This window comes from Armigeres subalbatus, unplaced genomic scaffold, assembly GCF_024139115.2.
Source record: "Armigeres subalbatus isolate Guangzhou_Male unplaced genomic scaffold, GZ_Asu_2 Contig636, whole genome shotgun sequence".
NCBI classification, from domain to species: domain Eukaryota; kingdom Metazoa; phylum Arthropoda; class Insecta; order Diptera; family Culicidae; genus Armigeres; species Armigeres subalbatus.
In genome coordinates, this window is record NW_026943409.1 from 1 (window position 1) to 247,297 (window position 247,297).

The window sequence follows — 247,297 nt, forward strand, 5'->3', positions numbered from 1 at the left end:
TGTTGAATAGCAAACACGAAAGACCATCACCTTGCCGTAACCCTCTGCGGGTTTCGAAGGGACTCGAGAATGCCCCTGAAACTCGAACTACGCACATCACCCGATCCATCGTCGCCTTGATCAACCGTATCAGTTTATCCGGAAATCCGTTTTCGTGCATTAGCTGCCATAGCTGGTCCCGATCGATTGTATCATATGCGGCTTAGAAGTCGATAAATAGATGATGTGTGGGCACGTTGTATTCGCGGCATTTCTGCAATACCTGACGTATGGCGAACACCTGGTCTGTGGTAGAGCGTTCACCCATAAATCCCGCCTGGTACTGCCCCACGAACTCTCTTGCAATTGGTGTTAGTCGGCGGCATAAAATTTGGGTAATGACCCAGTGCAGCGCTCTAGCCAGTGCTTCACCACCGTGTTTAAACAGCTCTCCTGGTAGTTGGTCAACTCCAGGGGCTTTGTTGTTTTTCAGCCGGCCGATCTCCTCCTGGATTTTTGGAGATTCGGAGCCGGAAGTCGCATTCATTACCATACCGCCACCGTTGTCTGTCATATCGCCATTCAGGTGCTCTTCGTAGTGCTGCCGCCACCTTTGGATCACCTCACGCTCGTTTGAAAGAAGGTTCCCGTTTATGTCCTTGCACATATCGGGCTGTGGCACGTGGCCCTTACGTGAACGGTTCAACTTCTCATAGAACTTTCGTGCGTTATTAGCGCGGTACAGTTCCTCCGTCTCTTCACGGTCTCGATCTTCCTGCTGACGCTTTTTCCTCCGGAAAATCGAGTTTTGTCTGTTCCGCGCCCGTTTGTATCGTGCCTCGTTCGCCCTCGTGCGGTGTTGCAGCAATCTCGCCCATGCTGCATTCTTCTCCTCAACCAACTGCTCACATTCGCCGTCAAACCAGTCGTTTCTCTGATCCGGAGCCACCGTGCCTAGTGCAGCGGTTGCGGTGCTACCAATGGCGGATCGAATATCTCTCCAGCCATCTTCAAGAGATGTTGCGCCTAGCTGCTCTTCCGTTGGGAGTGCCACTTCCAGCTGCTACGCGTAGTCTTGGGCTAGTCTATCGTCTTGCAGCCGCCCAATGTTTAGCCGCGGCGGACGACTCCGACGCGTGTTGATCACCGTCGAGAGTTTTGAACGCAGACATACTGCAACGAGGTAGTGGTCGGATTCAATATTCGCACTGCGGTAAGTGCGTACGTTCGTGATGTCGGAGAAGAATTTACCGTCGATTAGAACGTGGTCGATTTGGTTTTCCGTTACTTGATTAGGTGATTTCCATGTGGCCTTGTGGATATTCTTGCGGGGGAAGAAAGTGCTTCGGACTACCATTCCGCGGGAGGCTGCAAAGTTTATGCATCGTTGGCCGTTGTCGTTCGATACGGTATGCAGACTATCCGGTCCGATGACCGGTTTATACATTTCCTCCCTTCCTACCTGTGCGTTCATGTCACCGATGACGATTTTGACGTCCCGCAGTGGGCATCCATCGAAGTTGCGGGAATGTAATTCATCGTAGATCATCCTGTCGCAACCTGCGAAGCCTAGCGACTTGCAGTTCCATGCAGTGTTGGTCATTTTTCACTCTTTGCCTTGAAATGTGTGGAGCTCTTACCTATAAAGAGAAGTGTATCGATTCACACTTGCGAGCGCTTACACTTGCGTGTATATCAAGCCGGGAGAAACATGATCGATAAAGAGTGAGAACTTTTTCAGTCGCGTGTGTTTTGCTGTTGTATATAAAAAAGGTCTATGTTCAGGCGCTTTAAACGTTAATTTCCATTGAAGATTTCGGACTCAGCCTAAATGTATGCCTTATTGACTGTTTAAAATTGACATTTTTCTGTATTCTTTACACTTGTGCGTTTGTGTGATGTAGAGTGGATATGACACACGCTCTTCCATATAAAGAGAAAGTGTATTCCTGCACAATTCGCTTGGAAAACGAATTGAGAAAGAGAAGTTTTTACACGTACACTTTGATTTCTCCTCAGAGCGAACCAACCCTGGTTCCATGTTCCAAGCTTCTAATCGTGATCCTTTATTCGTCGCCTAGGTCGTTGCCGATTGTATCGAGTCGTATTATCTTCTATGTCGTTCGTAATGGTTGTTTTTATAGGCGGCTTATTGGGCCTGCGCAAACCTCCTGTCTCGTCGGAGGGCCGTCGTGTCAGGTCTGTTTAGCGTCCCACCTAACACCAGGACTTGGGCTTGTGCGCTTTGAGCGGCACACGGTCGCTTTGGCGGAGCCTACTTGCGGATACATGCAGCTTTTTATAGAAGTTTAACAGAGCCCACTGTCAAACCCCACCACATCCTAGGCAGGCGCCACAACTCGCAGATGGCCTGGGGAGGGATCGTCAAGCCCTTGGACATAGTCCCTGCTGCCCCCATATACGCATCATGCAAAGCCTATTTTCTTGAATACGAGATGTTCAAGGTACTCCAAAAGGTTCTGGAGTTCAGCCTACGGTATCTATCAGATCAATCAAGGCTTTTGCAATGTGTTCATCGTCAGTATACACCCAATCGGGTTTAATAATCATAAAAGCATCATGCAAAGCCTATTTTCTAGAATACGAGATGCTCATGGTACTCCTAAACGTTCTGGAGTTCAGCTAACGGTATCTACCGGATTAATCAAGGCTTTTGCAATGTCCTCATCGTCGGTATACCCCCAATCCTGTTCAATAGGTATAAACGCACAATGCAATGCAATTCATAAGTTGGTTAATTGGATAGATCACATGATCCGAGCTACGAAAAAGGTCTATGTCCCTATGAATCGCTAATTAAAGGATCATTGACTCAAGCATACATCGTGATGTGGAATAGTTGTAGCTTGTGAAAATAATGAATGAAATCGTATCGACTCAATGAACCTGCTGTGATGTTTAGCCCTAAACGGATACATCGTTCAGGACTTGGTTGATCAGGTAGATCGCACGTTCTGAACCCCATGTCAATTTGAAGGGCCATAAAGGGCTGTAGTAGATTGTAAAAATGTGGAGAGAAATCCTATCGGCTCAATAGACCTGCCGGAATGTTAAGCGATACATGACTTGGTTGATCGAGTAGATTGCATGTTTTGAACTCCATGACGTTTTGGAGAACCGAAGAATTCTGTAGTAGTTTGTCAAAGTAATGAGTGAAATCTTAACGGCTCAATGGATCTGCTGGGATGTTTAGCGCTGCACGAATACATCGTTCAGTGCTTGGTTGGTCGGGTAGATCGTATGTTCTGAACTCCAGGCCATTTTGGAGACCCTAAAAATGGTTTCGTTAATTCAATATTCGATAATTTCATGTCTTAATATCACATAGAAATTTTTAGACATATTCTCAGCTTTGGACATTTTGTTTCTAGAGATATTTTCTGATGCATTCGAGGATATGTACTCTAGAACAGTTTGAACGGCCTAGGACATCTGAAAAAAATATTTCAACACCTTTTATTTCTTTTTTCTTTTCTTTTTTTATTTCTTTCTATACTTCTTTTGGCAGGATCGAGCGGAAAACCCAAAATCTGTACGTTCAATCAATGTAACAAAAGTCGTCCTAAAAGGGTTAATCTGGTTTTTTTTATGGAAGTTTAACAAAATTCACTCTACCCTACCACATCCCTGACAGGCCCCACAGGTCATAAAGCGTTGGAATATGCGGACATTTCAGCATTTACTCTCTCACTAATAAATGTTGTCAAGTCAATTTTAATCTCGATAATGTGAGCGATTTTCGCACGATTTAAGTCACGAATCCAATGACAAATGCAGAATAGGTAATCAAATTTGCGTCTCCATGGTACATAACTGCGATTCATGCGTGAAATAGTTGTTCTTGGGTGAGCCGCTAGCAGTAGTTCGAGCCATGATTATAGCAGATCAAACCATAGTTCGATTCATTCGTTCGTTGCTGGCCAGTTTTACAATTATTGAGTTTTGCAATAAAATAAAGTGTGAACATAAAAATTGGACGTGAGGGAATCTTGGTGTGTGAGAAAGGATAAAAATACTTCACTGCACATGTGGTGCCTCAACATTTATTAGACTGTAATACGTTTAACTTTTGATGAAAATTTGAATGTTTGAAGGCTAAATATCGCCGTGTTTTAAAAGTTATCTGGATTCTGGGTGCTGAATTTGGCAGATTGATAGGTAAAATTTGGCAGGTGAGGAAATATCTTTGCAATGATCGACCATGGAAGAGTGACGTACCGCCATCGGGTGTGACAATGGGTCTGGGGATGAGAATGGGTCATCGCTCTCACCGGCGGAGGTCGGATAACAAAATCGTTCAAAAAGTCTCTTATATTTTAGTCTTCTTGACCTCGGATACATTCAATCTATTCTACAAGCATTCTAAGTACTTGAAACAATGACCCATTCTCACCCCCATTTGACCCATTGTCACCCTCGAAGACGGTGCGTAGAAAAGGCCAGCTCACCAGTTTGCATTTTTCCTTGAAAAAATAATAATAAAATAGATGAATTCTACTCGATCAATCTAATATCAGAAAAATAAAAAGTCTCTTTGCCAATATTTTTTTTTGTGAATGGCTACAAGAGCATCAGCGGTAAAAACTTTCGAGGAGTTAAGCTACAATGCAATGTTTTGCAAAACTGCGCAAGATAGATTTTTTCCTTCCTCAATTTATCACAATCAAATATGCATCGTCTATGTCGATCAGAATTGTGTAAATCTGGATGATCAAAACTTATATGCTATGTATGCAATTACTAGTTACTTATTATTATTGATCAATAACGTGTTCTAAGACGTTGTCGATTAGGTGCTTAGTATTCACTGAATTTCGCTATTAACTGCATGCCTTCCAATTTCTGTTTCTTATATGGTTCAACGATGAACATAGCGACGATGAACAAGCTGAAGAATTCTGGGTTCAAATTTCGATCTGGTTTATAGAATATTAGTGTGGATTTTTTATACTTCAATGTCTTGTCCTGTCAATGTTCATTGAACATGCTGGCAAAATCATAGATGGCCTCAAAACATTGGCTTAGAATACTCGCTCTTTCATTAACTGGAAAGGAGCTCAATTATTACTAAGCTACGAGCTAGTAACATACTGTTGAGGGGTGTAATGCCAATACGAGGAATAATAAGTACCATCCAGACGTAGATTGATCGCCAGAACCTGGCGTGTTGTGTACTTCCCAAGGTGACCAATCTGCATACTGATTAATTGGCTCGCAAATTGTCGACCACCTTGCATACTAACAACCTCATTCTGATCGCACTTTCTTCAGGTGCAAACGGTGCGCACTTCAGTCATGTCGGAGAAGCTGAACGCTACGCCTGCGCTCATCACTTCGATCACCAGCAAGTACCCTACTTTCCGGGATGCGCCTCTAAAAACGGTTAATCGTTGGCTGGAGGGAAAACGGCAAGACGATGGAGCCGAAGGACTGTGGCGGATTCACGACACGCTGTACGATTTAACAGATTTCATCGATCGGCATCCGGGTGGCGTCGATTGGATTCGACAGACAAAAGTGAGTAACTCTATCACACCGTCCTCAATCGTATTAATGTACTTGCTATGGATTAAACGTGCTTTCTTTAGGGAACTGACATCACCGAAGCGTTTGAGACGCATCATATTACTACGAAGGCGGAAAACCTTCTTCCGAAGTACAAAGTACGGGAAGCTAAGCTTCCGCGAAATGTGAGGCTCACGTTTAGAGAAGACGGGTTCTACCGCACCTTGAAGCGACGGGTTCGCGACAAACTGCAGGGGATCGACAAAACGCCGATCCAGACATCAAGACTGATTATCGATTCGTTGCTGGGAAGTGCGTTTGTGTTTGCCTTTTTGGCTATCAGATTCAACAGCTATTTGCTAGCGGTGCTCAGTGGGATGTGCGTCAACTGGACCATGATTTGTGCGCACAATTTCTTTCACCAGAAAGATAATTGGCGTATGAAGTTGTTTAATTTGGCGTTCTTCAGTTACAGGTGAGTTAAATCAGTAGATGCATAAGTGCTTCTTTGTTAAATCTTTGAAGTTGGATAAACTTGGCTTTGTAAGCGTATTACGTTAGAGATTTAGAAATTATTTTGAATTTCTACCTTTCTCGTAAGATAACAGGTCGCATCAGCTCGATAAGTTGTGTTCAGTTTCATTGTTTTCTATATATGAAAATAGTTTCAGGAGCTACGGCAGCAACAACAAAATTTGTTTTCCTATTTCAGAGAATGGCGTATATCGCATGCAATTTCACACCACCACTACCCCAACTCGATCCTCGATTTGGAAATTTCCTATTTCGAACCGATGTTATGCTGGTTACCTAACCCGAAGCTCAAAGGAACCTTCCAAAGGTACGGCTCCTGGATCTACGGGCCCATTGTTTATTCGGGCATGTTTATCGGAGATTTCGTGAAAAGGTAAGCCTCACATCTGTGCCACTTGTCCTAAACAACTCGTTAAGTATACGTTACTCTCGTTCTCAGAATTATCGAAACTTTAAACACTGGTAAATCCAGTTTCTTCGCGGACGATCTAATAACGTTTATTCTACCGACCTTTATGTACCTGAGCGATTCAACTAGTTTGGGTGGGGTTCTTAAGATGTGGGGCTTCATCGTGATGGTAGCAAGTTTTGGATTCGGTTTGATCGGATTGAATGCCGCCCATCATCATCCGGAAATATTCCATTCAGGAGACAAGATACCGTAAGTTTTTTTTTCAATAATTTAATAATTAGTTTAGGGTAAATCTATCCATAATTCTATTAGGTTTTAAAAATATTATGTAAAGGATTCTGAAGCGTGATTATTGGGATTTTGTTAAATGTATCTACTTGTTCAACAGGGACGAAATCGACTTCGGAGTGTACCAGATTGCGGCCGTCATCGATAGATCTGACGTCAAAGGGTCGCAGTTTGCCGTGTTGACTAGCTTCGGCGATCACTGTTTACATCACATGTTTCCAACGTTGGATCACGGAATACTGCCCCAGTTCTACCCGGTGTTCCATCAAACTTGCGAAGAGTTTGAAACGGTATACCGGGAGTGCTCCTGGCTGCATCACATCGTTGGTCAGCACAAGCAGTTGGCCAGAATTGAAACACAAGTTTACAGTCCTTCCAAGAAGTTTCACTAGATTATGTTTTACAAAAACGTAATGCCAAAGAGAATGAAGTCATAGATATTGTAGGTATTATACAATGATTTTATTAAAATTTTCCAAATGTTGTAAATCATTTGATACAGGGATTACTCTAGGGTATAGAAAGTAGTACTAAAGTGATATTTTTATATTACCAGTAAAACTGTTGTTAATTGTAATAAAAAATAATTGGTATGTTTTCTAGCCATGGATGCCTTATTAAATGTAGTTGATATCATAGCATTTCTAAAATAATGCAACGCTCTTTGTTTATAGAATCATGTGCCAAAGTGACTTAGCTCAACTAGAACTGATAGGGCTTAGCTCAACTAGAATTATTGCGCACTCGTAAATCTTCAAATTATTCTAGCAACTGTCGTAATCTCACAAGAATTTTTACAATTTTCACAAACCTTTATAGTTTGGCTGTCATCTTTATTTGTACACACTAATGGCGGTAAGCACCAACGAGGATAATACTAGATTTAATCTGGATTTAAAAAAATCCTGGTTTAAATTTAGTACCTCGTTCGGTAAGCTCCAAATCTGTATTAAGCACGCAGCCAATTTTCACGTTGCAGTGTAGTAAGGGAGTGTGCGTGCGAGAATGGTGAAAACATAAATAACTAACGATGACGTTTCTTGTTTGTTTTGTTTCATATTTCGTGGCAAAATCGTATAGAAAAAAATATGTTGGAAGTCACCGAAATCAGACCAGATCAGGAATCAAGTTTCTCAGGATCAGAAGTTACTTTCACATTTCACCTCAGTATTCCTCAAAACTAAAAGCTAGCAGGAATTCACCTGGAACACCAACATAAATTTCTTCTGCAAAACAAGGAATAGCCTGGGGAATAGCAACAACAATTCCTCTAGGGTTTTTTCACCGGTTTGTTCCGGGTTTCAACCAGCAACTCTTCCTGCAATTCCGACTGAAATGCCTACAGGGATTTTCCAGGTATCCTTCCATGGAACTCCTACAGATGTTATTCCAATAATTTCTTCAAGAATTTCACCAGCTTCAGGAACCCAACCAGAAATTCCTTCAGGATTTTTATTAGGAAGGGCAGTTGCCCAAGAATTCTACAAGTTATGCCCCAGAGAGTTCGACAAGTGTTCCACAACACCCAAGAAATATCGTGCAAAAATGTTCCTCTGAATATACTACTGTGGCTCTTAGCAGGAGTTCTTGAAAGTTCCTGGAGGTAATAAGGCAGAGGAAGTAGAAATAGAAGTAGCGGTATTCCTCGACGGTTTACGCCACAAATTCCAACAGATCTTCCAGGGGTATATCCACCAGCAAGTTAAAGTCTTGGATGAAATTATATGAAAATTATTTGGATAAATTTTATGAATTCTTTTCAGGAATTTCAAGATTTTTTTGGGGAAATTCTTGAAATTATTTTGAGGAATTCTGCAAACTTCTGGGAACTTCTTGGAGGCATTCTTGAAGTTCCTTGAAGGAATTCTGGAAGATACTTGGAGAATCCAGGAAGTGACTCAGAGGAGTTCTGAAAATTTGTTGAAGGAACTCTGGAAAATTCTTGGAGTAATTCCGGGAATACATTGAATGAATTCTGGTTTTTTTATTTGGTGGAATTCTGCAAAATAATTTTAAGGAGTTCTGGGAATTCCTTGGAAAAATCCTGGTAAACAATTCTTTTGATTATTTATGGGAATTCATATGAGAAGGAATTCTGGAAATTTATTGGAGGAATTCTCGAAATTTCTTGGAAGAACTCTGGAAGTTCGTTGGAGTAATTCTGCAAGTGCCTTAGAGAAATTCTGGAAATACAATCGAGGAGCTGGAAGTTAATAATAGGATTTTTGGAAGTTTCCCGGAGGAATTATTGAACCTTCTTGGAAAAATTCTAATAGTTTCTTGAAGGAATTCTAAGAACTCCATAGAGGAATTCTAGGAGTTCCTTGAAAGATTTCTAGCAATTCATTGGAGAAATTCAGAGAATTTATGTTTAGGAGTTTTCGGTATTCTGAGATTTCCTTGGAGTGTATCTGAGAATTCTTTATAGGAATTCCGGAAACACCTTGAAGATTTCTGAGAATTCCTATAAGAAAGGAGGAGGAATTCTGAAAGTTACTCAGAGGCATTCTTAAAATTCGTTGAAAGAATTCTGGCCTTTCTATTGAGGAGCTTTGAGAATTATTTGAAGAAATTCTGGGAATTCCATGGAGGAATTCTGGGAATTAATCGGAGTAATTATGGAAATTCTTTGGAGCACTTCTGTGAATTCCTTGGAGAAGCTCCGGGAATTCCTTGGAAGAATTGTGTGAATAACTCGGATAAGTTCTAGGAATTCTGGAAATTCCTTGGAGGAGTTCCGGAAATTCATTGGATGAATTCTGAGAATTCTTTGGAGGAATTCTGGGAACTCCTTTGAGGATTTCTGAAAATTCCTAATAAAGAATTCCGAGAATTCTTTGGACGAATTTTTGAAAATTCTTGGGGAATTCTTGAAGTACTGAGAGGAATTCTGAAATATCGTTGAAGGAATTCTGGTCGTTCTATGGAGGAGTTTGGGAACTCTTTGGAGAAATTCTGGGATTTCCTTAGAGGATTTCTGGGAATTCCTTGGAGGAATTCTGGAAATTCCTTGGAGGAATTCTGGAAATTCCTTGGAGGAATTCTGGAAATTCCTTGGAGGAATTCTGGAAATTCCTTGGGGGAATTCTGAGAATTCTTTGAAAGAAATGTGGGAAATACTTGGAGGAATTCTGGGAGGAGTTCTGGAGTTCTGGGAATTTCTTGAAGGAATTCTGGAAACTCCTTCAGGGAATTCTCTGGAGACAATCTAGGGATTCTTTGGAGGAATTCTGGAAACTACTTCGTGGATTCCTGAGAATTCCTATAAGGAATAGCGAGAATCCCATGGATGAATTTGAATTCTGGAAGTTATTCGTAGTAGACCTGTGCGACGATTGAAAATTTATCGGCGGCGGCGTGATAGATCATTTTCAGCCAGTGGTGGCGGTGTCACGCCGTTGGTAATCGGTGGCGGCGGCGGCTTGGGTCGGCGTAAGCTTACTTCAAGCAATAGATTTTTTCCAAAATTCTTCCACAAATTCCTCCGTTAATTCCACCAGAAAGTGCTCTGATACCTGCTCCTAGAATTCTATCGAAGTTCCTGCAGGAGTTCTTTCGAAGTTCCTCCAGTAATTCCTCCGGAAGTTCGTCCGGGAATTCCTCCGAAAGTTCCTCCGGGAATTCCTTCGTAAGTCGACTCGAAGTCGAGTCAAGTACGAGACACTGAAGACGGCCTTACTGTTGAGGTCGAAATACGTATCTGTCAAGATACAATTAAGTGGTGGAATTCAATGGGATTGTACAAACTCGTCTTATGACAAGTGAAGACATTCCACTAAAAAAGCTCAAAATAATTTTCTTAACATCATGGAGCAGTTCTTGATATAATTGTTGGCAGAATAGCTTGAGAATTCCAAAAAGTTTGGTAGTTGAGGTAGCCTTTTCCGCATTTATTGCTTGACACACTCTATTAACTATATGTTTTGGTACTGTTAATTCAATTAATATTTTCCTAACAGATTTAATGTCCACACAAAAAAAGTTAAAAGCTTTTTTTAATGTCCAATCAGTGTCTTGCCTGTGTTCCAATATGCTTCCATGTATCGCCTTGCACAAAACATATGATCATCTGTAGATCTATTTTCCGTGAAAGCCGCCTGATGCAAACTGGGCTCTCCTGCATACTCTTTTAGTCTACCTAAAAGCCATTTCGTATAAACTCTGTATCCCATATTTGTTAACGAAATTCTCCTGTAATCATTTGTGACTGACGCCTTACTTTTTTTGGGATCGGAATCTGTAGCGAATCTCTCCATTGCTGTGGAATTTTATTGGTAATCCATGCTTCCTTGATTATCCTATGCAGTTCGTTGATCGTGTCTTCATCTGCGTATTTGATGAACTCATTTCTCACTTTATCTTCTCCTGCAGCTTTCCCGTTAGCCAAGCAATTAATTATTCTATTTCTTCTTTTGTGGGAGCAGGGGTGAGTTCGTCATCATCCTCTTCAATGGTCATCGGTTCTCTGTCTGATGTTCTCAACTCCTGTATCCAGTTTTTCATAGGTATAATTGACCTAGTTGCTTTTTTCCTTCTCACATATTTTCTAAGAAATCGGTTCGATCGATTTATTCGCTCCCCTACTTCGTAGTCCTTAAGATTGTTATAGAAATCAAATATCTCCTTCTCGTTGTGTTCCTTTACTTTGCTTTGGTATTCTTGCCTTTTAATGTTTACGTTTCCTCTACACTGGTGGAAATAAGTATAAAGACAAGCTCGGTTTCCATACAAAATGGTCATATTGGGAAGTCGATATCTCGATTCTTAGCGATTCGATTGGGCTGATTTTTTGCCAACAAGCCTAAAATGACTTGAATTTTTATTCAATGATAGTTACATTTATGCATATATTCTGGTTATACGCGTTTCTGTTGGAAATAATTATAAAGACAGTTCCGTTGTATGGAGCTCCATATAAAAAAGTGGTGTCTTTATAATTATTTCCAGATTTTGAGGTCAAAATCAACAGAGATGTATAAAATTTACTCAAAGATCGAAAGCTCACGTTAAAAACAGGTGCCTAGTAAAATTTCAGCCAAATCGAATCGCTACGAATCGAGATATCGATCCTCAATCATGATGAAAATGTATGAAAATCATGCTTGTCTTTATACTTATTTCCGGCGGTATATACCATTCTACATCTATTCCTCTCTCCTTCGCTAATCTTAATTTTTTCCTAGCTGCTGACAATGCACAATGGTCCCAGAGTCGAATCTAGCAAGACAAATATGTTTGCGCCAAAACTATTAGTTTTAGATATATAGTGTCTTTGGGAAAAAATTTCATATTTTTTGACGATTTTTTTCCATGTAGTGAAATAAGGGTGGTACCTATATATCAGAAGTTCATAATATCAATTTTTAATTTTTCGGTAAAGACTTGTGCAATGTTTCACAAAATTGTAGAGCAATTAATTTTGAGCAACTTTGCCGAAGAAACCATTTTTCTATCACTTATGGTTCACAAGTTATGAGCTTTTTCAACAAATACGTTAGGGCGGTCCCTAAAAATCGGTATTCTGCACATAACTTTCTATACATTCATTTCTCGCATAAACTTTGTTCCGAGCACTTCTAGGACATTTGAAGACGCACATTTTTGTTAAAAACCCATGGATGGATCTCTTATAACAAAAAAGTTATTCGAGTTTTTGTATGAAAAACATGTTTTTTTCATATGCGTATATTTCAGAATGGAGCAAATCGATTTTCAATCTATTGCTTCTATTCGAAAGCTCGTACTTTTCTGCGTTAATGGTGGGAAAACTGAGAGAGCGTTTTTTGTTTAAAGCGTTTTATTTCATTTTGAAAAAAATATGTTTTCAATCGAAAAACGGCTTGATAAATAAACGAGATAGGTCCATGGGTCTTCAACAAAAAGATGTGTCTTTAGAAGTTCTAAATGTGGTCCATACGAAGTATCCCTCAAAAATCAATACATAAAAATATATTTAAAAAAAACGGTTTTCGTAAGGAAATAAACGTTAGATCGATCAAAGTAGGCTGGTCGACAGAGCGTATGATTTTTTTTGACGTTATTGTGCCTTGCAACAAAATTACAACTTTCGTGATAATTTTCCAAAGCTCTCATAGATGTGAAAAATTTCTCCGCAGTACAAATAGCACGTGCTATCCAAGCATTCACCGCTAGGATGCACCACGTGGCGGCCAAATTTTAAAAATATCGAAGTAGCTTTTTTATCTGGAGGTATGTTTTTCTTAGGCGACTATCTGGCGCGTATTTTCCGTTGCGACCAAAAATGAGCGGAAGAGTTGGTTTTTTTTTGTGAGCGGTACAGTACATGGTTCATTTACAAATTACATAATGCCGAAAAAGACAATTTTCAACCCCTACCCACCCCTTTTTACAACTTTGATCTCGTGCTTGATGAAGATTTGCGCCGTTTCAAGGTTTTCCGTTCCGGAATTTCTCCTGGTGTACCTACTTAGTCAAGTTTGTTGCGTTCAAGAAATGCTCTTTTTTTCTATTACTTGCCTTCCATAACATTTCGAACTTTAATGCAAACCACTGAGATTTTCCTACCTGATGAAGATTTGCTTTTAACGTAATAGTAATAAAAATATGTCAGTAGTTAACCATTGGTCATCTTCGCTTTCTCCCACTGGCGATACCGGAAAAAAACTAATCAAAACAAGGTAGGCTTGTAACAAAGGCTATACTTCAAAAGTGACGTACTTTTAACGCTACATATCCAACAGAAAACCAAGCTACTACCATTAATATGCATAGTAGCCTGATTTTCTGTTTGATGTTTAGCATGGCACATAAAAAACATGGCAGTCTCAACGCGTATGTAAACATTCAGTATGAATGAACCGGTGAACCGAGAAAATGCGCTCTCTAGTTCAGCCTACTTTGATCGATCTAACGTTTATTTCCTTACGAAAACCGTTTTTTTAAAATATATTTTTATGTATTGATTTTTGAGGGATACTTTGTATGGACCACATTTAGAACTTCTAAAGACACATCTTTTTGTTGAAGACCCATGGACCTATATCGTTTATTTATCAAGTTATAGCCGTTTTTCGTTTGAAAACATATTTTTTTCAAAATGAAATAAAACATTTTAAACAAAAAACGCTCTCTCAGTTTTCCCACCATAAACGCAGAAAAGTGCGAGCTTTCGAATAGAAGAAAAAATCGATTTGCTCCATTCTGAAATATACGCATATGAAAAAAAACATGTTTTTCATACAAAAACTCGAATAACTTTTTTGTTATAAGAGATAGATCCATGGTTTTTCAACAAAAATGTGCATCTTCAAAAGTCCTAAAAGTGCTCGGAACAAAGTTTATGCGAGAAATGAATGTATAAAAAGTTATGTGCAGAATACCGATTTTTAGGCCCTAACGTATTTATTGAAAAAGCTCATAACTTGTGAATCATAAGTGATAGAAAAATGGTTTCTTCGGCAAAGTTGCTCAAAATTAATTGCTCTACAACTTTGTGGAACATTGCACAAGTCTTTACCGAAAAATTAAAAAGTTGATATTATGAACTTCTGAAATATAAATAGGGTAAAGTGCCCAATAGTGGACCCCTAACCAATAGTGGACCCTCCAGCCATTTTTGCATTATTACAGCACAATGTCAACATTTTCCTATGAAATTCCATCGAGAGAACCTACCTTACAGTCCTATGATTTGATTACATGCATTGGAAATGCTATGGAAAGTAAAATTAGATGATTTTTTACAATTCTATAAAAAATAAACACGAGAGTGTCCATTATAGGAATATTTTGGGGTGTCCATAATAGGGAAGAAGAACGTCCCGAAACAGGACATGAAAATCAAATGAAGTGTCGACTACAGGAAGCAATTTCCTATTATGGACCCCCAAGGGTCTACTATAGGGCGAATTCAGTTAGACTTTAAAATGTTAATTTTGACGAATAACGTCGTGTATCTGGGTGTTTTATGTATGTATCGAGAAGAGGAGAAGCAGAGCTTGTTGTTCGATATCAAGCAGAATTTATATGTTGAAAATGTCTACTCCTTATGACAGGAAGAGCAAAATTCCGCTACTAGGGGTCCACTATTGGGCATTTTACCCTACCACCCTAATTTCACTACGTGGAAAAAAATCGTCAAAAATTATGAATTTTTTTCCCAAAGACACTATATATCTTAAACTAATAGTTTTGGCACAAACATTTTTGTCTTGCTAGATTTGACTCTGGGACCAGCTGTGCCGTTCTCAAGAAACACGCAAGTTCTATCAGAAGCTCAACGCATCCCGCAAAAGCTTCGTGCCGCGAGCCGAAATGTGCAGGGATAAGGATGGGAGCATCTTGACGGACGAACGTGTGGTGATCGAAAGGTGGAAGCAGCATTACGAGGAACATCTGAATGGCGCTGAGAGTACAGGCAGTGAAAGTCAAGGCAGCGGAGGAGATGACTACGACAGTTCAGCGGACGATGGAAGCCAACCAGCCCCACCTTGAGGGAAGTTAAGGATGCCATTCAACAGCTAAAGACCAATAAAGCAGCTGGTAAGGATGGTATCGGAGCTGAGCTCATCAAGATGGGCCCGGAAAAGCTGGCCACTTGCCTGCACAAACTGATAGTCAGAATCTGGGAAACCGAACAGCTACCGGAGGAGTGGAAGGAAGGGGTTATATGCCCCATCTACAAGAAAGGCGACAAACTGGAGTGTGAGAACTTTCGAGCGATCACCATCCTTAATGCCGCCTACAAAGTGATATCCCAGATCATCTTCCGTCGTCTGTCACCATTAGTGAACGAGTTCGTGGGAAGTTATCAAGCCGGCTTCGTTGACGGCCGCTCGACAACGGACCAGATCTTTACTGTATGGCAAATCCTTCAAAAATGCCAAAAATGCCAAAAAAAAAAGTTGGACTGGTGGTGAATGCGTCAAAGACAAAGTACATGCTTGTGGGCGGAACCGAGCGCGACAGGGCCCGCCTGGGAAGCAGTGTTACGATAGACGGGGATACCTTCGAGGTGGTCGAGGAATTCGTCTACCTCGGATCCTTGCTAACGGCTGACAACAACGTTAGTCGTGAAATACGAAGGCGCATCATCTGTGGAAGTCGGGCCTACTACGGGCTCCAGAAGAAACTGCGGTCGAAAAAGATTCGCCACCGCAACAAATGTGTCATATACAAGACGCTAATAAGACCGGTTGTCCTCTACGGACATGAAACATGGACAATGCTCGAGGAGGACTTGCAAGCACTCGGAGTATTCGAGAGACGGGTGCTTAGGACCATCTTTGGCGGTGTGCAAGAAGACGGTGTGTGGCGGCGAAGAATGAACCATGAGCTCGCCCAGCTCTACGGCGAACCCAGTATCCAGAAGGTAGCTAAAGCCGGAAGGGTACGATGGGCAGGGCATGTTGCAAGAATGCCGGACAGCAACCCTGCAAAGATGGTGTTCGCTTCCGATCCGGCAGGTACGAGACGACGTGGAGCGCAGCGAGCGAGATGGGCAGACCAGGTGCAAAACGACTTGGCGAGCGTGGGGCGTATCCGAGGATGGAGAGATGCGGCCTCGAACCGTGTATTGTGGCGTCAAATTGTTGATTCAGTGTTATCTGTTTAGATGTTAACTAAATAAATGAAATGAATGAAACATTGTGCAATGCTATCAACGCCGTAACTAATTTTATGAACCAAAAAAATATGCCATATTTCCTTTTTCCAAATGACCGTTATGTCAAGTGGTTTTTATGCCAAATGACTTTATGGCAAATGATCCAGATTCTGTGTTGGGTATCGTTTAGAAAATGCGCAATTCAATATAACTTCTGAAATCCTTGAACGATTTTCACCAAAATTGGGATATGTGTCTCTATCTGAGCTTGTTATTTTGAAAAGGTGAAATCTCGCCTAACTTTTCAAAAGGACCTAAGTCTTTTTCCAGGACCACTTTTTCAAAATAACAAGCTTTTCATGACTGGGGCAAAACGCCCGAATGGTGGTGTAAAATGAGTTGATTGCATATAAACTAATGGTGAACGCATGGTTGTTTGTTTTCTCTTAATGGATTTAACGACAATCTTACGGATGAGAGAAAAGATTCGCAAATCGTTAAATTTAAGTGATTATAAAAGGATTTTGCTTTTTTATTGAAGCTCAAAAATGAAAAACTAATTTTGAATTGTAATGGTAATATTCGTTCATAAATGTCCTACAAAAGATTACATGAGTGATTTTATTGGTGAGACCATTTTGCCCCTTGGGTGCGTTATCCACTGTTCTGCCCTTCGTGGTGGGTGGCCAACGTTGTTCTCTCTTGATTCTCTTCGTAGCATGCACTTCGTCTCCAAAGTGCTGATGACTAGTCCGATCCAGTTACCTTCCCTTTTCAGTCTGATGTAGGTTTCCTTCATGTTGGGTGTGTCTTTTCCCAGCCAACCACAGATCATTATTGCATTTTCTAAATAATTTCTTTGTTTATCTTTTCAAAAATGCAATGCATCGGCAAGCTAAAGATTATACACTCGGTGAAGTAAAACTTACTTATAAAGCTTTGGAAAATCTTAAAAATATTGAAGTATTGTCCATCTCCTTCGAAAATCAGGGTTTGTTGGAAATTCTTTGGTAACCTAATCAATCATCATGTGTTCCTTTGAAATGAAAAAAGGTTGTCCAAAATTTCATGTTGTCGCAATATTAAGACGTTACAGGTGTTTAGTATTTTACAGTATTTTACAATTTTCTTCATTCCGCTAAGATCTCAAAAATGATCTTTTAGTTTGTTATTTCTATTATTCATCCAATCAGCATTGAATCAACACGAAGTCAGCTTTCCTACTACAACCTTCCTAAGCAATGATAATTGGCGCTGGGAATCAAGGAAGCGTAATATGCTTAGCATTCCTATCGTAAGATATAACAATTGTTCAAAGTTCAAAAACTTAATAAAGTAAATTCAAACTGCTGTAGTGTTTCGAAGAGAGAGATGACAAAGAGCCGCCTTACTAGCGCTGCGATACGTAGCCACGTGATTGGGGCTGCAGTCTTAGGAATAGCTGACGTGACATCGCATTTCTTGTTCAGCCACCCGGTACCGGACAGACGCTGTTTTAGGCCGCCCCTCACATGGGTAACAAACGGTCATGCAGGTTTGATTAAAGTCCCTCCACCCCAATCCGGAACTCATAAAAGGTAGCGCATACCCTTATTATCAATACTGCGGGATTTTTTTGCGGCCGCGTGCCTCGACCGATAAATTCATCATCAGATTTAAACCAGCATGAATTCTGTTTTGCCGGTTGGTGTGGTAGACTGGTGAAAAATGCACTGCTGAAGCTTTCTTTAGATATTTTAACTCAACTATCCTGCCTACGATCGTATATTAGTCCCATATGGGTTTTCGTCGTTTTCGAATTAGAATCTGTAACGGTCATTATTTATCATAATATTATTGAAAGCAACTGTTAAATAGGAATGCTTGTTCAGGAAAAATCTAAAGTAATATCAAGCCAGTTTGTCCCAAGCGGTCGCATATGATGAGACTCATATGCGATCATTTTCAAGATGGGACAAGTAGGCTTGATGTTTGCCTCTCATGTTCTCCATTTGTACTAATATGCGATCGTAGATTGGCTGCTGTTACTGAACAAACCGTAAATCCATTCAGGCTCACATGGTCAGACTCTCACCACAATTCATCTTACGAACCATACTTGTAGGACTACTATTACGTGTGCTTTTTTAGGTTGTTCTCCCCCATCGATGCTTATAACGGACTGTCGTGATTTGATTTGCTTTTGCAGACCCAAGTGCTTGTTTAAGGAGTGAAGCTTTTTTTTCATAGATGTTCAGCAGTGTTTATGGCTAGCCCTCATCAAGTTCTAGGCAAGCTTTTTTTAACGCTTTGAGCGTAATAATTTAACAATCGTGTGAGTAAAATTTTATATGACATTTTTGTTTTTAATTCTACAAGACTTTGACTTCGATGTGAGAGAAAAGAAAATTTTAAAATTTTATGTTTTTAAAATAAATAATCTCAGTGAACTAAACATGAGAAATATTCCGAAACATGTAAAACACCATTTGAGAGACCCGAAGTGTTTATATCAACAGAAGGAAGAATCTTGAAATAAATACCTAATATGAATATTTTCAAACCAGTCATCATACTTTTCGTTGGAAACTCTTGAATATTTTGTATTTGTTGTCGTGTTCGTTAAAAATCAAACTGAACTTGTCCAGAATCTAAACGATTTAAAATCACAATGGACCTCGCATTTCCAAAGGTATCAGTCACAAGAAGTAACGGACAGCTTTTAGCTTTCTTATATTAATGCATGACGTGATTTGATTCACTTGTGCGCAATCATGTTCAATAAATAACACCCATATAATTAAATAATCCTGACATCAAAATGTATTTGATGGAAATCTGTTTGAAAAGTACAATGATTTACATAACTTGGTGAACTGTCACTTTTGAGTTTTACTTGACTCACACTCAACTAATTATTGCATTATGACGAAGCCTAAATCGTTTATTGGGTGAATCATCCAAAAGGTTTAACATCGAATGGTTTCAAGACCTAAAAGGTAACAATGAAGGTTCAGGTTTAATGGAGAAAGTGCTGGCACACACACGACTAACTCCGAAATAATTACAAACTCATACGGCTCAATATTTTATTTACGAGATAATCGACAGAGCTGAAGCAATAATGGACCCACTTCCCGCCAAAAAAAAGGTGTTACGAAACATAATTCGCGAACTCTTGGTACCTTTCACTGCTCGCGAATTTGCGTCGAGAGACATTCATTACATCAGTACGCCGCGAGTGCATCTCATTCATTGAAGACCCAAACAATGTACCTACCTCGTATATTAGACTGGCCCATCGGAAGATTCACAAACATATTAGCATATTAAAAAGTTTGACGTCAGAGTAGGCTTATTAACGGTAGAAAAATTCTGCTTTGTGACATCACTTCATTGGATTCAAATGTCAAGGTTTGCGAAATTAGCATAGAAAACACATATAAACAATAATTCATTGATAATCTCCAAAATTCGCACATAAATGGCCTGAAATATAGTGCTAATATACTTTTTCCCATTCGGCTTTGCTATAAAATCTATTTATATGCATGACGTAGGAGGGAAGTCACTGGACAATGTGCCGCTAAGAGTTAAGACCATTCGTGCCAGTCTGATGGATTCACAATTGTGAGTGTCATTAGGGAGATGGGGGCAATATGCTTCGCCTGAGTACATAATGGCATCCAATTTGAAACTTTTAGCGCGTAAAACCTTTAAAGCGTGAAACCTTTGAAACAATTTGCAAAATGTGTTCCTACTGCGTATTTACTTTTGTTCTTTTCTTTCAGCACTTAATTCTATCATTTTATTTTCAAATTTTCAAATGATGTCTATTTTATTTATTGTAATTAAAACGTATTTATCGTAGTGAAATTTATGAGCCTTCGCATAGTTGGTGTATTACAAGATATGTTTGGGCTATTTGTTCACAAAAATCTAATTTTCAAATTATTATCTTTGCTTTTTAAAGTTGTTTATTCTTGCTGATCCACTCGGTATGACTCGTATAACAGATCTGCAGATATATTAATTTGAACAGATCTTAATTTCTAACGATTTTCAGATATGTTTATTTTATATATTTCGAAAACGCTCAGTTTCTGAGAAGCTTTTTGGGGCCGTTTTCCCCCTACTATGGTAACCGGATACCTCGAATGTATGATACCTCTCTTCGGCGCTTTGGGTTTACCCCGTTTACTCACCCATGTATATTAATCATCGCCAGAGACCGGTAGCACCACGCTGAGCTTACGCGGAGATCATGTGGAACTGTTAGAGCTGTTGGGAGGCGAAAACTAGTCAATCTGCAGTTCAATGCCATGGGCGGATTGCTTCTCCTCTGCCTAGGCCCTATGAATGATATGTCGATTGCAAATAAATGTCAATAAATTATTTCAACCTTCGGGCGTGAACACTCCGCATTGTTTTGTCACCCACGAATGTTCGAAAATGGGCAAAGATTGTGAATTGCTTGTCTTCTTCTTCAATGGCTCTACATGCCGACTGGAACTTGGCCTGCTATTCAACATAGCATTTCCTCAGTTATTAGTTGAAAGCTTTTCTATGCCCGCCATTGCATGAGTGTGTATCTTGTGTGGCAAGTACAATGGATACACTATGCCCAGGGAGTCGAGAATGTTTCCAACCCGAAAACATTCTAGACCGGACCGAGAATCGAACTCGCCATCTCCGGATTGGCAATCCTACGCCTTTGCTCGCAAGGTTACTGGAGACCCCAGTGCTTGCACTGCCCATAAAAGCTTAACTGTCTCATATTGTTGAGAAATCTACATCAATATGGGATGGTTATGCGGCAGGATAGTTGGGGAAATAACCACATGGACAGTGAGCTTTTTGTCGCCGATGATGTTATGAATGTAACTTTACCATCGTGTAAGAAAGAGTTCACTGTACCGGTGACACGGTGTGGTACCGGCGGTGACGACTTGTGTGGAGTAAAAAATCAAGTTGATTGTGCTGCGTGAAATGTCTCTTCTGGTTCATGGCTTTGTTTTGTTTTGAATCTGCACGATTCGTAGGCATCTGATGCGTGTCTGAGCGGCTTAAGCCATTGCATCGCGCGAATTGATCGTTGCGTTTCGCCAGTAGAGGATCAGAGCGAGTACGTTACGGATCACGGCAATATAGTTTAAATGTGACTTAGTGTGTTAACACGTGTAGTGCAGTGGAATCCGGAAGACGCTGAAATCGAAGTATGTTATTTTTATGCTGTTTATAAAAATACATATTGTTGTTTGCTACTGATCTATGATGAGAAACCGGTTTAGGTTGGAGGGCTTAAAACCAGTTTAAAATGTTATTGAATAGAAGACATAAAACGAACCGATATTGTTACTAATATGCCCTTCAAATTTATTGCCCTAGTCATATAGGATTTTTTTTCGAAACGAGTTTGTAGTAACTGTTTTCAACACGGTAACAGTCCAACAGTTATTCATGCAACGAGATGCAATATTTTTTTCAGGAGGAGTTGTAACTTGGAAAATGATGAAACTTGTTTACCTTATGTTTTACAGAGAACAAAAGCAGTTTTGTTCTAGCATATTTTTAGATAGGTCCTTTGGACAAATGATAGTTATTCAGATTGACATTATTTTGATGAGAAGTTACTCAAAAATAAAAAATGTTTTCCCAATTATCTAAATTTTCAAGATATGACAAATTTGATGAGAAGTTACCCAAAAGTAAGAAGGGTTATGTACAAGACACAACCGCAAGGTAGACGTTGGACAACGTAAGGTCATTTGTCATAAGACGAGTTTGTGCAATCCCATTGAATTCCACCACTTAATTGTATCTTGACAGATACGACCAAGTCGAGTCAAGTACGAGATACTGAAGACGGCCTTACTGTTGAGGTCGAAATACGTATCTGTCAATATACAATTAAGTGGTGGAATTCAATGGGATTGTACAAACTCGTCTTATGACAAGTGAAGAAATTCCACTAAAAAGCTCAAAATAATTTTCTTAAGTAAGGTCATTGTTTAAACGTTTGGACCCCAGGATTTCTCGCTGTCCCGGAAAAGGACTAGCCTAGACCCCAAGCTGCTGGACTGACCAATGGAAGCTTCCGGGGTGGGCGCGAAAGGCCTCTTTTATCCCGGGTCCCAGGGTGTGTGAGCGTGGGGAACTTTCGAAGAGTGGAAGTCCTCTAAAAATAAAATTTAATTGAACTTTACCTTTCTGGTTTATTGACTGATCGGGGCGGGCGATACAGGGGGCGGTCGATTCCAGCCGTAGCCTCTGGCTGAAGCACGTAGTGGGCGCGGTGTTGCAGCTGATGCGGAGGGTGGGCACGATGACTAGTCTTGGCGAAGGTTGGGACTAGCGTCGGAGCTCTCAGCCGGTAGCAGGGCGACAATTATCCGATGTTGGTGGGTTGTTACTGATGGTTGATACGAAAGCACGACGATTTTGGTGTCGGAGATCACCGCCGGTAATTCGGGCACCGGTAATCGAGCGCCGGATCCCACGAGGTGGTCGATGGGCGGGAATGGCCAGCACATACAATGATGACGGATGGCAGGAGGACGGTTACGAGGTGGAGTTAGCTTTGCCGAGTATAATAATCCACGGAGGCCAGTGATTGGATTCAGGTGGCTCACACGGCGAGCAGCGTTGCGTATTCGCTGGGCAGCGTCACTAAACACCAAGGACAATATGGCATTCGAACGCCTTGGTGGATGATTATTAGAGTTTTTTTTTCAAATCAATGGTTTTTCGAAGCCATTCTGGGTCCTGAACAACTTTGCAGAATTTGGGCCCGATTGGTTGCTTCCTCGCTTTCCGCATCGCGTTTGAAGTTTGTATGGAAATTAGTATGGGAGAACGTATATTTTTACATTTTTACTTCTAGAGGCTCCAGTTCATCGTCAATCAAGTGGCACATTAAGTTAAAGTATGACTCAAAGGATGCCGAAAAACTTTGTCGAAAACGGTACGTTGCTGGTATGTCCACGAAAAAAGTTATAACGCTTCGAAGATTGAGTGTTCAAACCATATGCAAAAAATCGTTTATTCTACCAGCACTGCCGAACTACTTAGAATAATAATTTAACTGAGCTTTATTTCAAAATAATTGATTTGGAGGGACTAGCCTAATGGGAGTTATCCGGAATCATTTCACAAAGAAAAAAATCCAACCAGAAAGATGATGGGTGTTGCGCTTCTATAATCATACGTTGTCCGGTAGTGCTGGTAGAAATATTGATTTCTTGCATATGGTTTGAACAATCAATTTTACAAACGTTATAACTTCTTCGGCAAAGTCTTTCGGCATCTTTCAGACTATATGCTAACTTATTGAGTCATTTTATTGATGATAAATTGAAGCCGCTGTGAGCAAAAATGTGAAAAAGTACGTTTTTCCATACTAATCTCCATATAAATTTAAATCGGCATGCGAGGTCGCAACCAATCGAGCCCATGTTTTGCACAGTTGATTGGGGTCCCAAAACGATTCAGAAAAACCTTGATCTCAGATGAAGTTTGCGTTTTTCCATACAACTGCGCCCCACTCTAATGATTATTTGCCGAAAGAACAATAATCGCTGGCTTTTCACCTTTTGAAAATCTCCTCTCCCGGTCCGAGACGGGATTTCATACGAGGACTCGTGAATTGTTGGGAAAAACGGTCGGAGCACTTCTACTTCGAATCACGAACGTCTCTAGAATGGGCTCCTCTTTTTCTTCTCCTTCTACCCCACCGGCTTTCCAGTCGAAGCTAACGGCCCATATTTCCGCCTCTATAGCTGCATATTGTTGTTGGACAAAAGGTTGAAAGACAAAAGGTCGAATGGACAAAACATTGAAAGGACAAAACGTAGGAGGGAAAATAAGTCGAGATTACAAAATTTGTTAAATTAAAATAAAAGCTATAGTGTTCAGAACAATGATTTAAGTACAATCATCGGGGGTAACAATTGGCCAAATAGGGGAAAGGAGGGAACGCCGCCTACAAGGTACTCTCCTAAATTTTATGCCGCCGACTAACACCAACGTGCCCACACATCATGTATTTATCGACTGCCGCATATGATACAATCGATCGGGACCAGCTATGGATGCTAAGGCACGAAAACAGATTTCCGGATAAGCTGATACTGTTGATCAAGGCGACGATGGATCGGGTCCCTTCGGAACGCGCAGATGGTTACGGCAAGGTGATGGTCTTTCGTGTCTGCTATTCAACATCGCTTTTGAGGGAGTAATACGAAGGGCAGGGATTAACACGAGTGGTACGATTTTCACGAAGTTTGTCCTGTTATTTGGTTTCGCCGACGACATTGATATCATGGCACGTAACTTTGAGAGGATGGAGGAAGCCTACATCAGACTGAAAAGCGAAGATAAACGGATTGGACTAGTCATCAACACGTCGAAGACGAAGTACATGATAGGAAAAGGCCAATGTGATCCACCCACCACGAGTTTCTATCGGTGGTGACGAAATCGAGGTGGTTGACGAATTCGTGTACTTGGGCTCACTGGTGACCGCCGATAACGATACCAGTAGAGAAATTCGGAGACGCATCATGGCAGGAAATCGTACGTACCTTGGACTCCGCAAAATGCTCCGATCGAATAGAGTTCGCCGACGTACCAAACTGACAATCTACAAAACGCTTATTAGACCGATCGTTCTCTATGGACGATGCTCGTGGAGGACCAACGCGCACTGGGAGCTTTCGAAAGAAAAGTGCTGCGTACCATCTGTGGGGGTGAGGTGCAGATAGCGGACGGTACGTGGAGAACCATACGTTAAGAGAACCATCCATCGTTCACACCGCGAAAATTTCACACTGAAAAGACTGCGGTGGGCTGGACACGTAGCCAGAATGTCTGACAGTAGTCCGGTGAAAATGGTTCTCGACAACGATCCGACGGGAACAAGATGGCGAGGTGCACAGCAGGCAAGGTGGATCGTTCAGTTGGAGGACGATTTGCGGACCCTCCACAGACTGCGTGGTTGGCGAAGTGCAGCCATGGACCGAGCTGAATGGAGAAGACTTTTATGTATTGCACAGGCCACTCCGGCCTTAGTCTGGTAATAAATAAAAACAAGCCTGGATTATTGTATGAGAGTAGCATCAGTTTCATCTGTTACCGCTGATATTGATTTGGGACTATTAACTATCGCTTAGGTGGAAGCAATGCATTCTCCAATAGTCTTGGCCACGTCCTAGCGAATGCCGTGGAAGGGGAAGTATGGTTAGTTGGACACTTACTTACTACTTTACGATCTCTCATAGGTATGCAGCAGAATCCTGTCTCATTGTTTCCAATTGAAAATCGACTCGGACTATGGGCTAGGAAGTTATGGCCAAAATACCATTTTATAATAAAACAAACAAGTAAAAACTTGTCACTCGTTTTTTAGGTACCCATCTTCAACCGATTTGCTTGCAACAAATTGCATTCGACGCAGAATCCTGTCCCATTGTTTCCTATTGAAAATAAGTCAGACTATGGGCAGTTTTGGCCAAAACACTATTTTTATTTGCACCGAGAAAGGCACCGTCACCGCTAGGTGGATTAATCAGGGTTTCCTTTAAATTCTTTGGTATTATCCATTTCCAGGTTGCCGTCTTGCTTTATGTGGGCGGTACACTTGCCTAAAATATTGGATTCAAAACTAACTTTCATCGATCATTATAACTTAATTGTAAGCAAATCCAACAACATGTTAGGTTTTATAAAACGATTCTGTTACAATTTCCAGGACCCATACACAATAAAAACACTATATACAGCTTATGTAAGGCCAATCTTAGAATATTGCAGCACAGTTTGGTCCCCATTTTCAGCTATTCATGCCAACAGAATAGAGTCAGTTCAAAAACAATTTTTATTATATGCACTACGAAAGTTAGGGTGGACCGAATTTCCATTGCCACCATATGTAGCTCGTTGTAAGCTCATCAGTATTCATTCACTGAAAGTGCGTCGAGATTTAGCAATGGTAACTTTTATAAACAATATTGTTTCAAACAGAATTGACTCAACGGAGCTATTATCAAAACTTAATTTTTATGTTCCATTACGATCTTTACGACATCGTCAAATATTCTCCGTAAATTATCATCGAACAAACTATGCAAAAAATGGCCCAATGAATCAAATGATGATCACTTATAATAAACATTGTGACACTATTGACTTATCGATGTCCAAAACACAGCTGAAACAGATCTTCTCTCGTATTATAAGCTAATGACACTTTACAATAAGTTTAAACAGTATCAACATCATTTAATGTTATTTAGAATAGTTAAGAATACAAATGTAAATAGGTCTACAATTATGATTGACGACAATAAATAAATAAACAAATAAATATTTCGTTAGCTATTAGCTAAACTCGTTATTTGAACTAATTTCAAACCTCTTCAGTAATAGTTTTTTTTGCAATTATTTAATGTAGTACCCAATCATTAGCGAAAGCTTAAATGTAAATTGGTGTTGAAGCATATCAAAATTTTAACAAGGAGTTTTTCAAAAGATACAGAACAAATCGCTCAATGCACCCTTAACCCAAACTCCGCTACGCCTATTTACTAAAAGTTGTTTGAAATTGTTTAGATGGTGTTCTTACCCCGACTACCCCTGCGTCTACACTATTCGCGGATAAACCAACCTGCCAAATCAACTAAGCTTCAAAACCTTCTTCACTTTTCTGTCAGCTTCGATTATATCAGTTCTTTGTACAAGAAACCAGTTTTCAGATAGATCAGAGACTAACGATGTTAAATTCATCTTGGATGCAGCTTCTGCCGAAATATGTTTGAAATGTGGTTTGACATTTCGAATATTGAAAATGACCCTAACAAGTTTCGGACCATCAGATCAGTGTTTTTTTTACCAACTACCACAATAGCGATAGAATTGAGAAACAAATCGAAAGAAGTCAACGTACTTTGCATTTTCTTCTTTTCTTTCGTAGGAGATACAGAAAAATCTGGTTTCACGTATAGTCACGTTACCATAGTCTGGCGAATACAAATAGATCAATCTAGCAATCTAGCAAAGGTGTAAGATTGCCAATCCGGAGATGGAGAGTTCGATTCTCGGTCTGGTCTTGGATGTTTTCGGATGGGAAACATTTTCGACTCTCTGGGCATAGTGTATCCATTGTACTTGCCAAACAAGATACATATTCATAAAACGGTGGGCATAGAAAAGCTTTAAATTAGTAACTGAGGAAATGGCAATAGAATACTAAGAAAAAAAGCAGGCCAAGTTCCAGTTGGAATGTAGAGCCACTGAAGAAGAAGAAGTTGACAGTTCAATATTGTATCCCATCATTCTATTCGCCAAACTATAGTAAAATGACTATAGTTTCATGGTGTCACGTGATTCTTCCGGGGGTTGCCGAATTCGGTATGATAGAAATCGAAGAACGATGAAAGGGAGGGCTAATCCGCTGACATTATCCATAAATCAGGACAATGTGCAAACGTGATAAAAGGGGGCACGTTTTCGATTGTTTACCGTTTGCACAATGGTCGGGGCCCTTCAAAAGTGCGGACAAAACGTCCAAAACGTGATTTTTACAACCACAGACCCCATTCGATTTTGAAAACACGTTACCAAAATCGAATGGTTTTTGTTTTCCCATGATGCTTTTGGGATTTAATTATGTATATTTGTTCGCGCGGATTATGAGATTTACGCAGTTAATGAGCAATTTGAACAAAAATGTGTCGAATAATGTATCGTAATAATTGCATCGAATAGTGCCAAAACGGAATGTAGCCAAAATCGAATGGGTTTTGTATACCATTCATTTATTATAATATTATAGTATATAATAATATATATTTATTATATTATTATATATTATATTATTATAAGACGCTCAATGTGTTCACATGCTTTTAATGTTCACAATTTCGACATGAACTTATTGTGTGCGTTCTGAGATTTTCAGTGATGTATGTGTAGGGGAAGAGGCCCCAAAACGCCCCCCCGATGCAAAACGCCTTTTGTGGTTTCCCTCATATTTACCGTCATTAAGATGCCCGTAATAAAACTAGATCTAAAATTATGTAGGATAGGCGAAGAAAGTTTCAAAAAAGTGCATGGGAAGGTCGGAAAAACCGGAAATTTCCACATTTTGAAGAAACATCTAACATTTTGGCGAGGCAAAACGCCCTAGTGGCAATAACCTACAAAGTACTTGCGTCTCCACGGGCTATCCATACATTCTGTTTCGCCGACGCGTGGTACTTTGTTCCCTAGGAGCTGCCAGCTAAAAGGCGTTTTGCCTCATGAGTTTTCCGGCAACAGAATATCACCACTTTTTTGAAATGTGAATATTATCAATATGATTGAGATTTTTGACAATTTTTGAATGGCATCAACTAGCTATCTTGTTTATCTGTTGCATAATGTAAAAATACCCATGAATAGCGTTACAAATAAGACAATAGAGCAGTGTTTGCTTAGCTAGGGCATATTGCCTCCCCTTCCCCTAGTGGTCAGGATCAGAGACGTTGTTTAAAGAAAGAGACCCGCGAAGAGTGATGCCGAAAGTACCAAACGAGCAAAGTAAATAAACATTACCAATCGGTAGAAAATGTGAGATAAGTATAGGAATGGGCGATACCGATACGATATATAGGGAATCGTTATTTTCGCTCCGATTATTCGATATTTTGTATCATTTTTTTAATGTTCGATATTTGACCGTATCGATTTTTTGTAGCTGATATCCACTCCTCCAGTAGCTGTTCAGTTTCCCAGACACTGACTATCAATTTGTGCAGGCAAGTGGGTAGCTTTTCCGAGCCCATCTTGTTGAGCTCAGCTCTGATACCATCCTTACCAGCTGATTCCCAAGCAGCACAAATTGTTTCACTACTGAACATTTCACTGTGTTGCAACTATTCTGAAAGAAACAATCTTTCCATATAGAGTAGAGTGGGGCAAGAGTACGCACTTAGTTTTCAATCGATCATGTGGCGCTTATGAAGCAAGCTTCTGCCTATCAAATCAGTGTCGATGATTCATATACTCTTCCTTTATGTTACCCAGTGGAAAAAATATTGAAATTATTGAGATTCGTTTTAGTAGAACCCTTATTGCAAGACAAGTGAAAAACGCACTCTTACCCCAACGGTGGGGTAAAAGTGCGCATCGGGTGGGGTAAGAGTACGCATGTATCCAATAATGTGTGCTTTAAGTATATATTAACACAAATAAGAGTTAATAACATTTAATTGATGTTTAAAGAGCATATATTAGGAATGTTTAAAAATTACGTAACTCTTAAAGGGGAGGGGTCCTAAAATGTGCACTTTCATACGAAAAACCATTGTTTTTATATATATACAAAAACTACAGAGGTAAAAATATATATCACGTTTAGCGTGGCGTATACAAAGGCATTTTCCTTAAAGAAAGTCCATCAATCACGTAACGTAAAATTTGGCTATTTCATCCTATCTTACCTATCTTTGGCATTTTCTCCTATCTTACACTATTTGTATGAATCCTCTAAAAATTATATGGATCGTCACACATCTCACAACCCCTCCCAGCTAAACGTTGCGTAATTTATGAATGTTTCTTTTGATTAAATGAAATTATCATTTAGATGAAATTGTGTTTTCGTACTATGTTCAGAATTACTTCTTATCCTAGAAACTTGTGATAATTTCAAATTCTGTCCCTTTTTTCTTAGTTGTGGATCTTTACGCTTTGGAAGAAGTCTTATTTCGCCCGGAGATACGGGTTTGACACCATAACTTGAAGATTCATATACGTACTCTTGCCCCACCGGTTCCTGCGTACTTTTACCCCACAGTCCCAAAAATGATTCAAGCAATGGTTTTGACTGCTTGGAAAACCAACCGGATTGGTGTTCTGTACCATAAAGTACTCTATACAATAGGTTATCGAAATGGTATAATGTTCACCTGATTGAACGTATATATGGTAATGAAATACTAGTTGCGGAAATGCAATTATTTTTAGCAAAATGACTAAAAAGTTATCTAACTCCATATCTCCCTTGTTGTTTATTCAAATCGTTTACAATTACACATGATAATAGTTGGCCAGAATACCTGTCAAACTGATGCAGTGCTGCTAGTTTATCTTTTTTTATTACTTCAAAAAATCGAAAACGTACTCTTACCCCACGCGCACTCTTGCCCCACTCTACTCTACAGGGGATGGACAAAATAATTAGGATAGGCAAATTTTGGGTAAAATTAGATGTGTTGTAAATATCTTAGTTATCATCCGATTTTGACAATTCAGGCATGCCCGAACTAGAAAATTAATACAGTTTGACGGTATGTCCATGGAACCGACTATGGCCACCGGATTCCGGAGATATTCCGGGTTTTTCGGAGGTAGGTTCAAAACCGTAAATTTGAGGTGGTTGTTAGGAGAAGTTGTAGTTAAAAATTGAATAATATTAGTAACCACAAATGAAGTAGGGCTCTTGCTGATTGGAACCATATATTGAGGTTTGGAATCGGACCAGAATCAAGTGAGATATGGCCATTTCTTTAAAATCGGTTCCGATCGATACTTATCAAAGGGGTCAGGCCACAACTTCATTTGAATCTCGCTTTTTGATAGATCGGCCACTATGATTTTATTCAAGAAGGGCTCTAATGTGTCCAGAATGAAAAACCAATTGAATAAACGGATCCTGGAGTCGCTGGGATGTCCCCGGGGAACCTGTGAATGGGGACATTTAAGTTTTAGCACCAAAATCAGTCATTCGACGGCTCTTTTTTATGGTTTTCGATCAGGAAGCGAAGTATGAATATAAAATGGTCCATTGACGGCTCTGACCGCTTCCAGGATCTACGGATTGGCCCCGGGGAACCTGTTGAAGGGGACATTTTAGTTTTACCACCAAAACCAGTCGCTCGACGGCTCTTACCTCATGGTTTTCGATCAGGAAGCGAAGTATGAATATAAAATGGTCCATTGTCGGCTCTGACCGCTTTCAGGATCTACGGATTGGCCCCGGGGAACCTGTGGAAAGGGACATTTTAGTTTTACCACCAAAACCAGTCGTTCGTCGGCTCTTTTTTCATGGTTTTCGATCAGGAAGCGAAGTATGAATATAAAATGGTCCATTGTCGGCTCTGACCGCTTCCAGGATCTACGGATTGGCCCCGGGGAACCTGTGGAAGGGGACATTTTAGTTTTACCACCAAAACCGGTTGTTCGACGGTTCTTTTTTTCATGGTTTTCGATCAGGAAGCGAAGTATGAATATAAAATGGTCCATTGACGGCTCTGACCGATCCCTGGATCTACGGATTGGCCCCGAGAACCTGTGGAAGGGGACATTTTAGTTTTTGCACCAAAACCAGCCATTCGACAGCTCTTCATTCATGGTTTTCGATCAGGAAGCGAAGTACGAAAATAAAATGGATCATTGACGGCTCTGACCGCTTCCAGGACCCAAGGATTGCCCCCTGGGAACCTGTGAAAGGGAACATATAAGTTTTAGCTCTAAAATCAGTTATTCGACGGCTCTTTTTATAGGTTTTCGATCAGGAAGCAAAGTATAAATATAAAAGGACCATTGACAGCTTTGACCGCTTCCAGGACTTACTGGTTGCCCCCGAGGAACCTGTATAAGGGGACATTTTAGTTTTTACACCAAAATCAATCGTTCGACAGCTCTTCTTTAATATAAGCAAAGTATGAATATAAAATTGACCATTGATGACTCTGACCGCTCTCAGGACCTACAGATTCCGCTCGGAAGACCAGTGGAAAGGAACATTTAAGTTGCAGCAACAAAATCAATAACTCAACGACTTTTTTTTCGTGATTTTTTATCAGAAAGCGAAGTATGAGTATAAATTGGACCATTAATGGATCTGACCGCTTCCAGGACTTACGGATTGACCCTGGGAACTGTGAAAGGGACATTTTAGTTTTAGCACAAAAACCAATCATTGGGCTGCTCTTTTTTCATGGATTTCAATCAGAATGTGAAGTATGAACAAGAAATGGACCATTGACGGCTCTGACCGTTTTCTGCACCTACGAATAGCTCACGGGGAACCTGCCTACTTCATACTTCGCTTCCTGATCCAAAGCCATGAAAACAGAGCCGTTGTATGACTAGTGTTGGTGCTAAAACTAAAATGTCCCCTTCCACAGGTTTCCTGGACCAATCTGTAGGTCCAAAAAGCAGTCAGAGCCCTCAATGGTCCCTTTTATATTCATTTCTCGATTCCTAATCGAAACCACTAGAAAAGAGACGTCGAATGACTGGTTATGATGCTTAAAATAAAATGTCCCCTTACACAGATTCTCCAGGAGCAATCCGTGGGTCTTGGAAGCGGTCAGAGCCGTCAATGGACCATTTTATATCCCAAGTAGCATTTTAAGTTTTATAACGCTCTTGAAGACCATAATTTACTCTACAAGAGTGTTAAAAAACTAGCATAAAACCAAAATGTTACTAGGGATTCATACTTCGCTTCCTGATCAAAAATCGAATGACTGGTTTTAGTGCTAAAACTAAAATGTCCTCATTCACAGAATCCTCGAAGGCAATCAGTAGGTCCTGGAAGCGGTCAAAGCCGTCAATGGTCATTTTTAATTCATATTTCGCTTCCTGGTCGAAATCCATGAAAAAAGAGCCTTCTGAGAGAATGACTGGGTTTGATGCTAAAACTAAAATGTCCCCTTCAACAGGTTCCCCGGGGTCCAATCCGTAGGTCCTGTAAGAGGTCAGAGCCGACAATGGACCATTTTATATTCATACTTTGCTTTCTGATCGAAAACCATGAAAAAAGAGCCGTCGAATGACTGGTTTTAGTGCTAAAAATAAAATGTCCTCTTCCACAGGTTCCTCGGAGGCAACCAGTAGGTTCTGGAAGCAATTAGAGCCGTCAATGGACCACTTTATATTCATATTTCGCTTCCTGATCGAAAACCATGAAAAAAGAGCCGTCCAATGACTGGTTTTGGCGGTAAAACTAAAATGTCTCCTTCCACAGGTTCCCCGGGGCCAATCCGTAGATCCTGGAAGCGGTCAGAGCCATCAATAAACCATTTTATATTCATACTTCGCTTCCTGATCGAAAACCATGAAAAGAGAGCCGTCGAATGACTGGTTTTGGTGGTAAAACTAAAATGTCCCCTTCCACAGGTTCCCCGGGGACAATCCGTAGGTCCTGGAAGCGGTCAGAACCGTAAATTGACCATTTTATATTCATACTTCGCTTCCTGATCGAAAACCATGAAAGAAGAGCTGTCGAACGACTGTTTTTTTTTGGTAAAACTAAAATGTCTCCTTCCACAGGTTCCCCGGGGCCAATCCGTAGATCCTGGAAGCGGTCAGAACCGTCAATGGACCATTTTCTATTCATACTTCGCTTCTCGATCAAAAACCATGAAAAAAGAGCCGTCGAATGACTGATTTTGGTGCTAAAACTTAAATGTCCCCATTCATAGGTTCCCCGGGGACATCCCAGCGACTCCAGGATTCGTTTATTCAATTGGTTTTTCATTCTGGACACATTAGAGGCCTTCTAGAATAAAATCATAGTGGACGATCTATCAAAAAGCGAGATTCAAATGAAGTTGTGGCCTGACCCCTTTGATAAGTATCGATCGAAACCGATTTTAAAGAAATGGCCATATCTCACTTGATCCTGGTCCGATTCCAAACCTCAATATATGGTTCCAATCAGCAATAGCCCTACTTTATTTGTGGTTACTAATATTATTCAATTTTTAACTACAACTTCTCCTAACATCCACCTCAAATTTACGGTTTTGAACCTACCTCCGGAAAACCCGGAATATCTCCGGAATCCGGAGGCCATAGTCGGTTCCATGGACATACCGTCAAACTGCATTAATTTTCTAGTTCAGGCATGCCTGAATTGTCAAAATCGGATGATAACTAAGGTAGTTACAACACATCTAGTTTTACCTAAAATTTGCCTATCCTAATTATTTTGTCCATCCCCTGTATGCCATCAAATATAACTCTCTTGCAATCTAAAAAGCGCAAGAGGTGGAGCCTACTGAAACATCTTTCGATTGCAGTGAAATTGCAATAATGTAGCAAAATACAACAGCGGAAAAAAATAAAATAAAAATATAAAACTGGATTCGATTTTAGGATCTTGTGATTTATAGTCCTTCACTCTACCACAGCACCATTCAACACTTCGAAGGGACTGCATGTTGACTCACCATAAAAACCATACGATTATGAAGTTTTGTTATCGGGTTTCCTGTTACTTGATTGCACCATCACAGGAAAAATGTGAGTTGTCAAAACGTTGAACGATGCTTTATTAAACATGAAGACACATTCAACTTATCTGCAACCTAATTTAAACAAACAATTAATTTTTGAAAGACGCATTGAAGTAACATGGTAAACAATATGCAACTTAATGATTTTGTTTCGTGTTTGCAACATTAAGTGCAGTATTCTTTGTTTGTTTGTTTCCAAATGTCAAACATGTACTGCATTGCAATTTTAATGAAACATTGATCACAATTCGAACGTTTTTGACATCTTGATGCAACTTTTTCGTGCTTTGATGTTTTTCCAATGCCTTTAGTGAAACTGAATAGAAACAAGGTGCTTTTAGGAAGATGTTGCGTGTGCTACTTGGGTTTATTGGTCTCTAGCTGTTGGATGGCATCCTTAACTTCCCTCAAGGTGGGGACTAGTTGACTTCCATTGTCCGCTGAACTGACATAGACATAGACATAAGCTTCTGATAGAATTTGCGTGTTTCTTGAGAACGGCACAGCTGTTCGATCTCCTCGCACTTCGCTTCTTCCAGGCGGCGTTTCTTCTTAGCTTAGCTTAACTTAGCTTAGCTTTGATTGACTACACATATCTATGGTTGCTACTCCGTGATTGACCAGAATCAGTGAAATTGCACAAAGAAACAACTGAATGTTTGACTGGGATTGTTCAAGCATTCTCAGTGTGCAAGTTTCAGTGATTCTAATATTCAAATGATCGATAACGGCGTCGGCCACGTCCTTGTAGTCAGTTAGGAAGAGGGAAGGAATATTAGTAGGTGGTTTTTGCTATTTGAAGACCGTGTTTACCTCTGCGTCTCCACAAAAACCACAGGAAGGATTATCAGTTAGTTGGTTGGCATCGTTGGATCTGGATTCACTCTGATAAGCGATACGACCGTGTCATTCTTTATACACAGTGATTTTACCTAACCATGATTCGGCCGCACAAAGCAGAACAAACTAACTACCTGCACACCGAGCAGGAACACGACCAAACGTATATCTATTGATTTACTTCCCGACCGCACAAACTACAACGATACCAGATCGTTCGACGTGTATATGAACCGAGCATGGACAATAGTCACCACGATGGCATATGCAAACTGTAAAGGATCGTGTTTTTGACGACCGAATCGACGTGCGAAATCAAAAAGATTTTTTTTCTCCGGCTCGCGACGAATAATACACGCACTGTACTTACTTTCCCGATGGCTACTGCAAGCTATAGAAGATGGCACTTGTCTCGAACGGATCAAAGCGCAATACCTGAAACACGAGAAATCACGCACTGAACTGACTAACTTTATTACCGGCCGCGTAATGCAGAACATAATATTTCGGCCGATCGCGCGATCGTTCTGCTGTCCGAAACAAGAGAAATCACGCACTGAACTCACTTCCAGGCGGCGTTTCTTCTGCTGAAAAAGGCGGGTCTGCTGTCTCCGCTTCCGTCTATAACGTTACACGTTCTGCCGGGTACCTTGCTGCAGCGCAAGCGCCCGCGCTGCGTCCTTCTCCTCCAGAATCTGTCTGCACTCTTCGTCGAACCAATCGTTCCGTCGACTTCGTCCCATGTACCCGACGTTGTTCTCCGCTGCGTCGTTAATGGCTGCTTTGACTGTATTCCAGCAGTTCTCAAGAGGGCCCCATCGAGCTCACCCTCTTCCGGCAACGCTGCCTCGAGATGCTGTGCGTATGCAGTGGCGACATCAGGTTGCTTCAGTCGCTCTAGTTCGTACCGCGGCGGTCATCGATACCGAACATTGTTGATGACGGATAGTTTTGGGCGCAGTTTAACCATCACCAGATAGTGGTCAGAGTCGATGTTAGCGCCACGTTATGTCCTGACGTCGATAATGTCGGAGAAGTGCCGTCCATCAATCAGAATGTGGTCGATTTGTGATTCTGTCTGCAGTGGTGATCTCCAGGTGTACCGATACGGGAGGCTGTGTTGGAAGTAGCTGCTGCGAATGGCCATATTTTTGGAGGCGGCGAAATCAATTAGTCGTAGGCCGTTTTCGTTCGTCAGCCGGTGAGTGCTGAACTTCCCAATAGTCGTTCTAAACTCCTCCTCTTGGCCAACCTGAGCGTTCAAATCTCCTATGATGATTTTGGTGTCGTGGCTTGGGCAGCTGTCGTACTCACGTTCCAGCTGCGCGTATAATGCGTACTTATCATCACCAGTGCTTCCGGAGTGTGGGTTATGGACGTTGATTATCCTGAAGTTGAAGAACCGGCCTTTGATCCTTAACCTGCACATTAGGGTGGTTCAAAAAATCGATTTTTCTCCAAAGCGCTCATCTGATTCTGTATCATGTTTCGAGTGTCCTCTGAAAATTTGAGCAAATTTGGACGAAAACTGATTGAGCACAAGCCGTTTCAAATTTGCATGCAAATTAGTATGGGGAAGTTTATTTTTTTCATTATAATGTTAATGACGCCGTCCCATTGAGCGCAGGTTAAAAGAAAACCTACATAGCTAGAAGGAATACTCAACAGCTTTCACCCAACGGAAACCGCATGTTGATTAATCGCCCCAATAATTAGTAATCGATTTTAAGACAGGTTGCGAATCTTTAGTCATGATCGTTAAGCTTCTTTGAGGGCATCACTGAAATGTGCAGTGCAACATAGTAGCCTGAATTTGTTTGTGCTATCTTTCGCGCCACGAGCAGCAATGTTGCCTGTTGATGAGTTATGCAATTAGCTCCAGAAAACCACGGTATAGATTAAATTCGATTACTAATTATTGAAACGATTATTTAAGATGCGGTTTTCACTGAGTGAAAGATCTTAAGTATTCCTTTTAGCTATGTAGGTTTTCTTTTAACCTGCGCTTAATGACAAAGCGCCATTATCGGTATAATCTTCTTCTTCTATATACATAAAAATGAATTTCTGTCTGTCTGAACCTTATAGACTCCGAAACTACTGAACCGATCGGCGTGAAAATTTGTATGCAGAGGTTTTTGGGGCCGGGGAAGGTTCTTAAGATGGTTCGAGACCCCTCCCTCCTTTGGAAAGAGGGGCCCCCATACAAATGAAATAGAAATTTCTGCATATCTTGAGAACTTATCAGAGAATAAATCGATTTTAGGCAAAACGAGGTTTGTCGGGTCTGCTAGTGAAAAAATAAATTTCTCCATACTAATTTGCATGCAAACTTGGAACGGCTTGTGCTAAATCAGTTTTCGTCCAAATGAGCTCAAATTTTCAGAGGACACCCAGAACATGATACAGAATCAGATGAGCGCTGTGGAGCAAAATTGATTTTTTGAACCATCCTACTGCACATGCTTTCATTGATCGGCCATCAACCGATCACGCGTCTTTGCATATCGCCCATCACTATGAAAGCTGATCCCAGCTCGTGTGTGTTGCCGCAGCTCTGGTAGATGGTATGATTAAATCTAAACGTTCGCACCATTGATCCCTTCCAACAAACCTCCTGCAGCGATTGTTGTTGTTGTTGGTGTCGGGATTTGAATCCTTTGGATCATTCATCCCCGTGTGTGCTCCCGATGAACCAAACCCCTCTAAATTTTCGGAGGATCATTCCTCCTTATTCCCGGTGGACCATGGTGCACAGTTTCACTTAGAGTCCCTCGCTGGCACTCGGACGATGATCAGCCGCCCATAACATGGAGAACAGACGCTGTTGTGAGCCGATCCTGACATGGAGAACAGACGCTCAGTAAGATTTGCTCCTCCGGAGAGGAGCAAACCCCCCTTCCTAGTCAGCATACGACCATAATTCCCACTGGGGTTGGTTACCCGATCTTCCCTAAGGTTGCTCGTATCCCGGCCAGCACCACGGGGAGGTAGGGACAGGAGTTACTGGGTAAGAGGCTAAGGACCGCGAGATGGGGTCTATTTTATTCCTTCAGGTACGCGAAGTACCAATAATGGTATGCTTTAGCCAGCATTTGCCGTGACTACTTAATGGCGTAGGATTGCTAATCCGGTAATGGCGAGTTCAATTCTCTGTCCGGTCTAGAATGTTTTTGGGTGGAAAACATTCGCGACTCCCAGGGGATAGTACATCCATTGTACTTGCCACACAAGATATAATATTCATGCAATGCCGGGAATAGTAAAACTTTCAATTAATAACTAAGGCAATGCTAATAGAATACTAAGTTGAAAAGGTTTAGTTCCAGTTGGAATGTACAGCCTTAGAAGAAGCAGAAGAAGAAGAAGAAAAGAGAAGTAAGAAGAAGAAAATATGTTAAAGCGTAACGCATTGTAACACTCGCCTTCTTAAACGGACTTAATTTCAACCTAATTTCATTAAAAAATCATCTAAATATCATTATTCTCGCACGAGAAATAAGTTAAACATATTCAGAACAGTGCTATTTTCTTGAAGTCAGTTGGGAAATTTGTAGTGGCATCGATTTTAGTTCAGAAAACAAGAAAATGTCATCAGGAGGGTGCAAAATGTGTAGGGGTCCAAATCAAGTTGGTTTACCCTATAAGGGTCTAAAAGAGGGTTCGATGGTTTGTCACTTCTTTATGTTAAGGTGATTATAGAATAAAGCCCGTGGTGAATTTCAAATTCACCACACGTTTATCTACATACATTTCCAAAAGCCCAAATCTGGCGTAATAGTTTTCGTACAGTGCTGAAACTCAAATTATGATTGTTCAGCATAACTAAGCAAACGATCTACCATTATTTCAGCCCCATACGCGTTATGGATCTTTCATCTCGTGCTCTTGAAAAAAATATTGGAAAAGCACGTGGTTTACAAAATGGCCGATTTCTGGCTTCATTCTATAATCACCTTAATGTGTTTCTGTTAATTCTACGCAAAATTGCGCATATGTAAGCAATATTGCTTATGAAATTATGGCGTTACATTTGTGTGCATGATTTCTAGAGTAATTATGAATGTTTTTATGCTTTATTGCTTTATACGACCGTTTATATGGTTAGCACGTGCCGAATTAGGAGGCGCGATGCCTCCTTGGTTCAGTTTCGACTAGTTCATCAATTCTTCATGCTCACCGTAACCGGATTGAATTGATCGTGGTGTGGTGTGCAGTAAGTTAATCACTTCTGGGCCTCGTCGAATTTGAGTTTGGTATAAGGGTGATTAATCAATTTATGACAACAGCAATTATGAGAAAATTCCGGCATCATATAAACAAACCACGCCCATTTTCCATTAGTATATAGAACCTTCTCTCAATGTATGCACTCCGCCCTGGCCCCAACCAGCCTAGCAGCATCCTATCGATTTGTATCAAAATTCTTTGTTGGTTGGTGGTGACCTTGAGTTGTTGTTGTTGAGCGGATCCAGTTTCAAGTGCCAACAGTAATGCAATTTACGCAAGTCATGATGACTTGCTAAGATTTTTACCTTTCTCTTACATAAAGTGTATCGAAAAATTGAGGATTTTTTTTATCTCCTTAGACGAATAAAATAGCTTATTAAGATGATGCCTACATGCGTGTGTAATTACAGCATATTCCGTATTCTAATCATATCTCTAGGCGGACTAGGTGGATTAATCTGGTATGTTAACATATAAGACTACGACAGGTATCTCCGGAAGAGGACCCATTCCCTCCACACACTCGAAAACCGAAGGATAGGAATATTATTTACGATGGGTTTACGAGGCAAGTAGAGAAAAATGTATAATGATGGTTTGAGAGGGGTGTGGCGAAGCGCAATTCAGTTTGAGGTGGAAACCTGTCGGTTCTCCAGGACATGTAAACATATCACATGTATAAGATTAATGGAAAATTCCTTTGTGGTAGGGTTTTAACAATAAAAATGTTTTTTTTTATTGTTGCTTTATTACCGTGATTTTTATAAGGGTTTACAAGGGTTTGAATTGTATATGCAAAAAAAAATATTTTCTGTGAGGTACTCACGGAACTGTATTAAAAACTGCCATTCGCCGTTTGAGTGTAGTGGCTTTTGTAAGTAGCCACTGTAATGTAGTGTCTGTAGGTAGGTAGAACTTTTGCTGATTGTTCTCAGGAAGCAGATGAGCGTTCATCGGGAATTCAATGTTGTGCACAACACGCTCATATTATCAGCAATGAAAGCAGTTCCATTGTGTTGTATCCAGGGTCTCAAGAAGCATCCACAACGTAACATAATTCCTCAACTATATTTAGTTTTGGTGCTTTGCACCGCTATTTCCTCTACAGTGTTTGCCAGAGCGAGTCAATTGAAATCCAATGTGTTGAGCCATGAGTCTCCGAGCCTTCCATGTAAAGTTCGTTTTACATACTTTAAATGTTGAACAGGGTTTTGAAAATATGATTTGCCATAGAATGCTGACTTTTGATAGATCACTGAACTGGAATCTTTTCGCTGTTTTCAGCGAAACATGTGGTAGTATGAAAGTTTGTAAGAGCTGGGGTGCAGAAGACTTTAATTCAAAGGTTTTCCATAAGTATACTTTTCCATGCTAATTTCCAATGAACGATTGTGGATAAAAATTTAATCGACATTCAGGTTCTTTTGGAATTGATTAAGATGGTTAGACAACAAAGCCACAAATCGGCCATCTTGGAAACCACCTGCTTTTTCTAGTGATTTTTCAAGAGCTTGAATTGAGAGAACCACAACGCCAATGGAGATAAAACATCCGAAGATCGTTTGCTTACTTATGCTAAACAATCTACTTTAATTTGGAGTAGAAAACCATGTGGTGAATTTAAAATTTACCACATGACTTAGCGCACAATCCCAAGTCCTGGTGTTAGGTGGGACGCCCTGACACGACGGCCCTCCGACGAGACAGTAGGTTTGCGCAGGCCCAATAAGCCGCCTTTAAAAACAACTATTACGATCGACATAGAAGATAATACGACTCGATACAATCGGCAACGACCTAGGCGACGAATAAAGGATCACGATTGGAAGCTTGGAACATGGAACTGCAAGTCGCTAGGCTTCGCAGGTTGCGACAGGATAATCTACGATGAATTACATCCCCGCAACTTCGATGTCGTAGCGTTGCAGGAAATCTGCTGGACAGGACAGAAAGTGTGGAAAAGCGGGCATCGAGCGGCTACCTTCTACCAAAGCTGTGGCACCACCAACGAGCTGGGAACCGGCTTCATAGTGCTGGGAAAGATGCGCCAACGCGTGATTGGGTGACAGCCAATCAACGCAAGGATGTGCAAGCTGAGGATAAAAGGCCGTTTCTTCAACTATAGCATCATCAACGTGCACTGCCCACACGAAGGGAGACCCGATAACGAGAAAGAAGCGTTCTATGTGCAGCTGGAGCAGACATACGATGGATGCCCACTGCGGGACGTCAAAATCGTCATCGGTGACATGAACGCTCAGGTAGGAAGGATGGAAATGCATAGACCGGTCATCGGACCGAATAGTCTGCATACCGTATCGAACGACAACGGCCAACGATGCATAAACTTTGCAGCCTCCCGCGGAATGGTAGTCCGAAGCACTTTCTTCCCCCGCAAGAATATCCACAAGGCCACATGGAAATCACCTAATCAAGTAACGGAAAACCAAATCGACCACGTTCTAATCGACGGTAAATTCTTCTCCGACATCACGAACGTACGCACTTACCGCAGTGCGAATATTGAATCCGACCACTACCTCGTTGCAGTATGTCTGCGCTCAAATCTCTCGACGGTGATCAACACGCGTCGGAGTCGTCCGCCGCGGCTAAACATTGGGCGGCCACAAGACGGTAGACTAGCCCAAGACTACGCGCTGCAGCTGGAAGTGGCACTCCCAACGGAAGAGCAGCTAGGCGCAGCATCTCTTGAAGATGGCTGGAGAGATATTCGATACTCCGAAACGGGCGCGGAACAGACAAAACTCGATTTTCCGGAGGAAAAAGCGCCAGCAGGAAGATCGAGACCGTGAAGAGACGGAGGAACTGTACCGCGCTAATAACACACGAAAGTTCTATGAGAAGTTGAACTGTTCACGTAAGGGCCACGTGTCACAGCCCGATATGTGTAAGGACATAAACGGGAGCCGTCTTACAAACGAGCGTGAGGTGATCCAAAGGTGGCGGCAGCACTACGAAAAGCACCTGAATGGCGATATGGCAGACAACGGTGGCGGTATGGTAATGAACCTAGGAGCACACGCGCAGGACATGCGACTTTTAGCTCCGAATCTCCAGAAAATCCAGGAGGAGATTGGCCGGCTGAAAACCAACAAAGGCCCTGGAGTTGGCCAACTTCCAGGAGAGCTATTAAAACACGGTGGGTAGGCACTGGCTAGAGCGCTGCACTGGGTGATAAACAAGATTTGGGAGAATGAGGTTCTGCCGCAGGAGTGGAAGGAAGGTGTCGTGTGTCCCATCTACAGAAAGGGCAATAAGCTGGATTGTAGCAACTACCGCGCAATCACATTGCTGAACTACAAGGTGGCTACAAGGCTACAAGGTGCTCTCACAAATTTCATGCCGCCGACTAACACCAATTGCACAGACCAGGTGTTCGCCCTACGTCAAGTATTGCAGAAATGACGCGAAAACAACGTGCCCACACATCATCTATTTATCGACTTCAAAGCCGCATATGATACAATCGATCGGGACCAGCTATGGCAGCTTATGCACGAAAACGGATTTCCGGATAAACTGATACGGTTGATCAAGGCGACGATGGATCGGGTGATGTGCGTAGTTCGAGTTTCAGGGGCATTCTCGAGTCCCTTTGAACGCGTAGAGGGTTACGGCAAGGTGATGGTCTCTCGTGTCTGCTATTCAACATCGCTTTGGAGGGAGTAATACGAAAGGTAGGGATTGACACGAGTGGTACGATTTTCACGAAGTCCGTCCAGTTATTTGGTTTCGCCGACGACATTGATATCATGGCACGTAACTTTGAGAGGATGGAGGAAGCCTACATCAGACTGAAAAGCGAAGCTAAACGGATTGGATCAACACGTCGAAGACGAAGTACATGATAGGAAGAAGCTCAAGGGAGGGCAAAGTAAGCCACCCACCACGAGTTTCTATCGGTGATGACGAAATCGAGGGTGTTGAAGAATTCGTGTACTTGGGCTCACTGGTGACCGCCGATAACGATACCAGCAGAGAAATTCGGAGGCGCAAAGTGACTGGAAATCGTACATACTTTGGACTCCGTAAGACGCTTCGGTCGAATAGAGTTCACCGCCATACCTAACTGGCTATGTACAAAACGCTTATCAGATCGGCAGGTCTCATCGGACACGAGAACTGGACGATGCTCGTGAAGGACCAACGCGCACTGGGAGTTTTGGAAAAGAAAGTACTGCATACCATCTATATTGGGGTGCAGATGGCGGACGGTACGTGGAGGAGGCGAATGAACCACGAGTTGCATTAGTTGGTGGTAGAACCATCCATTGTTCACACCGTGAAAATCGGACGGTTGCGGTGGATCGGACACTTAGCCAGAAATCCGGTGAGAATGGTTCTCGACAACGATCCGACGGGAAAAAGAAGCTAGGTGCGCAGCGAACAAGGTGGAACGATCAGGTAGAGGACGATTTGCGAACCCTCCGCAGACTGCGTGGTTGGCGACGTGCAGACATGGATCGAGCTGAATGGAAAAGACTTTTATGTGAAGCACAGGCCACTCCGGCCTTAGTCTGATAATAAATTAAATAAATGTAGCAACAACAAGTATGTTTTGCGTTTCTCCTAATCAATTCAGTTATGTTAGATGCATGACGTATTTTACACGTTTCCATTAGGTTATGGGTTGGTGCACTTATCTTTTTCGCTTGCTACATTTGTAGTACACAGATTTTGAAAATGAAAATTGTTGAAAGTAGCCCCATTTGACGGTATGGTTGTAGTGTAGTCCTACGACTGCGCCATTGTTGGGTTTTCTATTCCAAGCACAGGAACTAAAACACAAATTATGATTTATGTAAGGTGTATATTTTTTTTAAATTATGTTTCTTTTCCTTTTTCTTACAAGGGTACTTTTTACTACCGATGACTACAATTTTCCGTTACAAAACGGGGCCCCTTTTTTCTTCTTTGCCAGTATCGGCTCTTCTTCCCGAAATCTTTTTTCTTCACATGATGTCTTTTTGAGTTCACGCTAATGAAAAGTTTTTTATATTATTATACGGGTAGGTTTCAACTTTATTGGTTTATTAGTTTTACTCTCTATGACTGAATGCCCGCACTTTGCACTTGATACCTCTCACATGGTTTTGTGTAAAGGTGGGGCCGACTTCTTTCAATATTTTGCCCATTTTTTCTTCAAATCCAACGTTCCGGCGAGTTTGGATGGACGGCGAGAAAAGGATGCGAAATTCAACCAAACTAGCGTCTCGCTCCGTGAGATCGCAGGAAGAGTAGCAAGTGCTTCTGGAAGCTCTCATTTCGGTAGATTTGCTCAATCATGGTACCCGTCGTGATGTACGGCTGGTTTATCTTACCACACTCGCATATTGCCTGTCCATGGAACATTGTAACCAAGCACTTTTTGGCGACTTTCTCCCCCTTTTTGTTCTTTACCCCGTAACGCTGGGTAGACACCTTTGCGTGGTGTGTTACGGTGTAAGATCTACCACGGGCACATAGTCAGCTACAGGCAAATCCTGACCCAACGAATACCTTCCCCAATATCTAACTCCATGATACTTATGAGGGTGTCGCTGAGTCGGAGGCCTCTCGTTAAGTAAGTACCACACCAACACTTCCTTCCCCTCCCAAGTTACGGTGAAGATGGGCGTGGTCAGGAGTAGTAATCCTCTTGCTTTTGTGATCTTTATCCTAGATTGAAATCAAGGACTACACCCACCTTGATTTCTGATAGCAATCTGAATTAGGACTTGTCATAAGACGAGTTTGTACGATCCCATTGAATTCCACCACTTAATTGTATCTTAACAGATACGTATTTCGACCTCAACAGTAAGGCCGTCTTCAGTGTCTCGTACTTGACTCGACTTTTTAAAGTCGAGTTAAAGTCGAGTCAAGTACGAGACACTGAAGACGGCCTTACTGTTGAGGTCGAAATACGTATCTGTCAAGATACAATGAGGTGGTGAAATTCAATGGGATTGTACAAACTCGTCTTATGACAAGTGAAGACATTCCACTAAAAAGCTCAAAATAATTTTCTTAACTGAATAAGGATTTCAAAAGAAAAACATGAGTATCACTAGTGTCCAATCTACGAAGTACACCGTAACTATGCTATGCTAATTTGTCCACCTTCTTGATCTTTATGTCCTCTTGCCCTGGCAATTGTTTTATGTCCGCATTGATGTTAGCCTCGTCGTCCATCACGGTGCACCTCGGTTTCGTCAGCCACTCTTGGTACAGCTTCCGGTTCGGGTTTTGGCTTCCATATATTGGTTGTCGTTTTTGTTTGGCGCCTTTCTGAATTTGTAGACGTTGAGACTGGCATCTTTTTTTAGACAAAACAGTTGGAAACCTCCGCTTGCCTTCTCTGGTTGCCTTCCTTGCCTTCTCTGGTTGTCTACTGTTTTACCGCTCGGTCGTTTGGGTCTCCTTGAATACTTTCACCACACGCGACATCATCGATAATGCATTCACATGTGTTTCCCTATCCATCTGTGGGACGCAGTTTTCCAGGACGCGTACGATTTTTTGGGCGAATCTGCTCTTGTTTTGATGTTATCGCAATAACCACTTGACAAATTGTAATTAACTTGCCAACCAACATGGTAAAAAGTTACACGCTACTCAATGTGTCTCACTTTCATCGAATGAAGTCTTTATTACATTCCATTGCCACTGGAATTCTTTGAATATTGTGATGAACTGTAGGGGAAGGTGGGTAGACTTGATCCCCGGGGAGACTTGATCACCCCCGTTTTATCGAGAACTAAAGTAGTTTTGTTCTAGCGTATTTTTTAGTATAGATCCTCTAGACAAATGACCTTTATGTGGTGAGTTATTTTTTGAATTGACAAACTTATTTATTCTGCAGGGCGGTTTGTATGTTTTGACCTTCCTAAAGATTTTTTTATTGGCCACGCAAAATTTGAATAACTTTTCATAACAATGACCAAATGCTTTCGTTTTTTCACAGCACAAAGCCATAAATGTGCTTAATGATTTGTACTGATGAAAATGTCAACACTCCATCAAAGTTTTAGGATATTTGGATTTGAAGTTATTGCCTCAATATGGGGACATTTGATCCCCCATTAGTCACCCATACAAAAATTTGGCGAAAAAATAAAAAAAATATAAATCTGTTCTCAGGCTTCTAATTTTTTGTAGATTTGACAGATTTGATGAAGGGTTGACAGGAAAAATTATTTATTGCGTAGATATCATATAAAGGGGATCAAGTCTCCCCAAATTTTAAAATTGCATGTGCTGCCGAATTCAATAACAAAAATCGTTCATGTATACGCATAGCAATTCGAAAATTGCGCGTATTTTGAAGGGAAAATATTTAAAAAATCTAAGGGCACTTTTCTAATTTTATCAGAGCAAGTTCTTGGAGAGGGAATTTCTCCCGAATATTTTAAAAGTAGATTTTTGACAGCACTCTAAAAAATCGATTGTGTATCAATATCAACAATAATTTAAGGACTGTCATACATCAGTGTCGGGTTTTCTTTCCTTTTTTTGTCACAATACACAACACAAAACACAATTGTTTCAATTGTCTTATTTTTTAATGTTTTTTTTTATTTTTTTCAAATTTTGCTTTCAAATTTATTTCCACGTCCATGTTCCACTTCAATCATCCCAAAACTAAACCTAAACTCTCGCGTGATTTTTGAAAACGTCGTAAGTCCAAAAGAGAGGCTCTCTTTGTTTACTTTCTCTTTCGATTATTACAAAGCCATACTAACATTTACATTGGATTTTTCAGCACCGATCTGAAGAAAATAGCTTTGTCTAGTGTGCTGAGGTGAAAATATTGCAACAAATTTTAAACTAGCCTAGATATTAGCAAAAGAGAGCGTAATGAAAGAGAGTCTCTCATTTGGACTTACGACCTTTTCAAAAATCACGCGAGAACTGTCCTGTTGTGTTGATGCCTTTCGCGTGCTGACTGCTGCTCTCTTCGCTCTCCGCTCAATGATGCTCTATACAATTTAGAGCATAGGGGATCAGTACGCTCTTGGTTCACTAAAGCGATTAGGAATCCAACACATATTTCGTCCTCACAAACTATTATTTGCACTCTAGTAAATTATCAAATGAAATAAACCTATATCTTCAAGCTGATATATTCAATACTTTCCAATTATATACTGCTTTGTTGTTCTAATCCTTTCATTCCCTACAATCAGTAAAGTTAAATACTATATTTCTTAGAGAGTCTGTGTGGAAATCGCGTATGTTTATTTATTTTTGGCTGTGATACATCGGAAATCAGAAAAGGGGATCAAGTCTACCCAGTCTCCCCTAATGTATTTGTGGGTCCAATTTTGGATTTGTTGAAACTATTGTTGTTCTATTCCTAGGCAATTCCTAGGTTTTATTGTATTGATTCGTGTAGCGATGTGGACGGTTTTATTTTTTGCCTAAATTAACGTATATGTTAAAGGGTTGTAAGAGGCGACTAGCTCAGGGTTTCAATACAGGGTCGACATTCTCGGGAGGACACAATATCTATACCTTAACTTTGTTACAACAGTGGATCAATACAAAACAATTAAGACCCTTTTTCTAATTAAGACAAAAGTTACAAATACATACAGAATAAGATTAAACATATATTTATTTTAAGGAGATCGATATAAAGGGGGGGGGGGGGTCTTTTAACGTTGAGGCCGTTCAGGATACATCGAAGTCTCAGGGTGGTGCATGCATGATAGGCGAGAGAGGCATTATTGGCGGGTTACCTTGATGATGACTTGATGTGGTATTGTAGCCGAACTGGTGGCCCTTGTTTCGTCCGAAGCTTCACTATACTGTACTGAACGATTGTGCACCTTCCATACGGGGGCTTAATAAAATCACTGAACACGATTACTCCTACGATTTATACGGCCAACTCCAATCGAACTCTCTATTCTCGGCAGGAATTCTTCCGAAGAATTCTTATTTTTTTTTTTGCACCACGAAATCTTGCGTGCTTCCGTCCTTTCCTTTTTTTCCAAATCCTCTTCCTCTCCTGGCCTTCACATTTGCTCTCCTCTTCCCTTTTGCTCTCCTGCCTACCTCTTTTTCCAGGAATCGATGCTGCCAACCTTTACGACATCCAATTGTCAATTAGGAGATTAAGGGGATTATTCTTCTTCTTCTTATTGGCATTACATCCCCACACTGGGACAGAGCCGCCTCGCAGCTTAGTGTTCATTAAGCACTTCCACAGTTATTAACTGCGAGGTTTCTAAGCCAGGTTACCATTTTTGCATTCGTATATCATTAGGCTAGCACGATGATACGTTTATGCCCAGGGAAGTCGAGACAATTTCCAATCCGAAAATTGCCTGGACCGGCACCGGGAATCGAACCCAGCCACCCTCAGCATGGTCTTGCTTTGTAGCCGCGCGTCTTACCGTACGGCTAAGGAGGGCCCCGATCATCATTATCAATACACGCTAAAAAATACTTTGCACGAGAAAGGCACCGACACCGCTAGGTGGATTAATCGGGATTTTGGATTTTTCAAGGAATCGCAAGTATGGGAAAACTTTTCATTATGATGAGAAAATATCCATTTTTGTGAGCGATTCCATTTTACACAATTTCGAGAAAACAACAAAAAAACGTTCTTGAACAAATTGGCACCGAACCTTTCGATTTCTTCGACAGATCAATGGATTTTGGCAAAACTCAGCATCCTGGGGTATTTCCAGTGCAAAAACTGTAAGCAGTACTCTATAATTGCTCTTCAAAGTGCGTGGACATATGTAGTTTCTCAAACAAACGAAAAAAATTTCATACATTCCTGAACAAAAAAATTTTTTTTTTTTCGTGTTTTATGCCAGAATACGTATTATTGGAGGATATAAAAATCTCCTTTGGTCAAAAATGTTACATGAGCAGTTTCACAAACAAACGGTTCATTTAGTAAATTAATGATTTCGTGTGTGTTACTTCTACGTGAAGTTAAACGATTTACAATGATATGGAAATGCTAATATCATCTTCCAAACTTGGACGTACATGTTCATGATAGAATTCTGATATTCTTCCCTCCCCCTTCATACGGGAGCTTGGCAGAAGGAAGATCGTGTGATATGTGCCACCACAAATATTGCCCTCCGCTCGCTTTCAAATCGACTTCTATAAAAAAAACATTCTTCATGCCTGCCGTATCCTAACGAAACTATCAATACTATACTTTCGCCTCTAATTCTATCATGAACATGTACGTCCAAGTTTGGAAGATGATATTAGCATTTCCATATCATGGTTCATTTAGGTTCGGTGGTTGATTTTTTATATGTTTTATTTACTTGGAATTTTGCATATGCGACCTTCATTATCAATAAAAGACAATTTGCGTGTGCCATTTTGAATCTAGCCTTATTTCAGAGAAGGGCGTAAGCAAAAATGCTTTAAAAAATCTCAAGCAACTATTTTAAAAACAGGCTCAGTACTACCAAATATGAATAAATTCTACATTGAATCATTTGAGTGCATACTACGTGATTTTCACTTTCTCTCAATTTGTCTGCATAAATTTGGACATATATCTTAACTTTGAGAAAAACTGGACCAGATACCAGTTAATCTGTATCTCTTAATCATGCATAAAAACTGGACGAAACCAGATAAAACTGGGAGGTTGGCATCTTCAACTTCATTGGTGATGGCACATAAAGGCCGAAAGAGTAGAGAAAAGGAGCCAAACAAGTTTTCGTAACAGTGCAAGTGAGGGAAATATGTTTATTGCACAGACCGTTTTCACGTTTGCAAAACGTGACGGGACAAACAATATTGGTTCTCGTCGCATAAAAAAAGCGAAAAAATACAGTCCTTGTAATAACATTGAACTACGTAACACCTATTTCTTTATGTTGCGTTCCTGCCGCGATGATAGACATGCAGCCCAAGTTATGGCGATTTCCATAGTCACTCAACGGTGCAAAATTTAAACGATTTTCTTATAGCAAGCTAGATAGGTTGAAAGAGTTTAATCAGCATCCGGACATGACATGTCTAATCGTTCCCTCTATTTAATTCTATCTGGATCACCGAGAACACAGTTTTTCTGCGGAAATGCAGGTTTGATACAATTTTGATGAGTTGCATGTGAAAATGTTGTTTTTCGAGTGAACAGCGCTTTATCATTCTATTATGTACACGAAAGGCAAAAATTAAAATGCAATAAATAATAGATCAATAGTGTCGCTGTCACCTCCATCATCGTGGATGTATTCTATGTAGAACCCACTCCTAATGTGTGTATTCCGTGTTGGTTCCAATCATCCCACCATCATCACCCCACCGGTTAATGTGTCGAAAAATATGGTCCGTGGCTGACCTTGTGTTTCAGATTTCGAAGATCGTTCTTGGAGCCAACATCAATGCAGCTTACACGACACGAGTCATGATGATTCGTTGTGTTTTACGTCACACCATAAGATAATCGATTGTTGTAAATGACCAATATGTAAATGACCAATTTAAAATATTTATCTGAACATGCTTTGTGGCACCATGGCGACGCTAGAATTTACATATTTAATCAGCATCAGTATCTTTACTAGCATAATCTGTATTGATTAATCTGTTGTGAACATTACCTTCAAATCGGATTAGTAAAAATCCAGAATGGTCCACCTAGCGGTGCCTTTCTCGTGTATTACAAAATGTAACGATAAAAGCACACAAGAGTGGGCAAAATTGCACTTTACGGAGATAGATTCAGTTATTTCTATCAATTCACATTTACTTGCGTTCATTTGAATGCATTGCAGAAGTTAGAAAGAATTTTTTTCGATTTGGCGATTTTTTCGTTGTACCGTTACTGTTAAATAAAAAATAGTACTTAACAAAGAATATTCTTTTGGAAGTTTGTATACGAAAACGCGAACGCATGTGTGTGTGTGTTTGTGTGTTGAGGGGCGATATGTTATAGGGGAACTGCTCCTTGAATTCATACCATGTACCCAAATCAATACCATTCGAAAACAAAGAATTAGTGCGCTAATTGTTTTGTTTCTCATTTTTGTGATTTTTTTCAGCAGTGAGCACGTCGGAAAACAACAAAACACGACACAAATTGAGCCTAAATTGCCTGTTTTGCGAATGTTATTGATATAGGAGCATGTTATTAGGAATGGAACAGATACCCTATGTTCGTGCGTGAGCACGGCTGACAAAAAAGACAAAAAAGATTTGAACTCGGGATCACTCACCTTACACGTGTCAGCAATAAAAACGGAATCTGATCACATTAATTCATCCCGATTTTGTACTTACGTCATTCAGCGATGTATTGGACTTTATCTAACCAAGATTCTAGGAAATGAAGTACATAAGTAGAACGATGCCTTGTTTCTATGTGCTTAAATGTGTGTTTGAATAAAACCACTAGGGCTATTCCCGGCCCCAACGTTCATTATTCGGCTGCATGCCGATCCGATGCATTACTTTTTTTTATTACATTACTATCTAGGGTAAAATTCCCAATAGTGGACCCCCTAGTAGCGAAATTTTGCGCTTCCGGGCATAATGGGTGGAAATTTTCAAAATATTAATTTTGCGTGATGTCTAATATCAAGCTCTGCATCTCCTCTTCACGATACATACATAAAACACTCAAATACTCGACGTTATTCTTCGAAATTAACATTTTAAAGTCTGATTGAATTCACCCTACAATAGACCCCTTGAGGGTCCATTATAGGATTTTGCTTCCCAATAGTCGACACTTCATATGATTTTCATGTTCCGTTTCGGAATGTTCTTTTTCCCTATTATGGACCCCTTGAAATATTCCTCTAATGGACACTCTCGTGTTTATTTTTTATAGAATTGTGAAAAATCATCTAATTTTACTTTCCATAGCATTTTCAATGCATGTAATCAAATCATAGGACTGTAAGGTAGGTTCCCCCGATGGAATTTCATAGCAAAATATTTCCATTGTGCTGTAATAATGAAAAAATGGCTGGAGGGTCCACTATTGGTTGGGGGTCCACGATTGGACACTTTACCCTATTAATGAACAGATGAAATGAACAAAAATTAAATATGATTTAGATGGGACTGAGTAAGAAGATCGGGACAGGGATAGGGGATGCTGCCCAATCGGAGTTTCTCTTTAAAGGTGTGCCGGTTCGAAATTCACATGTGGCGGCATTTCCAGAGTCACGTCAAACGTAATATTCATCTTTAGCCAGTGGCGAGAGTGGAATTTTCCTTTGCGTTTGTTTCACAAATTCTTTCGAATTTCCACATTTTTTTTTTCGAATTTCCACAAATTCTTTTCAATTTGAGTAATTCTTTTAAATTTTCATGAGAAAATAAGTTGAATTTCTGCATTATATTATTGAGAGTTTCAACAGGAAATTTCTCTACATTTCCATAGAAACTTTTCACGGAAAATTCGACTATTTTTTGCAGGAAATTGTCTAGAGTTTTCTCAGGAATTTTCACACATATATGGTTACGGATGGTATTCCCGGCAGGATCCTACTCCCGGCACAGGTTCAAAAACCAAAGGTGCAATAATTATTTTATCAAAACTCCTTCGTAATAGTGCTCACTCGAGAATTTAAGTTGTAGCTGGTTGAAATTTAACTTAAAGATGCAATTGCAGCTTTCGAGGGTTGTGCCGTAGCGGAATAGCCTGTCAAAAATACCTCCCGATACCCTACGTTAGCGTCTTACTTTTCAAAAATTTACTTCACATCTCTATAGACATTATTGACGAACGGCTGAAAGACTGAAGTCAGTGTCTGGGTTTTCACTCATCACTACTATTAGCAGCATGGCGCTGACGTTTACACATGAAAAGTTAACTAACAGAAACTTGTAAAGCAATTTTCCCCAAAAGTATGCCAGCCTATCTCTGAAGACAATTAGTGATGGATCTTTTCTATCAATCTGTTGGCGGTGTATGTGAAGAACCAGCCTCCCACTAAACGTCACATAAATGAAGGATACAAAAAAGGGGAACCTGTTCTTTAAAATTTGATTCTTTCAAATAACCTGGCGCTTTATCATATATGTATACAAAAGTTGCTGAGTCACATCACGAACTAAAGGCTAGGACAAAAAGAAGGTGGATACAGTTATGGGGTGGATCCCCGCTTGTTCGGGAATCCAATGATTTGAATAAGGGAAATCGGTGTGAAATGCGCCACCACATTTTCTTAGTTAGTAACCAAAAATTCGTCGTAAAATCGAAAGCAACTCAAGCCAATTATTTATTGAATATTTGTAATCAACTAAACGAAAAACCTTGGTCAACATATCTCGCTTAACTTTTCAAAAGGACCGAAGTAAACATTTTTTCATGAATTAATTTGAACACTGCAATCAAAAGGTTTCATATTGGTCTGTTGATTGCAACATTCAAATTAATTCATGGAAAAAATGTTACTTTTGAAAAGTTAAGCGAGATATCTTTAATAAACATTCAAAAGATAAAATGCGTTTTGGCTTTTTTGTGAAATTCAATGCTTTTTCATTACATTAAAAACGGCTAGCGTGAAGAATAGAACTTACATGAATTTTGTGTAGCATTTGTTTCACAATTTCAATTAAATATATTGGCATTTCGTTTTCATCGTTTATTTCAGAGAAAATACGCTAATTTTAAATTAAAGCGTTTTAGCGGGCTTGGTAGTCATATGGCTACTGCTTCTGCCTCATACGCAGGAGGTCGTGGGTTCAATCCCAGGTCCGTTCCATTCTCCTACTTTGTATCTTTCTCTTTATTTCTCATGTTCTAGCAATCGCTTGAACTGGAAATGGACTTCCATACCGTTTCCATTACTATTCCTATACCTTCAACTTGAGTATTCTAACAGTAATCTGCTAGAATTGGAAATGAACTATAGAGCTCGTTTCCTACATCCAATTAGAAATTCCATCAGTTGCCTTCTCCTATCTATCACATTGGCAGCTCGTTAACCAAGACGGACCTCTGCCTCTCGAACCTAGCCCAAAAATTCCAACAAATTCCGCATGAACTCGTGGCAAGTGCAGAGGTATATTCGGCTTGCAGTGGGCGAGTGATTGTATCACCATTTCCTCCCCCTTCCCTACATTGACTTGCATTCTGACGTGGCAGGCGCCAGTATGACCTAACAAATGAGATCACCAGTACTTGTACATTGATGATGTGTGCTAGTCCCAAGCAAACATCTGTTGGTTCCCTGTGCAAGAACAGCTGATCTGGTCATAATGGAGTAGCAACTACGAGCAGTCAATCAAGCTCAAGCTCAAGCTAATTTTAAATTAAAGCGTTTTTTTTATTCTTGGGTTTATTTAAAAGTCTAATTTGCATTTTGGCGTTACGGAGCCGAATATATGATTTTTTGTACAATTAATTTTTCAATTTTTGTGATTCGTTAAAGCGTTTTTTTTTGCAATATTTATTGTAAGGTCTGTATAAAAAAAATTGGACCAGATAATGTTAGCTGATTTGTTACAAAATTGATAAACATTGCGGAAATGCAATTCATTGAATGAAATTAAATTTTCCTAAGGATGCGCATATTGGCCATATTTCCTCTAAAGGTATTTTCCACGTTACTGGAGGAGATCATCAGATAGACAAAATGAAATGAAGATTTCATGTTTTCCAATTAATCTTCATACGATCGGTTCTGATTAAATTTGAATTTGGTTTCATCATCCATGACACAAACTGTTTTACTATTATTTCGAGAAATTTCATAATATAGATATTTTTTGCCGTACTAACTTGAATCAGCTAACTCAGCATGCCTGAAGCTCAGACTTTTTTTTACAATTTTGCCAATAATTGATTAGTTCAAGGATGCCGCACGCCTTGTTAATGCTTGTCAGATATCTCGAGAATAGTTCCGGCTATGGAGGAGTGGAATCATTTGTCATGTTACGGTGCTCAACAAGCGAACAAAAGCCATCTCATATGCAGTCGTGACTCTTATTGATCCACAACGGACAACGAAGTCAACAGAATCTTACCATAGTGGTTGGTACTTGGCAGATTAGTGCAGGCGAATTGACATGCCGCTTGAAATCATCCTCTGCTTGGTTTAAAAAAAATAGGGCTCCGCTCGGGGTCCAATTTCTGTCATAGTTCGTGAGCCACTTAAAGTCTACTGTAGCTGTACCGTACCATCGTACCATCACTAAGATGACGTTCCTACTGTTATAACAAAATAGTGTTGCTTCAATTGGGGTTTTCAAGGAAAATCAGAGCTCAGATGGAAGAATCTTCCGTAACCCTAATTTTATATGGAAAGTCCCATTTGCGCATTACGTTTATCCACTCGATCACGCCACTCAATACATTTTTCCTGTTTGGTTCATTGTTTTCATTCTGTTTCGTGCCACGTGATGGCAATTCCGCGCCGGATGGCCAATGTCGTCTGAAGAAGTTTGAGAAATAAATTCAAGAGTAATCCACCGATTGGTTGAGTTGTATTTTTCGCGTGTTTATGAAATAGTTGAAAAGGAACATTAGAAGGATGGAAAATAGCAATTTAGACGGACAGGTCTTCTAGCTTTCCCAAAAAAAAAACACAAAAAAATAACTGGCAAGGGTGGATCGTTTATTAAGATCTTGTTCACCGATGAATGCAAAATTTGAATGTCTAGTAGTTATAAAAAACTTTGGATGAATGCCCTTTGGTTGAGAAGCTGAATTTATTTTTCAGACAACGAATAGTGAAAAGTGAGAAATGAGAAGTGAGTAGAGAGAAATGCGGAGTTTGAAGTATGATGTGTGGAATGAGACGTTTACTTCACATAAGTTCATTCATTTAATTTATTTAGTTTACATCTAAACAGATAACACTGAATCAACAATTTGACGCCACAATACACGGTTCGAGGCCGCATCTCTCCATCCTCGGATACGCCCCACGCTCGCCAAGTCGTTTTGCACCTGGTCTGCCCATCTCGCTCGCTGCGCTCCACGTCGTCTTGTACCTGCCGGATCGGAAGCGAACACCATCTTTACAGGGTTGCTGTCCGGCATTCTTGCAACATGTCCTGCCCATCGTACCCTTCCGGCTTTAGCTACCTTCTGGATACTGGGTTCGCCGTAGAGCTGGGCGAGCTCATGGTTCATTCTTCGCCGCCACACACCGTCTTCTTGCACACCGCCAAAGATGGTCCTAAGCACCCGTCTCTCGAATACTCCGAGTGCTTGCAGGTCCTCCTCGAGCATTGTCCATGTTTCATGTCCGTAGAGGACAACCGGTCTTATAAGCGTCTTGTACATGACACATTTGGTGCGGTGGCGAATCCTTTTTGACCGCAGTTTCTTCTGGAGCCCGTAGTAGGTCCGACTTCCACAGATGATGCGCCTTCGTATTTCACGACTAACGTTGTTGTCAGCCGTTAGCAAGGATCCGAGGTAGACGAATTCCTCGACCACCTCGAAGGTATCCCCGTCTATCGTAACACTGCTTCCCAGGCGGGCCCTGTCGCGCTCGGTTCCGCCCACAAGCATGTACTTTGTCTTTTGACGCATTCACCACCAGTCCAACTTTTGTTGCTTCACGTTTCAGGCGGGTGTACAGTTCTGCCACCTTTGCAAATGTTCGGCCGACAATGTCCATGTCATCCGCGAAGCAAATAAATTGACTGGATCTGTTGAAAATCGTACCCCGTCTGTTACACCCGGCTCTCCGCCTGAAACCTTCTAGCGGAATGTTGAACAACAGGCACGAAAGTCCATCACCTTGTCTTATTCCCCGGCGCGATTCGAACGAACTGGAGTGTTCGCCCGAAATCTTCACAGAGTTTTGCACACCATCCACCGTTGCTTTGATCAGTCTGGTAAGCTTCCCAGGGAAGCTGTTTTCGTCCATAATTTTCCATTGCTCTACGCGGTATATACTGTCGTATGCCGCCTTGAAATCAATGAACAGATGGTGCGTTGTGACCTGGTATTCACGACATTTTTGAATGATTTGTCCTTCAGTAAATATCTGGTCCGTTGTCGAGCGGCCGTCAACGAAGCCGGCTTGATAACTTCCCACGAACTCATTCACTAATGGTGACAGACGACGGAAGCTGATCTGGGATATCACTTTGTGAGCGAAAGTTCTCACACTCCAGCTTGTCGCCTTTCTTGTAGATGGGGCATATAAACCCTTCCTTCCACTCCTCCGGTAGCTGTTCAGTTTCCCAGATTCTGACTATCAGTTTGTGCAGGCAAGTGGCCAGCTTTTCCGCGGCCATCTTGATGAGCTCAGGTCCGATACCATCCTTACCAGCTGCTTTATTGGTGCTCAGAGGTGAGCCAGCCTAGGGCTGCAAGCCTCTTTAATAAAGAAATAAATAAATAAATAAATAAATAAAAATGCTTTATTGGTCTTTAGCTGTTAAATGGCATCCTTAACTTCCCTCAAGGTGGGGGCTGGTTGGCTTCCATCGTCCGCTGAACTGACGTAGTCATCTCCTCCGCTGCCTTAACTTTCATTGCCTGTACTCTCAGCGCCATTCAAATGTTCCTCGTAGTGCTGCTTCCACCTTTCGATCACCACACGTTCGTCCGTCAAGATGCTCCCATCCTTGTCCCGGCACATTTCGGCTCGTGGCACGAAGCCTTTGCGGAATGCGTTGAGCTTCTGATATAAATTACGTGTTCTTGATAACGGCACTGCTGTTCCATCTCCTCGTACTCCGCTTATTCTAGGCGGCGTTTCTTCTCCTGAAAAAGGCGGGTCTGCTGTCTCCGCTGCCGTCTATAACGTTCCACGTTCAGCCGGGTACCTTGCTGCAGTGCGACTGCCCGCGCTGCGTCCTTCTCCTCCAGAATCTGTCTGCACTCTTCGTCGAACCAATCGTTCCGTCGACTTCGTCCCACATACCCGACGTTGTTCTCCACTGCGACGTTAATGGCTGCTTTAACTGTATTCCAGCAGTCCTCAAGAGGGACCCATCGAGCTCACCCTCTTCCGGCAACGCTGCCTCGAGATGCTGCGCGTATGCAGTGGCGTCGTTAGGTTGCTTCAGTCGCTCTAGATCGTACCGCGGCGGTCGTCGGTACCGAACATTGTTGATATCGGATAGTTTTGGGCGCAGTTTAACCATCACCAGACAGTGGTAAGAGTCGATGTTAGCGCCAGGATATGTCCTGACGTCGATAATGTCGGAGAAGTGCCGTCCATCAATCAGAACGTGGTCGATTTGTGATTCTGTCTGCAGTGGTGATCTCCAGGTGTACCGATACGGGAGACTGTATTGGAAGTAAGTGCTGCAAATGGCCATATTCTTGGAGGCGGCGAAATCAATTAGTCGTAGGCCGTTTTCGTTCGTCAGCCGGTGAGCGCTGAACTTTCCAAAAGTCGGTCTAAACTCCTCCTCTTGGCCAACCTGAGCGTTCAAATCTCCTATGATGATTTTGACGTCGTGGCTTGGGCAGCTGTCGTACTCACGTTCCAGCTGCGCGTAAAATGCGTTTTTATCATCATCAGTGCTTCCGAAGTGTGGGCTATGGACGGTGATTATGCTGAAGTTGAAGAACCGGCCTTGATCCTCAACCTGCACATTCTTTCATTGATCAGCCACCACCCGATCACGCGCTTTTGCATGTCGCCCATCACTATGAAAGTTGTTCCCAGCTCGTGTGTGTTGCCGCAGCTCTGGTAGATGGTATGATTACCTCTAAACGTTCGCTCCATTGATCCCTTCCAACAAACCTCCTGCAGCGCTACGATGCCGAATCCACGGTCCTTGAGCACATCGGCGAGTATGCGTGTGCTCCCGATGAAGTTGAGAGATTTGCAGTTCCACGAACCGAGTTTCCAATCGCTAGTCCCTTTTCGTCGCAGTGGTCTTCGCCGATGGTTCCGGTCCGTGCTCTCTTGTTGATTGTTCGTTGCGTGAGTTTTTTTTTGGCTGGCTTGCAGGGCCTGACACCAAACCCCCTAAATTTCCGGAGGACCATTCCTCCTTATTTCCGGTGGACCACAGTTTCACTTGAGTCCCTCGCTGACACTCGGACGATGATCAGCCGCCCCTAACATGGAGAACAGACGCTGTTGTGAGCCGATCCTGACATGGAGAACAGACGCTCAATAAGATTTGCACCTCCAGAGAGGAGCAAACCCCCCCCTTCCCTGTCAGCATACGACCATAGTTCCCACCGGGGTTGGTTACCCGATCTTCCCTAAGGTTGCTCGTATCCCGGCCAGCACCGCGGGGAGGTAGGGATAGGAGTTGCTGGGTAGGAGGCTAAGGACCGCGAGATGGGGTCTATTTTATTCCTTCAGGTACGCGAAGTACCAATCGTACGCTTTACCCAGCATTTGCCGTGCCTTATCACATAAGTAATACGGAGTGAGAATTCGGAATTGACAATTGAAGAGTGAAAAGGAAAAGTGTGATTTGAGAAATAAGAAGTGAGAACTTCGAAGTGAGGATAGAGGCCAATCGAAACGTTGCGGCCCTTGCCAATTTACAGTTTTACAAGGGGCGGCAGAGTGTCGAAAATGATAGTTTTTTTTTTGTAGCAAATGAGCCCTTCAATTCAGACTACGAGTTTTAATGCTTGATATAGTCAAACAGTTATGCGAAATTTCACATCAAGATATTCTTTATGAAGTGATGCAGCTCGTAGTATGAATAGGGAATCAGGGTGCGAGTTATGAACGATTTAATAGTAATGTGACCAGATATATTTTGTGCGGGACATTTTTTTTTAAATCCTTGGTTTTATTCAAAAATGTGCTCAAGTCAAAACTTTAAAATTTGATCCCTATGGGACTCGCTTGGCCCTGGATCAATCACACAATCCCACTTCTGTTGTGAATGAATCTGTTCAACTTTTTACAACGGTGCGAGTTCCTGATGGTTAAACTTATTTGTATTGTTTGCATGATTCATTTAGCTAAGTCAAAGTGATCGTATTATTCGTTTTATGCAATTAGGCAGAGCGCTCAAATTTGCTTTGAATGCCTACATCTTATTCAGGTTTTTTATTATTCCCCGCAAACTGACAGATGTTTTATCATAAATTTTTCCATAAGCTTGAAAGATCCAAGCTACTTAAAATCCGTCGAACTTGCTCAGATTTCAAGTGAAGTTTTTACGTTACGATGTGAGTTGAAATTGTTGAACTAGGGATCCTTCATTCAGAGATCTTGAGCCAATCGAGCATTGAGTACTGTCAGAATCTGTGCCAAAGGAGCATTGTTATTTTTCTTATTATTTCTAGTTGTTGACTTTAACTGTGTAGTGTTGATTTTCAAGATTTGTCGGCTATGCAGTCTGACTTATTAGAACAGGAGAAAAAAATTAATCGCTTTTTGTTAAGCATGGTAGGCGTTCCGTTACAAAGAGCAAACATTTTTTTTCCCCGAAGAAGACATCGAACCCGATGCCGAAACGTTGGACAAAATTTAAAAATTTGTTCTTATAAATCAGACTGTATAGCCGAAAAATCTCAAAAATTTATTATTTCTGTGAATTTTGAAATGATTTCAGTTCTTCACTTAAAAAGCATTGTTATTGTTGCAGATTGAGTAAAATATTCCTCAATAGCACGTTCAAATCTTCCATTTCACTTATTATAGTTCTTTTAGTGGGTATCCAATTAAATATCTATCCTCGTTCTCGTGTCCATGAGGATTTGACTAGGATCACTAGAATACACCAAAGCAGGCTTGTCAAAATTCCTCAAACTCGCTAGAGTTTAGGACGAAATAAAATTGGAAACCAACAAACACGTGTTTTAAGTGAGTGCTTGTGCTGCCACTCAGCGTTGCACTACCACAGTTATAATTTTGTGGGAGACGGAAAGATACAAATGACGTTGATGACAACATGAGAAACCTTTGGAGAAACCTCTTTTTTGTGTCCAAATTATATTTCTTACATCTTAAATAAAATTATCATTAGTAACAAACAGAGTAAGGAAGAGCTAAACAAACTCTGTTTGTTACTGATGATAATTTTATTTAAGATGTAAGAAATATGATTTGGACGCAGAAAAAAGGTTTAAACAACATGCGAGTGTGGCCGTGGCGTCGGGTGAAAGACCACTTATCAAGCCTCCGGAGCGATGCTTTGTATGTGACTAAAATCGAAAATCATTAATCAATATAATAAATTTTCAAATTCTTATAAGCTCTTAAAGAACGTTTACTAAATTACTGCTATTTATTAAATATTTCCTTATTTCGCGGTACATTATCTTGAAATAAGTGAAACGCGGGACATTTCGCGGGACTCTTTTCAGCGCGGGACAAATGGCGAAAATGCGGGACTGTCCCGCGAAACGCGGGACGTCTGGTCACCTTATTTAATAGGCATCTGCACCCAACCAGCGACTGTTAAATTTTCTTACAATTCTGTATAAGAACCTACCAAAACCTATATATGAACTGGGCATGTGCGAAATTGTTAGCTTCTGATACAAAAAATGTAAGCTCACAAATAAATACTGTGCAAAAAGTTTTCAAATTTGTAAGGTCTCATACATTATTTGTATAAGAATCTAACTCGCTTATGCCCAGTTATTATAGAGGCTTTAGTAGGTTCCTACACGCTATTCTTGAGCTACCCATTTTTGGGTGAAAAATCACTCAGTCTTGTAAAAAGGGCAGCTACCCAAAAATGGGTAAATTCCTCCTTACCCATTTTTGGGTAAGCAACATTCTCTCCCAAACTGAGTCAAATCTACCCAAATTTTTGGCGTTTGACATATGGGTTGTTTTTACCCATTTTAACCGATTTTGGGAAACCACTAATAAATAACTCGACACTGTTGTTTCATAAGGGCCAATGTCGCAAACGTAAACAATGCCTTTTCCTGCAAATTCCTCAACAACTACGACCGCTCCCAGCTTACAAACACTTGGAACTGGTGGCGCTCTGCTCCTTCTATCAAACGTAAGTGGAAAATACCACCAGAAGTCTCTTATCTTCCTGAAATCAGCAGAAAAAGTCATTGTTTACGTTTGTGACTTTCGCCCTTTTGAAACAACAATGTCGAACTTACAGTAAATGAAGGCGAATGATTGGGGCAATTTGGATCACCGGTAGTAAAATATATTGTTACATTTGTTTATTTGATTTATATATATTTTTATTTATTCGTATTTTACTAACAGCTTAGTATCCTAAATGACGCAGATCCAGTTCGATTAAATGACTTACGTTTAGATGCTACTTTTTCTATATCACGTTCAAAATAATATTTAATCAAATCGAATTAGCGCATTCATTAGTGATACATATCGTTTCACAAAAACTTGGTAGCTATTCAAAAGGTTCGTAGTTGCAGTCATCATATCCTTCAGTTTACTTTCCGGTAAGCTAACGTCGCAGCGCAATTTGATGGCAAACTCAACTGCTTCATTTCTCAACGTTGTTAGATCTACTGCATCGCAGTAATACATGGGGTTGGTAATATCTTCGACCACGTTCTCTGAACCATCTGAATCCGGAGCGAAGTCCAACTGGACTGGACTGGACTAGATTGACGGTGGGATTGATCCGTTACAGAGAGTCCTTCTGACATAACCTCATTCATCAATCTTGGCTCTTGGTGAACATCAAATATATGTTTTCGAAAATGCTTATAAAATCGAAATACGACCTGGCAATCCGCACAAGCAAGGGGTATGTTGTTCCGTTTGCTGCAGAGAACATCGTGATCCGCTTTCAAATGTTTTTTATAAAGTTGTTCGTCACCAACGACAAACATTTGGCAGCCAGGAAGGCGGCACTTAATGCCTGAATAATGGAAATTCGATACGATTTCTTCAAAACTGGTATGAAAAATATACTTACCAACGAGTCGCTGATAACTTTCGCTATCCAAACAATTTCGTAGCTGCTCCATTTCCGCTGTATGTACTTTTAAGCTTATACGCACAAAAACCTTCACGTGCAAAATCAGAACATACGCGCCATTTTGAACTTGCGAAAATTTTCAAATTACCGTTTACTCAAATCTGGGTAGATTTTACTCGTCGAAGAAAAATTGATTTACCCAGATTTTGACAACTCCTCAGAGGTCGCAAAAATGAGAGAATTCTACCCAGTCACTGGGTAATCTCAGAATAGCGTGTATACAGAATAGTTAGCAAATCTAACAATCACCGGTTGGGTGTGTAAATTACTTTACGCTCATTTTTTTTGCACTGTCATCAACCCCAAATATTAGCGACAATGTTCCTTACTGTTGTAATGCTTATAATTAAAAAGGATTTTCATCAATATTCCATTTTTTTTTTTGCAAATATCAGGATTTATTTATAGATATTAGAAACCTTTTCGATGTTCCAAGAACATACTTATTAATCTCTGAATACTCAATTAAATCGTAATAACTTTTTTTTGCTTTGTTGAAATGTGTGACATACAAGATCAGTGCTCCAACAGACCCCCGTTACCTTTATATCAGCGGTAATTAATGCAACAAAATTTACTTATTCATGTTTAACAAGCTTTAACATTTCCAGCTGCGATGAAACTTCACGCCTGAAAGCTCGTTTGGAAGCAAATTTTGTTGAGCTCGCAGTGAATAATGAAGCCAATGTTTATATATGCCGGAAAAGCGTGATAAACCTGTAGATAATATGAATGAGAAAAAAAAATCCCAAGCGGTGAACGAGTTCGGAGTCAAGTTTCATCACTATTATAATACATACGATGGATGAGTTATCATATATCACTTAAAAATGCTGTTCAACGAGTCACCGTAATTCTTCCGGATGGAATTTTTGTTTCAATAGAATTAAGGTTCAAATTGTTTGGAATAGAATTAAATTTTGTAAAAAATTGTAACAAAATGTATACCTATTTTTTATTACTCACAGTCATGATTTTTACCGTTCTCGTACAACAAAGTTGTACCGAAAGGCTATATGATTGCTCCAAAAATAGCTTTTTATAGAAGACCAGGAGATTCATAGTGTTATATACCGATCTACTCAGCTCGATGTCTGTATAGGGGATGTCTGCATGTGTGTATATGTGTGTGTGTACAAATTTTGTAGACACACTTAGCATTATCCGATTTGCTCGCAACAAGTTGCATTCAACGGGGAATGCGGTCCCATTGTTTGCTATTGAAAATTGGCTCGATTGGACATTCCATTTCGAAATTTTTAAAAAATCATTGGCATATTTCAGAAAAAAAATCAAACCCGAAAAAAAAAATCGAAAAATGGTGGCAATGTGATCTGTGATCAAAAATGTGATCTATTCCCCTAGAGAGCTTTTTTGACCTTTCTAATGTGATTTTTTCAATATATTTTATAATGCACGAAAAAGGCATCATCACTGCTAGGTGGATTAATCTGGGTTTTTTCATACATTTTTATAATTTTGGGTACCTCATACAGGGGACAAAAAAGACAAAAAACAAAAGACAAAATAGACAAAAAAGTTAAGATAGGCAAAATTTTGTCGAAGTTCAAATCAGCAAAACTTTGCGTAGAATAATCCGATTTTGATAAAATTGAGACCATCGGATGCGGAAACTCTTCTAGTCTCCATGTCAAACCTAAGATTGGTTCTTGGTCACCGGAGATGTTCCGGGTTTTTCGAGGCTATGTTAAAAATGCATTTTTTTCTTCTGCTTGTTATTTTATGTGACATTTACTTTCATCATGTTTTATGCTTTCTCCAGAAACCTTGAACTAATATGCTGACCAATGCTGGCTGCAGATCGAAAATCCGTCAGGTATACACAGAGATATGTCCATTTCCGTGAAAACGGTACGGCATACACCCTGAACAATGTCACTTTCGCAGAACACGCGGAACCTGTTACAAATTGGCCAGTGAGTTTGACGGTCCTCAATATGTATCTTTAATATAAGTTTTATATTTATCGTCTTGGGAAAAGATGAATTTTGACACCCATATATGCTATGCATGGTTCCAGATGGTTTAAAAACCGGCCCTTGGAACCTGCTATAAGGGTGGTAGTGGATACTATCACCCTGGGAATGTTTCTGTAATCATCGTCTTGCAAAGCAATGCAGATAGATACCCGTATTTGCATCAGTGGCGTAGCCAGAAAATTGGTCTGGGGGGGGTTTTCCGAACATTTTTTTTCGAGGAAAAAATTTTCTTCTAAAAATTTTGTCTCTGGGGGGGGGGTTTTATGCCCAAAACCACCCCCGTGGCTACGCCACTGATTTGCATTATTCCGATCTGCTATCATTTTAGCATATTCCCGGAATCGTTTTCAAGGAAATGGCCATATCTCTGCGTAGTTTTTATGGATTCTCGATCTACAGCCAGAATTGGTCGGAATATTAGTTCTAGTTCATGGAGAAAACATAAAATATGATGAAAGTAAACACCACATGCAATGGGCTGCAAAATGGTGGGTTGACATCAAGAAAGGAGTGCCCAGCAGAGCTCTGGTCCCCACACGTCCCTATCTCACGCTTGCACGGGTCGTCTGATGACAAAAGACCGCCAGCTAAGGGTTTTGTACTTAGCTGGTAGTGCAGCCTGAGCACTAGACTGGCCCAGATTACTATGGGGAGAAAAAAATGTTGTCGAATTCCACGGAGCACCCCCCAGAATTGTGTCTTTGGGTGAGAAAATCAATCTCTGAAAATTTCAGCTCAATCGCTTGTTGCATAAGCTGGCGCATTTGATTTGAAGTTTGTATGGGGATTTCAGCCAAAATGTATAGGAAAATACACCTCCGTCACTCATTCGATCTGGAAATTGGTTCTGATTGCTCGGTTTCGGCTGATGCGATTCGATCAAAAAACCTAAAAATACACAAATCAGCTCCTAATAAATCAGACGAAAATTATATAAAAGTTAATTTAATCATCATGCAATGTTCTGTGAAATTGTTCTGTAGCATACCAACTGCCGTTTTTGCAATTCTGAGGTCAATCGAGCAATCAGAACCAATTTCCAGATCGAATGAGTGACGGAGGTATATTTTCCTATACATTTTGGCTGAAATCCCCATACAAACTTCAAATCAAATGCGCCAGCTTATGCAACAAGCGATTGAGCTGAAATTTTCAGAGATTGATTTTCTCACCCAAAGACACAATCCTGGGTGCCCCGTGGAATTAGACAACTTTTTGTTTCCTGGGCCAGTCTACTGAGCACTGTTGTACTTCTGACATCAGCTAGAGTGAGAAGGTACGCCTCGAGCGTCTGTTCACCAGGAGGTGCGGCTCAAACAACGTCTGTCTGGTACCCAGCGGCTGATTAACGAAATGCTGTATCGCGTCAGCTTTACCTAATGTGGCAGCCCCATCATCGCGATGTAGGTAAAGCGATCCCGGTAAGGTAGCTTACTGAAGCCTCTCAAATACCACGAAAAATGGAGATAGAAGAAAAAAAAGTTATTTTTGGCAACCGACCCGGCAACGAAATAAGGACTATGATTGGAAACTCGATACCTGGAATGTCAGAACCCTAAATGAACCTGGACGAGTGAGCCTTCTAGCTCGCGAAACGCAGAAGGTTGGAGTGAACGTGGCCGCTATTCAAGAAGTCCGATGGCCCAGATCCGGAGAACGTGAATTCCGAGCCGTGGACCCCACGACTAACACTGCATTCAAGTATAACATCTATCACAGCGGCGGTGAAAAAGCAGAGCATGGAGTTGGTTTCGTAGTGATGGGCAAGCAGATGAAGCGAGTGATGCTGTGGAAACCCATTAGCGAACGAATCTGTGTGTGGAGGATACGGATCAAATTCTTCAATTACAGCCTAATCATCGTTTACGCACCGACAAACGATAAATCCGACGACGTGAAGGACACGTTTTATGAATGTCTTGCATGACCTGAAAATTGTTATCGAAGACGCTAACGCCCAGGTCGGTAGAGAGGACTTTTTCCGTCCCATAATCGGTAGGGAGAGCCTTCCCTCCGCTACCAATCACAACGGCCTACGGCTAGTAAATTTTGCTGCTGCCAGAGGGATAGCCATCAGTAGCACCTACTTTGCACGAAAGAACACCCGAAAGCACACCTGGAGACACCCAAATTGTGAAACTTGCAACCAGATAGACCATGTTCTGATAGATGGGCGCCATTTCTCGGATGTTATCGATGTCCGGACATTCAGAGATCAGAACATTGACTCTGATCACTACCTCGTTGTCAGTAAAATTTGATCACGGTTGTCAACTGTATCGAACGTTTTGCAGTTGAAGAGAACCTGAGGGCGCTCAATGTTCAGGGCGACTGGAAGCGATTGGACCAGGATCGAGTCCAGTGGAGAAGGATACTCCATTCGGCGTAGGTTCATCGAAGAGCTATAGCCCATCTTGTATCAAGTAAGTGACTTAACACAAAATACTTTATTTCGAGTGGTCTTTTAAATTTTCCCTTTAATTCCAATGAATTTATAATGGAAATTCTCTTGAAAAAATCTTTGGGAAATTTACGCTGTATTTAAAATAAGATTCATAAGACCCTTTTTAATTCAGAAGATTTTTCATGGAAATTAGTTTACGGAAAATCCGAACAATTTTTACGAAGAAAAAAGTAAAACTACTCGGAAAAATGGTTATACATACACTAATTTTATTTATGCCGCAGAGGCCGTAAAATTTTCAACGCTATTTTTGAATATGTTTGTTTTGATTAAATGAAATTTTAATTTAAACTGCCATTGTGTTTTCAGTGGACATTAGTCCTTCTAAGAAAACACAGTTAGTCATAAGTTAAATCCTCGAATGTTTCCCGTTTTAAAAACTCTGGTTGGCATTTAAATGTTTCAATGGTTTTTCATTAGTTTTTATATTGTACACGAGAAAGGCACCATTATCGCTAGGTGGATTAATTTTTGGACTATGTCAACAATGTGCAAATTAACGCTGAAGCTGCCAATAAGTCATAAAAATTGCGGAAGTTGCTTGTAAAGCTACTATCAGATCTTTTCCAGAGTAAAGTTTCCATTCGTTTTCGGGGATTTACATCACCAGAATACGAAGCTATTACAATTTGTTAGTTCCTCATTAGCTATTCAAAAAAAGATAATAAATATTCTATGAAAAAATCACCTGATCCTAAATGATGTCAGCAAGGCGCATGCCTTTTAATTCAGTAGTGGGTAGCGGGCAAGGCGTCAAACTATAAATCCAGAGATAGAACCGCACGAGTTTCCAACCGCATCGATATTATCGAGTCCACGATATGATGCCCCTCGGAGCATAGTCCAACCGCCATCTCACTCAAGCAATGTTCGTCATAAAACTAAAGCCTAACACGTGAGAAGGGGCGCATACTTATTTTATTGGATTTAAAAACATAACATATTGCAATAAATTGTGAACCTTAATCAGGATTGATTGTATTGTCTTAAAAACTGGTTTTAAAAAAGGTGTTTTTAATACATATGTGAAGATGATTAATATAAGCGACAATACTAACAAAATTGAAATACATCCTGGAGTAAAAGCAACAACTACAGTCATTTCTTCTACTACAAGAATTTTTAAAATACGGATTCCTTCAACTCGAAGATCCGCAAAATATATGTTTGTTTTAGAATAATTGGGGAGCCTATTTTTATCGGCTACTTAATGATTCAAGCCAAAATTCTATATCGTATTTTTATAAGACATAATTAAAATGTTCGAAGAGAAAAAAACAAGCTCTACTCAAATGAATTTAAATTAGTATTGAGATTGTTAGTACATAGGGTATCTGTTCTATTGTTAATAACATGTTTCTATATAAATAACATTCGCAAAATAGGCTCAATTTGTGTCGTGTTTTGTTGTTATTCGGCGTGCTCACTGTTGAAAAAATCACAAAAATGAGTAATAAAACAATTTTTGCCCCAATTCTTTATTTTCGACTGGTATTAATTTGAGTACATGGTATGAATTCAAGGAGCAGTAGATTTGGTTTTAAAATGTTATTATTTAATGCAATGTTACATTGCTTAAGTTTAGCTTATTTTATTTTCTTTATAAACGTTTATTTTAGTCCTTAAAACCGTACAAAACATTTTCTACTTTTTCACATAGGCACCATTATTCCTTTTCAAGTGTAACGCTCACCTTAATATCATCTTATATTCGTTCTTTATGTGATACGTAGCTGGATGGAAAATTACTGACGGAATACAAATCCGGATTGATTCGTTGCAGTCGAACGAGTTTGGTTAATTTAATACATAGTCGGTTATTTTCCACTGGAATAGTAGGGAAGATCGGTGTAAAACGGACAGGACCAACATTTGATCTAATTCGTTACCATTTTGATACTCATCCAACTTGGTCCAAATGTTTGTTTCAAATTATTTGTACTATATGTGTTACCACATTTAAGTAAAACTACTTTGTTTATCAATGATTTTCGATGAAAAGTATTTAAACAAGAAAATAATTTAGAGCTTTTCAGTAGAATGTCTTTACTTATCATAAAATGTAAATTGTACATTATTGAACCCTTGTTTTTTAATTTTGATAATCTATTGGATTCAATGTTTCGAGGTTAGTTTCTTGCCATGCTAGTTTGACCCACACGCCATGTCTATTTTATACTTTTAAACGGGAGCTTGACTTTTATCATCCGAAAAGCATAAAAAATGCATATTTTTAACTATAAGTTATACCGACTTCAGTTTAGTGCTTTGGTAAGTATTTAAGGTCCCCAATGTTACTACGTTTTCCATGTGTAAATTAACTACGTTCTTAGCATGTCTGTATTACCCCCAGTTCCTTTAATCCCTTCACGATCGTAAATAATGTGTATAGGAAGTCGATGGCTTTGGCGTACACGCAAAACGAACTGCCGTAGACTTAAAGGGCACCATATCAATTAGTAGAAAAGAACGTTGTCAAGTAAAATTTTTTAACCATATGTCGCTCAGATTCCACTTTCGATTTCGCTGCAGGCTACCGTACGTTTGTTTTTGCAGATTGTGGTAGTTGTCGCCAGTCTCTCTAACGTTCATTTTTTTTTATTATTCACAGCATCCATGCTGATCATGTTCGCGCCAAAAAAACAACTGGCGCTTCGATATTTACATTCATTTCCATTTCCCAAATAAAAAAAAATACAATGAAATTGCATTTGAAAATATTGTAACAGTAGGTACGATAAAATTAAGAGTACGTAAGGCAAACAAGGATGTTATCGATCATTTAGTATTCTGCCTTCGATCATTTAGTAGTTTGTCAATAACTCATTCCAGAGGCTATATTTCAAAATGTGTTGTATGGTGGACATCTAGTGCAAAGGTTCATCTACAACTCTGCCTAACAGTTCGTTGTTTGAATTTCACTAATAACGGAGCTATAGCGCTAGTAGCAGTAACTTAGACTAAATGATTGCATATTTTGTTATCACTTAGTATAAGTATAGAAACTAGCGCCGTAACTCCTTTAATAGTGGAATTCGAACATCGATCTGTTAAAGAGAGTTGTAGAAAAACCTTCGCACTAAAAGTCCACCATACAACACATTTTGAAATTAGGCCTGTGGAATGAGTTATTGACAAACTACTAAATGATCGAACGCAGATTACTAAATGATCGATAACATCCTTGAAGGCAAACTCTATTGTATAACGGTGGTTATTATGCATCTTTACAATAAAAAAGTTTTCAAGTTTTTTCTAAAACAAGATTGTACATTCATTGAAACAACAATATGCCAACTTAATTGGTAATACTGTCCCATTGTTTCCTATTGAAAATTGGCCATATCGGGCTATGGGCTCAAAAGTTATGGCCAAAATACTATTTTTATAACACACGAGAAAGGCTCCATCACCGTTTGGTTTTTTATGAATAATCTTAACAATGAAAACCTCTTTATCAACGTCAGCATTTGTCAATAAATATCAATGACTCTGTAAAATTTGATTCTAGGTATAGGAATAGCATAAAAAAAAAATCGAAAATGACTGAAAATTTAAAAAATCGGTGTATTTTTTAATCTTATAATTGCTGTATCTCAGAAAAACTCAGAAGCACTGAAAAAATACTGTATACCTTTTCCATTGGAAATTTAACGCACTTTCATAAAATCGGGTCGATAAAAACGTAAAAAAAAGTATTTCGACCATTTTTGAAAAACCAACTAAGGTACACCGGGGCAAGTTGAAACGGTTTTTTCAAAGTTGAAATTCGAAGTGCTGTAAAAAATCACCCTTTGGTATATTTTGATTCCGTTTGCGGTGTTTGCTAGTTCGGGCCAAATATAATACATAAAAAAATAAGCAACCTTAACAAACTTGTTTATAAATATTTTTTATATTTAAATTATTTTTTATATGCATCGTGAATCGGGGCAAGTTGAAACACCGTGTTATATTCAGACGTAAGCTAATTTTGCCGTATTAACAACAAAATGTATGTATTCAGTGGCACTCAAGAAGCACGAGGTTGTAAAAGTGACTATAAAACTGCCAGGTTTCGCATAAGAGTCCCATGTAAGTTTTTGACGATTTTAATTTTCTTTCGCTGAAAATTGTCTCCTGTTTAAGAAAAACTGATGAAATAGTAGGCTTTGTTCTCGAAATTTGAAAACAAATCCCACTTTTGTTGTCTCATCTTGATATTTACTCGCATAAAAATCAGATTCCAGATTTTGATAGGTACTCTTTTACATAAAAAATAAACTTATGGTCCATTTAATTGTCCTAGAGCAATAAATACGGACTAAAGAATTTTTTGTCAATAATTTGGAAAGATACCAATTTGTTTTCAATTTATTTTTTTTTTTTTGTATTTCTCCATGTAAAACAAGTTTGATAAATTCAACTGCAAATTACTCAAGTCAGCGAAAATGACATGGGAGTCTTATGCGAATAAGGGCAGTGTACAACAAAGTCACAAGCGTATTTTCAGAGACCAAATTCTGGAGAACGCACTACACTGAAAATTTATCAAATTGATTTCCTCCTACTGGTGACCACTCGGATTACTATTCAGGATGCTTCATTATTTGGTTCACTTGTATATTGCGCAGTTGATTAATTCGATTGTGGCTTCTTCACAAATGCACATTAACTAACCAGCCATCATATCTCTCATAAACTCTTCGATTGGAGAAATAGGCAGCTGGGGAAGTGAAAGGTGGAGTTAACGAAATGTTTACATACTCTATGTTTTATTTTTCTGAGAGTCAGTGCTCGTAGATTAAGAATCTCAAAACTGCAGTTTAAGCATGACCCCTTTTCATTCTAGTGGAGATTGTAGGAGGGTTGCATTCATGACGGAATGGGCGGAAATTTATTAAATTTATGTTCAGAAGTTTGCATATGGGTCATTCCATATGAAGTGACCGAGAAAAAATGCAAACGTGCAATCGACTTGCTTAGATTTGAATGAAATTTTGACCAATTGTTTATGTATGGGTTATACCCCAAAATGCCAAATTTCGTAGTGATTGAACCTCCCCACGATTAATACGACCATCCCCCTTTTCGGACAAATGTATGAAACCCATCATTTTGATTTGTTAATATCTCTGGAACTGTGAGGTCTATAATCAATCTAAGGTAACCATTCGAAAGAAGATTTTTCAAAGAATTTATAAAAAAATATTTTTTTGATGTGCAGTGTTGCCAAATGAACAATTTTTAAGTTTTTGTTCGGAAAATGCATTTTTTACCCAATGAGTATATTTTGATTTAAAAAATGACCTCACCAACGTGTTCTTTGGCCATTTTTACATTGGAAACGCTTGAATCCTCGAGGTATTATGTTCCGATTTTGAGATACAGGATTTTAAAAATGAAAAGTCCTTTTTTCACTGTGAACATTGAATATTTTTGCTAATTTCCTAACATATACACAGCTCGATTGGTTGCTCCTCCACTTTCCGAATCGCGATTGGAATTTATATTTTATTTTTCATTTTTGCTCCTAGAGGCTTTATTTTATCGTTAATTCAATCATCTCACTTAAAACATTACCATATAGTCTGAAAGATGCCGAAAGAGTTTGCTGAAGAATAAGCATTGCTGGAAATATTACAACGCTTCGAAGATTGATTATTGAAATCATATGCAAAAAATCAATGTTTCTGCCAGCACTATCTGGCGAACTGTGGTTGTTAGACGGCAAAATCATTTCTCTTTCCGGAATTTTCCTTTTAAAATTAATCCGAATAACTACAATTTGTTCCTCAGCCCTAAAAGATTATTTTTTTTTAAATAACGCTCAGTTGAATGATTGGTACACGCAGTTTGGCAGTGCTGGCAGAATAAACAATTTTGGTCGTTAATGTTAACGTTAACGCAATATGTCACATGGTTTAAGAAAATCTGAATCCTCTAGGAGTTAAAAATGCAATAAATACAAAAAAAAATGAATAGCAAATATTATCCATTTAATTTCAAAATACAGAAAATAAAATCATGATCTCAAAGAAGACCATTTTTATGATGTTTGTTTTTGGTCTACTATTTTCATATTTTGATAATATACATACACAGTTGGCAATTTTCGATTCCTTGGTGAGTGACTGAGAGCTCCTGGCTGTCGTCAAATCTCATTTGCGTGCTGTGGAGTGTGGGTTTAATTGCCGTGGTAGTAAGATAAAAACTTTTCGTGGATAATTCTCCTCTGGTCGACTACCCAAGTAGCACATGTTGTACACCAGTTACTGTTACTCATATGCGACTGAAATAGGTTGCATATGAGTTGCTGCAACTATATAAGTCTGAATTGTGCTGCTAGGGTAGTATTGACATTAAGCTTTTCTTCTGCCTTGTGTATAATTACAAAATTTGTTTGAAAATAGCATCCAACGTTCTTTGCCATTTTCAACCCTCTTACCACCCACTTGTCACAAATAGTCACAAATCACTTACCCTCTCCTTCTGTACGTAATCTTATCTGTAATCATTATGTAATCTTCTTTACATAATGATTTGCCTTTTTCATACACTATTTTTCCACAATAACATAGTGAAAGTCTTCTTCCTTATGAGCTGCTTGGGGACCCATAGTGTTGTATACCAATCGACTCAGCTCGACAAATTAAGGTGATGTCTGTGTGTGTGCGCAGAAAAACTTCACCCACTTTTTAGGCACTTGCCCTTAACCGATTTGCTCACAACATGTTGCATTTTACGGGAAATCCTGTCCCATTGTTTCCTATTTGAATTTGATTGGTTCGGACTATGGGCTTGAAACATATGGTCAAAATACTATTTTCAAAATGCACGAGAAATGCACCATTCCCGCAAGGTAAATTAATCAGGGTTTTAGATAATCATATGGTTTTTCTGTGGTAATTGCCTCTCGTATGTCTTTCTTTTGCTGTTTTTAAGAAAATGTTTGTTTCTATGATTAAAACACGAGTCTTTCACACGAGTCACTTAATCTAACGTTATTTTGTAAGAATAAAATAGTATAAAAAAGATTTCGGCTCCGTAACGTTTAACAGCATATGAGCCGAAAGCTTTTGAAATTAATTAACGATTTATAAAATTGGAAAAAAAATCTTCCATAGCAGGTGAAATACTATAGTACCTATGTGAGTAATAGTTTAATAGTACGCTTTACAACAATACAGAAAAGCTATTTCTTTCATAGTGAATACATTGCCAAGTACATTATTTTCTATTCAAAGTTACATGTTTTACAATTTCTTTTAAGTAAACAATATCTTTGAATTCTTGGCAATTCCATAAAAACACTCTAGCAAAAAGGGTAAAGGTTAGGTATGCATAACAAAATCTTATGTGATAAGTTCCATATGAATCATATATCATTCAAAACCCTATAACTCGAGAACGGCTCATAATACCTTGGGGTTTCGAGTGTTTCTTATGCAAAATTCTCTGGAGAACACGATGCTGGTGTTATTTTTCAAATAAAAATATACTCATTGGCAGAAAAATACAATTTTATACTTAAAACGCAAAAACAATACAGATGGCAACACTTCTACTTAAAATCAATATATTTCTCAACAAGTTTGAAGAATTCTCTTCAAAATACATAAAAAGAAGTTATTTGTAGCTTTAAAACTGTCCGAGATATGAGTCGTTCAAAAATATGGTTTTTACAAATCGTCAAAAACAGGGGGTGCTCGCATTTGCCGAGGGGTTGTCCAATCATCAAATAAATTTGGGTTTTTACATATAATCGGTAGATAAACAAATCCACAAAATTTGGTAAAAATCGGTGTAAGTCGATTGCAAGTGGTTCGGTCACTTGGTATGGAATGACCCATATATTTATAAATTTGTGTTTTTTCGAATGTATGTTTTTTGAAACCATGCTGAATTCTGGAAAAAAAAATACTTTTAATTGCAAGGGTGACGTTTTGAATTGTTGTTTCAACTTGCCCCGCACCACGCATTTCTATTTGCCCCGATGAGTTGAACATGCAGAGCAATATCAAACATCCAAAATACAAAAATTAAAACGGGTCATTCATCGATTTTTCATAATCATTATGCTTATTCATCATTGAATGATTACCTACCGTGAAAATTTGATGAAAAAACTTTTCCAAACATTGTTTTGAGACCTGTTTCATTGGCACGTCAAATAGTTGTTTTGGATTTTGCAAAGGGCGAAAAATAAACAATGGCAAGAATTGCCTTTGAAAGCTGCAATCTTTTGGGAATGGCAGTCAGAAGGTGCATTTAGACGAGTAGTTTGTTGAAAAAAAAATCAGAGCATTCGGTCTTTTCCTATCTCAATAACAGCTTCCGTTTCAACTTACCCCGCATTTCAACTTGCCCCGGTGTACCTTAATTAAAAAAAATATAAATTTTTGGTCATCGTTTCTCCATTATGACTTATAGTGCAAAAAAGTACATATCTAGGAACTTTTTTCAAATAGGCGTAACTGTATTTGACCTTGAAATTTGAAACGGCTCCTACTCTCTCTATTCAGCATATTTCGTGCAACTGGCGTTACTACCTGATAGATCGCAATCTATTCTTTCTGTTGAGTACGTTAGTTGACTAAAATAGTTCGAGTTAACAGCACAATCATCATTCCAAAAATCAAGGTCAGAATCAATTACGCCCATTTGAAAAAAGTTCCTAGATATATTATCTGCTACAAAATATCAAAAGATAAAAAATATTGGAAAATTCGTTTATGAGAAAATCGACTTTTAAGTTTGATTTTCAATATTTGAACGAGTTTTTTCATTTTTTCGAGTATTTTTTCACATAGCCCCATTGATTTCTTAAATCTTTGCCCAAGACATCAAAACGATCGGACAAGCCGTTTTCAAGTTATTTTTTTTAAAGTGTTCAAGGTGGTTCTGCTTAGGCCCTTGTCAAAAGTTAGGCTAGAGTCAAAATGGCAAACCAATGATGCAAATCATGTTTTTTGATCACAAATTGAAAAATACAAAAATAAATCGACCTTCGATTTCACAGAGAATTGCTGGGCGTTCCTTAGCCGTGCAGTAAGATGCACGGCTACAAAGCAAGACCATGCTGAGGGGGGCTGGGTTCAATTCCCGGTGCCGGTCTTGACAATTTTGCTCCACCGCTAGTTTAGTCAAGCATCGTCCATGGCTTACAAACCGCAACACCAATTTTTTAGGTCTTCTGAATCGTAGTTTTATAAATCCACATGAATGTTAGTGCTTGGCACTTTGAAACCAAGCGCTAACCATAGCGCGTTGTGCTGGGCGTTGAAGTCAGCGTTTTGTACTAAAACGGAACGCCAATGAACGTGACGCATTTTCGGAGGAATTCCTGGACTAATTCCCAAAGAAATCCTAATATAATTCCGGTGGAAACTTCAAGATCAAGATCCTCCAGGAGTTTCTCCGAAAATTCCTCCGGGAATTTTTCCAGGAGTTCCACCGGCAGTTCCTTCAAGAATTACTCCAGGGTTTTCTCCGAGAATTATTCCGGTAGTTCTATCGCAGCTCCTACGGAAGTTCCTCTGGAAATTCTTCGGGGAAATTCTCCAGAAGTTCCTCCGAGAATTTATCTGGGAGCTCCTCAGGGAATTCTACGAAAGACTTCTGATGATGATGATGATGATGATAGTCCAGCTACATACCCCTACAAAGGTTTCAGCTAGACGAAATTTATCTATAAGATGAATTCTCCAAGATTTTTCCCGTGAATTCTTCTGGTAGTTTCATTGGCAGTTCCTCCGGAGGTTCCTCTGAAAATTCTCCCGGGAGTTGTAACCGTTCGTCAAAAGCTCTAAATGAATTGCCGCAAACTCAGTGACTTATGCGCCACTCTCAACATTGAGAGACCACTGGTCGTGTTATAATAAGTTGCCCGACTTAGCTTTAGGAAGCATGAGCGCAATTTACTAGGGGTTTTAGAACGGTTCCAAAGCTAGACAACGAAAATTCAGAGGCAAAGTTTTCCTGAGGTGAACACACCGAAGCATTAAAGTGAACGTAGGCAAAAACCTACTCTACTTGTAGCGCATGAAACGTAAACTCAACACATTCCCGGGCAGACTAACAAACCACAGGGCTTAAGATATAAGAATGAACGCAAATGAATGAATTAGTTTTCAAAATTTCAATTGCCCCTTATACCGGGCAGATACATCCATTTAAAGAAGACGTTGCCCCTCCTTTCGCCTTAAGCGGGGCAGACGCGTTCATCTAAAGAAGGCATTATCAACTCCTTTCGCCTTATACCAAGCAGATGCATTCATTTAAAGAAGGCGTTACATCTCCCTTCGCCTTATACCGGACAGACGCGTTCCTTTGAAAAAGGCATTACCAACTCCTGTCGCCTTATACCGGGCAGATGCATTCTTTAAAAAAGCATTATCAACTCCTTTCGCCTTATACCGGGCAGACGCCTTCATTTGAAGAAGGCATTATCAACTCCTTTCGCTTTATACCGGGCAGACGCATTCTTTTAAAGAAGGCATTACCAACTCCTTTCGCAGATGCATCTATTTAAAGAATGCGTTACCCCTCCCTTCGCCTTATACATATATACTCCTTTTAAAGAAGGCATTATCAACTCCTTTCGTCTTATATGGGGCAGATGCATCCATTCAAAGAAGGCGTTACCCTTCCCTTGCCATATACCGGGAAGACGTGTTCTTTGACAGAAAACATTACCAACTCCTTTCGCCTTATAACGGGCGGTAGATACGGTCGAGTCGAACCCGTACCCGATGGGTTCGGGTTTGAAAAATTCAAAAAGCTCTAAATGAATTGCCGCAAACTCAGTGACTTATGCGCCACTCTCAACATTGAGAGACCACTGGTCGTGTTATAATAAGTTTCCCGACTTAGCTTTAGGAAGCATGAGCGCAATCTACTAGGGGTTTTAGAACGGTTCCAAAGCTAGTCAACGAAAATTCAGAGGCGAAGTTTTCCTGAGGTGAACACACCGAAGCAGTAAAGTGAACGTAGGCAAAAACGTACTCTATCTGTAGCGCATGAAACGTAAACTCAACACATTCCCGGGCAGACTAACAAACCACAGGGCTTAGCGAGATAAATGAATGAACGCAAGAGAAATTTATATTGAATTCATTTATGTAGGGGAACTGTACCGGTTTTGGCCATGTTCCTAATTTGGCCAATTTTGCGAATAACTCCAAAAATAAAGCAATTCGCAAGGGTTTTGTTAGTTCCAACAAGAGATATATCCCTTACGCTTCAACGCTGCTTTCAACTGGCTCGACCTCTTCGGCAGATGCATCGCCGAAGTGCGTTGTTGGCCGATCTATAGTTACGAGTCTCCTCTCCTCAAGAAGCGTCACGGGTCTCCAACTGGCCTTCGTCTGTGGGACTACACAATCACCACGACTGGGGGAAACTTTCCTTTGGAGAATCTCGGTAGGTCGGAATGTCTCAATCCTCGTTTGGCTACCGTAATGGCGGGCACGCACGGCCGGTGTGAACCACCGCGTGGACGAGAAGTGTCCAGCGGGAACGGGAAAAAGAAAAACCCGTACAAAAAGCGTCGTTCGGACGCTGCTGTCCGACATGAATCTTGGTTAGGTGCGTAATAATAAATGAATTCAATGGATACCTTTAAGTACTAAAATAAATTGCTCGAGAGTAGAGCGTTCGCCTCGTGCGAAATTAAACGTACTCGAACTGTTCAAATAATTTTAAGAAAATAGAAATAAGAATATATATTAATGTGATTATAGAATGAAGCCAGAAATCGGCCATTTTGTAAACCACGTGCTTTTCCAATATTTTTTTTTTCAAGAGCACGAGATGAAAGAACCATAACGCGTATGGGGCTGAAATAATGGAAGATCGTTTGCTTAGTTATGCTTAACAATCATAATTTGAGTTTCGGCACTGTACGGAAACTATTACGCCAGATCTGGGCTTTTGGAAATGTATATAGATAAACCTGTGGTGAATTTGAAATTCACCACGGGCTTCATTCTATAATCACCTTAAGGTTTCATCACTGCACTACAAGTTGAACTATATGTAACACTTTTCGATACACACCTTAGAGAAACTTAAAAAAATAGCTACCGCACTAAAACTGGCTTCTACTCTTCAGCCAAGTTGAAATAGAAATAGCAGAGCAGTTTCAGAAGCACATTTTAGTTCCTCAAATTTGCATAGGAACTCCCAGAGTAACACCTGAAGGAACTCCCGGAGGAGTTTCTGGAGGAGTTCCCGGAGAAATTATCAGAGGAATTCTCGGAGGAACTGCCGGTGGAACTTCTGGAGAAATTTCTTGAAGAACTACAAGAAGAATTTCACTACAAGGTAGAATACCCGGAGTTGAATTTCTAGAGGAACTTCCGAAATCCCATTTCCCATGAAATTCCTGCCAAATACCCTCCAGGAATTTTCTGTGAAGTTACTGGATGGATTCCCGGAGGATCTCTTGGTAAAACTTCTGGAGGAGTTTTCGGAGGAACTCTCACAAGCACTTCCGGATGAATTCCCACAAGGAAGTCCTAAAACAATTCTTGGAGAAATTCCTGAAGGAATTTCCGGAAAAATATATGGACGAATTCCCGGAATAATACCAGGAGGAATTGATGCGGAAATTCCCAGATGAAATCCTGAAAGTATTCCCAGATGAATTGCTGAAAAAATTACCGGCTGAATTCCCGGGGGTTTGTTCTGAAGAAATTCCTGGAAGAAGTCTTGGAAGATATCCTGGAGTAACTATTAAATTAATTTCCCAATGAAATTCCGCAGCAAATTCCGAGTGAAGTCGTGAAAGAATTCTAGGACAATTCCGCGGAAAAATTACCGCAGAAATTCCTGGAAAAATACCTGGAAGAATTTCCAGGAAAATATTCTTATACAGAAGATGGTCAAAATTTGAATAATCCATGTAAATGTAAAAGAAAAACCATTTTCTCGAAAAGATTAAGTTTTTATTTTCAAACTATTCCAAATCCTCGTAAATAGAAGAAGAAAACGAATATAAATTTACATAAATTGGGTTGTTCATTCTTAAGTGATGCGCACAAATGCCAACTTTGTTTTATATAATAAAGATACCCCCGCTGATCCGACAAATGTATGGCCGGACTATCGGGGTTTCTCTCGTTAATCCGACTATCAAATCCATACAAATGAACCAAAACATTAAAACAAAATCACAGCACGAATCTGAAATCTGACAGCATATTGTGTTTAAATGGGTGTTGATACTTTTTAATCCGGAAAATTCCAAATTAGCGAGATCCGGACTAACGAGTCGTCGGACTAGCGAGCTTCGGATAGACGAGGGGATACTGTAAAACGAAGTTAGCATTTGTACGACCGCGCATCACTCAAAATAATCAACCCAATATTTGGAAGTTTTTATTTATTTTCTTCTTTTATTTACAATGAAATTGAAAACAATTGAAATCAAAATTAAATCTCTTCGGTGCAATGGTTTTTCGTGCATTTGTATGAGAATTTCAAATCTTGATCATCTGTATAATTAAACACGAAGTTGGCTTTGGATAATGGAAAGATTGATTTGTACATATGTTTGTATATTTACTTAATTAATAGGAAATATGTTATGGTAAATCTTAAAAAAAAATGAAATCATTCCGGAGAACCGATTTGTTTTCTAAATAAATTGTGAACGCAAAAAATGTATCAGAAAATTGATCATTTTTCGGCGAGATAGCGTTCGCTGGGTCAGCTAGTAATAATATAATAAAATCGCTTTTAATCAAATACGCGTACAGTATTGTCTGTGGCTCTATGCGTACATTTTTCCCATCCATTTCTTTTATCAGTCGTTTGCGTCTCTCAACAGAGCCCCAATTCAGTAGTCCAATATTCTAAAATCAAAATCATTTTATTGATATCAAAATGGTACATAGCCAACACACTCGTGGCGACTCAAGTTTAGAATTTACATAATTTAGGGACGGGCGGGGTACCCGAGCAAAAATGAATAACTAATTGATAACAAATTCTATTATCCGGTTATCGAACATATTGATAACTGAACTTGTTATCACTTTGGCTGAATTAACAGCCAACATAACAAAAATGATACCAGAATTTTGTTCCTGAAATAACTGCCTGAAAACAAATTAGGTTATAACTGATACCAAATTGGTAACACATTCTGTTATACATGTTATTCACTCAAATAACTAATTTAGTTATTATTTAGTTATCAGCCATCACTGTTTTATCAACCAAAATAGTTAAATCTTCTTTGCCGACTTCGTTACGCATTGAAAAAAATGTTGGCATTCACTGGGATTCGAACTCGAATCGAATGATTGTACGGCGTCGTCTCTAGGCACTCACCCAATTACGCTTCCTTGAGGAGCAGGAGAGAAGAGCACTACGCTTTCTACGATCTTACATTTACTGAAGACTATTTATAATCAAATCGTGATACCACAACCACCTATAACAGTCGGCTGGACAGAATGCAAAGCAGAATAACTTATTAATAACAAACTTAATTATCCAGTTATTGATTTTATAGTTATCAATAAGGTACACTGGGGGAAGTGGAAAAGGAAAAATCGATAGTGCATGTTTGAATTAGTGTAAAACCAGTTTAAATGATCTAAATGCATTCCATCAAAATGGGCTATCAAAAACAGTCAATTTTGCACCAACTGTGCGGTAATTCACACCATTTTGGTCGCTTGAAATTTATGGAAATAGATTTTAAAATTAGGAGTTATTTTTCCACTTACCCTAGTGGGATGGGGTAAGTGGAAAACCCATGTTACCTTGACCTTCCATAGTGATGAGTAGTTACATATAACTAAAATCAATACGATAATTGCTCTGAGTATCTATTGTGGAATAATTTCATCATCTTAACGGAATAGATCCTCAAGGAATTCTCGTAATAGCTAGGGGAGGGCTGGTTTTACCTTCTCGAACACTAAGTGTAGGTAAAATCTATATGTTCGCCCCAAAGATGAACTTTTTAAAGGGAAAATGGGACTTACAGGGTTATAAACTAATCAACTCATTTCAACGAATTGAGATGATGTCTGTATGTGTGTATTTGTATGTATGTGTGTGCGCAAAGCACGTACAACATTATCAGCTATTCTTAAGCTCTTGTCCTTAACCAATTTGTTCGCAAAAAAAAATGCATTCAACGGCAAAACTTGTTATGAATAAAAATTAATGTGAATTATTCAATATATTTACCTATCAGTGCTATTTTTAACTTTCTTATAATTTTTTTTCATATGTAAAACATGTGAAAGGCATCAATACCGATAGGTGGATTAATCAGGCATTTTCTCATTTATATTAGTCCAATCACCACTGGAGTCACAATGATAACAAAGAAGGAACATATTAAGATTCACAGCTATCGAAATAAACCCTAGAGGGAAGAAAAAAATTGCGTGAGAAGAACATTATCCACTTTCCCCACAGTGTTTGATACCTGGGGTAAGTGTAAAATCTTTGAATTATTTGCTTTCTTGGTACAAACCACTACCAATTGAATGGGATTAGTTTAAGTGTGTTGTAACGGTCACCTGTGATATAAATTCACTTAAAAAAGGACAATTGGTTCAAATAAGAATTGATTTTATGAATGCAAAAATCAACTTTCCGCGAAACCTAAAATTACAGTTCAAGCGTTAACCGTGTTAGTGTATGTATTATACAAATTTCAACATAGTGTTAGTGTGAGCATCAAAGAATACTCTTGCATAATGTTATGATGTGGTAAAAACAGTAAAGTATGTACAATTCCAATTTTTCGAGTCGCTTTTTACACTTACCCCCTTTTCCACTTCCCCCAGTGTACCTAGAATACTGTGTGTGTGAATAAGTGTACTAGAATTGTTATCATTCTGGTTGAATTACAAGTCAACATAGCAAAAATGATAACCGAAATGAATTTAATTCAAAATAGCGAATCGGCAATCAATTAGGATAAATACGGTTAATCGTCCTTCTATTGAATACATTTTGTTTTCAGTTGCGACCAATTAAATAATAAGCTTAGGTTAGTTTTTCTCTCTTATATTATCAATCATTAGGTTGCTAGCAGCACAATGCTGTAAATCGATTTCGGTTATAGGTTTTATTCAAACTAAACCACAGCCTCGCATTTCACAGTGAAATGTTTCATGTTTTCATATGCATATATAAACTAAAACACTTCTGGTCCCAGGAAGAATTATTCCGTGAAAAAATGTTGCTATTCGGTGATCCAGGACCGGACAGTTTTCGGGGGGCCCGAAATGTACGAGAAAGGTTGATTTTGGTACATAAGGTTATGTGGGAACCCGGGGCCATGGCCATTTCGTATGGCTACCTAGTCCACAACGCGCATTTTCGCTTACAATAATGTCTGCCGGGTCGACTAATTAAACATATTTTTTGGGCTACTGTGATGGTCCATTCAAACACCTTCCAAAGGATTTTCTATTTCACATCTCGATATTCCCATGAGTCGACCGTCCTTTCAACATCGACTATTGGAGGTTTGACTGCAGATGATCTTGCACGTTAGGTTTAAACTGTCAGTAGTTGAGCAATTACTCTTTGGTTGAGCACATTAATAAATCGACTAAAGTGCGAGCATAATTGTTTTCTCCATAACACACCAGAACGTTGAAATTTCTTGATTATCCGACACTTCCAGTTAAATTTTCCGCTTCCCCATATACATAAACACTGTGGATCCCAAGACGAATTATATTGCGGTTAGTCAATACTATTCACCGTTCCTGAATGAGCACATGCCCTTGGATCATAAGTTCCGGGAGCCGCAAGGCCATTTTAAGTACTTATCAAACTACAACGCTTGGTTCTCAGATACATATTTCATTATTAAACAACACCTGAAATGAAAGTAAAGTTAATAAGCATAGTATAAAACAGATAGGAAAATTTCAACTTTTGTGGAAATTCCTATGTTGACAGAGAAATAAACCAATCAGTAGATATCGTTAGTAACGAGGAAAATCACAGTCTGCTTAGACGAAAATTTCAGTTCAGTGTTTGGAAACAGCTCTTGTCACAAAATTCATAGCATTGGCCGGGTACATTTAGCAGAAGTATTGTGACATCTTTCATGATCATTTTTTCAAGGCTTCTACAGATCTGGCATTCATCGCTACAAACCACCGCGTGGCGGTCAAATTTTCAAAATTATCAAAGTAGCTTTTTTGCTACAGGTATGTTTTTCTTAGGCGCCTATCTGGCGCTTATTTTTGGTTGCGTCGAAAAATAAGCGGATGAGTAGATTTTTTATGCGCTGTACAATATGTTTGAAAGAATAGAATGCTTAGCCCGATATCTGAACGACGCAAAATTTAGAAGAAAATACCAAATTTGTATTGATAATACATTTTGTTATTATTCAGTTATCAGTTAATCACATGATTGATAATCAAGATGATAATAAGGATAACTAATCCTGTTATCAGTTTGATATCATTTCAGTTATCTGCCTTTGCTCGGGTAACGATTCAAGTTCTGCCGAGTTCAGCCTCTGATCCTGCCGTTTGACGTCACGGAAGGCGTGGCGTATTGGCGTGCTGGAAGTAATATAAGGCGGGAGCATTTTCCGGATGGGCTGCTCTCCGTTGCGCATGGAACAGAAAGACGAAAAAAGGCTTCCAAAATTCAGAGACAAAAAAAAAAGTTAGACTTCGATGCCGATCGCGAGAAGAAAGATATTATGCGAAGAGCCATAGTTTACTGTCCTTAATAATGAAGAAAATTGATGTTTTAAATAAATAACAACACCCTATTAGACGAGTTGATAGTTTGCCATCTAATTTCAATTCTTGATTGATAGTTTACAGATATGTATTTCGATTTCAACAGTCTTACTTAATTGACTTAAACTGATAAATCGATGCAAGTACGAGACACTGAGTATGGCCTTCCTGCTGATGTTGAAATATATGTATGGATTTTTTTTTCATTATCTTGCAAGTTGAGCTGAAAGATCTCAAATTATCGCGCTTAAATTTAGTGTTTTCTTTTTTTTGAAATATTGGCCCTGAAATTTTCGTTAGGTACTAAGTTATAGCGGATCTAAACATTTTCCATTTCTCATAAAATTTTCCCCTATTTTTTTTTATTTCAGAAGTTCTAGCAATGATGTAGAAAGTGTCTACTTTTCATAAGACGAGTTTACACAATTCCATTAAAAAAAAGTAGTTAAATTAAATGGAATTGTACAAAATCGTCTAATAACAAGTTCGAGCAATGTTTTTCCGGTTTTTCTTTGTAAAATTTCCCCGCGGTTGTAAATTTTGTAGAAAGCTTTTTACAGTTCATATTGTTTTAGATTGCTAAGAGAATTTACTCGAGTTTTCACTACATTTAAGGTGAAGGTGGGTTGAGTACCAAAACAAAGCTTTGAAAGTATTGGTACAATAAAAACTGTCATATACTGTAATAGTATTGGTGTCGTATTTATAAAAAAACAAAGAATATTAGTAGGGTGTTCCAAAAAACGACCCAGTTCCACCACGCTCCACCAGTTTCCCACGATTCCGTCTCATACTCCGAGTGTCCTCCAAACGCCGATTTGAACAAAAACTGGTTGAGCATAAGCCGGTTCAAGTTTGATTGAAAACTAGTATGGGAAATAAACCTTTCATTACACTGGCTACAGCGCCTCCCCTCAAAACGCTAGCGAAAAGAGAACCCACATAGCTGAAAGCAACATTCCAGAGACTTCACTGAAGGAAAACCGCACCGCAGGAAAGATCCATTGATTACGTAACGCAAAAAATAGAATTTATACCCTGCCCACCCCTGCTCCTGGTGCGATAGATATCACAGACAAATTCTGGCTATTTTGTTGAATTACACGTTTCACTGATGCCATCTAAGAAGCCTAATTATCATGCTAAAGATTCGCAACCTCGATTAAAATCGACTCCCAACTATTGGAACGACCATTCAATATGCATTGTCTATGGAGTTAAAGCTCTTGAATATTTCATCCAGTCATATGGTCTCCCCCCTCGCCAGCGCCCAATGACGGAGTGCCACAATCAGAATAATGTAAAATTTAACCTCGCCATATCAACTGTCATACAAACCTGAAACGACCTGTGCACGGTAAGCCCCTATTCAAACCAGCCCAAACCATCGAACGACACCCAAAATATGAAAAGGATGTTAACGATCATTCAGTAATTTGCGTTCGATCATTTAGTAGTTTGTCAATAACACATTCCAGAGACTGAAATTCAAAATATGTTGTATGGTGGACTTCTAGTGCGAAGGCTTTTCTACAACTTTGCCTAATGGTTCGTTATTAGAATTCAACTAATAACGGAGTTAGAGCGCTAGTTGCAGTAACTCAAACTAAATGATTGGAATTTTTTTATCATTTAGTCTAAGTTACTGAAACTATAGCTATAACTCCGTTACTAGTGGAATTCAATCAACGAACCATTAGGCAGAGTTGTAGAAAACCTTCGCACTAGAGGTCCACCATACAACATATTTTGAAATTCAGCTTATGAAATGTGTTATTGACAAACTACTAAATGATCGAACGCAAATTACTGAATAATCGTTAACATCCTTGTAACGAAACATAAAAGACTGAGCCTGGCGGAGCAAAATCAATTCTGAACCACCCTGTTTATTTGTTTGCTGCTATCGGTGCCGGTGTTTAAATTCGCTCCGCGATCAGTTTTTAGTCGTTTTTCGAACACAAATAGCAGTTTATATTAAGTTTTCGCGTCAAATAAGTGACTGATGTCATGAAGTGATGTTTCATTTGCATTCTATCAACATTTCGGGCTACTCATGTGTGGCGAAGTGAGTAAAAATGATTTTTTCAATGCCCTTTGAGAAGAAGTGAAGTGCAGTGATAAACCCACCAAAACGCGAACGGCTATTAAATTGGCACGAAACTGCCGATTTATGATATAATTCGAGCCGAAATACACAGGACTCTGTGAAGAAACATGTTCATTATCAAGGGAATAAAGAAAATATGCTGTGAACAGGTTAGTAATTTGAATATTAAACTTTTGTTCGATGCATTCGAATGTTGGTGGGAGAGGAGTGCGGGAGGTGTGGGGTTGACCCATGGAAGGTCCGGTGTCATATTGACTGCCATCGTGGTACTCTTCCAACTATGTCCTTAAAACTCTACGATGCTTCGATCTTCAGCTTATATTTTTCGAAGTTGATGATGCCGGGAAAAAAAACAAAAATTTCCTTCGGAGTTTTACAAAAAAAAAATAGTAGCCGACGACATTGATTTTCATATTTTTTCATATATCTCTTAACCCTTTTAATGGAAAAAGTTTCATGATAATCTGAAATTCTTAGTCCCAAACTTCATGTCACTAAATGCATAATTGGGTAATAAAAAAATGCTATTCCCTTTTTGTAAATGGAATGTTTGAAATGTTTCAGGATGTTTTAAATAACAGAGTTTGACTGAAAATGTCATTTTTGCAAAGGAGGTTATTATGTATTTTAATGCCATTACCTCCATCACTCAACATTTCCTACTTTATTTGTACAATTCAAGAAAGAACATTGTTCACATAATACCATTCGATTTTTTCAATTCTTAACAAGGTTCACCATGAGATCATTTTATATTCGTTCTTTGTTTGATACGTAGATGGATGGAAAATTACCCACGAAATCCAAATCCGGATTGATTCGTTGTAGTGTAATGGGTTTGATAGGCATATTTTATAGTCAATAGCATCTAATTAATAATACAGTGGAAACCTTTGCGGAAACACAAGCTTAGAATGTTACATAATTTAAGGACTGGTTCAGGTTCTGCGGGTTTCAGCTGCCCTGGTGTTTGACGTCATGAAAGGCACGGCGTATCATTGAGCGCAAGATAAGGTTCCGTGGTACACCTACAAAAGTTATATAAAATAGAAAGATTAAAAAATGAAAATATGTATTAGACTTTGATGTCACACGAGTTATGAATAACAAAAGCAGCGGTGCTCAGCACTTTGGGCGTTTTTTTTCCTCAATTTGCTTCTCACACAATAAAAATGAGCTTTGACCATACAAATTAGCACTTGATCGAAAGCTTCCAAATAAATCTATCTGCTGAGGGTAATAAAACGGATATTGGTGTTAAATTCACTCCGTACGAAGCGATAGTAAAGTAAAACAAAGGTGCGGCCCGTACGTCGTACGGAGTGATTTCAACACCAATATTCGTTTTAATACTCTAAGCTGACAGATATATTTGAAAGCTTTCGTCCAAGTACTAGCTTGATGGAAGAAAGCTCTTTTTCATTGAGTGACAAGCAAATTAAGGGGAAAAAAGGCCCAAAATGCTGAGCACCACTGAACTAAAGGTTCTAAAGGTTCAGCTAACACTGATTCTTGACGATGTTCTGCTTATGTTATTATTTTGACAGCTTTAGATTTTGATTAATCCCTCAAATAAAAATATAAAAAATAAATAAAAATTAGTTAGCAGTTCGGACCGATATGCACGGTTCGATTCATTCTAGAATGGGCTGTAATTTTATTTTTCTTTGTTTAAATTAATGTGATCAGATGAATTTTGTGTGAGCGCGGGACAAAAAAAATCATAGTTTAATATGTTTTAGAAATACGCTTAAATCTTCAACGCTTCAATTTTTTTATCTGTTACCAAGGCTTAGTTTGCTAACTGTTCGATAAACGGCAACTTATTTAGAAGTCAAAGCTTTCTTCAAACATTGAATGTAGCTGTTATCCCTGTCCGATAACTGCAAAACTGTTGCAACTTTCGAATTGCAGTTAAAAAGCATTGCAGTTAAATGACTTTCAGCTGTTTTTTTTTTGTAGCGATAGAAGCAATGATATCGAATCTCGAAAATTATTTTACGAATAACCTGCATTACTTTTTCTAAAATATCTAACAAAGATGGATACTGTGATTATTAATTAATTAGATCATATTTTTCTAATAGTCTATTCTGGATGAAGCTTCCGCCTTCAGGCATATGGTAATACTGAATAGATATCTATTAAGAAAATCAAAAATTCCGTTCCATTTCAGATCGCTTGCGATTCTACAGGGAGAACATCGTGCTTGAGTTTTGCATGCAGAATCGCATCGTTCCGCTTATTCGTCGAAATAGATTTCGCTTCAAAAAGCACCAAAAGTATTTTATGTTACCTATGGATTTATTTTCCTTTGTTTTAAGCAAAGAAAGTAAATTCGATTAATTCAACGGAGAATAACACGAAGAAATCAAGCAATGAGTCATAATCATGTCGAATCAAGTGACCGGGTGGTATTTGACTCGCGCTTGATTTGAATTTTGGATGAGATTTAAGAATTAGAGCTTAGAGCAACACTGCTATCGATATCCAATATCAACACAGTAAAGGTCGTCTTCTAACTGGGGTAAATTTTCCGCAAGATTTTGGTCCACATGACATTTTAATGGAGTGGAATTTTTTACGTTCCGTGTCGAAATCCAAGCAATTACGCAGCAGGTAATACATGGAAGCATATTCTGCTTACAAGATTCCCAGTGTATAAGACTTGGGTAAAACAAACTATAGTCTGAGTCACAGGAGAACATTTTATTCTTGATTTCTATGATCCATATGATTGCTTTACAAAACGTTAGTCTCAGTCAAGATTATAAATTTTAAAAATGTAACTATTTCTTTTAAAATTCTGAGTAATAGCTAATAGTGTATTCTATTTCTCTGTATTTCGCGGGACATTATCTAGAAATAAGTTGAATGCGGGAGTTTCACGGGACGCTTTTTAGCGCGGGACAAATAGTGAAAATGCGGGACTGTCCCGCGAAACGCGGGACGTATGGTCACTTTAGTTTAAATCCATCCGATGTTGAACGAGGTAGGAAATTAAACACAAATGAATAAATTGCGAATCGATACTCAACAGTTTTCTTTAGCAATGAAAATTAGAATGCAGGGGTTTTAGGTTCTTCAAGATGGTTTAAGACGCCTCCCCGCTATAGGAAGGGAGCTCTGATACAAATGTAACACACATTGTTGCATAACTCGGAAGCTAATCATGCAAATCGAGCCCAATTCGGCATGTGAAAAAAGAAATTTTGACGTAGAGATAAGCCAGCCGCCAAGAAAAAAAACGACGTTTGCTGAAATGGAAATTGAATCGCAAAGCAAACGTTAAAACATAAATTATGGAAACAAAATAAATATTTGTGCTAACTAATTATTTTTTACTGAGACATAATTCGACGGAATGACTTGTTGACTGTGGCTTTTTTCCTTACAGAAAATTTGGAAGTACAGCAATATCCCGATTTAATCATTCCCTGGTTAATTTTGGGGTGATAAAATAATAAATGTGTCAAAATAAAAAAAATGTTTGCGGTATTATTAACAAAAACGAAAAGAACGACTAGAGTTTCAAAAAAAAAAATTGTGATGCCAAAATCGGGTTGAAAACGTGATAAAATCGGGGGTAGACAAAATCGGGTCGATACTTTATAACATACATCGCCAGATAGTTCAGATGTTCTGGGTACGCCAAACTTTCCTTCAGGTACCTCATGGCGGTAGATCGCAAGTTCTGAACTCAAGGATATCCCAAAAACCATCGTACCATGTCTTTTGATTTTCTAGAATATGTTATGCATAGGGTTGAGTACATACCCAAGCTTTTAATGACTTGGCTGTAGAATTCAAGTTCTAAACTCAAGGACGGTTTGGATAGACCAATATATCCCAAAACCATCTCACCATGTCGCTTGATATTCAGGAATATATATGTTATGGATATGATTGAATACATACTCAAGCTTGGAGCGGAAAAAAAGCAAGTGTCGTGGCTGTAGATTGCAAGGATGTCCCAAAACCCTCTGACAATGTCTCTTAATGTTAAGGAATATGTTATGGATATGTTTGAATGAATATCCAAGCTTGGACCGACGAAAAAAGCAAGTTCTTCTTCTTCAATGGAACTTGGCCTGCTATTCAACTTAGTATTCCATTAGAATTTCCTCAGTTATTAATTGAAAGCTTTTCTATGCCCTCCACTGCATGACTATGGGGTATACCCCGTTAGGCATAAGTACGATAGGCATAAAGACGTTAGGCATAATGGACGTCAGAGATGCATCCTGAACAGAACATGAGCCAAGAGCGTGCCTTGGTGTTCTAAGTTTTGAACTCTGAACACAGTTCAGTGTGCACTGGGTTGGTACGCAAGCAAAACGATCATGGTTCCTAAGATTCCTTAGATTTGGAACTATGCAAAAATATACGAGCATGCTTGATTTCTACCCGTTAGATGCCTACGTGTTCCATTGCTAGCCGAAAAGTAGCATGCCGTCGCTTGAGCTTGTTTTCCTAGGATACAAGTTGCAAAGTCAGTGCTCTTGAACAGTGTGCTGTGTTCAGAACTTTTTGAACACGAACACGCGTTCTCGTGTTCAGATGCATCTCTGATGGACGTTAGGCATAACAGACGATAGGCATAATGGACGATAGGCATACAATGACCCAAAGAACAGCCTATGACATAAAGAAGGCAGAATTATACCAAACGTCCATTATGCCTAACGTACATTATGCCTATCGTCAGTTATGCCTAACGTCCCTTATGCCTATCGTACTTATGCCTAACGTCCTTACGCCTAACGTACTGTAACCGTTCGCAAAATCGTATGAGGTAATTAATAAACCTTGGTGGCTTGTAGCGCCACTCTCACGTGTGAGAGACCACCAGTCTGTTGTTTTGCCCGACTTTCTTGAGACAATACCTCAGGGGAAATCCTCGAACGGTTGCTGGCTGAATCTTCCAAACCACTTGCCAAACCAACGGAAACCCAAACTCGCTTCGCTTATCCCTTATTGCCCCTCGTACTCACTTAAGCTCGCTCAACCCAATACTCACTGACCGAAGAGGAATAGAAGTCTAAAATAACCAATCTACCAACGGAGTAACTGAAACGTACGAGAACAGTGTGTAGAAGACGGAGGGCTTTCCGGCGGGGTGCCGAAGACGGATGGCTTTCCGGCGGGGTGCCGAAGATGCTGACTTTTCCGGCGACGTGCTGAAGATGGGGAACTTTCCGGCGGGGTGCCGAAAACGCAGAACTGTCCGACGAGGACGATGACGACTCGTTCGATCGTGCTGGTGACGTCGGTGTCTCCGAAGCGTCGAGTTACCAGCGGCTTGCCAGTGAGCGATCGCTGCTCCACAAGATGGCAGTGTGAGCTCGTGCGCAAATGGCCGAATTAAAGGTGCGGAGGGAGTGGCGGCTGGACGGAAGACTTCCGATTTACGATCCTCGAGAGCGTTCGGAATACTGTTCCCTCGAGCTAGTAGCCTACATTCCCTTACGACCCGGCTTCACGTACCTTTCCGATTCACCGGGCGAGGACTAAAAGGAAGCCACTAACTCTTGGTTCAGGTTCGGTCCAGCGTACGATAATTAGCGACGTACAGGGACCGTGCTCTCGGAACCTGACCACCGGAGTTCCGACTAGCTAGCAAACTTCACTTCCTCTCCGTTTAGCTACCTCGAAAGGCGGGCCTTAGCGGACACACGAGCTCGAATGGTCGCTCTGCGACCCACAACGAAATTCGGACGGGAACCCCAAAATGACTCCGCTGGTCACTTTCAAATTTCCAGCCCGTACAAAAAGCGCCTATGCGCTTTTTTTTCCAAATAATTCCTCCGGCAAATGGAGTAAAATCGCGTAATCGTCAGGCGCACTGACGGAAAATCAGCTGTATCTTCGACAGACTTGCTTTGAAAGTATTATTCACAAACTCGGAACTGAAAAACCGCGATACTTCTACTCCTCTAGTGCGAGCGAAGGGTTCTATCCTTCAGAAAACCTTAAAGGACAATTGCTTATTCTTTAACGATTTTCGAATGGCGATAGAAGTTTGGCGCCTTCCTAGATTTAAGTAAATGGTTGAAAAAGAGCTCTATACTTTCAGGAGCCATTGCTGCACTCACTGAAGCAGTATACCACTTTGCTCAGCCAAGACACAAACCGCACGAAACGTTTCAGACAGTCAAGTAGTCAGACAAAGACTGGTTGTATTTTGGTCTCACTTTGGACTTTGAATCGTCAAGCCGACTTAACGAATTCTAGCATTATTTTGCTAAAAAAGATAAAAACGTCCAAAGCTAAATTAATTCAAATGAAATAAAATATATACAGAAAAGAACAAAAATAATTAATTTACAATAATTAAGCTTTAATTCAATTTAAATATTATTCTCTTTAATTCAATTACAATAATAAAAACTAATTTCAAAATTTATTTACAATTGATTTTGCTTAAAAAGATAAAAACGTCTAAAGCTTTTGTGTTTCTTTCAAATTTAATTCAAAATATCGTTCGAACGTTACAGTACTTATGCCTAACGTTGACGACCCATGACTATGTACCTTGTGTGGCAAGTACAATAGATATGCCCAGAGTGTCGAGAAAGTTTCCAACCCGACAACATCGTTGACCGGACCGAGAATCGAACTCGCCATCTCCGGATTGACAATCCTACGCCTTTGTTCGCTTAAAATATTTTTTCTGAATGTGAAATTGTTGAAATCTCGAATTAAAAATTTGCCCGAATCGTGTTAAGATCGATTTTAGAAAGCAAAATAGTAGGAGAAAACAAAAAAAATGGTTTGTAAAGGGTTAATACAAAAATGTAAGCTTTTCATACAGATATGGTGTTTAAATAATACAAATTTGTTAGATTTTAGAACAACGTTTATATTAAATTTCTTTTGCCAAAATTTTATACAGATTTTTTTAAATTTTCGAAACAGAACTGTATTAAAATCTGCCATCCGCTGATTAAATATAGAATTATCGAGAAATCCACTTTGTGTTTTCATTCATTTCTGAAAATATTAAAAATTCCATACATTCTAAAGCGAACCATAACGTTACGAGAATAAATTTTGAGGATATACCTAAATCTGAAATCTCAAAGCATTTTTTTTGTACTTCTTCCGATCTTTGATTTTATATAGAATATGGCTTTTCAATCTCGACAAGCCTCGTTTGATAAAATTAATTTACAACATGCAGAGCACGGCGTGTATATGGGGGACCTTTATGAGAGCATCGCTAAAACTTTCACTGCATCAAAATATAGCTCTTTAGCTTTCATTTCGTGACTTTTTGAAAAAAAAATCTATCGAGGGGTCCCGAACAACTTTTTTGTTCTCCCTGAAACGAACTCGATAAATTTATGTTATCCTCCAAAAACAGCTAAGAAAGGCATTGATGGAGATTATGCACTGCATCGTAATCTTATGCACATATACACCCAATTCTTTCCCAACACATGCCAAAATTGAAACTTGTTATGTGAATGAATAAGTTCAACCGGTGTAACAAAATTATTCAAAACGATGGATCATGTTAAACAATAATAAGGGCCCTCCTTAGCCATACGTTAATATATGCGTTTAAATGGAAAATTCATGCTGAAGGTGGCTGGGAATGGAAGTAAATAACAGGCGATGCCCACCGTGTTGTAGTGGTCATCGAATATTGTATATAGAGAAACGAAGGAGATGTAAATATAGAGTAAGTTCATCAGTTAGAAATTTCGGTCGATTGTGCGGTGAATAAAATAACATATCCAGGTAAAGTACGAATTTTGAAGGCGTTTATCCGAAGGTGAAACACAGGATCATAAGGATCACAATTGTGTGCGAAGAGTGAGTGCATCTGGTGTGCTTAAAGTGACTAAGTAACCGAGCATAGTAGAAGACAAACTCCATGTGGGCATATGTGCTTAAGAATAGTTTGAATAGCGCAAACATCCAAGCAGTGAACCATCCAACATAATCATTCTAAAGGATAGTGTGTGCATCAATTCGACGAACATCTTCTGGGCCGTCTATTGCTAGACGGTGGAAAATCCTTCGAGAAAGGAACGGGTAAGCTCCATCAATTGGATTATAGTAAAGTTTTGGACCCGTGTTCTAAATCTGGCAACGATTATCCTTTCACTTATAGGTTCCCACTTCATAAGCGCAGAGTGTGCCTGAGCGCTTAGTAGGAAGCCAACTCCGCGATGCCGGGGAGCGTGTTCACCTCGTAAACCAGAGTATAGCAGAACTTGTCCCGACGGCGTTCTGTGTTCTCCAAAGTTTGGCCAACGGACTTCACTCAGTCCCATGAGCTCAAGCTTCATGCGGCGTGCCTCATTGGCAAGTTGTGCCAATTTACCCTGCTGGGCTAGGGTTAAAACGTTCCATGTTCCTATTCGTGTCCGTTGTTTCGCGCTAAGAGTCGTCGCCGTAAAATCAGTCCGTTTCTTTCATTATCGGATTCTCGAACAAATTGATGTTTCGGGAACAGTAGGTTGTTGGCCCATAGTTCCCTATCCACCGGGATGGAGGATGCCATCTTAGGTATAGCTTAACAGGTCGCAGTGGCACAGCCGAACAGGAAAAAAAAGGTATAGCTTCCGGGGACTAGCATTTCATACTCAGCCGCTGGATGCCAGAACAGACGCTGTTGGAGCCGCACCTCCTTGGTGAACAGACGCTCGATCAGTCGGGTCAAATTTGTTTAAAGTCCCACCCAACACCAGGACTAGGCTAGTGCGCTTTGAGCGACACAACTTATTGCAACTCTATTGTATTTTTATCCGGGCCAATTATGTCCATGATGGTAGAGTCCTATAAGAAGAGCACCGCCATGAGCCACTCTTGACAGGTCTCCTGTTCGTTTGGAGCACGCATTTGTATGTAACTGACAGATGATTCTGTTTCAATTCTGACACTTGACGACACTGTTATTATAGTCACTGTACATAATGGCTGTTTATTGCGCTCAATTGAATGAATTGACGTACTTTAATGTACATCATGGAGGAGGGAGAAAATCGTAACAAATTATTTAAAAATCCTGATGGTTGTGACAATGAACTCCAATTGCAACGTGGAAATGCTGCTGAGTTAAATGCGGCTGAGTGAAATGATCATTTTTCGGACTACCTAACGCACACAAAAAAAGCGTTCGAGAATCCGTGAACTTACAAGATTACGGTGTATTTTGAGTCACGGTTTCTGGAACCACAGACTTACTTACTTACTTATGGATCCTGTACACCTCCGGTGGTGCAAAGGGCCGACTTGAAAGATCTCCATCCTGAGCGATGCCCGGCTATCGCTTTAACCTGTTGCCAGGTTAGATTTCGGTCGACTTCTTTTATTTCTTTATTGAGGCTTCGCCGCCATGAGCCTCTGGGTCTGCCTCTGCTGCGATGTCCCGCTGGGTTCCAGTCTAATGCTTGCTTACAGATTTCGTTTCCGCCCTACGTAGAGTGTGGCCGACCCAGCCCCACTTCCGATCCCGAATTTCTGTTGTTATCGGCCTCTGGTGACAACGACGATGGAGCTCGTTGTTTGAGATCCAGTTGTGAGGCCACCAGGCCCGAATTATATACCGCAGGCATCTGTTAATGAACACCTGCAGCCGTTGAGTGTTCTCCACTGATACACACCATGTTTCGCTAGCGTATAACAGCACAGATTTCACGTTAGAGTTGAAAATTCGTATTTTGGTGCGTTCACTTATCTGCCTGTTTTTCCAGATATTTCTTAAACTCGCAAAGGCAGCCCTTGCTTTCTTGATCCGTGCGCCTATGTCGATCTTGGTACCGCCGTCTGACGCCATTTGGCTACCAAGATATTGGAAGCTTTCAACATTCTCCACTGGTTGCCCGGCTACTGTGAAACTGGAAGGAGTCACCGTGTTTACATCCAACGATTTGGTTTTGTTGACGTTGATGACTAAACCTGCCGAGGAGGAGCGATCGGCAAGGTCGTTGAGCTTACTCTGCATATCAGAGCGCCGTTGCGCGAGGAGTGCAACGTCATCCGCCAATTCGAAGTCGTTTAGGTGCTCCATGGTTATAGGCTGCCATAACAGCCCGCGGTTTGGTTCACGGTCAATCGCATCTACCAGAATCTCATCGATTACGATGAGGAACAGTAACAGTGATAGAATACATCCTTGCCTCACACCAGCTACGACCCGGATAGGGTCGGACAGGACCCCATTGTGCAGCACTCTACACGAAAAGGCCTCGTACTGTGCTTCGATGAGGCCGATGATTTTCTCAGGTACCCCTTGCGTCTCAGGGCGCCCCATATTCTCGTGATTGAGACGATCGAAAGCTTTTTTCGTAGTCAATGAATACCAAGTAAAGGGACTCTTGGAATTCGTTAACCTGCTCCAAAATGATGCGGAGCGTGACAATATGGTCCACACAGGATCTTCCGGCACGGAATCCGGCTTGCTGCCGCCGGAGAGTCGCATCGATCTTCTCCTGAATCCGGGCTAGGATAATTTTGCACAGAACTTTGAGAACGGTACACAGCAACATAATGCCTCGCCAGTTATCGCATACAGTCAGGTCACCCTTTTGGGCACCTTCACTAAGATACCTTGCATCCAGTCGACCGGGAAAGTTGCGGTGTCCCAGATATTACGAAATAAACGATGCAGTAGTTGAGCGGATGTCATGGGGTCAGCTTTGAGCATCTCGGCTGATATGCGGTCGACCCCTGGGGCTTTATTCGATTTCATGCTTTGGATGGCTGTTTGAATCTCTAGCAGTGATGGAGCTTCGGTATTGACACGTGTTATACGTCGGATCCTAGGCAGATCATGCCGAGGTGGTGATGGCCTGGTTGGCACTTGAAAAAGTTGTTCGAAGTGCTCGAACCAGCGTTTCAGCTGGTCAGTTGGGTCGGTCAATAACTGATCATTCGCGTCTTTCACAGGCATCGTTGCATTCATCTTCGCCCCGCTTAAGCGTCGTGAGATATCGTAGAGGAGGCGAATGTCCCCGGTTGCGGCGGCTCTCTCTCCTTCGTCGGCCAGAGAGTCTGCCCACGCTCGCTTGTCCCGTCGACATGAGCGTTTTACTTCCTTCTCAAGAGCCGTGTATCGTTGACGGGCTAAGACTTTGGCTCCTCTGGTTTTCGATCGCTCTATCGCGGCTTTGGCTTCTCTTCGCTCCTCTATCTTCCTCCAGGTCTCATCGGTGATCCATTGTTTTCTCTGGGTGCGTAGTTCGCCCAGATTGTTCTCGCTGGTGGCGATGAAGGCATTCTTGATGGCGGTCCATTGGTCTTCCACGCTGCCACCTTCCGGAATATCTGCAGCACGCGTCTCCAGTTCTTCAACGAAGGACCGTTTCACCGTGGCATCTTCCAGTCGGCGTGTGTTGAATCGTCGTCCAACTCTTTCCTCCTGCCGACGAATCCGCGCAATGCGCAGGCGTATTTCGCCGATGAGGAGGTGATGATCAGACGCGATATCGGCACTACGTTTATTCCGTCCATCAAGAAGGCTCCGTTTCCATTTTCGGCTGATGCAGATGTGGTCGATTTGATTTTCTGTAAAGCCGTCACGGGAGACCCACGTGACCTTGTGAACCGGTCGATTAGGGAAAAGCGATCCCCGATCACCATGTCGTTATTACCACAAAATTCTGCGAAGAGCTCTCCGTTTTCGCTCATTTCTCCGAGACCATGGCGTCCCATAATGCGCTCATGGTTCGAGTTGTCGGATCCGATCTTCGCATTGAAGTCGCCCAAACAGATCTTGATATCACCCTTCGGAATTCTATCTACGACGGCATTGAGTTGACTGTAGAAGTTCTCTTTGTCTTGCAGATCAGCAGCATCGGTTGGCGCATAACATTGGATTATAGTAAGGTTTCGGACCCGTGTTCTAAATCTGGCAACGATTATCCTTTCACTTATAGGTTCCCACTTCATAAGCGCAGAGTGTGCCTGAGCGCTTAGTAGGAAGCCAACTCCGCGATGCCGGGGAGCGTGTTCACCTCGTAAACCAGAGTATAGCAGAACTTGTCCCGACGGCGTTCTGTGTTCTCCAAAGTTTGGCCAACGGACTTCACTCAGTCCCAGGATCTCAAGCTTCATGCGGCGTGCCTCATTGGCAAGTTGTGCCAATTTACCCTGCTGGGCTAGGGTTAAAACGTTCCATGTTCCTATTCGTGTCCGTTGTTTCGCGCTAAGAGTCGTCGCCGTAAAATCAGTCCGTATTCTTTCATTATCGGATTCTCGAACAAATTGATGTTTCGGGAACAGTAGGTTGTTGGCCCAAGGTTCCCTATCCACCGGGATGGGGCTGCCATCTTAGGTATAGCTTCCGGGGAATAGCATTTCATACTCAGCCGCTGGATGCCAGAACAGACGCTGTTGGAGCCGCACCTCCTTGGTGAACAGACGCTCGATCAGTTGGATCAAATTTGTTTCCACCCAACTCCAGGACTAGGCTAGTGCACTTTGAGCGGCACACGGTCGCTTTGATAGGGCCTGCTTGGGGACACATGCAGCTTTTTATAGAAGTTCAACAGAGCCCACTGTCGAACCCCACCACATCCTAGGCAGACCCCACAGTACGCACCCTCTCACTCTAGCTGATGTCAGAAGGACAACAGTGCCCAGGCTGCACTACCAGCTAAGTACGCAACCCTTAGCTGGCGGTCAATTGTCATCGGAAGACCCGTGGAAGCGTGAGTATTGGAACTTGTGAGGACCAGAGCTATGTTAGGCGCCCCTTCCCGGATGTCAACTCACCATTTCGCAGCCCAAGGAACCACAGACTGGTGTTCGAGAATACATGACGGTTTTTTTTTTGCTTGTTCACGAATTCGGGATTGAGCGTTTTCGGGGTGAAACGAGCAAATTATCTTAAATTTTCATCATCCTACCCTTATCCCCACCCTGTATAAGTTATTATAGTAAAAGGGTCCTACAGAATTTGGTCACTTGAACTTGGACAGTAACAGTCCAAAAATGGAAATAATCCGATCTACAATTTCCATTTTTTTTTAATTTGGGCATTTTAGACTTATTACAAGGAGTAACTAGTTCCGGAGGTCTCGGAGAAACCAACTACGGCGCTTACAATATGTTTACACGTTTGAATTTTCAAACGAAGAGTGTTCCTGCAATCACATAGTCGAGGTGATATGAACACCATTGCAAAAGGCAGTCGATATAACCTTCAAAAAACCTTCTGGCAAAAGTATTTCTAAAACACGACCTGAAACAGCCACAGGAAGTCAGGCCTTTAACCATGGCAGATCGTCTACGTGCATTCGAAACTATTTTTTATCGAGCTGTGCTATGGTTTTAATTAGCACCCTATGAAACAGAAATGGAATGAATTATAGATGTGCCGTAAGCAGAAGTTATGAATTTTAATTCTTCATGTCCGCTTGTGTGGTCGTTCCATTTCAATTAAACCTAATTAACAAAAATTAAGTTTAATGCGCATCTTAAAGAAATAATGCAATTCTTTGTTTCAATTCACTGTAATAAAATAGTTATAAAATTGATTAAAAAAGTTTTCAAGTTTATTGAAATTGGTTTGCAGATAATAATAATTAGTGGAACTAATTGGGGTAATAGACATAATCGAAATTTTGCGGTCATTCGACTGAACACTTAACACATAGATTTTATCTCCTAGACACATTGTCACCCCGATGACGATTATAGTTTTTGACGCCTATATCTGTTTTTAAAAAGAAAACAAAAAAATAATAAAAAAGTGCTTCAATACGAATCGGACTGAAGTAGGTATTAGCCCGAAATTAGTCCAAAACCGGCCATAATTTTTTTCCAATGGTCGCAGCAGTTGTCGTTGTTGAAACTGCACATGACACGTGCCTATTCGTTTTCACTGCACAACGAGATTGTGGTTTAATTTGATTTTTTTCGCGATTCAAAAGACTATAGAAAGTTTGACGAATACAGTCGTCACAGTTAAACGTCCTGAGCGATGCGCTTAGTGTTGCTAACTGAAGATGATAGTCGATGCTGCCATTCCAGTAGCTAGCCATTAAATGCGTTTGCACCCGTCTGCGTTGAACGAATCGTAAGAAACCTGCTCAAGAAAATGCAAAACCATATGCAAGGCAGTCAACCTTAAACTTGAACCGTGACATACAAAACCGCAACTCAATTTCATTCAAGATATTTCTGAGGAAAAGGAAAGTACTTTCATGATTATTCAATATATTTTTTTTTGCTCTTAACTGGGCCAAAGCTATCAAACAAATAGCGGTTAATACCTGTTTTCAAATATGTATATTCGTGTTTCATATTTGAATTTTGATGTCCTTTCGCGTTTGTTAGCTCATTACAGTATCTTGTTTCAGATACATAATTATGAATTCCATCTTTATTTTATACTCGTTCTGTAAATTTAGTCAAGGTTCAAAACCAAATCCATAAATCAGATGACGAATTCATTCATGTTTTATTTATACTTCGGTGGGCTCGACCGTTTACGATAGTAAATAGGTTTTGCCGAACTGAAACATAAGCAAATTCGACTTCGAGATGTGTCCCACTAATTGATTTCATCTTCCGGATTATAAAATTGTGGGAGAAAAAAAACAAGTTTTTCAAAAGTAGGAAACAGAACGTTTCGTCACGAGCATTCTCTCTAGAATCTGGATGGTGCGCACCCGTTGAGGTTTGTTTTGGAGTCTCACTTTGCTGCTGTTGGTCTGTTTTCGATTGGCCGTCGTCGCGATCAGTTGATACCTTCGTTGCTGCGAAGGTCGCCTAGCGGTTCGCCAGTTCAGCTTCGAGCGTGATTTTTTTTTCCGTTTATCAATAATTAATGTGATCAGTTACTTTGGGCAGTGTTGTTCAAAAAATCGACTGACCGCCAAATTTTGGGAAACTTTGAAGAGCATGTACGTATAGCATAGGCATGAAAAAAGTTTTCCATTGATTAACCTCGAATTGTCGCTTCGCATCTACCCACATCGCATCTGATAGATAAAATGGGCTTGAAGAGCTAAATGAACACAAGCGGAACATCATACATTAGATGAGTAGCCACGCTTGAAATATGTGCAAACAAATTCAAAGGCTGCAAGCATTTGGAGCATTTTGTGTGTTCGTATTTCTGTCAATCTGAGTCAGAACTGATAATTGGTTGCACACGGGAGATAGAGAGGGTGCTAGGACTAATGTTTTGGACATTTTTTCATGTCATGCAGCAATCTTCCGTGCAAAAGTATTATTGATAAAATCGCCACAGGTGCCGGCGGCGTTAGTTTCTATAGCGTGAGTGTTATGATTTCGGTTATGTATTATAAGTGAAATAGTTGCAGAAGACTGTACACCAGCTTTTAATACTCAAACATTGCATATTACTATAATCGAACGATAGGAAATCATAAAATTAAAATTAAGAACAAATTGAACGCGAGTTCTACAAAATAGTGCCGTCATAATCAAATTCGTTGTGAAATACCTAATTGGTCGTTGGTGTTTGTTTAGTGAAAAAGATATCTGCCTAATATCTTCAGCTCTGTGTATATCAAACTGTTGAATGCTGCGTTAAGAATGTGCACAGGTGTTAATTTCAACGGTTATGAGAAATATATATACCGTATTTACATAGCTTTTTAGCAATCAAAAATCACAATGACGGTTTATAGTTCGTGTTTGAGTGACAAAATGGACTGTGTTTCTTAATCTGAGTGAAGTAAAGATCTTAAATGGGATGTATTATAATCTTTATATTACTAATTTAAATGTTGTAGAACATAGCCCATAGCGAGGTACAGTTCAAAAGACTACCTTTAGCCTTCTCGGCGTAATTACATGCACTTTTAAGGCCCATGAGTCTGCACTTCTCAGAAAGTTCGTCCTGTTATCGTTTCTTAGCTAATTGAACAATGCAAAACATTTCTTCCTCAAGAGTTCATTCGCGAGAATCGTGAAGTGCGGAAGAGTTGTTTCTGCTTCGTGTGGCAGAAATTGTGATTAGGTAGGGTATCTGTTCCTATATCAATAACAATAAGGCAATGCGCATATAAAATGCATTGATTTCTTACCCAATAATCAAGAAACATGAGAATAATTATGCTCGGCTCACGTCATTTTTAATTGAAAACAATTTGGTAACTTCAAAAATGAAATTATTATCACATTTTAGAAGAATTTAGCTGAAAAGCATCATCACCAGCATGCACCTATTTCAATAACATTCAAAAACAGTTAATCCTATGCCTGTACCTATATCAATAATACTGTTTCCAACATAAAATACGCACACTATTACTTGTGTGTATACGTAACGATATGATTGCAGTGATGCCGAATTCTACAATGTTTTGTATTTGAGTTGAAATATAATTATGAAATTGCAGTCTTTGTTGTAGTTTTTCAACTTATCAGCTAAATTTTATGTTTGTCGTAGATTATCTTTTCGATATACCTTATTTTACAAACATAAGAGTTGAATTTCACAGTAAAAGTTGATTCAACCATTTTAAAATAAAAATCTAGGTCGGCAACTCTTAAGAGTACTGCAAGGCATGTTAACAGTTTGGAATACGGGCAAAGATAATTTAGACGTTGTTCGAAATAAACCTATATCAAACTATAGAAAATCGCGTTGGTTTTTCAAATATACTTATATGTACAGTTAAAATGTGATGTGCTTTATGTGTTGTGAAGTGAATTTTGAAAGGATACACTTGTGTGAGCTTAAAATTGAGTGGAAAACAACGGCGTAAAAACGGACGAATCTGCTAGTAGCAATCGAGCAGTGCATCAAACCAACAGTTCAGAGGTAGGAAAATGAAAATAAAAGTGCATAATAATTTTATCTTTTAATAAATTGATTCTTGTGCATTAAAACATTGCTTTAAGAAAATCTTGAATAATATTTGAAACATTCAAAAATGTGTTCCATCGATTATTGTGTACATACGATGTGAGAAATTGTAATTAAATTGATTTTTTATTTGGTTTTATCGATGGTTGGGATTAATATACGGGCTGTTATTAATATGGGAACAGATACCCTAATTAGTGTGTGGTGGAACGTATAGCAGCAATTAATTGACTAATTAGTGCTGGTTGGAAATAAGCATATGCGGTATTTCGAAAATATTCATTTCAGGTGGCTCGAAACGAAATTCCGCGGAATTTGAGCATGGCGAAATCTGATTTCTTGATTTCGTTTAGTTTCGTAAAATTACAAAAAAAAAACTCGCTAGAAAAACTAGCTTTTAACGAAATTTAACGGAATTCCGCGGAATTTCGAAACAAATTTAAACTTAAAACATACTGCGGTCGTGTATTATTAAAAATCTTGGCTGCGCCGCTGAACAAAACCATAAAGTTTTTTTTTAAATCTTAATGTTACACAATTTTTTCTATTGACGTTTTTTAACATATACATAATCCCATTCTGAATCGACAAACACGTATTTAGTTTTCTTCTGTAAAACGTTGTCAGTGTTTTGTTAGAAATGTCTAGCAGAAAACGAAAAATGTCTTTAACTATTCTTTTCTATTTTTGCCTTTCTCGTACATCAAGATGTAACGAAAAGGATATATTCACTTCCAAGACAATTTTGTGATAGAACGTCCGGAGATCCTTAGTGTTATATACCAATCGAATCAGCTCGACGAATTAAGATGATGTCTGTATGTGTGTGTGTGCGTTTTCCTAGTAGCACAATGCCGATCGATTTTGTTGCTGCAACTCCAATGTGACTGGATCTGGTTGCATATAAGTCACAGTGACTGGTATATGACAAGTGTGCTACTTGGGACGTATGTAGAGGAGGATGTTCCCAAACCGACCGTCGGTCTCAAACCGACCCGAAAATTATTTCTTCATACCTGGCAAATTTCCGCCGAAAAAACTTTGCGATTACATCTCTGAAATAAAAATGCAAATACATTCGTGCATTTTAGAAAGGTGCAGAGTATTCTTCTAGTGAGCAAGTGTATGCTACTAGCAACTCTGTATCTGCGTATACGCCTGTTACTATAACTCTATTGGTCGCAAAGCAGTTATTTGACTTCGAAAAAATAAAATCAGAATTGCGTTCATAATTTAAAACCAATTCAATCAAATTTCCGCGGAAAAAAAATCGTTTCGTTTCGTGAAATTTCGAATTAAATGGACCTTGATTTCGTATCGTTTCGAAGTCTCGAAAGTAAATTTATATTTCGTTTCGAATCGACATAGACGTTTTGAATTTCGTTTCGTTTCGTTAGGAAAAAGTGTGTTATCGCATACCCTTAGTTGCAAAATGTCATCCCACGACCGCGTATGCTCAATGTAAACCATTGGTTTAAATAAGGGGAGGTCAGACCCACTTGTGGCACCCCCTAGAAAATTTGAAAATCGATTTCCAAAATAGTTTATTCTCAAATACATCGTAGCATCGTATGTCTTCTGTTTTCAGCCTTTTAATGCCAAACACTTTCATTGCCATTAATTAATTAGTTCTTTGCGAAGCGTGATAACATTCTGGTTCATTAATTATACAAAGTTAAAAACAATATTCTTTGATAAAATATACATTCGTTTTCTGACATCCAACTACGGTTAGTTTTAAAGGAAGCTGGAACATTTTTGGACCAGAATTTAATAAATAATAGTCGTGACTGTTTACACATATTATTGGTCTCCATAATTGTATGCTCCTTTATCCAGCCAATAAGAGTTCAAGCGATAATTCTTTTGTAAACCTTTCCGAAATAGATATTAGAGATTAGAATCAATTGCATATTATTCAAGTATGCTGCAAAACGGATGATCAAATTCTTTTTTAGTTTTTTTAGTTTAACGTCTTTACAAGTCCAGATGATTTAATGTTCAACAAAACGTGGCCTCTCGTAACTTAATAGATATGCTTTTTCCAGCCTTACTTTCGAGATCGGATAACGTAGATCTGAACAGCTATAAAGTGACGTAGGACTACGTAGCTATTCGAAATTGATGGTATATACCATAATAATTTGTGTCTCTTTATTAACATTGAGCAAACTAGACGAGCTCGGTGGTCTAGTGGCTATCGCTTCTGCCTTACAAGCAGGAGGTCGTGGGTTCAATTCCAGGCACGTCCCTTTCCTAATTTGTATTTCTATCTTAGTTCTTTCTGTGTTTCACGTTATACTAAAACGATTCCTACTGTTATAACCTTCCACACAATCCCAAAACATCCCGTGGTACCTATGAAAGGTAAAGCCTGTCCACGTTAAATTTCGGACACCCATCATCCCACGTGATTTTTTAAAATTTTCACAAACCACTGAGGAGATCAATTTACACGACAGTTGAATCTCTCCGCTTTATGCTTTTCTTTCAGCGGGTTTTCCTTCTTGTCCAAAGAGATAAAATGGCCACAAATCAGTTGGACATTGTCTCAGTGTCCGAAATTTAACGTGGACAGGCTTTAGTAGAGTTCTCTGCATCTTTCTTAAGTGGGTGTCCAACAAACCATCTTTCCCCTTCCTCAGCATTCGCAAGGACGTGGCCAGGACAGATATCGAATATTGGAGAGTGCATTGCTTCCATCTAAGAGTTAGTGATTAGTCCCAACTCAATATCTGTGCTAACGGATGAAAATGATACTACTTTCATACAATAGTCTTGGCTTGTACCACTTACGAATTTGTGCGAACTGCTAAATGCTAATGCTCATACTTTATTAACATTGAGCAAACTGCCCGGAATACTACTGAATCAAGAAGTCGAATAGTTGCTTTCAGTTGGACGGACATTGAGTCTCCAACCGTGGAATTAACATGACTTATCGGCCGCATCGCCGCTGAAGCCACTCGACTGGCTTTCAGTGGAGGACATCAGGTATCAGAACGTCGGCTCCAGGGGCACGTTCACCTCAATTTGGGAGATTTGTGCCATCGCCTTCACAGCCTTTTTCATCACACACCTGACGGAAAAGGAAGTGAACAAAAAGGAAAGGAATGTGGATGGGAGAACAAAGGGAAAGTTTTGAAAAGGGCCCTTGAAGAGGGCATACAACGCATAAGCGTACAAGAGCTTATAGCTCCTTACCACAACGGGTTATGAACAACAAAATACTCTGATGGTTCAGGTTTCTGAAGTCAATTTCACTAAGTGTTTACCAAATATTTTGAAGCGCAATTGTGCATAGACTGGGCAGTTACATATTAGATGGTAAGAAGTTCCATAATCAGATTCACAATTATCACAAACAGATGATTCAACGCGTTGAATATTTGCATGTGATAGTTCAGTCGGCAGTGACCTATCAAGGCCTTGTCTAAGACACTGCAATTCTGTTTAGACAGCTTAGCTAAATAGCTTGCTACTACCGGAGATGGCTCCCGGATGTACAATTTTGTTTGATGGCATGAATCCAGACTACTCCAATGCCATTTGTGCTGAGTGACAGCCCAAGAGTTGATCAAAAGCTTCACTCAACACTTGGATATTGGAATATATAATAAACCAATAAAGACCAATAAAGTCATGCTATGTTCCATTACGAGCTAACTCATCAGCCAATTCGTTTCCAGCTATGGAAGAATGGCCAGGTACCCATATAAGATGTAAAGTATTAACTGAATTCAATTCCTCAATTTGAGTTCGACATGCGATTACTAACTTCGACCTTGAGTTGGCCGAGGCGAGAGCTTTAATAGCTGCTTGGCTATCTGAACAGAAGTATATTACTTTGCCCATAATGCGTTGCTGCAGTACAGATTGCACTCCACACATGATGCAAATATTTCCGCTTGAAAGACAGTGCAGTGTGTACCCAGTGAGTGTGACTGTTCCAATCTCAGCTAACGCGAATAGACGCCTGCACCTGCTCTACTTTCGAGGAGGGAGCCGTCAGTGTAACAAACAATGCTGTCCGACATACTTCTCTCCAAATAGCCAGATGTCCACTCATCCCGCGAGGGGAATTGTGTTGAAAATGTCCTATAAGGAAAACTACTAACGTGTGTGAGATCACTTGTAGCAAGGAAAATTTTGTCCCAATTAACCATAAGCGGTAACAACGTAGTGTGAGTAGAACTGCGGTTTACAGGATTCTCTTCCATAAAACCGAGTACCCATAGTCGGTAAGTACAAGAAAATGCTTCTTGTTTGAGATGAATGTGTAGTGGGGCCACGTCGAAGAGAACTTCGAGAGCAGCCTTGGGAGTTGAAGAAAACGCACCAGTCATTGCCATTAGGCATATCCTTTGAAGATGGCCTAATTTAGACTGAATTGTCCTCACTTCCCCCTTTTGCCACCACACTAGACATCCATAAGCCAAAATTGGTCGTACAACTGTTATGTAAATCCATTTGGTGTATTTGGGTTTAAGACCCCAAGTTTTACCAAAGGTTCGTCGGCATTGGCCAAAAGCCATACAAGCCTTTTTGATTCGGAACTCAATGTTAGGTTTCCAGGAGATCTTTGAATCAAGAATTAGTCCCACATACTTTACTTGATCAGTTACATTGATTTCAGAACCAGATGTTATGGACGAATACCATTACGATTACGTTTTTCCGTGAAAAAAACAATAGATTACTATGTCTGAAACTTGATTATGCATACGTACAACATGTGATAGATTTAGTTCGGAAAAGGTATTGGAGGGTAACCGCCCCTTCGGTGGGGTTTGATCCCACGACCCCAGTTGTTGTTTTATTTGGATTGACAATAGATGTTTTATTCGGATTGACCGAAAGGCCATATTGGCGACACCAACTTTCAACTACCTGAAGAGCATTTTGCATCATGTCGAATAAAGTAGTAATACACAAACCGACTATAACGTTCATACGTTAAACAGTTATAAATCAGTATTTCCATGTAAATACAAAGAAGGCGACTCATTCTTGATCGAATGGTAAAAAAAATGGAAATTCATCAAGAAACTGCTGAGATATTAAAGTTTAAAGTATATCAAATTTTCGTGACGGTCTCCGATTTTCGCAATCGTAAAGTGTACCCCAATATAGAAAAGACAGACGTAGTCCTACCTGTAAATAGTTGAATGATTCCAAGATTTGTTCATTTTAGGGTCCTTCCATGTTCCCACTAACTATGCGTTATTACAGAAATTTAAAACTCTGACGAAAACTTACAATAATTCCTCAGTAAATATATTGTAGTTCCTGTTGAAAACCGAAGTGAGCTCTTGCGACAGTCGTATTTTCTCCCCTTTCCGGATGTTTTAACTACTTCGCGAGTAATGTGCATGATGGAGCATAGATGCACATTACTTGCGATGCAGTTGCGACATCCGAAATGGGAGAAAATTCGATTGTCGCCGTTTATTATTTACGAAATCTCATCAAAATCCGGTTTTAAGGTGTCCTTAATTCAATACTTCAAAAACACCTTCCGGATCTCAATATTTTTTTCAAAAATTCTTAAATTATTTCCGAATTTATAAAACAAAGATTTTTTTTACAAAAATCTCACAGAACCTCAACAATATGGGAAGAATGTTAAGATTTGTTTGCCTAGATTTTTTTTTATTTGGTGAGCTCAATCGTGTATCACGCTTTGAGGAGCCTCAATTGACCTTTCCAGTCAAACAAATTTATTAAATCGATTCTTTGGCTTATTTAAGGCCAACTTTCCCAAAGAACCCATGTTTTTCGACGCCTCTAACTATTTTTAACCGTCTAAGACGAATTAAGTACTCTCCATTTAATTCCACCAATTAATTTTCGATATCTTTGCAGATACGTATTTCGACCACAACTGTGTGGTTGTCTTCAGTGTCTCGTACTTGACTCGACTTTGTCAGTACGAAACGAGTCAAGTACGTGACACTGCAGACGACCACACAGTTGTGGTCGAAATACGTATCTGCAAAGATATCGAAAATTAATTGGTGGAATTAAATGGAGAGTACTTAATTCGTCTTAGACGGTTGAATACATTCCACTAAAAGAGCTAAATATATTTTTCTATTTTTAAAATCAAAAACAAAAACCGAAAAAGTGCTGCACGTGTGAAACGGCCTGAAAAATTCACCCGATGTTCGTTCAAAATCTGGCCAATCATAAAAAAAACAGCACTTTTTTGATTTATGTTTAGAATTTTAAAAATAGGGTAAATCACTACTTGGGCCTATGGACCCGGTTCCCGCTCACTACACAGAAAACTAAAGATTTATACTGTTTCGAAGCCGTAGGTTTATGATTGATAATTTTTAAAAACTCTCCCATTTATTTTTCACAATATTCAATATCTTTCAATCACTTGTTTTACTCCTAATTGATCCAATTGTAGAAAATAAAAATGTAGATTTCAAAATCTCACTCTCCGATGCCACACCACTGAGCCGGAGTGATTCTTAACACTTTTACAAAACGGTATCATCAAATAAACACCTACCTGAAAATCGTCACAGTGCTCGTTACAATCATTGCTTCAAGCTTTTAATCACCACACAATACTGCTCCACACACGAACTTCAATCTAATCACTAGAACGTATCACTAGAACTTATATAAACATAATTAGAATACATTTAATCAGACCGCATCGTGCTTTCGTGCTGTGCGGTTCTTTCTCTTTGCGGAAGGAAGTTTTTAATACTACCCGAAGCTATTTTAATTTCAACGGTGCTTCTTAGCGCTATTTCTACCCACTGATCCCGTTACGATCTTTGCAAGGACCCGTGCCTTCGTTTTACGTTGGACCCGTTTGCGGAAGTAAAATTCCGACAAGCGGTGGTAATCCTGCAGGGACACCGTTCTGGGAAAACCCTCTCAGAAGGTCACGTTTCCACGCTCAGCAATGAGTATTAATAAAAACAAGAGGAAGGGAGTCTCTGAATTCTCCACTTCATTAAAAGAAACAAGGTTTCAAGACCGTCCTGCCCAAGCGCGGAAAAAATAGAAGGAAGCTGGAGACTTCAGATATTCCTTCTAAATCTAACGTTGACATTATTTCTTCTCCCATCGAACTGAGCAATCAGTTCGATTTGATTAATAACGAATTTGAGGAAATCGAATCTACCTCTAGCCCAGGTGATTCGATTCATGCGAAAAACAACGGATTCCGCCAATTGTGGTATCTGTTGCCGAGTTTTCTGGCTTTCGGAATGAAATCTTGAAGTAACCTTCGGGGATCAAGGTTTCATTTCAGATAACTAGGAAGGGTGACTGCCGCGTTTTGCCGGGATCGCTTTGACGATCGCAAACGTCTTCTCCAGTATTTAACTGAGAAGCGCCATAAATTCTTCACATACGACGACAAAACTGAGCGATTGTTCAAAGTCGTCTTGAAAGGTCTGCCCAGTGATGACAAATCACTGGATGAGATTAAAATTGAAATTTCTGAATTACTTGGATTTTCACCAGTCCAAGTAATTAAGATGAAAAAGAAATCACTCTGGTACTTCCCAAAGGGCATTTTCTCAAGAATTTTATTTAGTTCATTTTAACAAAAGTGAACTAAATAATATGAAAAGTTTGGAAAAGGCCTGTATTATGTCCCATGTCCGTGTTACATGGGAACATTTCCGCAGGCCTGGGGGAAATTTCCAAAATCCCACTCAGTGCCGTAAGTGCCAAAAGTGGGGTCATGGAACCAAACATTGTCACATGGATGCTAAATGCATGATTTGTGGTGGAACCTCTCACGCCAAGGACGCATGTCCTGTGAGAGAAGATTCCAATAAATTTAAATGTGCAAATTGTGGGGGCAATCATAAATCCAATTTCTGGGAATGCCCTTCACGCAAAAAAGTTTTGAATTCCCGTGCAAAATTGATGACGGGAAATTCCAATCGGATCCCAGATTCGACGGGTAGAAATTTTTCAAACGCTCAAATTTCGATACCGGTTACCGGTCGAGCAATTCATACCCACCACAATTCACAAACAAATTTTGCCGCTCGTCAACGGGTAGCAAGCACTTCAGTAAATTCCAATTTTCAGATGTACCTACGTATGCAAACATCGCTGCTGGTAGACAAAATTTCTCTTCTCAAAATGAGGTTTATACCCATGTCCCAACGGGAAATAACGGTCATGTTGCCGATTCAGGTAGCATGACTGCTTCCGATTTGATTTTAACTGAACAATTGCATCACATGATTGATGCAATGTTCAAAACAAATACCATTCCAGAAGCTGTTCAGGTTGGTATAAAAGTACACACAAAAAATGTTATCGGACTCCGTTTCAATGGATCCAAATAATTGTGTGAAAGTTCTAAATTGGAATGCCCGCTCTCTAAAGGGTAAGGAAGATGAATTATTCAACTTCCTAACAGTTCATAATGTGCATATTGCCATTATAACAGAAACCTATTTAAAACCAGGACTCTCCATTAAAAGAGATCCAAATTATTTTATCTACAGAAATGATCGTCTTGACAGCGCCTGTGGTGGGGTCGCCATTGTCATCAATAGACGTATCAAACATAAATTATTTTCTTCATTCAAAACCAAAGTTTTTGAAACCTTGGGAGTTTCTGTTGAAACAAATTTTGGAAAATTTTCCTTCATTGCAGCTTACTTGCCTTTTCAATGCAATGGGCAGCAAAAGAATTTGTTGAAAGCTGATCTTCAAATTCTGACTCGCAACAAATCTAAATTCTTCGTAATTGGTGACTTCAATGCCAAACACCGTTCATGGAATAATGCTCAAAGCAATTCCAATGGTAAAATTTTATTTGAAGATTGTTCTGCGGGATATTATACTATTCAATATCCCAATGGACCAACTTGTTTTTCTTCCAGTCGAAATCCTTCTACAATTGATTTAGTTTTAACGGATTCAAGTCAGCTGTGTGGCCAATTGGTAACTCATGCTGACTTTTGACTCTGATCACCTTCCTGTGACATTTGAAATCTCACAAGAAGCCATTTATAATCCAATCAGCTCTACTTTTAATTATCATAGAGCTGATTGGGATTCTCTCAAAGCAATATATCGATAGGAATTTTGATGTTGATATTCCTCTCGATACCAAAAGTGATATTGATAATGCTCTCGTATCTTTGACAAATTTAATTGTCGAAGCCAGAGGCATTGCAATTCCTAAATGTGAAATTAAATTCAACTCCATTATTATTGACGACGATCTTCAGCTACTGATCCGTCTTAAAAATGTGAGGCGAAGGCAATACCAAAGAACTCGCGATCCTACTTTAAAAGTTATTTGGCGAGATTTGCAAATGAAATTAAAAACGTTTCGCTATTCTGAGAAATACCAACTTTGAGAATAATGTCTCGAAGTTGGATCCCAGTTCGAAACCCTTTTGAAATTAACGAAAATTCTTAAAAAACCTCAAAAGCCAATTCCAGCGCTTAAAGAGGGAAATAAAATTTTATTAACAAATGGCGAAAAGGCTCAAAAACTTGCTCAGCAGTTCGAGAGTGCCCATAATTTTAGTCTAGGTCTCACTAGTCCAATTGAGGATCAGGTTACACGAAGCTTCGAAGACATTCTCGATCAAGATAATGTTTTGACCCTTCGTTGGGAACTAATTTGGATGAAGTGAGATCTATTACTAGAAAATTTAAAAATATGAAAGCCCCGGGTGATGATGGTATTTTCTACATACTTATCAAAAACTTCCTGAGAGCTCTTTATCCTTTTTGGGTAATTTAATTAACACATGTTTTCAATTTGCATACTTCCCAGATAAATGTAAAAACGCTAAAGTTTTTCCAATTTTGAAGCCGTACAAAAATCCTGGTGAGGCTATTAGATATCGCCCAATTAGTTTGTTTTCTTTAATAAGCAAACTGTTTGAAAAGATTATTTTAAATAGAATAATTGTTCATATTAATGACAATTCTATCTTTGCTGATGAGTACTTTGGTTCTCGCCATGGGCATTCAACCACCCATTAGTTATTGAGAGTTACGAATTTAATTCGGCTCAACAAATTTGAAGGATATTCGACTAGAGTTGCTCTTCTTGATAAAGAGAAAGCATTTGACAGTGTTTGGCGTGAAGGTTTGATTGTAAAATTGATAAATTTTTAATTTTCCTCTGTACGTTATTAAACTGATCCAAAATTATTTATCAGATCGCTCACTGCAGGTAAACTATCACAATTCTAAATCTGATAGATTACCTGTTAGAGCTGGTGTTCCCCAAGGCAGCATACTGGGGCCCATATTGTATAACATTTTTACTTCTGACTTACCTGATTTACCACCAGGGTGTCAAAAATCTTTGCTTGCAGATGACACGGGTCTCTCAGCCAAAGGGCGTAGCCTTCGTGTCATTTGTAGTAGATTGCAAAAAAGTTTGGATATTTTCTCCACTTACTTGCAAAAATGGAAAATTTCCCCGAATGCTTCCAAAACTCAGCTTATAATTTTCCCACATAAGCCGAGAGCTTCTTATTTGAAACCTTCTAGCAGACATATTGTCACTATGAATGGGGTTCCAATTAATTGGTCTAGCGAAGCTAAATATTTAGGACTTCTGCTAGATCAAAAATTAACTTTAAAAATCACATTGAAGGCCTTCAAGCCAAATGTAACAAATATATTAAGTGTCTATATCCACTTATAAACAGAAAATCAAAACTTTGTCTTAAGAACAAACTTTTGATTTACAAACAAATTTTTAGACCAGCCATGTTGTATGCTGTGCCAATATGGACTAGTTGCTGCAATACCAGAAAGAAGGCACTTCAGAGGATTCAAAATAAAATTTTGAAAATGATTCTGAAGTTACCTCCGTGGTATAGTACCAATGAACTTCATAGAATTTCTAATATTGAGACATTGCAACAAATGTCCAACAAAATAATTTCAATTTTAGACAAAAATCGTTGCAATCTTCTATTGCAACGATTAGCTCCTTGTACCCTTAGTATAAATTAGGTTAAGTTTAGTTTAAGTAGAAAACATTGTAATTCCTACATGGTTTAATTCAACCAGAGGAAATATCGTAACTGCCAGAGGCAATTGAAATGTATTAATAATATCTAAAAGCGTAACATAGCAAATAAGGATGATAGTGTTAAGAAAACACGGAACACCTAGTCTAAGAGATAAATGCATGTATTAGATAATTAGCAAATAAAATTAGTTAAAAAAAAAAAAAAGAATACATTTAAAAATGTATTCTCAAACCGAACAAAAAATCACCTCGGCCCAAAAACTTCTAGCCGCACCGTGCTGCCAAAAGGCCAGGAGAATGAAAATGGTCCTTCATTGATGATAGGAAAACTGTTTAATATGTTGACGCTATCATGTTATTTATAATTTTCTCGATTTCAAAAGGTGAAAAAAATATTGTTTTTAAGTATTTGGAAAAAAAATTGGATGAGTAAATATATCTTCTCAACCAAATAAAAATGATTATGAATGATACCATCTGGCATCTTGTTGTCGTGGAACGTGCATATTTTTGTTTACGTCGCATTTTCTACCGTCCCGAGAGAGAATGAGAGAGAAATGTTGAGAGATTGAGTGAAATTTTGCTTAGGCCGGGAACTGGTTTTTGTGATATGCCGAATGGAAATCGCTATGACTGAAATGAGTGCTGCACCTCGTTAATTTAAATCAAATAAAAGCTTTCTTGAACGATATTTAGCACGAATAGCTATTTTTTAAGCAGAAGTGAACCCCAATGCAGTATTATACAGCCCACAAAATTCAGGAAAAGATGCTTCCTGTCATAAATATCAATTGAATAATGCAGTCGTACGCATGTTAGGCCGGGAATGGGGTAAGAAACCCTACTTAGGCGTCAGAAAATATGGGTTCTTTGGGAAAGTTGACCTTAAATAAGCCAAAGAATCGACTGAGATAATAAAACGAAACGAGATACAATTTTTGGCGGAAAAGCTCAATCAAAATCAAACACTTAATCATGCAGCAAAATAACGATGTGGTTTGCTTGAGGTACCTGCTTGATTATAGGAACTCGAAAAACATTTTATTTGCAGTAACTAACCGAATATAAATGTTCATATTATCGATTGCGCCCTAATACCGGTTCTAAGCTTCGATATTATTTTTATAATTATCATATATAAAAATATTATTTTTCAAAAATCAGTACCTCTGAAATACTCGCCATGCGAATGATTATGATCTCCTCTTTCATATCGTGGGTAAACTAAAATGTGCTATCGGGGGATCTAGAACAATTTAAATTTTTTCCACAATTTTTGGTGCATTTCCATAGAATGATAGCCGATTTAACCTACCCCCCCCTCCCAAATGCATGGAAAAATGACCCCCCAAAGAACATTTGAAAAATGCTCCTACGTGAAGGAGAAAAATTTATACTTTCGTGTAGTCCGTGTTTTAGAGACACTGATTTAAAAAAAAAATTAACATTATTGAAGAAGAAACAGCTTGTTTACAATAGTTTGATGCGCTTTCATGAAATAAAAATCCGTGAAAATTTGGCAGAATTCCTTTCATTGCTTATATTTTTAATGAAAGCAGGAGAGAATAAAATGTAAATATCACGTGATCTCTCTCAATGAAAATGAAAATCTCAGTACTGCTTCGGACAAAGACACCGCACCGTGCACCGTGAGCAGAAGGGGTAGTCATTTGACCACCAAGATCCTTCCTAAGCGGTTTCTCTTAGAAATTTACAGGAATTTTTCGTAAATAAGTAATTATTTTGGAAATTCGAGGATCTTTGCGTTAGTATTTGAAGCAATATCCTAATCAAAAATTTAAGGTTGTAGGAACTGTTCCGTTTTCCATCTCACTGTACATATATTCATCTCATCGCAAAACAAAGAAATACAGCACCAATCTCGTCGCTTCTTTTTGCTAACACGCGTGCTCACTGCTGAAAAAAATCACAAAAATAAGAAACAAACCAAATTCCTTTTCATTGCTCTGTTTTTGATGGGATGGAAATAGGAGCTATGGGATGAAGTGCCGAACCGTTCCCCTATTTTGTGGAAATTCAGAGTAATTCAATGTAATGTCTCGTGGAAAGCTCTAACGAAATTACTGAAAAAAAAAAATGAGGAATTTTACGGTAAATTTGTATTAAACTGCATATGTAAATTCAAAGAAATTTTCCTCTGAAAACCTAATGGAGTTTTTGGTGGAAGTAAAATAAAAGCTCCGTCAATATATGATGCAATTTACCCCTGAAAATTTGCGGGGGAAGTCAAATGAATTTAAAGCAATTTCTCGTGTAAATTTAAAGAATTGCTATAAAAACAGAATTTCAGAAGAGGAACAGGACGAATCTCAAAAGCATCTCCTGAAGAAAGCGTAGTGAAAAACTACTCGAAGTTTTCTTGAAGGAAAAGCTTAATTATTCTTAGTAGGGTGTTCTAACTGAAATCCTGTATAGACCTTTGCGCCAAACTACTTTAAGCCGGCGGCGGCGGCTGTGGCGACTCGAATTGGCGCGGTTCAAAATTTTCTTTCAAACATTTCGTCGGTGGGTAACGAAAAATACCTTTTTTGAATATTTGCATTTCTCGTGCCCTAATGGCAATAAACATAATTTATATTTCAGGGGAACAGGTGGTAAAATGAACACGTTAAGCACTTGCGTTGAATTCGATCATAAAACAAGATTAATTTGATAGTTTTACCACTTAGTCCAACAATTTAACTCATATTCTTATTGCACTGAACAGTTTTTTCGCTTTTAAACATTGTTTTATATAGTATTTCTTCGATATAAAAAACATCAAAATTTCGTATTTACAAAAATAGTACAGGTAAAATGAACAATGCTTGGTGGTAAAATGAACATCGCTTTTAAAACCCTTTTGAAATATTTAACTTTTATTTTTTTTATCTTCAGCCCCGTAAATATAACCAATTGAGATTACGAGAGCCTTTTGAAAAATCTGGTTTATCTTTTAAAAAACTCTCAATTATCAAAATAACAATAATAAAAAAAAAATGAAATGTCAGTTTATTTTGAAATTAAATTTAGATATTTAAAGTTTTATCTTGGTTATTTATATGGGTTGTTTCTCGAACTTCCGCTTCACAATTGCACAACTTTAATCATTGTGTAAGTTTGATACAAGTGTTCATTTTACCTGCATACTTGACATGTGATAAATAACTCTTCCTATAACGATGCATACCAAAAATTTAAATATTTACCCCTGCAACAGCCTTGTGATGGTTGTTCCATTTGCCGCTGTAGTTTGAAGAAGTGTTCTGATGAATTTGATAAGAAATAAAGCTTACGAAAACTTGGTTGAAAATTACACCAAAACCTATTTTTACGGTCTCGTTTGATATTTTGGATAGTAATAGCTATTCGTTTGGTCTGAAAACCAAAATATTAGCCCAGGTACCTTGTTTTATTTCAAGAAAAACTTGTACATGGTTAACATACGCCTAAATTGTGTTTTGTGATGGGCACGATGGGCACGTGACCCATATTTCACTGAAATTTAATTAGGTATGTGCGACAAAATTGTCTTGAGAAAAAACTGATTTTCCGCCAATTTTTATAAAGTGTTAAGTAATTCCTTCAGGAATACCATGAAAAGATTCACTTAAGGATTCTCCAAAAAAATCTTCATGAATTTCTTTACGATCTCCTCTAGTGATTTTTCTTCATGAATTCCTTTGAAAGTTCTTCCAGGAGGGTGTGTAATTCCTAGTGAGAATACTAGCAAAAATCCTGAATTATGCCTTCCTTAGCCTGGCGGCTATAATGCAAGGCCATGCAGAAGGTGACTAGATTGAATTCACTGTACGGTGTATTTTTTTTGTTTCATCCCTATGCCTATGAGCACAATGAATAATGAGCAAAAATGGTGAATCTACTTAGAGATCTGGCAGTTAAGACCTGTGGAAGTGCTTAATGACCATAAAGGACATTATCTAGGAATTTCTCATCCAGACATTTTAATACACGTATTATTCATTCCTCAGAAGTTCTGGATAAGGGAATCCCTAAAACCTCTATATGAGGAATTCTTGGAATGAATTAAAAAACTGGGAGAACAAACTCCACCACCCCTACAATTTTTGGATAAGAATTTCACAGGAATTCTTGTAGAAGCAACTTTTTAGAAGCCTTGCAGAAGGAATTCCATAGGAGAAAATTCGTGAGCAGGGAATCATTTTTTCTTGGATGTCAGTAACAAACTCTGTTGATGAGAAAGGGTATATTGTTAGGCGTTGCTCGAATATTGATTCCCTGTTCGTGAGGAAGAAATTTGCCAGAGTTATAAGAGGCAAGCATTATCTAGAATATCTAAGTAATTCGCCACGATCATCGTAGAAGCAATTTCTCCAAATTTCTGAAGGAGGCATTTCTCTTAATCCTTAATTCCTAAAGGAGAAAATCTCCAAAAATCCTATAGCAAGAATTTTTCACAATACTGTATAATGAGTTCCCATAACTCCTGAAAAATTCATCCAAAATTACTTTGGGGAAAATTTCCTGAAAATTAATAAAATGGGAATTTAGAGGTTGGAGAGTAGGCTGCAGTTCTTTTTTTGTGGAACAAATCTTCCTGTTCAGGTGTGCCACTGCGACTAGTTATTAGATCTATGGGATACGTCCTTAAGACTCCTGCTGAAGGAATTCCCCGGAATTTCTGGAGATGGAAGAACCCAGAATTATTGGAAGTTTCCCAGAATTCATGGAGAAAGAATTTTCTAGAATTCCAGAGGAAGAAAATGTTCAGAATTCAAGAAAAATTACATGGAGGAAGGATTCTCAATAATATCTGATAAAATAAATCCTCAGAGCTTCTGGGAAGGAATTCCTCAGAAATCCCAGGGAAGGAATAAACCTGTATTCTTGTTATATGAGCTTCCCTGAATTCTTGGAGAAGGAATTTTGTAGAATTCCTGGGGGAGGATTTTATCAAAATCAAAGAAAAAGGAAGTCTCCAGAATTCTCTAAAACTCTTGGAAGAGTAATTCCCCACAACGGAACAGTTCTTCAAAATTCTTCAAGTTGGAATTCTCCAAAATTCTTGGAAAAGTTATCTCCTCCCTTATCTTCCTAGAATCCAAGAAATAAATTTTCCAGATTTTCGGGAGAAGAATTTCGTTCGGAAGGGTTTCCTAAAAATAGTACCAGGAGGATATTAGTTTGATACCAGTTGTGTAAACAGGAGTTCGCTATTATTTCTAGCTCTTTCGTGTGAAACGGTTCAATGGTGGTTTTGTCATTGCCAAACATGCTATGTTGATCACCTTATCGCATCAGTAATAAAATCAGTCACATTACATCAAAATATATCAGTAATAAAATAAGATTTCTTTTAAAAAAGGTATCATATCCGGGGCTGTCCACAAACCACGTAGACCAAATTTCCATATTTTCAATCCCTTTTCCCTCTAGTAGACTTTTGTAGGCTTTTCCGAAATCCCTCCCCTTGATGCTACGTAGACTTTTCCAAATTTTATAAAATGTCATATTTGCTGTGTATTTTGAAATAATATGGGGATCAATCACGTGTTACGTTATTCAGTTATTCAAATCCATTTTAGTAAAAAAAAACAGTTACAGTCAAACCTCCATGAGTCGATGTTCTATGACTCGACTATGACTATGGACTCATGGAAGCAAATTATGCCATATTAAAAAATATTTTCTGGGTTACGGTGATGGTCCCTTCAAACAGCTTCACAAGGATTTTCTATATCACATCTCGATATTGCCATGAGTCGACGGTCCCTTCAATATCGACTCATGGAGGTTTGATTGTACTCTATTATGGGCGGTACAGTAGCCGTTTGATAACTGCAACGCATTCTAGACGTCAAACGGTTGTCAAACGACGTCAGATGCAATAAAAGTGCAGCGCAATGCAGCTGTCATTGAGTTTGATATAAGTTTGAAGTTTTGCGGTCCGATAACTGCAAAACTGTTGCAACTATCGAATTGCAGTTAACAAGCATTGCAGTTAAATGACTTGCAATTATCGAACGTCTGCTGTATATAGATCTCCAGTGTAGGTAAAATCTCAAATTCTCAAATCTCATCGGCGATTCAAATCATGCGTGAGTCAAGTCCCATCAGAATCATGGCCCAGAGAATCGCTCATGATTTGAAGCGCGATTTACATCATTGCATGATTTTTACGTGTTCTTCATTGTTAAATGCATTGAATTACCTTTTTTGCCTAAAACAATGACTAATATATCCATATGTAAACAAAATATACGCCTCGATTGCGTTTTGACGCTTTTTGGAGCGACATCATTTTTCAGCGAGTCAGCGATGCGATGCGATTTTGTCCGAGAAACTTCTAGCGCGATATGCTCTCCTTACAGAATCGCAAGCGAGTTAGCTCGTGTATGAAGCCTCGATGGTTGAGATTTGAGTATGATTCTAGCAACACTGCACGCCGGTTGAAATAATAGAAGACCGAACGATTTTCAGGGCAATATGAAAATTCCAAAGAATTTTCTGTGGAAATTCAGCAATTGTAGAAATTGTGGAGAGTTGGCCATTGGAATCCAAAGAATTTCCTTCTAAATTTCAAAAGTTTTCCGGTCAAATTTCGAGTAAATTTTCGTGAAAATTTAGAATAATTTCCTCGAGGTTATTTTAGAATTTAAGAGAATTTTCAAAAATATTTCCAATTGAGCTTTAGAATAATTTCCCATGGAAATTAAAAAAAAATCCCCTGCAAATTTTATGCAATTTCCTGAGAACATCCTAAAGAATTTGCGAATAATTTTCAGTGTAAAATCTGGTGAGTTTTCAGTGGAGATTTTGGTAAATTTCTCGTAAAAATTCCGGATAATTTTATATAAAAACTTCAAAAGCTTCTTGAAAAATTACAATGTTTTGTCAAGTTCTTGGAATATACGGTCAAAATACTGACTCTGAAACCGGAAAGAGCTTCTCTCCGGAATATTAACCACAATTTGAGAAACTGAGCAAGATCAAGAACATCTCAATTCATATCCCGTTCATTCAAATATGTTGTCCACCGAACTAATCGAGCAGCCCCGGTGGGATGTCGGATTTGAGTTGTAAACTTTAAAAGTAACCAATTGCGAAGGACTCGTTCGGTAAGTTCTTTTATTATTCCTCACATGAAGACCTTATATTGGTGAAGAATTGTGGCGATTCCTGATTGTGTGGGAAGGATTTAGAATCTACGAGGACTTTTATACAATTGACGGATCGTGTTGAGTTCGGTTGTGCCAGCAGTCCTAGCTACCGATTTTTGGTGTCTGTATGAGCGGAGCTAGCGGATGATTTATTATTTTAGAGTTGATTAAACGATATAATTGGCACTGTGTATATAAGATAAAAAGATAAATTGGTGCAATTAACGTCATCTGATTTGATATCAAAAACAACTTGGGATTTATTGGCTATCCGCTGGATTCAGGTTGAGATTGTTGGTGAGGGTTGGTATTGTACATTAGAATTCATCATGAATTGACAGTTTGGGGTGGGGACGGGAGTTTTGGGTTTTCCCACGTAGATTATATAAACATAGATTGCCTTTGCGTCACTCTTAGATCGGCACCAGAATTATCAAGGGGATGCTAATAGAAATGTTTTTAAATAATTAAAAATGAAACTGCCTGATTGAGCATATGTGTTATATGTGGTTAGAATAAACACTTTGAAGACGTTGCAGCAGACTATATACTAACGTATTGATGCACGTGATTGGCATCAAACTGACCGGAGCAAAAATGCAAAAATGTACGTTTTTCCATACTAACTAATCTCCATATAAATTACAAGCGCGGAAAGCGGGAACGCAGCCAATCGAGCGCATCTTCTGCACAGAGGATTGCGGTCCTAAAGCGATTCAACAAAAAAAAAAACTTGATCTTACTTGATTGGATTTGTGTTCCATATACAACTGCATCCCAGTTTACTATACATATTTCTCAAAAAATAAAGAATAAATATCACTGACGGCGCTAGAGTTTACTTTCGATACTTCGAAACGATACGAAATCAAAGTCCATTTAATTCGAAATTTTACGAAACGAAACGAAATTTTATTTTTTTCCCGCGGAATTTACATAAAGTACGCAACTCTGATATCATTTTTCAAAGTCAAATAACTGTTTTGCGACCAATAGAGTCATAGTAAAAGAAAAGTAGGGTGCAGGCAATCAATTTTTCTTGGATGCGCAAACGAAGCAAGCGACAAAAGAGAACCAACGACAAAGCTTTGTTTTTGTCGGAGATAATAATGACAAAGATCCAAACAATTTTGTCAGCAACAAAAAAGAAGACGATTTTGTTGCTAACTTTTAATCTCGTTATTTTGCAATATTTCTACAGTAAATTTCTGTTTTATGCCATCGTAGTTTCTGCTGTTGTGGACATATTCGAGAGTCTAACTCTGATTATTTTTGTAATCGTAATCGTATTTATGCATCGTATTCTTGGAAATTGGGGCCCTCCTTAGCCGTGCGGTAAGACGCGCGGCTACAAAGCAAGACCATGCTGAGGGTGGCTGGGTTCGATTCTCGGTGCCGGTCTAGGCATTTTTCGGATTGGAAATTGTCTCGACTTCCCTGGGCATAAAAGTATCATCGTGTTAGCCTCATGATATACGAATGCAAAAATGGTAACCTGGCTTAGAAACCTCGCAGTTAATAACTGTGGAAGTGCTTAATGAACACTAAGCTGCGAGGCGGCTCTGTCCCAGTGTGGGGATGTAATGCCAATAAGAAGAAGAAGATTCTTGGAAATATCAGAGCATGCAAGGCAAATGATTCTTGCCTTATTATGGTCGGGTTCTGATAAAGGTTTGTTGCGTGGTGCGTTTGTCAGTAGCAAACTCTGTTGACGACAAAGGGTAGGGTAAATCACTACTTGGGCCTATGGACCCGGTTCCCGGCTCACTACACAGAAAACTAATGATTTATACTGTTTGGAAGCCGTAAATTAATGATTGATAATTTTAAAAGTCTCCCATTTATTTTTCACAATATTCAATATCTTTCAATCACTTGTTTTACTCCTAATTGATCCAATTGTAGAAAATAAAAATGTAGATTTCAAAATCTCACTCTCCGATGCCACACCACTGAGCCGGAGTGATTCTTTCCACTTTTACAAAACGGTATCATCAAATAAACACCTACCTGAAAATCGTCCTAGTGCTCGTTACAATCATTGCTTTCAGCCTTTTAATCACCACACCATAATGCTCCACACACGCACTTCAATCTAATCACTAGAACGTATCACTAGAACTTATATAAACATAATTAGAATACATTTAAAAATGTATTCTCAAACCGAACAAAAAATCACCTCGGCCCAAAAACTTCTAGCCGCACCGTGCTGCCAAAAGGCCAGGAGAATGAAAATGATCCTTCATCGTTGATAGGAAAACTGTTCAATATGTTGACGCTATCATGTTATTTATAATTTTCTCCATTTCAAAAGGTGAAAAAAATATTGTTTTAAAGTATTTGGAAAAAAATTGGATGAGTAAATATATCTTCTCAACCAAATAAAAATGATTATGAATGATACCATCTGGCATCTTGTTGTCGTGGAACGTGCATATTTTTGTTTACGTCGCATTTTCTACCGTCCCGAGAGAGAATGAGAGAGAAATGTTGAGAGATTGAGTGAAATTTTGCTTAGGCCGGGAACTGGTTTTTGTGATATGCCGAATGGAAATCGCTATGACTGAAATGAGTGCTGCACCTCGTTAATTTAAATCAAATAAAAGCTTTCTTGAACGATATTTAGCACGAATAGCTATTTTTTAAGCAGAAGTGAACCTCAATGCAGTATTATACAGCCCACAAAATTCAGGAAAAGTTGCTTCCTGTCATAAATATCAATTAAATAATGCAGTCGTACGCATGTTAGGCCGGGAATGGGGTAAGAAACCCTATATTGTTAGGCATTTCTCAAATATTGATTCCCTGGTAGGGTTTAATAAATCGCCGCGTATCCATTTATATGCTATTGGAGATAAGGCAATACACCAGCATTTGTAGTGCTTTCAAAGGAGTTCATCGTGTAGCGAGGCCCGACTTCTTAAATATTGAGTCGAAACACTTTTGTTAAAAAAAGGATATCCCAAAAAATTAGTTTAAGATACTTTTCGTTTTCTGTTAAAGATTTCTAACAAAACGTAAATGAATACGTTATAGTTTTCTTCTATAAAACGTCTTGAGTCTTTTTATAGAAAAAACTTAATATGTAATTGTCGACTCAGCAGAATGAGGTTTTGTAGTAGGCGTTATAGACAAAATTGTATAATATGAAATTTTAAAAATAGCTTCATGATTTTGTTCAGCGGCGCAGCCGAAATTTTTGATAATATAAAGCAAGGTAGAAGTTTATATTTGCTTCGTAATTCCGCGGAATTCCGTTAGATTTCGTTGAAGGCTATTTTTTTCTAGCCATTTTTTTTGTAATTTAACGAAACGAAACGAAAACAAGAAATAAGATTTCGCCAAGCTTAAATTTCCCGGAATTTCGTTTCGAACCACCTGAAACGATTTTTTTTCGAAATACCGCATATGCTCAGTATGGGGGCATCCATCAGCACCTCTGGCGTAATCGATTCACTGATAATATTTGGCGTTTGCAGTCAAAATTGTAATTGTGCTGGGAATCGATTAATCAGTTTATTTCCACTTCAGATCACTATCACAATGATGCTATAAATAATGAATAAGGTACACTGGTGGTAGCGGAAAAGGAAATTCAATAGTTTATTAGTTAATTAGTTAACAAGTATTTTTGTATTTTTTGATTTCTTTGAAATGTTGCACATCTAATCTTTGTGAAGAAAAAACATAATTTGCATCATTGGTTTGCCATTTTGACTCTAGCCTAACTTTTGACAAGGGCCTAAGCAAAACCCCCTTGCACCCTTTCAAAAAAAATACTTTAAAACGGCTTGTCCGATCGTTTTGATGTCTTCGGCAAAGTTTTAGATAATCATTGGGGGTATGTAAAAAAAATATACACTGTGAAAAAAAATTGTTTAAATATTGAAAATAAAACTTAAAAATTATTTGTTTCAAAAACGAATTTTTCAATATTTTTAATTTTTTGATATGTTGTAGCAGATAACATATGTATTTTTTTGCACTATGAGTCATAATGGAGAAATGATGGACAAAAAAGTTATATTTTTTTAAAAATTAGTTGGTTTTTCAAAAATGGTCGAAATATTTTTTTACGTTTTTATCGACTCGATTTTAGAAAGTGAGTATTTTTTTTCTAAGTGCTACCGTTTCTGAGATACGGCAGTTATAAGATAAAATAAACCGTTTTTTTTATTTTCAGCCGTTTTCGAATTTCTTTTCGATTCTATTCAACCTAGAATCAAATTCTACTGAACCGTGGATATTTATAAAAAAAAATACTAGTAATGGAGTAGTGGTTGACCATTTTCATGGTATGAGATGGTTGAGAAAAAATTCTTTACTTAGAAAAAATCAAATCCGAATCTTACCAATGTTTGGTATATCATTTAGCCAAAGGCTTCTATTCAATATTGAATAATTATGAACAAGTGATAGACAAATATAAGAAATAAATTTGAAAATTACAAAATTACGATGAAAAGGCAGCCTAGACTATCCTTGGTTAATGGTAGAGGAAAGGCTGTGTGCATGTTTTAACCCTCTGGCATTCGTTGCAGTATATTAATTAGTATTCAAATTGTTTTGGCCTTGCTCGAATTAAGAAATATAGCCAAAAGTTGAAATTGTAGAGCCCTAACAGTGAATTTTCTTGAAAACTGTATTGAACTAAGATCAATAATTCGAATATTTTCCTCTCCATTACACAATAAATCATTACCACTAGCTTGGGTAGTTTGTCTGGCCAATTCCAAATCTACAGCAACTAATTTGACAATCAGAAAGAATTCCAAAACGTTTTTTAAGCACGTTTAGTAATCCAGTAAACAGGTGTCCATCTTGAAATGCATTATTACCTTCTGAACTATCTTAAGCTTGTTATCTGCTTGTCGTTGTCACAATGAATAAAATGCCACTTCTGTTGTACTTGCGGACTATAACAGGAGAGCGTTTGATTGAAATGTCATAAATCATTATATGATATATAAACGATTCGGGAATAACCCGTCTTTTTGTATATATTTTTAGTTTCAATGTTTGTCCACCTTGACCTACTGTGCAACAGTTTTTTGCTATAACATATATCAAACATTAGTAAAGTTGAAAGATTCTTTCCCAAGGTGGTTCACTGAAAGGTTGAATTACGAAAAACAAATTATTTGTTTTTTTTTTCTACGTGAGGGGTCGTACACTTATTACGTAAGCATTTTTTCTGGGTTTTTCGACACCCCTCCCTCCATGTAAGATTTTTTTCATACAAATGATTTTTTATTTATATTTAAAAAATCGGTATATTTTATCTTATAATTGCTGTATCTCAGAAACGGTAGCACTCAGAAAAAAAAAATTGTGTACCGTTTTCATTGGAAATATGACGTTATATCGGGTCGATAGAAACGTAAAAAAATATTTCCACCATTTTTGAAAAACCAACAAATTAAAAAAAAATACTTTTTTGTCCATCATTTTTCCATTATGACTCATAGTGCAAAAAATACATATATTATCTGTTACAACATATCAAAAAATTAAAAATATTGAAAAATTCGTTTTTGAGAAAATAGATTTTTAAGTTTTATTTTCAATATTTGAACAATTTTTTTTTCGCAGTGTATATTTTTTTCATTACCTAAAACTTTGTGGAAGACATCAAAACGATCGGACAAGCCGTTTTAAAGTGTTTTTTTAAGTGTTCAAGGTGGTTTTGCTTAGACCTTGAGCTTGAGCTTGAGCTTGATTGACTGCTCGTAGTTGCTACTCCATTATGACCAGATCAGCTGTTCTTGCACAGGGAACCAACAGATGTTTGCTTGGGACTAGCACACATCTTCAATGTACAAGCACTGGTGATCTCATTTGTTAGGTCATACTGGCGCCTGCCACGTCAGAATGCAAGTCAATGTAGGGAATGGGGAGGAAATGATGATGCAATCACTCGCCCACTGCAAGCCGAATATACCTCTGCACTTGCCACGAGTTCATGCGGAATTTGTTGGATTTTCTGGGTAAGGAGAGGCAGAGGTCCGTCTTGGTTAACGAGCTGCCAATTTGATAGATAGGAGAAGGTAACTGATGGAATTTCTAATTGGATGTAGGAAACGAGCTCTATAGTTCATTTCCAATTCTAGCAGATTACTGTTAGAATACTCAAGTTGAAGGTATAGGAATAGTAATGGAAACGGTATGGAAGTCCATTTCCAGTTCTAGCGATTGCTAGAACATGAGAAATAAAGAGAAAGATATAAAGTAGCAGAATGGAACGGACCTGGGAATGAACCCACGACCTCCTGCGTATGAGGCAGAAGCAGTAGCCATATGACTACCAAGCCCGCTTCTCAAGGTGGTTTTGCTTAGACCTTTGTCAAAAGTTAGGGTAGAGTCAAAATGGCAAACCACCTAGTAACATTTTGGTTTTATGTTGGTCTTATAAAAATCTTGAAGAGTAAATTATGGTCTACAAGAGCGTTTTAGAACTTAAAATGTTACTTGGGCAATGATGCAAATTATGTTTTTTGATCACAAATAATGTAAAGGCAAAATTTCAGAGAAATAAAAAATACAAAATTGAAATCTCGAAAAAAAAACATGATTTCACAGAGAATTGCTCTTATTGTAAAACCAGTTCAAATGATTTAAATGCAATCAATCATTATGGGGTATCAAAAACAGTCAATTATGCACCAACTGTGTGGTAATTCACGAAATTTATGGAAATAGATTTGAAAATTTGGAGTTGTTTTTCTACTTACCCCAGTGGAATGTACACTGGTTCAAAAGCCCCCAAACTTTCTTTTTTTAGTTTTAGACCTGAAAACTACATTTTAGAGTCATGGTGTCTTCAGAAGAGTTGAACGGTATTTCTTAGGCTTCCCTTCGATAAGAGAATATCTATATGATACATCCACCTTGAAAGGCGCTTTGGAATAAAAACAAATATTGTCCTCCGCTCGCTTTCAAATCGACTTCTATAAAAACATTCTTCATGCCTGCCGTATCCTAACGGAGCTATCAATTCTATACTTTCGCCTCCAATTCTATCATTAACATATACGTCTAAGTTTGGAAGATGATATTAGCATTTCCATATCATTGTAAATCGTTTAACTTCACGTAGAAGTAACACACACAAAATCATTAATTTGTGGACAAAAAAACATGTTTGTCTAGAAGACTAATTTGATCTATCTTGAAACCTGTAAAAGTTATTGAGAAATCTTTAGAAAAAATAGTCAATTTTCACATCAACACAACATGAAAAGCGGCAAGCCAAATAGCCACCATCTGAAAGATTCGGTTTTAAGGTGATTATAGAATGAAGCCCGTGGTGAATTTCAAATTCACCACACGTTTATCTACATACATTTCTAAAACCCCATATCTGGCGTAATAGTTTTCGTACAGTGCCGAAACTCAAATTATGATTGTTCAGCATAACTAAGCAAACGATCTACCATTATTTCAGCCCCATACGCGTTATGTTTTTTCGTCTCGTGCTCTTGAAAAAAATATTGGAAAAGCACGTGGTTTACAAAATGGCCGATTTCTGGCTTCATTCTATAATCACCTTAAGCACCGAATGCACAATGTTTTGTTTTGTTCCGCCGTGTTCCGTGTTATTTTGAATCAACCTAAAATAGTCCTTAATGTACGTTTTTCAGTACAAGCGTTAACCGTGTTAGTGCATGTCTTATACAAATTTTAACATAGTATTAGTGTGAGCATCAAGGTATATTATTACACAATGTTATGGTGTGGTAAAAACTGTAAAGTATGAACAATTTATATTTTTCGAGTTGATTTTTACACTTACCCCCTTTTTATACTTCCCCAGTGTATCTTATACTACAATAAGCTATGAAGATGCGATATAGTTTTTCATATTACGAAGATTCAATTGTATTTTACCGCCTTGAAATTGTTTTGTAATTAATTGGGAGAGTCTCTAAGAAATCTTTAAAATTATTCTCCAGAATCTTGTTCGGATATTGTATGGAATTGGCACGGCAAATACTGGGTAAGCGTACCATTGGTACTTTGCGTACCTGAAGGAATAAAGTAGACCCATCTCGCGGTCCTTAGCCTCTTACCCAGCAACTCCTATCCCCACCTCCTCGTGGCGCTGGTCGGGATACGAGCAAATCTCTCAACTTCAGCGGGAACACACGCAAACTCGCCGATGAGCTCAAGGACCGTGGATTCGGAATTGTAGCGCTGCTCGAGGTTTGTTGGAAGGGATCAATAGTGTGAACTTTTAGAAGTAATCATACCATCCACCACTGGGCGGGTCCCGTACTGCCCATGATTTCATAGTTGACGTAACAACCATCGCACTTTCCGATATATTTGGGATGATTCACGGGCAAACATCACAAATTTAAAACATTTCAACCCGTAGATACTTAAATGAGATTTGAATCATGTATCGTATCGATGTTATAGCGGTTGAATTACGTTTGTAAACGCGTAGTATGTTATATTCGCTGAAACTGTGAATGATTGATACGTCAACTATGATATCATGGGCAGCGTAGCGTAGTTGGCTACACGTTCGACTTAAAAGCGAATGGTCATGGGTTCGAATCCCAGCCCCTCCACCAAACCCTCGTCACTCACCGGATGTGCAGCCCATGCGGCAGCGTATTGGGGAACGCGTCTTATCGTCACGGCTGCTGCGTGATGACGACTGACAACTTGACCTTCTCGGAGGCATTCCTCCAACGGACCCGGCTTAATGGCAGCTGAACAATGCAACGAACATTGGATGCACGACATGGACAAACGGACACAATGGATACACGATGAGATGAACTGGCAACGACAATAGGGAGTGTGTGCTAGTAATGGACCCCGTACGTATAATGGACCCCCTGAACAAAAACCGAGAGTTTTCGCTTGAATCTACAATTTCCTGCAAACTTCCAAAGGATAAAGTTGCTTCACTTATCAGGGTAGTAGTTCCATACAATTGTTTTGCACTGGGAGACTGAAATTTAGTTATATTAACTAATTTATGAATGTAAACGCGCTAGAGGGTCCATTACTAGCGCAGAAGGGGTGGGTCCATAATAGGCATCAGGAACATGTGGAAATGGAACATGTAAATCAAATGGGGGGGGACCCTAATACGTATGTAAACAAACTCGATGTTGCGTATTATGGACCCGGGGGTGGCCATAATAGGCAACCTGGCTACATAATTTTAAAATACATATTTTAGTAGTAAAAATGAATATTTTACCATATGTTATGTACGAAACACGATGCTGATACCTGTTGTTTGTCATATAGGGCTGCAGAATGGCAATTTGTCATGAGTCTTACTCAAGCAAAGCGATTGAAGTAAGTTTCCGTCGTTAAGGGGTCCATTACTAGCACTCACTCCTAATAATGGTAATGGAAAAATCTAAAAATAGATTCTATGTGGATTCTGTTCAGCAGATTAACACAGTAGATCTCGGCACAGTAGCGGTTAAGTAACACAGAGTGCCTAACAAATAAAGAAAGGAAAAAAAATACCATCCACCAGATCTGCGGCAACACACACGAGCTGAGAACAGCTTTCATAGTGATGGGCGATATGTAATAGCGTGTGATTGGGTGGTGGCCGATCAATGAGAGAATATGCAGATTGAGGATCAAATGCCGGTTTTTCAAGTTCAGAATAATCAACGTCCATAGCCCACACTCCGGAAGCACTGATGATAATAAGGACGCATTCTACGCGCAGCTGGAACGTGAGTACGATAGCTGTCCAAACCACGACGTCAAAATTATCATAGGAGATTTGAACGCTCAGGTTGGAGTCTAAACCGACTATTGGTTAAGCGCTCACCGGCTGACGAACGAAAACGGCCTACGATCAATTGAGTTCGAGGAGATGGAACAGCCGCTCTATCAAAAGCTCAACGCATCCCGCAAAGGCTTCGTGCCGCGAGCAGAAATGTGCAGAGATAAGGATGAGAGTATCTTGACGGACGAACGTATGGTGATCGAAAGGTGGAAGCAGCACTACGAGGAACATTTGAATGGCGCTGAGAGTACAGGCAGTGGAGGAGATGACTACGTCAGTTTAGCGGACGATGGAAGCCAACCAGCCCCCACCTTGAGGGAAGTTAAGGATGCCATCCAACAGCTAAAGACCAATAAAGCAGCTGGTAAGGATGGTATCGGAGCTGAGCTCATCAAGATGGTCCCGGAAAAGCTGGCCACTTGCCTGCACACACTGATAGTCAGTATCTTTGAAACTGAACAGCTACCGAAGGAGTGGAAGGAAGGGGTTATATGCCCCATCTACAAGAAAGGCGACAAGCTGGAGTGTGAGAACTTTCGAGCGATCACCATCCGTTATTGCCGCCTACAAAGTGATATTCAAGATCATCTTCCGACCTCTGTCACCATTAGTGAATGAGTTCGTGGGAAGTTATCAAGCCGGTTTCGTTGACGGCCGCTCGACAACGGACCAGATCTTTACTGTACGGCAGATCCTTCAAAAATGCCGTGAATACCAGGTCCCAATGCACAATCTGTTCATTGATTTCAAGGCGACTGTGTGAAGATTTCGGGCGAACATGTTGCAAGAACGCCGGACAGCAACCCTGCAAAGATGGTGTTCGCTTCCGATCCGGCAGGTACGAAACGGCGTGGAGCACAGCGAGCGAGGTGGGTAGACCAGGTGCAAAACGTCTAGGCGAGCGTGGGGCGCATTCGAGGATGGAGAGATACGGCATCGAACCGTGTATTATGGCGTCAAATTGTTGATTCAGTGTTATCTGTTCAGATGTAAACTGAATAAATGAAAATAAAAATAAAATGAACATCTTAATTGATGGTAGAAACAGTCACATTACTTCCGAGGAAGGGTTCACATCCATCATTGACTGACTTATTGCATAAGCAACCTGAAGTTGGGAAGTGTAGATTATTCGATTACTGAGATTCGAACTGTAAAATAGTAGTTTGTGCAACTAGTTGCAAAAGATGATTTTTCAGCACGAGTTGTACGTTTATCCAACGAGGCTTGCCGAGTTGGATAAATACTACGAGTGCTGAAAAAATCGAGTTTTGCAACGAGTTGCACACGCTATTTTTTGCAATGACGAAAAATGGGCTTTAATATGATAAATCTATACCAAAATTGTGCAATCGAATTTACTCCACATGATCATTCATGCCAATAAATTATGTTGCGGCAGAGAACAATAAGATTCCATCTTATCGTGCCAAATTGAATAGCTTGAAAAGCTATGAAGCGATGAATGCAATTGCCTTTGGAAAATTGTGATGTTATGTCCTACAAAACCATTTCATTTATTACGAGACGCTTAGAGTACACTATTTAAACACTCACCCAAACTAATTCAGCTAAATGTAGTCAAGTAACTACTGTCCCGATGTAGGTTTTCATTATAGCACCCAAATGAGTGCTATAATGAATATTATGCAACCCATTTGAGTTGCATAATGGTCATTAAAGCACCCATTCTGTTGGTATGGAAAAGTAGGCCGTTTTATCACTCAAATGACAACTGTAAACCAGGTATTATGATCAGGAATTGCAAAAAGATATTCTGATCCTCAAGTAGCAGTAAAAGATTTCAGTTTAATAGCAAAGCTGCACTGAATTCAAGACAAAGTATAGTTGTCTTCTGTTTCACGCTAGTAAATCCTTGGAAAGCGTTGTCATCTTGCTATAATTAACAAAAACGAAAGCACGCAAAGGCAATTATCTCATGTTTATTTTTTCAGACCTACTGAAATTTTAAGCGAGAACAGTGTATAGATATTAACACAACCATCCATCGGGCAAAACGCACCGCGGCACAGCCGACTCAAACACTCTGTCGATGTTGAACTATAATAGGAGACTAATATTTTATCTTTTGCTAGATCAAAAATAAGGAAACGCCACGGCATTTAAATTGGTTATTTTGATCTGGTATCTAATTTACGGTTTTCCTTTTTAGATGTACAAGGAAGTCGCCAGAATTAGCTTTTTGTATGATACACGTTGAACCGCAGTCCCGCCTGTGATGTGTATAACAAGCGTGCTGCTAGCGATGATGCTGTACTTTTCGCGAGTTCCCGACGGTTAGTTTCTGAACAAGAGTGCGCTACAACAATGGCGGCATCTAATCGGCGTGTGTCGAATTGGGACCGCGCAAGCGACTGCTGGCAGGTTGTGCTACATTTCGTGTTTGCGGCTGATATAGAGATGCCATGTGCAACTGCTAGTGTAGTCGCTGTGCTTCGGATGCTTCGGATAGTCTCGTTGAAAAAAAAAGGGTGTATGCGACTCACCCAACCAGCGGATAGCAGATTTTAATACAGTTCTGCATAAGAACCTTACAGAAATTGTATAATAATTTGGCATATACAATTTCGGAAGATTTTAATACAATTGTTGTATTTAAAAAATACAAATTTGTATTATTTTAATACAATATCTGTAAAAAAGATTTCAGAATTGTATATGCCATGATTTTATACAATAACTGTCAGATTTGTTTTTTGGGTGTAGGCTCCTCATAATCTCCAGAATAGTTCTATTGTAGAATAATGATTGTTGTTTATAGATTGCATAACTAGCGTATGAAAAATCCATGCCATTGTTCGATTTTTCTGTAACGCCACTATCCGTTTGACTTCGAAGTCGTGTGTAATTGTATGACACAGACATGGAATTATTTTAAATAATTTCCTTGTTCGTTCGTAGCACTATTCTGAGACGAAAGAAAGTGTAGCCATACGAACTGTCGGTTAATGTAGCAAACTAGCATGTGACGTCAAATTCGCGTGGTAGGGTAACGGTACCAATAGTGGAGGTGTTAGTAGATGTAGGAAGGAACATATTGCTTTCCCATAGTGGTGCAATCCATTGATTTATTATGAGACTCGCCACTGTTGGTACAGTTGCTTCACTATAAGAACAAGCGAATCAATTTTATTATTAAAAATCTTTTTTTTTTAAGAGCAAAATCTTAGGATAAGTTAGCTTCAATAGCGTTAACAGCCCGATGCATCAACTGAATCCATCGTAAATCGTATAATTACGAAACATTTCATTAAAACTCCACTACCTCCACTATTGGTGCTATCCGAGCAGGAGAGATTGGCTTAATACCTTATTGATACCATACTATGTTATGAACGAAAATCGCGAAACAAAGAAATACAGCACCAAGTACGTTTACGTTTGTTCGGGAAACTAGTATAAAAAATATTATTTTCTCATATTAGTCATAGTATTGCAGTAGCAATATTAGCAGAATCAAATATACAAAGAACTCACCCTACCGTAATTTAATATGCAATGGTCTCGAATGGAGAAAAACAGCTGGCTCTAAGAATTTGATTTGTACTCGTCACTTAACGGGTGATTCATGATAGCCAACTGCGCCTGAACCAATGCACCACTTATTGGAGATTTGCGTTAGTCATCCTGAATAACGCACGCGCGCAAGGCCTATGACGACAAACGTACTTTTGCACATCATTGGCGATCATTTGGATGGAGTCGTGCTTTGGCACCCTTTCTACTTCTAAAGCAATACACCGAGTAGAGGACAATGGCCCAACATGCACCCGTTGATCTTTTTAGATGTTTTGCTCGATAACAACTGGAGTATCGAATCATTTCAACGTGTTGACACAAAACATACAAGATTAGCAACAACTCACTCAGATTTCCTGCTCAAAACATCTTAAGATTTTCTAACCAATTCCAAACAAGTTAAAAAATGTGTTCGAAACGGCACACGTGGCTTGGAGAAAGAACAAACTTACATGGCGAATGAACGGTTGTTGTGTTGGTTGTTTACCATAGTGATTTGAACGTAAATCTGACAAGTAACCTAAAAGAACCACAAACCGTTGATTTGCAGTGAAAATCATGTGATTCCCCTAATATTTTTGTTACATGTCAATATTGAACGGCTAATGCTGAATTGTGATTGAAATATTCGGTCTTGATTATTTTTCCCATGGATGCATTTCATACCATTCTCCCACACAAACCTTTCAATAGTAGACGAATTCAAGCACATTTCCCGAGCAGTGGTGAATAACTTAACAATAACATATTTTGCTGTGATATATGTGTTTGCTATTTTTAGTCATTCAATTCAAACATAACAGAAAATAAAATCTGAACCTCATATTTCTAGCTTAATTTTTCAAAAGGACCTGACTTGAGTAACATTTTTTCGTTAATTAATTTGAATATTGCAATCAACACACCAATACAAAAACTTTTGATTAAAGTATTCCATTTAATACATGGAAAAAATGTTTCTTAAGTCCTTTTGAAGAGTTAAGCGAGTTTTCTTCATAATATCTAATCTAATAATTACTATTACTATAAAGTAGTGAAAATCAGTACAACTGAAGTAATATTTTCTTTTTCGAATTTTTCTCGAATTTCCCCGAAAAGGCAATTTTATGGAATATGTTTGTTATTTTAGCAACTGTGCCATACAAACCAATATATAATTTTGTCATTCGGATATTCATATATTACCGTAAAAACTTTTTTTGCTATTAATTTCTACGCGGGTTCATATCGTTCACAGCTTTTGTTGTAATGCTCTGGCCTCTTCAGGAAGTTGCTACTATTGATGGGCAAAATCATTTGTGTTTCAAGATGCTTTTCGGAGGCGTTGGATAAGGTAACAAATTGCTTAATGGCCGCAGAATATTGATGCTGCTCGAACGAGCCTGACGCATGCTTCCAGCAGCTTGAGATAGTAGACGTTATAAACAACGTTATGCAAAATAGGAACGGTGTGTTTAGTTTTCACCGAAAAATATCAACAGATTAAGGATATAAAAGTTTACGGTGACCCAAACCCTACCCACGGTGTGTTTGTCCGAAAAGGCTTATTTTCAAAAAATCAGTATTTCTATAACACTCACTACACGAAAGTATAGGTTTTCCTCTTTCACGTAGGTGCATTTTTAAAATGTTCTATCGGGGGTCATTTTTCCATACATTTTTGGGGGGTGAAATCGGCTTTCATTTGAGGTTTCTATGGAGTTTGCTCCAAAAATAGTGAAAAAAATAAAAATTGTTCTAGATCCCCCGATAGAACATTTTAGTTTACCCACTATATGGAGGAGGGGATATAGAGGAGAGCATATAATGTTTCCCCATAGACACACCGTGTACCATGTTATGTTTTTCGGAATATAGCTTTGTAGAAGTTGTGTAGAGTGCAGTCATACTGATAACAGTCCTCCCGCCTCATCTATCTCCACTTCGAATGATTTATATTTAGATAGAATTAAGGTTGCATTGAATTTAGATGAAATTTGAAGAAAGTCAGATTAGGTTAGACATTTATTCGGTTTGGCATGAATTTGGAGAGGTGTTTGATTTGGACTAGAAATGGAAAGTTTTCAATGGAACTTAAAAGTGAATTTTGGTTTTTTGGCTTTGGATTGGATTTGGATTAGGTTGAATTCGGATTAGATTGGATTGGAATTGGATTAGATTGCATAAGATTGGATTTGGATTGGATTTTGATTGGATTTGGATTGACTTTGAATTGCATTTGGACCTTGATTGGATTTTAATTGGATTTTATTCGGATTAGGATTGGATTTGAAATGAATTTGGATTGGCATTGGATTAAATTGGATTTGAATTTTATTTGAGGGTTGTACATTTATTACGTAAGCATTTACGGGGCAATATTTATATGGAAAAATCTTACATGGGGAGAGGGGGGGTTGAAAATCCCAGAAAAATTGCTTACGTAAGTAGTGTACGCCCCTTGGCTTTGATTTGGGTTTAGATTTGGATTTGGAAATGAATTGGATATGGTAAGAATTTGGATTGGATTGGATTTGAAATGCAAATGGAATGGATTTGAATTGGATTTTGATCGGATTTGCATTGGATTTGGATTAAATTTAAATTGGATTTTGATTTGATCTGAATTGAGTTTGATTTGGATTTTTATTAGATTTAAATTGGATTTAGATTGGAATTAGTTTTGTATTGAAGTTGGGTTAAACTTCGATTGAACTTGAATTGGAATTGAACTGCATATGGATTTTGATTGAATTTTAATTCAATTTGGATTGAATGAATTTCGATAGAAATTGGATTAAATTTGAATTTAATTTGGATTCGATTTGGATAAGACTTGAATTGTATTTATATTGAATATGGATGGGATTGGATATAAATTTGATTTGAATTGGATCTAGATTCAATTTGGATTGGATTTGGATTGGATTTGGATTGGATTTAGATTGGATTTGGATTGGATTTGGGTTGGATTTGGATTTGATTTGGATAGGATTTCGATTGAATTAAGGATGGATTTGGAATGAATTTGGATTGATTGATTTGGATTGGATTTGGATTTCGATTGAATTGGATTGGATTTGGATTTGAATTGGATTTGGATTGCAAAGGGAATGGATTGGGATTTGGATTGGATTTGGTTTAAATTTAAATTGGATTTCATTTGATTTGAATTGGATTTGGATTGGATTTAGATTGGAATTGGATTGGATTCAGATTTAAATTTGGATTGGAGTTAGATTGGATTTGGATTGGATTTGGATTGAATTTGGATTGGATTTGGATTTGATTTGGATTGGATTTGGATTGGATTTTGATTGGATTTGGATTGAATTTGGATTGGATTTGGATTGGATTTTGATTGGATTTAGATTGGATTTGGTTTGGATTTGGGTTGGATTTGGATTTGGATTGGATTTGGATTTGATTTGGATAGGATTTTGATTTGATTGCGGATGGATTTGAAATGAATTTGGAGAGGTGTTTGGTTTGGACTGGAAATGGAAAGTTTTAAATGAAACTTAAAAGTGAATTTGGATTTTTTGGCTTTGGATTGAATTTTGATTAGACTTGGATTGGATTTGGATTAGATTGAATTCGGATTAGATTGGATTGGAATTGGATAAGATTGGATAAGATTGGATTTGGATTAGATTTGGATTGAAATTGGATTTGGATCGGAATTGGATTTGGATTTGTATTGGATTTTGATTGGAATTGGACTTTGAATTGCATTTGGACCTTGATTGAATTTTAATTTTTTATTCGGATTAGGATTGGATTTGAAATGAATTTTTATTGGAATTGGATTAAATTGGATTTAAATTTGATTTGAGGGTCGTACACTAATTACGTAAGCATTTACGGGGGAATATTTATATGGAAAAATCTTACATGGGGAGAGAGGGGTTAAAAATCTCAGAAAAATTGCTTACGTAAGTAGTGTAGGGCCCCTTGGCTTTGATTTGCAGGGACGGATTAAGCCGGAAGGGGGCCCCGGGGCCGACAGTTTGTGGGGGCCCCAAAATGTACAAAAAATGTTGGTTTTAGTACATAAAATTTGTGGGGGCCTGGGGCCACGCCCCCCCGGACCCCCCTACATCCGGCCCTGTTGATTTGGGTTTAGATTTGGATTTGGAAATGAATTGGATATGGTTAGAATTTGGATTGGATTAAGGATGAATTTGGAATAAATTTGAATTGATTTTGGAATTGATTTGGATTGGATTTTAATTGGATTTGGATTTGAATTGGATTTGAAATGCAAATGGAATGGATTTGAATTGGATTTTGATTAAATTTACATTGGATTTTTATTTGATCTGAATTGAGTTTGATTTGGATTTTTATTAGAATTGAATTGGATTTAGATTGGATTGGAATTAGATTGGATTTGGAATGAAATGGGATCAACATTTTGGTTTTGTATTGAATTTGGGTTAGATTTCTATTGAACTTGAATTGGAATTGAACTGCTTATGGATTTTGATTGGATTTTAATTGAATTCAGATTGAATTTTAAATGGATTTCGATTGTAATTGGATAAAATTTGAATTTAATTTGGATTGGATTTGAATTGTATTTAGATTGAATATGGATGGGATTGGATATAAATTTGGTTTGAATTGGATCTAGATTCGATTTGGATTGGATTTGGACTTGTATTTGGATTGGAATTGGATTGGATTTGGATTGGATTTGGATTTGATTTGGATTGGATTTACATTGGGTTTGGATCGGATTGGATTTGGATTGGATTTGGATTGGATTTGGATTGGATTTGGATTGGATTTGGATTGGATTTGGATTGGATTTGGATTGGATTTGGATTGGATTGGATTTGGATTGGATTTGGATTGGTTTGGATTGGTTTGGATTGGTTTGGTTGGTTTGGATTGGTTTGGTTGGTTTGGTTGGTTTGGATTGGTTTGGATTGGTTTGGATTGCGTTTGGATTGCGTTTGGTTGGTTTGGATTGGTTTGGATTGGTTTGGTTGGTTTGGATTGGTTTGGTTGGTTTGGATTGGTTTGGATTGGTTTGGATTGGTTTGGTTGGTTTGGATTGGTTTGGATTGGTTTGGATTGGTTTGGATTGGTTTGGATTGGTTTGGATTGGTTTGGATTGGTTTGGATTGGTTTGGATTGGTTTGGATTGGTTTGGATTGGTTTGGATTGGTTTGGATTGGTTTGGATTGGTTTGGATTGGTTTGGATTGGTTTGGATTGGTTTGGATTGGTTTGGATTGGTTTGGATTGGTTTGGATTGGTTTGGATTGGTTTGGTTGGTTTGGATTGGTTTGGATTGGTTTGGATTGGTTTGGATTGGTTTGGATTGGATTCGGATTGGATTCGGATTGGTTTGGATTGGATTTGGATTGGTTTGGATTGGTTTGGATTGGTTTGGATTGGTTTGGATTGGTTTGGATTGGTTTGGATTGGTTTGGATTGGTTTGGATTGGTTTGGATTGGTTTGGATTGGTTTGGTTGGTTTGGATTGGTTTGGATTGGTTTGGATTGGTTTGGATTGGTTTGGATTGGTTTGGATTGGTTTGGATTGATTTGGATTGGTTTGGATTGGATTTGGATTGGATTTGGATTGGATTTGGATTGGATTTGGATTGGATTTGGATTGGATTTGGATTGGATTTGGATTGGATTTGGATTGGATTTGGATTGGATTTGGATTTGGTTTGGATTGGGATTGGATTTGGATTGGATTTGGATTGGATTTGGATTGGATTTGGATTGGATTTGGATTGGACTTGAATTGGATTTGTATTGGATTGGTGTTAGATTTGGGCTGGATATGGATTGCATTCGCATCAGATGCGAGTAGGGGTGTAATTGAATTTGGAATTGATTTGAGTTAGATTTTGTTTGAATATACGTTTGATCTTGCATTGACCTTGAGTTGAAACGGATATCTATTAAATTTTGTGTTCAATCTATTGGAATGGAATTTGAATTGCGATTGACTTGAATAGGATTTTTCTTTTCAATTCAGTTTGAGATTTGAAATGCTTTGGTTTTATTTGGTATGGAATTTGTTGATCAAGTTGCCACAACTTGAATTGGCGCGAATCCACTGGGAAGAACTTTTAAGACCACCTGGAAAATTTGTTCTGTTGTGCTATTGTGCGCAAAAACATTTGAAGATTTGCCCGATTTTCGAAGATTTCCGACGATCACCTTTCCTGGCGCTCTGACTGAAACCTTGAATCCCAAAACTGCCCTACTCTTGAAAACAGGGCGTATGTGCCAAACTACATCATATCAGTTTTCCGTTTTCCTTTAAATTGCTTGATTAAAACTACTCACTTTGTCAGATTACGACAGCATTTCTGTATCCTGAAAAGTGAAGAACCGAAAGTCATCGGAATTCACATTAATAAAAAAAGATTCCTCAATCCTGGAGAATAGATATCACGATTGGCGGAATCATTTTTATTGATTGATTCTTCTGGGCCATTCGATTTATTACTCACTTTCGTCATTATTTATTTCGATTTGATTGTAAATGCGATGGATTCATTTTGACATTATAGTTTGGGAGAAAAAGAGGTTTGAAGACTCCTCCTATTGTTGTTTCTGCGCTGAGCTGTCTTGAAACTTTGTTTCTTTGGCGTAATAATAAAAAAACGAGAAAGCGATGTGGATTGACAATTCAATGGATTAACAACTAATACTGCAACTTCTATGGTCCTTCAGCACTTTTCATGTGTTTAGTATCTGTATTACATTACCCGAACTATTTCGATACATTTTTGCTTACTTTTGTTTTTTTTCGATCTACGACCCCTACAGCCGGTAAAGTGGACCTCGTTCGAATCATCATCAGCCACAATGACATCCCCAGAAAGCAATGGCGCTTTGAACAATAATACAGCCACTCAATCTATTACGGCTAAATGGCCTTCCTACTATCGGCATCCATTCCGAACGGTGAATCAGTGGCTGCTGGGAAAACGCCGGGATGACGATACTGGGGGCCTCTGGCGTATACACGATTCGCTCTATGACCTCACGGAGTTCATCAACCTTCACCCCGGGGGAGCAGACTGGATAACCTGCACTAAGGTACGGTGTGAATATTTAAAACGATTTTTTTTTGTATCTAGGCCATAGGCTGGCTCGTCTCCGATTATAATGATTTTATTTTTCACCATAATGTTATCGCTTTCTCTAGGGAACTGATATCACGGAGGCCTTCGAGGTTCATCACATCGGAGGCCGAGCGGAACAACTGCTGCCAAAATATCGAGTCCGAGCGGCTGAAGCCCCTCGCTTTGTGCGATTCACTTTCGACGATAGTGGATTCTATAGAACGCTCAAACGTCGAGTTCAGGCCAAGCTAGCGACGATCGACAAACGTGCCGCTCGAACTTCGGAGGTGATTTTGGATTCACTTTTGTGTGCCTCGTTCATTCTGGCCTGCGTGGCCATCAATCGCCATAGTTATCTGTTGGGGGCATTGTGTGGGTTATTTGTGGCCTGGACGATGATCGGCGCGCACAACTTCTTCCACCGGAAGGACAACTGGCGGATGCTGGCCTTCAATTTGGCTTTCTTCAGCTACAGGTTTTTTTTTATTGAGGGTCAGGTGTAGGAATCATTTGATTATCTTGGTTTTGTTTCAGGGAGTGGCGAGTCGCGCATGCCATTTCACACCATTTGTTCCCCAACTCGTTGCTTGACCTGGAGATATCGTTGTTCGAGCCATGGCTGTGTTGGCTGCCGAGTTCAGCCAGAAAGAATCTCCTACAAAGGTTCGGATCGTGGGTGTATGGCCCGATAGTATACGCTGCGATGTTTATTTTTGAATTTGGGAAAAGGTAATTTCGACATCCATCTGCTGAATTGTAGGTTACATATTTGTTTTCGTCCCAGTCAACACAAGATCGTACATGATGTCACATAAGATGCTAAATTGGAACTTCCGCATACAATATGTACACAGAAAAAAAATTCCGTGGTAAAAACTACAAGTTTGTAGACTACGCTCTGTTTTTAAAACAACCATGAAATTTCAGTAAATTTTACCATGGTTTCAGAGAAATTCACCACTGTTTCAGTTCATGTGACAACATTTCGTATGGGCCACAGTTGATTTTTACTGCGTGCATGGTAAAATCAAACGGATTTGTTATCTGCTGAAAATCGTCGGTGCATATTCTTAAAATAACCCTCGGAATGGTAGTTTCGACTGCAATATTTTTTTTGCGTGTACGTATAGCGTCTCCAATTTAGCATCTTATATTGCATCATATACGATTTTGTGTTCACTGGAGTGATGTTTGCACTATTTAAAAATAAGTATGTATCAACAGAATAACGAAGTGTTAGACTAAGGACACACCTGTGGTACTTGTACCATGGTACAAGAGGACAAGAAAATTATTCCAAGACTATCTTATTGATAGAGACAATAATCGGTACGGACTCATTTCAAGATTCTTGTACTATGGTACTTATACCACCAGTATGCCATTAGTATTAGCGTCAGCTCCTTTGAATTAAAGAAGAGAAAATAAACAAGGAAGAAAATGGAAATTAAGAAAGGAATATTTGGCATTTGTAAACGTCAAGTTTTTTGAGCATGTGCTTTCACGACTATACAGCAGTATTAACCGATTCTAGTTGCAATCTGTATAACAACTTAATGTTAAAGATAGATGAAATAAAAATTTTGGGAAAAATGTGATCTATTCTAATGGCAATGCTATTTCGTATAGCGAGAAAGGCACTGTTAGAAGGAAAATAACAAAATTAGTTTTGAATTTGCTCTTATTGACGTCCAGTTAGACTTTTCTGGTGTAGATTTTGATTTGATAAAAATTATCCTGGGTAATAAATTTAATAGTTTTTCCAAAGCCAAATTAAGTAAACAATTTATAGCTCTGGCTATGAAGATCGTGATACTGAAAATGTCTTAAGTAGAAAATGAAATGCTTATCTGTTGATACATTACTATCTTTTACAATCGAGAAGGATTCGTAAGGATTGTTTTTCTCCACGAAGTGAATTATAAAAGATTATTTATTGTTCTCGTGTCTTGTAGATGGCTAGAAATGATGTGGACGAGAAAAAGCTCATTCCATGCCGATGATGCAATCTTTATACTCTTGCCGCTCACCATGTGGATGACCAGCAATACTTGTTTTTTGATTGTGCTAAAAATGTGGTTCCTCATAGTGCTGGTTGCGAGTTTCGTTTTCGGAGCTATCGGAGTAAATGCGGCTCATCATCACCCGGAAATAGTGCACTCTGGAGATTTGATACCGTAAGTCGATGGACAGTGTCGAGATCATATACTTGATGACTAAATTACTTTCAGAGCGGATATCGACTTTGGCGTGTACCAACTGGCGTCGATCATTGATCGTGCCGATGTGAGGGGATCGCACTTCAGAGTGCTGGTTAGCTTCGGCGATCATAGCTTGCATCATCTCTTCCCGACGCTGGATCACGGAATATTGTCGCAGCTGTATCCGGTATTCTACGAAACTTGTGCTGAGTTTCAGTTAGAGCACCGTGAGCAGTTCATGCTGCAGGCGGTCATTGGGCAACATCAACAGCTAGCTCGAATCGAGCCAAATAATTTCATGCCTTCGAAACAGAATTATAAGTGACGGGATCATGATATTTCAAGTATGTACATATTTTTGGCTGTGGAATAGGATAAGCAAAGGAAAACTCACATGTCTAAAATGAAATTAAGCTAAGCAGCTTTATCTTATTTATTCTTAAACAAATATACATATACATGTTGTTTTGGAACATTATCATGAAACAAGTAAATAGAGAACAGAGTAAGGTGGAGCAAGAGTATTCGATAATTTGACAGCTTTTCTTTCGTTAGTGCAAATATATTTGTCTGATTTCAAAATAGGCCGAGAAAATCTAAGCAGCATTTTCTTTCTCGATTCGTTCACGTCCGATCAATCATCAACATCTCGGCATTAGCTGCCAAGATGCGACGCATTACTTGCGTCAACTCTGAAGCTTCATCTATTGGGATTGATATTGTGCTACAGTTGTTCTTGAGTGAAAAAATGAAAACCGTTCTACTCTATCCAAATGACCGACTGGTCGGTTTTATCTGAAAAAGGTTTTTTTTTCATTACTAGACGGTAATAATTCGTCAAGCTTTCGATATATAGACTGCTCACTTTCAGACTGAGAAATATTATTGATAAGTTATGGTAGTTCGGAAGTGGTCGATTCAGAGTGTAACAGCATTCAGTTTGTATTGCGTCTGTTAATTCTACCTAATTATGGGCAAAAAAATCAATTTTTTACACGTAAAGCCTTTAGTAAGTATTTAGAAGATATTCAGATGATATTAACAACACAACCCGAGCAGGAGAAATCGGCTCAATAATGCTTGATTCTGTTTTTGATACCATAGTATGTTATGAACTAGCCCTGCATAAGAGGTAAAATACCAAAGGAATAAAACCAAAAACTAATATGCACAATACTTAAGCCAAAAAAAACTCAGTTATTAAATTGAATATCAATACCAAATGCATAACCAATTATTATTCGTTTGGTATTGAAATACCTAAGCATGGTATGCCTCAAGTATTCTGCATATAAATTTTTGGTATTATTTTTTGGTATTTTACCTCTTATGCAAGGCTAAATCATACCAATTTCTGTTATCGAGGTCGTCGCTCCTGCTCGGGAATGAAACACCTTTGATACACCATTCTCTGGAATCGACTACTACTTAGACTTCATGAAAGTGGCTCTTAGTAATTGTCGAATGTAAAATTGAAAATGTACTAGTACTAATCAATCGATACTCTTGCCTCATCGAAAGAAAGGTAAATGTTCCGCTTATTATTTTATATGGACTCATAAATATAGGGTTACTTGGGTTTAAGATCATGTACGAAGCTATGCTATAACAAAACAAAGAATTGATGCGCTTGTTTCTCATATTTTTGTAATTTTTTCAGCAAAGAGCACGTAAGGTAACAGAAACGGAACGTACATATTTTCCGACTTTTGTGGACTTTTTGTAGGATTCGACCGTTCCCGGGATAGGTAGGATTGAAATTGAACTGTTCAATCTGATTAGGACAGATCATCCTCGAAGTAGCGTAGGAATCCAAACAAAAATGAATCGAAAATTGATTCAGATTATTCAATCAAACTGTGAATGAGTATTCGTATATGATATATTGTTCAAAATATTCCATAGAATACATAGATGCTATATATACTATTTAAACTGAATAAACATGCTATTGAATTTAAATACTGGTCGTGTAAATTAGTGGAAATAGATAGAAACAAATGAATAATTGACTTGAGAAACTGCATACATCCATTTTACACAATTGGGTCCTGTGTGGTATGAATCAGTCTATAACATGCATCAGTCAGTTGGCAGTTGTAAGGAGGATTCTACAGTGCAAGGACATCGAGCTGTGTTGAGTGATTCTCTGTTGAAGTCAGAGCTACATATTTGACGATCCTGCCAGGAGATTGATTCTATTAACTGTAGCAAAAATGGAGAATCACCCAGCACAAGCTCGCGGTGATGGTGTAAAAGGGATTGCCCTACAACTCATCCGAGCGCGTAAATGAGTTGTTGTGTTTTTGTTTTCATAAGAAGAGAAAAAGAAGTCGGCAACTGTGCACACGCAATACAAAAGTGTGATTATCGAAGCGCATCGATAATCCATGTTTCAAGGCAAACTGCAATATTGCATGCAACTTTGTGACTAGTAAAGAATCGATGTGGAGGCTTAATGGATTTGTTGGAAGCGGATCAGGATGACCGCGCAATGAAATCTAGGAAGCGAATCGGGATGACCGCGCAATGGAATGTAGGAAGCGGATCGGGATGACCGCGCAGTGAAATTTAGGAAGCGGATCGGGATGACCGCGCAATGGAATGTAGGAAGCGGATCGGGATGACCGCGCAATAAAAAGTTGGAAACGGATCGGGGTGACCGTGCTATGAAATCCGCGGTGAGATATTAGAGGGAGATCTGGAGGACCGCGATGTCAATGTGTAAGGCGTAACTTGCGATGGCCACGCAATGAAGTGTTGAGAACAAATAAAAATGATTGTGAATGTGGTCGTGGTTGGAGTGGCTGGTCGCTCTCAATGTAGGCTAACTAGAGCTGGAGCAATGCAATGCAGAGTGTGTGGAGAGACGAGGTCTCGAATAGTAATTTCTGCGGTGTGCTGCTGTGAGAACTAAGCCGTGATCTGATTTCATTTTTTGGAATTCGGTCAGATAATTCAAATTACTTTTAACTTACTAAGTGATTTGTGGGTCATGTGCACACCAATTGATGCAAAGCACCGACTTGGAAGATCTGCATCCTGGACGATGCGCAGCTATCGTCTTAATATGTGCCAGGTTAAATTTCGTTCGACTTCTTTTATTTATTTATGGAGGCTGTCGTAATCTTCCGGACTAGGATCAGACTCAGTGTCCTCGCAACGGGGGTAGAGCTGACCTTTGCTCTCCATTGCAAATTGTTTTTCGACTCCTTGTCGCAGCTATAGAGAAATGAATTCAATATTTATTATAAAAAGCCGTTTTGTACCAATCCTCCAATCCTCTTTTAAAATGCCGAACCTCAACATATCAACCAACCATAGGTTGGTGTCGTGTTATGGAAGGCGTATTGCCATGCGTACCGCTAGCGTCTCAGCTGAATGCTGTTAGACGCGCAGTAGGCCGGTTATTATAATTTTTTTTGATGCCACGAGGTTGCTGCACAAGCGTGCGGATTGCCGTGGTAGACGCCGTTCCCGTCGTTGTTATGGCGACCGCTGAATGCACGCCGTCTTGCGCGCGCCGCGAAATCGGGTTTGTCCGCGAGGTAGTTCGTTGCTTGGTAGTGGGCAGGCAATCTGCCTCTTCGCTGGATTGTGCCTCTCCGCAATGCTGTCCGTCGCCTGTACGTCCACTGCTGGTGGGTGATGGTTGCCAATGGCAACTGATGTGTCCGCGTTGGTTTCCTGGCCTGCTGGGATCGGTTGGCTGTTCGAAGCGTACGATATGACGTTCGAGAGTAGAATGACTCTGGTCTTTTTCAATTAAATTCAATTTATTTTCATTTTCTTTTTGTTCATACAATAGTGTATCAGTTTAAGTGTTTGGCTACCTGGTCCTTCATCTTCATTTCTCGCGTGATTTTTGAAATCGTCGTAAGTCCAAATGAGAGACTCTCTTTCATTACGCTCTCTTTTGCTAATATATAAGCTAGTTTAAAATTTGTTGCAATATTTTCACCTCAGCATACTAGACAAAGCTATTTTCGTCAGATCAGTGCTGGAAAATCCAATGTAAATGTTAGCATGGCTTTATAATAATCGAAAGAGAAAGTAAACAAAGAGAGCCTCTCTTTTGGACTCACGAAAAATCACGCGAGATTTGTTGTTTTTTCTTTTTTTATTTTGTTAGGGTAATTGTTTTGTGTTCAATTTTTTCATGTTAACCTTGAGGAGGCATTAGTTAATTTTAAAATTTGAAAACCTATCTACCTATTTACACTAATATTTACAATAAAAATTGGATAACCTAGATTGGAACTAGCGCCCTAATTGGAGCCTGATCCGAATGCAAGCAACGGACCCTAAACTTTTCTTTACACTCACCAAAGCGTTCATGTAAGGTTTTTATTCCGGCCAGACGGTGGACCTCGGATGTTCTTGTCCTGGGAGGGGTGTTAAGGATCATCCTCAGGAATTTGTTTTGGACCCATTGAAGTTTGAGATGGTGGGTTTTAGCGCAGCTCTCCCAGAGCGGCATGCCATATTCGATCACAGGGAGGATGATTTGCTTGTAGACAGCAAGCTTATTTATCAGGGACAATGACGACCGGCGGTTGATCAAAGGGTACAGTAGTTTCAACAAGACGTTACACTTTGTCACCGTTTTGTCAACCTGTTGCCTGAAAATAAGCTTGCTGTCGAGGGTCAAGCCAAGGTATTCGGCCTCATTGGCCCATTCCACAGTCGTGCCATTGAGGATGATTTTACAGTCCCCAGGCGGAACAAGTTTAGGGGATTTAGAGTGGGGGAAAATGATGACCTGGGTCTTTGCCGCGTTGATACAGATCTTCCAGCTGGTGAGGTACTCTGTCAGAGCATCCAGGCCTCGTTGGAGTTTTGCCACTAGCGCTCTGATCACTCTACCGTTGTAGACGATGGATGTGTCATCTGCGAACAGAGACAGAATGCCGCCTTCTGGAGGTTCTGGCATGTCGGAGGTGAACAGATTGAAAAGCAGGGGCCCGAGGATACTGCCCTGGGGACGCCTGCGACTATGTTGTGCGCATTTGAACTCGCTCCGCTGATTGAGACCCGGAATGTCCTTGCCGACAGGTAATTGTTGATGATTTTCACCAGGTAGCTGGGAAGATTGTAGCGTTGTAGTTTGTACACCAGGCCATCGTGCCATACATTGTCAAATGCCTTCTCGACATCGAGTAAGGCCATGGCGGATGTTTTCGAGACAAACTTGTTCCGTCTGAGGACGTTGGTAACTCGGGTCAGTTGGTGTACAGTTGACCTACCGCGTCGGAAACCAAACTGTTCCTCAAGCAAGATGTTGAGATTTTCGGCAGACTCAAGTGATGAATAGCTTTGACCGGTGATGAATAGTTTTTTTTCGAATTGCTTGGATAATCCTGAGAGAAGGCTGATGGGTCGATAACTTTTGGGGGAGGAAGGATCCTTCCCAGGCTTCCGGATGGGGATGACTTTCGCTGACTTTCGCTGACTTCCAGGACGATGGGAAGTAGCTGAGCCGGAGACACTGATTAAAGATCAGCGAAAGGTGCTCAAAGAACGGAGCACTCATGTGTTTGAGCTCGAGATTCAGGATGCTGTCGAAGCCTGGGGCCTTCATGTTCTTCGACGATTTGATATAGGCCGTCAATTCGCCAGCTGAGATCTCCAACTCCTCCGAGAAGTCGTTGGGAATCAAATGGATGTTGTTAACATGCTCGTTGACGGCTGCTTCGTGTGGACTGACGATGTTCTGCCCAAGATTGTGTGAGCTGACGAAGTGACGACCTATTTCAGCGACCTTCTCTGCAGGAGTTATCAAGCGATCCTTAGAGCCATTATTGCCTAGTGGGATCAAAGGTGGAATGGGCCGAGGCTTGGATTTTAGAATTTTGGTCATTTTCCAGAACGGCTTAGCATAATCTGGGAGAGTGCGGATTTTATTCGAGAAGTCGTTATTTTTGAGGTCCACCATTCTGGCCTTGATAATTTTTGTGATTCGATTGCAGCGTGCCTTAAGCTCAGGCAGTCCAGTACGCTGAAACTGCCTGCGAGTGACATTCCGCAATCGAATCAATTCTTGGTGAGTGTATCGATGTTTAAGGAATTGCTTACCTGCCGAGCCGTCGGTACGTGTTGCTCTCGGGCCGTCGTGATCGCCTCCTCGATAGCGCACAGCTGGCGGTCGATACTTTCCGGCGTCTCCGGACGCACCTCGTAGTCGACGGTGTTATCGACGCACTGCTGGAACCGCTGCCAGTTCACTCGGTGGTAGTTCCGCCGTAACTGCTGGTGCCGATTGACCGAGGAGCCCAGTTCCGCCACCACCGGATAGTGATCCGAACTGAGCTCCTGGTATACAACCGGCTGCGAGACGTGGTCACTCAGGTTTGTTATGTAGAGGTCGAGCGTTGCGTGGGCACCGGACCGACTCAGCCGAGTGAGGGAATCCGGGCTCAGGATCGTGTAGTGGCCTTCCTCCATGTCGTTGCTCCAGATGGTGCCGTTTCGATTGCCGCGACTGTTGCCCCAGGCTTGATGTTTGGCATTCAAGTCGCCGGCAATGATATACTGGCCTTGCCTCCGCGTCAGCTTGACGATGTCCCTCCGAAGGGCAGCCGATGATTCATCGCCGGCTTTGGCCTGCGTTGGACAGTACGCCGCGATGAGCGCGATTGTGCCGACCGAAGTGGTGATTTCGACACCGATGGCCTCGATGACACTGAGCTGGAAGCTTGGAAGCAGACGACAGTTGATGTTGTAGCGAAGAGCGATGGCCACCCCACCTCCCCTGGTCGGCCGGTCGAGTCGCACGATGCGGAAGTCCGGGATGTTGATGTTCACCTCCGGTTTTAGGTGCGTTTCAGTGATGAACGCCACGTCTATTTCCTTCTCCTCAAGGAAATCCTTCAGCTCAATTATTTTGCTCTTGAGCGAGCAAGCGTTCCAGTTGACCAGGCCCACCCTAGCAGCCATTTTCGATGATGAACATGCCAAGAGTGAAGACCTGGTCAAAGCGGGTTTTGCAGCCGCGCAGTCGAGTGGCGAGCTGCGCGAAGATCGGCATCAGTTGTTCCGGAGTGTACAGAGGAGCAGATTCTTCCGATGGGACGGCTTCGTTCTCCGACTGCCGACGGAACCCAGGAGGAGGGAGCGGGGGCCATTCGCTGGTGGATGGTGCCGACGATGTTGGAGCTTGGACCGATGCCGCTGCCGCTGCCAGTCGCTTGTGCGGCTGTAGCGGTGGAAGTAACGGAATCACACGACGGGGAGCCGGGATGGCTGGAAAGTTCACCTCGTTGATTACGGGAACACGGTTCTTCTTCGGAATAGTCCTGGTGGAAGCCTTCTTCCGGATTTCCAGGAACTCGGCTCGCTTTGGGCAGCCCTGTTTGCGCGATGTTTGTCGCCACAGTTGGCGCACTTGGGATCGGCCACCTCCATTTTGTCGCACTCGTCCGTCGGATGGGGTTCGCCACACTTGTTGCAGCGCGGCTTCATGCGGCAGTTCCTGGTACCGTGCCCGAAATTGAAGCAGTTGGTGCATTGCGTGACATCGCGGTGCACTGGCCGATATCGCTCCCAGTCAACGACGGTGTAATTTATAACGCCAACCAGCTTCAGGTCCTTCCAGGTAGTGGAGCCGTGCTCCAGATGGATCAGGTAAAGCTGGTCGCGATATCTCCTCGCCTTGTCGTGACGAGCGATCCTGTGGACGGCTACTGGCTTCAGTCCGCAACTTTCAAGCTCTGATTGGAGCTCTTCCTCCTTCATGTCGTGAAGTCCTCGCAGCAAAGCCTTGAGCGGCTTCGTGCCGGGGTGGTCATGAGTGTAGTACTCATACTTGTGGACCTCGAGGAACTCCACGACGGATTGATGATGGTCCCTGTTGGCCGGCATCACTTTCACACCCTCGCTGCAGAGCCGAAAAGTACATTTCAGCCCCTTAGCGATCAGCTGGCGAATTTTTGGGCGTAAATCCGGCGGATCGCCCTTCACAAACACGGGCGGGCACTTCTCCTTCCGCTCCGGTTGCACCTGCGGCAGCTGCGATTGCTGCTTCTTACTCTTTTTCGGCGGATTGCCGGCGTCATCAAGCGGCAACGGCGAGAACACGTTGCTCTGCAAAAGCTGCTTGGAGGGGTTACCCGCGCCTCCAAGAGCAGTGCGCTTAGGCACTTTTCCAGCGACCGAATCGGCCACCGAGTCTCCCATGACGGGTCCGGGAGAAAATAACGCCAACGCGACAAGCGAAAACGTAAACAGCGAACGAACGAGAAAAAACACTTCGAAAAAATGCGCGAGCAAAAAAACACGTCCGTACGTGTTGCTGTCTCGAACTGGAATGTTAGCGATGAGATGATGACTCTGGTCTCCGATGACCGTCCGTTTTATAGACGAGGACTTGCCACCTGGAGACTCTGTTCCCCTTGTTACTATAGCAACCGCTTTTTTTTTTGTTTCCCCTCTTCTGCAACGATTTGATTTTTATTTTGGGTGTAGATGGTCTTGTGACATGAAGTTCGTGACATGGGATTTGTAACGAGAAACATCTTAGTTTGTATTTTAGTATATATTTATTATAATAATGATATTGCATCAAACAAGTTCATTTTATTTTATTTTTTGGGGGCAGCAGGGACTATGTCCAAGGGCTTGACGATCCCTCCCCAGGCCATCTGCGAGTTGTGGCGCCTGCCTAGGATGTGGTGGGGTTTGACAGTGGGCCCTGTTAAACCTTTATAAAAAGCTGCATGTATCCGCAAGTAGGCTCCGCCAAAGCGACCGTGTGCCGCTCAAAGCGCACAAGCCCAAGTCCTGGTGTTAGGTGGGACGCTAAACAGCCCTGACACGACGGCCCTCCGACGAGACAGGAGGTTTGCGCAGGCCCAATAAGCCGCCTTTAAAAACAACTATTACGAACGACATAGAAGATAATACGACTCGATACATTCGGCAACGACCTAGGCGACGAATAAAGGATCACGATTGGAAGCTTGGAACATGGAACTGCAAGTCGCTAGGCTTCGCAGGTTGCGATAGGATAATCTACGATGAATTACATCCCCGCAACTTCGATGTCGTAGCGCTGCAGGAAATCTGCTGGACAGGACAGAAAGTGTAGAAAAGCGAGCATCGAGCGGCTACCTTCTACCAAAGCTGTGGCACCACCAACGAGCTGGGAACCGGCTTCATAGTGCTGGGAAAGATGCGCCAACGCGTGATTGGGTGGCAGCCAATCAACGCAAGGATGTGCAAGCTGAGGATAAAAGGCCGTTTCTTCAACTATAGCATCATCAACGTGCACTGCCCACACGAAGGGAGATCCGACGACGAGAAAGAAGCGTTCTATGCGCAGCTGGAGCAGACATACGATGGATGGCCACTGCGGGACGTCAAAATCGCCATCGGCGACATGAACGCTCAGGTAGGAAAGCAGGTCATCGGACCGGACAGTCTGCATATCGTATCGAACGACAACGGCCAACGATGCATAAACCTTGCAGCCTCCCGCGGAATGGTAGTCCGAAGCACTTTCTTCCCCCGTAAGAATATCCACAAGGCCACATGGAAATCACCTAATCAAGTAACGGAAAACCAAATCGACCACGTCCTAATCGACGGTAAATTCTTCTCCGACATCACGAACGTACGCACTTACCGCAGTGCGAATATTGAATCCGACCACTACCTCGTCGCAGTATGTCTGCGCTCAAAACTCTCGACGGTGATCAACACGCGTCGGAGTCGTCCGCGCGCCGCTTAACATTGGGCGGCTACAAGACGGTAGACTAGCCCAAGACTACGCGCAGCAGCTGGAAGTGGCACTCCCAACGGAAGAGCAGCTAGGCGCAGCATCTCTTGAAGATGGCTGGAGAGATATTCGATCCGCCATTGGAAGCACCGCAACCGCTGCACTAGGCACGGTGGCTCCGGATCAGAGAAACGACTGGTATGACGGCGAATGTGAGCAGTTAGTGGAGGAGAAGAATGCAGCATGGGCGAGATTGCTGCAACACCGCACGAGGGCGAACGAGGCACGATACAAACGGGCGCGGAACAGACAAAACTCGATTCTCCGGAGGAAAAAGCGCCAGCAGGAAGATCGAGACCGTGCAGAGACGGAGGAACTGTACCGCGCTAATAACGCACGAAAGTTCTATGAGAAGTTGAACCGTTCACGTAAGGGCCACGTGCCACAGCCCGATATGTGTAAGGACATAAACGGGAACCTTCTTACGAACGAGCGTGAGGTGATCCAAAGGTGGCGGCAGCACTACGAAGAGCACCTGAATGGCGATATGGCAGACAACGGTGGCGGTATGGTAATGAACCTAGGAGCACGCGCGCAGGACATGCGACTTCCGGCTCCAAATCTCCAAGAAATCCAGGAGGAGATCGGCCGGCTGAAAAACAACAAAGCCCCTGGAGTTGACCGACTACCAGGAGAGCTGTTTAAACACGGTGGTGAAGCACTGGCTAGAGCGCTGCACTGGGTGATTACCAAGGTTTGGGAGGATGAGGTTCTGCCGCAGGAGTGGATGGAAGGTGTCGTGTGTCCCATCTACAAAAAGGGCGATAAGCTGGATTGTAGCAACTACCGCGCAATCACATTGCTGAACGCCGCCTACAAGTTACTCTCCCAAATTTTATGCCGTCGACTAACACCAATTGCAAGAGAGTTTGTGGGGCAGTACCAGGCGGGATTTATGGGTGAACGCTCTACCACAGACCAGGTGTTCGCCATACGTCAGGTATTGCAGAAATGCCGCGAATACAACGTGCCCACACATCATCAATTTATCGACTTCAAAGCCGCATATGATACAATCGATCGGGACCAGCTATGGCAGCTAATGCACGAAAACGGATTTCCGGATAAACTGATACGGTTGATCAAGGCGACGATGGATCGGGTGATGTGCGTAGTTCGAGTTTCAGGGGCATTCTCGAGTCCCTTCGAAACACGTAGAGGGTTACGACAAGGTGATGGTCTTTCGTGTCTGCTATTCAACATCGCTTTAGAGGGAGTAATACGAAGGGCAGGGATTGACACGAGTGGTACGATGTTCACGAAGTCCGTCCATTTATTTGGTTTCGCTGACGACATTGATATCATGGCACGTAACTTTGAGAAGATGGAGGAAGCCTACATCAAACTGAAAAGCGAAGCTAAACGGATTGGACTAGTCATCAACACGTCGAAGACGAAGTACATGATAGGAAGAGGTTCAAGAGAGGTCAATGTGAGCCACCCACCACGAGTTTGTATCGGTGGTGACGAAATCGAGGTGGTTGAAGAATTCGTGTACTTGGGCTCACTGGTGACCGCCGATAACGATACCAGCAGAGAAATTCGGAGACGCATAGTGGCTGGAAATCGTACGTACTTTGGACTCCGCAAGACGCTCCGATCGAATAGAGTTCGCCGCCGTACCAAACTGACTATCTACAAAACGCTTATAAGACCGGTAGTTCTCTACGGACACGAGACCTGGACGATGCTCGTGGAGGACCAACGCGCACTGGGAGTTTTCGAAAGGAAAGTGTTGCGTACCATCTATGGTGGGTTGCAGATGGCGGACGGTACGTGGAGGAGGCGAATGAACCACGAGTTGCATCAGCTGTTGGGAGAACCATCCATCGTTCACACCGCGAAAATCGGAAGACTGCGGTGGGCCGGGCACGTAGCCAGAATGTCGGACAGTAATCCGGTGAAAATGGTTCTCGACAACGATCCGACGGGAACAAGAAGGCGAGGTGCACAGCGGGCAAGGTGGATCGATCAGGTGGAGGACGACTTGCGGACCCTCCGCAGACTGCGTGGTTGGCGAAGTGCAGCCATGAACCGAGCTGAATGGAGAAGTCTTTTATGTGCAGCACAGGCCACTCCGGCCTTAGTCTGATGATAAATAAATAAATAGGTTCATTTTATTTGTTTTGTTATTCCTAACTACTCTACAATGCCCCTTTCTCCTACTCTTTAATCAAAAATAGAATAGTAATTTGAATTAATATATATGTATTAATATATATTTTTTATTTTCACATTGCACATTTATATTTTAATATTTCACAAATTCCTTATTACTCTATAATGCCCATATTGGCAATTTCACTAAAAATTGAAAAAAGTATCATGTCTTTAAATCTATTTGGCTTCTTCAACGTTCTTTGGGGGCGTATGATCACTGATGTTTGTTTGTTGTCTTCATTGGTCGTATCTTGTGCTTGCGACAGCACATGGTCTGCGTCTTTATCGGCATGTTTGTTTGCTTGCTCTGATTCTGCTTCCAGACACATGGGGATTTTTTTTACATCTTGGGCATTTCGGGAATATTGAACTCCACGATCGCTTTGTACCACCACTTTAGCGCCATCTCTAGCTATCACTGTGAACCTGTAGAATGAAATAGAACTTTTTTTTTATGTTTAATAAATAAGCATTACTTTCATCATTACCTGTCTGCAGAAAAGTTCGGATCTGATTTATGTCTTTTTGGTTGGGTTTATTGAGGACGACAATCCCGTTGTCCACATTTGTTTCGACCAAATCGCTGAACCCCTCGGTGAAATATACGTCAGAGCTGTCAGCAGCAACATCATTACTATGTAACAAAAACAAAAGCTATAAACACGCGGTAATAAATGTTTCTTTCCTTTTTCATTATAAATCCTCGTTTTACATTTTTATTTCGGCGGATTCGAACCATTTCACTCATAAGGTTATGTGCCCAGTGCGGGAGTGCCGAAAGTAAAAATTTTTCGCGGTTCGGAAGCAGTGAATAAGATGGATAAAGAAGGCGATCTTGCCCGTGTGCCTCTATTTGATGGCTCGAACTATCCGGCATGGAAGTTTCGGATGTTGGCGTTGCTCGACGAGCATGAGCTGATGGAAACGATTGAGAAGGAGGCGGATGAGGTGGAGGAGCTCGAAATCAAGCAGGAGGACACGGCTGAGGTACGCAGAGAGAAGACGAAGGCGATGGAAAAGAGGGTGAAAAAGGATAAACGATGCCGATCGTTGCTGATTTCCCGTATGCACGACAGTCAGTTGGAGTACATCCACGACAAACCGACGCCTAAAGGGATTGCAGCGGATACCTGAAGAAGCAGCTAATCACTCTTTGGCAAAATGGTGTTAGTTTGCAGGAGCACTGCCTCAAGTTCGACCGGATCGTTCAGGAATATAAAGCAACCGGAGCTGGCATTGACGAGCTGGACGTCGTATGCCACCTGCTGTTGACGCTGGGGCCAGCGTATGCGACGGTCGTGACAGCCATCGAAACGATGCCGGAGGAGGCATTGACACTGGAGTTCGTCAAGTGTCGCTTACTAGACGAAGAGACAAAGAAGAAGAGTGTTGATGCTGATTATGTTACGACGAAGATGGAGGCGGCAGCTTTTTCTGGTTCACGTACTCAAAGGCCACTGAAACAACAACAAAAGAAGAGAGTGTGGAAGTGTTTTGGCTGTGGACAAGAGGGGCACAGAGTTGCCGAATGCCCGGACAAGAAAAAGAAGAGTGATTGGAAGAAGACGAGTGCGTACTACGGGGGAGACGGAAAAGGTGTGTGTTTTATCAGTGCGGCAAAGATCCCGAAGTATGAAGTGAGCTGGATCATCGATTCAGGATCGTCGGAACACATTGCGAACGACCGCGGACTGTTCGAAGAGCTGGTTCCTATACAGAAACCGATGGAAATCGCTGTTGCTAAGCAGGGACAGTCGATTACTGCAAAGTACCGTGGTGTAATCCGTCTGTTTTCCGTAGTGAATGGTGAATCGATTCCGATAACATTAAAGGACGTTTTGTACATTCCGGAGGCCAGTGTTAATTTGTTATCGGTGAGAAAAATCGAGATGAACGGAATGCAAATAGTGTTCGCTAATGGTACGGTGAGCATCGCCGGGGAATCGGGTATAGTCGCCATCGGCGAACGACGCGGAAAGTTGTACGAGCTCAACCTTCGCCGAGAAGGAAAGTGTATAGACAAATCGTCGTTCTATTCATGCGGTCGTGTGTCGAAAGAGCTCGAACTGTGGCATCGCCGGTATGGCCATCTCAGTGCAAAGAACTTGGATATTTTAGTGCGAAACAAGATGGTAGTTGGACTCGATACGAAAGTTGGAATGAAAACTGGTGACGATATCGTTTGTGAACCGTGTATAGCTGCGAAGCAGACGCGAATGTCCTTCTCCGCGCGCGAGGGTCGACGGTCGACGAGAGTGTTGGAACTGATCCACTCAGACGTGTGCGGTCCGGTAACGCCTGTGGGCATCGACGGTGAAGCCTACTTTGTTACGTTCATTGACGATTGGAGTCGGTTCACGGTAGTATATCTGATAAGTTCCAAGGATCAGGTCACTAGTAAATTCATGGAATACGAAGCGTATGTATCGGCGAAGTTCGGGAGCAAGATTTCACGGTTCCGCTGTGACAACGGCGGCGAATACAGAGCAGGTGCGTTCCGGAAGTTTTGTAAGCACAAAGGAATACAGATTGAGTGGACTGTCCCCTATACGCCGGAACAAAACGGCGTGAGCGAGCGCATGAATAGGACGCTCGTCGAAAAAGCGCGTTCAATGTTGGAAGATTCTGGAATAAGTAAGAGTTTCTGGGGTCCGGCGATTCAGACTGCGGCATACCTGTCGAACCGAAGTCCAGCGAGTGCTCTCGAAAGCAAGAAGACCCCGTTCGAGGTATGGGAGGGACGCAAGCCGGATGTGCGCAAGCTGCGAGCTTTCGGTGTTGATGTATTCGTTCATATTCCAAAGGAACACCGGAAAAAGTTGGACTCCAAATCGTGGCGAGGATTGTTCATCGGATACTCCCATAATGGCTACCGAGTGTGGGACCCACAGCGAAAGTGTATTGCAGTCGTACGTGATGTGATTTTCGTCGAAAGCGGAGGACGCAGTCCTCATGTTCCGAAGAATATCAAGAGTCAAGATTTTCTACATGTTCGAGAGGAAGAAGAAGAATCCGAAGCAGGAAGCGAGATCGGTAGCGGAACTGGAAACGCGGATGAAGATAATTTCGACAGTTGTGTCGATGAAACCATTCGTGAAGAAGAAGCAGATGAAGAACCAGATGGTGAGTGGAGGCTGCAGTGTCGCCAAGAAAAGCGGTGCTCATCGGGTGGTGAGAATACTCCACGAAGCACACCACGTCCACAACGGGAACGTCAAACACCGGCGTGGCAGCGAGATTATGAAATGGACTACATCGGTTTTGCCCTCAGTGCAACCAGTTTCGTAGAGAATCTGCCGAGTTCGCTGTCGGAAATGAAAAAGCGACCCGACTGGCCGAAATGGGAAGAGGCCGTGAATGAAGAGATGCGAGCTTTGGAGAAGAACAGAACGTGGTCGTTGATGAAGCTTCCGGCAGGACGTGTCCCAATCACCAGTAAGTGGGTGTTCCGGCTGAAGCGAAGTGAGGACGGCGGAGAGGACCGCTACAAGGCCAGGCTCGTGGCACGCGGGTTTACGCAGCGGTATGGTTTTGATTATTTCGAAACCTACTCCCCAGTTGTGAAACTGGACACCCTACGTGCAGTGCTGGCTGTGGCAAACCATGAGAGGATGGCAGTCCATCAGATGGACGTGAAGTCTGCCTTCCTCAATGGGACGATTTCGGAGGAGATTTTCATGGTTCAACCAGAGGGTTTCGAGCAGGAAAGCGGCCTAGTCTGTCGCTTGAATCGTTCGCTATACGGCCTGAAACAGGCATCCAGGGCCTGGAATGAACGGTTCCATTTATTTGTTGAAAGACTTGGATTCAAACGAGCAGCGAGTGACCAGTGCTTATATGTCAAGCGAACCGGAAGCGCATTGATGTTCCTGGTGCTATACGTGGATGATATTTTGATTATCGGTCCACATCTCAAGGAGATTGAAGCGGTGAAGAAAGCTCTGGCCGACGAATTTGAGATGACAGACATTGGGGCAGTGAAAAGTTTCCTTGGTATGCAAATTGAGCGAGACGTCGAGAACAGATACCTGCGGATTAGCCAGCGTGTTTTCCTGGAAGGTTTGTTGCGGCGGTTCAACATGCAGGAATGCAAACCGATCTCAACTCCAATCGAGTGTCGGCTGCGTTTGCTGAAGGGTGAGGAGTTCCATCGGACGGAGAAGCCGTATCGTGAGTTGGTAGGATGCCTTATGTACGTGACATTGACGTCGCGCCCCGATCTGTGCTCGGCTGTCAACTACTTCAGCCAGTTTCAGAACTGTCCTACGGAGGAGCACTGGGTGCACCTGAAGCGAGTGTTGCGTTACATACGCGGTACCTTGAATCTTGGGCTGAATTTTTGCGGCGACGACGAGGCGCCGACGATGGAAGCATTCTGCGACGCCGACTGGGCGAATGATCCCGTAGACAGGCGATCTATCACTGGATATGTGTTCCGGGTGCATGGCTGTACGGTTGGTTGGCTGACCAGGAAGCAACCGACTGTGAGCTTGTCATCGACAGAGGCAGAGCTAGTCGCGCTTAGTGTGACCGTTTGCCACGGCATCTGGTTGCGGCGACTGTTGCAGGATTTGGGCAGCAAGCTCGAAGGACCTGTGACTTACTACGAAGACAATCAGTCAACGATCAGAGTAGTAGAAGACGATAGAGATACCGGTCGCATGAAGCACGTAGATGTGAAGTACCGCTTCGTGCGAGAATTGATTCAGCGAGGATTGGTTGCTGTTCGCTACAAACCAACGAACGAGCAACTCGCAGATATCCTAACGAAGGGATTGCCAGCAGGAGTGTTCCAGCGACATCCGACAATCCCGTTGTCCACATTTGTTTCGACCAAATCGCTGAACCCCTCGGTGAAATATACGTCAGAGCTGTCAGCAGCAACATCATTACTATGTAACAAAAACAAAAGCTATAAACACGCGGTAATAAATGTTTCTTTCCTTTTTCATTATAAATCCTCGTTTTACATTTTTATTTCGGCGGATTCGAACCATTGCACTCATAAGGGTTATCAGCACTCTATCGCCAACTATCACATCGGAAGTTCTGGCTCCATGGCGGTTATCTGCATATTGTTTGCTTTCAAGTTTGGAAGCAGCATCTTTCTCTCTTATGTCTTCGCGATCCACCATTTCTGATGACTCCCTATCCCAATTTGGGATTCCCAAAGACAGGGAAATGTTCCTCTCCATTTCTACCCCACTAGCAATTCAAAGGGTGTAACCCCTAGTCGCGATAAGGGTCTTACTTTATTGTGCATGTGTACGTATTTTTCGAGTGCCGTTCTCCAGTTGTTCTTATCCAGTCTTGCAGCTGCCAAAGCATCTTTAATTCCTTTATTTTGTCTTTCTACAGCACCATTGGATTGCGCGCTTAAGGGTATAGATTTTCGGATATTTACCCCTCTTTCTTCTCATGTTCGAACAAATTTGTCGCTTTGAAAGGGTGGGCCATTTTCGCTTTGTAGAGCCAATGGGTAACCCCAAACTTCGAAAACTCTCAAGAGTGTCTCGCTGGTAGCTTTAGCGTCCATACGGATCATTTCCAAAACATGTAGATAACGAGAATAAGTATCTACAATGATCAGGAATTCTCCTTTACCGAAATCTTGGTCAGTAAAAAAATCTGTCTGTAGTATTTCCCACGGACCTTGCGGGAGTTCCCTGCATGTCAAAGGTAGCGGCGCATTTTTTCGAGACAATCCTAAACACGTTTCACAGCTTTTTACGTGATTTTCTGCATCCTTACTAAGTTTTGGCCACCAGAAGTAATTCCGCAGTATCCTTTTCATAGATGCTGCTCCCATATGGCCTTGATGAGCCATATCTAGAGCCTTTTTTCGAAGTTGATATGGCAGTACCACGCGATCTTCCTTAAAAATCAGGGATCCGAGCGTTCTAAGGTACTTGGCCTGTGATTCATAGCATTGGAGATGTTGGTCCCATTCTCCAGTGCTGAGTGCTTCTCGTACTTTCGACTGCTCATCATCCAGCTCAGCTTGCGTTTCTATCTCATTCCATGATAAATCCATTATTCCCGCGTCGAGCAAATACAGGAGATGTCGATCGGTGGCCTCATCGAAAGGTTCTGTGGATTGTTGACTTTTAATCAATCTCGAAAGCGCATCAGCCAGATTATCTTGTCCAGGTACCCGTTTTACTTGGAAATTATATGGTTGAAGCCGTAGTGCCCAGGCCTCGGCTCGTGAAATTGCCCTTTTTCCAATTCGATGCAGTCCGCCAAAGATGTATTCATTTGATTCTGCATCAGATCTTATAGTGAACTGGATACTTATAAGGTACGTGGAGAATTTTTCCACTCCCCATACCATTGCCAACGCTTCCTTCTGGGTCTGGGGATATTTCATCTCAGTGGCCGAAAGTGCTTTAGAGGCACACGCGATTACCCTTGGCTTATTATCAATCCCAAAAAACTTTTCACTTCTGCTTGGCTCTCTGGTCTTCGAAAATTCTGTATAGCTTCTATTTTATTGCCATCTATACTCCAACCATCTCCTGATAACTTGAAACCCAAGAATATCACGTTTTGCTGCCCCAACACGCATTTCTCCACGTTAATATTGACATTGTGGTCCTGCAGTCGTGTCGTTACTTTTTTTAGATTCTTGCCGTGCTCTTCTTTCGTATCTCCAAATGTAAGAGCGTCATCCAAATAATTAACCACCCCATCACAGTCCGAGAGAATCGTGGATTGCATGATTTCCTGGAAAATGTCAGGAGCATTACAAAGTCCGAACGGAAGACGACAGCACTTGTACATGGCCTCGTCGGAAAAGAAGTTAGTTAGGTGGCGGCAGCTTTGATCAAGAACAACGTGGAAAAAGGCGTTCTTCAAATCGATGGTTGAAAACTATTGTGCTCCATGAAGTTTCATCAGTATGTCTTCGAATGTTGGCATTCTAAACGGTGTTCTGTGAATACATTTATTGAGTCCTCTAAGATCCACGACAAGCCGTATATCATTTATTCCTTTTGGGACTACCAGAAGGGATGAACAAAATGATCGATCCATGTCTTCAGTAACAACCTCGATGATGCCCGATTGAAGCATTTCTTCCAATTTGCGTTTTGCTAGCTCTTTGTAAGCAACAGGTATGTGAGTATATACGTTCCTGGCAGGGGGCATCTGCTTGTCATAATACAGTACGACTGGTGGTACATTAAACTTGGGGTACTCCTTTACATTGGCTACTGAATTAACTAAGGCGAATTCACATGGCCAAGAACTGTCGTGGACTGGTATTGTCAAACCTACAATTAGGAGGCTATACCTTGTTGCAGTATTGAAACCCAAACAACCCAAGCAGCACAAGTCAGACGAAAATGGTTACAATAACTTGATTGTGACTGAATTTGGTCACATATCAGTTGCAGAAACCAATGAGGAACATGCGTGCTGCTAGGGAAGTCTCATGCTTCGTCCACCACATAAAATTTCTCAATGTAGGCGGGTTTATTTTCGATACATGTAGCTCCCCTGAAAATGTTGCTAATACTTTGATGTTAGTAGAAGCGGCATAAGCTCTAAGTTTGATATCCGTTGTGTAACTCAAATCCACCAACTTATTGCGCGATGATTCTTTTTCCAGCATCTTTTTGAACTGAGTCTTTGTCACAGTATTGACTTGTGCACCAGAATCAACGAAAAATACTATGCGAGTTCCTGCCACTCGTCCTACTACGAAAGCATCGTCTTCAGTTTGAAATTGCATTGGCGAGGAAATAACTTTGTCGATGACTACTAGATTGTTGCGTATAGTACAGCTCCATAATCGTTGGACTTGGGCGATGTTCCTCCAGTTTCCCCGAACGTTTAGGGTCCCCAGGTCCGAATCCACCGCGTGCAGCCAGCGTGTTCGTGGCCTTCCACGGAGTCGCCTGCGCCCATCTAATTCTCTGTTGAATATTGTTTTCGCTATTCTTTCTTCCAACATTCGCACCAAGTGACCAGCCAACTGTCTGCCGTATTTTATACGATACACAATATTTTCTTTTTTGTATACTTGTTACAGCTCATTATTCATGCGTCTGCGCCCCACACCGTATTCTAGTTTCCCTCCGAGTATTGTACGCAGCACTTTTCGCTCGTAAGCCCCGAAAGCTCTCCGGTCCGCCTCTTTTAAGGTCCATGCTTCAGTCCATAAAGGGCCACTGGTAGAATCAGTGTTTTAACACCAGTAACATTTTGGTTTTATAATGGTTTTAAGGCACTCTTGTAGAATAAATAATGGTCTTCAAGAATGTTATAGAACTAAACATGTTATTTGGGTGGTTACGTAATCCGTAAAAGGCCCTATTCGCAGCAGCCATACGTCTTTTCAATTCACGAGAAACGTCATTGTCACATGTCACAAGCATTCCAAGGTAAATAAATTCTTGAACAACTTCAAGCACATCCCCATCAAGCACTACCTCAGCATCAACACCACTAGATCTTCCTCTATCTCTACCTGTCACTATGTACTTTGTCTTGGTAGAGTTAATGGTTAAGCCTATCTTCGCCGTCGTCTTTCTCTTTAGTGGGGCAAAAGCCTGCACTACTGCTCTACGATTGATTCCAATGAGGTCGATGTCGTCCGCAAAGTTTAGGAGCATATGCGACCGTTTGATGATAGTGCCGTTCCTCTGCACGTCAGATCTAATAATAGCGCCCTTGAGTGCAATGTTGAACAATAAATTCGAAAGTGCATCGCCCTGCTTCAATCCGTCTAAGGTCACAAACGAGGTTGACACTTCGTTCCACTATATTTATCAGCACTATCTCAATACTCTCCATTGGTTCAAGCCCATTTGAAGCGTCATGTTCGATTGGATCCCGCAAATGACAGTTCGATTGGTGACCTGTCAGTGTCTTCGCTAGACTTTATATCTAGTGACTTTAGCATTTTCCATCTATTTTTTTATTTCAAATTAAACAACGTTCCTTTTGGATGAAAAACTTATGCGTTCAGGATGATTAACTTCATCGTTTCCTAAAAGGAAATCGAATATCGATTCTACATTTTTGGAACCAATCCCGGGAAAACAACAAAAACTGTTTTTTAGCGAAATGGCACCGAATCTTTCGATTTCTTCGATACAGGTCAATAGTTTGGGCACAGAGAAACAGACATCTCCGTTAAAACATGTTTCATCGTTTACCTTTTGAAGGTAGATTCATTGTTTTGTACGTGATCAATCGGCCACCGATGGCGCTTCCATCGGATTTGCTTGTGGTTGACGTTTGCACACATGGCACGGCAAATGCTGGGTAAAGCGTACCATTGGTACTTCGCGTACCTGAAGGAATAAAAAGACCCCATCTTGCGGTCCTTAGCCTCTTACCCAGCAACTCCTATCCCTACCTCCCCGTGGTGCTGGCCGGGATACGAGCAACCTTAGGGAAGATCGGGTAACCAACCCCAGTGGGAACTATGGTCGTATGCTGACAGGGAAGGGTGGTTTTGCTCCTCTCCGGAGGTGCAAATCTTACTGAGCGTCTGTTCTCCATGTCAGGATCGGCTCACAACAGCGTCTGTTCTCCATGTTAGGGGCGGCTGATCATCGTCCGAGTGCCAGCGAGGGACTCTAAGTGAAACTGTGCACCATGGTCCACCGGAAATAAGGAGGAATGGTCCTCCGGAAATTTAGGGGGTTTGGTGTCAGACCCTGCAAGCCAGACTTTAAAAAATCATAAGCAACGAACAATCAACAACACTACTGCGACGAAAAGGGACTAGCGATTGGAAACTCGGTTCGTGGAACTGCAAATCTCTCAACTTCATCGGGAGCACACGCATACTCGCCGATGTGCTCAAGGACCGTGGATTCGGCATCGTAGCGCTGCAGGAGGTTTGTTGGAAGGGATCAATGGTGCGAACGTTTAGAGGTAATCATACCATCTACCAGAGCTGCGGCAACACACACGAGCTGGGAACAGCTTTCATAGTGATGGGCGATATGCAAAGGCGCGTGATCGGGTGGTGGCCGATCAATGAAATAATGTGCAGGTTGAGGATCAAAGGCCGGTTCTTCAACTTCAGCATAATCAACGTCCATAGCCCACACTCCGGAAGCACTGATGATGATAAGGACGCATTCTACGCGCAGCTGGAACGTGAGTACGACAGCTGCCCAAGCCACGACGTCAAAATCATCATAGGAGATTTGAACGCTCAGGTTGGCCAAGAGGAGGAGTTTAGACCGACTATTGGAAAGTTCAGCGCTCACCGGACGAACGAAAACGGCTTACGACTAATTGATTTCGCCGCCTCCAAGAATATGGCCATTCGTAGCACCTACTTCCAACACAGCCTCCCGTATCGGTACACCTGGAGATCACCACTGCAGACAGAATCACAAATCGACCACGTTCTGATTGATGGACGGCACTTCTCCGACATTATCGACGTCAGGACATATCGTGGCGCTAACATCGACTCTGACCACTATCTGGTGATGGTTAAACTGCGCCCAAAACTATCCGTCATCAACAATGTTCGGTACAGACGACCGCCGCGGTACGACCTAGAGCGACTGAAGCAACCTGATGTCGCCACTGCATACGCGCAGCATCTCGAGGCAGCGTTGCCGGAAGAGGGTGAGCTCGATGGGCCCCTCTTGAGGACTGCTGGAATACAGTCAAAGCAGCCACTAACGACGCAGCGGAGAACAACGTCGGGTATATGGGACGAAGTCGACGGAACGATTGGTTCGACGAAGAGTGCCCAGTCAACACAAGATCGTATATGATGTCGAATAAGATGCTAAAGTGGAGGCCATATAGGTACTTCACCATATAATATGTACGTATATCGCCTCCACTTTGGCATCTTATGTTGCATCATATATGATTTTGTGTTGACTGGGTGCAGACAGATTCTGGAGGAGAAGGACGCAGCGCGGGCGGTCGCGCTGCAGCAAGGTACCCGGCAGAACGTGGAACGTTATAGACGGAAGCGGAGACAGCAGACCCGCCTTTTTCAGGAGAAGAAACGCCGCCTGGAAGAAGCGGAGTGCGAGGAGATGGAACAGCTGTACCGTTCTCAAGATACACCCAAGTTCTATCAGAAGCTCAACGCATCCCGCAAAGGCTTCGTGCCGCGAGCCGAAATGTGCCGGGATAAGGATGGGAGCATCTTGACGGACGAACGTGTGGTGATCGAAAGGTGGAAGCAGCACTAAGAGGAACATCTGAATGGCGCTGAGAGTACAGGCAGTAAAAGTCAAGGCAGCGGAAGAGATGACTACGTCAGTTCAGTGGACGATGGAAACCAACCAGCTCCCACCTTGTGGGAAGTTAAGGATTCCATTCATCAGCTAAAGACCAATAAAGCAGCTAGTAAAGATGGTATCGAAGTTGAGCTCATCAAGATGGGCCCGGAAAAGCTGGCCACTTGCCTGCACAAACTGATAGTCAGAATCTGGGAAACCGAACAGCTACCGGAGGAGTGGAAGGAAGGGGTTATATGCCCCATCTACAAGAAAGGCGACAAACTGGAGTGTGAGAACTTTCGAGCGATCACCATCCTTAATGCCGCCTACAAAGTGATATCCCAGATCATCTTCCGTCGTCTGTCACCATTAGTGAACGAGTTCGTGGGAAGTTATCAAGCCGGCTTCGTTGACGGCCGCTCGACAACGGACCAGATCTTTACTGTACGGCAAATCCTTCAAAAATGCCGTGAATACCAGGTCCCAACGCACCATCTTTTCGTTGATTTCAAGGCGGCATACGACAGTATAGACCACATAGAGCTATGGAAAATTATGGACGAGAACAGCTTCCCTGAGAAGCTTACCAGACTGATCAAAGCAACGGTGGATGGTGTGCAAAACTGTGTAAAGATTTCGGGCGAACACTCCAGTTCGTTCGAATCGCGCCGGGGACTAAGACAAGGTGATGGACTTTCGTGCCTGTTGTTCAACATTGCGCTAGAAGGTGTCATGCGGAGAGCCGGGTGTAACAGCCGGGGTACGATTTTCAACAGATCCAATCAATTTATTTGCTTCGCGGATGACATGGACATTGTCGGCCGAACATTTGCAAAGGTGGCAGAACTGTACACCCGCCTGAAACGTGAAGCAACAAAAGTTGGACTGGTGGTGAATGCGTCAAAGACAAAGTACATGCTTGTGGGCGGAACTGAGCGCGACAGGGCCCGCCTGGGAAGCAGTGTTACGATAGACGGGGATACCTTCGAGGTGGTCGAGGAATTCGTCTACCTCGGATCCTTGCTAACGGCTGACAACAACGTTAGTCGTGAAATACGAAGGCGCATCATCTGTGGAAGTCGGGCCTACTACGGGCTCCAGAAGAAACTGCGGTCGAAAAGATTCGCTACCGCACCAAATGTGTCATGTACAAGACGCTAATAAGACCGGTTGTCCTCTACGGACATGAAACATGGACAATGCTCGAGGAGGACTTGCAAGCACTCGGAGTATTCGAGAGACGGGTGCTTAGGACCATCTTTGGCGGTGTGCAAGAAGACGGTGTGTGGCGGCGAAGAATGAACCATGAGCTCGCCCAACTCTACGGCGAACCCAGTATCCAGAAGGTAGCTAAAGCCGGAAGGGTACGATGGGCAGGACATGTTGCAAGAATGCCGGACAGCAACCCTGCAAAGATGGTGTTCGCTTCCGATCCGGCAGGTACGAGACGGCGTGGAGTGCAGCGAGCGAGATGGGCAGACCAGGTGCAGAACGACTTGGCGAGAGTGGGGCGTATCCGAGGATGGAGAGATGCGGCCTCGAATCGTGCATTGTGGCGTCAAATTGTTGATTCAGTGTTATCTGTTTAGATGTTAACTAAATAAATGAAATGAAATGAAAATGAAATGACGTTTGCACACAACCGCCATCTTTTTTTACAACAGAATGCATTTACGCTCGAACTAGCACACGTGCTTAGTATAGTTGCCAAGCTACCACACGGGGGTGTACTGGAGTTGTGGACTCGATCAGTGACAGGTAATACCTACTAAACCGGGGGTCTATGAAGCGGCCATGTTTCTGGTGCCAGCATCAAAATCATCGATTAATTTAATACGAAGGCGTAATCCTAGTGGTCAAAAATCTGTCATTGAAAATATGTTTTAAATATTAACGCATTTGCCCAAAAGTACACGTGGCGCTCCCCAGAGGAAACGACGCACCGCACTTTTTGCTGCCGGTATACTCGATTCTTATGGGGAGATAACATTGCGGCATTTCCTAGGGTGCGGTTGTTCCTTTCGAATGAGAAACGCCGCGTGGAATCTTGTGCAAATGCGCTTTTGGAAATATTACAAAAGCCGCGCGGTGTATCGTATTGACAGCACCCTACAATATCATGATATTTTGGCGAATTAGGGCGCTTGGTGCTAATCAAAATATGAAAATTTGTTAAAGGCATCAATATTCTTGTTGAGATACACCTCGCATTCTTACTTTCGCACAAGTTCTCGAAAAATGATGACAAATAAATACGGTTATTTGGAAAAGAAAAATCAATTCGGAATAGTGGTTTGTATACAAAATAGAATTGTCAGTGGGAAACCCAATTTCAACCGAACAATGGGAAACTTAAAGATAATGGCTCAAACGTAGTGGGTAGGATTGGGGGTGCCAGATCTGGACTAAACTTACTTTGGGCTCCACCATAATTTCACATTACCGCCATCACACCCCTATATCCAAGATGTCAGGCAACACGTGGGGGATGAATGGCCTGGGGGGTGAAACAATTAGTTAGGCAGTTAACGGAGCATGTGGAGGAGCTTTATTTTTTTTTCAGCCGGCTGGAGATCTTTGATTTCCTGAAGATTCGGAACCGGAAGTCGTGTGTCGTGCGCACGTGCTGCTAGGCTCATTACTATACCACCACTGCACGGTTTTATCTGTCACAAAATCGAGCTTGTTTTGTCGCTGGCACCAAATTGAAGTGCGGAAGTCGATTTTCACATTTCCGAACGCTCTTCCGACAATGTGTTGGACCAACACTGTTGGTGCAAACTCAAATTTCTTTATGACTTTCATGACTTCGGAAGTAAGTTCGGAAGTAAAACGTCGGAAGTCGGAAATCAATTTAGTGCTGGCGACCAGGGATTGAATCCTAAAGAAAATGAACAAGTCTCTCACTTATCATCTCTGTATACTTATACGATATATGGTATGCTACCCACGAGAGACTTTTTCGGAAGCTGTCATGATAGAGAAATAATTCGGGAGGCTATACCTCATGATAAATTTCTTTTAGAAAGCTCCAAATGCGGGGAGCACTGGCTCTGATGATGCATTTCAACTTGTTCTACACAGCTGTGCAGTAACCAACACGAAATGAGTGAAAACAAAGCGAGTGTTGGGGACAGGATTGCCCCAAGCGGGTTTTTGCCAACTGCGGTTTGGTTTTCCAAGACCCTTAGAAGAATACAGGTTTTTGTTTTGCAGAGCTTTAGCCAGCTCAAGTTTATTCACTTAATCTTCACAGTTCGCCGGTTCGAAAAATACTGAATAAGAATGGAATTCCCTAGCGCTATTTATACTTAATAAATTAATTCTAGAATGTTCTATAAAATCGTAGTTGGCAATTATTAGGTGTCGCTGTTTGTGGTCGGTTACGTTATTTATCTTCGGTATCCATGGCAATTTGTGTTGCTAGTGTCGTAACTATGGTTGCTGCAGGTTTGTTATGTTTATTCCGGAGCAGTCGATTCGACGCGAACATAGTCCCCCGGGCTGGGAAGTATATAAGAGTCTTAGATATCAACATTGTTATCTTCAATTGGCAGGATGGACAATTTTGATATAGCTCGTCTGTAGATAGAGTTTCCAATGCTTACATCTGCTACTCGTACCAACTTGTCGTGACCTGGATAGACCTGGACGATTTTACCTATCTTCCAACACTGCGGTGGAATGTCTTTTTGTTCGATCAACACAATCATACCAGGACGTATGTTTTGCTGTGCTTGACAATTTTTACCTCTCGGTTGCAGATTCTGCAAGTAATCCCGGCTCCACTTTTTCCAGAATTGATCGCGGATTTGCTGAAGATATTGCCACCTTGACAAGCGATTCATTGGTAGTTCGTTGTAGCATGGTTCGGGAGTAGTGGTCAATGGACGACCAATCAAAAAATGGGCAGGCGTTAGAATTGCCGCTTCCGGATCCGATGTTAAGCCTAAAGGTCGAGAGTTCATTACTGCTTCCACTTGGCTGAGCACGGTAGCGTATTCCTCAAAAGAAAGATGAGCGGTCTTCAATGTCCTCTTCAGGTGATACTTAGCTGATTTCACGGCGCTTTCCCACAGGCCCCCGAAATTTGGAGCTTCGGGCGGGATGAAATTCCAGGAGATCTCTTTTGGTTGGCAGAAAGCTACTATTTCATCAATTGCCTTGCGGTTTTGAAATAGAAGATAAAGCTCGTGTAGTTCTGATTTTGCCCCCTCAAAGTTGGAACCGTTGTCAGTGTATATCTGCTGACAAAGGCCCCTTCTACTCACGAAGCGCTGTAGAGCGGCTAGGAAAGCAGCGGTCGAAATATCCGAAACTAATTCCAAATGGACTGCTTTGGTTGACATGCAGACAAATACTGCAATATACGCTTTGACTAGCTTCGGTTTGTGCCGTCCTACTTGTACAATCACTGGTCCAGCATAATCAATGCCAGTCCTCAAAAATGGTTCAGCAGGTGTCACTCGGCAAGATGGAAGAACTCCTATCATCTGGCTGGATCCTTTAGGTTTCGTTCGAAAGCAAGTAATGCAGCTTCTGGTAACTTTTCTTATTGACGACCTCCCGTCCAGCAACCAGTAACGAGAACGAAGTAGTGCCAACAGAGCTGTCGGACCGACGTGCAGATTTTCTTCGTGGTATGTCCGAATGATTTGGATAGCCATGAGTTTTGAAGTCTTCCTCCTACGCGCAGTACTCCATCTTCGTAGATTGGGCTTAAAGCGGCGATCTTCTTACACGGTTCATTTGATATTACACGATGTATTTCATCACCCAAAACTTCATGCTGAATTACCTTGATAATAACATGGAGAGCTAATCGGAGTTCTTGAATTGTAGAATGTTGTTCCAGAATTCGATTGTTGCTAGATTTTTGTCGACAGTTACTGATGAATCGCATGACTAATGCAATCACTCGCTGAAGCTTTCTAAAAGAGCTGAACTTGGAAAACACAGTTAACGTTTCTGCTTTGATGGCTGGGATGACGATCATATCAGCTTTTCTCATTTCCGGAAGTTCCTCATCAGGAATGTCATCCGGAAGTTCTGGCTGGTACTTTGCTTTACTTAGAAATGATGGACCCTTCCACCAGAGCTCATTGCTGCTCAAGATGAGTGGGGTTTGGCCTCTGGATATTAGATCGGCTGGATTTTCCTTCGACTTGACGTAGTTCCATGTGCACATCCCGGTTTTCTTCAAAACTTCTGTCACTCGGTTGCGCACAAATACTTCTAGAGATGATAACGGCTTTTTCAACCAAGCAAGCACTACCTGACTATCACACCATAAATTAACGTTGGATATTTGCAGTTGGAGACAGTTCAGTACTTTAACCAGCAGATGAGATAATAACCGGGCACCAAGCAACTCCTTACGCGGAATACTCATTTCTGCAATCGGGGATACTTTGGATTTGCTGCAGAGCATGTTGACTGTGATCGTATCATTCGGCAAAATACAGCGAAGATAGATGACTGCTCCATATGCAACTAGGGATGCATCGGAGAAACCATGGATTTCTATGGCGGTGACACCATATGGTATTGTGCATCGAGGAATCTTGACTTTGTTTATCTGGATCAAAGCTTCGCGAAACTGTTGCCAGGATTGGTACAGTTCTCCTTCCAGCAGATCATCCCACGATAATCCGGCCTTCCGGCCTTGGCTATGACAGTAACCGGAGTTACGAGACCTAATGGATCGAATAGCTTACCGATTTCAGAGAGTACTAATCGTTTTGTGAGTTGGTTTGCTTCTTGATTGGGATGGTTGACTTTAAATAGGAATTGGTCTTGTTGCGGGCACCAGATCAGACCGAGTGTCTTCATTACATTCGTGGTGGTGTTGTCTAGATGCACTAACCTTTCACGTTCGGCTTCCGGAATCGAATTCAAAACTTCCGAGGTGTTGGAGCTCCATTTGTGGACGGGGAATCCACCTCTTGCAAACAACTGTTGTATTTGTCTCTGACTTTCTACGGTTTCTTCCACGGTATCTGCACCAGAAATTACGTCGTCGATGTAACAGTCCACTCGAATTATACGAGCTGCAAGCGGGAACGAACTGCCTTCATCATCACAGAGTTGGAATAGACATCTAGTCGCCAAATATGGGGCGGCAGCTGTCCCATAGGTTACTGTTGTGAGTTCCAGGACACGAGAGACTCTTCCGGATTTGTTCTCCAGAAAATTCGTTGGAAGCGTGCGTGCTCCGGTTCAATCCGTATCTCCCAAGTAGCACACGCAACATCTTCCTAAAAGCAATTTGTTTCTATTCAGTTTCATTAAAGGCATTGGAAAAACATCAAAGCACGAAAAAGTTGCATCAAGATGTCAAAAACGTTCGAATTGTGATCAATGTTTCATTAAAATTGCAATGCAGCACATGTTTGACATTTGGAAACAAACAACCAAAGAATACTGCACTTCATGTTGAAAACACGAAAGAAAATCATTAAGTTGCATATGTTTCACCATGTAACTTCAATGCGTCTTTCAAAATTTAATTGTTTGTTTAAATTAAGTTGCAGATAAGTTGAATTTGTCTTCCTGTTTAATTTGCCATCGTTCAACGTTTTGACAACTCACATTTTTTTCCTGTGATGGTGCAACCAAGTCACACGAAATCTGAGTACAAAACTTCATAATCGTATAGTTTTTATTGCGAGTCAACGTCCCTTCGAAGTGTTGAATGGTGCTGTGGTAGAGTAAAGGACTATCAATCACACGATCCATAAATCTAATCCAGTTTTATATTTTTATTTTATTTTTTCCGCTGTAGTATTTTGCAACATTATTGCAATTTTACTGCAATCGAAGGATGTTTCCGTAGGCTCCACCTCTTGCGCTTTTTAGCTTGTAAGATAGTTATATTTGATGGCACATACCGAAAGATTGCTTCTTTCCGAATAGTTGCAACACAGTAAAATTTTTAGAAGTGAAACAATTTGTGCTGCTTGGGCTGCCGATACATTTTCGAGATGTCAGCAGTGAATACGACCTGATGTTTGCGGAACCGTAATAAGATGCTGAATATATCACTTTGTAGTGTTGCTCCGACTCGTAGAACGTCATTCAACGGCTTTTCAGCGGGAGCTGCCTTTGCTGACGCATCAAAAACTACTCGGATTTTGGTTGTAGAACTTGATGGACGGAGAACGGCTTGATGGGGCAAGTAGTAAACGCCTTGGTTGGTAGTATCGGATACGTTTACATCGTGGCAGTGCCTCATTTCTTTATACTCATCGATGAATTGACAATATTGCTTCTTTAGTTCCGGATTTTTCTTGAATCTTCTCTCCAACGAAAGAAATCTACGCATCGCCAAATTTCGGTTGTTCCCAAGTTGATTCACCGACTTATTAAATGGAAGACTTACTATATATCTGCCTGATTCATCTCGACGATGAGTCAACTGGAACATTTTCTCACATTCATCTTGATCGGACACTGGTTTTATTGACTCTGATATTTCCTCTATTTCCCAGAATTGACGAAGAATGTCGGAAACAGGATCCACTGTTCTAGGCATTGCTGGTTTCTCAGCTTCTCAACTTCGTCGATGTCTCCGGCAATCACCCATCCAAAATGGGTTTCTTGAAGTTCGGGTAACGTATAATTCAATTGAAGACGTCCAGATTTCAGCAACCGCAAGAAATGGGAAACTCCAATCAACATATCAATTTGAGAAGGAATATTGAATTTAGGGTCTGCCAAAGGTAGATCGATATTAATTGGCCATGCAGAAATGTCGATTTTCGCTGCAGGAATAGTTCCCGTTATTTTAGGAACTACGAGGCATTCGATGTTGGTAGAGAAATCGGAATACCGAGACTCAACTTCCACTATTAGCTTTTCCTTGGCGTAGGTTTTGACTCCACCAATTCCAGCGATGGGTATGTGTGCCTGTAGTCTTTTATTTGCCAAACGATCGGCCATTGCCTTACAAAGGAAGTTTACTTGGGACCCGCTGTCCAACAGCACACGACAGGGAACTGTCCATCCTCGAGGGTCCTTGATGTGCACCACGGCAGTCATAAGCATCACGGTTTTGGCAGCCTGGGATTGACTGCACGACACAACAGCATCGGAAACTTGTTGCGGGATTTAGGCTTGGATGGCTTCTTCTTCAAAAGCGGCTCGCTCCTTCGATGTCGATGAAGTTCGTTCTTCATGCAATAGTGTATGATGCCTCCTTTGGCAGCGGGAGCACGTCTTTTTTGATGAGCAGTTAGGGGATCGATGATCTGGGCGATGACAGTTAAAGCAGATTTTCAACTTGGTGTCTTCCTCCCTCCGTTCAGCTGGTGTCAATTTGTTGAATTCCGGGCATTCGAAGTGGCGATGGATTTCACTACAGAATTGACAGGAACTGGTGATGGTCACAGTGGTTGCAGCGTGTGGTTTGTGTCGTTGTGTCGTTCCTTCAAGGGTATATGGTGCCTATTTTGAAATCGTTCCAAAACCTGGCATTCGCTTCGTAGAAACTGCATCTTCTTCTTCTTCTTCTTATTGGCATTACTTCCCCACACTGGGACAGAGCCGCCTCGCAGCTTAGTGTTCATTAAGCACTTCCACAGTTATTAACTGCGAGGTTTCTAAGCCAGGTTACCATTTTTGCATTCGTATATCATGAGGCTAACACGATGATACTTTTATGCCCAGGGAAGTCGAGACAATTTCCAATCCGAAAATTGCCTAGACCGGCACCGGGAATCGAACCCAGCCACCCTCAGCATGGTCTTGTAGCCGCGCGTCTTACCGCACGGCTAAGGAGGGCCCGTAGAAACTGCATCGTATCTTCAAATTTGGGTAGCTTGGCGTGCTGCTGGGTCCTTTCTCACAGTTGGAGTGTTTGGTCATCCAATCGCAAAGTAAGGATCTTCGTAAGTATGAGACCAGCAAGTTCATCAACTACTAGTCCCTGGTACTCGAGATCGCCAACATGACGGTTGAATGTCTTCACAAGTTCGAGTAAGTCCTTATGGCTGCGTTTGGTCATCGATTTCATCTCAAGCAGCCCTTCGAGATGAGTATCGACGAATACTCTGGGATTCTCGTATTGGTCGCTCAGCTGTTTCCATGTTTGCTGGTAGTTATTTTCAACAATCATCTTTGCCGTGATCCACCCGGCGGCGTCACCGATTAATGCTTTGTCCAGATGATGAAGCTTGACTGCATCAGAATAACGGCTACGGCCAACAATATCCTCAAACATTGTCCGAAATTTCGGCCAATTTTCCGCTTTTCCGTCAAATGAAGGAACTGGAGCTCTTAATGGTTGTTGCTGAACGATAACAGACGGATTCGCTCCTCCGGAACCAGATGGAGATAGCTTCTCGGTGAGATCCTCAAGTACAGCGAGAGTGTCGGTGTGAAGAGCGTCGAAAATATCCAAAACTTCATCTTCTTCCTCAATTTGTGCTGCAGGGGTAACGGCAACGATTGCTTGATGAGCTGCGAGAAATTCATTATAGTGCATTTCAAGCTTCTTTGCATACACCTTCAACAAGGATGCACTGATTCTTCTTGGGTCGTCGACGGCTTCCTCCAGTGATCGGCTTATCAAATTTACTCTGGTCTGGATTTTGTCGCGCTGGTGAACCAGATATGTTTTGAAATCTTCCTCGTTCTTCATCGGACTGGTTTTCTTCGGTGTGCGTTGCATTTTTGGAGGCATTTCTTACTCACGTTGTCGGAGCCACGTGAGACGCTCTGATTCCACTTGATTTTACTTTTACACGTTGTTTGAGCCACGTGAGACGCTCTAAACTTCACTTTTGGAAATTTCCGCCATGGCGTATTCGGTTGCGCTGGTGGAATCGGGTTCGAAGGACCATTTGTTGGGGACAGGATTGCCCCAAGCGGGTTTTTGTCAACTGCGGTTTGGTTTTCCAAGACCCTTAGAAGAATACAGGTTTTTGTTTTGCGGAGCTTTAGCCAGCTCAAGTTTATTCACTTAATCTTCACAGTTCGCCGGTTCGAAAAATACTGAATAAGAATGGAATTACCTAGCGCTATTTATACTTTAATTTATAAATTTTTAAATTTATAAATTAATTCTAGAATGTTCTATAAAATCGTAGTTGGCAATTATTAGGTGTCGCTGTTTGTGGTCGGTTACGTTATTTATCTTCGGTATCCATGGCAATTTGTGTTGCTAGTGTCGTAACTATGGTTGCTGCAGGTTTGTTATGTTTATTCCGGAGCAGTCGATTCGGCGCGAACAGCGAGGATCACCATTTTTTCTGTGGGGGCTGCCTATCCGATTCCGTTTTTTCGCACTTGTATACAAGTTTGATAAATTTGTTATCATGGCTTGTTATGATTCGGAACAGTTTTTGCTTCTCTTTTATCGTTGTTCGTTATCTATTGAGAGCGGTTTCTGCAAACCCTGCTAGCGACACAATAGGTATCTACGAGCTAACACAGGAGATATTTTGGCAAACCCACAAGCTGAATCCCCTTCCCTGTCAGCATACGACCAAAGTTTCCACCGGGGTCCCATCTTCCCTAAGGTTGTTCTTTGTTGAACAGCGAAACTATCCTATGATGCTGATGTCTGCACAGTAGTGGGAGCTGGTTGGGTCAATTTTTCATTACAAAGTAAACATGCATGTTTTTTAAATTAAATTTGGTTTATTTTGAATTTTTTCTTTCTTTTTCACACATATACATTTACAATAGCTTTCTTCTCTCCAAGAAAATTCCTTTCCTTTGGCTTTACAGATCGTAGTTTCAAGTCAAGTTCGAATTAGTATGTTTTTGTGACGTTTTTCTCAGTTTTATTTTTTCTAGTGTTCTCTCTCAGTGTATAAGGTCGTGAAAATAGATTCGTTTTCAGGATGCTGCGGTTCGCGTCTGGCTTTTCTGGGTCAGCTTGAGAAACCTGTTAACCGGCGCCCGGTGGGCCCCACGGCAACAAACCCTTTCGGGAACTGGAATGCACGCCGGATGACAAGGTGGATGGCGTTTGGCGGAGGAACGGTCGAACGTTTAGACAATTGCGAAGTTTTCTTAAATTGCAATCGATGGGCTGATGTTTGTTGGTAATTTGAACGTGTCTCTATATTTATCTCTCGTTTTGCCTAGTTGAAGATGGTAATTTCGGGCTGTACTAAACGTACTACGCGTCGCAATCAATTCTTTCGGAGACGTTGCGTGGGGACCGGGACTAGTCAACAACTTCCAAAGCGTAATTCGGATTGTTCGGCTGCGAAGCGCAACTCCACAGTAAAAACTAAATCATTTTCCATTTGTTTCAGTTTCGAATAGTATCTTATTTCGTTATTTTAATTAATAAAAATAAATACATTTTTTATTAATAAAATTATAAAAGATTCAGAGCGAAAGTACAAAATTATAACAAATACAAAAATAAAGAAAATAAAGAATGATAACGTTTAAAAAAAGTATCATTATCATTATGTTTTGATGGACATAGCTATCCTCTCTCGATATAACAGGCGATTCATTTTCTTTTGTTCTCGCATGACGCTCGCAAGATCTTCCAATACCTAATATACAAGTTCCGCTCTCGGAGAATTATTTGCGACCGGCACGTTCGCTCACTTCCACATACAGATAACACGTGTACGTTAAACAATACTAATTCTTTCGGGCTGAAAATGTGTATGTGTGAGCGTTGATCATCGTTGTTGGTTGTGTCTCTCTCTCAATTGTTGTTGGCAAGATGTTGGTTGCTGTTGTTTCTCGGAGACGCTTCTCTGTATGTGTTTGTGAGGGGGAAACGTGCCACGCGCACTGGCTTTGCTCTGAAATCTTTTGTGGTTGTATTTGTGATGACGGCCTACGTCAGCGAGTAGCGTGAGGATCTTTTTTTACGTGTAAATAAATTAATTAAATAAATAAAAAGGTGTATTTTATCTATAAATTAATTGGGTTGTTTCAGAATTTAGAAGCCGTGGTCATCGAATGTAGGGAAGTTCAGACCTGCAAGTGATGGCAGAACAGATGGTTGTCTCTGGGGCTGTGGAAGAGAGAAGATAAAGAGGACGTTTTGGATGAGCATGAGTGTATCAATATTTTGCATGTGTTTCATTTATTAATATCAAATAATGCTGAATGACAGCGTTAAGTTTAGAAGTTTGATATGATACTTTCAATGGTGGTCAATGAAACGATGATCCTTGGGTGTGATTGTTGATTCCGTGAAGTGCACGTCAATGTAGTTTGAAGAGAATTATCACTTTCTGTAGTGATTCAAATGAAGATCAATGAAGGCATTTCATTTAAATTATTGAGCTTGTGATTGTGAAACTCGTTTGGTGCATTGTGTGTGATTCCGGTGAATGATACTCAGATAACACAATAAAACAGGAAGGTTTTTTATGCTTGGGAGCTTGACTTGTCAAACGATGAATGGTAGGAGGTTACAGTAAATAACAGAAGAACTCGTCGTTATCAACTGGTGACGATTGAGCAGGGTACATGAGACACACTGAAGGTGGGATTAATCAGGTACTCGAAAAAACATTAATATTGCTACCATTCGGTACACTTACAAATGTGAACGGTTCATATGGTTCAATTTATTCGTTTGGATTGGGCGTACAATAGTCTATCATTTGTTTATTTGCAGCGATTTTACGCTCTGATGACCGATGGCTAAATCGATACAAGAAAAAAGAATTAATGAGGCCCAATTTTGCATGTGACATATTTTTGCGAAAATGAAATGGAAGAACATGAAAACTAATGGCTTCTCTTCAATCTGTTCCTAGCGTACTGATTTATTCAGAAAACCACGAGATCATATGAAGATTCATGAAATTGAATAATCGATTCTAAGCGGAATAGTACGCAGGGAGTATACTTACTGCTGGGCTGGCACCGCGCTGCACTGAACCGGCACGTCCTCCCTTGGTGCGGAATTTGGTGGCAGCTTGTTCGGCAATGTCGGCGCGCTCTTCGGCTTCTTCCAGTTCCTGCTGAGCCTTGCGGAACTTGGCAAGATTCAGAGCGGCGATTTCCTCGGCTTCCTCAATCTGCCTCTTGTAAGTCTTGATCTTCTGCTGCAGCTTGTCGACGAGATCCTGCATGCGTTCGTGGTTCTTGCGGTCTTCCTCAGACTGGAAGGTCAGTTCCTTGATGCGGCGCTCAGACTTGCGCAGGTTCTTCTGGGCATCGGCGTGTCTTCTCTGTTCGCTGTCCAGTTCGGATTCCAGCTCGCGGACGCGCTGTTCCAGTTTCTGGATGGCCTTCTTGCCTCCCTTCAGGGCGTTGGTTTCAGCATCGTCCAGGCGGACCTGCAGTTCCTTGATTTGTTGTTCAAGACCCTTGCGCAATTTCTCCTGGGTCTGGGCATGATCCTGTTCGGCACGGAGTTCATCAGCCAGGCAGGCGGCATCAACCATAGCCTTCTTGGCCTTCTCTTCGGAGTTCTTGGCTTCGTTCAGCAGCTCATCAAGGTCGGAGTGCAGGGTCTGCAGTTCAGACTCCAGCTTCCTCTTGGCGGCGGCAATGGAGGCGTTCTGGGCGGAAACTTCGTTCAGCTGTTCGTGAGCGTCGCTCAGTTCCTGTTCGGCCTGGCGGCGGCCACGGTCGGCCTGTTCCAGCAGGGTACGCGATTCTTCCAGTTCGTTCTGCAGGGCGTTGGCACGGCGTTCCGAGATTCCAAGCTGTTCACGGGCATCGTCGCGGGCACGCTGTTCTTCCTCCAGGGCGCTCTGGACATCCTTCAGTTGTTGCTGGTAGCGCTTAATGTTCTTCTGGGCCTCAGCGTTAGCCTATGTGGAAAAGGAAAGCAAATAAAGAAATTAGAATTGTGCTCCAATTTTATCGTAGAAGATGTATCACGTTACCTTGTTGGCATGATCCAGAGCAATCTCAAGCTCATTGATGTCAGCTTCCAACTTCTTCTTCATGCGCAGGGCCTCAGCCTTACCCTTGGCTTCGGCTTCAAGAGAGGCCTGCATGGAGTCCAGGGCGCGCTGGTGGTTCTTGCGGGTGTTTTCGAATTCCTCTTCCTTCTCCTGGATGCGGCGATCGATTTCCTGGCGCACCTGAGACAGTTCCAGCTGAGCGCGCAGAACCTTGTTCTCTTCCTGTTCCAGAGCAGCCTCGGCTTCCTCGAGAGCGGCCTGCAGTTCGTCCTTTTCGGCTTCCAGGCGCTTGCGAGACTTCTCAATCTCGTGGATGTTGCGGCCACCTTCGCCAATCTGGTCCAGCAGATCCTTGACTTCATCAGCCAGGTTCTTGTTTTCACGGCGGACAGCCTCAAGCTGCTCCTGGCCTTCTTCGTAGGCACCCTTGAGACGGAACAGTTCGGTGGAGTAGTTGCGGCATTCCTTCTGGGAAGCATCCAGCTCGGCAGCCAGATCGTCGACCTTGAGTTTCCATTCTCCAATGATCTTGTCGAAGGCCTTCTGCTTCTTCTCGGCAGCATTGGCAATCGAGGTGGCACGGTCGACCTCGAGCTGCAGATCCTCGACTTCGGTGGACAGGCGCTGCTTGGTCTTCTCCAGAGCGACGCACTTCTGGTTGAGCGACTCGATGGTTTCCTCGGCTTCGGCAAGGCGGGCCTGGAGCTTCCTCTTGGCTTCCTCGAGTTCCTCGGCGCGGGCAACACCCTCGGACTCGTACTTGCTGCGCCACAGCTGGGCTTCAGCGTTGGCCTTGCTGAGCTGGCGCTGGATGTCAGCCTTGCCTTCAGCTTCCTCCTCAACCTGTTCACGCAGGCTGTCGAGGTCGTGCTCCAAGTTGCGGAACTTGCCGAGCAGGGTAGCGCGTTCACGGGATTCCTCGTCGGCGAGACGCTTGGTATCCTCAAGCTGCTGGGTGAGCGAGATCTTGATCTTGCTCAGCTGCGACACCTGGGATTCAGCATCCTCCAGCTGGCGGAGCAGGTCGGAGTTCTCGATCGACAGCTTCTTCTTGGAGGAGTCCAGGTCGTTCAGAGTGCGGTTGGTTTCATCCAGCTTGCCCTGGACTTCGTTCAGAGTGTGCTGCAATTGCTTGGCAACCTTCTCCTGGGCAGCCTGTTTTATTTGTAGATTAAATTTCCGCGGACAGGATGATGTATCGTTCGATTTAGATGGGAATGGGAAAAAAGTCAGATGGTTAGTATCAATAATCCGAAACCGGATACGAGGCCACTCATTTACAGAAGCTGAGGCTGTGCATGTTGATTTTCTTTGATCCTATATTTACAGTAGGATTGCTATTGCTGGAGTGCATAGTGAATTGATATTTTTAAAACGATGAGTTTGGTGTGGGTGTAAGTAGGTGTTATTGGGTGCTCGTGATGTGTTGCAGATGCGTTTGATAATTCTTCCATTATGTGAGTAGTAGTGCGAGTTTTAGGAGCAGATATTGCGCAAAAATTCAGCTGTTTTAGGGAGTCAGTTTTATACCGGAAGTAAAATTTAACGATTGTATTCTTAGAAAGCAGCGTTAGAGCTGTTGGTATTGCTTGAAACAAGGCTATACAAAATTTTAGTTGTAGCTTGATTGAAGATAATGACAGCTGCAAATCTTTTAATACCTTCTCATTGGCCAAATGATCTAAGCTGAGACGGGAGTCGTTCAATTCAGCATAGTATTGACTGCGCTCCTTTTCGGCTCTAGGGAGATAATTGGATGACAAACATACAAACGGGTAACGGTTAGATTCGGTGACGTTGTGGTTGGGGATGGAAAATTCGTTTTTATCGATTATTAGAGAAAATAATTATCCAATTCAGTCGCTGCATCTACTCGTGGTTTTGGTGGTGGTGATGGTGGTGGTTGGGCTCGCTGGTATTGGTTGGATGCATATTGTGTTGTATAGTTTGAGGGTGTGGTGATAGACCATGCTCAGTCATCAACTTGCTGCTCAGGCGGATTCGAAGGGAGTGATAAGAAAGGAAGATAGGAAATACATTACCTTTTCGCGGGCAAGAGTATCGCAAGCGGAGCGAGTGTTGTTCAATTCATTGTACATATTTCCGCGATCATGTTCAGCCCTGGATGAAGGATCATTTTATTAAGGAATGGAGGATGGGATTGTAGGATGCAGGTAAGTGCAAGACAGAATATAGAAAGAAAAATATTGCATTTAGAGAAGAACGGCTGTGGTCAGCGATGCATTCCAACCAATCCGATTGGTTAACCTGTGAATGAGAAGATCGGAAACATATTTGATGCAGTACGATTATACTTACTTAGTCTTCAGCTTGTTGAGCTGGTCAACCTGTTCGGCCATCTCGGCGACGGCATCGTTGTGCTTCTTGCGCAGGTTGGCCAAAGGTACCTTCGTGCTGGATGTTGGATTCCTCCAAGTCGCGGCGCAGTTTGGCGAGTTCGGCTTCACGCTTCTTGTTCAGTTCGATCTGGGCAGAGGTGGCACCACCGGCTTCCTCCAGGCGCTCACCCAATTCCTCGAGTTCACGAGCCAGATCGGCACGCTGCTTCTCAGCCTTGGCGCGGGCTTGACGCTCGGCTTCGACTTCCTCCTCCAGTTCCTCAATGCGGCCCTGCAGTTCCTTGATCTGCTTCTGCAGTTTGCCAACCAGGGACTGTTCATCTTCCAGCTTGGCGGACAGGGCAGAGATTTCCTTGTCCTTGCGCAAGATGGTCTGTTCCAGTTCCTTCTTGTTGCGCTCCAGATCGGCAACGGCTTCCTGGGTGAGCTTCAAGTCACCCTCGACCTTGCGCTTAGCCTTCTCAACATCTCCGCGCAGCTTCTTCTCGCGTTCCAGAGAATCCTCCAGTTCGTCGAGGGTCTGCTCCAGCTTGGCCTTAACCTTATTCAGGTGGTTGACCTTGTCTTCAGCGGCCTGCAGCTCTTCGGCGGTCTTCTGGTTGACCTCACCCTGAACCTTCTTTTCCTTGTTCAACTTGTTGATCAGTTCGTCCTGGTGGGCGATCTCATCGTTCAAGTTGCGGATCTGGTGATCCTTGGAAGCCTTGTCCTGTTCGATCTTCTGGATCTGCAGTTCCAGATCCTCGGCATCCTTCTTCTGTCCTCCGATTTCCTGTTCCAACTTCTTCTTGGTCTGCAGCAGTTGGTTGCGGGCATCTTCCTCCTGAGACAGGCGCTCCTGGGTGTCACGCAGCTGGTTCTCGAGGTCGTTCTTCTGGGCGTTCAACTTGGCAGCCTTCTCCTGGAAGTCCTGGAGGGCACCCTTTTCGCCGGACAGGGAATCCAGCAGAGCGGTCTTTTCAGCCAACAGCTTGCTGTTGAGGGCTTCCAGTTCCTTGCGGGCCTTCTCTTCCTTCTCGAAGGCTTCCTGGGCCTTCTGAGCCTTCTCTTCCAGTTTCTGTAATTTAGATTTAGAGGCGGGCGCACCTTTAGCACTACCATTCACACTATTTTCTTCGTCAACTAGACTGGTTGTCGGAACGGTTGCTTTCACGGGTTTAGTATCGGCGTTGGGTGGTAAATTGTTTTCCGCATTGGCAAAGTTGAAGTTAAATGTAACTTCCACATCGGGTTCGATTTGATTTTCCATGTTGCTTCGAGCGTTCGATTAAGTAAGGTAAGTATTGTATGAATTAAAGAAATGCTGCTACTGGTCAAATGCTATCGAATCACTGGATTTAGCTGGAGACTATTTAACACTATTTAATTGCACCACAATTGGCTATGAATACTGGTTGATATTTCTCTAAGTCGTTGGACCACGTAAAGCTCAGGTAGAGGTCCGTCCGCTGTACTGCGAATCACTGGAGTGTATGAAATGATTGGCCATCCAGCAAGAGGTTGCGTTCGCTATGTCACCCACTTCGGCTCCAGCCGAGCGCACAGCTTCGCTTAATCTTCGGCACCAATTAAGTGGACCTACGCAGTGGAAATATTTGTGCATATCTATTCCCATCCCGAGGACGAGAGTCATTAAGAAAACGACACTCTTCTAGTTCCGACAGGTTGAAACAATTTCCAACCGCTATGGCACGGGGAATGTGTAAAATTATCACGAAGAGAAATTTTGATCAAAAATTGTTCAAAAATAACCTGGAATATTTTCCGCCCACGCCGAAAGCGGGGCCGATCCAATCGCGAGGTAATAATTTATTTTCCACCCAGCCCCACTACTGGAGGCGAATCGTCAGAGTGCTAATGAAATTTTATGTTCACTAATTTCCTTCCTCTTCGGAGTGTGCTACTAAGTGTTTTCGCCACAAGTGGCAAAGGTGATGCGGATCTATTTTTGGCGCTTGAATCAGCGCCGTTAATTATGGGTCCGGCACAGGTGAAAACCGAGAAAAATTGTTGGCCCGAGTTCCATGGAAAATCAAATCGTGATGATCGCGAATGCAACCGCTGCGGCAGTCGTCATCGTTGCCGTCATTTTTAGAAAAAGGAAACTTACAGCAATCTGGTCCTCAACGCGGGAAACGTTCAGCAGAGGCTTGACCTTCTGCCACAGTTTCCACCAGGCCCAGGTACGGAGCTTCAGGTACTTGCGCAGATTGCGCTGGACGATCTCCAGGGAGACGCGCTGTTCCTGCATCTTCTTGAAGTTCTTACGGGCGATGTAGCCACGGCACCAGGACTGCATCCAGGACATGATCTTGGACAGACGCTCGTCACGGAATTCCTCCATCTGACCCAGGACACCGGCACGGAAGAAGACCTGTTTGTGTGGAAGTAAATGGAGGGGGAGGGGCGGACATCGCGAAACACGATGTGCAGAGAAAACTGTCGGTTAGATCTTGTTCGGCTTCAGGTTTCTCCGTTCCACGACGACGGTGCGATAGCACACGGTCGGGCTCGGAGTTGTGACGAGTGAGTTACAGACATTCACGACAACACATATAATGGCTTTTTGTACAGAGGATAGAATGAGAGCGGTAGGAAGCGATAAACACAGATATTTTTCACGAAAATGATGATGAAAAAAAGGATGGCGGTCGATGGGAGGTTGACAGACATAAAGGGGAATTTATGACTATGGAATGTGTGAATCGAAGGTGAGTGCAGAAATCTAACGGTGTTTAGATTCAAATGGTTTCTACTATTTATTTTTGTTTCGCATGGGTGAGTGCAGAAAAGAAAATGTTTCCGCCAACGGCGGACATATTAGTACACGCGCTGAATCACGTCATTCGGATTTATTGATATTTTTATAGTGTGTGAGTTAGAAAGGCCAAATAACACAACATAGAAGCGAAAGATATCTGGAAGATTTCAATCAAATTTCTGTGATTAGAATCACCATAAGTTTCCCACTTTCCAGATACCTTTGCTGACACTCAACACCAGTTTTCAGAGACCGTCCAGTTATACCTTGGTCTTGCCCAATCGGAACTGTTCGTCCGGTAGTTGAATATGGGCCACAATAATCTGACATGCCTTTTCTGGTGAACAGGGTTCTTTAATCAGTTGAGGGCACAGAATTTTGTATCTGTGTTGGGAGAGTAAAAGTACAAAAGGGATATATGATTGTGGGTGTGTGTGTGCATTATGGTACAATGTGGATCGAGGGGTTAGTTCGGTATCCCTGTCGAATATCCTGGCACTCTTCAATCTGCTTTTTCTGAGGGGTTATGTACATATGTATGAGCTATAGACAGTCTGTTCATTGGGAGGCTGGTCTCAAGTAACCTCTTATGGACAAATGCTGGTTTGAGGGTGATTTTGCTATCGGAGCGAATGAGTTCCCTAAGGTAAGTAACGAAGTGATCCCATTGGTGGAGTTGACGGTCTCAATCGTATAACTCCGAGGATCCGATGGGGGCCAAATGAGAATATGTATAAATCCGCTTGCACGGCGCTCCAGGTGTTGTGATGTTGCTGCTGCTGCTTTGTACAGTTCGCGAAAGAAAACCCTATTTCTGATTATGCTTCTACTCAATCGAACTATGGCTACTACTAGAGGATAATTTGGATCATGCCTTGGTGAGACCCAATCGGAATTGATCTTCGGTCAGCTGGACGGTGTCGATGATGATACTGCCGCACTTCTTGCCGTCCTCGACGTCCTCAACAAGCTTCGGGCAGAGGATTTTGTAACTATTCGTGGGGTGCGATGTTGAAGCGAGACATGTTAGGATTATCGTAAATGGAAGGTGTAGAATACAGTTTCCGGGAGGGAAGAGATAATCATTTGGTAAAACATTAGTGTTCAGTGGGTTGAAATGAAGATAGGTGAGGGTCGCGGCAGAATTCTATGTTTCAAGAGGAATCCGCCCGCTAGAGGAATGTGATTTGAGTGTGGTGGTGTGTTGGAAGAATCAAAATGTGGTTGGTGTTTCGGAAGAACGAAGCGTGTCCAGATCATTGACGTTCGGCTTCAGTTCTTCTTAACTTAAAGCACAGACTAAACAACTGTCACGGGGGGTTCATAGTTGGTTGTAACAGGACAGGCATAACATAACGCATACAAAAGAGTTGCTATTTGGGAGTAAACGCATAACAAACGGTACTGAGTTGGGGATTCATGCCTTGGTGTGTCCGAGGCGGTACGATTCGGTGTCGAGACCGATGGAATTCAAGATAACTTCGGCGACGTTCTTAGGCTCTTTCTGTTCTTCGGCGGCCTTGGGGTTTAGGATTTTGTAGCTGGATAATGGCACAATCACGTTGTGTGGTTTAACATGTGTGCGTGTGGTTCGGGTAGAACGTGACGGGACATTCACAGTGACAAGGTTTACACGAAATATCGAAGAGAATAAAAAACATAAAAAAATCAAATGAATTGTTGTGCATTGGGAGCTTTGGTTCAACTTTCGAGTTGACGTAATCCCTGAAAGGAAATGGTTTCTGGTTTAAACTGTCATCGTAGACGTATCATTTCTACAAGTCCATTCGGTTGAGTTTATTTCTGGGGCTGTGGTGAAACACATAAAGGTGTAGACAATCACAATTTGGTGAACTGAACGAGGAGGAACGGGGCTAGACAAGACAGAATTGAACAGGTGGTCAACGGTTTCCATCTTCAGATGTGATTCTTCACATTGACCATCCAAGGATGTGGTTCGTTGGGGTTCGGTGCGGGTGGCATATGATTGGACAAAGACGACTGGGTAACAGATATAAAGTAGAAAAAGGTAAGTTCTCGCCTTGGTGTGACCAATACGGTAGGACTCGGGATCCAAACCGATGGCATCGAAACATTTCTGGGCAGCATTCTTCGGTTCGCTTTCAGCCTGCATGGCAGCGGGGGCCAAAATCAGGTAACTACAAGTCAAGAAAGAGTCAGCTATTAGTCAACCGCTAAGCTAGAATTCGTCCAAAGTCCGAACTGTTCGTCAAGGCTGTGTGGGTTCCTGGCACTAAGTGTAGCTATGTATTCTATTGTATGGCTGAAAAGTAGAAAAGTATGCTCATTTGTTGGCTCAAATTGACACTTACCGCAGCTTGAAGTCGGGGTACATCATTCGGTTGGGGAAACCTTTACGGCAAATACGGATACCTTCAAGTACACCGTTACAGGTCAGCTGGTGCATAACCAAGTGGGCATCGATGAGACCGGTCTGCTTCAATTCGTTGGGAATGATACAACGGACGAAGTGAGGCTGAGTCGACTTCAGGGTGGTCATCAGGTTGTTCAGCTGTTCCTTGTACGAGGAGGAGACAGTGGCGAAACCAGCGCCCTTCTTACCACGTCCACCCTTGCCGCCACCGGCATCAGCACCGCCAGACTGTCCTGGGTGATCGGCGAAGATTTCTACCAGCAGCTTGTTCTGACCCTTCTTGAACTGATCGACGACGGTATCGTTCAGAGGATCCTTGTTCTTCTCAAGCCATCCGGTGATGTTGTACGAGACAACACCGGCGTAGTGACCAATGGCGAAGTGACCGGCCTGGCAACCTGGCTTTGGTGGCTTGGGCTTCTGGAACGGAGCGGACTTGCCGAGATGGTTGTTCATCAGCTTCTCAGCAAAGGTCTGATCAGTGGCTTTCGGGAACATAGACTCTTCCTCAAGAATGGACAGGATACCCATGGGCTACGGAGTAAACAAGTTCGGATAAAACCAGAAAAGAAAACATCGGTTAACACGGCGCTCAACGCATCACGGTTAGACGTCCTCGAAACGGGCCGTCCGGGATGCATCATAAAGCATGCTAAGCTAAAAAACCGCGTGCAAATATTTAGTTAGTGCCATCAAAGTTACGCTCTCCTACACGGTTAGTCTCATTTATCTACACAATACAGTTTCCTGCAACCCATTTCAGGCGCTTACCTTACCCATTTAGCTTTAGTACAAAGCGCGTTTTTTCAGCGAAAAAATGAAACTCAGCGAGAAAAAAATGAGCGGGAAACACTTCAAAAACCAAAGGAAAAATCTGTTTCCCACTGTGGTACAGCAAAAATGGTCTCGGCGTGGGGAACACGCACGGAAGTGCTAACTTCCGCCGGGGCTAATCTACGGGACAAAAATTGAAATAACGTAGCGTTCGTAGGCAGTGGGTGGCTCGCAGTGACTGTTACTACCTTCTCGATCAGGTCGATCGTCGGCTGGAGATCCAGACCGAAGTCAATGAACGTCCACTGTATGCCTTCGCGTTCGTACTCCTCTTGCTCGAGGATGAACATGAAGTGATTGAAAAATTGCTGTAGCCGCTCGTTGGTGTAATTAATACAGAGCTGATTGAAACCATTGTACTGTACCATGGCCGGGGTTGAACAGGAGGTGAGGTTGTGTGTGGGTTGAAAGGAGAAATAGATACACAATGAGCTATGAGAGTGATGATGGAGATAAGAGAATGATTAGTCGTTTAGAGAAAACCATGAATATCTGAAATGAGAACCGTTGTGGAATGTTGGAATATAACGTCTCGTGGTTATATTTCGGTTGTCGGGCAATTAGGGATGAACGTAGATAAAAAAAACTCTGGAGGGTTATAGAAAAGTTGTTGTGTATGGAGGAATCACGACATTCAACACGTGTGGGGTAATCAATCTGTTACGAGAGATTCTAGAAGAAAATACACAAAACGCATCGAGCAGTGGTTGGCCGGCAGAGATCACTCCCGAACAAATGGGCGCTCTACCTTCTCGATCAATTCAATACACTGCTGCAAATCCATGCCGAAATCAATGAAGGTCCACTCGATACCCTCGCGTTGGTATTCCTCCTGCTCGAGGACGAACATGTGGTGATTGAAGAACTGCTGTAGCTTCTCGTTGGTGAAGTTTATACAGAGCTGTTCGAAGCCGTTGTACTGTATGATTCGTGTGGGAAGGAATATGCGAGGTTAGTGTTATGTAAAGAATGACCCGGCAGGGGTTGAGTTGTCCCAAAACAACAATTTTTGTATTGTTCTTTCTAGGCCCCTGCCGGAAGATGATGGAGAACCCAAAGAGAATGACTCGGTATTGTCGCGTATTGTGCTCTTCTATCAGAGACACTCCGACGTAACCAATGATCAACGCAACTGTCTTAGTAATGGTAATGACGAATAACGGTAGTATTGTCTTTGGTACGGCGTTAGAAGTTCGGGTTTGCACGAGTCTATCTCGTTGAAACCCGCGTTATGTAACTGTGGTAAGCGTTTCGCATAGAAGCGGTCGTTGTAAGGGTCGTTGAGTTGTACCTTTTCGATCAGATCGATACAGGCCAGCAAGTCCATGCCAAAATCGATGAAGGCCCAGTTAATACCTTCCTTCTTATATTCTTCCTGTTCCAGGACGAACATGTGATGGTTGAAGAACTGCTGCAGCTTCTCGTTTGTGAAGTTAATACACAGCTGCTCGAAGCCGTTGAACTACAGTAATGGAAACGGTGGTTGAGTACAGTTAGTCGAGTCTGGTGCAGGTCATACACAAAATTGAGGTCCCCTTTAGGTGAGTATTCTCCGTTTGTCCGGTGTCCATTTTTTTATGAAAAAGTGATGAGTGATGATGTAATATCGGTACATGAACATGAGCTTTTGCCACATAAAGAAACACGAGTATACCTGTTTAATTCCTTCGTGACCCCAACTGAAAAAGCTTGAAAGACCAACTTCGTGGTGCATGCTGGAATTGTGATTTATGATTTATACATGCTACAGGAGATACTCGTTCGCCAATCAAAGTCAAGTCTAAAAAGCAGCTATCCTTGACTTAGATGCGGAAACATTCAATCACAAAAAAACAAATCGTATAACGACGGGCAATAGGGATGAAATTTGGTATGAACCTTCTCAATCAGTTCAATACAGGCCAGCAGATCCATGCCGAAATCGATAAAGGCCCAGTTAATACCCTCCTTCTTGTATTCCTCCTGTTCCAGGACGAACATGTGATGGTTGAAGAACTGCTGCAGCTTCTCGTTTGTGAAGTTAATACACAGCTGCTCGAAGCCGTTGAACTACAGTAATGGAAACGGTGATTGAGTACAATTAGTCGAGTCTGGATCAGGTCATACACAAAATTGAGGTCCCCTTCGTTTGTCCGGTGTCCATTTTTTTATGAAAAAATGATGAGTGATGATGTAATATCGGTACATGAACATGAGATTTTGCCACATAAGGTTACACAAGTATACCTGTTTAATTCCTTCGTGACCCTAACTGAAAAAGCTTGAAAGACCAACTCCATGGTGCATGCTGGAATTGTGATTCGCGATTTATACATGCTACAGAAGATACTCGTTCACCAATCAAAGTCAAGTCCAAAGAGCAGCTACCCTTGGCTTGGTTGTGGAAACATTCAATCACAGAAAGCAAATCCTTAAACGACGGGCAATAGGGAAGAAATTTGGTATGAACCTTCTCAATCAGTTCAATACAGGCCAGCAGATCCATACCGAAATCGATGAAGGCCCAGTTAATACCCTCCTTCTTGTACTCCTCCTGTTCCAGGACGAACATGTGGTGGTTGAAGAACTGCTGCAGCTTCTCGTTGGTGAAGTTAATACAGAGCTGCTCGAAACCGTTGTACTAAATGGTATACGGGTGGCGAAAATCATTAAGTGTGTGGTTCCAATGTGTTCCCGAATGTACGTTTGGTCGTGTTGGTTGATCATTTGTGAAACCCTCCCTTTTCCCCTTTGCCCGTGTTGAGCCCCTTCCTGTTCCGACAAGAAGCAAGTCGATTTGGAACCAAGCTTCGTTGGCGATCACCTACTCAAAAAGACCATTTGAAGCAGATCACCCCCCATCGCTAGGATCCCCATGCGACCGGTTCGTCGGCAGTGTTGTCCCCAGTGTGTCGCATACTTACGTCGAAAATTTCGAAACCAGCAATATCCAGCACACCGATGAACTGGACGCGCTTCATCTTAGTGTCCAGAGTCTCGTTACACTTCTTGACCAGCCACTTGAAGAGACGATCGAAGATACCCTTGCAGAGGGCACCGACGGCGTTGGTGACCTGGTCCTTGTTCTGACCCTTGGTGACGAATTCGGCACCGACCTTGATACGTGGCTTCAGCAAGTTCTTGTACAGATCCTCAGTGACGCAACCCAGCAGCTTGGCGACGCGATCACCTTCCTCGGTACCGTCGGCTTCAGCCTGCTCTTCGCGACCCTTTTGCTTGAACTTCATGCCACCCATGTGCATGACAGCGGCGGTGATTCTGTAGATGTTGTCCTTCTCCTCCTGGGTGAAACCCAAGACGTTGAAGGCTTCCTATTTTAGGTGTATGGGAAGAAAACGTGCATTAGAAAGTGTTCGTCCGACGTACGGACGTTCGGGTAAAATGCGACACATGAAGTAAAGCGCGCTTCCCCTGTTTGATTGATGTTCGCGATTCACGCAAGGTTGCGGAAAACCGGAAAATCAACCAAGTGGGGCTAGCGCGGTGGTTAGTAATGCTCAAAATGGCGTCTAAGCGTTATTCGAATAGCGTTTTCTACAGAGAAGTTTTGTTCGTTTCGATTCCTGAGTGTTTCGATCTCATCGTAGGTGCTTGGATTCGACATGTTTGACGCTCTACTGTTCCAGACAGCTTCGTTGCGCAGACAGGCGGATTCTAATAAGTGCTCGTTTTGATGGTGGAGGTTCAGGATTTGGGAGAATTATCCAGTGGGTACAACAACTTACATCGGTCAGCAGACATTCCTCACCATCATCGACATTGGGAATGGTAATTTTACCCTGGGCGACGTTGTAGTAATCGTAGATGTCGTTGGACAACAAGCACATATCTGTAGATTTTCATCGGACGGTTGAAAGAACGGATCTCAATTATTTGGTTCTGGCTGTACGGTTGATGGCGGTCCGGTCGGTACTTAGTTTTTTTTTGGGATTCATTATATAGTGACATGATTCTATGTTTTCTTCAGTTCTTGGTGAGTTGTGCTGCTGGTGCGCTTCGGCTCTTTGGTAAGTTTGATTACAGCGCTTTGGAACAAAACACACACACACACACGCAAACGTGTACGAAATAAAACACTCACACAAAGTGCGGAGAACATTACGTACACAAAAGGGTAAGGACGAGTAACGGGGAGCGTTAGTTGGTGAGAAAGTTCAGGAATTCATACATTTTGACAGCTCAATCCAGGACACGCGGCAGCGGACGCTTCGTATTTTTGTACAGCGGAACGCGATTTAATACAACAGTGGGGACTGGTTGGTGTGACGCTTGCAGTTTGCATTGGTCTGTACAAGGAAATTAGGTCGATCGGTGTGCGAGTGCACCAAAAGGTAATTCACCAAAGGGAAGACCCGGTACGACAGACTTACGTCCAATGATTCTAGCTCTTCTGCGTCGTTCACACCCGGGATGCGTGTCTTTCCTTGAGTAATCGTTGGATAATCACTAATGCGCGTACTGAGCATCGTTAGTTCTGTCCAATCGGATCGGTTCAAAATGTATGGATTTCAAAGATAAATACGAGTAATGAACACTTGATAACTGAGTGTGTATTCAGGTGAGATTAGTAGAGGATCTGGGTTTCGTGTAATGTTGGCAAAAGGACAACAACAGAAGCAACATTCAGCGATCAGAGTCCAGTTTCTGCCGATTCTTACTTCGGTGCCCAGCATTTCTTCGCCATCATCGACGCTTGGGATAGTAGTTTTCCCCTGCGATACGATATGGTAGTCATGAATGTTGTTGGAGAGCATACACAGCTCTGCAGGCCGATGGTGAGAAAGTGCGGTTGCATGAAATAGGTGATTCAAATTGTGTAGGGTACGGTTAGTGTAATGTGTGAAATCAACGGAGGCGTAAAACTGTAGTCCTGTGGTTTTCGCGTTGATGTCCTCACGAAGATACGAATGATGTAAACCGTCCGATGTGATCCGTTTCGAGGGATCCATCGGACGGCTGCTATTCTACGCTATAAATCAACGATGGTTCATAGTATCTACCAATGGAAATGAAGTACTCGACCATCAGTAGGGTCGTTCCATCAAGAACTACGCGATCTACATTCCAATCAACTGAAGCGATCCACCCTGTCAAAATCTATAACTACTGAGAGAACTGTTCATGGTTCCTCGAAATCTTACATCGGTCAGACTCATTTCTTCGCCGTCGTCTACGTTGGGAATGGTAGTTTTACCCTGGGCAACAACCATGTAATCGTAAATGTTGTCACTGAGCAAACATTTTTCTATTTGAAGTCCATTGAACAAAAGAAAAATCAACGGTTAATGTGCGTTCTCTGACGATTACTGCTGCTCGGAGCAGATTTGATGGTGACGCGGTCTCCTGAAAAAAATAACTTTTCCTTTCGTGTTTCAGTATGAAAGGAAAAGTCGTGCTACGGGTGCACTTTTGTGCTATCAAAAACGCTACAATGTGAAGGAGGGGATATGTCTAACAGTACAATTCCTAAATTGCTGTTTTCGGGGTAGGGGGTTCACAACATACAAGTCCGGGTTTTCTTTGGATCGTCATTTGTCCGCGAAGTGGTACGTGGTCAAAATAGTTCGTAAAAGTCCCTTGTATTGTCATTTGCATCAGTCCGAATATATTACCTTTCAGTCCCTTGACGGAACCGGACATCATCTGGTAGAAGATATGGTAAGAACGCTCCAGCGTCTGTTGGGAGATGACACGGGCCTTCTCCAGCAGGTAGGTCTCAATATCAGCACCAGCCAGTTTACCGGATCCAGTGAAGTGAATACGGATGAACTTACCCTAGGGGGGTTGCAGAAGAAGAAAAATTGTGTTCAGTTTTCCAACGGCTCCGACTTTCAAGTTTCCAGCGTGACTTACGAAACGGGAAGAGTTATCGTTACGGACGGTCTTGGCGTTACCGTAGGCTTCCAGGACGGGATTGGTTTGGACGACCTGATCTTCCAGGGAGGCCTTCTTCTCAGTGCCTTCCTCCTTCTTGGTCGAGGCGCCAATGGTGGCGAAGTACGCAATGACCTTCTTGGTGTTCTCAGTCTTTCCGGCACCAGATTCACCGGTAATCAACATAGACTGGTTCTCGTGGTTGGTCAACATGTTGACGTAGGCACCGTCAGAAACGGCGAACAGATGGGGTGGCACTTCATTACGACGCTTACCACGGTACATCTTGGCGACACGCAGAGTATACAGGGGCCAACGCTTGTAGGGATTGATGACAACGCAGAACAATCCGGAGTAGGTCTGTGGGTGGGCGGTAAAGACATTGTGGTTAGACGGCGGTATGACTGGAATGAGTGTTAAAACGAAATGCAACGGGGTACGAGAGAAAATGCTGGTCCCGAACGCGCGGCACATGTCGATCATGTGTTTCTCGGTCCGGGACGCAGTGGTGAAGGCGATTCGTGGTGCGGTGTAGATTTTGTTCTACGATACCGACGCACAGAACACTCGAATGAATTGTGTAGTCAATGTGAAAGACATTTTTTGGGAACGCACTGCAAGTTGCAGCTATGGCTTCGAATATGGTGATGGATTTTCAGAACGATCCATCCGACGATAGAAGATGATGTTGTAGTGATGTAGTTGTGCGGGTGTTCGTCGATCCGGGTGTAGATCCAAAACGGGTGCCATTTTTGCGATTGATTGGTCCTTTTTCGAGGAGGTTTCACGCTCGCAAAAGCTGATGGTGCAAAGAAGGAGTGGATTCTTCTTGGGATATTAATATCGGGAACAGTATTGGAATGATTTTTGGTTACATTTTGAGATGATTGTATCCAGCGGTGAAAGTCAGCCAGGGTTAGTTCTGGGATATCGAATGGTTGGCGGTGTTAGCCAGTGAGTTCTTACCGCAGAAGCAGAATACTTACGTAGATAAGCTTGGCCCTATAACGCTCTCTCAAGTTATGCAAGACAGAGGCATCGTTAAGATATGTCAAGTTGGACATATCCTCGCATTTCTCGTATTTCGGTGGATTGACCTGGTTGACCAGATCCTTCTTGAAGTCCTTGGACTGAATAGGTCATGCGTTCAACAAAACATCAAGTACCCCGAAGTGTTGGGTGACCCCATATTAAGCCGAAGCCACGTGCGGCATGTCGACAATATCGATAAATTTGATTGGAAGTATAGAAGAGAAGAAGAGCATCTGTTAGTTCTCGTTGCCATGAACTTACGTAGATCAGTTTGCAGTAGTATCGTTGGCGCAAGTTGTGCAGTACAGCAGCTTCGTTTAGATAGGTCAGATCGGCCATATCTTCGACTTTTTCGAACTTTGGAGGATTCACTTGGGAAACCAATTCCTTTTTGATGTTTTTCTCCTGCTCGTGTAGATGGGGATGGGAAAGAATTGTGAAGAATATGTTAAGTGTAGTTTTTGGTAGTGTGCTGGGTTGAATGAGGACAATCCATCTGTTGGTGATCTATCCTGCCGACCGAATAGAAGTTGTGATCTTTGAATACAACTTCCATTCCGTCTGGTACTGAATTCGATCCCTTCAGAGTCATGCTCCGTATATTGTCGTGTTTGAATCCTCTCTGGTTCCGTCGAAACTGCGCGCTATCAGTCGATTGATACTGTTGTCTATGTCCGCGGGTTGTGGACGTCGGAACGAATGGTTTTACCTCACCACCGGGCAGGCCAACGGTGACCAGCTCACCCTTGGTGGCCTTGATTTCACCGAGGACGTAGCCCTCCTTCTCGTCTGGAACCCAGCAGGCCTTCTTGGCATCGTACGGCTTGCTTTGATCGATACGCTTCTGTTCGAGCGACACGAACAACCACTCGCTTGGATCGGGATCATCACCGACTTGAACAACTGGCTTCGGCATCTTGAGCTTTTTTAATTTAAAGTGAGACGGGGGCTAATGAGAGACACGTTTATTTCGATTGATTTTTTCAGCCCTAGTTGCCTTCCTGAAAAGGGAAGAAAGAGAAAACTATCGGTTAAATGTTGGCACAATTTCTTTCGTTTGGTTGGCAGTTTTAGCTGGAGCCATTTCAGTTTGCAGCAAGATCGAGGACGTCCTAACGTAGCGCAAAATCAGTGACTTCATTCGGTTCAACAATTGATTTTTAGTTCAACTGAAGATCCAAATGAAGTCACTGTCAGCTCAAATCATCTCATATTAAATGTTTTTATTTTCAGACAAGTATTTTGCAATGTATTGCAATTGAACAGAGCAATACATTTTGAAGTGAAAATAAACTCAAATTTGTAACACAAACGATAACAATTCTAAAATCAGTTCTATTATCGTAATAACAATTAAGAATTTCCCTTCGTTGATCTATCCATTTTTGGATCGTCTCATTAAACTCTCAATCCGATAGTGTGTACAATATCTTCATTGTATGCAAACCTTGCACCGAGCAATCAGATCATTCCTTCAACGGCCGATGAGTCAAATTCTACAAAAATAAAATATCACGCTTGCGCACCCATGAAATCGCGAAAACCTGGAAAGTGACGATCCCACGCAGAAAATTCCAAGTTATGCAACGCTATTGATCACGACACAGACTGTTTTCATCTTTTCACGCAACCCCTCGGCAACTTGGCTTCTAATAATAGACACCACCGGGATTGCACAAGTAAGATTTTTCCGCCTCTGCTGGGGCCATAATTTTCAAACTATAGGCGGGCGAGAAAATTTTCGCGCGCGCTGTTCGGGATATTTTTAAACATTTCCACCGAAAGCAGATTTTCACATTCCACCGGGTTGGACATTTGGACGGGCTACGGATTAGATATGAATCGTTGATTCCAAATATGCCACTGTTACAACGTTTGGAAAATAATTTATGCACACGGCAAGGTAAGAAAATTTGGCTTTGAATTGATAAACTTTCTGGAATTCATTGCTTTATGATAATCGTTGATTTATTTAGGCCAAGTTTTCGAACCAACTATCATAGAGTCTTCATCATCCAGTAAAATTTTCACCAGTTCTAATAATTCACTATTTTCCAACCATTGAAATGTGCAATCAACCTAATCAAAGCTAGGCTGAGCCTTTATTTAAAAAAAATTGCATCACATTATGCGTTTATTGCCGAACACCTTTCCAAATTACCTCAACACTATTAACAATTTCTTCGAGATCACTTAACAATTCGTTAACGTTCGATAAACTTCGTATAGTCCAATAAATATGATCACTTATAAGAACAATCACCGTTCCAACAAATTACACCGAATAAAAATTGTACTCTAAGGTGTAACATCCGAGAGAGACACACAGAGATCGACTAGACTAGAGACTAGAGAGAGACGATCTGCAACCAACGACAATCGCGATCGAATTGAATAGGCCCTGCGAGCGATCGGTACGATCAAGTGGCCGTGTCACGGCGCTACCGAGCCGAAAATTCACGAACGTGAACCGAAAGCCAAAACACACAACCGTGTGAGTCACTCCGCTGACCGTCTGGGAAGGACAACCATAGAAGTTCGGCCCTGTGTGTCATCGAGAGGATACGAGACAGGGTCCTAGGACCGATGACGGCAATCGACACGAAGATGCGTTTCGGGAGTTCTATTTCTGAAACACAAGTCGACCGGCTCCCGAGCAGGGGTGTCATCTATTTACGTAACCAGCTTGACGATCGGCTATCGGTCGGTTCGGAGCCTGCCCGTACCCCAATACGGACATGACACAAGCGTGTACTCTCTCGGGGGATGTGTTGCGTGCGCACGCGTGCCGTAATTCACACGTGGATGCGCAAACGCACTTCACCGATCGGTAACCTGTCGCCCTCACTGCGCCCAGCAGGTGGCGAACGCTGCAACAATCTCGGTATGAATCACTCCAGACAAATACGTGGCAAAGGTATCCCACTTTGACAGCTGTCTGGCGCCAAGTTCATTCACAACCATTCAAATGTTATGTAAGGCGGAAACAGTCTCATTTGCCATTCATAAAAACAATCTGCGGACAGCACCTGAATCAATCACAAAATAATTACAGAAGATCAAAAAGCGCCTTGCACTGCTGATCAGTTTTTCCACAACTGTCTTCCTTCATGTCCTTATCACTTATCACTGGAAGACTACCATCAAAAAAGTCCATCAAATTTCGTTAATAAATCCTTTACTCAGGCACTGTAAGGCACTTTTTGATTTTCATTCGTAAAAATTTCGTATTTTTCAGAACAGTCACGTAATTTGCTGTCACATCCTTTAAGCTGGCGCTCAGATCATTCCAAACGTTAATCCATCGATTAGGTTCAGGTTATCCAGTAATCCAGATGCACTTGACAATTCTAATATACGAAAAACTTCACACTTCGCCCCGTTTGATGATATAATCCTCGATCAATACAGGTTGTTCCAGGTCAGCTCGGAAATACACCTTCTCGAACCCCTCGTAAGTATCGTCGCCCTAATTGGGTTGAGCTCACTCTACCTTCCCCCTCTCTCTCTCGCACTATTTCACACCGAAATGGCTCCTTGCAACCCAATATGGAGGACAAAAGCTAGAATTTGATGTTATCACTTACGCGTTCGAAAGCCGTTCTAACCGAGAAATGTGTGGAACTTGCTTTTTATACGGGCCAATTTGATTGCCTGTTGAGTGCCTGGGATTTGCCTCCCGATTATGACGCACACCACCCCAACGTCCTATGTATTCGGGTACCCACACACGATCAGCGCCACACGGTGACCTCCTGTATATAATAAGGCACCCACCTCACCCCACCGGGAATGTGCGCGAGATGCTGCGAAACCATTCAGCTTTCCACGCTTTTCCACATCTCAGCGGTGTGCGCGGTGGGTTCAAGGGTCCCCGCATGAGATTTGGGGACATGAATGTAATCACAATATCACTAAAAAATAACGGGAGCTGACCACAGCATGCAGAATTGATACGCAAATAATATTCAGGCCTAATTAGAGCAGACTTTTTTAGAACATATTTTTCAACTGTAGAATGAAATTTTCCCAAAGCCGTTGCTCTTCCTTCGTAACTATCGTATTAATTTTTACCAATCTCTTTCGATTTTTGTGATGATGACGACAATTTTCGATAATAAAAACAAAAATAGCAAAATGATGCCGCAATCAGCACTTTATTTATTGATTAAAACAAGAGTCAACAAATTGTTTAGGAAGTACTTTTCAGATCCAAAAACAACGATAATCGCATGTTTATGCTCTATGCTTTCTTGCCACTTTGCCAATACAAAAATAAATGCAGTTGTCCAATAATGGCCTTTTTGATATACTGATAGTTCGTAGAACCTTACGGCAGGTTCCTGGAGTGACTTTTTCTTAGACTAGCCTATGTAAAGAAGAATCATATGCAATTCATGGTTCGCATTTGTCGATTTGTAAATCTAGCCTCCCGATTAGCAAGCATTATTATTGAGGTGGCATGTTTTCGCGATTCGGGAACGAATCCGTCAAATGATTTTTTATTTGAGTTCTTCGAATGAACTTTGAGGCATCACCAATCTTCAATATTATTATTTATGAAGACATAATGAAATTACTTCATATGAAACTTCGAAAAACTTACAACACATTCAACCCACCATATTTTGGAAGTTTTTTTTTTTAGCGTCGCTAGTCTAAACAGGATTAGAAATTGTCTCGACTTCCCTGGGCATAAAAGTATCATCGTTGTGAAGACTTAAATACTGGCGGAAAGAGATCACTCCGAGCGGCCACTCCGAGCTGCTCGTCCAGTCTGTTTGACAGTCAGAAACTGATTGAGGTAAGGCAGCATCGTGGCTACTTGGATGATTAGGAAAAGGCTCACGGTAAGTGAGCTCCGCTGTGCATGAAGGTTTATCATGCCATATTCAGCACACCTCATAATGTTCACTACCATCCTGGCTAGTACCACACATCCACCTTCCTCTCCAAAAAAAGTATACGTTAGATTTCCAATATAAAATTCTTGCAAAAATATGTTTACGCCTTCATTTATGATTGATTTCAAAATAATAGTTAGTATTAGTTATTTAGCATATTTTCAAAACATTATAGTTACTTTTAAACTTCATTTCATTTGATTGACTTACTTTACTTATGGGTCCTTTGTACACCCCCGGTGCGGTGGCGCAAAAGGCCGACTTCAAAGAGCTTCACCCTGAGTGATGGCAGTTTAGATTTCTATAGGGGCTTGACCGTGCGGCAAGCTGCGTGACTATAAACCAGGACCATGCTGAAGGTGGTTTGATTTGATTCCCGGTCCGGTCTGGGAAATTTTCGGGTTGGACTTTTTCTCGACTTCATTGAGCATAAAAGTATTATCGTGTTTGCCTCAAGATACACGAATGTAAAAATGGTAACTTGGCTAAGAAACCTCGCAGTTAATAAGTGTGGAAGTGCTAAATGAACACTAAGCTGCGAGGCGGAAATGTCCCAGTGATGCCAATGAGAAGAAGATTTCGATCATAGTAAGGTTTCGGACCCGTATTTTAAACTTGGTAACGATTATCCTTTCATTCATAAGTTCCCACATAATCAGCGCAGAGTGTGCCTGGGCGGTTAGTAGGAAGCCAACTCCACGATTCCGGGGAGCGTGTTCATCCCGTAAACCAGAGAATAGCAGAATTTGTCCCGATGGCATTTGTGTTCTCAGAAGTTTGGCCAAAAGACTTCCCTCAGTCAGATCTCAGATCTCAAGGTTCATGCGGCGTGCCTCATTGGAAAGTTGTGTCAATTTACCCGGCTGGGCTAGGGTTAATACGTTCCATGTCCGTATTCTTTCATTGTTGGATTCTCCAACAAATTGATGTTTTGGGAACAGTATGTTGTTGGCCCAAGGCTTCCTATCCACCGGTGTTATGTCCGTACCCAGTCAAAGAATGGCAAACTAATTCGATACAAACATAACTTTATTTAATAATTCTTAACCGCGTTACAAACGTAATGGCGTCTCAACATCAACTCCTCATCTCCCGTCGTGTAGGTACCCGAGCAAAAAGTATTATTTTGTAGTGATCGTCACCAATGCGTGACCAACCGCTACAACATCTCTCCCTTTAAGACATCACGTAGTGTTCGTACCTCGGTGGAAGACGAATTGTCCGTCCTCGCGACGTAACTGTAGTTGTAGATATGGGAATGCGGGATCGTTCCTCAGTCTGGGACGATGACTGCTCAGTTGTGCTACTCGAAGATCTTTGCTGGCCTAGTTGAATGCTGACTTGTGGCGAAGTAGCTTGGAATTGTTGCACCACTCCACTTTCCTCGATCTGTCTACCGGGAACACGAGCAATACCAAACTCACCAAGCAGAATATCTAGTGGAAGCTCCCCGCTGTCCGATGACCTCTTCTTGTCAGATTCTGATGCATACCGTGGACGTAGTTGATTAATATGAGATCTCATCAATCCAGTACGCTGTCCCTCCAACCATACATTATAGTCAACTGCGCCAAGTCGTTCAATAATTTTGCCTGATTCCCAGCTCCAGTTATTTCTCTTATAAACTTTAGCGCAGACCAAGTCACCATGATCAAATCTACGCTTTTGAATATTTTTCTCATGTTTTTCGAGTGCATACTGCTTTACCGGACGCAAAAGATCCAACGTAGTTCTCATTGGTCTACCAAACATCAACTCACTCGGAGATTTATGATCGTTTGTTCCACTCGGTGTTGATCTGTACGTAGCTAGGAAAACTTCCAGTGTTTCTTGCAGTGGCTCTCCCTTGTTTATTTTCTTCATCGCTCGCTTCATTGTGTCCACATAAGGCTCTGCCTGCCCATTAGATTGGGGGTGATACGGGGCAGTGCGTATGTGTGTGATGCCATTTGTCTTGCAAAATGTGTCGAACTCGTCGGATGCAAACTGTGGTCCGTTGTCCGACACAATTGTACTAGGCAACCCAAAACGGGCGAAAGTTGATTTAAGGAACCCTATTGTCGCTTTCGAAGTGGTGGTCGTTGTCGAGAAAATTTCGGGCCATTTTGAAAATGCGTCGATGATTAGCAGAAAATAAAAACCCTCAATTGGACCCGCATAGTCTACGTGTATGCGTTCCCAAGGGCCAGCTGGTCTTGGCCAAGCCTCAGGTGGTGCGTGTGGAGGAGACTTGGAAACTGCTGCACAGTCCTTGCATTGCTTGACAAAATCTTCTATTTGATGATCGATTCCTGGCCAGTATACCGAATTCCGAGCAAGACACTTCATCCGTACCATGCCTGGGTGCCCATGGTGTAAACGTTGAAGAATTTGCTTCTGCTGAATCGTAGGAATTACGACTCTCTCTCCAAACAAAATACAGCCTTGAATGACGGTAAGGCTATCTCTCCGATTGTAAAACGCTGCCATCTCAGGATTCATTTGTTTGCCGGATTTGATTTCCCAAGACAAATGGAGAAACTGTGCTACTTGCTTGAGAAGTGGATCCCTGTGCGTAGCTTTAGCAATCATCTTTGCAGTGATTGGAATTGAACTAACCGCATTTTCCAAAACCGCTGAAACATCTTCTTCGTGGCGAATTGAAGCAATTACGTAATCCTATTCGGGTTTAGCAGCGCCGTCGATTAGTCGAGAGAGGATGTCAACGTACCCAAACTTTGTCGTGTTGATATACTCGATTGTAAAATCATAGCATAGCAACGTCAACGCCCACCGCTGTAATCTGTTTGATGTATGCGCAGGGATTCCCTTGTGTGACCCAAAAATTCGGAGCAGTGGTTAGTGGTCCGTTTCCAATACAAACATTCGTCCTAGTATCATTCGGTGGAATTTTGTGACGGCGTATACAAGACCAAGGGCTTCCTTGTCGATTTGACTGTACCCTTGCTCAGTTGGCGTCAAAGTGCGGGAAGCGTACTGGATCACTTTTTCAACGCCCCCAGGGAATCGATGTCTGATGCTTGCTCCGATACCTGTACTGGACGCATCGGCTGCGACTACGATTGGCAGTGCCGGATTGTAGTGTGTTAGCATCAAATCCGTTTGCAGAAGCTCCTTGAAGCGCGAGAACGAACGTTGACAATCATCTGACCAAACCCATTTGGCATCTTTCTGCAGTAATTCGTCCAGCGGTCGCCGCAGCTGATGCATTTCACTGATGAATTTGGCGTAATAATTAACTGCGCCCAGAAAAGAACGCAGTTCTGCTATATTCCGCGGCGGAGGCATTTGTACGATCGTTGTTATCTTTTCCGGGTCTGTCCGAATGCCGTTACGGTCCACGATATGTGGATTCCGTCATATTAATGCTACACTTGTCCAACTTGAGCCGAAATCCATATTCCTGAATCCTCTGAAGGGTTTGATGAAGGTTTCGATCGTGTTCCTCAGCTGTCTTACCGTCTTACCGCTACAACAACCGGTGATACCACTGCCATCTTAGGTAGGGGAGAATAGTGCATAATGCACCCTCGGGGCAAAATGGCCTCACTTATAGAATCACTCCTATAATCTGTTGTAGGACCCGTGAAAATGGTAGTAGAACTTGTGAGAACCAGAGCTGGCGACCGTGACAGGACGTTGTATAATCATTCTGCGCGGTAGTACACATCCGCTATACCTGACCTTGTTGACTAGTTATGCGCGATAATGAATACCTTATATGGTCTTGGTTCTATTCAACCGCTATTTCTTTATTAATTTATTTCATCACAGTGTCCCAAACACATAATTTGATACACTACACAATATCTCAACAACGTAAAACAATAATCACAAATTGTCGACATTGATTCCAAGAGATGATTCAACTTATCAACTTGTGCGCGCTCCTATTAACTCGCTTTTGTGCAGTCCTATCAACTCTGGTGCATGGTCCTATAAGACTACTTTTGCGCAGTCCTACCGATCCACCATATGTGGGATCCTAATGACCCGCTATCTGCGCGATCCTAATGAACCGATACATGCGCGGTCCTCCCGACTCGATATCTGCGCGGTCATAATGACCCGCAATTTGTGCGGTCTTTCCGACCCACCATCTGTGCGGTATTTCCGACCCGATATCTGCGCGGCCCAACTGACCCGCTATCTGCGCGATCATTCCGACCCGCTTTCTGCGCGGTCCTTCCGACCCGCTTCCTGCGCGGTCTCTCCGACCCGCTTCCTGCGCGGCCTCTCCGACCCGCTTTCTGTCCTCCCGACCTGCAACTTGCGTAGTCCAATTAACCCGCGACTTGCGCGGCCCAACTGACCCGCTATCTGCGCGGTCATTCCGACCCGCTTTCTGCGCGGTCCTTCCGACTCGCTTCCTGCGCGGTCCTTCCGACTCGCTTCCTGCGCGGTCTCTGTGACCCGCTTCCTGCGCGGCCTCTCCGACCCGCTTTCTGTGCGGTCCTCCCGACCCGCGACTTGCGTGGTCCAACTGACCCGCTATCTGCGCGGTCTTTCTGACCCGTTATCTGCACGGGGTTTTATCGACTCGCTTTGTGTGCAGTCCAACCGACCTGCTATCTGCGCGGTTATTCTGACCCGTTATCAATCATACTTACTGCTTCAATCAAATCTGCTGAACCGCTAAATCAAATCACTTTTGTCATTATAAGTTAAAAACACTTACACAAACACTGCAATTTGTGCTCAGAGTGATCTCTTTTCGCCCAGTTTTTTTTTAGGTTCTGAAAATCGTGAAAATTCTGCTGGCAGGATCGCCATTGTGAAGACTTAAATACTGGCGGAAAGAGATCACTCCGAGCTGCCACTCCGAGCTGCTCGTCCAGTCTGTTTGACAGTCAGAAACTGATTGAGGTAAGGCAGCATCGTGGCTACTTGGATGATTAGAAAAAGGCTCACGGTAAGTATATGCATGGAGGTTTATCATGCCATATTCAGCACACGTCATAATGTTCACTACCATCCTGGCTAGTACCACACAATCGTGCCAGCCTCATGATATACGAATGCAAAAATGGTAACCTGGCTTAGAAACCTCGCAGTTAATAACTGTGGAAGTGCTTAATGAACACTAAGCTGCGAGGCGGCTCTGTCCCAGTGTGGGAATGTAATGCCAATAATAAGAAGAAGAAGAAGTCTAAACAGATAAATTCCAAAATAGTTTCCAAGATGATTGCTTTGATCATTCAAACAACTTTATAAAATAAGACAACTTTCTGGGTGATACAAATTTAATGAAATGGGATCCAATAGAAAGTCTCATTTTTCCAAACAGTTACAAGCTAGTGGAACTTACAAAACCTAACAGATCTGGAGATACGATGTATAGAAGACAGCAATTTGCGTACACTGACTGATTTCGAAATTTCTAAAACATTTTTTTTAAATTCTTGTTAAATGGTTGTTACCTTTCTCGTACAACAAAGTTGTACCGAAAGGTTATCACTCCAAAATCGAACTTTTCATAGAAGTCTCGGAGACCCACGATGTTAAATACCAATCGACTCAGCTCGTCGAACTGAACAAATGTGTGTGTGCACACGAAAACCGAAAAACATTGGCCACTTTTTCATATAGTAATTCTTAATCGTTTTTCTCGCATTTTCTTCCATTTTTGTTTCTGCTTATCTCTGTGGCTTTCTGATACTTTAGCTAGAAGATACAAATGAATGGAAGAAAATTTAACGAAACAGGTGTAAAGAATGGCTGTCTGGTCACATGAAAAATCCTACTGTCCGGACTCGAGGGACAGCTACCAGATAGATAAATTGATTTTGCACCACAGTTACACTATATGTCTAACAAATCATTATCGTATATTATTAATTTCAAGTTTTGTACAAAGTTTACAACATGAGGATCCGATATTTCCTGCAAGTAAAGGACTATTCAATACCTTTCTTTTGTGCTACATAAAATGTCTGCCGGTCCTATGCAAGTGTTGTTATGAGAAATGTCCGGTATTGTCCGGCGCTGGGGGATCTCCCCCTAATCCTAAAGGAATTTTTGTAAGAATTTCTAATGGAAATATTAAAGGAACATCCAGATACATTTTTCGAGCAACTCTTGAAGTCAAAATATACGTATTAGAGTTTATCAATGGATTGCTGGAGAGATTCCCGAGAGAATTTATCAATAAATATCCGAAGGTGTTAATTAATTGCTAATTAAATTTTCGGAAGAATGTCCAAAGATATTTTAAATGAAATTTTAAAGAATTCCTGGATGAAGTTCTGAACAAATTCCTAAGTGTTATAAGTGAAATTTCAGAGAAATTCCAAGAATTTCTTCCTAGAGTTTCGGAAGGGATTGTTTAAGGAATTACTCGAAGAATTTGTTGAACAAAAACCTGAAATAATTTCTGATGCAATTCCTTAAAAAAATGAAAGAACTCCTTATTGAATGTCTGCATCAATTCCGATTTTCCAAGGCGATTTTCCAAGGAATTAGTATACAAATTCATTAAAGGAATTCTCTTGAAAGGAAATCCGTTGGAATTCCAAACACATTTCCAATGGAATTTATCAAAGAATTTCCGAAGAATTTCCAAAAATAATGTGTAAATGAATTGTCAGAAAAAAATCCCTCTGGAGATTTTCCGAAGTACTTTCTGAAGGAATTTTCGAGGTATTTCAGACGACATATTGATAAAAAATGGAATTCCGAAAATAATGGATGTTCCTCATAATATTCCTTCGAAAATTCAAAGATTGAAATTACAAGAAAATTTCGATATTCCTTAAGAATTTTTTTTACGAAGTTTTAAGAATTTTGCTGAACTTTCTCAAGAAATCCTTTCGGAAATTCTGGTAAGAATTTCTTGGAGTTCCTCCGAAGTATCCCTCAGGATTTTTTCAGATCTCCAAGAATTTCCAAGAAATCCAAGAAATTTCTTCGCTCATTCATCCATATTTTCAAAGAGTACCTTTAGACCTTCGAAGATTCCTTTCGAAATCTCTCCGGAATTCCATTTGGGCATTCTTTCACGAATCTTTTCAGTAAACCCTTCAGAAATTCTTTCAGGAATCCTTCGGAAATTTTTCATTCAGAAATCCTTTTGAGAATTCCTTTGAGAAATCTTTAGAAATTTCTTATGAAGCTGCTCTAGGAAATCCTTTTAAATTACCTTTAAAAACTCCTCTGGAAATTCCTTTTGGAATTTCCTATTCCATTCTTCAATAAGTTTTTGGGAAGAATTCCTTCAACAAAATTTCCGTAATAGTTCTTGCAAGAATTTTGAAAGGAATATTATATTGTTTCACTAAAGAAATTTCTGAGGAATTTTACGAAGGCTTTTTGGGAGGTTATACAGAAGAATCCTTGGAAGAGTATTCAAATGAGCTATTGGTGAAATTTTATAAATTATTTCTGGAGAAGTTCTCGAATAAACATCTGGAGAACTCTTGAAGAAATTCTTGGAAGGATTTCAAAATATATTTCAGGAGGAATTTTCGAGTGAATTTTCGAAGGAATTTCCAAAGAATAACCTGAATAGGCTTTCAAAAGAATTTATCAACGAATTTCTGAAGGAATTGTTGAATAAATTTCCTGATTAATTATTAAAGGGATTTAATACTTCAGAAGCTCCTGCACGAATTACTTAAGAAATATGTGATGCAATCCCTTCGGGAATTCTTCTAGGAATTTATCCATGAATACCTATGATAATAACAAATTATTGTTTTGAATGAGGAATTCATGCCAAAAATAAAAATTCAAAAATATCGGGATTTCCATCGATACATCACCATACTTCTTTGGATATTCTTATTCGGAATTCCTTAGGAACGAGTTGCTTCGGAATTTTCTCCAGTATTCATCTGGGTGATATTTCATGAATTTTTCCAAAAATTCGTTAGGAAAGTCGTCCCCAAATTTTTTTTCGTGTAAAATACCCCCAGGAATTAATTCGGTTAATCATCCAGAATTCTTTCAGGCATACCTTTAAAAATTCCTCTAGGTGTTCCATCGAAAATTTCTCTAAGTAATACATCGGAAATTCCTCCAGTGATTCATTATTAAATTCCTCAAGGAGTTTCTACGGAAATCCTCCGAAAATAAATCTAGAAATACCTCCAGAAATTTCTTTATGAATTCATTCGAAACTTTCACAAAAAAAATCTGGATGCTCGACCGGAATTTCCTTTGCAAATTTCTTTGGCAAATTTTCAGAATTTCCAAACCTTTTGAGTTTTCTGTACATTCCTCCAAGAATTCCTTTACAGTTCCTTTCAAGCGTTCTTTTGGAAAATTCTCAGGAAATTACTTCCCGGAGTTAGATCCAGAAATTATTTTGGAAATACAATACATTGCTTCAAAACTTCCTTTAGGAAAACTTTGAAAAAATCTTAAGGAATACTTGCGTCTTGAGAACTTCTTAGAAATATCCTTAACGAATTATTTAAAGCATTTCTTGGTGGGAAATTCTTCGGCAATACCTACGGAAATTGTATCAGGGAAACCATCCGAAATTCCCTTAGGAGAATACCTTCAGAAATTTCTTTTGGAAATTGCTCTAGAAGTTCCTGCGGAAATTGGTTTAGGAATTCCTTCGATGTTTTTTACGAAATGCCTCAAGCAATTCTCATAGATCTTCTTCTTTTTCTCTGGTTCTACATTCCTACTGGAACTTGGCCTTGGCTTTTCAATTTATTATTCTATTAGCTTTTCCATAGTTATTAATTGAAAGCTTTTCTATGCCCACCATTGCATTAATATGTATCTTGGGTGGCAAGTACAATGGATATACTATGCCCAGGCAGTCGAGAATGTTTCCAACCTGAAAACATCTTATACCGGACTGAGAATCGATCTCGCCATCTCCGGATTGGCAATCCTACGCCTTTGCTCGCAAGGCTACTGGAGACACCCAAGCAATTATTTCAGGAATTTCTCAAAGAATTTCACCCAGTAATTCCTTAAGAAACCCCTTTGGAATATTGTATGAACATCATTATTTCGAGTTTTTTAGCAGTTTTTTTCCGGAAATTTAATAAGTCTCAAACCTTCGGTTATTCCCTTTGAAAATTAAAACACAAGAACGAAAATGTATTACACTCCACCCACTATTGTGAATCACATAAAGCCTTCAGGAACACAAAAAATGCCACAGGAAATAGAAGAAATTTTTTTTAATGCAAATGAAACCAATCGCTAGCATAAGGTGTGTATTTTGAATTCAAGTACACTTTACTTATTTAAAGTGATATTTAAATCAATGATTTCAAAATATTGAAAGGATATCCATTAGAATCAGTAGAATGCCTTCCCACAAATGTGAATCAGTTTAGTCACGGTTTTTGAATTAAACGATTATTGTTATTTTTGTAAATAACTGTCAGAAATAATTTAGGGTAACGGTACCAATAGTGGAGGTATTAGTAGATCCACAAAAGAAAATATTTTTTAAAAATTGATAATTATGGGAAATTTACTGCTTTATTATCTTAGTCAATAGATAAACTAATAAATTTTCTAACAAAAAAGCGATAGATGCCATTTAACATCAGCAATTACCAAATATTGCTTGCACCACTATGGGTACACTGTTCCTTTAGTGGCGGTAAAAATTAATTTTGGTTCCTATAGTGGTGCTATCCATTGGTTTCTTATGAGACTCACCACTATTGGTACAGTTGCACCACTATAGGTGCAAGGGAGTCAATTTTGTTAAGGAAAATCATTGTTTTCAATAGTTTTTCAAGCGAAATCTTAAGGTAAGTTTCATTTAACAGGATATTTAAAGCACGACGCATCAACTGAAACCATCGTAAAGTCTATAAATATGATAAATCTCATTAAAACCCCACTACCTCCACTATTGGTGCTACCTCCACTAAGGGTACGGTTACCCTATTTACATTTGATATGCAGTAATTGTTTTGGATATAAGAGCCAATAATAACTGCAATAGATTACGTAACGCTGTAAGAGGGGAGGGCATGTGCATTGTGTTTGTTACAATACTGTCAGTTTGTGCATGTATTATTGATACATCTCTCAGTACTATGGAGATATACGCTTGCCATCTTCAACAAAGTTGTTCTCGAGTTGGGTAGATATCTCGAGGTCAATATAACTTAGTAATTTGCCGTCATCGATATATGTTAGATTCAAAAAGTTGCCGGCATTTTCGAAGTTGTGGTGTGGTAAGCACAATTTTGATGGAAGCCACTTAAACTTGGCTTAGGCACTTAGAATCTTAGAATCTGTAAGATTTAGAAAGTTTCCGACATCTACAAACCGTTTCGCAGCGTTATCGTAAAATGAGTGCCCGTTGAATTGAATATCTCGAAATCTGTAGGATTCAGCAAGTTGCCATCTCACACATTTTTTTTTCCAAGTGGTAAAATTATATTGTTATTACGTTTCAGTTTGAAACCGCTTGGCGTCAGTAATGTAAAGAAAATGTAAGACAGTTTAGAATGCAAGACAAACCCTGTAAGATTCAGAATGTTACTATCTTCTATTTTTGTTCAGATGATAAGAATAATTGTAATGGATACCGGTTAAGTCTGGAATTTATTTGGACGCAATATAAAAAATGGTCTTCCCCTTAAGTCATTTTTGAACCTAAGAGATTTTAAAAATAACCGTTATCTGCAAAGTTGCTCAAGTGGTATGAATTATTTCGATGGTGGGCATTTTAACCTAAAGTCCAACCGATAGGCGGTGGCTGTGTACATATAAAGAATTGCATTAGATTTTTTGGAATCTGTAAAATTAAGTTTACATCTTCTACAACACTTCTCGGAAGGTCAAACCAATTGAAATGAAGTGCGGTCTTGCATATTTATTTGGAAATCATCTGCTTAGGTTCTAAAAATCGAACAATTTTGTAGGAAACGGTAACACGGAATTTAGAATCACGTCTTGCGAGATATCTAACCTAGCACCTACAGCTTCTTATACACCCACAACTTTGTAGTAAAAGGCAACTTTCTAAAACTCAAGGCAACTCCTTAAGCAGTAGCTTTGCTTAACGATTGAATTCTAAGCTAAACTTGCCTCCATCGTAATGGTTCTTGTCACCCAAACAACTTTACGGAAAATGTTAAGCTTCTTAATCTCACATAGGATATCAACAAGAATTTCTGCCAGGATATTGCGCTTTGGCACACCCCTCTAAAGCCGCAATTACAGTTTTAATTCAAATTTCAAATAGTTCCATCTTAATTTTTTGAGTAAGCACACACGATTACGAAGGAGTTTTACCAAAATAATGTTTGAATCTTTGGTTTTTGAGCCTGTGCCGGGAATTGGCCCTACCGGGAATACCATCCGTATATCGAGCTATTCAACCTAACAGGTAATTACTTACACACTTGTGCTTCATTGCGAGTTACAAAACCTAACGGATAATTTCTTACTAACTAGCGCTTACCAAATGGATGAATTCCGAATCGAACTTGCCTCCATCATAATGATTCTTTTGAGTAAAATATAGGAGACAGAAAATTTCTGAATCCTACAGATATCGAGATAATCTAATTGGATCTAATGGTAAAAACTTTCAGTTATCACTACAAACTTGCGGAGATTGCTTCAATAAATTGCTTTGTGGCCACCCAATCAGTAAGTGATTTGAGAAATACTCGGTGTTTAATGTCGATAATTAACTTAGGTAGAAAATGGCAACAGAAAATCTAGCTATATATGTTGCACAAAATGGCGCGCATGCTTGAATGTATTAAGATACTCGATTCAAAAATTGTAAGGAGCATGTGTTCTTCCCACTATTTATGAATCAACAATTTTGCTCAAAAATTTGCATATATCCTTAAGGTACCGTTGTTTTTCTTTTGTCATATGTTTATCCTGGGGCCCTCCTTAGCCGTGCGGTAGGACGCGCGGCTACAAAGCAAGACCATGCTGAGGGTGGCTGGGTTCGATTCCCGGTGCCGGTCAAGGCAATTTTCGGATTGGAAATTGTCTCGACTTCTCTGGGCATAAAAGTATCATCGTGTTAGCCTCATGATATACGAATTCAAAAATGGTAACCTGGCTTAGAAACCTCGCAGTTAATAACTGTGGAAATGCTTAATGAACACTAAGCTGCAAGGCAGCTCTGTCCCAGTGTGGGGATGTAATGCCAATAAGAAAAAGAAGAAGAAGATGTTTATCCTGCTTGTAAATTTTGTCTCCAATTATTTCTGCTTCAAATTTCGAAAAACTAACTCACGAACCCAGTTTCACATCTTATAGCTCATGAAATCGTGTCTTGACCGACATATCAAAAAGCAACAACATTGACTAGGAAAAAAATGGACCGACGGATTTTATTATTTTTTGGAATATAACAGCACATGTACGGAGGAAATCTGTTGTAAGGAATCGTTCAAAAATTACATCAATCGTTTTCGGCATTTTCAACCCCCTCCCCCCTCCTGTCACAGTCTGTCACAAATCACTCACCCCTTCCCCCTGTACGTACAACTGTAAAATATATAATGGTTCGTCTTCTTTGTACACTACTTTTACAAGAAATTTAGTGGGAATGAAGTCCCTTAACAGCAAATTAAAATAAATTTTAGCTAATCAAATTGTTTCAAAAAGGTATTTTTCTTGTTGGACGTAACACGAGACGAGACCCCCCTCTTCCTCTGTCACAAACTGTCAAAAATTCTAGAACCCCCTCCCCCTCAAACTTTGTACGTAATTTTTGAACTAGGGATCGTTGAACGAATACTTTAGCTAAAGGTCAAGTTCATTTTGATTATGATTAATATCAGATTTTAGTCTAATTTTACATTTCAAACTGAAGTTATTCAAAAACTGTGGGCGATTCACCTTTGTGGGAGATTTGTTTTAGAAACAACAATAGCAACAAGAAACTGACTTGGGATATTTTCATGGCTAAGCTAAGCTACTATATCGTGAGAAAACAATCTTAGTGGAAAAAATCACATTTGACGTTAGGGGCACAAAATAAAATGATCCGAAACCTTCTTGCGGCTTTTTGTTGTCTTTCAATTTTTGTTTTTATTATTTTTATTTTTATTTTATTATTTATTGATTCTTGTCAAAATTACTTTTTTATTTTTTATTCTTTTTTCTTCTCTCTTCTTCCTTCTTTTTCCTTCTTTTTCCTTCTTTATACTTCCTTCTTTCTTCCTACTTCATTCTCTCTTTTTTCTTCTTCTTTTTTTTAATTCCATTATTTTCCTTCTTTCTTCAACCCTTTCTAGTTCTTTCTTTCTGTTTCTTTCTTCCTTTTTCGTTCTACATTTTATTCTTAGTTCTTTCTTCTTAATTCCTCCTTTCTTGCTCCAATTTCTTTCCTCCTTCTTCTGCCTTCATAGTTCCTTTTTTCTTCTTCCTACTTCTTTTTCTCTGGTTTTTTTTCATTATTTTTCTTTGTTCTTCTTCTTCCTAATTCATTCTTTCCTTTAACTTTCTTATTTCTTCCTTTTTTCTGTTCCGTGTTTTTTCTTCTTTTTTTTCTTCGTTCTTCTTTCTTTCATTTCATGTTTGTTCTTCCTTTCTGTTTTCTTTCCTCTACCTTCTTCCATTTCCTCCTTTTTCCTTATTCCCTTTTCTCTTCCTTCTTCTTTCTTTTCTTCCTTCTTCCTTGTCCCTTGATTCTTTATTTTTCTTTCTTCCTTCTTTCTTCCCTTCTTCCTTCTACTTTCTGTTACCCTCTTCCTTTTCTTTTTTCTTCATTCTTGTAATCTTGTTCCTTCTTCTCTCTTCCTTGTTTATTCTTATATATTTATCCTTCCTTCTTCTGTATTCCTTTTTCCTTGTTTCTTCTTGCTTCATCATTATTCTTTCTTCCATCTTTATCTTACTTTTTCCTTCTTCGTTCTTCTATTTTCTTTCTTCAGTCTTTCACCGTTTTTTCCTCCTCCCTTCTTCCGTCTTCTTTCTCCCTTCTTTCGTCTTCTTCTTTCCTCCTTCCTTCTTCTCTGTACAATTTTAACTCTTTATTCTTCTTCTTCTTCTTCATTGGCATTACATCCCCCACTGGGACATTGCCGCCTCGCAGCTTAGTGTTCATTAAGCACTTCCACAGTTATTAACTGCGAGGTTTCTAAGCCAAGTTACCATTTCTGCATTCGTATATCATGAGGCTAACACGATGATACTTTTATGTCCAGGGAAGTCGAGACAATTTCCAATCCGAAAATTGTCTAGACCGGCACCGGGAATCGAACCCTCAGCATGGTCTTGCTTTGTAGTCGCGCATCTTACCGCACGACTAAGGAGGGCCGTTATCCTTTATTCTTTATTTTTTATTCTTTATTCTTTATTCTATATTCTCTATTCAATATTCACTATTCAACCACTCAACATAGTTGGTACAACATATCGTATGGTTGGGATTTATTCCATCCCATCAATTTCAGCCTTTCAATACATTTCAGCCTTCTGACACTTTCAGCCTTTTGAGACTTTCAGCCTTTCGGGTTTTCTGCCTTTTGAGTTCAGCCTTATGTGTCTTAGGCAGAGCATAAAATATTCACTTTCATGAAGCACATTCACTCCGACTTTGACATTGACTTGTTTTGATTATTCAAAACATAGAATGACTTACTCAGTTTACTTCTTCATACATTCATTCAATTGATTACGACTGAGTATGGTAACTGCGCGAGAAAAAAAAAACAAAATTAGCCTTGACTATATTGGCATTTGGCGCTAAAAATGCCCCTCAATGAACGTCGGGATTAGATCTATGCATGTATTTATTTAAATCATCAAACATGTGTTCAGTTTTACGATTATTTAATAATTTGTGATATTCAAAGAAATACTCACTGATCAATATTCATTCTGAAAATTGACGGTGCAGAGCCGAATAGGAATATGTTTAGAAGTGAAGTGACAAAGAAGGCCGATGGGCTTCATAAAAAAAATAATCGAATATTTAAAGCTCTGGTCTTAGCCTTTCGTATGATATAATATCCCTTTGTAGTCTACATGGGATGTTATTCGAATTCGTAGAAATTCCACGGCAAATTATTCTGAATTTCCACTGAAAATTCATCCAAAATTCTATTTTGTATTTTACGTTATATGTTCTTCTTATGGCTTATGGTACTTTGTTCGTGCCCAAAAGTTTTCATACGCATTGATTTTCATGCAGGACCAAAATAGATGCGGTAAGGTGAACAACCGAAATAATCCAAGTTGTAGCAGTAACCAATAAGTATTGAATTGTTCCTCTTTGGGTCCTTATTTAAATTTGTAATAAATTTATGAGCTTCATAGTATTATTGAAGAAATTCAAAGCTGATTCAGCCACACCTAGACATTTCATTCTAAATCGAACAGACGTTTTGGCATAATCGTTTGATATTCTTAAATCCGTAACTCTTTCTAAATAGCCTGCATATGCTTTTAGAACAAAATATATTTTGTTCACGTACGCCTATGCATCACCCCGGGATGGCGCAAGACACGTCATTCGTGCGTTTGGTTACTCCTCGGACGCTAGCAATCCCGATGCGGTGGTGATCATCCAACGATCACCTAAACTAATACTCATCCTTTATTTGAATACGTGCACACATATTTACACGTTAATATCTGAATCGGCTGGCAGCGTACGGGTTGGGAAAATCTGTCGCGGAAAATCTTTCCATCGCCGGCAGGTCATTCTGGCAGACCAGATCAGGCCCGCTCGGACTTGCCGCTATGTTCCGGTGCATGCTAGTTGCTTTCGTTCTACAGGCGCGAACTGACGCGAATGCTGCGAACTTTTATTGAACGCGCGAACTATTTTTTCCCAGAAAACTTTTCTTCTGGCCATTTCATTCGTTTGTGCTGCTGGAAATCAAACACGCATCCTACTGACCGATCAACGCTCATCCACCAGCTACTGATTGGTAGCACAGTGTTTCAGTTAAAATCATAGTTCATCTACAAGTTCTCAAACAACAACTTCTAAAAGAACACAGCATCATGCTATTTTTGTAAGAAGATCGCTTCAAAATGTTCTGGAATAGATCCACCACAATGCAATCCAGCCAACAACCACCGGCCGGCAAAGTGTCATTGTTGCCTTCCCTGAATAGCCGCGCGAAATGGGTCAACATCGCTTTTCCCGGCGCTGCTCGGGTTCGAGTTTATTTTTACCTTCTCTACCCGATCGACGGTGATGCTCCGAGAAAACGCTATTACCAACCAACCAACACCGACATCGACGAGGACGACCACCGGTTGTTCTTTTGGAATGCATGTGTCGCGACATGGCAAATGGAGGCAGCCGAGCGATTCGTGCGGAACGTAAGTGCCAGGCCAGCTCGAAGAAAATCCTCATAAAGCGAAAGACGCAGGGGAGTATGGCGTGAAACGCATTGGAGGGGGAAATGTTTCAGCATGGGATAATTCGAAGAAACATCAAAATATTAGTTTTTCACAGGGAGAATAATTTATTTACCAATTTGATTTAATGTGATTCAGTCAGTCAGTGAGTCAGCAAAAGCTCGAAATTTGTTGTGGAGAAGATCAATCGCATGAGAATAGATTCAGAATGAGACACTGCAAAAAGCTTTGCATTTAAAATTTGGCAGTAAAAAAAGGTGGATGTTCGAGAAGAATTGAAAAAGATCCTTCTTCTCGGTACTAATTTTAAAATAAAATCTTATGAACTGTAATTTTGAGCCAGACCCAGTGTATGTCAAGTAAGAGATCGACTTTGTACATTTATAATCGACATAAACGTTGGATGTTCTCAAATTGTTATAACTACTGGGAAATGCTTTTTTTCGCTTCCATTGTACCACCTTCCTCTATATGAAAATTTGGATGACGATTAGCATGACGGTGTTGGTAGTAGTGTATTCATACCACCGACCCACTGCCACCCACCGTTTGCAGTTCACGGGGCACCACATACTTGAGTGATGAATACATATCTCATGCTTCCACTTGGCTTGATCTGTTCGCAGCTTGGTTAGCAGAAAAGAACAAATAGGCACCCACCAACGCCGCGCGCAGGGTGTGGGAGTACTGAAATAGGTTTTTTTTTCCTTTGCGCTCAGGCTTGAATGGTACGGAAGGTTTTTTGTTCGAATCTATTTCAAATTTACAATGGAGGCGCCGAATTCTTTTTAAATCGACGGAGTTCATGGCGTTTTTCTTCATTTATTCAAAAATAAAGATTTATGTCTGTAGAATTCTGTTTGATGAAAATGTTCAATTTAAAAAAAATTACACTATTGGAAATGAAAGGTTTTGGTAGGTTTTGTTCTATTATTGTCAGGGGGGTTTTTGTTGACCAAATTTTATTTTCGGCCACAATATTCTTTGATATTCAAAGAATGTTTAGGCCAAATTTGAGCATAATTAGTTTTAGAATATCCCCCTGACAATAATAGAACAAAACCTGCCAAAGATGTCATTCCCCCTATATATTGGAACAAACTCGTAATGAGCAACAAGCGATCAAAATCATTAGTAGTTTTCAGAATGATTTATGCGTACATCATTCTGTACAAAAAATCCAAAATACGAAAAACAGAGACGTAACTATAGGCGTTTTTATTTTGTAACACATTTTAAAAAACGAGGTGAAATGGCCCAGGGCCGAAAACCTCATTAATAAAGATATTAATAATAACCTTTTAAAAAGTAAAAGTGTTTAAACGTATTCAGAAGAAATATTTTGTGACGAACTATATCCCGTTCAATTTGTTTATTTCGGCCTTCCCTACCATCATCGGTTAAAGTAGAACTGTAGAAGTATATAATTAGATTACCTAATAACTTTCCCCTTAAACCAATGATGCTCATTTTCGATGAAATTTATTCGTTTGATGATAATTCGAACTACGTACAAACAAGCTGAAATCCATATTAACGGTCACCTATGAGGAGCTTCTGGTACATAGAAAAGTGGCTTGAGTTGGAAACTATTCGGGCGAGATACTTCGAAATGTTCTGGTAAGAGCAGAACTAGTTATCGTTGAACTCACAATCTAATTTGTTTCTACACTGCCCGTTTCAAATCACTCAGAGACTGAGTGAAATAGTGTTGCCGTCTCTTTTTTTTTCTCGCGGAAATCTTACTAATTTTCTGTAAAAAGGTGAACTACTCTAATTTTAAGTAAACAACACAAATACTACCATCAATGTTACTTTGAGATGTTGGCTGCAAAAACATGGCGTCGTTACTGTGGTTATAATATTTCAAGATTTTTATAATTTTTTTTATCTGCCTACCGTTTCGATTTAAATCTCGAACATTACTCATATTCCGAACACTGGCGTTTTAGCGCCCTAAGACTAAATTCTTCATCGGTTTTCCGTACTGGGGATCAAAATTACAAAAGAATTCAAGCTCCTATGGAGAAAATTACATTAATAAAGACAAAATGGTCATTTGGCTACTATGGCAAAGCTTTTGCAATAACTTTTAAGCCCATCTTCCGATCTGGTTTTCAAAAAGGAACAAGGATTCTGCATTTTATTGTGCGCAAATCGGTTAAGGATAAGTGCTTAATAAGTGAATGACGTTTTTTTGCACACACATACAAATATGGATACACGCACACACACAGCATCTCTCCAATTCGCTATCAACCTAAAGCTATTGCTGGGGGGAGGTAAAACGGACCGTTTGTGCTAAATCGTTACAAATTTGGTACTCTGTCAAGTGGATCTATTGCTTGTTTCAAATAATGAGTGCAACATGTTTTACTATATTTAAATAATGAAAACTCTAGGCTCTCCAGTAGCCTTAAGAGCAAAGGCGTAGGGTTGCGAATCCGGAGATGGCGAGTTTGATTCTCGGTCCGACCTAGGATGTTTTCGGGTTGGAAACTTTCTCGACACTTTGGGCATAGTGTATCCATTGTACTTGCCATACACAAGATACAAACTCATGGAATGCTTTCAATACTGAAGAAATGCTAATAGTTCCAGTTGGAATGTAGAACCTTTGAAGAAGAAGAAGAAGAAATAATGAAAACTATTTTGTTTATTATCGAGGATCTCAAACTTAGTGTATTCTTAGCTTAGCTTAGCTTAGACTGACTGTACATATCAATGGTTGCTACTCCGTGATTGATCAGAACTGGTGCAAATTGCACTACGATCCAAGTGAATAGAGGTTAAGATTTACCAGCTATTCTCGAAGTACACGTTTCAGCAGCTCGCATATGATGATCAATAACGGCGCTGGTCCAGTCCTTACAGTCAGTTGGGAATGGGAGGGAATGTTAGTGTGTGATTTTTGTTGCTACTAGAGACCGAGAATACCTCTACATCTCCCCAATTACCACGGGAAGGAAGATGTGTTAGTTGGGTGGGGTAATCTGTAACATAGATCGGGATTCACCATGGAAATTGATGTGACCTATGCAACTTCTACACAAAAGTATTAGCATTTCCTTAATTTGTTCTATTGCTCATTCCTCGCGAAAATAAACATTCAATCACTCAAAGTGCGTGATTGTTCACTTGAATTTTGGATTAGGCGCCCGCGTCGTCATTTCTTTAATGTAAAGAAAGTAAAAAAGAAACACGAAAAAATTGAAAATAAAGTAATATTTACCAGTGGCGATTCCTTAACCTCAATCTACCTGGTCAACGAATTCAAGTTTTATAAATTTCTACGTGTAAATGCATAATAATAGTAATAAGTAGATTTTGATAAGCTTAATCGATTCTGATTATTTTATTTCCTATTCGGGATGTCAAAATATCAAAATTTTCAATTTGTTTGTGTCGTTGAACCGGTAAAAAGTGAGGTTACGAGACGCCACTGATATTTATGGCTGTTCAACCAATTTGATAGTAATCAGAAAGCTAATGTCAATCAGCAACCTTTATTTTATCTCTATTTGAGAATAAATAAGAATGTTCAGCCAGACATATTTTATTCATTTACGTTTATTTTGCATTACTTTCGCGCACGCGTGTGTGTGGGTCGTTTGTCGTGACCAGTATACCGCAATCAGGATCTCGCTGGTATTAATCCTGATGTGCCAGCATTCGTGTTGGGCTTGCGCGCTTTGAGCGGCACACGGTGGCTTCCCAGTCAACATAAAATCGTACATGGTGCAATACAAGATGCTAAATTAAAGACATTATGCATACATGTTGTATGGAGAAGTACCTCTATCTCCTCCACTTCAGCATCCTACACGACACCGTACACATCCATGTGTTGACTGGGTCTGATATGGCCTGCTAATACACACATGCAGCTTTTTGTAGAGTTTTAACAAAGCCCACTGTCAAACCCCACCACATCCTAGGCAGGCACCATAACTCGCAGTGGGAATGGGAAGGGATCGTCAAGCCCTTGGACATAGTCCCTGCTGCCCCCACCTACCCCTGCCTCGAGGATCTCAAACTTAGTCTATTCAAAGATTAAGTAAGGGTAAATTGATGATTTATCTCGAAATTCGACTTTTTGAGTAAAATCATTGTAAGCTACCATTTTTTTAGTATAATCATTCGGGGAAGTGCCGTTTGGCTGAATGCTATTTCGCTGAAGGCCATTAGGCCGAAAGTTTGACCAAACAGACCATTAGGCCAAAAGAGTCATATGGCAGGAAGGGTCATTTGGCCGAAAATGCCATATGGCCGAAAGGGTCATTTGGCCGAAAAGGTCATCTGACCGAAAGGGTCATTTGGCCAAAAGAGTCATTTGACCGAAAGGGTCATTGGTCGAATAGGTCATTCAAAAAGTGAGAAATAGGGTGTGAAAAGTGAGACGTCCAACTTCTCACTACTTATTTCCCACTTCTCACTGTGCAGTGGTTGGGATTCAGCCAAATCGCACCAAGTGCCAACGAAAAATTACCGATTTGTCGGCTAAAAGTTTCGTTTAGCAGATTTAATTGAACGCAAATAGTATCGGAGACCCCTCAACCCCATAACTGAGGATATCCTACTGCAAATGTACGCTTAAATTGATATGATACTATTTCCTGTTGTCCTTGTACGATAAAAATATCACAAGTCAGTCGAAAAGCCGCTCGGTGCGGTTTGGCTGAACCCCGACCAAATGTGAGTAATGCAATGTGAGAAGTGAGACTACTCATTTTTAACCTCTCATTTTTCACAGTAAGGAGTGAGATGTGAGACGTCCCCAAGTGAGTAATGAGATGTCTCACTACTCACCGCGCGCTTCTCACACAGTGAGAAGTGAGAAATGAGGAGAGAGAAATGAGACGTCTCACCACTCACTTTTCATTTCTCACTGCTCACTGTAAAAAGTGAGTAGTGAAAATTGAGAAGTGAGACGTCTCCCTATTCGTTTTTCACAGATAGAAGTGAGATATGAGGAGTGAGAAGTGAGACGACTCACTACTAACTTCGCACTTCTCACTTTTTACAGCGAGCAGTGAGAAATGAGGAGTGAGAAGTGAGACCACTTCTAACTTTTCACAGCGAGAAGTGAGAAATGAGGAGTGAGTGAGACGTCTCACTTCTCACTCCAGATGATCTATTCTTCCAAATGTCGTATTCGGCCAAAAGTCCTAATCGGCCAAGAGTCCTATTCGGCCAAATGCCTCTTTCGGCCAAATGACCCTTTTGGCCAAATGGCCAATTCGGCCAAATGAATTATTCGGCCGGACGACCCTTTCGGCCAGATGGGTTTCGGCCTAATGGTTTGATCGGCCTAGTGACATTCGGCCAAATGGGTTTCGGCCGAACGACCCTTCCCCGCAGACAAGACATCAACTAAATTAATTGTTTTGATTTCTTAACATGTCCGTTTTACCCACACACTATGTCCATTGTCCATTTCTCCCGCATACTTCCTGATTTTCATTTCATAAATTGACTTCAAGCAGAGCCGTAGCGTGGGTTCCCTGCGCCCTTGGCGAAATCTATTATGGGCGCCCCTCTCTCACTAAGAAAAAATTCTGCAATATTTTACATTCCAATATAATTTTGAATCTCTCCCAAAAGTAAGATTTGGTTTAATGGATTGAAGATGCTTCAGATAGCAAGAAGAATTCGGCGATATGCCCCTGAAAAGTTTTGAAATTTAGTGAGATTTTTACTATTTGCAAAATATGTAAGGAACCTTAGAGAGTCGTGGGGATTTCTGTACCATCGTATGGAATCTGAAAGATCATTAAAGTTGCTGGAAGTTCTTTACTCGTGATTCCTTTCAGCCAATCGGTTGATGTTCGACATCGGTATCAGATGCTTTAGAATGAGTCTGTCAAGTGCGGTGGTTTGGAGGCACTGCTGTACTTCGTTCGGCTATTTTTTTTTTGCTAATCTACGAAAGTCTTGATGACCAAAGAAGTCATTTTGTCAGGATAGTCAGCGCTAGCCGATGCTCTTAAAAATCGTGCGGCTTAAGCGACACTTTATTCGGAGACCGCACGACGCGTTTTGGGCCCTCCTTAGCCGTGCGGTAAGACGCGCGGCTACAAAGCAAGACCATGCTGAGGGTGGCTGGGTTTGACTCCCGGTGTCGGTCTAGGCAATTTTCGGATTGGAAATTGTATCGACTTCCCTGGGCATAAAAGTATTATCGTGCTACCCTCAGGATATACGAATGCAAAAATGGTAACCTGGCTAAGAAACCTCGCAGTTAATAACTGTGGAAGTGCTTAAAGAACACTAAGCGGCGAGGCGGCTCTGTCCCAGTGTGGGGATGTAATGCCAATAAGAAGAAGAAGAAGAACGACGCGTCTTATTTGCCCGGTTGAGACTATCTCAGGGGAAGTCCATTTGAAAAACTCTGAGAAGGAGAACTACTCAAAATTTCCGAACTATTTCCCCAAAGTTCGATATTATATTATACATACATACCCTTCAACGTTGTAGCCCTCAATGCTACGTTGCACGTTCTCTTCTCATCAGTGGTAACTTCAATCAAAGTCCACCCTTCGGAGTGCGGTCAACTAACTGGTGACATTAAGTGTCCAAATAGAAAATAATTCGATCCACAATTTTTGAATATGAGATGCTTAGAATTTTTCTAGATGGGCTTCAAATAGAGTGAATAGGCTTTGATTGAAAGTGTTCGGTAGGATGTTCTCTGCCAACGTTTTTAAAAAATTCACTTCATCAAATAAATAGAAATCTATTTTTATTCTGAATTTATTATGAAGTTGTAGTTTCAGCAATTGTGTGTTGTGATGAAGATCTCAAGTCATTATATGACGAGAACACTATTCGTTCTGAACAAGTTGGTGAAGAATGCAATGATCGTCACATAATGCTGCTCGTAATCAGCATTCGGGATAAGGAACAATACTTATCCAGATGATATCATAATATAATGTAGAAAACTTATAAAGTTACCTAAATCCGAGATTCCTTAGTTTCCGAGAAAATTATTCTGATGTCCCGAGGGCAAAGAAAAAGAAGGCATTCCAACAGAATCACTTCCTGCCAATATTCAACGAAAGTATTTCCAAAACTCCAAAATGCATTCAGTCTTTACAGCCGATGATAAGCAAAATTCTGGTGACGATGCAGACCTTCAAGATGATAGTTCGTTGCTCATATGTGCACGCATCTTTCCGAACACCTTCAAACCTTTGAGATCGGGGCGTGTGTTCCATGCATGCCAATCATATGTGTTTTCCTTTAACATCAGTGGCTAACAAGGAACAAGCCGCTGGGGAATAAGAATCTTGACCCGCGTCCTTCTCCTCCAGAATCTGTGTGCTCTCTTCGTCGAACCAATCGTTCCGTCGACTTCGAATCATACCATAATTCTTGATTTTAGTGCCCCCTGAGGGCTGGCGTCCTTGGCGGGGGCCAACCTGGCCAAACGCACGTTACGGCGCTGACTTCAAGCCATCGTAGTGCTTCTCTACAAGATTCACGTAAGTGGTTTAGGTCCCCAATATTACGACGTTTTCTTTGTGAACTTGATGCGATTCCTCAGGGTGCCCATAGGGTGGCTCGAATTAGTATGGGAAAAACTTTCAGCCAAATCGGTCAACGTTTGGGCGGTGCTAAACTCGTTGAAAGTTTATATGCAAAAATGTATGCAGAAACATCCAAAAACAGTAAATTGCAGTTGGACGGCAATACTTACGATGAAGAACTATGATACTCATTCAGATCTTGGAGAATTCAATACAGAATGTTATGCAGAAAACCGCGAGAAGATTAGAGTTTGCCCGGCTAAGTTATTAGTATTTCTCTGAGGTGGAGTTTGAGCAAATTTCGTTTCTTTTACCTTTGAAAAGACATAAATTCACCCCCACAATACTCCAGTAAAATGCTAATATCTTTGGGTAATAAACTCTAATCTTCTCGCGGTTTTCAGCATAACATTCTGTATTCAATTCTACAAGAACTGAATGAGTATCATGGTTCTTGATCGTAAATTGTGCCGTCCAACTGCAAATCACTGTTTTTGGATGTTTCTGCATACATTTTTGCATATAAACTTCCAACGAGTTTAGCACCGCCCAAACGTTGACCGATTTGGCTGAAATTTTGTCCAGAGCATCAGGGCATCAAATAGAACCGAATAAGAGGGCCATCAAAAAATTTGAAAAAGTGTTTTTTGAGCCATCCTAGTGCCCATATTACCCTCAGCCCCCTATATAATATCATGGGTCTCCGCGTCGTTATTACGATGCAGACTAAGATTACAGTCTCACATCAGCAACTTTCACAAATTGATGGACAAGGGACATGTATTCGAGATCAAGACCCGCCAACATTTCTCTAATAGGCTTTGGTTGTCTTCCTCGGAACCAGAGATGTTCAGTTAATGCAGATCTAGGGCCGCGATGCTCCTCATACGCCCACATGACATGACCAATGCCATGATAATCCTCGCCGCAAAAAAAAAGATTGCTTTCCGAGAGCCCCACCCTGAAAAGATGTTCATTTAAAGTTTAGTGATTGGACATTAGACATGGTTCGAATGAAGTCTCGCCCTATGTTTAATTTTTTGAACCATGAACGACACCTGCGGGGGATTGAATACAGCCATCTACCCAACTCACGGCCCACTTCTGCTGCCAGCTGATCAAGGTTTCCTGGCGAACTAATGAGAAAAATTCATCGAAGGTGATTTGCCGATCATCGATATCACCTTCCACAGTACCCAATTTAGCCAAAGCATCCGCCTCTTTATTTCCCGGGATTGAGCAATGAGAGTGGACCCAAGCCATGGTGACCATTTTGATAAAGCACTCAAAGCTTTCCATATCCCGGTTAGAAGAAACACTGAGTGCTTTACAGGTTCCATTGACCGAACAGCTTCCAGGGTACTTAGACTGTTGGTGAAGATAAAGAAGTGTAATATGCTCAAGTAAATAGTATACAGTGTATGAAAAACACCGAAATCAGTGGAGTCATCCATTTTTGACCCATCTATAAAAAAGCTTCTCTCTTCGCTGGCATGCCCGTAATTGCTTGCAAATAATGGAGGTATGACCTCCGCACGAAAAAAGTCTGGTATTGTATGAACCTTCTGCTTCATGACAGATCAATAGTAACAGAGGAGCTGCAAGAGTCTAAGAAGTTAGCACGATTGGTGCCAACCGAAAACGGACTCACCTCCAGCGCCATATACCAGTGGTAAATACTCATGAATCGAGATTGAGGGTTTTGTTCGAGCAGCTTCTCGAAGTTGTCAATGACCAATAGATTTCGAACCTCACAACAGATGAGCAGCCGGAGCGATAATCCCGCGAAACGATCTGTCAGAGACAGTACTTCCGCAAGTACTTCCAGGCTCATCGTATGAATCGAATTCATACAACCTAACGCGATAAGGAGACAGCGGTACTGAATCCGTTGAACCTTCAACATGTGTGTTTTAGCCGCGGACTGAACACAGAAACAGCCGTATTAGAGGACCGACAGAATGGTTGTTCGGTATTTTTTCTCCAGTTATGACACGATTTTTTTGAGTGCAGGAGCTACTTATTCCTTCGGTTAGGGAGGCGTCCTTTGCTAGTGCGAGATTATTTTTCCTAGGAACTTATTGCTTCTCCTGTTAAAGAGATACCAGAAAAAACCCTTTGAAGCTTTTTGTTTTCTTCTTTACGAAGAGACAGTTTCGTTTCAGCTGAGGAGTTGAAAGCCGATGTTTTGGATTCTAATGAAAGAATCGGGAATATAACATCGAACTTAACTCTAATTGAGACATTTACAGGACAGGGGTAAGGGTCTTACTTCTACATGGTACACTAGTGATTTACAATTTTGGATCCATTTGAGTCATATTTTTGTTATCTTTCTGGCATTCATGATTGATCTACAAAATATATTTTCTATTTGATAGTTACAACTATTCCTTAATGTGTGGTGATCTTTCCATTTTAGGCCTAATGTCGTTCTTGAATGTGTTGTGATCTATCACCATACAATAGTATTGCACTTATATACTAACGCCTTTCCAGATCTGGTAATCTCGATCGGTTCTATTTAACTTGATTTCTAAAGCCAGATCGGGAAGGGCTCACAATTTAGAGCGCGGCTTATCTTTCAAGGATTGCATAACTTTTATATCGTTCATGACAAAAGGACTATATTCCGGCAGGACGAAAGAGAAAGGAAAAAAGGATTAATGTTACATGCGCCTACGCGTGTTTATCGTTGAATCTGTATATTATTTTTGTTTCTAGCTATCCTTATGTGAATTAGTTATACCTTTTTCCGCTCTACTCATTACTCAAATTTTCTGAATATGACATAAACATCAGTATGGCTGAGACCAATGCGTTGCATTGCTGGGTGCAACAACGTGATTGCTTTTGAGACAAATTTATTTGATTCGCGCAGCGACAACATTTTTTAAATTGATTAGAAAATTATTTTGAGCTAATAGTGGAATGTCTTTACTTGTCATAAGACGAGTTCGTACAATTCCATTTAATTCCACCTCTTGATTGTACTTTTGCGAGATGACCTCAACAGTAAGGCCGTCTTCAGTGTCTCGTACTTGAATCGACTTTGAGTCGAGTTGAGGTCCAAATAAGAATCTCTCAAAGGTACAATCCAGTTGTGGAATTAAATGGAATTGCACGAACTCGTCGTATGACGAGTAATTATTTTCATTACTTTTAATTAAAAGCCTAATGGAACATGTTTTAGATAAAAAGTAATCAAACGCAAGTGTATGCAACCGTACGTTTTATTTTTCGTTTATATCCAAATTCCTTCAAGATACCCTACTATGGCCGGCTACTCTCTGCACATATAACTTCGATATCTTTATAAAGCCCTAAATATAACCCACTTATAGCAGCCCAGTCGATTGGGTCTCCAAAATTATTGTTCGATTCGAACAACATCTCCAGCTTTTTGAAATATATGTAAAAATAATGAATACTAGAAAAAAATGCTGCAATTCACACGAATATAAATACCCGTTTTGATCGAAATGCGTCGTTTTATTAGCTTTATTGCATTTTGGACGATTAAGAAAAGAAATCTTCATTTGTGTGTAGTGGTTATTCAATAGTAATGACTTAGGTTTCGCCAAGAATCCGCGATTAGTTACCTTTACTATCTCACCACCTGAATAACCGCTCGGCATAATTTATGACAATCCTAATAAAACGTCCTGTGTGAATCCCAACGCTGTTTATTCCATCTCATGTAAACTGAATCTAAGCTCCCACGCATTTACTCCGTTAGATTTGTGCAGCATACCCAGAATACATCCCAAAACACCCACTCATGAATTCGGTGGAAAATCATTATGAATTTTCCTCGCCGCCGTTTCAAACATTACAAAACATTATTCTTTAAGATGTGCGACTGTGATGGTTGCCAGTTTCTAGTCCCGTAACGTTTCTGGTCGATGTTATTTTTGCCATCGCTGAACGAAAAAAAAAACACACACATTTCGGCCCCGTGTCGGTGGGATGAGAAATTTTTGCCGCATTATTCTTTCTCACCCACCGACTGATGATGACTTGTCAGAAGCTATGCTATATGTACCGATCTACCAGCCAGCGAATGTTATTGTCAGATGGTCGCAGATTTAGAGATTAGATTGTTTGCAACAAGGGTACCACCATGTACAGATGATGTTGGTGTGTCCCAGGGGATCATCACTCTTTCTACGGCATTTTTAAACCGAGGAATTTGGTTTCCTCAAACTGACTGTGTATTTTGATTGCAATATTTCAAGTGTTACTCAATTATATTTGGCAGTTCTGCTCGATGCTGAGCGACAGACTACGGGAGATGCTTTCTAGTCTACAACCCAAGTGCTCAATGAAAAATTTTGTTTTGCAGTTCATGGCAAGCAGCAGCGGAAGCTAAACTTATTCAATGTTCGATAGCTACTTAAGTTGAAGATTGTGGCTCAAGGAAGAAGAAAAGCTACGTCAATACTTTTGTATCGCAGCAAAAATAGCATTCGTTACGTAAGGTTGGATGGCAGAATTGGACAAAATTATTTACTATCACTGCTTTTGTCAGCTGAGCTGGGTCTCAGTACAAGGACACGCAGTTAAACTTCGCACAGACTTGTTTCTATAATTACTACTTCGTACGATACGAACGACTGTTTAAAACGTTGAATGGTTGGGGCTTTTTTTGTTTTGACACTGAAACTTCATGATGAATACTCGTACATAAGCGAGAGGATACACGAGCGTCGTAGAGGGCTTTGATCTGATTTCATCCGTCCATAGTTACAAGTATACTTGGGTCGTTAGATAACAGATAAAATGAATCATAAAATACTGTTAAAATAACTGAAAAGCTACAATATTGACGAAAATGGGAAGCTTGCTCGTATTCGTTGTTCATGATTCTATTGAAGACGCAAATTTGAAAAATGAGTATTAAATTATTTGAGTTATACTTCCGCTTACCACATCTCGTAAATCTGGAAAATCTTCGCATGATTTTCTATTTAAATAAAGCTGACTTGTGGCAATGGCAGCATAAGAAAAATGCTAGAACTATCGTTTCAGTTATCTTAATCCACAGAACACTACCATTCTTATATGCTATGATATTTTATTTTTAGTTATTGTTAATTAATACATTGTCTCTGACAATTAGGATTCTTCCCCTTGTTAAAATAAATCATGAAGGAACTATAATGTTTTTAAAAACTAAACTTAACCTAATGAATACTAATGGTGCAAGGAACTACATAACCGTTGCAATAGAAGATTGCGACTAATTTTGTCTAAAGTTGGAAATTATTTTATTAGACATTTGTTGTAATGTCGCAATATTAGAAATTCTATGTAGCCTCCTGTAGCCTTGCGAGCAAATCCGCAGTATTGTCAATTCGGAGATGACCGGTCCAGTGTAGGATGTTTTCGGGTGGGAAACATTCTTGACTTGATGGGCATAGTGTTTCCCTTGTACTTGTCAAACAAGATACATACTTTTTCGAACTCGGCTGTGGCTGGTTCTAGTAGGCTTTTCCTCATCACACATTACTTCATTAAGACTACAAAAGTCAGATGAAAAAAATAAATAAATACAAATATAAATACAAATACTTATGCCATGGCGGGCATAGAAAAGCTTTCAATTCATAACTGAAAATGCTAATAGGTTTACTGTTGAAATGCAGGCCAAGTTCCAGTTGAAATGTAGAGCCATGAAGAAGATGTTTATTGGTACTATACCAGGTTGGCAATTTGAGAATTATTTTAATGGCACAGTATACAACATGGTTGGTCTAAAAATTTGTTTGTAAATCAACAACGTGTTGACAAGACAAAGTTTTGATTTTATGTTTTTAAGTGGATCCACTTAATATATTGGTTACTTTTAGCTTGGATGCCTTCAATGTGATTTTTGAAAGTTTATTTTTGATATACGGGGAGATTTTAAGAGTGTATTTGCAGTATGATCGTTAATTTTAGGACAAGCATTCCGGAATCGAAAATTAAATGCATTCTCGTTTTCATTCAAGTTTTTCATGTCAATTCATTCGTATATTTGTTGTTAGACATCCTCATTTATAGAGTAGAAGGATATCCGATACGATTTGTGATCATTTGGATCTGTTACACAAAAATGTGTGCAAGAAAATGGAAAATTTTTCATTGGAGCATGGTGTTATTTGGCTGGGCCCCGACCATTTAGTTTTGGATTCCGGGATGGTTGTTCTTAAATAAAAAGCCCATTTGTTCATTGCTTATTTCGTGCTTTATAAAAATGCTATTATCCCGTTACATTTTTTGTTGTATTCATTTTGCTTTTCAAACTGAGACCGAAGTGGCCTGTGTCGTACCGGTGTCAGACCATTAGGCCGATTGGTTTAAAGGCCATTAAGCCGAATGAGAAGTTAGAAGCAAAACGTGAGAAATAAGAAACTTTTCCTTCTTTCTCCTTCCTTCTTCTTTCCTGCTTCTTCCTTTTTCATGTTCCTAACTTTTTCTCCCTTCTTTGTTCTTCGCTGTTTTTTCTTTCTTCTTCGCTCTCCTTTCTTTCTTTTTCTTTTTCCTTCTTCTTACTTTTTTTCTTTATATTAACTTTTTCCTCCAGTTTTCTTTTCCTTTCTTCTTTATTTTACCTTCTTTCTTCTTTATTCTTCTCCTTCCTTTTTTCTTATTCTTCATTTTTTCTTCCTTCTTTCTTCTTCATTCTTCTTGCTTCCTTCTTACGTCTTTCTTCTTCCTTCTTTCTCTTTTTTCTACCTTCTTCTTTCTCCCTTCTTTCTTCTTCCTTATTCCTTTTTCTTTTTTTCTTTCTTCTTCCTTTTTCCTTCTTTCCTCTTCTTTCTTCCGTCTTCCTTCTTCCATTTTATCTCTTCATTCTTCCTACTCCCTTCGTTCTTCTTTCTTCCTTCTTTCTTTTTCTTTCTTCCTTCTTCCTCATTCCTTCTTCCTTATTTCTTCTTGCTTATTTCAGCTTGCTTTTTCATTTTTCTTCTTCCTTATTCCGCCTTCCTTCTTTCTTCTTCCGTCTACATGCATGTCTACATGTCTATGGCATGATTTCTACATGCCACTTGGTTCATGGCTGCACGTCGCAACCAAGCTGTTTACGGAGGGTCCGCAAATCGTCTGACTCCTGACCCCACTGCTTGATGCGCACCTTGCTTTGTTGTTCCCATCAGATCGCTACAATAAGATTAATATTCCGATATCCGGGCTACATGGTCGGCCCGCTGGTCCAGTTTTCTGATTTTCACGGTGTAAACGATGAAATTAATACTCTGATGCAATTAGTGGTTTATTATCAATAATTTGAAAATCTTGGAATCAAAAGGCTTTTTTTGGCGATCGAATGCAATACCGAATCTTTGAGTTCTTACACCAGCAGAATTTTTTATGTAAAACGGTGGATCTTGTAACTGAAACAAGTCCCACTACTGCTGATTTTTTTTTATCTATTGCATCAGGCGTGTATAACACTTAACGGAGCCGAGATTCTCTTTGATATTTACAATTGATATCATTATTATTTACAGACATAGACCAAGATACTCGTGGCGACTCAAGGTTAGATTACGTAATTTAAGGACGAACGGGGTTGGGATTTAGGTTTGAGGTATTTCAGCTGCTCATCCGGGTATTTGACATGACTGGTGTAGCGTAGCGTCGTGCTCGAGGTATGGTTCTTCAGGGAGCATCTTCCGGATGGCCAGAGCTTTATGGTACACGGAACAATAAGACGGCGTCATTTTCTGTGCAAAACCAAACTTCGTCAAAATACGTCGATGTCATCGTAACCGGCTCCGGACCTACATAGATTGCTTTCAACCAGTCTAATCCTGTGGAGATGTGCGTTTAGTGAATAGTGGTTAAACATAAGCCTCGACATCGCGCGAATGAAGCCTCGACTTAAGTCCTCACCTCTGAACCACGCTCGCGCACTACTGCTGATTCCCAAGTAACATTTTTTGTTTTATCATATTCTATTAGCAGTTTTGTAGAGCAAATTTTCAAGACTAGCAATAAAACTAAAATCTACATGACAACCTCTTGATGACCGCTACAAGATTAGGTTATGACCAAGTGGACCAATCTTGAGATCGTCTTCAAAGCAAGTTTAAGGTTATTCATAAGAGTTCCATAAAACCGCTGCCAAAAAAGGGAATTTCTTTTCCGTGGAGCTTTTTGTTATTGTATTGCAGAAAAAAGATAATCGATAATCGAAGAATTGGAAGAATGAAACAAAAAACAACACCACGGACATGGATGGAAAATGATGTTCAATAATTGGAAAACGGATGCCCAGAATTCGTTCGCGTGCTTGAAATTTTTTCTGTGAAAACAGGTAAGAAAATGAGTTTGTTCAAGTGCGCCATCGTAATACTGTGATAAACGGCCAATTAATTAGTGTAAATAATAAGTCGATATGCTGCCTTTTTTTCTGGTGGCATTTCGATTTGCAACGAAACATTTCTCGTGCTTCAAATCATCTTCAAATGCACCGATTATTACTAATGACAATGGATTTTGCAAAAGAATTACGCCGATATAAAATTATTTGTTTCTATCAGAATGGCTGCTATTACACTGTGGGCAACTTTGACGACCAAAATAACAATTTTCGTAACTTTCAAATACAATAAGTATTTTGCTGAAAGTTGCTGCAATCGGTTCCAATCGGCTTCATGATGGTTCTATATGCAACTGGAACTTGGCTTGCGTTTCAACTTTGTGATCAATATGGCATTTCCACAAATGGGAAACATGGAACAGAAACATCTGTTTTTAGCCATTTGATTGACCACGGTTCACGAAGTTCAACATAAACATTGTGTTCTTATACAATACCATTATAAACCTAATTAAAACTACTAAGTTTTATTTAGGTTATGCGTAAGATAAGTCCAAGACAAATATATTAGGCTCTATGACAGTTTTCAAAATTGGTTTTATTAAAGTCCTCAAGATAATCATCAGGCCCCTAATCAGCTTATAAAGCATTTGACATTTGTGGTTTTATTGAACGTTTTATTACGGTTTTGAAGATATCTATAAGTCTTCCAATAAGGCTAATCTCGCGGCATTGAGCAAAGCAGCAATAAAGCCGTTAAAAAACTTAAATAAATGTATGAAGCCTTGAAATTGTTACTTGGGATTGTCATGACAATCTTTGTTGACTTGAACTTAGTCATACCTCTTTTCCCAGTGCACTCTCAGTGGCGAGTTCTCATATATCTACCCTGAGAACAGACAACATTATCAGAACGCCGGTGGAATAAGATCCAAGGCTATTCAGTTTTTCCTAGAGACCGCTTCTAGTGACTACGATGTTATCGTCTTGACTGAAACGTGGCTTCGAGATGACGTCAGAAATATTGAGTTATCGTCAAACTATGATATTAATCGTTGTGACCGTAGCATACCAGTTGGTTCCAGAAAAGTTGAGGCACATTCATTGCCGTTAAAGAGGACATTTCCAGCGCTTCCGTTGGACTTGACAGATGCGATTCGCTTGAACAAGTTGTCGTAAGGCTCTCATTTCCGTCTCGAAACGTCTACATTTGTGAAACTTGACATCAAACAACAGTGAACCTGATGAATATAGACGAGCTCGGTGGTCTGCATAATGGACTTTAGGTATAAAATGACCCAAAGAACAGCCTATGGTATAAAGAAGGCAAAATTATGCCAAATGTCCATTCTGCCTAACATCCATTATACCTAACGTCGCAGACCCGAAGGTCGTGGATTCAATTTCAAGCTCGTCCCTTTGCTTCTTTGTATTTCTATCTTAAACTGTATTAGACGAGTTTAGTCCTTTCAATCCACTACGGATTCACCCGGAGCAATTAAGGGAAATTTTCACGGAATCCAAATTTAAAAGTACTAGCGTTTTCAAGGGCACTGCACTATGGTCCAGGATACAGATTTACGCGGAAAGATGCATTTTACGTCAAAACTATATTTTTTAGAAAAAACTGTTGTTCTACAAAATTGTTCGAAATAGTAAGGCCATCATTATGGTTCTACCAAAAAATAAGGTGGCCCATCATATAAAAAAAATAGAAAATATTTTTTTATTTCTTGGAATATTAACATGTTATGTTCTACAAAGTTGTAGCGTAGCTTATTCCAATCAATTTTGCTAATAAAAAAATTCTATAGCTCTTAAGTTGGCTGATTTAGAGCAATTTTATCTAATTGGATTAAGGTGTACCTAAAAAAAAAACAGTATTTTTGATCTACTTTTTTGTTTTAGATTCCTCGAAAAAGTCGTCTTCAGGTGACTTTTAGAACTAAAAAAATGCAACTTTTGATGGGTAAATATGCTCAATATCTTTTTCCGATCAAAAGTTATAATCGTTTTTCTGTCAAAATTACATTTTTTTCATAAGTTGATATCTCCGGTTAAGGCAGACCAAAAAAATATGTTTGCACGGCATTTGAAAGAGAAATTAATATTCTTTATTATGTCGAAAAATTGGGGATATGTTATTTTTTTATCTCAAGTTTTATCAATTTTACTAAAGTCATGTTTTTTTCAGATGACAAGACAAGAAGATGACATTCGTGAGAAATGAAAAATAAAAAATCTACAGCTTTAACACTTTTTATAAGTTTTATCATTATCATCGTATTGCAAGATTTACGAGAAAAGATCCATTTTCGGTCTGAAGCATACTTTTAAGAAACATAATTTGTTCTACAAAGTTGTTCTGGATACTTGGGCCCTTATTATTAATTTATTTATCATCAGACTAAGGCCGGAGTGGCCTGTGCTGCACATAAAAGACTTCTCCATTCAGCTCGGTCCATGGCTGCACTTCGCCAACCACGCAGTCTGCGGAGGGTCAGCAAGTCGTCCTCCACCTGATCGATCCACCTTGCCCGCTGTGCACCTCGCCTTCTTGTTCCCGTCGGATCATTGTCGAGAACCATTTTCACCGGATTACTGTCCGACATTCTGCCTACGTGCCCGGCCCACCGCAGTCTTCCGATTTTCGCGGTGTGAACGATGGATGGTTCTCCCAACAGCTGATGCAACTCGTGGTTCATTCGCCTCCTCCACGTACCGTCCGCCATCTGCACCCCACCATAGATGGTACGCAACACTTTCCTTTCGAAAACTCCCAGTGCGCGTTGGTCCTCCACGAGCATCGTCCAGGTCTCGTGTCCGTAGAGAACTACCGGTCTTATAAGCGTTTTGTAGATAGTCAGTTTGGTACGGCGGCGAACTCTATTCGATCGGAGCGTCTTGCGGAGTCCAAAGAACGTACGATTTCCAGCCACTATGCATCTCCGAATTTCTCTGCTGGTATCGTTATCGGCGGTCACCAGTGAGCCCAAGTACACGAATTCTTCAACCACCTCGATTTCGTCACCACCGATAGAAACTCGTGGTGGGTGGCTCACATTGACCTCTCTTGAGCCTCTTCCTATCATGTACTTCGTCTTCGACGTGTTGATAACTAGTCCAATCCGTTTAGCTTCGCTTTTCAGTCTGATGTAGGCTTCCTCCATCCTCTCAAAGTTACATGCCATGATATCAATGTCGTCGGCGAAACCAAATAACTGGACGGACTTCGTGAAAATCGTATCACTCGTGTCAATCCCTGCCCTTCGTATTACTCCCTCCAAAGCGATGTTGAATAGCAGACACGAAAGACCATCACCTTGCCGTAACCCTCTGCGCGTTTCGAAGGGACTCGAGAATGCCCCTGAAACTCGAACTACGCACATCACCCGATCCATCGTCGCCTTGATCAACCGTATCAGTTTATCCGGAAATCCGTTTTCGTGCATTAGCTGCCATAGCTGGTCCCGATCGATTGTATCATATGCGGCTTTGAAGTCGATAAATAGATGATGTGTGGGCACGTTGTATTCGCGGCATTTCTGCAATACCTGACGTATGGCGAACACCTGGTCTGTGATAGAGCGTTCACCCATAAATCCCGCCTGGTACTGCCCCACGAACTCTCTAGCAATTGGTGTTAGTCGCCGGCATAAAATTTGGGAGAGTACCTTGTAGGCGGCGTTCAGCAATGTGATTGCGCGGTAGTTGCTACAATCCAGCTTATCGCCTTTTTTGTAGATGACACACGACACCTTCCATCCACTCCTGCGGCAGAACCTCATCCTCCCAAACCTTGGTAATCACCCAGTGCAGCGCTCTAGCCAGTGCCTCACCACCGTGTTTAACCAGCTCTCCTGCTAGTTGGTCAACTCCAGGGGCTTTGTTGTTTTTCAGCCGGCCGACCTCCTCCTGGATTTCCTGGAGATTCGGAGCCGGAAGTCGCATGTCCTGCGCGCGTGCTCTTAGGTTCATTACCATACCGCCACCGTTGGCTGCCATATCGCCATTCAGGTGCTCTTCGTAGTGCTGCCGCCACCTTTGGATCACCTCACGCTCGTTTGTAAGAAGGTTCCCGTTTATGTCCTTACACATATCGGGCTGTGGCACGTGGCCCTTACGTGAACGGTTCAACTTCTCATAGAAATTTCGTGCGTTATTAGCGCGGTACAGTTCCTCCGTCTCTTCACGGTCTCGATCTTCCTGCTGGCGCTTTTTCCTCCGGAAAATCGAGTTTTGTCTGTTCCGCGCCCGTTTGTATCGTGCCTCGTTCGCCCTCGTGCGGTGTTGCAGCAATCTCGCCCATGCTGCATTCTTCTCCTCAACTAACTGCTCACATTCGCCGTCATACCAGTCGTTTCTCTGATCCGGAGCCACAGTGCCTAGTGCAGCGGTTGCGGTGCTTCCAATGGCGGATCGAATATCTCTCCAGCCATCTTCAAGAGATGCTGCGCCTAGCTGCTCTTCCGTTGGGAGTGCCACTTCCAGCTGCTGCGCGTAGTCTTGGGCTAGTCTACCGTCTTGTAGCCGCCCAATGTTAAGCCGCGGCGGACGACTCCGACGCGTGTTGATCACCTTATTATAGAGTTACCGAAAAATAGAATGGGCCATTTCATAAAAAGGTATTTTTATTTTGTTTTTATTTTGCGGAATATTAACATGCAATGTTCTACAAAGTTGTAGCGCAGCTTTTTCCAATCAACTTTGCTATATAAACTTTTTATGTAGCTCTTAAGCTCACTTGTTTAGAGTAATTTTACTTACCAGGATTAGGGTTTCCCTCAACAAAGAATATTTATGATCTGCTCATTTCATTTTTTATTTTTCACTGATGTCACCTTCTGAAGACTTTTTGAGCTTTTAAAAACGCGTGTTTTACTCTAAGAATATCGTCTGTATCTTCTTTCATTGTCGAGTTATATCAATTTATTCAAAAAACATGATTTTTGTAAATTTAGTGAAACTTGAGATAAAAAAATAACGTATTCCCATATTTTTGACATAATAAAGAATATTTATTTTTCTTTTAGATGCCGTGTGAACATATTTTTTTGGCTTGCCCTAACCGGAGATATCAACTTATGAAAAAAATTTAATTTTGACAGAAAAACGATTATAACGATATTGAGCATATTTACCCAGCAAAAGTAGCATTTTTTGAGCTCGAAATGTCACCCGCAGATGACTTTTTCGAGAAATCTAAAACAAAAAAAGTAGATAAAAAATACCGTTTTTTTTAGGTACACCCTAATCCAATTATGTAAAATTGCTCTAAATCAGTCAGCTTAAGAACTACAAAAAAGTTGTTTAGCAAAATTTATTGCAATAAGCTGCGCTACAACTTTGTAGAACATAACATGTCAATATGCTGAGAAATAAAAAAAATATTTTCTATTTTTTTTTATATGATGGGCCACCCTATTTGTTGGTAGAACCATAATGATGGCCTTACTATTTCGAACAATTTTGTAGAACAACAGTTTTTTCTAAAAAATATAGTTTTGGCGTAAAATTCATCTTTCCGCGTAAATCTGTATCCTGGACCATAGTGCACTGTCATTTTGATTATTCCAGCTTTGCTGCATCGCAGCATGCATGAAATAATAAAAATGACAGTTGTGCACTGCTTACGTATTGAGTTGTGTGCTCTTTCAAATTTGGATTGCGTGAGGATTGTCCTTCATATAAGAAAGGTCAAAATTGCATTTTAGGAAGTCATTTCAGTCATTTCCATCAATTCCATCAATTCATGAAAAAAAATCATCGGTTTAAAAAAATTGGAAAAAAATGGGGAAATACAATGTTTTTCCAATGACTCCTGAACGCAAGGAGGCCAATTGAGCCAATTTTCAAAAAATTAGGCAAGATTCCGCGTCGAATGCAATCAATTTGGGTAAAGCCAAGTACAAAAAAGTGTGTCTCATATTTGTTTGTACACACACATACATACATAACCTCAATTTGTCGAGCTGACTCCATTTTTATATTACACTATGGGTCTCCGAGCCTTCTACAAAAGTTCGGTTTTGGAGTGGTCCAATAGCCTTTACATATACTTAGTATACGAGAAAGGCAAACACACATGTCAGGGACCGAACCCTTAGTTACTTTTCAATTTTGTTTTGGCTGATTTTATTTGCTAATTATCTAATACATGCATTCATCTCTTAGACTAGGTGTTCCGTGTTTTCTTAATGCTATCATCCTTATTTCCTTTGTTACACTTTTAGTTATTATTAATACATTTGACCAGGAATTACAATGTTTTCAACTTAAACTAAACTTAACCTAATTTATACTAAGGGTACAAGGAGCTAAACGTTGCAATAGAAGATTGTAACGATTTTTGTCTAAATTGGAAATTATTTTGTTGGACATTTGTTGCAATGTCTCAATATTAGAAATTCTATGAAGTTCATTGGTACTATACCAGGGAGGCAACTTCAGAATCATTTTCAAAAAAATATTTTGAATCCTCTGGAGTGCCTTCTTTCTGGTATTGCAGCAACTATTCCATATTGGCATACAACATGGCTGGCCTTCAATGTGACTTTTGAAAGTTATTTTTTGATCCAGCAGAAGTCCTAAATATTTAGCTTCGCTAGACTAATTAATTGGAACCCCATTAATAGTGACAATATGTCTGCTAGAAGGTTTCAAATAAGAAGCTCTCGGCTTATGTGAGTAAATTGTAAGCTGAGTTTTGGAAGCATTCGGGGAAATTTTTCATTTTTGCAAATAAGTGGAGAAAATATCAAAACTTTTTGCAATCTACTACCAATGACACGAAGGCTTCGCCCTTTGGCTGAGAGGCCCGTGTCATCTGCAAACAAAGATTTTTGACTTCCTGGTGGTGAATCAGGTAAGTCAGAAGTAAAAATGTTATACAATATGGGCCCCAGTATGCTGCCTTGGGGAACACCAGCTCTTAAAGGTAATCTATCAGATTTCGAATTCTGATAGTTTACCTACAGTGAGCGAATTGATAAATAGTTTTGGATCAGTTTTATAATGACAGAGGATAATTAAAATTCAACAGTTCTACAAACAGTTTCAAAATTCAACAGTTTTATATGAACCATCATTCTATTTAAAATAATCTTTTCAAACAGTTTGCTTATTGAAGAAAGCAAGCTGATTGGCGATAACTAGAAGCCTCAGCTGGATTTTTGTCCGGCTTTAAAATTGGAACAACTTTGGCGTTTTTCCATTTATCTGGGAAGTATGCCAATTGAAAACATTTGTTAAATAAATTAACCAAAAAGGATAAAGAGCTATCAGGAAGTTTTTTGATAAGTATGTAGAAAATACCATCGTCACCCGGGGCTTTTTTTATTTCCCTCTTTAAGCGCTGGAATTAGCTTTTGAGGTTTTTTAAGAATTTTCGTTAATTTCCAAAAGGTTAGTAAATAGTTTCAGTTGATGCACCGTGCTTTAAATATCCTGTTAAATGCGACTCATCCTAAGATATCACTTGGAATACTATTGAAAACAACGATTTTTCAAAAAAAAAAATGACTTCCTTGCACCTATCCTATAGTCGTACAACCGTTAATAAAAGTGGCATGTCTCATAAGAAATCGATGGATAGAGCGCCTTTAAAAATTATCAATAACGCCTGTAATCATTTACTCTTTCGTCAAGTCAACCATACATCAATTTTAAGAATTTAGCTTCTGAAACATCAAATTTGCAAAGGAGTGAAGCTCACACTAAATAATCGTTCTGATAGAAAGCATTGTGGAACTGGTTAAGTGCTTGATTCTTCCGGTTGTTCAATACTTAATGTCGTTTTATTATTTTTTTTCATGTATTCGTCAAAAAACAAAATGTGAATAATAATAATATTCAAGCTGATATTGATTGTTGTTGAATGTTGATACAGTCGTTCAGCCAGAGCAGTAAAATTCTGCCACCGGAACACGACTCGCTCCACACCAGGTCTGGGTATTGCAGAGTAATCCCACATACTAAACCACGATCATGGTATTCGGTTTGGTAGATTTGGGTTAGCCTGACCGAAATAGAAAAAAAAAATCAACGATGAAAATCCCAAATTTGTCGGTGTTGGTGTTGGTATGGTGGTGATCTATGAGGGGCCGAGACTGCGTTGCCGGCGAGGGTCAGACACGGGGTGCGTGTTTTTCATCACGGCTACAACGAACGAGCGCCAAACGAGGACACAGATGCGCGGAGATCTGCAGCAAATAAGTCAGTGAGGGAAGGTTTGCTAATGGTGGAAAATATTTCAATTAGCAAACCAAACCGGCCAAAAGTAGAACGAAAGCAACAGCCGACGACGTCGATCGCCTTGAGTATGGAGCGAAATGGCCGTGGATGACCCGGAGAGATGGTATAGAGGTAGGTATGGAAGGTACGTACATAATGGCATGACGAATCGCTGAGGAATCCGAATATCCTTCATTTTTATGGGGAAAATTTTAGAGGGGTTGGATTGCATTGCACGGGAGTTATTTCGGTTGTGAATAAATGTTTGAAATTGCAAGTTGGGATTTTTTCATTGCAGATATGTGCACATCTGCTGGAAAAGAAAAATATTTTCATCCGTTGGATGTTAACGATCCGTTGCCAATCCATGGTGCTGAGTGATGGCAAAATACATGGTACTTCATCAGAAACATGAGAAGCCGTACCACATTAACATCTGGCATTGAATCAAATTTAAACACTGATACGATGATAGATTTTAGAGATCCCTGTATCAAAGTTGCGACGATTCTGACAAACAATTATTTTACGATTTGAAACATGTAAGGTCAAGGCGGGCATTTCGTCATAGTCTAGAAAACCAATGAAAGAGACAGTTTTTTTGCCAAACTCATCCGTACAAAATCGTATCCTCAGGAGTTACGTACTGCTATAGTCACGCAAAATAAAGCGTTCCCGCATTCGTGAACCAGAAAAAATACACCGTGATTTAATTCATGGATTCGGGAACACCAGTGACGTTTTCCAAATTCCAGAAAACGTGACTGTTTTTCCCGAAAAAATACACCGTAAACTCGTTAGTTCACGAATTCATGAATGAATTTGTTTTGCGTGTGGGATTCTAGCAAATGGACGTTGCTTTCGTTGGTTTTAGCCCCTATAACTATGGATGGAAATACCTGCTGTGTCCCTATTATTTGTTAGAAATCTGAAAAAAAAAAACTAATAGTTTTACAGATTGTGGTTTTCCAGTGAATTGGAACCGAATAATCTTTTATCAAATGAATCCAGATCCAGCAATACTTTAATGTTAACGATTTTCTTTTTTTGATTTTTGAAGTATCGCGGAAAATATATTACACTTAACCCTCTTTTTACGTCACTTATTGGGGGGACGTAAACCGAATCTTACTTAAAAATAATTTTTGCATTTTTTTAGTATTTCACTTCATTTATTGATTGTTCCTTCACTTACGTCCCAATTACAGGCATATGAGATGTTGTAAGATCTCCAAATTATCTTGGATTTTAAATCAACTCAATTATCTTCTCTGAGTATTTGTCTTTCACTTGCGTCGCAAAACAAGACATATGAGGTGTTTTAAGATATCCATATTGTCCTGGACAGGGCTGACAATAGTCATCGTCATAGCACGAAATGGCACAGTAGCGACGAGATGCAGTGTCTTCATTGCTACTCTACACATCGTCAATGACGCGCACGACGTTAACTTTTGTCGTGTAACCAAATCGTCATGACGACATCGAAGTACGAAGACTTCATACCATTATTTTTCAAGCAGCAGCTGCCATGCAAAGATTTTTATTAATCCTTTGTTATAATGAATTTGAAGTAACGTATGAAAGCGTTATGAATGTTAACGATACATTTATGTTACCAAAGTTCCTACTATTTGTTTATTTGAGACGCTATTATGTTTTAAACCAGTCTATAATGACGTGCAATCAATTTTGGAAAGAAGTGACGACGAAAATCGTCATAACATTTGGCTGCCTGACTATCGGCGTGGTATGCATGTGTCGCGAAGAAAACGAAAAGGTGTTGCGTCGTGCAATGTTATGACGGAGACTAATTTTTTTTCGCTTTCTTCATGCGACGAGAATGACCATTGTCAGCCCTGGTCCTGGAGTTTGAATCAAATGGTCTAATGAATCAACCAAGACTTCCATGATGTCCTCAGCCGCGGTATCATCAAAATCATGACCTCCGAGTATTTGTCTTCCACTTGCGTCTCAAGTCCAGGTATATGAGATGTTTTAAGGTCTTAAAATGGTCCTGACCAAGCTTCATTTGTTCATTTCAAAATGACCCCTGTATCCTGAGTTATACGCCATCGACCGTGTCGGAAAATAATAACGATGGCCGCATGTTGTTATAAAGCCACTTATAAGAAATTTTTGACGATTTTGACATGATTTGAAATGTTTATTATTATTTATTCAGACTAAGGCCGTAGTGGCCTATGCGGTATATAAGAGTCTTCTCCATTCGGCTCGGTCCATGGCTACTCGTCGCCAGCCACGCAGTCTACGGAGGGTCCGCAAGTCATCTTCCACCTGATCGATCCACCTTGTCCGCTGCGCACCTCGCCTTCTTGTGCCCGTCGGATCGTTGTCGAGAACCATTTTCACCAGGTTACTGTCCGACATTCTGGCTACGTGCCCGGCCCACCGCAGTCGTCCGATTTTCACGGTGTGAACGATGGATGGTTCTCCCAACAGCTGATGCAACTCGTGGTTCATTCGCCTCCTCCACGTACCGTCCGCCATCTGCACCCCACCATAGATGGTATGCAGCACTTTCCTTTCGAAAACTCCAAGTGCGCGTTGGTCCTCCACGAGCATCGTCCAGGTCTCGTGTCCGTAGAGGACTACCGGTCTAATGAGCGTTTTGTAGATTGTCAGTTTGGTACGGCGGCGAACTCTATTCGATCGGAGCGTCTTGCGGAGTCCAAAGTACGTACGATTTCCAGCCACTATGCGTCTCCGAATTTCTCTACTGGTGTCATTTTCGGCAGTCACCAGTGAGCCCAAGTACACAAATTCTTCTACCACCTCGATTTCGTCACCACCGATGCAAACTCGCGGTGGGTGGCTCACATTGTCGTCTCTTGAACCTCTTCCTATCATGTACTTTGTCTTCGACGTGTTGATGACTAGTCCAATCCGCTTAGCTTCCCTCTTCAGTCTGATGTAGGCTTCCTCCATCTTCTCAAAGTTACGTGCCATAATATCTATGTCGTCGGCGAAGCCAAATAGCTGGACGGACTTATTGAAAATTGTACCACTCGTGTTAATCCCTGCTCTTCGTTTTACCTTTCCAAAGCGATGTTGAAAAGCAGACACGAAAGACCACCACCTTGCCGTAACCCTCTGCGGGTTTCGAAGGGACTCGAGAATGCCACTGAAACTCGAACTACACACATCACCCGATCCATCGTCGCTTTGATGAACCGTGTCAGTTTATCCGGAAAATCGTGTTCGTGCATTAGCTGCCATAGCTGGTCCCGATCGATTGTATCATATGCGGCTTTGAAGTCGATGAATAGATGATGTGTGGGCACTAGAGTGATTCAAATTTTGACTTTTTTGCTCCTCTATGCTTAAACGATAACATTTTCCATTTTAATAATCGTCCTAAATTTTTAGCTAATTTGGATTTAATTTTACTGAGCACAAGCAGTTTGAAGCTAGTATGAAAACAGTAACTTTTGTGAGAAACCGTTCCCCACCATTGCCCATTAAGCTCTAAAAATGTATGAGTACGTTAGCAACATAGAAAATTTAACAAGGGAAAACATCGTCGTTGTTGCTACAAGATTTGATGCTGACAACAAAAGTTATTAGGGAAATACTGAATTGTGGGAAATTCAATTTAACACGTAAAAGAATAACATCAATATCAATAATGAGCATCTCTGTTTTCTTTATAGTTTTGTTCACAAAAGTCAGATTGCTTCGCAAAAACAACTGACTTTCAGTTTAGGATCTATTCTATGATGGCGATGCGTTAAATATATTCAAATAGATTCTGGGCTGCTTCACGAAACGATCTTTTACATAAGTGGCAATCAGTGTTGTGCTTAATCATTATCAGACGATCATGATTGCAATTTTCATGTGAAAACTTTTCACGTGAAAACAGTAGGCGAGTTGTCGCCGGCGACAACTTCTCAAATTTTGTACTCAAACGATAATAAACACAGAATATTCATTCAATCATTAATCTTCACTAATAATAGCTAATTGTCAACAGTCCCGTTATACCTTCTATTTGGCGTTATAGTTTCATGCTAGTAAGGAAAAATAGTTTAAAAGGTAACGGTAAATGCTTCAAATTAAGATACGATTTTCAAACGATTCTTAATCGCTGGCGAGTTTTAATCACTTGATAATTTAAAAGTAAAATCGCGGGTGAGTTTGATCATTCTCGATTTTTCGAAAATTTGATTTTTCCCAACCCTGGTGGCAATTCTCATAGTAATTTTCATATAACCTTCAAACGGCACGTGCACAACCAAATTACATCCAAATCAGCTAAAAATTTGGGAGGACTATTAAAATAGCAAAAACAACCGTTTAAGAATAGGGGAGCGAAAAAGTCAAAATTTGAATCACTCTAGTGGGCACGTTGTATTCGCGGCATTTCTGCAGTACTTGGCGAATGGCGAACACCTGGTCCGTGGTGGAGCGTTCGCCCA

At 40.7% G+C, this 247,297-nt stretch overlaps 3 protein-coding genes and 1 pseudogene across 9 annotated transcripts; 2 read left to right on the forward strand and 2 right to left on the reverse strand.

The window, feature by feature from the left end:
* The first annotated feature begins 5,250 nt into the window (after nucleotides 1-5,250).
* Nucleotides 5,251-7,341, forward strand: LOC134204524 (cytochrome b5-related protein-like). Its single transcript, XM_062679336.1, has 5 exons — nucleotides 5,251-5,517; nucleotides 5,589-5,980; nucleotides 6,218-6,412; nucleotides 6,479-6,700; nucleotides 6,840-7,341. Exons 1-5 carry the CDS (start codon nucleotides 5,296-5,298, stop codon nucleotides 7,129-7,131), a joined length of 1,323 nt encoding a protein of 440 aa, XP_062535320.1. The 5' UTR covers nucleotides 5,251-5,295; the 3' UTR covers nucleotides 7,132-7,341.
* Nucleotides 7,342-21,407: 14,066 nt separating this feature from the next.
* On the forward strand, nucleotides 21,408-147,297 carry LOC134204521 (cytochrome b5-related protein-like). 7 transcript variants are annotated; one of them, XM_062679328.1, is made up of 7 exons: nucleotides 102,895-103,036; nucleotides 142,842-143,114; nucleotides 143,224-143,615; nucleotides 143,675-143,869; nucleotides 145,096-145,317; nucleotides 145,372-145,685; nucleotides 147,002-147,297. In XM_062679328.1, the coding sequence occupies exons 1-6, from the start codon at nucleotides 102,959-102,961 to the stop codon at nucleotides 145,664-145,666; spliced, it is 1,455 nt and encodes a 484-aa protein (XP_062535312.1). In that variant the 5' UTR covers nucleotides 102,895-102,958; the 3' UTR covers nucleotides 145,667-145,685; nucleotides 147,002-147,297. The 7 variants fall into 7 exon arrangements, with proteins under 7 accessions (XP_062535316.1, XP_062535313.1, XP_062535315.1 ...); XM_062679332.1 differs by lacking the exon at nucleotides 102,895-103,036 and adding an exon at nucleotides 21,408-21,520 and having other exon boundaries at nucleotides 145,372-147,297; XM_062679329.1 differs by lacking the exon at nucleotides 102,895-103,036 and adding an exon at nucleotides 102,475-102,664 and having other exon boundaries at nucleotides 145,372-147,297.
* A 24,719-nt stretch (nucleotides 147,298-172,016) lies between these two features.
* On the reverse strand, nucleotides 172,017-172,985 carry LOC134204522 (uncharacterized). The gene has a single exon (XM_062679335.1). The coding sequence runs from the start codon at nucleotides 172,983-172,985 to the stop codon at nucleotides 172,017-172,019; it is 969 nt and encodes a 322-aa protein (XP_062535319.1).
* A 6,128-nt stretch (nucleotides 172,986-179,113) lies between these two features.
* On the reverse strand, nucleotides 179,114-199,961 carry LOC134204523 (myosin heavy chain, muscle-like; annotated as a pseudogene).
* Nucleotides 199,962-247,297: the final 47,336 nt, after the last annotated feature.

Excerpts from the sequence above, each read along its gene's own strand:
- LOC134204521 (XM_062679327.1), top strand. The coding sequence starts at position 102,959 with ATGTCATGCAGCAATCTTCCGTGCAAAAGTATTATTGATAAAATCGCC. Across the intron at positions 143,870-145,095 it reads ATTTTTGAATTTGGGAAAAG|ATGGCTAGAAATGATGTGGA; the intron begins GTAATTTCGACA and ends CGTGTCTTGTAG. Across the intron at positions 145,318-145,371 it reads CACTCTGGAGATTTGATACC|AGCGGATATCGACTTTGGCG; the intron begins GTAAGTCGATGG and ends AATTACTTTCAG.
- LOC134204524 (XM_062679336.1), top strand. The coding sequence starts at position 5,296 with ATGTCGGAGAAGCTGAACGCTACGCCTGCGCTCATCACTTCGATCACC. Across the intron at positions 5,981-6,217 it reads TTGGCGTTCTTCAGTTACAG|AGAATGGCGTATATCGCATG; the intron begins GTGAGTTAAATC and ends TTCCTATTTCAG. Across the intron at positions 6,701-6,839 it reads CATTCAGGAGACAAGATACC|GGACGAAATCGACTTCGGAG; the intron begins GTAAGTTTTTTT and ends CTTGTTCAACAG.
- LOC134204522 (XM_062679335.1), bottom strand. The coding sequence starts at position 172,985 with ATGATAGGAGTTCTTCCATCTTGCCGAGTGACACCTGCTGAACCATTT.